Raw genomic sequence first — 288,358 nt, 5'->3', positions numbered from 1 at the left:
AAATTTGTACATATATCAGAGTTGATGCATACACCACTAAGTCCCTTTTTTTTCTTTACCTGCAAAAGTCTGGAAGGCTACTGCCAGTGAACGGGGGCACCTGTAGTGTGTAGTCCCACATGAAGTACACCTAACCCAAAAGTATTCACACAGCATCTTGAGCATTATTGTAATCAATTAGCTATTCAGCTACCAAAATAAACTGTTCCAAAAGCTCCATCTCACTTGATCTTACCCTAATATTTGCCAGAGACCTATTTCCTGAGAATCTCCCTTCCTTTGTTTACAACACTGAAATTGAGACAATTTGACCCTAGTGTTTCCATTCCTCACTATTAACTGACTTTGGAACTAGTATTACACAACATTAATCAGGATGCTGATTATTCTGCTTGTTGCACTTGCCGTGATGAAGATGAGCATTCTGTGTTTTGCCTGGAGCTCAGCTAATTTAGTCTCATGTCACTTAAAATAGTCTATAACAAATAGAAGAGGCAAATATTTAAGGAAAGTGAAAATCATTTCCCAGAAGTAAGATTATTCTCTGAACAATCTGAGAAATGGCCCACATCAGTGTAACTCTCCATCTTGAACGGCAGACCTGTGAGTTTTTGTGTGCTGAATGCCAGACTCCTAGTGATAGTATCTTGTAGTATTTTGTGGGGTTTTTTTAATGCACTATAAAAATATTCTACCAAAAAAAGGTCCATACAGAGTTACGGACTGCTCTTCTAAGAGCTAGTAATCATATTTTTACTTCCCTCAAACTACATAGTACTAATGGCATAGAAAGCTTTTTTATATTTTTTAGTTTACAATGGCATCCTCACTATAGCCCTTCTGTCACCAGCTATTACCTATTACAGTACAAATTAAAGAGGAAAAGTTGATGACAGACCAGCAAGCTGGTTGTCACTAGGGATGCTGGTGCTAGCGGGCAGCTCTAGACAGCTTTAAGGTTTGCCGTAGATTAACCCTCGGTTAATCTAATTCATAATCGTAGTAATCATCATCTGTGTTTACTCCAATGCTGGAGGCCTCATTGGGTTTCATTTTCTTTCTATCCTCTTTGCCTCTTTCCATGGAAGAGAGGTTATCTTCACACTGCTGCAGAATCTTTTTGGAAGACATCCAACTTTCTCCTCGGCTTTCTGCTGGTGTCGCGCACTGCCCTCCCCTGACATCCGTTCCTTTGGCCACCAGTGCTTTTCTGGTTCTGAGAAGGTCACAGGTGCAGTTCCAAGGATTTCCATCTAAATACAGATGACGAAGACGAGGCAAATACTCTAAGACTTTGCGATCCAAGGCAGATATCTTGTTATTCCGTAAATTTAAAACTTGAAGCAGTTTTAAGTCCTTCAGCCCTTGTTCTCCAACATCCTCTATGTCATTTCCCTTGAGATCCAATCTAGCAAGGGTGTCTGGAAGTCTGTATAAAAATAAAGCAACAAAAAGGTGCTATGTTCAGTATATTAATTCTGTTTGTCTAACTGGTATTTGGTGGTGCGTATTTGCCCAGGCACATCTGATGTATTAAAATAAAACTACCATTAATAAAAAAAGCCATCTTTGCAAAAAAAGTTGTGTTCCTGAAGTGTTCATGTCTTTTTTTTTTTTTTTGAGTTTACAGGTGTATTGTCTATATAAAGTAATAATATCATACTGCACAACTGAACTCTTTTCCTAAGTTATTGCATTTTTATAGTATTCTAATTTCCTCCCGCTGTAGTTAGTGACAAGAAATTCTAGTTAATTGGCATGAAATATTTTTAATAAAATTAATTTGAAAGTTTATTAAAAATCATTTTACTATAGTTGTATGCAAGGTGATGAAATTAAGAGTTATGGTTAGAGGTTTTAAGGGAACTTATTCAGTGAAGCTCTCAGGGAAATTATAAATAATACTACCAAGAGCTGTTTAGAATAGAACAGCAGTATACCACAACCAGTAAAGTTTAATGTGATAGTTTATCTCAGTGTAATGATACAAGACACCTTTGAAAATTACTAAGAAGGTGCATTGTGACCCTCACCAGTTATTTTTTGCGAAGCTGGGTTTGACTTCTTAGGCTGAAATGTGGTTGCCTTGTTTGTGTAAAGCTCCACAGCTTCAGTGGAGCTATTACAAGAGTGTTCTGTATTGCACTGTATTTCCTAGGGGAGATGAGAATTCATGTGTTGATATTGTGAGTCATTCCACAAAATCTGATCTTACCAAATGCTTGTGCCTGCAATAAATCTGTTTTGAAACCTAACCACAAGCAACAGTTATAGTTGCCCAATACGACACTAATGTCAGGAGGGTGCTCTAGGGTAAAACACTAGTGCCGCTGATGCCAAAGGCAGTAGGATGTCATCTGAGATGTTTATACATTGAATCACAGAATCATAGAATGCCAGGTTCTAAGGGACCTCACGGAACATCTGGTCCAATCTTTTAGGTGATACATAGTTTAAATGAGAAGGCCCAGAACACTGTTGAGCTGAGACTTAAAAGCATCCAGTGCAGAGGAACATACCACTTCCCTGGGGAGATTATTCCTATGTTTAACTGTTCTCATGGTGAAAATTTTTCTTCTGGAATCCAATTGGAATTTTCCCAGGAGAAACTTATATCCATTGCCCCTTGTCTTTTCCATGTGACTTCTCATAAAAAGGGAGTCTCCATCCTCTTGGTAGACACCCTTTATGTACTGGTACACGGTAATAAGATCTCCACTAAGCCTTCACCAAACCCAGTTCTCTCAGCCTTACGTCATATGGTAGGTTTCCTAGTCCTCTGATCATCTTATTGTCTCTTTTCTGGACCCTCTTCAGCCTATCTGCACCCTGACTAGCAAGTCCTTAAACTTGTGAAGAGCCTTACTGCACCTAATGTTAGAATTAGGCTTTCTGGCTCTATTGTGTGACTGCAGGCTGTGCTGATCTTGAGAAAGCACTGGAGTAAAAGACGAATGATCCTGCTGCTGGCAGAGAAGCCATGCTCACTTGGGAGCTGACCATGGCAGCCAAACTGTGCTGAAGCCTCTCAAGGGAGTATCGCCAGACTTTTCCCTGGGGACGTTCAGATTGGGTATCAGGAAAAATTTTTTCACAGAAAGGGTCATTGGGCACTGGAACAGGCTGCTCAGGGAGGTGGTTGAGTCACCTTCCCTGGAGGTATTTAAAAGACGGGTGGACAAGGTGCTCAGGTACATGGTTTAGTGGCAGATAGGAATGGTTGGACTTGATAATCTAAAAGGTCTTTTCCAACCTAGTGAGTCTATGGTTCTATGGTTCTCACCACTTCCTGCAAGATTTTATGGAGTACAGGCTCTTCTCCACAAGTCCTGAAAATACTTGGACTTGTGGGTTATTCTCAGAAAAAAAACAACAGAAGTTTTCTTTCCTCTCACTGCTGCAGCATAACTGCTAAGACCCATTCACTGTGGCACATTAGAATCATAGAATCATAGAATAACCAGGCTGGAAGAGACCCACCGGATCATTGAGTCCAACCATTCCTATCAAACACTAAACCATGCCCCTTAGCACCTCGTCCACCCGTGCCTTAAACACCTCCAGGGAAGGTGACTCAACCACCTCCCTGGGCAGCCTGTTCCAGTGCCCAATGACCCTTTCTGTAAAGAATTTTTTCCTAACGTCCAGCCTAAATCTCCCCTGGCAGAGCTTGAGGCCATTCCCTCTTGTCCTGTCCCCTGTCACTTGGGAGAAGAGGCCAGCACCCTCCTCTCTACAACCTCCTTTCAGGTAGTTATAGAGAACAATGAGGTCTCCCCTCATCCTCCTCTTCTCCAGGCTAAACAACCCCAGCTCTCTCAGCCGCTCCTCATAAGGCCTGTTCTCCAGCCCCTTCACCAGCTTCATTGCTCTTCTCTGGACTCGCTCCAGAGCCTCAATGTCCTTCTTGTGGTGAGGGGCCCAGAACTGAACACAGGATTCGACGAGCGGTCTCACCAGTGCCGAGTACAGAGGGAGAATAACCTCCCTGGACCTGCTGGTCACAACATTTCTGATCCAAGCCAAGATGCCATTGGCCTTCTTGGCCACCTGGGCACACTGCTGGCTCATGTTCAGTCGCTGTCAACCAACACCCCCAGGTCCTTCTCCTCCAGGCAGCTTTCTAGACAGACTTCTCCTAGTCTGTAGCACTGCATAGGGTAGTTGTGCCCCAAGTGCAGGACCCGGCATTTGGCCTTGTTAAACCTCATGCCATTGGACTCTGCCCAGTGGTCCAGCCTGTTCAGATGCCTTTGCAGAGCCTCCCTACCCTCCAGCAGATCAACACTTCCACCCAGCTTAGTGTCGTTTACAAAGCTATATGTTTTAACCTTTGGCACTGGTGACTGAATTCTCGGAAAACTGTCAGAAGTAATACTTTTATTTCTGTATATCCATGTGTACCTGGTGATCATCAGACAATTAAGTACATAGATTTTACATCTTGGTATCTTTTTCCCCTTCTTCTATTTTTATAGGCCTGGTTTGAAATCTGTATTCCTTGTTGGGCTGAAAGTAAAAATCCCCAGTATCTCCCTAAAAGCTGTACTGTTTAAAGGCTAATGGAGAAATCCTTTCTGTTAATTCTCTTGACTATGAAAGCTGTAAAATAAGATGGATTAGACAATACTAAAGTACCTAGAATGCATTAAACATTCCTGTCAAGCTAAACTGAAATCAAATATTTATACACCACTAAATCACTTTCTGATTATAAAGCTGCTGCCAAATAGATTGAAATGCTAAAGGACCTGATGCTAAACAAATTGAAATCTTACTGCATTATTTATTTGGGGTACTTAAACCTGTCCAAGCCATACTAATAAAATTTAATAGTGCAGTTGTGTTAAAGAAGTTGATGTTAATGGACTTCACTATTTTTATGCCATGTTATTGCACAGCTTCTTAAAATAATAAAATTGCCACCTTATATCTGACCAGCCTCCATTTACCTTAACATACTATCTCTGATAACGTCCACGACAAACACTCAGATGAATGTGAGAGAACCTGTAAGCAGGGAATTAATGAACACAGTGTGCCCAAGGGATGTTTTTTCTGTGTTCCTTTGACTAGAATTTTGCTTATAGTCTTAAGCTGGAGAGCTTATGTGCATGCCAAATATCTTACAATCACAGAATCACAGAATCACAGAATAACCAGGTTGGAAGAGACCCACCGGATCACCGAGTCCAACCGTTCCTACCAAACACTAAACCATATCCCTCAGCACCTCGTCCACCCGTGCCTTAAACACCTCCAGGGAAGGTGACTCAACCACCTCCCTGGGCAGCCTGTTCCAGTGCCCAATGACCCTTTCTGTAAAGAATTTTTTCCTAACGTCTAGCCTAAACCTCCCCTGTCGGAGCTTGAGGCCATTCCCTCTTGTCCTGTCCCCTGTCACTTGGGAGAAGAGGCCAGCACCCTCCTCTCTACAACGTCCTTTCAGGTAGTTGTAGAGAGCAATGAGGTCACCTCTCAGCCTCCTCTTCTCCAGGCTAAACAACCCCAGCTCTCTCAGCCGCTCCTCATAAGGCCTGTTCTCCAGCCCTTTCACCAGCTTTGTTGCTCTTCTCTGGACTCTCTCCAGAGCCTCAACATCCTTCTTGTGGTGAGTGTGTGACTTAAAGGAAACTGGGAATGCTAATATCCATTGGAAAAGCACAGTCTTTTTGACCAGACTCAGCTCCTCAAATATTAATATCTTAACAATAAAAACCTCAGTGTGGGTTGGTAGAAATATCAGCTTTAAAACTGCTGTCTTTCCCTTTTATTGGATGCTCTATTAATTTTGTCTTATGGGGGAAGATAAATCTAAGCTGCAGTGTGACTTCTCTGTAGTCATTCAGTTATTTTCTCCTAGCAGGTTCCTCTTATTCATGTGATAATTAAACAAGGTAGTCTCACTGCAGGGAGAGATGTGAAATGAGTAGATTCACTGGGGGCCACAGGTGTAACCGGAACAGCTCTATTTCTATGCTGAGACTATTAACAAGAATGCTAATTACTGCCAGTTATGGCAATAGGTTTATGGTATGGACAGACTTCTGCCATGACTGGGTCTGAATATGAATTTTTTACCAGTTTGGCCCTCATTCACATAATGTAAGGAAGGTGAGATGACACCTGGGAACTAGCTGTCCTCAGATTCACTTGCCTCAGTGGAATAGAAATGAGGAGATTCTGTTCCAGCGCCAGATTCGAAAGCTGTGCACACTTCTGAAGAGCTCCTGCCTCAAACATGCTAACAGCATTGTTGTCAAGAAACAAGTGCTTGAGATCTTGTAGTCCTTGGAATTCCTGTGCTGTCACCCTTTGGATCATGTTATTGCTGCAGTCGAGTTTCTGCAGTCTGCTGGGCAGCCTGAGCGGTACAGTGTGGAGCCGGTTGTTAGAGACCTCCAGTGTTGTTAAGTTAGGCAGGAGCTGGGCTCCATCTATTGATGTTAGCTGATTTTCTGACAGGAAGAACTCAGATAGATTTTCTAGGTGTTTTATGTCTCGAAGTCTTATTGTTTTAAGTTGGTTTTTCTCTAATTTTAGTGACAGCAGGGATTTAGGGAGGTCAAGAGGCACTTTTGTTAGAAAATTGCCACTTAGACTGAGAAACTGTAGATTTTGGAAAGATGCAAAGAAGTTAGTTGGGAATGAGTTCAGTTTATTATCAGCCATGCTCATATACTTCAGCCTAGGAAGCTTAAGTGGTGCAGACACAGATTCTATGTTGTTGCCATCCAGAACCAGACTCCGTAAATTGCAAAGGGAGGAAAATACACTTGGAGGCAAAGTCACAATCAAGTTGTTCCGAATATCGAGCACCCTTAGGTTCATCAGACCTTCAAATTCAGATGCATGCAGAGTGTTGATGGAATTATCAGCGAGTTTTAAAATCTCAAGGCCAGATGGAAGGAAGGTGGGCATTTGCTTTAGCTGATTTTTGTAGAGTTCCAGGGACTTCAAGGTGCTCAGAGCTTTGAAAGTGTTGTTTTCTATCGATTCTGTGCCACTGCATGACAAGACCAGCTCTTCAAGGGCTGACATTCTCCTGAAGTCAGTAACCTTAAAGAGAAAAAGCAATTAATGTGATAGTACAAAGTCTATGTATCTCCTCATTGGTTACTTCTTCTGGATGCTCTGACAATTGCTACCATATATTAAGAATCTATATACAGAGAGTGAGAAACTAAGAGAAATGGTAATGATAGAGATGTTACTATAGGTACCTGCCATTTGCCAGTATTCACTTACATTTCTAAAATGTTGTTGTTTAAGTCCATGTTGTGTCTGGTTTTGAGCAAACACAAATGCTTGAAGAAGGAATGGTCCTTTTATTTCTGCCTCCTGGGCAGCCTATGTAAAATAGAGAGCTATCACCATTGGCAGAATTCTCGGCAGAGAGCAGATAGTTGGTAATGTTCACTGCACTCAATGGAGCTTGCTGGAGCAGTTTTGACAATTTTATTTTCACAATACAGCCATTTATATACCAGGGATAGTGTCACCGCAGCATATATTCCCCAGAGGAGGTACATATGGATATCATAACCTTTCCCTCTTATAAACTTTTGTCTGGAAACTAAAATTTTACACATTTATTTCTTCTCTCCCCTCACTCTCTCTCCTTTTTTTTCAAAGTAAATCCCTCACACATGAAGAAGATGTAACCAAACATGTCAGATCAGCTTGGTCTGCTTGTTACATTTAAGTTTAATGGGGGAATGTACCTCCACAAAAAAAACCTTATATACTCAACAGTAAATAACAAAGTTGTCCATTTTTTTCCATATACATTTTTGTAATATATATAAATTGTATACAGCAAGTATAGAATTGCATGGCCAGTTTTGGTCATGACTGGGAGGTTAACCTAGCAAAGCTTTGTCATGAGAAGTCCCACAGTAATGAACTGCATTGCTCAAGAGCAGAAAAGCTTAGTCATGTGTAAGTGAAAAAACAGTCTTAAGGAAATTGAAACAAATGTGAATGTTCATAAGTTCAGCAGAGTTTCTCCCATAAGTTCAAAAGCAGTAGTTCCTGCTTTTCCTCAGCTGATTGCTGTATGTTTCTAAGAGGCTTAATTTTCATCTTATTAAGTGACAGAGAGCTATGTGAAGGTCACTGTACAGACATTCATTCTGTAATGATATTAGACATATTAGTGTGGATTATTATAATTCCTATTTTCCACCTATTTGGTATGCTTTGCTAGGCCTTGTGACTGTGCTGTTTTGAGACCTCAACATTTATCCATGCTGTTATAAACCACCCAGTCTTTCTAATATGAATCAAGACATATTTGAAAGCCTATTTGCTCTCTTTTTGCTATGAAATGATGCTTTATTCTCTAACTGGACTGTCTGTAAAGTAATATTAATATAGTTTTAAATTTTAAAAAATACATTTTAAAAAGTAGATCTCTTGAAAATAGATCTAAGGTAGTTATTTTAATAGAAGGATTTTAATAATTTTGTCATTTTTAATGATTTTTTTTTTGCTTTCACAATTTTTGTGAATTTGGATTTGTTATAAGCAGTTTCTTAAACTGGTCCCTTACTTTGAGGACCAGATAAACAATTTTCTTTTAGCAGATGTAATCCCATGTATTAATATAGTTAGAAATAAACTAAATGTTAGAGTAAACAGGTTACAATTTGGCTTCAAGAGGAGGCAAAAAATATTGAAAAAATTATGCTAAAATTGATTTTTACAAACTGCAGTTTGTAAAAATACCAAAAGCAAAAATCCCAGCCAGTGTTTTCAGTGATGATCAACCCTGTCAGAACAAATACAAAGTTGATCTAAGTAAAAAAGACCTACTTTTTTCCTTGTTTTTCTTCAAACCATACTGTATTTGGCATAAAAAAGCATATCTATTTATCTTTTTAATTTCTCTACAATTTTAATAGTAACCAATGCAAAGTAATGTCCGAAAATAACTGATGCTCAGTTTGAAATAATGTTCATTCTTCTGAGATGACTAATAGCCAAACCACTGTATAGGTGAATGCTTACATACAGAGGTCTCTTGGGGGTCAGTTTTGGAAAGCCTAGGCTTCCATTCAACTTCTTTTGAAAATAGATTATTTTCTCTAAGATTAGGTAAAAGAATGATTTAAAAAAAAAAAAGAAAAAACAATGAAAACTAACTCCAAAAAACCCTGTAGAGTTTGTTTAGTGCTTCCAGACATGGACTTTACAAGCAGAAATCAAAAGCTCTTTCTACAAGCACTATGATACATGCCAGAGCAAATGCTTGGCTGTGTAAAGTTAAGCGTATGTATTTATGATGTCAAGACCTCAGAAACATTATTCATTGCATGGAAATAAAAGTGAAAAATATATTCACAGACCCAGTCTAATCTTAAGGAGAGAAATGACATAACTACGGGCAGACAGCATGTAGTAGAAGTAAAGCATACTGATTGTTCAGTTGAATTAATGTATAAGGTGAAAAGTTTTCTCCTTAAATGGTTTCATGCATCATTTGTTCTGAACAGTCATAAAACATTCATCCCAGTGCTCCATTCACTTATCCACATCTAAATGCTTTATAACACTTGACTTTTGCTCTAGTCAGAACCTAAGGCCTCTTCATAAATAACTGAGGAGTAGCTGAGAGCTATGGGCAACCAGCCTGAAAAGGAAAAATGGCTCATTTTCCTTATCTTCAAAAGAGGTTGGGGTTTTTTCCCTCCAAAAAAAGTGTATTTCCTAATAAAGAATTCATTGTCAGATCCTTTGTTTAACTAGAGCATTTCAATATAGCTGAATACACCTCTGAATTTTGACTCTTTTAGGCATGGGAGTGAAAACAAGAAACTCAGAGGTGTTAGAAGTGGCTAAAAGAAAAATAAACTCTCTGAGTTAAATTGTAACATTACTGTCTCTCAATGAGCAACATATAAAGAAGATGTTGTAAGATGCCTTCTAGCCTATTCAATTCAATCCTGTGTGCAAAATCAGAGGCATTTCAGAGCAGTTAAAGTTATATTCTTTGTAAGATGATAAGCATACTTAAAAGCAAATGTATCTCTTTTGAATTGAATATTTCTTATTATTTGTAGTAAATTACTACATAGCAAGCATGTAAAATACAGGTGGTTGTGTTTCCCTTGTGTCTGTCTATAGGAGCTGAATTTATTGACAAAAATGTATTTTGTGGTAGGAAACAGGGGAGCACTGTTCTAGAGTAGAGCAAACTGAGCATAAACAGATTATGTCTTTAATAATGTGATCCAGTGATAACTCAAGAAACCCAGAAGAAACTTCTTATAATAACACAGATAGCTGTCAGGATCAATTAGAAGCTGCTGTTGTTTATATGGGTTAAACCTAGTGCTGCTTTTAGAAACATCTCATGCTCTGCCTTAGACTCTTATTTACTTGCTTCCTCTGCATTTCTAAAAGCATTTACCTAACACTTGCAACTCCAGAGACAGAAAAATAACTTCAATTTAATTCACTAGGGAACTAACTCTAGCAACATAAAATCTTTCCATTTGCTGTGAAAAAGTTTTACATTGTATCAAAAGTAGCAAAAGCTTTTAACAAGTTAAAAAATTACTTTGGAAGTCAACGTTATTTGACCATATGAAAAACAAGTCAATATTTAGGTTGTAGTTGTAAATTAACTGTTTTTCGAGTTGCATGCAAAGTGTCATTGTGGCAGCATGAACTGGCACTCGGAGACTGCAGGATAATGAAAACACTACAGGAATATATTTACATATAATTTTAAAGTAAGTAAAAATAAAACCAGCTCTGGCAGCATTTCACCAGTTTTTAGAACATGGAATAAAGTTCTCCCTTCACTTGAAAGCCACAACCATCTGGGAAGCCCAGCTTTTGGTTACATCACACTACAGAAAGTATTTTTACTGGACTTTTTTCCTACCTGTAGTTGTTTAATTTTGCTGTGACTGATGTAGAGTCTCCTGGTGGTAAAAGGAATCTCTCTGGGGATCTCCGTAGTTCTGTAGCATTGCACTGACTGGGCAGGATCACAGCTGCATCTCCTTGGGCAAGTAGTACTAAATCCACTGTGAAAAGAAAAGACAATGACTAAAAGGTGAGGTAAATACATCTTCCAAAATAGGAGCTCTGAAATTGTTTCAGCAACATACACCTTGAATTAAGCCCCAAAGTCCTTTTATACCATGAAATCTGATAAAAGGATATTATGACTGTGTATTTTATCCCAGTGAAAAAACAGCAAAAACAATACCGTAATTTGCTTGGGTTAAAATGTTGGCAGGCATTACAAAGAGTGAGAAACTTAAACAGTGATAAGGTGCCTTTACATTTGTAGGTATGCGAAATTAGTGTTATTTATTACCTGACATCCAATCTGCAAACATCCATATTATCTCCAGTTTCCTAGTTTTGTTAAATGTGACACTACAGAATTAGTGGAGAAAAGATAAAAAGCTGTTTTATAGTGGGGCTGTAAAACCTTTGTATCTTCTGTGACCCACTATTGGAAACAGTAGAGACACAACTATAGCCAACACCAAAGCTTTTTTACTCTTCCTCTTGTGCTATTCGGACTCTCTCAACAACCCCCCGCCCACCCCCCACCCCCCCCAGACAGTTATTATTTTAAAGCTAAAACTTTTATTCACTTTCTGAATTTCTGTGGTACAGCTGAGTGCTGCTGGTTGGTACACATTGTTTAAAGGCCTTTATATCTTATCCTACTGATCTGCTCTGCACTGCTACCTGTTTCCTTCCACCCTCTCCAGCATATCTTCAGTAGCAGCTAATCCTATGCCTTGACTGCAGATCTAGGCCAGTTATTTTTCCAAGCAGATGATATCAAGTTGATTTAATAAATGGATAACTTAACTGGAGACAGTCCTCAATGGGAATGCCTACTGGATGCAGCTGGGTTTACAGTGGACAATTGCCATATTTGCTCCTGGAGATCCTTCAGTCTCTGTAATCCTCTACACTGCAAGTACAAAACTGCAGCCCAGAATTTGCTAAACCAAACTGCAACAGCAGAAACCTTTTCCTAAAGCAGGCTGTCACATTGGTACATTTGACAAGCTATGCAGAAAAATCCTACCTGACTTCTGCCATAGTGATCAGTTGAGCAAAAGTGACTGAACACGATTCGCAATTGTGCTTTAAAACAAATATTTTAGTGTATCTTGATTTAGGGTTTGGTACCTGGTTGTATGGGTTTGACAGCTGCTTGTGGTACAGATCAGCGCATTCTGGAATAGTCTTTGATACCATCTGTCCACTGGCTTCAGTTGAAACAATGAGGTCACTAAGAAAATAATTTTCAGGATATTATGTAGAAATCCACGTTCCTCAAAAATGTCATCAAAACCAGCTGCTTTTTGCTCAAGGAGAGTGAAAAGAAAGGCAGAACAAACCCTAACTTTTGCAGTACTGCAGAGTCAGTCTGAGAATTCCTTTAAGTAAGAACCAGATATTGCATCCTCCCGTATTTTGTAAATTGCACGTCACTGATGTTGGAATTCACAGCTGTAGTTACAAGGCAATGCCACAGTGAGGTGCAACATTCTTGGCTCTTCATACTTTTGAGCAATCCTTGGTCTTTTCAAACTATGAAAGGACACGTTATTGGTTTAATTGTTCATTTACATTTTATTAATTACAAAGATTTAATCAAGAATGATATTATGTATCCATTAATTTCTGATATATGTCTGCTTTCAGCAGAGGTATTTGAAAGTGATAGCTGTGAAAGATGATCCTATTAAATCTGTTCTGTACAAATTCTGATGCCCATCCACCAGAGCTGATGCCTTTGCTTTTGCACAAAACTATGACCTATGGGATTTTACTGATTCTAGGAGACCTGCTGCCTACAGTACTAACAATGAGAGGACAGGGTAAGCCTAGCAGGATGATGTGATCTATGTAAAAAAAAAAAAAGGTGCATAAACATTCCAGGATCTCTGCTGGGGAAGCAGCACTGCTGGCCCATGAGTTGCACAGCTTCACAGGGATAAAGTCAATCACTAGTGACTAATTCCTGGCAGCACTTTTTATGCAAACTCTCCCCACCTGTTAATGGGGATTCCTGTGTGGGACTAATGGCATGATATTCCCCTCCATCAATTCTCTGTCAGAAGAATGAATGATGGCACCCATAACCTGCCCGTGTGAGAAGTCCTAGGGACATTCTGCATGGTGTGTGCTTTAACCAAAGGTAAACACTTCCAGTCAAAACCTGTTAAGCCCAAAGTCCATGTGAGAGGCTTTCATGCTGTTAGCATTTAATATGGACATTTGTTACAGAGTATCATGGCAAAGTAAAATATGTGAGACAAATCTGGATAAAACATAAGTTTGAGTTGATGGAAGTTAGAAGATATTCCAGATCTGAAGAAGGGCGAAGTTTGGGTTTTGGGTTTTTTTTGCTAAATATGTCAGTCCAATAAAAACACTGTCTTTTTGTATAAGTCTTGCCTCATGCAAGATTTCAACTTCGACAGTACTGGTGTTTGGGCCTTTTCTTTCTTCACCAAAGTCAGAGGTTTGACAAAAGCACACATATACATGTTAAGACATATTTTTTTTAACCTAAGATTACATTTAGAAAACCACATAAAAGTAAGATGACATTAAAATTAGAAGAATGAATCTGCAAATTAATCTGCTGTCATTGCGGAGTGTCTAGAAATGCCTGAGTAAAGACAGCCCATAACACCTGAAGGTGGATCCCTTTGTAATGTATGTGATGGCACAGACCACACAAGGGAAGATGCAGTCTTATCACAAGAGACATGGAGAAGCTGAGCTCTTGTAGTCAGGGTGTCCCTTGCCTATGAAAAGAGAGAAATTGCAGGAAAAGACCAGGTGAGGGCCTGCAGAGGGCATGGACAGGAGCTTTGTCTCTGAAGGATGTCACAAACAGAAGCAGTTTGGCAACTAGGAGCTGCTAAGCGATGGCGTATGCTCTAAAGTATCCTTGGCATACTTAGCTGCCATATGTTGTCAATGCCTGCTACTGAGTACGTGTGAATATATAATTATTTTTTGCTGGAGGTTTTTAACTTGGATTTGGACCAGTTTTTCATACGGACAATAAATGGCATTTGTCTGCTGCAAAGATTACCTCCAATCAAGTACTCCTCTCCCAAGTGGATCAGGCTGCCAAGGGAAACAATCATTATACCATTTTTAAAAATATTATACTTCTCTTAATCATCTGTTGAAATAATCTGAACTGCTTTACAGAAATGTTTCTTAAACAAAGAGCCTGAGACAGTTGCACTGAATCAAGGATGTCAGCCCAGATGCATTCTAGATGAAGTAATAATACCTAATTAATATAAAGATTATAAATTAATCAAAAGCCATTTTGCATTTTATTCCTACAAAATAAAACTCCAAGTGGTGTTTCACAAAACCAGTCAGAGTCCTGTCTGAAAATGATGTTGCAATCTTCTTCATAAGCCAAGAAATCTGTGGACATATATTTTATCTGCTTTAATAGTATGTGGAGAATGTGCTTACCAACTCCAGGCAAGGTTATCTTCATATACTGGAAACAGCTGCTGGATAACTTAAAGCAGATTTTTCCTCCACACAATAAGGTAGGTTTCCTTTTCTTTTTCCATGCTGGCTACATAGAAGGGATTAAAGTGATAACCCCTTAGGAATTTCTCACATTTTGTCTGTCGGTGGCACGTTTGCATTCCAGAGGAACTAAAGCAGTGAAACGAGTTGAAAAGAATGAAACTTTGTTAAACAAAAATCCACATATCAAGGCATTTTTAGTCATTGCCAGTTTTATGATATTGCTGATGGATACTAGGCTAGACCAGGTGCATCTGGGGCAGACATCCCACAAACGACAAATAAGCAGCACCCCTGTGAAGGAGGTTAGTTTAAATACTTCTATACACATATGACGCTGATGGTCCTGTAACTGGCCTTCGAAGCGTTGTTGCTAATGGCATCCACTTGATGGAGAACTGTTATTCATCAACAACTGAGCAACTGCAATCAGTGCCCTTGAAACCACAGATTACAGAACGGTATAATGACAGTTTTCTAGTAATGATATTTCAAGTTAGTCCCAAAAGGAATGAAGAGGGGTAAAAATAAAGAGGGCATATACAATGGCCAAATCCATTCTCAACCTAGAATTTGAACACACAGGTCTTTTGAATATGAACATTTATGTAAGATCTGTAATTAACCTATTTTGAGACCATGCCTCATGCAGTACCACCTAAAAGTAAAGTGCCAAGGATGGATCATCCAGTCAATATAGGAACCATGACAATTCTGTTTCTAGGGTTTTGCACACACAAAAGTTCAGGTCAGCAGTTAGCCACTGTGACCTGTGAGGGTTTGTTTTCAGAGTCCTATGTGAAATAAACTGTTTCTATTTCCTGTGAGCATCTTTAACCTTTAAGAGCAGCCTGTTTAGTAACTACACATCCAACAGTACCAGAATGGAGCTTAAACTATAAGAATCATCTACTGTTCAAACTGTGAGGCACAGTTTCAATAAGATGAAGACTCTGAAACAGCAGTTTTAGAAATTATACCCACTATATACACAAAAAGAGTGTTTCATTCTTCCATGCTATGAAAGCTGAACATTTTTGGCATGTAATTATTAATTTAAAAAAAAATAAAACAAAAATTCAGAATGAAAAGTTAAGCACCAGTGTGTAAGTAGAAATAAGCACAGGAATAAGACCACAATAAGGACAGCAAGAAAGAAAAGCTGGCCTGAAGAAGTGACTTGTGGAATTTGTCTGCTGTAATAAGAGACCAATAAGGAGTGAATGTTCCCCTCAAAAGAGTAGTGAGTGAATTGTTGCACCCATGGAATGTAAAAGGCATCCAATTGTTAACTCTATAGGCCTGCAAGGCAGGAATCATCTAAACTGTAAAAAACTAAAAAGTCTGGGTTTTTTTAGCAGAAATTTTCTGTAATGACAACTGAAAATGCATGTGCTTTTAAATACCAGTGTAGATGATAGAGTAGATAACTCCCTCCTCTGTAACATGCTTCAGAAAAGCACATTTGTCTGACTCCTTCTTTAGAGTATGAAAATCTTGCTTTGTCATCTCAGTATTTTCCCCTACTTCGATACTGCAAGAATATTCTTTGTTTTCTCTCCGCTCCACCTTTGGTGTCCCTGCTTGTGACTGTACAACCACCTACACAATCAAACCACTCAAGATGCTTCAGCGCTAATCACACAGAAAATGGCCTTGACATGCGCATGTGCTTCAGCCTGGCACACGCAGCTGGACAGCTGCAATTACAGAAGTTTCTGGGTGAACTGACCTTCATGTGCAAACACACATGTTTATATTGTAAATTGTTTGTGCAGAGGCTAGGTCTAACCAAAGGTCTGCAGAATGTCTCACACAACATTTTCCCTGTCTTGGCATGGACGCTAGGTATCAAATATACCACAGTTCATCACAGTATTTTTTTCCTTTTGATTTGGAATTACATTGTTTTGCTTTGTATGAAAATGTGACCTCTCCAGACTTATGGTCATTTACTCTTTAAGCACAAAGTAAGTTTTCAGTTAATTTATCAGGTACTCCAGTAATCAGTTGAAGTACATAGGTTTAAATTTATAAAGCACTGTTTGTACTCAAATGTACTTAACAGCAGTGTAACACAGACACCTCGCATTCGCAATACTCTAACTTATCTAAAATACATGCATAAACCGTATGTGAAGAAATTAGCTGGTGATTATCTTCATCCACCTCTGCCACATGATAGAAAAGGTGAAGTGAACACATTAGGAAATTTTCACTGAAGGGTTTTTGAAATGAGAAATAGTAAACAAATTTAAATGATTCTTGATGCATAACTTGCTGCAGCTATTTGATTGTTAAAAATGTCTCCTAGGTGCAGAAAGGATTCTTACTGCTAGATTGGTTGCTGTCCTTCAAATATTCTTAAATTCATTTGCTGATGTTATCAGGATAGAGTGTACTACAGCTTACTTTAAATTGATTTAATCTAATTGAAGGCAAAAACTACTAACCTTTCTTAGGTTCAGTTCCATAATTACTGCACAGTTTGCTTACAGAACAGAGTTCAGGTTGTCTGATGCTTTTGGCAGGAATTTCAAGGGTAACTGGAACAGATCAGAATTTTCTAGAGGTCTTGCAAGTGCAGTTTTGGGATAATGAAATTATTCATGTGTTTACACTTCTATCAGTGATATCTGCTTTTTATTTAAGCCCCCACTTTACATGGTATTTCTGGTGAGGAACATAAATAGCACCTAATGACAACTACATTTACTAAGATCTGGTGTCACAGCCACAGATTTTCTTAATAATTTATAGCATTCCTTCTCATTTATCCATAGTCCAGCAAGTATTAGACTGATATTATACTGCAGGTAGTTGTAAAAGAATAGTATTTGAGAAGCTAATCTTTGAGTGGAATAAGCAGAGACAAAACCTTGTTTGACTTGTGAAATGTAAGGACATGCAAAACAAAGGAAGCACTGATAAGGGATGAAAGAATTAAAATTAATGACCACAAAACCCTGATACCACTGTAGATAAAGACAATTTAAGATGGAGCTGGGCCAACCCCTAAGCTAAAGGAAAAGGACATTATAAAAACTGAGAATGCGTGATTCTTCAAAAAGAAACAGTCATATATGAATTACATTAAGTATAAGATTTTGAAGACATTAGGAAAAAATTCTTCACAAAAGGGTCATTGGGCACTGGAACAGGCTGCCCAGGGAGGTGGTTGAGTCACCTTCCCTGGAGGTGTTTAAGGCACGGGTGGACGAGGTGCTAAGGGGCATGGTTTAGTGTTTGATAGGAATGGTTGGACTCGATGATCCGGTGGGTCTCTTCCAACCTGGTTATTCTATGATTCTATGATTACGTCGTAGCTGTGGGAAAGTTCCTTCTCAAGATAAACAGATACTGTTCAAAGGTACGATAGAGATATATTAGCAGAAAATTCTAATGCTTGGCTAAGTGCTAGACTACTGTACTGTTAAAAAAAGGCAAACGTAATGTAATTCTGTAGGTACTTTGCCAGTGTGGTATTTACCAGAATCAAAGCCATAGATAAAAAAAACTGATAGCACTGAAACAATTGATTTTATTATATGGCTGAAGTAATTTAAACAATAATAATAGCCTAGCTTTTGATATGGCAAATACTTTGATTCCCCATCAGATGCTGCTCTGTATAAAACAGTTGATACGGCTGAGGAGAAAGAACATTTGAAAGAAGGTCAAACAAATGCTGTCTTAATCTGGGCTCACTCAGAAACAATTGGACAACTTTAGCCATTTAAACCTTTTGCTCAGCTACTATTCTAAATACCATGATTTACTGAGCCCGTAGATACATTTCTGTGAGTATATAAAAAGGTGTTTGTAGCTTTTGTTTCCATCATGGATGTGCTTAACAGTAAGAGCACCCTAGTTAGATGCCCAATTTCTTACTACCTACCTTCCATTACAGTGCAGACAATGGGAGCAGTAAAGGGCAAACAAGCAGGTCTGTAATAACACCCTGTAAGCTTCTTGTCAAGCCTGTGATAGCAGATCCCAGAGGAAATGTGATATCTACTGCTAGTGGTGAGCTTTGTTTTTATCCAGCTCTTCTGAAAGCACAGATTGATGGAAATGCAGTTATGTCCTGCTTTGACATACCTCTTCACATTTCAGATGAGTGGTCTAAACACTGAACTGTAAAGTGGTATCTTTTTGTCTCTCTGTGTCCCAATCAATTATTTATGCAAAGTGGAGCAAGGAAAGAAACTCACCCCAGGATGCCTTACAGCCCAGGGGCTGGGTGCGCAGGGGTTGGTTTTCTAGGTATCCTGTCCCCTGTTGATAGGATGGCTCCTGAGCTTCCCCTCAGTTGTGCTGGCAGAGGAGTTTGAAGGCAGCATTAGGGTATTGATCTGGGTTAAAATGATCCTTTTTCTCTTTTGAGATGGAATTACTACTTTGATGCAATAAAGCCAAGGTGCATGAGATCTCTGCAAAACCTGCTAATAAAGCTTCTACAGAAATCAGCATCAATCGCTGTATTTCAAAGGAGATGAGCTGTTAACCAAGATGAGTGCCTTGGAGAAAGCATCATGCAGAGACAGCTTATTCCCTGAAATGTATTTCATTTTCAGAACCATAATGAGTAAAAAAAATGGAAATACTTTTTACATGGGTATATCTGCACTCCTCAGTGCTTCTAGAGATGTAGAGGTGCCTGGGGCAGCCCATTTTACACAACACTTGCAAGTCTGCATCTTTGCTCAGCATGAGTGACAAATGTGTCACTGCAAATCATAGAATCATAGAACTGTTTGGCTGGGAAAGACCTTTGAGATCATGGAGTCCAAACATACCTGTCCACTACTAAAACATTTCCGTGAGCACTTCAACCACTTGTCTTTTAAATACCACCAGGGATGGTGACTCAATCACCTCTCTGGGCAGGCTCTGCCAGCGCCCCGAAGAAACACATTGCCTATGTGAGTGCAGTAGTGAAGTCTTCTCTTTCCTCTCCCCCTCCTACGTAGCATGTGTGTGTGGAAACCTGTACATTTTGGTTGTTTTCCTGGTGTTCTGGCTATTGATACTCCTGTCTCTTGGGCCCCCCAAAAAGGGGAACTTTTCTGAAAGATACAAAAAACATCAGAGAAGGGCCTGTGGGATGTGTGCTGTAAGGCTACTCATCAGGTAAAGTTTCTCTGTCCTGTACTGCATCCTGCGATCTCCTCAGGTGCATTCCCATGCAGGAATGGGGACCCAGCTTCCTCAGAAGCAGGGAAAGCACCTCAACACACCCTGCTGGGAGGTGATACAATACGTGGAATATTTCAAAGTGGAATATTTTGATTTAAGCTGATGTACAGTTAGGTTGCATCTAAGCAGTTGTGTTTTTTTTAAAGTTAGACGGAATATGATGACTGTGTTAGACAGAGCGTGATGGGGGGGACACACAGGGTCATCCCTGCAAGCTGAGGGGAGGTTCCTGTGGAGGCAGGCTGAGGGCTGTATGCTGCCAGGGCAGTCAGGATTGGGCAGCAACTCTGAGGGTGGAATTGCCAGGGATTTGAGGGCAGGAGGGTCAGAGGCACATTTCAGGGGTTTCACCCTTAGCCTTCCAGCACCTGGGGGGCTACAGGAAAGCTGGGGAGGGACTTTTTACAAGGGCATGTAGTGACATGACAACAGGGAATGGCTTTAAATTGGAAGGAGGAAGATTCAGACTAGACATTAGGAAGAACTTCTTCACAATGAGAGTAGTCAGGCACAGGTTGCCCAGGGAAGCTGTGGCTGCCGCATCCCTGGAGGTGTTCAAGGCCAGGTTGGATGGGTCTTGGGCAGCCTGACCAAGTGGGAGGTGTCCCTGTGCCTGGCAGGGGCTTGGAACTGGATGGGTTTTGAGATCCCTTCCAGCCCAAGCCATTCCATGATTCTATGAAATGCCAAATGAAACATAAAAAAAATCCTTTTTTTCCTAATGAAAAATCATAGAATGGCTTGGGTTGGAAGGGACCTTAAAGCCCACGTGGTTCCAATCCCCCTGCCATGGACAGGGACACCTCCCACTAGCCCGGGCTGCCCAAAGCCCCATCCAACCTGGCCTTGAACACCCCCAGGGATGGGGCAACTTCCCTGGGCAGCCTGTGCCAGTGCCTCATCACCCTCGTCGGGAAGAAATTCCTCCTAATGTCTAGTCTGAATCTTCCCGGTTCCGATTTAAGGTCGTTCCCCCATAGTGCAGGGGACCCTTCGGCTCCCTCCCAGCCGATTCCCTGGAGCCGGAGCGGGGCCGGGCCCCCTCGGCGCCCCCTGGCGGCGGCTGCGCTCGGTGCGCTCGGGGCTCGGCTGGTGCTGCCTCGCCGCCTCCCGTCCGGAGTTGTGGCAGGCAGCGCCAGCCGCGCGCCGGCAGGCCGAGCCGCCCGCCTGACAGCGCCGCCGCGCGTGCGCCGGCCGCGGGGCTCCCTGCGTGCTGCGGCGGCCGCGCCGGGCCGGGGGGCGGCGGGAGCGGGGCTGCGGGGAGCCGCTGGGGAGCGGCTGAGAAGGAGAGAAGAGGCTGAGGCCGGGGAGAGGGGGCTGAGGCCGAGGGGGAAGGGGCTGAGGCCGGGGAGAGGGGGCTGAGGCCGAGGGGGAAGGGGCTGAGGCCGGGGGGAGCGGGCTCTGCCCTGCTCGGGGCTTCGAGGGGCGGTGGCAGAGGCAGAAGCAGCAGAGGCAGAAGCATCATCATCATCAGAAGCAGAGGTAGAAGCATCATCATCATAACCATCGGCAGTAGAGGTAGAAGAAGAAGCAGCGACAGGAGCAGCAGGGGCAGAAGCAGCAGAAGCAAAGGCAGAAGAAGCAGCGACTGAAAGAAGCAACATCAGCAGCAGCAGAGGCAGAAGCAGCAGAGGCAGAAGCAGCAGAGGCAGAAGCAGCAGAGGCAGAAGCAGCAGAGGCAGAAGCAGCAGAAGCAGAAGCAGCAGAGGCAGAAGCATCCTCCTCCTCTTCCTCCTCCTCCCCCTCAGAATGTCGGCGTCGGGCGTCGGTCCGTGCGGCCCGGTCGCCGCGGGCGGCTCGTCCTCGTCGTCGGGCGGCGGGGTGTCCATGTTCCGCTGGCTGGAGGTGCTGGAGAAGGAGTTCGACAAGGCCTTCGTAGACGTGGACCTGCTGCTGGGCGAGATCGACCCGGACCAGGCCGACATCACGTACGAGGGGCGGCAGAAGATGACCAGCCTCAGCTCCTGCTTCGCCCAGCTCTGCCACAAGGCGCAGACCGTCTCCCAGATCAACCACAAGCTGGAGGTGAGGACGGGGGTTACCGCCACCGGGTTTAGGAGAGGAACCGGGTATTTCAGAGTAGAACAAAGACCACAGTAAACTAGGAGCTTTTTTCATTGCGGTCTTTATTTCACCAGAGTGCTTAGAGTAGTAATGTTTGTGGTATTCCTCTCTTGTGAGACCTCATTTGGAGTATTGCGTTCAGTTCTGAAATCTTCAACGTAAAAAAGGATATGTAACTGTTGGAACAGGTCCAGAGGAGGCTACAATGATGATCAGAGGGCTGGAGCACCTCCCGTGCGAGGACAGGCTGAGAGAGTTCGGCTTGTTCAGCCTGGAAAAGGGAAGGCTCTGAGGAGACCTTATAGTGACCTGCCAGTACCTGAAGGGGCTACAGAAAAGCTGGGGAGGGACTTTTACAAGGGCATGGAGTGATAGGTCAAGAAGGAATGGCTTTAAATTGGAAGGGGGAAGATTCAGACTAGACATTAGGAAGAACTTCTTCACAATGAGAGTAGTCAGGCACTGGCACAGGTTGCCCAGGGAAGCTGTGGCTGCCGCATCCCTGGAGGTGTTCAAGGCCAGGTTGGATGGGGCCTTGGGCAGCCTGGTCTAGCAGGAAGTGTCCCTGCTCATGGCAGGGGGGCAGGGGAGTTGGAACGAGGTGATCTTTAAGGTCCCTTCCAACCCAAACTATTCAATGATTCTATGATTATATGTGCTATGATTATTTGTGCTTATATGGCTATGTTGTCATATACATTTTAATATTGAGTGTGTATGTATGTATGCTGTCAACCTGGGTAGCAGGCTTCATAGTATAGCTGTAGTAAAACAAGATTTAGGAGTTTATAGTAGACAATGGGTATCTGTTATGTATTACACAGACCCGTGGGGACCGTACCCTCCCCGAGGTGGCAGCTGGGGCCCCACCTGTGTCCTGTGGCTGGTGTGAACCGTGATGGGAGCCAGCTGGGGAGGGAGGGAACCCTGCCCTGCCTTTTGGAAGGCTGTATCCAGCCCTGCAGGATTCAGGCCTGGCCGCGCCAATCCTCTGGGCTTGGTTATTACAGCATGGTCATGGAGCGTTACATGCCAGAAAAAGTTCTCTTTGATGCTGAAAGCAGCAGTCTTGGGCAACAGATGCCACTGACTGGTCTTCTGTATGCATTAAATCTCTAATTAATTTGGAAAGCCTTTTAAAAATGGGGCAAGGGCATAGGGCTGAGATGCTTAAAGCTTATAGTCAGTGGTCAAAATGAGGAGATTATTCTGCTTACAAGTAAATGAAATGGAAAAATGGATTGAAGATCATCTCTGACGGGTCCTCTTGTCCTTTCATACTCTGAGGCAGATCATATACTTCTCTGGCAAAGTTACTGTTAGAAAACTGATAGCGGAGATCACACATTCTGTGAGGAGATTAATAACTGCCATCACTGTTTGAAAGTTTTCTTCATGCCGAATCCAGAATTTCAGTCAGGGTGGGAAGAAAGAAGCATCAGCTGGTGCCAAGCTGGCTGGCGCCAGTGCTGCTCAAGAGGCAGGGCTATAGGTCCTGTAACTTGTGCAAGAACTGGGGTGCTCTGGAAGTAGATTCTGGGGAACTTGACAGTCATTTTATAATGGTCCCACCCGAGTTGTCTTTGGTTTAGTAGGTGTTGTCGTTTGTCTTGTCCCTAACAAATCTTAACTGCCTTCTTGTCTTTCTGTTATGTATTAGAAGACTGTTGATTCGCCTTCCCTCCATTAGCTTTTCCCTGGGCTAAAACTCCAATTTCTCCAGTATCTATTGTAGGCCATTCATTTTAGTGTTTTATTGCTTGTTCTACAAACTTCTAAATATATGGGAGTAAGGGGGAAAAGTTCTTCAAAACCGTGAAGATACGTGCTTTGTAGAGCTTTAATAGACAAGTAAACCACTGAATTCAGTTCTTTCAGTCCTTTGTGTTATACTTATTACAATGAAGGAATTTAAGAGTCTTCAAACAGTAACCTGCTCTCCTAAAGGTCTGCCTTGCAGTAGGAAGTAAAGTAAGTAAATTGTCTTTGATTTTAATCAGGTTTCTTCCTGGTGTGAAAACATTGTTATGCAAAATAATCCATAGAGTTTAAGAGAGGAATGGGATAATTCAGAGTAGAACAAAGACCTCATTAAACTAGGAGCTTTTTTCATTGCAGTCTTTATTTCACCAGAGTGCTTACAGTAGTGATGTTTATACTGTTCTTTGTGCTTATTTTGCTATGCTGTCATACACATTTTAATATTGGGTATGTATATATGCTGTCAACCTATACAGTAGGTTTAATTGTACAGGTAAAATAAGATTTACAAGTTTATAGTAGACAATCAGTATTTGTTGCATATTGCATGGGGGTTGGTGGGTATTGTGTACAGACTTGTAAAACAGATGAGTTTTTAGATTATGTTAAGCATATGAGTTGATGCTTGGTAAATATTTTCCTGAAAAGATGTCACGTGTAAATACTTTTAAAAGAAATTATGAAACTCAGATCATAAAAGGTATTTGAGTACCGAAGATCATCAGGGGCACCTAAATAACTGAAGATCTGCGCCTCTATCTTAAATGAGTTGAAAAGCAAAGGAGCACTGTTAGTAGTTGTAATAGCATAATTATTGTGTATGTTTAAGTGTGTGAAGTAATCGTTTGATAAAAAAGGTACTGAGAATCCAGAGTGAGTGCTTTAGGTATGCGTAAATATTTGAGAAATATTTTTATTGCTGATACTAGTATTAGGTCTAGATGTTACCTACAAAGGAACTTTTATCTTTCAAATAGACCTTTAGAAAGTTATAGTATTATCCTGAATGTTGTTAAAATTTTAGGACCTCATGATTATTAGAGTCTTAAACCTGAAATGAAAGCTGCTATTTAAAATCTGCAAATGATGGAGCTGCTCTGTTGAGAATGAGTTTCTTGTCTTTTTATGTGCACAGGTGTCTACTCAAAAGCCTCAGTGTTCAAAACGAAGGATAGAGTTACATATTTTGAAAGAAGTCACTAATGTTGATCCTGGAGTTTAGAATGTGATCAGTTGATTTACTTTTTTTTATAATGCAGGTTACTGTTTTTCATGTAACTTTAAAAATTGCAGTAATTTCTTCATAGCTCACATTTATAAAAGTGTCATTAGTCATATTTTACTTCCATATAAACACATATTCAGGCCAATAAGTTAAATCCATCTTCAGAAATATGCCTTTGTTTGGATAAAAGTAATGGTTTGAATGTGACAGTGACTGTTAAAAGCCAAGACTTTACTGCTGCAGCTGTGTTTGCTTGCTGTTGTCTTACTGAATGAGTGATATTATCTCCTAAAGGAAAACCAAATTAGTAATAACAAATGATGAATATAATTTTGTTGTGTATGGGTTCCTTGACCAGAGTCTTGCTATAATATGATAGATAAGAATAAAGAAATGCAGTTCAGACTCTGATTTATCAAGTTTATCAGCTTCATATGCGTTCTCTGAGTGATACCATTGCTTTTAAGAGGCACAGCTTGCTTAGTTCGGTGGCTGGAAGCTCCTGCTGTAGGACTTCAGTGCAAAAGAATGTTTTGGCATCATTGCTGTATACCTACTGCTAGAGAGATGAGTCTAGGTAAAATATTATATGAAGGATGTTTTTGAATAATGCAAGTAGTGTTCCAGGAAGACCGTGGTGTCCAAAGAGGGTGTTATATGTTGCCAGTTCGGAGGTAGATTAATTTAAGAAGAAATCTGAACATATACAGATGCACAGTAGATGCATGCAGGTAAATTGACTTGTGTTTAGGGTGGTTAGAGTTTATGAACAAACTACAGCACAAATAACATTTGCAGTCCTAAATTAAACTAATTAAACAGAAGGGGAGAATGATTTGTTTTCATATTTTTCCTGCTGGTCACAGTAGGACAGAGTTGAATTGAGTAGCTCAACAAAGAGGAAAAAGAGTTTTAGGTGACAGAATACACCGTATTTTCTGAGATCGGCTTCGCTTCAGTATGAACAAATGAAGTGTATCTTGATGGAGGACAGTAAGGGCCTCAGGCTATTAGAGCAAAAGGAGATGACGTCCATTTTAAACAAGATTTTTGTGATGCTCTGTCTCTCGGAAAGCATTATAAATCAGCAGATGCAGGCACTGTCATTCAGTACATGAGATTTCTGTAGATTTTTAAATAAGAAATTCATAGGATTAGTTTTTTCTGTTTGAGTGTTGCTTGAGGTAAAAAAATTATATGATGCTCACAGTGACATTGTCTGAATGTCTCCATTTCAAAAAACAGAAGTTCTGTATAGTAGCAATTTAGTATAAATAAAAGAAGTAGGTCAATGTGCCAGTGAAAACTGAGCTTGACTTTAACACTGGCACTTTGACTGCTAACCTGATTCTGTACTTTTAAATGAACAAAGTAGAAAGGAATGTCTGGTTGAGCACACCCTGTGTCATGGCAGTTGTGTTAAGCCAAGATACATGCTAATGTTAAGGAAAACATTTAAGTGTATGTTTGATAAGTTTTATGCCTATATATATTTATGTCCTTGGTGAACTTTGAATCAGGAAGTTTAGAGGAACATGTGAATTCTTTTGTATGTAACTTGTTACTGTATCAACTGCAGCAGATGTAACTGTATGTGGGTAATCTGAAGATCCCTATTGAAAAAAAATAACTGGAACCCCAAGCCCCTAAGCATAGGTGGGTTTATGGGCATGATGACTTCTCATATAGTGTATGAGTCCATCTTTTGGAGCACACTGCAGAATTGTAGTCCTGTGTTGTTTTTTAGCAGTACTTTTTAAACTAAGGTGGGGCCATATGCCTCCTTATGAGGGTCTGTTTGGATTGTAGTGAGGAATACACATTTTGAAGACCTAAATATCTTTTTGCTCTCAACAGATGTGTCTATGAAACAGAGCATCGTTGCAATAACTTCATAAGAAAAGTAAACTAAGATTTTTCAATGTCATAAGAATTTCCAGTATTTACTGAGATGTTGTTTTATTAATTACTCTTTTAACTCTGAGTACTATTTCTGTTTTGGAAAAGAAGTCTGTTGGTGACTGTCGTATAAGTGTTGGTTGATGTATCCATTTATGTAAACGAAACCCAAATTTTTAAGGTGCTTCACATGTATTATTATTAATAATGAAATAATGGCTTTTAATTTCATTATAAATACAATAATTTCTTGACATAGGCTAGTCATTTTCATCATTGGCACGTCATAACCATTCTTTGATTCTGTTGAAATCCGGTGGGCAAGGATATCAACAAAATTTATAGCTTCCGAGAGTATGATTATTGCAGAAATTTTGTACAGTGCTGTTACATTGGTTACTTTAGGGAGGAGCACAGTGAGATTAATAGGGCTCTGATCTGTTTCATGGGTTCTCATTCAAGCTAGTCCATTACATTTAATAGAGTTGCATGAGAAATTGCAGCAAATGCTGCTTAATAGACAGGGAAAATCGAACAATCAGCACTGAGGAAGGGTAGAGTGTTCTTGTCTTTTGGAGAGCTGTAGTTGAAGTGGTGATGTGATGCTAGTGAGATAATGGAGACAATTCTTTCTTCCAGCAATTAAAGAAACATATTTAAGAAATGCTTCACATCTAGGGACTGATGCCAAAGTTAAGGGTCTTGATGAAAGTATATTAGTATGTGGGCTGTGTGGTTCCTAACTGTGCATGATAGTCTCCTCTATTGTTGAACCACCACTTGTGCGTCTGCTGTCTGCGACTATGTTTAAGCCTCAGGCTGCAAGAGCCACCTGTCATGTCCTGAAAAATTGTTTTCTATCCTGCAGTTGCGTAATGTTATGGGAAGACTTAGGAATAATGATTTCATTGTCTGTAAAGCATAATCAAGGTGGTGTTTTTTTGTTGTTGTTTTATCCTATTTCTGCCTTTAAGTGATGTTTCTGTCTTTAAAAAATTGCCCCCAAAATATAATGTTAAGCAAACATGCTGCTGTCCTATCTTGATACTTACGTTACTTTTTTCGCGCCTGTGCTGGGGCAGAAGCCACAGAGTAATTGCAGTGTTGTCGCGTGCTCTGTTGTACTTCATGATCCTAGAACTTTCAGCCTCCATATCAGAAGGTCCCCACCAGGAGTGAATGTTTAAGTACATAAACACATATATTGGTAAATTTTCTGGAGTCTAGTATAAATTCTGTGAGGACATGGTGCTGAAGAAGTAAAAATACCTCATATACTTTATTTGTCTATGAATTTTGGTTTGATCCCATGCAAGATTCATAAGGACCTCTCTTGTAAAATTAACAATTAAAAATATATACGTACTAGAGGTGTTTTATTGGTAACAGAATTGGAGCTTGTGAAATCTCACTTCCTACTGATTTGTGGGGAATGGCTTCTAATGCAAACACCGAGCCATTCCTTGGCTCTTTGAGACCTTTTAGGTAAGGCACCCTCAGTTCTCTCCCATGTTCAGTGAGTTTCCACACCACAGCATCCTTTGCCTTTTCATCTGCCTACAGTTTTGGGTGATTGGCTGGACAAGAGGCAAGAGCATAGTCCCTAGCTCAATAATGCTCATGGGTGCCTAGCCACTGTGCTGTTTTTGCTCTTGTCTCTGGGTAGGTTGACCAGACTAGCTAAGGTGTGACTCTTCCCACTGGGGCACTAATCTGTCACTCCTTCCTACTGAGCATATGTTTTGTGCAAAACTTGTTGTTTATGGGACCTTCAGTTGTACACACCTTTACCACTCTAATGGATTTGTTTGAATTCCAAAAATGGATTCAATTCAAATCGGCAGGGAGGGAAGGTGAAATAAGGAGAAATGTACACATACAGATAAAATGGTGGCACTGGGCTGCCTTGTTTAGGAAACTTAAGACAGAAATGAAATGTTACTAGGTTTTGTGGGGTTTTTTATTGCTAATCTGTTATTGGCATCTTGAGATGGTATGGTGGAAAAAAATCATCTCTCATTTAAAAAAAGAGTTTGCAGACCTTTATGAGTTTAGAAGGCTTGGTATGAGAATGAATTAGGTGTTCCCTAAAGGCCTGAAATGAGAGGAAAAAGAGAAAAGTCTTTGAAATTTGCTACTTTGAAGGCATTTGAGTGCTTGGCTTATGACTTCTAGTCACTGGAGGCTGGTAATAGGATGGAGATTTTTGTGTATATCTGGCTTTTCTTTGCTGAAAAATCTGTGTGTTTTCTAATATGTCCATTATGCTTAGTCTTTTTTCAAGCTAGAAATTGATATACTGAAAAGTGCATTGTTACAAACCTCAGAAAGCATTCATTACACTTTGATGTTGAGGGAATTCAAGTCTTCCTCTCATTTATATTTATTGTAGTGAATAATGCTACTGCCTTGTCCTAGGATTAGTTGGCCTATGACCTAGCTTTCAATTCATTTCAGCTCTATTTTGAGTCCCTGTGCCTAGGGTTAGGCTTGGATATTTTTTCATTTCTATTAGTTCAAATAAAACTCTTGTCTGTGCTACAAAACTTACTTGAATGATAGCTCAGAAAAGGAAGAAGCTTTGCCCAGAGCTAAAGCCATTGTTGTTATTTTATCTGACGATGCCATCTGTCTGTTTGCACCCCCCTGCCCCTGCAACTGGTTTCCCTTTCAGTAGTGAGAGGTAGATTGTTTCCTGTCAACATGGTATGTTAGTCAGCATCATCCCACTTCTTGAAGTTTTTTCAGTCTGTGTATGCTCCTTTTGATGCTTTAGATCTCCAAGGTTGCGATACTGCCATCTTCTAATGCCTAATTCAAGCAGTGATGGTTATGAGAAATGGTAGCCTGTGGTTTTAGCATGCCATCTGTCTACTTCCTGTTGCATGGCTCTATACACAAATACCTCTGTATTTGTACTTCTATTTATTGTTACAGTTATTCATCGTTTTCTTCTTATATTTACATTGTAAGTTGTTGAGAGCAAGGTCCACATTTTTATTCTTCACTAAGTACAAAATTAGTGTAGGATCTTTGAGTGTGGCTCTGAGATCTTATAGGAATAAATGATTTTTGGTTAGTTATTCTAATGCTGACTTTTAAAATTTACAGGTGGGTGAATTAATATTTATTTCTTTTTGTGAGCATTCAGACCATTATAAGATACTATATAAAGTATCTGGAAGAGACCTCAATGTTGTTATTTTTTTCTAAGGCTCCTAATGAAAACACTAGTTAAGACTAAGAACTCCATGACTGTAAGTGCAATCAATCTCTGCATTTCAGCTCACATATGTTACATTGCCAGTTTAAAATACATACTTAGTATAAGATAATTTGTATCAAACACAACTTTTTGATAACTCATAAATCAACTTTTAGAGTTTAGCAGTAGCTTGATTAATAGACCAATATGGTGATAATATGAAGCATTAGCTCTTTCTCAAACAGTATGTGTTTATTGTTATTTCATGGAAGAAAATTAAAAACAGATTATGAAATAACCTTTTCTTCCCCTACCGCTAACAGATCAGATCAGTCTTAAAGAATGGTTTGGTTTTTTTGTTCAGAACAGCAAGGAGAAAAATGTTAAGAAACCAAGGAATACATCTTGTGTAGGTGACAGTGTATGGATAGTAATTGGAACAGTAAATACAGAGGAATTAACAGGAATGTGTCTAATAATTATTGATGAATTGAAGGACAAGCTTGAATGAGGTGCTTCAGAAAAAGAAGTTATTCTGTCAGTAACGCTGTTCTTTTTTCCTTAGTCTTTTCAATATTGATTCATTTATATAACTTCTCTGAGTTCTTCATTAGCATCCAGTGTTGAACTTATTTATTTCTCGGAACACTTCATGAAAAGCTAGTGAGTGCTGTCCATGACAAGAAAGGTGGGAAAAGTGGAACATGGAATATATTAATATATTCTATATTTAATATAAAAGAAACTTGCTTATTTTCTGGTTGATTTCGGTACAGTTTTGTTTCCGTGGTTAGGGCATAGACTAGACAATTTCCATTGCCATTGGCACTGAATTCCATTTATGGATCTTGGTCTGAGAAAAGTATCCAAGACTTCAATGAGTCAGAAACAAATGAATATATCTCAGAAGGCATTTCCTTTCCCACACATGTCAGAACGAAAGGAATAAAAGAGCTGTGCAAATTCGGTCTCTCTCATGTCCTGTCTGCTTGTTTTATCTAGGGCTAGATGTAGGTTTTCACAATTGACTCATACTTCCATGAGCCGCAGTCCAGTCCTGCTACTAGCCGTGTGTGGGGCGTAGACTCACAAATGAGTTAGCAGAAAGAAAGCGAGGTGTTACCTTGCAGTGAGAAACTTGCTAATGCATGATAATTACTTATCTACATCATTTTATACAGCCAGAATCAATATTTATTTATATAAATAATAAATAAATAATAAATAAATATATAATATATAATATATATAAATAATTTAATAAATAAATTTATTAGCAAATTCCTATTAAAAGGTGTTATGAAAGTGAACATACTACCTTCTCTTCAACCTCTGCCCCTTATTTGTTCCCCAGTGCAAGTTTCTGTTCTCTATTTGTTGTTTGGTGGCTCTTCCTAAGCTCTCCAAACCATGAAGCTCAGTGGTCTCCTGTGGGTGGGTCTTTGTTACTTCTGCCAGCAACTGGCTTCTCTGCAAATTCTAGAGCAGTTGCAGGTGACCTTCAAAATACGTGTCATCCTTCCTTCGAAAGTCTTGTTGGAGAGTAACATCCAAAAAGCTACCAATTAAAGGATTGGTACAGTTGCTAGTGCAACATACATTTATCTTCATCGTGCTTATATAGTGGAAACATTATAATTATATGATCTAGCACCACCTTTTCCTGTAGAACCCCTGCCTCATGCAGTGAACGGTGCTTTCAGAAGGAGTGGCCTTACCAATAGTTCTTGTTTGTGCTCGTCATTTAATCACCTGTCTGCCTTCTCTCTAGTTTTTTTACTATCTTCCAAACCTCAGTGTAGAACTGTTGAATATCCAGTGGTCTTTCCGCACGATACCTTTATCACAAAATAAAGGAATGTGGATAAAAATCAGTGCTAGTAAGAGTAGTATAAAGGATAACTAAGTGAACTGGCTAAGCTGAGAATGGCAGAACTACTGTGAAATAATGTAAAGATTTGTCGGCCTTTGCAGAAGTAGATTACAGGGTTTGAAACCGGCTTACTGTGTTTGCATTTCGGTGTGACTTTTGTTTCTGCATTTGCTTATGGGGATAGATTTATGACTTTTCATAATGTGTAAATGGATTACTTTCGTGATGTGCGCTTATACCATTTCTCATTTGGCTCCCTCTATTAAAACAACAGGATATGAATTTATATCCTAGGTCATATGCAGGGTACTACTTTATCTTTTTTGTTTGTTTGTTTGTTTGTTTTGTTTTTATTATGAGCACAGGGAAATACTTTTTGGCCAAAACTCTTTTCTGTTCCTTGTATGCCGTTCTCTACTAGGTGAGGCTGGACAATATTAAAATGGTATAATTTATCTGTTCTGACACTATATGCTTTTCCAGGCATTTTGAAATAGAATGGATGTCTCTGTGTGTGTATATATATATTAAAAAGTAATAAAAAGTAGTATGTTAGTGTTAGGGCCTGTTTGAAAGAAGGAACGCATTACCAGTCTTTTTTAAAAGTAGAAGTAATATCATTATACAATTATATAATAACAAATAATAATAAAGTAAAAGTAACCCATTTCTCTAAAATGATATGGTTTTACAGTATTTTAAATATCATCTCGCTGCAGGAGGCAATTTCTGCTTTAGAGTTCTGCAAGGCTTTTATTCAAGTTTTTTTGTCATCCAGGTAGTTGGAAGGTGGGAATTCAGTCAAATTCCTTCCTGAACAAAAACTAAATGCTAACCTAGCCTGTCAAGGCTCCTTTTAAATGGACAGGGAGAGGTGCTGGGGAGTCTGGTGTGAAATCAGCAGAGCTCGTGGGTAGGATGTCTCTCACCCTCTTGTCCCAGCCATGTGGAGTGAGGGGACATGTGTGGGGCCAGGAAGGGAGATAATTCTTCTTGGCTGCAGCAAACTGGAGATGGGTTGACTCATCTCATCAACTTACACTCTAATTTAGATGCTCTGAATCACCTCTGGAATAGCCTACTTATTCCTGATAATTACGCTGGAAGCTTAAGGAGGCTGTCCATCTAAATTATGTACCTAAAGTTAGACCCAGTAAATACTCCCCATGATAATCAAATCCTTCCTGGCTTTTTCTTTTTTAATTTTTTTTAACTGATCCAGAACTTTTAAAATAGTGGTTTATCTAGTCAGATGGGGTTATTGTTGGTATTCAGTGCAAATTTGATCACTAACATAATGTCATTAAATGATCTAAAATACCCTACCTTGATATGACATTTTTTTTTTCTGAAGAATCAATGGCTTTTCTGTTTTGCTGTTTAATTTCAAATTTTTGGAAGTGAAAATATAATCTGGGAATTTACTTAAAAATATTAACCATGATCAAAATTCCCCTCCTCTTAGGTCATCATCTGTGGGTATTTTGGCAAATACTAACTTTAAAGCTTATATAAATGTTTATATTTGTATATGTTTACTTTAAAAATACTACTTGAACTTAAGGATAATCAGTAACCTGGTAAACATGTTAGAACTTGTCTTTTATTCCTGGTATGTACACTGAATGTAAACTGTATTTAAAATATTTCAAAGCCACGTTTTTTGAGACTTAATAGCTCTTCCTGGTTTTCTGCAAAGGCAGTTTAGGGGCATGTTCGTTCATGGCTTCTGGTTTGCATACCTCATTTACTATTTCATTTAGGCTGTTGATAACATACCAATTGTAAACTGTGTTATTTGATTTCAGGATTGCATTAATAATTGTAATTTTAGTTTGGTTAATATTTAATATTAAATTAATATTTTTTCAATATAGTTTAACAATTTTAAAGTTCTAAGTTGTGTTTGCATTGCTGTGGTTGCAAGTCCTCTATAGGTTTAATGTCATTCCCTGGTTTTGGAGTGGACGTGGGCATCACATGCCATTGTCTGTGTGAGGAAAAACCCAGCTACTGTTACTTTCAGCAATCTACTTGTTTGATGCTGAGTCTGTGGATGAATGAATTTTGTGGCGGCTGGGGAGGAGAAAAGCCTACAAATCATCCAGTGCGTAAGATGAGACAGAGGAATTTGTGATAGCACGTACAACTTATCTGTATTACACCATGTTTAGCACATATGTACCAGCAATGGATGTATTTGTTTGTCACAGTTCTGATGATCCCATTTAATTGTTACTCTGGTTACTATGATGGATTATATCTTCACAGGCACAGTTAGTTGATCTGAAATCTGAACTGACAGAGACGCAGGCAGAAAAGGCGGTGTTGGAAAAGGAAGTGCACGATCAGCTTCTGCAGCTCCATGCTGTTCAACTTCAGCTACATGCCAAAACGGGGCAGAATGTTGATTCTGGGGCTATTAAGGCAAAACTGGTGAGTATGGTGGCTTGAATGGAGGATTATATTATATTTTCCCTCTCCTGTCTGAAGTTCTTCCTTGAAAGCTGCAAATAAGCTGGTTACCAAGTTTCACATGAAAAATGTTAGAAAAAGTTAACTTTTTCTTTTTTAGATAATATTTACAGTTGGTTTTTAGCAGCCATTAAAAATAACAAATTAACATCAGAATAATGAATAAGATTTTAAGAAGCTGTTTTTTTCATAAACCCTTTTTGAGTGGTTTCTTAAAGTAGAATAAGAAAATATTTTGGTGGTTTACAAAGCTGTTCTGTAGACAGAAGTTGTGAAAGCTAATAGCTTCCAATACACAAATACAACCGAATCTTCAAGTATCTTAAAAAAAATTGAAGTGAACTAAGTTTATTGGTTTTATTGTAGATACACTCTGATAAGAGTAAGAATGGGATTGTTTTGCCATTCTGAAAGAGGGTTGATGACACCACAGTCCTCTCTCTGTTGTCATTCTTTCTCAAGGATGCTACTGATGCATGTGTGGTACTATCAGTTGCTACATGCAGCACACTGTCAGAACTCAATAAACCACTGATAATTTTGGTACAATATGTTTTTTAGAAACTTAAACCTTTACGGAGCCCACCAAAAGTTAACGTTAGTAAATCTGTGCAATTAGTTGTCATTGACCAATAACCAGAGTGTAGCCTGCCTTGTTACTAGCCACAGCACAGATTCAGACTCTAGTATTCAGACTTTGTAAATTAGAACAAGAAAGTAGTGTTGTACAGATTGTGTTTTCTAAGTATTGGCATAAATCAAAGTCCAGTTCTTTGACTGTTTTTAAAATTGCTTCGCAGGATGATTGCAGATAACTAGTCTCAATATGTGGAACATCAGATTAGTCTCCTCTGCCAGTTTGTCCTGTTAATGTATAATAAAACACAGTAATAGGCTATAAGGCTTAAAGACTATCTAGGCTAATCACTGAATAACAGGAGTAAGCCAAATTCTTCCTGCTTCAGATTCAAAAGCTGTAGCTGAATTAGAGCTATGTTCCTAGGTCTGTATACTTGCCTATTCAGTATAAAAGTAACATTTTTTTAGATTGTCTGCATATAATTTATTCTGTATTGAGTTATGGCGTAAGCATGCTGAAATTTCTTCAGAGCTGTCAATAATTTTTACAGCCCTGGAAATAAGCATTACTTAAGTAACAGCAGCATTTTGTAAGTGTGGGTTGCAGGTTTGCATGTAGCTATTTTTTTAAGCCAACACATTACTGTGAGTGATTTTGGTCCCTAAATTTTACTAGTGAGGTTTAACTTCTGAATGACATAGCAAATAATATTTTTAACCTTACCTTGTTATAAATGATTTCTAAAGATATATTAAATCTCCGTGCTATTGACAACTGTCTTTTTCCCACAGTTGACAATAATTACATTTTACTTACCTTTTTTTTCAGATTTTGTCTGTGTTGAAATTTTATTTATTAACAGCCTAGCCTGATAGTCTCTTCTTAATTCTATTTAGTTCTTCCTTTTTTATAAATGTCAGGACTAGTTTTTGGGTTTTGCTCTACTTTGCCTTTAGGGGTTTCATATTTCTAGTGGAGAGAAACTCACTTTTAATCTGTTACAGATATAGAAAGCTATAAAGGTCTGGGCAGCTTCAATAAACAAAACTGAAGCTGCTTAAATGATAATAATGGGAAATCTGAGTTTTAGGTAAATAAAAACTGTCATGCTGACCTTCTGGCGGTCAGGCAGCCTGTGAGGGCAAAGAGGGACTGAGTCAGCAGGATGTGCAATGGAGAAATAAAGTTCTGTATTAGTTAGCTTTCTGCTTTATTTGTTAACAACCACCACTCTTGTATGTAGACTCTTAGTGTAAGTGTACTCTGCAAATTGCGAAATTGTACATGGTTGTGTACTAAGACTTTTTTAAAATGTTTCAATTGGTAAGCAATTGATGACATCACTTAGCGTAAGCTGAATAGCTTTTTAGGTGTGGTGTATCTGCTTAGTCCAGGCACAATAGCTATTTCTGTGTAAAAGTATGAAGTTCCCTAGCGGATTTTTTTTTTTCTTGAGTTTTGCAGTTGCTATATCTTTTTGTGCTACTTCTCCCTGTCCTTTGTCCATCTTGTAATACTTACTTTGTTATTTTTTCTGAAAGGAAAAAAATCAATCATCTGTACAACAGATGTTATAATATGGAATATATTTTCTATGTTACTTTCAAAGTAAACTTTCTTTTTTTAGAGGAAATATTGTTTTCAATACCACGATAAGGTTAAAATGTTTAATAAGATATTTAATAACTTTCACTGCAAAATACCAAAATTGTACCAGTTGTTCGTTATGCCTTCTAATGAAATACACAATCTGATAGTAAATTTCTTTTCAAATGAGTCATTTATGTTTTTGCATTTTCTTAAAGTTCCTATTGCCCGTTTCTCTAATTATGGAACTCTTTTCTTCTGTCTTAAGTCTGTCCTTTCTGTGGATGAAATGGTAAGTATGCTTGTTGCCTTTTTGTACGTTTAAGCAGTGCTTCTGTTTTGTGCAACAAAATATATGTTGGCCTCAGAAACTGGCAAAACAGATCTGGCTTTTTGTCAGTTGGGAAGATGCGATGTGAAGAAGTTTCTTTGCATTTTAGTTTACCTTTTCTAGTTCTGGTGCCTTCTTTCCTAGATGTGTTCTATTTTTTTATCGTTACAGCTAACTTGGGGTGATACCTAACAACTTGACATTCTGAAAGATAGTTCTGGCAATATCTTAAATTTTTTAAGATGTCCAAAATAAACACTCAATGCATCTATCAGTGTAACACGAAGTATTTTATATATTTCATTAAAAAAAAAAGTCCTGTCAGCTTTTCCTTCTTTTCCCCTTTTCTCAGCTCTTTTTCTGGACATGATTTAGTATGTTTTACTGGCTTGTATTACAGCCCAAAGCATATAAACTCAATCATATGTAGATAAGAAGAAAAAGTGATGCAAAATTAGGTTATCTTTCAGTTTTCCATGGTGATAGACTTGAAAAGTTTTTAAACAGCTTTTCTGCTTTTATTATGTTTTATACCTCATTATTATTACTGAGTGCTTGCTCTTTGAAAAGCCACAGGATAGTTGGTAACTGTAAGCTTTGATCTTGAACATTGCAGTTGCATTTTTGGCTTGGTGTTCTTTTATATTACCAACAGAATTTTTTTTTTGTTTTCTATTTTGCAGAACTTATGCAATACTAAGAACACTAGAAGGTGTGAAACGATTCTATAACTTCCTCATTTTTTTAAAAGATTTTTTGGAGACTTATCACAACTCCTGACAGTTGGTCAAAAAAAGGCATGTTCTTTCAGTTCATCTTCAAATGTTCTGTATTGCAAACATTTGATTTTTCTTCATGGTGATCAGTTGGAGATAGTCCAGAGTAGCATTAAGAGTGGCTCTCGGGTGTAGTTTTCCACCCCAGTCACAGAGTAATAGTTTTAGTAATGGAGAAAACTGGGAAAGCAACAACTCTGTGGGATTACATTGGTCCTCATATTTTAGCTATAGCATTTAAAATTCATGACTAAAAGTAATTTCACTTGGAAATATAGCATTTTAATTTCTGCTTAAATTTAATTTAAATGCTTAATCAAATTCAGAGAAAATAAACGGAAAATTTTAGTCTTGCTGAGAGTTTTAAATCTGGCTGCTTTGTATAAACACAGTGAAGTGTGCTATGTGGAATTTGCTAGGGTAAGCAAATGCCTCAAATCACTTTAGCAATTCACTTTTCTGCAGGAGACTGGAATTCTGCTCCCAGAGCATATTTCAAATACATCAAGAAACTCATAGATCTCTAAAGCTTTTTTCTAAAAAAAACCCCAGGACTGGTACATTGTAACAAATCATTGGCAAAAATAATATGATTTTTTTAGAGCATGACTTGCTATTCAGTAAATAAATCATAAAAATATCCAATGAGGAAGAAAATGGATTGTTGGGTGTGAATAATGTACCTTCATATGTCTACTTTAAGTTCTAGTCTTAGTCTTTTTATATTTGTCAGATAAAAGATGTTCTAAAACTGAGTATGTACATGAATGATCGGCCTATGTTCTAGAGCCCCTTGATAGCAATATGTACAGAGCTAAGATAAATGGTACAGGACCACTGTACCTGTATATGGGCTCTCAGCTACTGTAAAATGAGTGTTATGTTTCAGCTGTCACCCTTCTTGCAGCTGGAGCGTGTGGCAGTTTGTTGGTATTCTTGAATTCTTGTAATTGCCCTTTGGCTACTGGCAATACAAGTGAATTAAAATATTGCAAGATCATCATCATAGTAGAGAGAATTGGTATAATTTTAGAAACTCCTATTCTTTAAATGTAGATTAGTCAAAAATCTTGGCTTAGGAGTGATCCTGCAGTTTGGAAAGGGATTTGTTGAGGAGTCATTTTGCAAGATGGCTTTGTGTGATGGGTTTTCTAACTTGCATGTGGAGTCAAACCTTATCTGAAACTGAGTCAAGATGGGAATTACAGGAAGTGAAATGCCAGTGATTTCAAATGTGGTAATATTAGCCATATTGATGGATTTTATATTGAGACTTGGAATGATCTCAGACTTAAGCACTTTCACACTTTGATAACAGATTTGTCTTGCCAGTTCTGTAAAATTCTGTTTCTGTCCTATTGCTTCTTAAGTAGTTCTTCCTGGTTTTATTTGTTTAATAACATAATTAGTCCATATACAAAGAACACTTACAAGATATTCTAAGTGTCTTCAAAAAAGTGTTATGGTAAACCTAATTTTATTGCTACTTCAGTTTACAGACATTTTTAAAAGAGAACAGTAATAGGTCCTGTGTCTCTGGTATTTTCCTGGTTTGCAGTGTTTTTCCCCTCCCCCTTTGTAAAAGAATGTAAGAAAAGATATAAAATATACAAGTAAACAAATATGCTCTCCTGAAAGTAAATTTTGTAGAAGTTGAGGATACTAATTTCTTTGACTCTGGTGTTCTGTGTGTTATAACAGCTAATGACTATGCATTTTCTGTGCATTTTTGATGAACCACTATGGAAGTAATTTTCATTTCCATAATCCATGGTGGTGGTGGTGAAGGTTCATTTTGTAGGGTGATTTGGGGTTTTTTTACAAAGCCGTTTTGCACTAACTTCTCCTAAGTTTAGCGAGGGTGGGTGCCTTCATGTGTAGAACTTCTGGCTTTATTTTTGTGATCTCCAGAATCTGATTTGAAAATGTCCTTGGCTGGATGTTTCTTGGTTGTTTGCATGAAAATAATTCTTGTTTTAAAGATATACAGACTTTCAGAGCATTCTGTTGACATCTGGTCATGTTAAAAAATGTAGTAAAATATTTAAATAATGTTATCAAATTTTAATATTTAGTGATTTCTTTCATTTTAAAATAATCTTTTATCTCATTGTATGAATCTTCTGTTTGGACACATTAAAAAGTAAGGATAATATTCACGCTACTTAAATTTTGCCACCCGAGTGTGACAGGGAGAATCGCTGTTGCTAGTTTCAGTCCTTGGACTTTGAACTAGTTATATGCATTTTGTGCTAAGAAGTTGTAAGCTGGATAAAAGTCATGTCAGGAGCACAAAGTTGAATGCAAGGCCTCCTCTCCCCAGAGGAGGAGAGTATGCAGACCACTAGTGCCGGCGTCCCTGCTTTCATTTTTTTCTTGCATGCTTGCCCTGTTCACAGGAGAGTTACTTCATGTTGTATGTAAATGCTCTTTCATTATTAACTTTGAGAAAAGCTTTCAACTTTTCCTTTTTTTTTTTCTTTTTAAGGAGAGAGAACTTGAAGCTAACAAGAAAGAAAAAGTGAAAGAAGCTCAGCTGGAAGCTGAGGTGAAGTTGCTCAGGAAGGAAAATGAAGCTCTTCGTCGACACATAGCTGTGCTTCAGGCTGAGGTTTATGGGGCAAGATTGGCAGCCAAGTATTTAGATAAGGAACTAGCTGGAAGGTATCTAAAGTCAATCCTTTTCCCTTAGCATGAAATATATTTTTATGGTCTTGCTTTGCATATTCAGGGGCAGGTCTAAAGTTAAGACTAAGCAGGAAAAATCTCATGTGCACTTTGTTGAACAAAAGGAAGAAACAAAAAATCTCTGTGGTTATTGCACTTGCACTGGTTGCTGCATTGCTGTGTGCTGTAGCCAGATGGGGTGTAAGGATTGCATGATGCATTGATCTTTCAATTGTAATATAACATGTTTTACTCTCTCTGTCATTCTATAGGGTCCAGCAGATTCAGTTACTGGGACGAGATATGAAGGGACCAGCTCATGACAAGCTCTGGAACCAGCTTGAGGCAGAAATACACCTTCACCGTCACAAAACTGTTATTAGAGCTTGTCGAGGTCGAAATGATTTAAAACGACCAATGCAAGCACCACCGGGACATGTAAGTTGAAAAGATGAGCCGTTTATCCATAATTGCCAGCATTTGTGGAAAACAGATGAGAGTTACTTCTTCATTTTTGTGATTATTTTCACTTCAATGTTGCGTTCTTTCAAACGTCACTTCTAAATATGTAGTTCTTTTATGTGATGAACGACAGTCATATGCTGAATAGTGTGTCCCCATAAATGACCATGAAAGATTATACAATTGCTTTGACTTACCTAGTCCTTTTGAAAATAATAATTTCGTTACCTAGGTTTCAAAATATAGAGCAAATTTATTTACAAAAACCAAGAAGAATAACATCTTTAGGACTAGATTGAACAGAAATTAATCTTTAAAAATTTTTTGAAGGCCAGGTAATTGACACTCTGTAAACAAATTGATCTTTTTTTTGCTCCTAAAGGTACTTTTTAAAATAAAGCCTTTCAAAGGGCCTCTTGATCACCCCAGTATTCAATGCATAAGCCCAAACATTTTCAGGAAAGTTCTCTACTTTGATCTGTTCTAAATATCTTAGTTGGTCAGATGGATCTTACTGCTTATATTGCTAATTATGTATATATGATTTCAAGGGTGTGCATAACGGCAACAGTGGCTTAACAAAAGCAAAATAAATACCTCAATTTATTTAGTCTCTTCTTATTTTGACTTGGATGGCTTTTGACATGTTTTTTTTTTATAATAATAAAAAAAACTTGACCAAGCAGCCTCTTCCTTTGGACTATATTATGTTGTCTTCTGTAATTTGATTAGTTTTAAATAGCTGTTTACTTCGTTTAACTCTTCAGAAGTGATCAGCATTCCTTTATGTCACCCGTTTATATTTTTAATGTGTGGCTGATTTCCTTCTTTTGAAGTTCTGTGCTGTAAATCACTCAACAAATTGAAGTGATTGAAACAATTATTCTCATCAAGATTGCACAGTGAGGAATCTCTTCTGGTTTCACACGCTGTCCGTAGTGGGGTGGGTAAAGTGTGTCTTGCCTGGAGCTAATCTAAAACTCTGGGTTTTGTATACTGCCTGTATACAATTACAAAAAAAACCAATACAGAGATGCATCACTTCTTGGTTCACACATTTATATTTATACCATTCTGTTTTTTATCAAACTAGGATCCTGATGCCTTAAAGAAAAGTCAAGGTGTTGGTCCAATCAGAAAAGTTTTGCTAGTTAAAGAAGACCATGAAGGACTAGGAATCTCAATCACAGTAAATACTTGCATTTATTTTCCATGACACAGAAGAAGCAATTTTAATTTGTGTTTCTGTAAAATATGTTCATCAGTGAATGTGTTGTTAGAACTTCTGAAAAAAAGCATACAAAAATCCATTGCTATGGTCTTAGAACTTGAAGACTTAATTTTGATAGATTAGGAAATAGATAACTGCTACTTTATGTAAACCTTCTGATTACTGTTTGTGTGTAGGGTGTAGACACTTTATCAGGTGGTCTAGTGGTAAATTTCAGGTGTGGTATGTCTGTAGAAGAGGAGAAATAATCTGAGAATTAACTTCCAAAGCTTAGCTGTTGTGATTATAACTTTTGTCAAAAGTATTGGTATTGACATCTCGCACCTAACAAAAACTGTATTAACTTTTTACATCAAATTTTGAAAATTCTGACTATTATACTAAATATGAATATTGTTTCTAAGTATGAATATTGTTTTTTGCAACTCGGTGTAGTACCTGATATGCTTTTTTAGTAAGGTTTTGATGTAATCTCATCAGCTTGTATATGATTTTAAACTTTCATTATTATTCAGACTTGTTTCCTTTGACTCTTTGAGTGTGTCTTTGAAATTTGCCCTTTCTTTAGTGAGGAGAAGAATTCAGGGAAGCATTTCATGTGGTGTTCTTCAGCGTCCTTTTTGTCTGAAGCATGCCTTCTAATTTTCTGTTATAAAAGTTGAAATAAGCACTTTAAGAGCAACTATCAGAATATTGATTTTATGGGTTTTATGCTAATGGATATCTCAGTTAATTAAAGTTTACTTTTTTTAATAGGGTGGGAAGGAGCATGGTGTTCCAATACTGATCTCTGAAATCCATCCTGGACAACCTGCTGATCGATGTGGAGGATTGCATGTTGGTGATGCTATTCTGGCAGTAAATGGAGTTAATCTAAGAGATGCCAAACATAAAGAAGCTGTAACTATTCTTTCCCAACAGGTCAGTTGGGACCTGTTATCCGTAGGCACGTTTAGGTGCTTCCTGTGTCCTGCCTATTGAATTACCTTGAATGTTTTCTGTTAAACACAGTGTTACGCTAAGCTATGGTGATTCCTGAAGCTGTATTGCCTTATGCTTAATTCTCTTAGGGAGAAAAATGCTGGGGTTCAGTTATACTCACATATTGGTTAATAATTGTTCATTAAGGAAATCAGGTTGTTCAGTTGCCCCACTGAAATAGTTATGTAGTGTAATGTATTTTATTCTTTTATGACTGGACAGTTCCAGCCAAAGATCTTGATATGTGGTCTAGAATCTTCTTCCTGCCCTGCTTCCCATTTTCAGACAGTTAAGAGGTTCACTTGCTTTATCAGAACACTTAGTTATTAGAAGTCACTGTTTCACAGAATCGTTTAGGTTGGAAAAGACCTTTAAGATCCTGAAGTCCAACCATAAACCCAACAGTGCCAAGTCCAAATTTCAAGTTTTAAATGTATTGGCAAATAACTAAGAAATTCAAGTAACTTGGGTAAATCTTGGCTGTAGAGCTGTACTTTTCTAATCAGAAAAAAAAATTTGATTCAGATACATATTCAAAATATTCAACAAACTGTATTTACAACAGTAAAATGTATTTATTTTAGTGGCCTGGCTTATCTCAGTAACCATATTACGTACCTGTGCAGTAGTAAGTAAATTTGTAATTTTCATTGCATTTTAGAGAGGGGAGATTGAGTTTGAAGTTGTGTATGTTGCTCCAGAAGTTGATTCAGATGATGAAAATGTAGAATATGAGGACGAGAGTGGACACCGTTATCGTTTATACCTTGATGAATTGGAAGAAGGTGCACATTCAAATTCTAATAGGAAAGATGCAAATGTGGATGTCAAACCCTCACAAGGTAAGTGTTGTAAAATTTGTTACGTGCAGTTTAATTCTGAAGTCTCAGTATGGAAACCAGTTTCTGGAAAACACTAGTTTTGTATTCATTGTAAAGTTAATCTACTGTTAATTCAATTAACCTACTAGTAGGCTGTCAGCACTTTTGGTTAGTCCCTGACTTGTTGGCCTGGTTTACTTAGATACAAGTAAATTAACTGAATTAATTTATGGGTTTATTTTTTTTCATGATCACCTTTTCCCAAAGTTTGAAATTAAAATTTGTTCTTATCTTTTCCTGACTCTGGTCTAAGACTGGTTAATTTCCCTTAACACTTTATATTGTTGGCTTCTTCAGATCAATTTTTTACATTACAGAGGTGTAGAAACAATTCCTGTTCTGCTAAAAGCCTCTTAGTTCTTATTTTAGTAGTCACTTCAGAAAACTCTCTAGTTTCTACAATAAGGCTTACTGATCTGTCCTTCCCAAGATTGCATCTCTTCCTTAAATAAAATTTCTCTTTAACTTGCAGTGTTTGATAAGAAACCCAGTATTGATGCACATGAAAACGGAGACCTGGGGAATTCTGTTGCAGCACCGTTAGAAGACACTGCACCCAAATTAGCCCGTTCTGCTGAATCTTTGTCCTAAAAACAAACAAACAAAAATCAACTGGACAGATCCTGTCTTTGGGAACAATTGATAATCATTACTGACCGCTCCAAGTTGCATATACTAGTGTAGGCTGTAAAAGGATGATTAAATGTCAAAGGGAACTGTATTACTGTTGCCTGGAAAAAAGGCGGTTACCTCAGGGCTTCATTGTGAGCAATTCTAAATGTGGAAGACTGTCTTTTGCGTGACACACAGTAGTTATCTAACACATGGCATGTGAAATTAATTTTCTTTTAATAATAAGCACCAAAGCATGGTATTTCTGAAAAGGATAACCTCAATACTTTCAACTTTTAATCTCATTGCTGTCCCCAGGAAAGCAGAATAGTATGTGGCCAGCTTCATTTTGACCCTCTGATATTTTTAATGGGACAATTGATATTCAGTTTGGTGTGAAACAAGCTTTAACTCTGGAAGAATGGAGGTGAGAGGGATTGTACCATTGCATCCATGAGTTTTTTACTTAGGGTTTTTGAACTGTAACTTTTAGAAGGAATTTTTTTTTTCCAGAATAGCAAACCCCATAGCTTTTATTTGAGTAAAGACCATAAAAACGCAAATGTGACAGTGAAGTTCTTTCTAAGTGTGATCCTTCATGATCATTTGATCGTGATCATTTTGTCAGTGAGATCTTTGGCACTGTTATTTTAATGAACTTGTTGCCAATTGTTCCATTTGAAACTTCCTCCAAAAGTTTTTAAACAAGAGTATTATTGGGTTTTAAAAGCAAAATTAGTTTAAATAAGACTCACAATTATGTGGGCCCTTTGGTATTTTCTTCTGAGCGTTGTCAATTTAGCATTCATTCTTGAATGGATACGGTTGCTGCTAATAAGGAGTGGTTTGAGTTGGTCATCATTAGCTTGAATTTATGAAATGCTGAGTGCTTTTGATGGGTACTGAACATATTCATTTCACATTAAAATAATCATTAGGAAGTGAAAGTTGAGTGTGCAGTACTTTACAGGAGGTGCTCAGAATCGTATGGTGTCTGGCCATTTCTGTGTTATGTTATGGCAGTCGTATTAACCTACAATTGTCTTAATGTTGAAACAAAAATGTTATTCCTTTTTGTAAGAGCAGTGTATCTTAAAAAAGCTTGTCATTGATGTGCATCTAAAGGCCCGTGGCACGGCTGCAAGTGGGAATGTTGAGGATGGTTTCTTGGCTAGTTTCTCATACTCCATTTGTAGATCTTTTGGTGAAATGCAGCACTCTCCACATGCAAGCTCTGCATTTTAATTACATTTATTATTTCAGCATGCAGTGCAGCTTTCCTGTTCACTGCTGTGCTGAAGATAAGATTTTATATGTTGAGAGAGGCTCTGATGTGAAAAAACGTCTTTGCAAGTGTTACTGTGTGGGTTGTGCATACGTAAGGAAAAAAAACCCCAAAGGCCTTTAGAGTAACATCAACTAATCTTATGTTCTATATTGTGATGTAGAACACAGTTGCTTGTCTCTCCTAGAAGCACTATATATATGTTTGTAAAAAACCCCCATAAAAATGTATATACTTTATTCAAAGATTTTGCTATTTATAAAACCTTTAACTTTGCTATTTACATTGATCATTTTGTGTGTGTGTGCACGCATGAGTTCCACTTACTTTGTGGAATGACATATTTGGTTAATTTTTTATAATAGTCCTTGTCATACAGCTTACTGTTGAAGGTTTTTAAAATAGTTAAAGCTGTACAGTTTTCACCAAACAGAAACTAGTGTTTAAAAATAAAGCTGTGTGAAGAAGAAACAGGTCCCCAGGCAAGTTTCTTTTTCTGAATCTTCAGAAACTTGAAGACACATTGGCTGTGTGCTACCGGATAAATCCACTACCATAACTTTGCATCCAGATTCATATTTTTCCCATGGTTACTCAGGCAGAGTCCACTCTGAAATTGCCTGTGACCTGGACACTCAAGGATAGTTCAAAGTCAAGTAGTGATGATCTTATCTTTGAAAATCATTGCTGTGTGAAATCTTGCTGCAGTTGTAAGAAATGAGCCTCATCCAACCTGTCTAGTAACTTTTTTAAAAGACATTACATTTGCCTGTACCGTTTCCCTTTATTTGAGGGAAAGGTGAAATTTTTAATTTATTCATTCTTCCTTTCTTCTTAGCACACCTTTTTTTCCACTTAGGCTAGAACTGTTCAAAAGCACTGAAGTGGAAGAATGTTTCTAGAGTTATTTTCCTGACATTTCCTGTCCCTGAGTTTCTCATGATGCTTGCTGGACCCTTTCTTTGCTTGTACTGTGTCTATTTTTAACCTATGTATGAGATCAACAGAAGGAAAAATTGCTAAGGAAAATGACTAGGAGTAGACAAATGAGGTAGCCGTAAATTATCACCAGATTTCTTTCCCTGCAGTTTTTATTATCTTTGTTTAGAAAGCCCTGAACAGGACGATTTTGCTCAGACACTATAGTCTGTGTACATGTATTCCATGCTTCCTACGAGCTGATTTAACATACTGGTTTATCGCAGTCATATGGAGATGCTTAGAGATTAATATTTAAAGTGAGAAAAGCTTGGCAAGTTGAGATTTCCAGATTTGACAGACAAATATGTATTCTTTCCTATGTCAACGACTGGAAGACTCAGTCCTGCTGATTCCTAGAGGTTATTGAATGAATTAGGCTTGGAAAATTTTCCAGGTAAAGCCAGAGTTCAGACTTAATTTTTATTTTTTAAAGTGCAAAACTGTTTACTTGTGTGTATATATATTTTTACTTAAAAATAAAATAATATTCTAAAAATAATTCTGAGATTTTTTTTTGAGTAGATAATTCCTTGCCTATTAAAAAAAAATCTTCATTGAGACAATTGTATTCTAAGCTAAAGGTGGACAGTGTTTGTTGGCGTCTGGAACCAATGTTAATTAAGAGCATGTAAGTTAAGGGAAGTGCTTTATGGCAATAAATTTAACTCTAATCAAAGGCTGTATGTAGTATTTCCTTTGTAGAGTGTGTTCTGGGCAGTGAAGAGGGTTTGTATCTATCTCAATATATGTTAATCCACAGTTGTATCAAACAAAATTCAGGTATGTGTTGTATCTGTCCAAACATTATTACATCATGGATTAATCTTATTTCTGTAGCAGGTAGAGCATTTTGCAACAAATGTATACATCTAGTTAAGCTGAATATAATATATTTTTGTTAGCTTGTAAATAAATGTACTCTTCTGCATTGCAGTGATTTCTCCACCTGATTTGGACTAGTATTTAATTTTCTTCTGGTTTTATATATAAAATACAGATATCTAAACCTGTGTGTGGCCTTCTTCTGTTAAGCATGCAGTCCACATCCAGCCAAAAAGCTAATACAAGGAAAACCAAAACTATGTAACATGAAGTTTGACAGTAATCCAATCTGGACTAGCAATGGTTAATAGCCAAGTACATTTTTAAAAGGCTGAAGTTACAGGACATATCTCAAATTTCATTATTTGAGATGCATTTTCTACTGAAAAGAAAAGGAAATATTTGCAATGTCTGGCTGTATAATAATACAATAAATATTCTGCAGCCTTCGGCGAAGAAAAGCTGTAAAGACCCAAACCTGCCAAAGGATTAAATCATATGGATAAAATTGTGAAAACTGCCATTTTTCTTTCTTTTTTTCTCTCTTTGTTTTCAATATATTTGGAATAATAGGTATATTCTGATTTTTCCACTAAGGTTACTAAATACTTATACTGAAGATACAATTTTTAGTCCTGATATTAAAATCCATAAAGTATCAGGTTCATCTGGATGAACAGAGAGCTCAAGTGACAGGTAATGGTAACTGTGATAGTAGTATAATTATGGTAGTACTTAAGGATTTTAGAATCTGTAAGTGGAGAGTAGAAGGCTATAAGGGTAGGAACTGTCTCAGTAGACAAGCTGAGTCACGCTGGATGAAAAGATGTGTAATGCAGAATTGGTGAGGGCTAGAGCTGCAAGCATTTATTTTTTAGCTCTAAAGTTTTTAGGAGGGTTTAGATATGAGTGATTTCAACAGATGGAAGGAAGAAGAAAGAAAACTTAAACTTAGCTGAGCTGCCATGAAACAAGCAGAAGATTAGAGGCAGTTATGAATTAAGATGGAAATGGATGGGAAGAGGAAGGAAAAAGAATTCTATATGTCAGCTGGAGTCACAGAGAATGGTTCAAAATTCTTCTATGTTCTAGTCACTGATTGCAGGACCTTAGAAGCTGCTTTACATTTCTTTCCAGAGACCCCCACATTACAGAAAAGGAAAAGAAACATGTCCTGGCTCAGGATATGTGCAAGAGTCCATTTTTGCTGGTTAAAACCTCAGCCCAACAACCTGAAAAGAAAATTGGGGAAATTATTTCAGGCTTGCATTTTGTCCAGAGTGTGTCTGTTCCAAATTAATGTGATTTCCAAGAAAATTACTCAACAACTTTGGTTTGTCTTTTCTCAACAAGGCTGTTACAACTTCCTGTGCTTCAGACTAGCCTTGCCTGGTGTACCCTGCCACAGGGGTGCTTTGGTATCTGCTTCTGATGCCCACACCTCTGCTGCGTGGGACACAAACAAGGCTTAAGGGCCAAAAGCCCAAGCAGTATTTTTCAAGGATACCCTTTGTAAGAGAAATTGAAGTCATGTGGGTAAATATTGTGCATGCTTTACAAGTGTTTAATTCAATTAGCTGTTAAATTTATTTGGTGTTTCTTTGTCAGCCTGCTACTTAGCATGCTGAAGCTTCTTTCTCCCAGCTGTACTGAGGGGAAGCATTGGAGCTACTGGTACTTTGAAGGCTCTGCTGGAAGATGCTCTTCCAGTCCCCTACGAAAGGTATGTTAGGAGTGCATTGATCCCTAAAAAATAGATAATCAGGAAAACTGGTTAAAATTGTGCTGTTTTCTCTTTGTCACTTTATACTGGAGATGAAGATCATGTTTCCTTCGTTAAGTCTTTGGTCCTCTCTATTTCTTCAAATTTTACTTTTGAAATGCAAAACCACTGCTGCTCTGAGCTGCAGCCTGAGCCATCTCCCCAGCATCCCCTCCCATCAGTCGCAGGGCTGTCTGCTATCTGCTGCCTGGGTTGGTTCTCAAATAGGAGGTCAGGAAAATGTAAAAAGAAGGAAAGCAAAAGTGCAGGCATTCACAGACGTGTTTTGATTGCCTGTAGTGCTGGAAGTCGGGTGTGTGGAAAACATTTGGTAATTTTTCTGTTGAATAGCAAGCCTTCAAATTGTTAATAGATACATCTGTAAATCTCCTTCAGTTCTGTTGATTAAATCTTAGTTTTCCTCTCACCTGTGCAAACATTTACACAGTTATTACTTCTGTAAAATTATTTGTATTTAATGATATTTTATTTGCTGTTGTCCAAGTGTTTATTATCAATTTGTTTAGGAGAATGAAAGCATTAACAGTCACACTGCTGAGCTGGAGTACTTTTGTATCTAGTCTTCTGGCTTACGCTGTTGGAAATGTCCTTGCCCTGGATATTTTTCTTCTGACAAGAAGTGGGATGTCCCAGTTCACTTCCTGTTGGAACAACCTGTGGTGAGTTTGCTGCTGTTGAACGTTCTTCAGCTAAGGGTAGGTGAAGAGTGATGTGGATTGCACATGCTGATCCTCTTATAAGATCAGAGCCTTTGGGTTACAGCCACAAAGGCCCCAGTTGCACCTAGTTTAATTTACAATTTAAATGATTGTTTTTGGTTCTGTGGGAAGGGATTCCCAATGGGTGCTACGACTTAAACACTTCGGTGGGTACACACCTCCCCTGCTGAGTACTGGCAGCTTTGGGCTTGGAACTGAGGAATGGACATTTTATATATGATAAATGGGGATTTTTATATAGCTATCAAATGAGTTGTTACTGCACTGTTCACTGTTTATTTGATCTTCCTTTTCATTCAGTGTGACGGCTCAGGTATTCCGCTAATTTATAACAGATGTGCGGTGTCATAAGGAAGTCCAAGGAGCTGGCAGAAATTTTTCAGATCTGAGATCTTTTGTGCTCCTAAGGTTATTATTCTAAATCTGGGTCATGTATTACTAATTTTTAAACTGATTTTATGTTAAAATGAAGAACACTGGGACTTATTATTATGTAGCAATTATATATTAACAAGACCACTACGTATTATATTAAGTTAGTATGATTGTTTTGAGTGATATGGTAAAATAGGAACTGTATTTTGAACTGACAAAAATTTATGCTATTTTCAAAATGGAAACTTGTCTAGTACTTAGTAATTGCAAATTGTGATCATAGTCACAAAACTTTTAGTGCCAAGTATTTGCATTTGTATTTGGTGCCAAAAGGGGGCAGCAGCTTCCTTCAAATCTGTAGTGTTACCCACACTTCAAGAAATAGAGCCTATTGTTTTTTGAGTTGTTTGTTGACGGTTTAGGGTTTTTTTTAATTTAAAAATAGAAAAAACATTATTAGTTAGAACTATTTCTAGTAACGCGTACTCTTAAGATAACAAAACATCCAATCTAGTTATCATCCTGTAGCAAGTACTTCGTAGGAGACACATCTTACGGTAAAAATTGTCCTCAGTGTCTGTGTAGCGTATGTCCAAGCACATATGAACATACATAGAGACAATTATAATTTCATGGATTCATGAATTCTTTAAGAAGGCTTAAATATCCCCATCAATTATTTTAAAGGTGAGTGCTCTGCTCCTTTACAAGCTGACACCCAAGCAGTGAAAATTTTGATATCTGTGGAAGGATTAAGCCTTTCCAAAGGCAGGGGCCAAATGCACCAATAATAAAATAGGTATCAGGTAGGTTTGTAAACTCTCCTACCTGAACTTCAGTATTGCCTTTCAATGGTGATATGCAACCAGCCTCGATGCAACTCGATGGTTGGACTCAGTGATCCGGTGGGTCTCTTCCAACCTGGTGATTCTATGATTCTATGATTCCTGGGATCTTTGATAGAACAGAGGCTGCCTATGGTGCTATCAGAGTGTAGTGAGAAGAATTGAAAAAAGGGGAATCTTTATGTTTTGCTCTTGTCCAATTTCAGGCAGTAGCATCTCTATCAAAGGAAAGGGGAAGTTCTGTTCACATTGACCCACCATCATGTTTTCTTTACTGCTACTGGTTTCCAGTGACCGCCAAATGGTAGTGCAGCCTCCAAGCCTTGCTTGCTGTCATTAAACCAGGTGATCAGTGAACTTACAAGACAGATGTTCTGTGGCATAAAGTATTTGTGTCCTTGATGCTGGTCCTTATGCAGTGGCATCATTGTACTATAAATGGGGAGGGGTGGAGTGTGACTTCATCTGTCAAAAAGATACCTATATAAATTAAATACATACCCTAAAGGAGTATCTTTTTATGAATGCCATCTGCCAGGCGTATATAAGATAGTAGAAAAGTTATTGCAGTATTGTTACAAAAACTGTGGTTTGCTTTGTGTTATGGGGTCTCATAAAACCATGTGCTTATACTACCTTACATGATGAAATGCTGAAAGTGCTTAGATATCTGTGGAAGTTGCATGAGCTGTCCACAACTTTTCCATGTCCACGTATGACCCACGTATAACAGGCATGCTTTATCCAGGTCACCTTGTTCAAATTTTATAAAACTGTCTGTCAGAACAGATGGTGTCACTTAAGGATAAAAAGCTTAGCCATAGATGTGAAGAAAAGCTGCTCCTCAAGTGAGGTCTGCTAGCTCATCTTAGTCTTTATCGCCCCTGTCTTCTCTTACTGCGTGACAGAGGACTTCTCACAGGTTTGCAACTAGTGTTTTTGAAGGCTTTTACATATTTAGGTGGGTTTGATTTGTTGCTACAGCTCTGGACAAGTGGCAGCGTTTCTGTCTGTCTCAGTTTGCCCATCTGTGAAATGGTTGCCTAGGCCACAGAAATTTAAATGTATAAAATACATTTGCAAAGGGTGAAGTTTCAAGTACCTGTTTAAGGCACTAAATCATTCAGACCAGAGTCTGGGGGATGGCTAATGTAACTTACTGTCTTTTTGTGGTCTTTTATACCCCTTTTTTATGGCAAGCATCACCATCTTTTCTGCTATCTGCCACTTCTTATGGAGGGGGGGCTTCTGATGAGCTCCCTGTTGTGGGTCAGGGTTCAGTCATTGCTATATATTTCTGTATTTTTCGTTTTAAATTGTTCTTGGTATTTCTTTTAAGCCTAGAATTTTGGCATTACTTTTTTGCCTACCTTCTAGTAGGTAATATACATGTGTTTTCAAAGTCTATTTTTGTCTGTCGTCATCTGATCTGGCTAAGAGAATGTCACAGGTTTTGAATAATCCGTTATGCTGTAAGTTTTCTCACTCCTTTTAGTCACTCAGACTCATGGGAGGAAATGCTGAGATCAGGGACACTCTTTCTCTTCAGGTGAGCTGGTAATGGAGATCGTTAAGGGAGCTTTTACAGTAAGGTCTGTTAAAAATGTTGTCTCTGGTCAAAAATATTGTATTCCTCAGGTCAATTCAGGGTGGTTAATCAGGCCACAAAAGCCTTGGTTACACTACTATGTTATATATACAGGCGCATATTTTTTGCTATGTTGAAAAATGATGTTGTGCCTTAACTTAATCAAGTTCCTCGCTTCCCAAATTTCTCTTTTTAACATCTTTGTCTGTAAAAATAAATGGCTGATAAACTCTTGGGTGTCTCATGGCAGCCCTGTGGCTGTGTTGCAAGTGTAAACTAACTCAGCCCAGGACAAGAGGTTACTGAATAACCTCCACATATTGTAGGTGGTAAATGTTTTTCAGGACTTGCAGACACATAATATGAGGCCAAGCCTAAACAAATATGGTGATGTTTGAATGAAAAACTCTCCAAATTCTCATGTCCAGACTATACAATGAGATAGCACAGAAGGTCAGACGCTAAGCGTCCTTCTTGTCATGGATAACATGAATTTTACCCAGCTAAGGATGTCTTCCCTCTTGTCTTTATCTAGTTTAGAAATACTTTATCTGACCCCTTCTCACTGTGTCCTTTATGGATGGTTGGACTGTACCAAAGTGCATCAAGAAAGGAAGCCCTCAGGAGAGGTTTCTATTTTAAGTTTGGAAGTGCAGAAATGGCACCTTCCCTTTAAATAAGCATGTTGCTTGAAACTACTCAGTCTTCAATAATTCATAGGCATTGCTACTGCTTCTTCATAATATTGTTAGTCTTCTTAACCAGACACAGCTATTGCAGGGTAATTTTTAATGTAGGTATCAACAACACCAATGAGTTTCAAATGAAACGATAAATTCTGCTTTCATTTCCCCCATGTTGAACTATTGTAGCAGAGGTTGGAGGTCAGTACAAGCTTACCTCATAGCAGACACTGGAAAGAAAAGGGCAATGTGGAGTTCTTGTTTTGGAAAATAATAAGGAAAAGAAGAGTGCAACAACAGGTACCTTGTCATTCCTAGGGTTTGGATTGATTACAGGCTAGAGGAGACCTTAAGACACACTCACTGAGCAAACCTCACCTGGATTTGGAGAGAGGATGAACAGAAGAAAACTGATGGATTTCTACAAGGTTGCTTTTCAGTGGGTGCCCAGCCCCATAAGACTTCTCTGAGACCACTGATTCCTTTCTTAGAGGTCATTAAACTCCTGTTTGTTTCTTTGGTTTTTTGTTACTTGCCCTCCCGAACCAAATTAAAATTCCTTGGAGAAAAATTACCTGCTTGCGTTGCTTTTGGCAAAAGCCAGGACACAGACAAATAATTGTACTTCATTTAGCTTTTATTAATTATCTCAGTGGTGAATTTATATGCATGTTTTTGAAGGTGTTGCTGCAGTGCAGCACTACTGCTTCAGGGTCAAAGGATGGTAATGTAGCTTAGTGTAAATAATGTAATTTATTATGGCAATAGCGCTTCCTTGCTCTGATTTTTTAGAACCCTCAGAAAGAGGGAGGGGGCCCTCGTGCCAGGAGATGGCTGACTGGGGACGTCGCAATGGAGCTGACCTGGGGTTTTCCGCTAATGCTTCTCCCATTCAACAGCTGCTGTAGGTTTGCTGTGTGTGGTAGACGCAGGTTAGACCACCTGAGCACTGAAAGACCTCTGGTGCCTTCTGCAATTTTGTGTGTGGTCACTACACTATTTTCCTCCAGTGCAATGGACATGAGTCCTGGACCAGCTGAGCTTCTGGTAATGTGTCCAGAGAGTCTGGCGATGATGGAATGGTGCTGGGGAAGGTGCAGCAACACTTGCCATGTGCCTACATGTGATAGGATTGTCCAACACCATGGATAAACAAATCATATGCGTATTAATGACAGTGATCCACCAAACAGTTAAACACAGTAAGTTGTCTGCTCCTGTAATGGGTCCTACAGCCTGACATTCCCATCCTGTGTAGGGACTGTTTTGTGCCTCTGAAGGGACTCCACTAAATTCTGTCCACGGAGTAGAGAACTGCTAAGTGGCAGTTGTTGGGAAAAATCTGAAGAAATTCTGCATTAAAACTCAGTCTTCCCGGGGTTTAGACATGCCAGTAATGCAGACAAGCCATGGAATTCACAACCTGCTTCTAATGGCTGGAATCCAACATCATGGAGGTTTTTTTTAAGGAATCTCTGATTTTAAAACACGCTGCCGTGATCACTGCCGTGTTAGTTTAGTGGTTATAATACTCATCAGTTGGAGGGGATGCAGGTTGGCCTCGGGGCTTTCCCTGCCTTCCCCATCTATGCAGGCACTGTTGTAGCCAGTGGGCTATGAGCTGTTTGAATCCATCCTGTGGATAATGTCTAGAGAGGGAGGTGAGGCCAAATGCTTGATCCAGGAAAAGATAGTAAAAGAGAGCAGATGGTGCTATGAGTGAGTGAGTAGGACATCATCCATGATGCTGGGGAAATCTATTTCCTGTTGGATATAAAGATTCTGGTGAGTCCTAAGGCAGGGTTTATTATCTGATGTTAAAACTTGAAAAAGTGAAAGAAATGCTACTTAGAATTACACTTCATAGGGGGAAAGGAAGATTTTGTACTGAGTGTTGGAAAGGTACTTGACAGAAGAAACTAGAATTCTCAATCTATTTCCCAGTCTAAGGAGGTGAGAGCAAAGAACATTTGTATGTGTTTTGGGGACCTCTGGGGTTTTTTTGTGGGGGGGCGGGTGGGTCTAAGTAGGCACTAGCTGGAAACACATGCTCAGCTGTCATTTCTGGTTTTCAGTTGTAGGCAGTGTACATCACCTTTTACACTTTCTTACTCCAAGAACCTTCTTCATTTCCCTTGGTTAGACACATGTTCAGTTACAGTGTGTGACCCTGCTCCTGGCAAAGTCAGAGGCTTGCCATCAACTGCAGCTGGGACAGGCAGGTCCTTAGTGCTCTGATCAGTTAATATTTAATCTTCTTGTGAACTCTGGTTTGGTTTTACGGTTCCAGCCTACTGAGAGTGCCTGCTCAGGAAAGAAATTTGGTATGGAAATGCTACTGAAAGCCACCATGGACCAGAGGGTCAAACTCTGCTCTCATACTATCTTCTAGAGATGTTGAAGAGAGACCCAGGGCTAATGCAGCCCTTCCAAATGTGTTAACATGTCAAAATTGGGTATGCTGTAATCTTCACTGTGGAAGGAAGGTTTTTAATTGTGGGATATTTGATAAGGCTGTGTGTGTGATACCCACAACTGGTTTTGATCGTGAGTACAGGCTGATGCAGATGAGATGGAGTTTGCTATACCAGTGTGTGAGAAGCCATTCAGAGGAAGAACATGAGAATGAGTCACTACCACTGGGAAGACTCAGGCAGTCCCCTTTCCTACCTACACCACGATTTAGTGTCTACACCACCAACAGGATAGACAACACAGGTAGGAAGTTCTGTTGTGTATCTGCTGCTAGGATCACTAAACTTCATATTTCCCAGGCTGAGGTGGAGAAGCCCAAGGCTTTTTATGTTAACTGCCCTCAGCAGTCACTCAGACATGAAGCACGAAACGTCACAGCAGTGACCAGGAGCTGTGGTGGACTACAGAGCTGCTGTGCTGCTTCCATCCCCGTCAGCACTGAGCCACCATTAACACAGGGAGGATGAAGATGTTTGGGGATTTATTTTAAGCCATCTTTTGCAGTTTTGTAGGGTTTTTTTTTTTTGGGGGGGGGCGGGGAGGGGAGTAGGGAGGGAGGCAAGGTGCAAATTGAGACCCAATTTTTAATCAGGCTGAAACAGCTGTTGAGACGGGGTTTAATGGCTGCAGAAAGGGGCATGTGCTACCAAGAACATTCTGACACTTGTAGCATGCTGCAGATGTGCAAAGCATGTGGAAGAGGTATGCAAAAAGATTATAATAATCCGAGCCATGTCATCTGCTGCCTGGTCCCTTGCACTGCTGCATTATCTTGGTGCCTCATAAGGTGGGGTGTAGCTCTGATTACTGAACTCTTCTTGTTTGTAAAGTGACAAGTCAGGCTAATTAGCTGCGTGGGTGGAGCATTAGTTTCAGGCTCATCAGGAGGACATCCTCATCCTTTCCTCAATTATATGCATCCTGCAGCAGGGTTGGGTACAGAAGTTTGTTCGTGGGTGCTTCTTCTTTAGAGCTTATGGACAGAGCTAAATGGGGCACTGCGAGAATCTTTTTTTAGCCTGTCACACTGGGACTGCGAATTGCAGCAGCGCAACTGGCACTTTTGCAGGGCATAAGGAACGCTTTTTTCTCACCCTGTGGGAAATGTGACAAGAGTGGGCGTGCAGCGATGATCAAGTCACAGAGTTAAATAGCAGCCCTGTGTGACTGATATACAAATACCAGTGTTCTTTATTTACACAGACATGTAAACAACAGAAGGTAAACAACACCGCCCAGCCCGGTCTAACAAACAGGCTGCTGCTGTTTCACTTCAGGACCTGAGGTGTTTTAGACATTTCACAGAAACTGTATTGACAGCAAACACAGGAAGGTGACGAGGTTACCTTGACTCTTTTTTTCTTTGCCCAGGAATCACGTGCATGGTGTGGCAGCATGAAGGAATGGCACCTCAAAGGCCTCAAAACAAGTATTTGCAAAGAACCCACCAAGACCTTGCCTTAAGGCCGCGTACGGCTGCAGTTAGCAGTGTTTGAGTCGTATCACTGCAACTAGTCTGCGCTCTGACAGCACTTTCCATCCAAGGATCTAAAAGCTCTTTACAAAGAGACCATGAATTTTTGTTGTACCCTTTGCAAATTATCCCCAGTTTACACGTGGGGCCTTCAGATATTGACTTTCCCAGAGCTCAGGTTTTACTGGTCTCGTTTCCCAACCATGTGCATTAAATATAGCACCATTCTTCCTTCCCAGAAGTACATCACTTCTCGACACTTTTGAATTCAAGGTAAGGCTCCAAGTTCTGCAGGTAGAAGGGCAGTGGATGGTCCCAGTCGTTACAAGAAACTGGTTTGCTTCAACGATGCCTCTGCTGAAAGAGGAGCCAGCCACTGTGCAACACATTGCACCCATCTCCACGCTTTTACAAGTTTGTCTAAAAACAGAAATAAGGATAACATCTGCTGCAAAAGCAAAACTATTTGAAAACAACTGTGCTCATCTGCTGTCTTGCAAATTTAACTGCAACACTAAGTCATACACACACTGTGATTTACTTAGTTGAAGTATTTCAAATAGAAATGTTACACTAAATTTGTAAGACAGAAAAATACCTAGCAGAGTGAAGAAGAGTTCAGGAAGTTTGCTGCTTTGTGCCAAAGAACAAATTTCCTTACAATTTAGCAGCAAAAATATTAGCTAGGGCTTGAACAGGATTTACTTCTCGGCTGTAAATTCACATTTTATTTCTACAAATGTTTCCTGAAAAAAAACCCAACAGACCAGATCGTCAGGTATTGAGTTTGTTTCTTGTTTGGTTTTGGTTTTTCTGTGCAGAGTGATCACCATGGCTTGAACCTGAAACTGGTTTCAGCCTCTGTACTTGTTGACATGAATAGCAAGTTAAACAGGCTTGGCTCATACACTAGATAAAATTCAAGCATGTAAGAACTGCTGCTAAAAAAGCAGCCAGGAAGGTGGGTTTGAGCACAGTATTTACATGCTCAGCTACCTTTTCTTGTGCACACTATGCTTCAAGTAGTTTTACTTCTTCTACCCTCCCAGTAAGCACTACAGTGATGCCCTATCTTCAGTTATCACAGGAAAGGAGATGAATCACCACAACCATAAGATACACCTTTTACAGCTGCCAGTACAACAGCAGGTAAATTAAAGACAGAGAAGGAGGCCTGTTTTTCTTAAACAGGCATTTCTGCAATCCTTTCATTCCCCCAGGTGTAAAGGAAACTTAAGAAATTCTCCTTAAATAAAAGCTATGTACAAATTGCACACATTGCAAATGGAGCACTGAGATCAGTTACAGAAAATAAGATGTACAGTCTTCAGTGATAACATCTCTCTTGCTATAAACAGTGATAAACAGCATATGCTTTCTTCAGATGTCAGAACCCAGCAAGACTGCAATATTATGTACACAGGGCTTGTTTGCCTTCTGCCTCCCGCAGCGGAGTCCCTCCAAACTCTGTTTTTGCTTCAGAAAGCTGTGCAGTGACGTTCCTGTGCACCACGTCGCTCCTGCTCGGCAGATCACAAGAGAGCTGTCATTGCCGTCTGGCTTATTGGTTTTAGGCAGTCTCTGGGCGTTGAGTAACCCTCGCTCCCGAGGGCGCTGGGCTGAGGTTTCTGGTAGTCCGTGCTGTAGCTCACGGAGGTCAGAACACCGTTAACTTTGGGTTTGTCGTAGTTTACGACACTCTGGGGTGTCTGATAGTCTCCATTCCTGGTGTCAGTCTTACACGAGCTAGAGAAGTTGCCAGCAGAAAGGGATGGTTTCTGGGACGAGACAACAGGTACGTTGTAGCCGTTTTCAGAGTGGAAATTATTTTCTCTTGCTATGTGCCTCTCTATGATAGGGGTGGCATATTCGGGCTCTTGGCTGGTCAGGGGCAGAGCGTATTCATGCCGGTTAGCTCTGTGCGGACAGTGATAGTGATTTTCAAACTCTGAACTCCCCCTTCTTCCCTCACCTTCGGTGTCCATGGGTCTAAAAGTAGATCCTTTCCGTGTTACCATTCCAGTCCCGATCATGAGAGGCTGCTGATAATCTAAAAGGAAGCATCAAGTGCTCAATAAGTCACAGATGGATTATTTTACATATTCAGTATTTCTGCATGGATAAGTATTCATGTTGAAAAGATACTCTGTTACTCTATCAAACACATGGTTATCAGGTATGCGAGGAAACCCTGCCCCAGAGCTGGTACTGCAAGCTCCTGCAGCAATCAAGTGTTGCAGAACATGGCAGAGCTTTTCATGAAGGTCCTCCAATATACCACCCCTTTTCCTACTCCTTTCCCCACCTACCCACCCAAATAAATTAACATCATTTCTGGATTTTACTTGAAAAAGCCCTAAAAAAGAGAGAAGTCAACAAAATATTAGCAATTAACTAGGCAAATGAAGATAAACAAGCAGCTTTCCAAAACCAGTATCCCACTTTTGGAATAATTAAAATGCCTAGAGGATTCTTAATGAACCTGACCAAGTGCTGGCTTTATTTAAAAGGCATCTTGTGGTAGCTGACTGACAAGGAGGATAAAGTTAGGTGGAACGGGAGCCAAGAGAGTCAAGGGAAGTGTGAAATGTGCTAAGCCAACTCGGCACTGCTGCAAGCGCATGAAAGGGGATGAGCTGTGGGAGGAGAAATGGGGCTGGTGCTGCCAGAGGAAACAGCCGATCACCTGGTCAAGGGGAACACAGGCACAGAGCTGGGGATGGGCAGACAGGCTGAGCAAGGAGTGAGATGGAGGAGATACAGTCTCAAGAAATGCATGTTTGCACCTCTAGTCGAGGCGGATGCCAGGCTGCCATGTAAGAAAGGGATTTGGACTAAAAAGGTTTTAAAACAACAAGTAGAACTATTATGGGAAGATTCAGCGTTCTAACTTTCTCACTTTGGTGCTAGTGACAGTTTCTTGCAGATACATACAGTGGCCTGAACAGCTCTAGTGACACTGCTGAAGTGTCATGTTTTGACACAGGCGCGAAGAAGTTAGCTCAGTTTCTGTTCTGGCATCGTGGTTCATCTGACATGAGTGTCGAATTCAATCCCATATGTCCTGTGAATCTTTTTGGCAGTTCCTGGCTGCTTCCCAAACTTCAGCATGTAGGGTGAAGGTGTTATGATATTTCACTAAGTAAGTGGTGCAGCTTTTCCCAGCATCGCTACTGCCATCCCCAGCAACCTCCCTCACTCAGGATGAAGCGTCTCAACACGCTCCTGGCTGCCTTTGATTACCATCAGGCAGCCGAGGATTTGAAGGCAGGGGATTTTCATGTAGCATGTTAATATCTATGCATATTGCATGCCCTCTGCAATTAAATTATTAAATGACATCTTTCTGGGCTGCATTCACATCTTTATTTCATGTTTCTTATTTTTTAAGGAGACTATAGGTGAAATCCTAGGGCTGGGGATCTGCCTGAGCTAAGGCTTCCCACACAAGGCAGGAGGGGAGGATGGAGAGAGCAGAGGCTCCCTGGGCATGGCCACAGGAGCCAAATAACCATGAATTGTGAGCAACTTTTGTTCACTCCCTTTCCTCCATGAAATAAAACTGCTTTATAGATCTCTGCATATTTATATAGAAAATTTCTGTAAAGGATTGAAACTATCTTTGAAAGATATCCCGGGTAGCACCATATGGAATTACAGTAACCATCCATTTGTTTTTTAAATGTGTTTCTCTGCCAAATACATTGGAGAATTTCTATGGCATTTCTAAGGTCTGGAGGCTGGAAGCAGCAAATTAATTTTTCTGGAAGACTGCTGATCGCTGATCACTGATCCCATGAAATGGCTGGTCTCACTAGCCTTCCCAGACAGGCTAAACTAGGCAAGGATAAGACGTGCTAAGAGGATGAATAAAACCCCCATCCCTTTGGGATGCAAATAGTACCGATGTGGGGATTTGCTCTATCCAAACAGTGACCTGGAGGCAAAGTATCACAGAAGAGAAGCACTGTGTTTTTTTAATTTCTCTGTCATCGACCTGCTTGTACTTCAGTGGGTCTCGTCTCCAAAATACTTCAGGCACCAGGAAAGCTGCACAGGGATCTCAGCACAACTTCCTGCTGTGCATAAAACACAAAATCCAACTGCAAACCAACTAAGCAATTTTTCTGTTAGCTCAGCAACAACAGCCATTGTATTTTCTTCCCCTTCCAGGGACATTTGTGTTTAAATAGAAACACAAAAATCAGTCAGCAAGCACAAACCATCCTATCCGAGGTAACCTTGAACTGTAACTGTTTCACAGTCAGGACATCTTTCCTGAAAACTCAAAAATATTGCCAAAATACTAGTTTGGGGTTTTTTTCCACTGATACATTTAGCTGCTTCACTGTATGTCTGGGGTGAACATAGATAAATCTGTTCCTGGGCTTAAGCTTGTGTGAGAGCTGGAACTTGTAACATTACTGGCCCATCCCTCTTTCTGTTACCTGCTCTGCAAGCAGAATAAAATGATAGCACTGCCAGAGTAGCAATTGTTACCTGCCATGTCACTGGTGACCAGATCTAGTTTTTGTGGTGTTTCCTTCTCATTATTATAGCTTATGGTAAATTCGGTTGACTGATGTCTAGTGAAGGGCTGCTTGATTTGTTTCCAACAACCTATAATAAAGAAATAAAAATAGAAGGCTTATCAGCAAGTTAAATGCTTACCATCAGAAGGCTTATCAGAAATTCTAATTTTTAGTGTACTCATCGCTGTCAATATATTAAAGCAGTTAAATAGCAAGACTAAAATGAGCAGTTTGTAAAAAAAGCCCCCCAAGTTTGAGCATGAAAGGGAAAAAGTGAATCATCAACTGGGATGTCCAAGTGAAAATGAAACTTTATAGAGGATTTTCTTGGCAAGAAGGACTTAAACTCTGTAGGTGCCTGCACTAAGGTCTTAACAAAGTACATCAGTAAAATACTAGTTTTGAATTGGTTATGTGTTTTACCATTGCTTATGTGGCTAAAATAATGCTTAAGATGTCTTTTTTTCAGTAAACTAATATGGTTTCCATTTTCTTGATGACTGAGCACCTTCACTCTCAATTAATTTGTTCTAACAACATCCATATGAGAGAAAAGAGAAAATCCACAGTGTCAGACAATTGCCTGGAGCCTGCATCAGGAGACCTCTGGAGAGGTGGCTTCAGCTCCCAGCTTACTAAGTCCCAAGCCTGGTTCATAATGGCTTAAAAGCTTGATTTATGAAGCGCGCACACACACACACACCCCCCAAACAATCTGAATGGGTAAGAAGCTGTATCCAGTTTCTTGGGATTTGTCCTCATTAGCAAGTGAGAAAAGATTATGATGTGACCTTGAAAAATCATATTAGCAAATATGATGTTAAGTACAAATTAATTTTCTAATGAGGGTGAGCTGCAGTTGGTAACAGCATCATTTTCACTGATGTCAGCACCAGCTGAGAGACGGAATTTCGGAGCTGAACTATTGCAAGGCACTCACCAAAGATGTGTGAATTGCTTAGCGGAAGGCTGAAATTCAGATATTCCTCCATTGAGGAATCGAGGAACAGCTAAATCCCAACTTCCAAGCTGACAGGAGAACCCACTCTAGAAACTATGATTGAGCAGGACAAAGAATATGCTTCACTGAGCTCTACAGGCATCTGCTAAAGCAATGTCCTCAAGCCTATTCAAATTTTACACAGAGTACAATTCAGTTTTGTTAGGCTTTGTAAATACAGCCCCAGCCAGGGAGGGCAGTGAGATGGAAATATTAAAGCCATAAAAAATTACTAGCCTTTGCTCTCTTGGAGAAAGGCAATTCCCTGTGCTGTGGGAAAAAGAAAAGGAAAGCAGCAATTTTCTGAAAAATAGGTATTTTTGAGGAGGGAAGGAAAGGGAGGGCACCTGGGACCACTCTTACATGCTAATTTATGCACTTTGTATAATAGATCTTTTTCTAATTGCCTTTCTGTCATAGAAACCAAATTATATTGTTTCTCAGGGCACTGTACTGGGATGACACAAGTGGGACTAACATTTGCCATTTCCCTTGTACGAAGATGTGAATTTGAATGAGGAAACATGGTTGCTATTTCATAAGGATTTCATGCTTACTTGCATAAATCCTTCCCATTGGCCCAATGGACAGGACAGGACAAAGCACATGACTCTCCACTAACCTGATTTCTGAGCACTGGATAATCCGTAAGAAAGACCTTTGGCTTCTCGCCTGTGAGGAGAGGAAAGCATTTATAAACATCTACACTCACAGCATTTCGACTTCATGCTTTAGCTCCAGCAGAGAGAGCATTTGAGTTTAGCAGCTGAGGGCAACACTTTTATTTCCAGAGGCCAGTGTTTACTAGAACATAAGGCATGCAATGCAGGGTTTCAACATTTCATTTTCCCCATCTATATGGAAGCTCTGAGTGTCCGTGTTAAAATTTCTTATGTCTCGCACTCATTGATTTGATGTGTCCATGTCCATACCTGCTATTCCAGGTTATGTTTTGGGTCTGCTCTTCTGAATTCTTTGGCTAGTTTATCAGTTTACTGGGAATCCAGAGCACAGCTGGGTACTGCTAGTGATGAAACAACAACACCAGAGTGTTGCTTATATTTCCAAATCCCAGTATCCTAAAGGAAACATTTCCCTGCTCTACATGCAAAGGTAGCTTCATATGAATGGACATATAGCAGGAACCATAGTTAGCAGTGCTTCTTCCAGTCCTCTGACTTGTGAAATGAAGTGGCTGAGTTTTAGCTGCTTACCAGTGTATGTGTGCAACTCCTTACAGCTGGGTTCTGCCTTCGGCCCACTGGTTTAAGTGCTCTAACTTCAGGGACCAGGAAGCAGAAACACAACCGGAGGGAAATGAAACAAAATTATCCAGATAGATTGCTCAGATTATCCCTTCACTGAATTTTTTACTTGACTTTGGTGTGGAAACTACTCTATTTTTTATTGCGTTACACCTTACTGTCTGCAGGTATATATAGCCTGAAGAGAACAGCCAGTTAAGTTGGGCTGTAAATTGGGGTGTGTAGTTTTATCATAGAATCATTTAAGTTGGAAAAGACCTTTAAGATCATCAAGTCTAGCTGTAAACCTAGCACTGCTAAGTCACCACTAAACCACGTCTGTAAGTGCCACATCTACATGTCTTTTAAATACCTCTAGGGATGGGGACTTCACCACTTCCCTGGGCAGCCTGTTCCAATTCTTGACAACCTTTTTTGGTGAAGGATTCTTTCCTCATATCCAATCTAAACCTCCCCTGGCACAACTTGAGCTTTACCTTCTTGTCCTATCATTTTTTATTGGGAAAGGAGACCAACACCCACCTCCCTAAAACCTCTTTTCAGGTTTTAGGTAGTTGTAGACAGTGATAAGTTCTCCCTTCAGCCACCTCCAGGCTAAACAGCTGCAGTTCCCTCAGGCATTCCTCATAACACTTGTTCTCCAGACCCTTCACCAGCCTCGTTCTCCTTCTTTGGACACACTTCAGCACCTCAATATATTTCTTGTAGTGAGGAGCCCAAAACTGAACACAGTATTAGAGGTACAGCCTTACTAGTGCCCAGTTACAGGGGGAAAATCACTTCTATAGTGACTTGCCCTGCTAGTCAAACTATTTCTGATACAAGCCAGGATACTCCCAGTCTCCTTGGCCATCTGGGTAGCCTGTCAGCTCATATGCAGGTGGTTGTTAGCCGTCACTGATGGGTCGTTTATTACCAAGCATCTTTCCAGCCACTCTTCTCCAAGCTTGAGGATTGTATGGGGTTATTGTGACCGAAGTGCAGGTCCCAGCATTTTGTCTTTTTGAAGCTTGTACATTTGGCCTCAGCCCTTACATATCCAGCCTGTCCAGATCCTTCTGTAAAGCCTTTCTTTCCTCTCTCAAACAGATCAACGCTTCCACCCAATTTGGTGTCCAAGTTAGTGCCCAGCCTCTGACCTCTTTTACCTTCACTTTTGTCTGACTAGTGGAGACAATACAATGAGAAATGCAATTTACAGACATACACCATGAGTTCTGCTCCAAAGAAAGGCTGCTGAACAGGATAAATTCCCAGCTCCCTAGTAAAGAGGCTGTGAAAAGAGGGCACATATAGTTGTGTGTGCTAGCTAGATATCCACTAATAACTCCTGTGACAAAAGCCAGTATCTTACTTGCGTAGGGCTGCACAGATACAAATTCCAGAGAACAGGAACAGACAGAGCACGATGAGGATGGGGACAATTATAGCTGTAAGCTTTAGGCCTGCATGAGGGAAAAAAAGAGGAAAAAAAAAGGATAAAAGGTAAATTGCTCTGAGGCTGATAATTTTTACTACAGAGAATACAGCAAAAGGCAGACAGTCTTGCAGGAACACTCCTTGCAAGAAAATGTAAAATGATAAAACTGCAAGTCCTCAGCTGTACATGTACCTGTGTGGAATAGTATCAAGATATGAGAGTTAAATATACTTTCTCAAAGCCTGACTTTTGGCTTAAAATCTATATGCATCCTTACAAAGAGCAGTTCTTTGTTATTACATGCACGGTAGCTTTTAAAAGGCCACTCAAAGCAATTCTGCTTTCAGTCGCTTATAAAAGTGCCAAATGAGGCTGCAATTTTACATGTTGAGTATCTGGCTTATGCTGAACTGGTTGAAACATTTCAGTCAGAATAGTTCAAAGATTTCCAGGAGTGGAGCTAGGGAAAAAAACTGTTTAGCCCCTGTTAAATTCTAGCACAACATGATTTAGAGCCTGGGTACGAAAATCAGCAGTGTCAGGAGTACAACACTCACTATTCTCAGAAACAGCAGGCTGTGAGGATAAGGTAGTACACATGTCCGCAGGGTATTACCATTTAGTGGATGAAGTCTCAGTAGATTTCATTTTCAGTGAACATGGATAAAATTTACCCATACCGCTACACAGATGAACTGAGCTTGCTCTTGCCAAGAGCAATGCAGTTTCAGAAGAGAAACAGTGAATGCTTCTTACAACCATTTATTTTTACATAGGCATTCCTATAACTATCAGGTACCTATTGAGTAGTAGTGTTTGGTTTGGTAATGGGTTCCAGTAATTCCTGCCTAGCCATGGGTCCACCAGACAGTCAGTATAAACAATAGATTTTGTGTACTTGCTTTTTAAGATCTAAGGAATCAGCTCCACAACATTAAAGGATGTATATTCGAGGGGAAGTATGAGAATCAATGTTTTCTGAGCCCTTGTGAACACAGGCATTATGAAGCAGTGTGTAATTACCTAACCATGCACTACTGTATGTTGCTTTGAGTTGGGCACTTGCTCTGGGGGGATTCGTGGTTGCCTAGAGAAAAGGTAACATTTTTGTGAGACCACTGCCTCACATATTACAAAAACTATAAAATACAGGAAGAAGTGTGCAAGAGCTCCTCCAAAAAATGCTGATGAGTACTCATTATAGTCCCTTGAGCCACCTACCAAACATAGCAAATAAACCAATACAACAAGGAAACTTAAGACTAATGTTTCACACATCAAGGAAAATTAAGGCTTTCAATCTCCTTCTGTGCTTTAAGAAAAAAGAACCTGTGCTCTTACCTCTTCTTTATGTTAATAAAGTCTGAAAGGAAAATAAAATCTTGATTTGAGAGAAAGTTTAAATTTTGCTCAGGCTGGGCTGAAGTCATCCTAGAGAAAATGCAGCCCTAGGTAGCATTACCTAAGTTAGTTTCTTCCGATGGGATGGGCTCTGTAACAGTCCTGTCTTCTTTTCCAAGGGAGGTTTCTGTGCTCTGACTTGGTTTCTGCCACATTGAATGCGTAAATGAACTATTAACTGCAAAAGAGAAGAAGGCATCAGTGGCACCGTGACAGCACTGAGGGCTTCACAGGCACCACGCCCGGGGAGCACTGTTTAATCCATACCTTGCATTATTCGACAACCCATCAGCTCAAGCTTCAATGCTATTCTTTGGTTCCAAGTTTGAGGGATAATTCGCACATAACGGGCCACTATCGGAGGGATGAAGTTATTGCGTACTATGTCCCCAGAGTTGGAGTTGCCCTGGAATACCTGCAACAAAATGTAAGCACTATGTTTGCTCTGTTTTAAAAGTCTCTTTTGTCAAAGTGCTCCTGACATCCAACTTCAAAGATTTATCTTAAAACTATTATATTGGTAATCTGGGATGCAGCCATAAGATTTTTGGAATTGAGAGTTCTGGAAAGAAAAAGCCATTCTAGTTCTGACAGATAATCATATTTTTCTGTTAGCTCAGAGAAGAAAGATTATCGCTCTGTTTCAATTCTGTGTGATTTCTAGTTGATGTGTGCTAGTATAACACTATCATTTTTGGTTTAATAGCACTACAGCACCCTTACTTGGGCAACAGGGTATAAAAATGTAAAAGAAAAAACCTGAAGTGAAATATTTTAAAAAATTGCAGCTAAACGGTCAGTTTTCTGTGTCAAACTTGAAGAGTGACTATTAACTACACACTTGTGTCTCCTTTTCCATGCACTTATACAATTTTTCCCAGAATCAACTCAGCCCAGGTGCAGAACAATAGTCTTTGCAAAATTAGTTCTTAGAGATGCTTCATCATGATCTAGGAAAACTTAAAAGGCTGAAGAGATATGAAAGTGAGCTCAGCTTATCTTAGATAAAATGCCAGGCCACATGGGGTTCTGATGGGACAGGTTTCGTCATGTAGCTTTGCTGAAACTAAGATCATATATAATACTTTCATAAGATTATTTGTATGCAACAAGTGATTGTGGAAAACTGCAAACTAGCAGATTGTAAATAGCTAGCCTTCACAGTTCAGCGACTACTGCATTGATTTGTCACTTCATGGACCAACATTCAACATTTTAACAGTTAAACATTTAAAAATTATTAAACCACTTAACATTGTGCAGTGAAATTCCTTGCCATGCAAGCTACGAAATTCAGAGCAAGCAGGAAATCTCTCCAAAGCTCTACTAAGTTTTAAAAAGCTGTCATCAGGACTGAGGATCAGGAAGAGCCTTATCCTGAGATAAACTGAGTTCCCTCAGAAATTATGAGTGAAGGTCTGACTTTGAATGCTATGGAGACAGAGAGGGCTTTGGGTGTTTTGGGTTTTTTTTGAAAGGAAAGAGCTTTTCAGGGGAAAATGTTATCAGACAAACCTGTAAAGTACATCCTTCGTCTAGTTGCACTGCTTTTATCTGTTCATTGTTGGTCACTCAGTCTGTGAAAGCTCTTGTGTGGACAGGTATTTTGGTGTAAGAGCATTTATTTTAAGTTTAGTTACATCGATTCGTAACAGAAATAGGCTGTGACTACAGACTTATATCAGATGAGTCCCACGAGTGAGGGGCGAGGAGTAAGGGAGTCCCTGGTGACCGTAACACAGCTCAAGCAGAAGTATGATCTGCAGGTGCAGCTTCACCAGCAGCCCTGTGCTTTTATCTCTCACTTTGGCAAGATGGGTTGACCATCCTGGTGCATCTGAAGCTAAATCTCAGCTTTGCTGATGCCGTGCTGACCAATGCTTCCACACTGGTACAGCGTTCCAAGCATGGGCAAGCACTGAGCTAAGCTAAAGAGTCACCCAAAGAAGCCTATTGTACACCTTTAATTACGCTGGTTTTTTTAAAAGAAGGATACAGACATACCCATGCCTCTCTCTGTGTGTGTCACAACTTTAGCAAGCCCTGGATAACTTCATTGTTTCGACAAGCTTGCTAGCTACTCCCTGACTCTAAATTACATTGGTGAAGACAACCCAAGTCTAGACAAGTCTGAAACTCCTAATCTTTCTTGACAGTGAAAGCCTGCCCATCAGTGTCAAGGCAGTGTACACATTATTGCTCTGTGTTTTCCTTCCCCACCCACTTTCCCTTACCTTTTCTTCATTGCTCAGAATCCCTTTGTACGTTCTCCATTTTGAGTTGTTATTTTTGTAGTTCATTGTAAATGTCTTTACGTAAAAGTTGAAATTCAGCATAGTGGATCCAGAACCACTGGTCTTAATCCCTTTTAACAAAATGCAAAATACATTTTCATTTGTTAGGTGTCTTTTTTAAATGACTGTTTTCAAATGCAAACACAGAAGCTAAAATGATTTGGACAACTTTGCCTTCAAAGGCTTAATTCACTTTTCAAACTATGTTAGAATTCAGGGGTGGTTACTGAGATTAAAAGTTGGGTGGAGAATGGAAATCGGTTTTAAATTGTGAATTTAAAGGAATTGAATGTTTAACAGTGCTCCAATTAATGACTCAAAAAATTATAATTGCTTTTTGGTATTATGGTCCATGTCAGCAATCTTTATATCTTTAGCAGTAACTGTAATCTGCTAACTAAACTGGAACAGTCATCTTTTTCACCTGGGTCATTATTTCAAAGGCTATGATTTTAATGCTTCTTATTGATTCCTGAATGACATCATTAATAGGTCTTAAGCAGTCATTTATCATCCATCCAGACTCTACAGGTACCTGTGCAAATCTTTGGTTTTGAGCCTACTGCATGTTTAAAGACCAGGCATGCATGACAGTTGAGGCCAATCCTATATGCCTATAGGAAGATCAGTCTTATAAGTAACCATAGCTTCTTAAATATGAAAATACTACTCCTCAATGCAGTACATTTCATTACATTTAATAAAAGAAATATTGTATTACTGCATTTTTAGCCTTTTGACTGTACTTAGTTTCTTCTCCAGCTGAAACCCCATCTTCTAATAACTAAGCAGTCACATACCTGTTATTCTCTTCTTCTCTCCTAAGTCAATCTCCAACCATTCACGATTGCTGCTGTGGTTAGAGGCCCAAGCCAATCCTGGGACTTGAAGCCAAGCCTTGTCAGGAGACCACTGGTATAGTTGCCCAAATTCATTGGTCTCCTCCCAGTAGGAAGATGCAGTAACCTGGCTCTTGGAGAGGAATCCTTCTTCCAGACTGAGCGATTTATTGCAGCCTAGGAGTCCCCACACAAACAGACAGAAGGAGTTATTTTGCAGTTTCACAGCATATTTTTATATTAGACTAGCAACATATGAAGACCACCCACAACAGTAAAGTCAGATGTTGCTTAATCTAGTGCTAGCCTGATGCTGTCCATTAACTGTGATGTTTGCCTGTCAATTTGTAGTGAATGATCCAGTACCAGAGCTCTGCAGTCCTTCTCCTTCACCAGTTTATCTCCTACATACATGACACCCACTGGTTATACCTGCTATTTTTCCCTGCCATTTTGTTTTTTAATTTCTCATTATAGTCTCATCCATGTGAAGACTTCTTATATTTTTAGATTTTCCTTCTGAAACATAATATTTATGTTTCAAAATTGGCATTAGCTTAATTTTGCCATACAAAACATTTCTCAGATGAAGGCACTGTATTGAAAGGAACACTTTACTGTAAATATTTCATGAATCTCACCTGCAAGTAGGGCTAGGAAAGTTACTCATTAGAGAAGCTCCTTGATACTGCTGCCAAGAGGTGATATCATGAAGATAATTGCTCCAGGTGACTATTACAAGCTCCATCAAAAAGCCACAATATTTCAGTACATCAAGGTTCCCCAGAGAAAACAGGCCAGTGGAATAAATTTTCAATGAAGTTAAAAATAATTCCCTGGCAGTTTCAAAAGCCTTATACATGTTCTACAGTTTTCAGTGGAACAGTAAATGATTTTATCTATCTCAGATGACTGAAATATAATTCAAATGAACGAGCATGAACTTTTCCCTCTGCTTTGCTATGTTTTGTACAAATGAACAGCTTGACAGATTAAAGACGTTTTTGCATCTTTGAAAGTCATAAACAAAACTCATTCTGTATCAGTGCAATGTAAATATATTTTCATTCCTCTCTATGTTTTCATTCTCTTCTAGTATAACAAAGATGGAATTTATAAATGTCTGAAGAAAACCTGCTTTCATTTTCTGCCACCCAAAGTACATAAAAATGCGATTATCTGATTGCCATTTTTCATATTCTGACATCAGTAATGTAATAGCATAATACAATTTCTATTTCTCATCTATGTGTGTGTGACCTATTCCTATACTGTGTTTTTTTCTAACTCACTTCACATCCTCTCATTTTTTTTTATCCAACGTGCCAATTTTAAAAAATTGCTGTCCTAAAATATCCATCCTAGAAGCATCTTGATGTTCTCCTGATTACTTTTTGAAACTTCTACAGAAAAAACTTAAGTAAAAAAGGTAAAATTCAAATAGATAAAAATAAAGCCATTATTCTTACCATTTGATGTAAATATAAACCGCTTATCTGACAGCGAACCACTGTAAGAAAAGAAAAAGATAATTCAGCTTTTCAGGAGGTGGTCATGGGAATGCCGAGGTACAGTTTCAGAATCACTGTTTATCTGGCAAAATATCTCTGGCCAGATCACTGCTTATTTTCCTGGTTACTGACCTGAGCAAGAGTAGTCTTGGGCATCTCTCATCATGACTAAATTACCATCAATTTTTTAATGGTTTTGAGCGTTTGTTATGCTATAAAGTAGTGAATGACATTAAATTAATTTGGCAACCTCTTACAAGCAGTGTTTCCCAGGGCTCAGTATTGGGCTCCGTTCTGTTTAATGTCCTTACCAGTGATCTGATTGCCCAGGGAAGCTGTGGCTGCCCCATCCCTGGAGGTGTTCAAGGCCAGGTTGGATGGGGCCTTGGGCAGCCTGGGCTAGTGGGAGGTGTCCCTGCCCATGGCAGGGGGTTGGAACTAGATGACCTTTAAGGTCCCTTCCAACCTAAACCATTCTAGGATTCTATGATCTAGACAAAGGGGATTGAGTGCACCCTCAGTAAGTTTGCAGATGATACCAAGGCAGGAGGGTTGATCTGCTTGAGGGTAGAAAGGCTCTACAGAGGGATCTGGACAGTATAGCTAGATGGATTGAAGCTGATTGTATGAGATTCAACAAGGCTGCCTGCCAGGTCCTTCACTTCAGTCACAACAATCCCGTGCAATGCTGCAAGGTTGGGAAAGTGTAACCTGGGACGTAATCTGGGATGTAACCTGGCCTTCTATGATGGAGTGATTATATCAGTGGACAAGGAAAGAACTACATACATCTTCTGTCTGGACTTCTGTAAGGCCTTTGACGCAGTCCCCCACAACTTCCTTTTCTCTAAACTGGAGAGATACGCATCTGATGGGTGAAAATTTCAGTGGATGAGGAATTGGTTGCATCCAGTAGTGTCCAATGGCTTGATGCCCAGACAGAGACTGGTGACAAGTGGTGTCCCTCAGGGGTCCATACAGGGACCAGTGCTATTTAATACCTTTATCAATTACATGGACAGTGGGATTGAGTGCACCCTCAACAAGTTTGCAGATGACACCAAGCTGAGTGGTGTGGTTGACAGGCCTGAGTGATGGGATGCCATCCAGAGAGACCTGGACAAGCTTAAGAAGTGGGCCCATGTGAACATCATCAAGTTCATCAAGGCTGAGCGCAAGGCCCTGCACCTTGGTTGGAGCAACCCCTAGAATCAGTACAGGCTGGGGGATGAAAGGATTGAGAGCAGCCCTTCCAAGAAGGACTTGGAGCTACTGGTGAATGAAAAGCTGGACATGAGCCAACAATGTGTGCTTACAGCCCAGAAGACCAATCATGCCCTTGACTGCATCAGAACAAGTGTGGCCAGCACGTCAAGGGAAATGATTCTGCCCCTCTACTTGGCTTGTGTGAGACACCACCTGGGGTACTGTATCCAGCTCTGCAACCCTCATCAAAGGAAAGACAGGGACCTGATGAAGCAGGTCCAGAGGAGGACCACAGAAATGATAAAAGGGTTGGAAAACCTCTTCTATGAAGAAAGACTGAGAGAGTTGGGATTGCTTAGCCTGGAGAAGTAAAGGGTCTGGGGAGACGTTATTGCAACCTTTCAGTACTAAAAGAGGGCTTGTAAGAAAGATGGGGACAAACTTTTAAGAGGACCTGTTGTGATGGGACAAGGGGTAATGATTATAAACTAAAAGAGGGTAGACATAGGCTTCTTTAGGCTTCCTTATATGGAAGAAATTTTTCACAGTTAAGTTGGTGAGACACTGGAACAGGTTGCCCAGAGAGGTGGTAGATGTCCCATCCCTGGAAACATTTCAGGGCAGGTTGGACAGGACTCCATGCAATGTGATGTAGTTGAAGATGTCCCAGCTTATTGCAGGAGGAGGGACTAGATGACCTTTAAGGATCCCTTCCAACTCAAAGTATTGTATGATTCTGTGATTCCACGTGTGGCTCGAAAGCTGCCTGGTGGAAAAGGACGTGGGCCTGTTGGTCAGCTGGCATCTGAACATGAGCCAGCAGCATGCTCAGGTGCCCAAGGTGGTTGTCTCAGAAATGGTGTAGCCAGCAGGACTATGGAAGTGATTGTCCCCCTGTAACTGGGCACTGGTGGGGCTGTACCTCAAATACTGTGTTCAGTTTGGTGTTCGTCACTACAAGAAGGACATTGAGCTGCTGGAATGTGTCTAGAGAAGAGCAACGAAGCTGGTAAAGGGTCTAGAGAACAGGTCTCGTGAGGAGCAGCTGTGGGAACTGGCGTTGCCCCTAGAGAAAAGGAGGCTGAGGGAGACCTTTTCACTGTCTGAAAGTGCCTGAAAGGAGGTGGTAGAGAGGTGGGTATTGATGTCTTTTCCCAATAACAAATGATAGGACAAGAGGAAACGTCCTCAAGTTATGCCAGGGGAGGTTTAGACTGGATATTAGGAAAAGCTTCTTCATCAAAAGTGTTGTCAAGCATTGAAACAGGCTTCCAGGGAAGCAGTGAAGACTTATCCATGGAGGTATTTAAAAGATGTGTAGATGTGGCACTTAGGGACATGGTTTAGTGATGGACTTGTCATTGTTAGGTTAATGACTGGACTTGACCTTAAAGGTCTTTTCCAATCTAAATGATTCTGTGCCCCTGTGGAAGTGACTCCCTGTCCTATAAGCCTGATACTTTTGTTACACGCTTCTGCTTTTCTTTGCACAGGCCCTGTACCACTGTTGGAAAACTTTCTTGTCCTGCTTCTCTGACCAGCACCATAAAAGCATTCAAAAGAACCAGGAATGGGAAAGCCTTCAGGGAGCTACTGGCAGTGCACTGTCCCAGCACTAGGCCCAGGTCTCTTTTCACCTATGGTAACTTAAATTAGAGCAACCTCACCAAAATCAATCACTTTCTATTAATCTAAGTCCACACCTAGTTTGAAGAAAATCCATCCTTAGGTACCATGAAAGAATTACGCTTAATAATGACTAACCACATCATCTCTGGCTATTTCTATTTCGGATAGAGATGTATTTCAGCCAGAGTGCACAAAAACATCCTTGCTCTAATATGGATGGGAACCGGTTCTGTTATAAGCGCAATGAACAGTTCTCATGAGGAATGGTCCAGTTTGCTCCATTAACAACACCACATCTATGGCTCCCCTTTTCTTACTTCTTCTGACATGTTCTGCTTTGCTTCAAGAGAGAAAACATTTCCTGGACCACTGCACACAACCCTGCACAATGCAGGACAAAATAAATCACCAGTGTAAGGGAAAGCTATGCTTTCCTTGGCCTCCCATGGAGCCGGTTTCTGATTCCCAATGAGATGCCCTTGAGGTTTCATTCCAGAAGTGATGATTCTGCCTAGCTGCCTTATAAAAATAAAGCCTGGATTGTAAAGTGAAATTAGTCTGGATTTCTTGAAAATCTGACCCCTTCAATGTCGCTCCAATTAGCTGCACGCATCACTTGCCCCTTTTGAAAAGCCTTGGCCAGCCTTACTGAGCAGTAAAACAACTTCTGCACTAAAGCATCTAGACAGCTCCCTTTCAGGCTGCCCTTTGTTTTTGGCCAGGAAAATTTCCCCCGAGGTACCATCGGTGGGCTAACAGTGGTGTGCACATCTATATGTTTTGAGAGCACAGCAAGCAGGGAATAGGAAAGTGGTCCCATGTCAAGGTCAATAAAAACACTGCCTCTTTTTGTCACTGAGGGAAAACTAATGACTACAGGCAAATGAAGCTCTTCAGAGATGACAGAGAGCACTGAGAGGAAGCTGATTTATTTGTAGGCAGAAGAGTAGCTGGAAGGAGAAACTCAAGCCCTCCCTCCCACGTCTTCCCCCAGGCAATCCTCAGGGGTGATCAGATGTGCTCTGCTCACTTCAAACCAGTCTGACGTTAGAGCCAAAACAATTTTTTCTTTTTTAGAGAATACAAAGCAATTCATTTCAAGAGTAAAGAAGATAATAAAAACCTATGGTGATCAGTAGGACCTACCAAAAGCAGAAATCACAGTGTTCCTCAAATACTTCTTTAAGAGAGAAAGTTTTGTACTAAAAAAGTCACTCAGATTCCTTTCAACTAGAGGGCTGCAACTTTAGCAAAAAAAAGGGAGGAGGTTAACATCTCTAAGGTCTATAAAGCTACGAAATCAAGCTGAAATACTTCTACTAGAATTCTGAAAGTCACTGAAGGGGACGAACTAATTCAGTAAGTGGTAATTCATCGGTTTCCTAATGTGACATGTGGTATTTGTCACACCACTTTCACTTTGTCCTTTAAGGGATAGTATCGCACCCTGCTTCTCATTTGCCTGACAGCCTTCAGGATCCTGCCTAGCTAACAGTACCAGTGGTGGGATTGCATGGGAGAGCTGAACTTGTAGCTCTGTGAAAAAAGGGTGCTGCTTCCCATAATAAATTTCAGTTAGTATGAAACAATTTTTTTTCTTTTCCAGAGTCAGTCTCAAGCAAGCTTTTTATAAGCAGTACAGATTTCATCTTTTACAATTCACAAGCATGTGGTCTCTTGCATTTTCAAAGGCGAATGATTTCACATGCTGGGACGTATGATCACAGAATCACCAGGTTGGAAAAGACCTCTAGGATCATGAGTCCAACCATTCCTATCTATCACTAAACCATGCCCCTTAGCACCTCATCCACTCATCTCTTGAATACTTCCAGGGAAGGTGACCCAACAACCTCCCTGGGTAGCCTCTGGGTAGCTCAACAACCTCCCTGGGTAGCTCCCTGGTAGCCTCTGCCAGTACCCAGTGTCCCTTTCCATGAAAAATATTTTTCTGATGCCCAGCCTGAACCTTCCTTGGCAAAGCTTGAGGCCATTCCCTCTTGTACTGTCCCTTGACACTAGGGAGAAGAGGCCAGCTCCCTCCTCTCTACAACCTCCTTTCAGGTAGTTGTAGAGAACAATAAGGCCTCCCCTCAGCCTCCTCTTCTCCAGGCTAAACAACCCCAGCTTCCTCAGCTGCTCCTCATAAGGCCTGTTCTCCAGCCCCTTCACCAGCTTTGTTGCTCTTCTCTAGACTTGCTCCAGAGCCTCAACATCCTTCTTGTGGTGAGGGGCCCAGAAATGAACACAGGATTCGAGGTGTGATCTCACCAGTGCCGAGTACAGAGGGAGAATAACCTCCCTGGACCTGCCGGTCACGCCGTTTCTGATACAAGCTAAGATGTTGTTGACCTTCTTGGCCAGTTGGGCACACTTCTGGCCCAACTAGCTGAGCTAGTTGTCAACCAACACTCCCAGGTCCTTCTCCTCCAGGCAGCTCTCCAGCCAGACTTCTCCTAGTCTGTAGCACTGCATAGGGTTGTTGTGCCCCAAGTGCAGGACCCGGCATTTGGCCTTGTTAAACCTTATGCCATTGGACTCTGCCCAGCAGTCCAGCCTGTTCAGATCCCTTTGCAGAGCCTCCCTACCCTCCAGCAGATCAACACTTCCACCCAGCTTAGTGTTGCCTGCAAACTTGCTAAGGGTGCCCTCAATGCCTTCATCCAGGTCATTGAAAAGACATTGAACAGGGCTGGACCCAGCACTGAGCCCTGGGGAAACCCACTTGTCACTGGCCTCCAGCTGGATTTCACACCATTTCCCACCACTCTCTGGGCCCGGCCATCCAACCAGTTTTCCACCCAGGAGAGTGTGCGCCTGTCCAGGCCAGAAGCTGACAGTTTCCAAAGCAGAATGCTGTGAGAAACTGTGTCAAAGGCTTTACTGAAATCCAGGAAGACCACATCCACAGCCTTTCCCTCATCCAGTAGGCAGGTCATTTTGTCACAGAGGGCGATCAGGTTAGTTTGGCAAGACCTGCCTTTTGTGAACCTGTGTTGACTGGGCCTGATCACCCAGTTCTCCTGCATGTGCTTCATGATAGCACTCAAGATCACCTGTTCCATGACTTTCCCTGGCACTGAGGTCAGACTGACAGGCCTGTAGTTCCCTCGGTCCTCCCTGCGACCCTTCTTGTAGATGGGCACATCAGCCAGCCTCCAGTCCAGTGGAACTTCCCCAGTCAGCCAGGATTGCTGGAAGATGATGGAAAGGGGTTTGGCCAGCACATCGACCAGCTCTCTCAATACTCTCGGGTGGATCCCATCCGGCCCCATCGACTTGTGGGTGTCTAGCTGGGCAAGCAAGTCTCCAACCACCTCCTCCTGGATCATGGGAGCTTTGTTCTGCTCCTCTAACTCCTGGGTGTGTACACACAAGGGAACAACTTTCCTTACTATTAAAGACTAAGGCAAAGAAGGCGTTAAGTACCTCAGCCTTGTCCTCATCCTTTGTCACAGTTGTTCCATTTGCATCCAATAGGGACTAATGTTCTCCCTGGTCCTCCTTTTATTGTTAAAGTATTTATAGAAAGATTTCTTTCGTTATCTTTCACCAACTTAGCCAATCTTACATGAAAATGTTAAACCCTCTTAAATTTGTACTGAGTTATCAGAACTGCCTAATAAATCCAGACACTTGATCTTCATTATAGCATTTGTGGATGCAGGTCCACAAATGGATGAGACTCAAAAACTTCACAGATGCCTAAGCATAACAAGCACAGTGAAAAATGGAGTTAAGGTGGCCAAGGTCAGCTCTTGAGGGCTGGTGAGCAAAAGCCGCAACTCTACCATCACGTTATAATGCAGATATTTAACAGATCGATGCACTCCAGCAGCAGCCATTGATGAGGTCAATTTTGACTCAAGCCACTAAATAATTTATATATTTAATACTAAAACCCACTATAAATGAGCTTTTAAAAACTTGAGTAAGCTTTTACTTAAGAGTGTCTAAAAAGCTCTTAAAGCTCTGCTGTCTAGGTGCTCATTTTTTCTCACCAGGACTAGTTGCTCCACAGGAATTTCTTGCAGCGTGTAGCTATCCTGAGGACAGGGATGTCATGCAGCTTTGGAATTACCTCTTACAAAAACATTTGTAAAGCATGAAATGCATTGGTTGGTTTTCTTAGTAAATGGGACCATTTCTAGGAATAATTTTTCATGTTTTAAAATAAAATAATTTCCCTGTATCCTTCAGTTTCCCTCTTCTGGGATAACAGGCTCACACCAGCGATTCATCTGCTCCTGGGATTGTCCCAGGTGCCAGGAGTAGCAGAGGCATCCCAGGAAGCGCTGTGTTCATACTCCCATTTTCCTCTAAATCTGTGCTATCTAGTTTGCAGGCATCTAGTACAGTATGAGCCCATTTATGGCTCCTTGTATAATACGTAGAAAGTGAAGGTTGTCTCCTTGGGGCAACCCAGTCCCTTTGAGATGTGCATTATGCTTGAGCAGCGCCTCTGTCTGCCCCAGTATACAGGACAGCTAAGGGGCTGCACTTCTTGTTAGGGTGCTCTCTAAGGAGTCACACATTAAATTGGCTAAATGTGAGCTCCAGAAGAGCACATTTCAGCTCTCCTTCAAGTAAAGAAGTTTTCATACTTGATGTAATAGAGACAATTTTGGAACTCTGTGAATGCATCCATTACTCATGTGAAATACATAGGCTATTTTGTGAATAGCAACATTAAAAGGATGTTCGGCAGTTAAGGTGATGGGTTAATTATGCAAACAGTGTTTTCCTCCAGCACGTGTACATTTGCTTTCTTTCACGCTTCGTTTGTTGCCCACTAGCTCTTATACTGTGAAAAAAATACAAATGGGAATCCCAGATGCCTTTCATTATAGTATTTGATGCACTGCTGTCTGAGTTACTCCTTCTGGGATTCTCAAGGATCATGAACATACCAATGTATGTAAACAGTTCTTTAACACCTTTAGTTAAGGTATAAAATATTTAACTTAGGGTTTCCCTGAGCTGGCATGTGTAATGGAAAGAATTTGTATAATTTTTGTGGAAGGGCTTGGTGCCTGAGCCGAGCTCTTAGTTGTGCTTTGCTTTAGACAGTTTATATTAATTTTCTTAAGCAATTAAGTTTTGAGAAATGTGTAAGAAAAACAGAAAATGTTTAGGTTGTACAGCCCTTCCACTAGCAGTCCACATGCTACTCAGCTTTGCATACTCTAGTGCCATTATATATAAATCATTTCAATCTATGCTGAAGTTTAAGCACAGCAACAGACCAACTGTTGGTTTTGTTTGCTTTTTTTTTTTAAAATGAATGAAAGCATGACAGAAATCATCAGGATGGCATGGAGATATGGGGAAAACAGGAAAAAAATATAAAAAACACATATTCCCTTAGCTCTTGTAGGCTATGGGATTGAGGACAATTCCCTACAAAAACAAAGGGAAAAAAGCCTCGTGTAAAATTCAGATAACATTTAAAATTAAAAAATATAAACCAACAGGAATGACAGAAGCAGTTGCTGGAAGGGCTTGCTGTGCTGAGTAGAGATTAGAGGATTTATTTCTACTTCAACAACAGTACAATTAAAAATGAGAAGATAAGTGGTGAATATAACATCCTTGCTATAAATATCCTAAAGGAGAAAAAACTAAACATGTCAAAAGCACAATGTTTAAGAAGTAGTTCTTTAAACCACCTATGGCTCAACGGCCATTTTTATTTATTCATTCTTCCTAGATTTTTTTAAACTTTAACATGAAGTTATCATGATTTATTGGCACATTGATTAAAGGTGTTGCAGAACATCGTACTTTCAAACTAAACCGCTAACAAACTGATTTGTAAAAATATTTTGGAAGGAAAAGAAGAAAAAAAAGGAAAAGAAAATTCTGCTCTACATGGTACAGAACCACTACAAACTTGAAACATTCCCCTATATCAAATGCCAACACCATTTTAATAAAGCTGCAGAATCAAAGCCTCAGAACAACGAACATCTTTTCCTCCCGAAAACAGCACCTCCACCTGCTTCTGCTCATCTGATCAGTCCACTGTGCCCCGACATTTGCTCCCAGAGCCAGCCCCACCAGCGGCACTCACTCATGCGAGGGGATGCCATTGGCAACGACGCCTTCGTAGCGGCTGATGCCCTTCTTCTGGGTGACGCTGATCTGACCGCCCAGCTCATCCGCGATAATGCCTGCATGTATTGCTGACTTGCACAGCAGCGAGGTCTGAAAGGCAGAACCCATCAGAAGCAAGCTCAGAGGATCTGACAAACTGCTTTCACTTCCAAGCCGCTAGTATACAGGTATTACAGCTTATAAAATCCAGCAAAGCTCAAAGGAATAAGAGGCAGGGGAGGGAGAAAGAATAATAGTCTATAAAAAAATACATTTCCAAAAGTCATGTTTTTATTTTCCAAATGAAAAAGCAAGTAATCTGCTTCTGAGAAGGTGCTGTAAGGTTTAAACTTAGTAAACACTGTGTCACGAAGTCAAAGGCATGGCAACCCTTCTTTGCAAAAAGAAAACTATAATTACTTGATGGACTTGCCTGGAGGCAGACCCATTAATTTTTTAGGATTTGAGTCACAGCATATATAAGGAGATTTGGGTTTGTGTTGACTAGCTGCTGCTGGGTTTTAAGCACAGCCCATTCGCCAGGGATAACAGGCAGGATAACAGTGCAAACTACAGGGAGGACCATTTGTATGCCAACTAGGTGACAATAAGGGTAGGGCAGAGCAGAGAAGAGCCGGTGGAAAGGTGCAAAGGAGACATTCCCAGGAGCTGCAGGCAGACATTGGTCTTGTTCAGACAGGTTCAGCTTGGGCTACGCTACTCAATAAGCAGGGCTGCTGGGCTATTCCTCATCAGGGAGAGCTGGGAGGGGTGGGGACACAAAGGCAGCAGGTCTCCAAGGGAGCCCTGCAGGTTCTTCCCATCATAAAAACTGAATCCTCCTTAACAGTGAAGGATTTCTTTTAAAAATTCTTCAGCGCAGATAAGATCTGCATGAGGTCATGCCATGTGCTGCTTTTCTTTACTAATCACCCAAATGAAGGGCAGGAATAACTCCAGCTAATGAGAACTTAATGTCTCATTTCTTTGTTTCTTCAGCTCTGCACTTTCCAAGCTGGAAAAACGTGCTTGAATAACTGGATAAACAGGTTAAACATGAACACTGGCTTTGGAAACTCAGCAACTGCTATATTTGTGATAGGGTGGGATTTTATTTCAGTGGTATGAAACACTTACTGCACTGTGAGAGACGTGAAGATTTTACAGGCATGACTGGAGGAGAGTTGAGGGTGAGGGGCACAGAGAGGGCAGAGCATTGTGTGATATGAACTGTGGATAAACGCAACCACTCAGGCAACTTCTTCACTTTAAAAAATGAGCAGTTAAAACCAAGAAGTAGTTATTGGTGGTAAGTAATTAGGCAGTGTATAACTTTTATTTTGTCTCAGAGCAGATTGCTGGGATACTGCAGGCATAGTCTTAAAGCCTGCCTGTTACTAAAATGTGCTTTTTTTCCTACAGGAGATAACTTCAGAAGAGAAATTCAAATAGACTCCAAATAGGTAGAAGCTGAAGCTGTAGGAATAATTAGTACATGGATGAGCAATGCCTCAAAAGGGACAAACCCTAGGAAGGGTTTTCCAGAAAGCCAGAAACCATAAGTCAGTAGGTGTATTTGACAATCAATGGACTTTGTTCTCACACAATTGATTGGTCTGTTTAAAAAGTGTCTCTGTGTGCTTGCATACTGATAACACACTCATATACTGATAATAAAAGGAATATCTAACACAGATGGGAAGAATTACTGCCAAAAGTGAAGCGTAAGTTAAAACCAAATTGTGCTATGCTTCTCTTTTCTATCTTAATAAATTTCACTATGCTGTGTACTTACATCTCTGTATCCTTCTCCGATATTCCCAGAAATGTCACCTGCTATGTCTCTGCAGCCAGCAGGACAATATCTGCTGTAGTGAGAGAAGAGAGGATTGTTTAAAATACGAACTGTAGTGACAATACACAGAAAGAAACTTGTACAAAAGAAGTGCTTTCAAACCAATGAATATTTTAGCAGTAAATTCTGGCTGATGGTCTGTTGGTGAGTCTAGGAGGTAAATAAATAGGCCCTTAAGTTCGTGAGTGGACTGCACACAGCAGTACACGAAGAACCAGAAAGGCAGTTTTGCAAGGGCATTTCTGTTTAATGCTTTTGTTCCAGAAAAGCTACCACAGGAGTTCTCAGCACAGCCCAGATAAGAGCCTACATGCACATTCAAACAGCAGCCAGAAGAGCACAATTTATTATTATTTCAAACCCTATCACAAGGTTTTCAAGGAACCAAGAAATTATAGCTTGTCCTCAGATAATCTTATATCAGCTAGGGCATGATCTGCTCTCAGGAGAAGCACTGAAATTTGAGGCTACTTAGAATTTCAAAGTGGATACTCTTTTTACATATACCATGTATATGTATGCCCAAATGAGACTTCCTCTGTAACTCTATTCCCTCATCTTTCGGGGCCACAGACTTCCATTCTGCACTAGTGCTTTCTCAACCAGGCCTTGGACTATTACAGCACTGAAATTCAAAAAAATTTGCTTCTCTAGCAAACCAAGACCCTACCTGCCTTTCATAACAAACGTACCAGATGACATCTACAGCAAAGCAAGTCACAGCACAGAGATGCAAACCCTCTTTACCTGTATTCGACCTTTGAGAAGTGGTTTGCTCGTTCCAAACACGTTATTAGATCTGTGAAAAGTTTACAAATGTCAATCTCCATTGTAGGATATTGTAGACAAATATTTGGCTACACATGAAATTGCATTTAAAGATCTCTCTATATGATACTTAAACAATCATATTAGATAGAAAGAAACAGTTATGGTTTTCCAACATTCTTTTCATCTCTGTTTTTTACTCTTTGTGTGATTTACGCACAGACCTCCCAAAATAATAAATGTAGGAATCAAATCTTAATCTCTCCTATTCCTTCATCCTGTTACTTTGTGGCAGATGCTGGAATCCCAGAATAGAGTAGAGCTTCAAGGAGAAGGCACTAATTTTCTCTTTCACTGGGCCTGTATTGCAAATTGCCTGGGTAGGATTTCAGCAACTATTATATCTGGTTAGTATTATGGCTGCTTCTTGCACACATGCTATTAAAAATATCACGGTTGATGCTAATCCAGAAATAGTTAGGACTAAATATTAGGGCTGAAGCGTATGTGTGTTGAGAAGATAATGAAATAGTGGGGACTATGCCACTAATCCTTTAGAAATAGTGCTTTTGGATTTCACTTTACCTGGATGATCACTGCTGGCATAGGATAACAGAAAGCCTCGTCCTGACACATGGGATCCACTCTCAAAGTGAATAGTTGCTTCATTGCTATCCAGAATGATTTCTTTGGGGACAGGCATCACATTACCACAGTATGGCCCTACAGGCAGAACAAAGAAGATTTCAGAAGTTTAGATTACGTAATTAGACTGGAATATTCCCATGATTAGCAAAGTTTCATAACACACTCATTCTCCTTAAATCCAAATGTTGACAAAAGGGTTTTGGCTTCAGTCCTTTATGAGTATGAGCTCCAAAGTTACCCTGACAAGGAGTGGCCAGGATCCAATTGTCTCTCTGTGGTAGCAATTCCAGCATCTACTTCTCTCATCACATAAACCTTAATGGAATGATTGATGCCTTTTCACCTTTGGAATACAGCATGCTTACAACCAGCAGTAACTCATTAGAGAAAAGAACAGAACATTCAAAAGCAAACCAAGGGATCTACACAGGGTCCCCTAGATAAACTCTTCAGACCTGTGCAGCTCATGCTGCTGAAGCACAACAGCTATTCAGGGAAGATTAAGATCACAAACGAGATACCTGGTTTCCAAGGACCTGTGTGCCACAAGCCAAATTGTACTACAAGGCAGTACCATTTTACTCAGAAAATGTCTTTATTTATTTTCCTTTGAAAAACATCATCAGACCACAGAAGCATACAGTTCAAGTCTCTAGAATTTTAAACAAAAAAAAGAGAGGGAAAGAAAGGGGAAGATGAAGGGAGTGGGACAGGGAGACAAGAGGCTTTTGCTCACATTGTATTAGATAAGAGTTTTATAGCTACCAACTGCAGTATCTTGGAACAGTCTTTGGGACAGCCCTTTCTTCTGACAGAAGGCGTGCCCAGGACTCTTAATAATTACATTTGCTTCTTCATAAGTCAGTTCCCGAGGGGACCTTTCTTTTGAGATTGCCACAGTCTTTGCTCTTGCCTTGTCACCACACCTGGGCCAAACACTTGTCCCTGGCTGCCCTTAGGCACAGTTGACAGAGAAAATCCAAAGAAGTTCAGGCACAATTTTTTTTTAATTTATGAGGGTGCTTACAATATAAACTGCTAAGAAGAGAGGTTTTTTTTGTAAAATGACAAACAGTTGGGTTTTTTTCCTAGGAGAAAAAACAAACAAGACCCTTTACAAGACTTCAGCCCATCTGTTCTGCTGAATGACAGCTTTTGGATCCTAAAATAAGCCCTTGGAAAGAAAAAGTATCACTTTGATTTTTCCTAGACCACCTCATTTTATTAATGGTTGCTATTTTGAGTGACTTGGAACTGACTTCTGAGATACAAGAAATTACAACCACAGCAGAAATTTGATGAGTGGTACCATTCCTAACAGGCTCCTAAGAGCCTCTTCATGATACTCTTGGGGGGGTCCTTCCCTAATACTTCACCAGAATTATTACAACTAGATCAGCCTATCAAGTAGCCCAGTTGGAGCCCAGCGACAGCCAGTTGTCAGCAGAATGGGACAAACCAAAGGAGGAAGTCTTGTCTTATGGTTTACAAAAATCATACGATAAAGGAAGGCAGGCAGAGAAAAAAGCACCGAGTGTGACATTTCCCTGGAGTGCTCGTGTTGAAAATGACTCACGACTTAGTCAAACAATGTCTATAAAAAGGGTTAAACAAATTGCTTAGCAAATGAACTTATCAAAAAGACAGCAACTGACACTGTGTCATACCAGACAACTGCACGAGCGATTTATTTGAGAAGGTCTTTTGTGTCAGATTGCAGTGGGAGAAGTAAAGTGCTAAGTTGGATTTATTTTTTTTCCCCCCAGAGAGAGAGACAAAGGGGAAAAAGACAGGGAGGCATTATATTTCTTCAAAATAAAATACCTGGGAAAGCTTTAGTACTTTTCTTCTCTTAGGGACTGTCTCTACATATTTTCTCACAAGGGCTCTTTGGCTTTCTCCCTCACAGCAATTGGCAATGACCTATCTACTCTGCAGGTATAATTTAGATGGCTGATTCACTCAACCACACACCAGCTGGATCAGGGCTACGTGTCTCCTTCAGTAGCAAGTCTACATACATTCCAGGTAATTACACAAACAAATCACACATGTTATAAGCAGAAACAATAAAATAAAATAAGTCTAGACACATAGAGTTGTATAATCCAAAAATTCAGAAACAATCAGCTTAAGAAATCAGCATGCAATGCCTAAAAACAAGTTTCTACTTTTGAGTTATAAAGCCCAGAAGGGTTACCAGGTTATAGTTATCTTCTGCCAAGAGCAGTTCTAGTATACCAACAGACTCCAATAGGTAGTTCAAAACAAAGGGGGGTTAGGACTAATTCTTTCAAAAAATGTTTCTGTTTTTAACCACATATACTCTTTCCTATGCACTTCCATACAGCAGTCCTCTTCTTACTTTAATATTGTAGAGCCAAAAGTGAAAGGATAGTCTCCCAGGCTCCTTGCATTTCAGCTTGTGGTATGCCTGAATTAGTTGCACTTATTATATACACAGTAACACCCAGCAGATTTGCTCTCCATTGACTTACCTATTACCTTGAATACATATATCATGAGATTTTGTAGACATTAGAAGGTTAAAACCAATCAGCACCTGTAGTCATTAGACTTCCTCTGAAAACTACATTTACTAGTCAGTATTTTCCACTTGGAACCAAGGTGACAAAAATACTACTTTATCACCTACTTTTAAAATTCATATGTATTGTCCATCTTCTCTGTCTATTCCACCTAGAATCCATTGATTTCCCCATGCTGTCTATGTGAGTACTGTACAACCACAGTAGAGAGAGGATGGAGGAAGCCTTGGTTTGTGTCTGGTATAAAAATGAGAAACTTGTTTATAGAGCCTTGTTAACTTTTGCTGTAGCATTTGAGCTTGACTCTAGATAAATATTTAATTCCTAAACTTGAGACTAAGCCAAATTTTTTTAAGATCCCTTTTGAGAACTGCCAGATCACATTATCAGTTTTTCATCTTCTAATGCCAGTTGTGAGGTGGGTTGTTTTGCATATTCAGCTTGAAAAACAAGTCGCTGATGCTGATGTCTCTCCTGTTTCCTGTTAACATGACTCGGCTGGAGCCCTCCTAGAGCAAGTAGGCAGGTTTGTTTGGTTTGTTTACTAAGAACAAAGAAAAAGTTTGATTTAATAAACAGATGTGTTACATTTCATGAAACTCAGTAGGTGTTCTCCATATGTCAGTATTACTACATCGAGATGCCATGGCTTTTTCTTCTTTCTGTGTCTCATTAATTACTACTAATAAATGGGGTTACATCAGGCTGGTGACCAGTCACTAGTGGGGTTCCATCTTAGGACCAATACTCGAATATCTCCGTAAATGACCTGGATGTAGGACTGGAAGGTTTACTAACCAAGTTCACCATTGACATTCTTGAGGGCAAAGAGGCCCTGCAGAGGGACCTAAACAAATTGGAGAGCTAGGCAATCACCAACCATGTAAAGTTTAATGAGGGCAAGTGCCGGTTTTGCACCTGGGACAAAACTCTGGATATACATACAGACTGGGAAGTGAAAGGCTGGTGAGCAGCCCTACGGAAAGGGATCTGGGGGTTCTGCTTGACAGCAAGTTGAACATGAGCCACCAGCGTGCCCTGGTAGCCAAGAGGTCGAACTGTGTCCTGGGGCACATCAAGCATGGCATTGCTAGCCTGTTAAAGGAGGTGATTATTCCACTCTACTCCACACTGGTGTTTTACCACCTCGAGTATTCTGTACAGTTTTGGGTGACACAGTATAAAAAGGATATAAAGCTACGGGAAAGCATACAGAGGAGGGCCACGAAGTCAATGAAGGGTCTAGAGGGGAAGTTGAATGAGGAGTAGCTGAAGTCACTTGGTCTGTTCAGCCTGGAGAAAAGGAGACTGAGGGGAGACCTCATAGCACTTCTTGACAAGGGAAGGAGGAGAAGCAGCTGCTGTTCTCTACTCTTCAGTGATCAATAACAGGACCCAAGAGAACAGCAGGAAGATGTGCTAGGGGAGGTTTAGGTTGGATTTTAGGAAAAGGTTCTTCACTCAGAGGGTGGTGGAGGACTGGAACAGGCTCCCCAGGGAAGCAGTAATGGCACCAAGCCTGGCAATATTCAAGAAGCATTTGGACAATGTCCTCAGACACATGGTGTGAATGTTGGGGTTGTCCTATGCAGGGATAGGAGTTGATAGGACTCGATGATCCTTGTGGGTCCCTTCCAACTCAGGTCATTCTGTATTTCTGTGATTCTGTGAGTTGACTTAACTGTGGTTCTGTCTGCTCACTCCAGATTCTTTAATATAGATATGTATACACATGTATTTAAAATTCTGCAGGAGACATATTACCGACCCAGGGATATTTAATGTACCTAACCTAACATTTTCTATAATTAAACTAGTATTTGTTGCCTTTCATCCAGAACACCTGATCTGTTGGTATGTTTTAAGTGGCTTAAAAGAAATACTTCTATTTTGGAATCATTGTCTCCAAACAGTATTAACATCCTGCAAGATACATAGTAAATTGTCTCATGGATATCCTTTGGCTGGCTCATCTGGAGATTCAAGAGATTATTTTACATGTCGTTTATTTTTTAAATGTTAGCAATAGTCTGCTGCTTTCGTCTTTTTCATAATAGCATTGTTTTGCAAACCTGATGACCTTTTCAGCATTGTCTAGCTCTGTGAAGCCCGGTTTACTTCTACTGTCAACCAGACTCTGGCATATTTCCCGAAATTGCTCTGTTGAGTTATGTTCCTTTATTTTTCTTCTTCCCCTTAAGAAGTGCCATGCCTAGAGGGCTCTTCTCTCACAGCAGCTGGCAATGCCTACATGCCATTTGTTTCTGTAGTTCTTAATACTCTTGACCTCTTCTGCTACACTTTTGCTTCCTTTTAAAAGCAGTTCCACCCCTCTCTATTTCATGTCTGGTCCATTCTGCTCATTCTGCTTTGAAATTCCTCAACTTAATTTGAAATCTCCAGTTTGACATCTGCAGAAAACTCAGTTTAGATTCCAACTCATAACACCCCCTCTTCAACAGGAAAATTTTTCCTTTTTCTTTAACGCTGGCCTTTCAGAGTAAGGCATGGCTGGTGTGCAATGTGTAGCTATGAACCCATGGATCTGCCTCTCCAGGATTAAAATTTCTAAAGGAGTTTGTTTGGGGAAAGCAATGTTTTAAATTGTGATCCTTATATTCTCAAATAAAACCATTTGGAAACACCTCAGTAGCCGAGGAATGACAGGGAATGTGATGAACATGGATTATGCTTGCTTCACTTCAGAGCTAAAAACTTAGCCAGAGTGCAAGTCTTTCACAAACATCTCACAAAATCAGCAAGGATCTGTTGTATGAAAGGATCTGCATTCTTGAAATTTTTCTCCATCCCATGTTCACACAAATGTTCCTCTTTCATAAGCAGTTACTCTTCCTCTCCCCTATCAAGGAGGACAGGAGAGAAGAGAGAGGAGGGAGGGGAAAGGAGAGAGGAGCGAGGGGAAAGGAGAGAGGAGCGAGACCTCATCTTTGCTCCAACCATTCCCCACACACTCGGGAATAACCAGTGTCACTCTGCAAGACACACCTGCAGACAAGAAGTGCTCCTCTATCTATACTCTTCCATGCAGAATGTTGGTTGACACAATAGTCACATTTGTTAGTCAGCATGAAACAGCCCAGTTTTTCAACATTTAACTCCATGCAACAGTCTGACCTCATACTGAGAGGTAAACATTTCCCATTTTAGGAAAAACAAACATAACTTTCAGTTAGCATTTCCAAAGAGTTGCTAAAGACTGTGATAAAAGAAAGAAAAAAGCATCCAAGCAAAGTTAGGCTGGAGAAGTAATTAAAATTTAAAAAGGAATGTCTGGGCCACCTGCACTGACTGTAAGTCTGCCTGCTTGACCTCAGGTGAGATCTCCCACTTCTAACACGCCTGTGGTTTTAGCCAAACCCAAAGACAGAAGCACAGCAGCAGTTAGGAATCATTAGTAAAAGAATTGTGGCTGTTTAACAAAAACCACAGAAAAATACATGATATGCTTTATGCAGCTGAGAGGAAAAAAGAGTTCATCTGATACAGGAAAAGCAGTCATTCTTTGTTGCATAAATCTTTCCAAAGCTGAAACCTCGGGATACTGCAACCACTTAGGCAAAACCCAACTGTTAGAAGAATTCTGACTGTTAAGAGGCCGCTTGACTTGATCGTCAGCAAGAACTTGTCTGGGCATTTCACTAGATTTCCTGAAACACCAGAAACAATACTGTAATAACAAGTTTCTTCGAGGGGCAAAAAAGAAACCTGGACACACCCTTTATTCAAGCAAGATATTTATCACAATACATAATAAGGAAAGCCTGGTTTGATGAATCCCCTCAAGACATAATGACAGGTAGGAGGCATCCAAAGGTGCTCAGTTCTGCCAACTGCACACACACACATTTGCATGCTCACTCTCAGCAGCCATCAGACATACATCTTTAAATGCTCAATTTGTCTAAGAGTCCTTAGTGATGAGGTGTGGGGAGGAGAAAGCATTTTCAGTAATTTCTCTACCTATTTCATGCTAGTTACTGGCTGTAAATTATGCAAGAACAAGTTAACTGCACTAACTCTTGAAATTATCCCTAGTCACTTGGCAGATCTGACATCCACCCCAGAGGAACACATCAACCTCCTACTGACTGCAAGTGAATGGAGAAGTAGGCACTTATCTCTTCTTTAATCTCTCTCTCCAGTCAAGACTGATGATTGTCTCACAAAATTAAGGGAAAAAATACTAAGCCATTAGTTGAGGAAAGAGAAGGAAGAAAAGCAAGAAAAAAGGGTCAAAAGAGATACAGAAATCTGATAAAGACATAAAAAGAAACTGACTAAGACTAAGTTCCTGTTGAACTTCTAAAACACTTATGTTACACCTTCATAAGCAGTGCAAGTTGTGTTCTTGAGAACTACAGAGACCACATGGTTAATCTTGTTTTCACATATCCCTTTAGCTAATTAAAAAATCAGAAGCTGTTATTCAGAGCTCAGTATTTTTAATATGCTCAGATAATGCAATTAACTTGAGAAGAAAAGCATTTCAGTAAAGGTTGCACCTTGCCTACATTGTTGAGATCATGCTTCAGGTTAACTTTTATTCTAAATTCCTTTTATGGGACACAAAACCCCCATAATTTCATCTAGTGCAAAACTATTCCTTTGAAAGAAAACATTATCATCGATTTATTTCTCCTAGAGACAATATGTAAAGAGCTGTGTTAGTATTTAAAAGTTTGTCAGACAAAGCTGACTCATTTTCACCAAAACTGGTGTTAGAATACCTTTGCTGACTGGTGATTATTTTCACATCTAAGTCTGGATACGAAGCTAAAAGTTTGAAAGAAAAGACTTGTTACAGTATCTTTTCTTTGGTGAACACTGAAGAAAATAGTGTGCAGAGTAGACACCCAGAGATAAAGTATTCAGCCACTCAGTGTCTCCAGTTTTAGAGCTTCACTAACATTATTTAATGCCCATCTTTTGATGGCGGTATTGGAGAAATCTAAATGCAATGGCTGCCTTCACAGGTTCATCAAAGCTGTATCAAAAGTGAGAAGAACTGCAGTGTCACGTTTGTATCCCAAATGAGCAAAGAGGCTTCAGGAGATCAGCACAGGCAACAACACTACATGCTTTTCTAGGAAGAAATTAGATTCTTGCTACTCCTGTATTTGAGGAATGCCCTAAACTTAAATAAAACTTGCCTGTAAGTGGTTTAATCTGTTGTCACCAATTCATAAATGTGAAGAAATCAATGTTATGGCTAACATAAATCAAATTAATCCATATATTTGTATATAATCGCTTCCCTTTACTGCATGGAACGTAAATACCCAAACATGAATTGAGTTACTCCTTGCTGTATTGCGTGAATCTCAGTAGAAGATTATAATGACGAATGAATCACAGTTATATGGAAAGACATGTGGGAGAGATCTGAAAGGAGAACAGTATTTTGTCATCTGAAGACTTGCTTACACTACTTTTATATTTATGCACATAATCTAGGTTTTGCCTCTGACCAATTTTGTAAGTTTCAGATACACTCCAGGACTGATGTTTATATACATACTGACATTCAGTCTGTTGCTTTTTGTAGAGTCAAAGAGATCAGCATGGTATTTAAAACATATTTCCCTTTGGAACTTATTGTCTTTTACTTGCAAACCTCTTAAATAAAGAGCAAAGTTTGCTTGGCTAATTTGAAGCATGAGTAATTTTCGTACTGCCAGCTTTTATACTTAGCTTTTTAAATTTTGCTTTTTAAATCCAGGCCAAATACAGAAAATATGCAAAGATTAGTTTTTAATTGCTCAGATGTTTTCAATTCCCTCAAAATCATTTCAAGTCTCCATCATCCTATGAAAGAACTTTGACAGCAAAGGTCAGTATCTTCTTGGACAAAGGGCAGCTGTTGACCTGCCTGTAGATGTTCATGAAGAGAGGAGGGTTGCAAAGAGGAGATGTGGGCTCAGAAACAGTTAAAAGAACATTTAACAGACTGAATGGACTTAGCAGTGCCCACTCACAGAGCTTCTTTTGCCTACATAAATGCGTATTAAAACCCAGACCTACAGCTAATCTATGGAAACAACTGACTTGGAGAAGGTCTAATCTAATCTACGAAGTCTTATGTATTTTAAAACACGAACTATTTAATGAATTTATGCATATAGCACTATTTCCATACTGCTGTTCTGCATGGATTTACCTGAATGCAGAGCACAGACTCTGTAGGCATGCTAGTGGGAAAGTCTACAGCGAGCTGCAGACCACAAAACCCATCACAGATGGTATGTATGCCTAAGCTATAAAACTTGTTTAATCAGATATGAGCATAATCTGCTACATATGCAGGTTGCTACTGAGGATGCAAATTATAGTCCACATGTATCAGACACTACCAATTAGGTCTGAAAATATGTGTGGGAATACTTGAAAAAATTCATTATATGGAGCTGATTGTGTAACACACATGTATTCTGTGTTTGTAGGCTGATTAAGTGCAGGACTGAAATATGTGAAGATGTCTTCAGGTTGATGTGTAAGGAGCTAGAATTTCAATCAACATCCAAGCCTCATTTTTCACTTCAGAAAAACATATATTGATTATGCTTGTTTCCTAGAAAAGCCTTTGAATAAAAATGTCAAGGTAGCATCAATAAAAATTATTCTAAGATCACAGAATCATAGAATGGTTTGGGTTGGAAGGGACCTTAAAGATCATCTAGTTCCAACACCCCTGTGATGGGCAGGGAGACATTCCACTAGATCAGATATGATAATGCAATAATAAACACCTATCTCTTACTGTCAAGTATAGTCAGACTGGTTACGGTTCAGAAATGAGGTAAACAACATAAAAAAATCCCATCATACACATGCTTAGATACCAACATGTCACTGCCCACTGTTTCAAAATTTAATACCTCCCCACAAGAACAATAATTACCTTTAGCTTCACTTGCAAGCAAGACTTTAGTATCTCACTTGATCTTGTCTTAGTAGGTGAGGGATAGGCCTATCCTGCTCATGAATGAAAGACAAGCATCCCTCCTTACTACTAAGATCTCTTAGAAGTTTCTCAGCTTAGAAGAACCGCATACTTCACTAAGCCAAGCAATGAGGCTGCTGACCTGGAAAATCTGTACAGGCTCTGTGTAGCTCATCTCTTCATCAACTTTTCCCATCAAAGCCATTCTTCTTGTTAAGTCCAGTGCAGAATATTCAGCCTTAGGTGACTGGAGGGCTACAACCCACTCCCAGCAGTTTTATGAACTGTCAGTTCATGAGTTTACTCCTGCATTGTAGAACTCCTTGCAGCCCTGAATTTAAATTGGATTTCCGAAAAAGAGTATGTTGACTTGAAAAACAGTTTGGCTCTTCAAGCAAGGCCTCAGGTTCTCCCTGGGGAGGATACTATTGTCGTTAAGATTGTTTTAAGTGCACAGCTATAGCATATTACTCACTTCTCTTCCTGTGCAAATCTCTTACAGGAGTGCAGACTGGCTGCATGCATTTAATATCTGCAAGTAATAAAGCCTACATATTAGCAAAGGTTATGCGATTGATACCTAGCAATAATAAAGGTTATCTCCTTTCTAAGCCCTGAACTGCCTAGGAAATAGATGTATGCATGATCCTTGACTTCATTTTTTCAGCTTGTCTCTACCTAATTCATGAGCTATCTCTTTCCTTACCCAAGAAGGGTACAGGGGTGAATAGGTCCATGTACTTGCTGTACAAAAGCTGCAATGGTGCAGCCCCACAAGTCTTAGGGCAGAGACCCCCTGGGCTCAGCAGCCCCTCTGCAGTGCAGCACAGCAGCACACCCAGCCTTGGCAAACAACACACAGCCTGAGGGCCTGTGGCCTCCCCTAGTGAGAATGACACACTTGAATATGAAAAGGAGGAGGAATGGACACAGGTTAACACGTCTCACATTTTGTTGAGTTGGCTTTCCCTCACACTTTTACCAGTGTAGGCCTTCACCATTACCTTATCTTTTACATACCGTGCACTGTTGAAGAGCTGTGGATGGTAAGGTAGCTGGATTCACATTTCTGTGATTCAATATCCAGGTCTCCAATTTTTAAGATCAAGCGTTTTCCCGGAGGCACTTGGATTTTCTTTTCACAAAGAGTGAAGTTGGGGTATGTCCCAGGATAATTCTTGGATGCCAGAGTCCCGCTGTCTTGATACATCACCATGTGCCCACATCCATCTCCTGCAATAGGAGAATAAACAAGGAAGAGAAAAAAAACGTATTCTTCAATGAAAAATATGTAAGAAAATACTGGCCATATAATCATGTCTCCTGTGCACTTCCACCTTCTAAAAAATTATTTTGTAATACTCCACCTCAGGTATGTTGTTGTTGGAACATAGGTAAATAAAAGAAATACAGTTGCATTTCTCTTGTAAAGCAGTAAAAAGGGGTGTTGGAAACACTCGTGAACTAAGATGTATTTGATGGTCCTGTACAAACAGACTGGCTTTCTGTTTTATAGAAACCCTGAAGATGCAATTCCACATGTAAAAGACATTATCCTCCTTTAAACAGATTCCTCCCAACTATCAGTCCATGTTCTATTTCCATAGAAAAAGCCATTAGACAGAGGGTAACTGAATCATACATGAGAGCACAGACACGGTTTAACTACTTACTGTCATGGACCTAATTAATCTTATTTCCTGTTGGTTCTCTTGCACCATTTACACAATACAAAAAGCACAGGGGACAAGGCAAAGACACAAGAGGGGCTTCAAAACTGGGAGGCACACCATTAGTGGTGTGCAGGGTTCTTCATGTCAGCACGCCTGGAGAGCTGCTGCCTCCTTGCTCAACAGGTGAGGGTAGGTGGCCACAAAGTGGGGTTTTTTTGTGGCGCTGTGTAGGAGCCAGCTCAGCTGTGGAGCTGTTAGCTGTTCCCTCATGGAGAGGCATCTGAGGAGCAGCTGCAGCAGAAGATATGACAACAGGAAAAGGCGCATAGAAATACGGGGAGGAGGGGGATGCTGACATGGAAAACAGGAAACATACGTGGAGGGGGAGGAAGAAGGCATCAGATAAAAGACCTTGACTACTAAAGGGAGTAATTTTTAGTGAACTATTTAAATGTGTACTAGTAAATTAAAATGTGCATATTAAATCTTAAGCCATTTCATTCTGCCGAACCTTCCAAAGAATGGAAACTATTGCAATAGTGGAAGCAGTGCCTTATGTTCATGCATATAACAGGCAGACCTCAGTTTTAGGTCAGTTAGGGCGTAGGCATCCTCTACATAGGAGTCTTGTATACTGTTATACACTGTCACTGCAAACTTGAAGTTAGTTCTAGAAGTGTTCATAGAATCATGCAGAGCTTGGAATTCACACTGTTCACATTAAGTACCCAAAATTTAACTTTTGGGCCTATTTTGGCGAAACTGTTTTGGTCTGTTCATTTTAATTACTTTCTGAATTTTCTTCCACAATCACTAGGACGAATGAATTTAAGATTTGATAAGATTATTTAAAGACATACAACTAGAAAAGAAGTGTTGATAAAGAAATGCGCCATATCAGGGGTTTGGGGAAGGAGGCATGCTATGCAAAGATTAGCTTCAAGCTCTAAAATGTTGACTCACTACTACATAATTACACTGCCATTTCATCCAACTCACTCAACCACTTTTTCACAAGAAACAGCATTTATTTTGAAGCTTTATCATTATTACCAACTTTGTTGCCTGCTATTTAATTTTGTCACAGGTTCGTGCTTGGAATAGAAGAGAATAGGAGACATAGATCCAAAATTATATCACCATAAAACATACTAAATATGCTTTTTCAGATCTCCTTGTTCACATTCTTAGAAAAACAGCTGTTGTTCAAGTTTGTTTTCCAAGATCTATTGATTCTAGAATGCACACAGAGGAATATACTCAAGATGAAAGGCAAACTGGCCTCTTGAGCAAATCAGCTTTAATAGAAACTTCCCGCAGCAGGAATAAAAATATAAGGAGCAATTCAGCACATGAACTATCAATTTTCTGAACCTGAAGAGAGGTCCACAGAGGTCCAGGCAGTGTAAAATGAGATCACTTCCATCAAGACACAGGACAACCTTGCTGCCTGTGTAGCCAACTGCTGTGTAGTAAAAAAGAACTGTTCGTGGCCTTTAATTTAAACTGCATGTTTCTAACTGTAAGCAATTACTTCATCTGGGCTGATGAAAAGAAAAGTAACTACAATCTGGAGCTTGGTTTTCATCTTAACCTTGCTGGGAAAGAAAAGGGAAAACAAAGGGAAAAGTTACACAACCACAATAAAATGTCATGGGGATTAAATCAAAATGAAAAGTTCAGTGTTCACATACTCTTCATCTTGCTGGGCTACATTCTGGCCTGTGTCACCTAGGTACAATTCCAAGGATCCTTTGTGGTACAAAACTCTCCTCAAAAAGCTGAAAAGACTTTACTATCATGGCAAGACCCTGATAGCTGTCCAGGTCACAGAGCATTATATTTCTGCAGAAAGTGTAAAGGCAAAACTATGCACCACAGACCTCAGCCTGCCATCCTTCTCTGTCAAGGTTATACGAGGTCTTGTTTCCAGGGAAACTCCTTTTTTAAAATCTGCATTTGAGTAAGTGCTAAAACATATTAGCACCAGAACATCTTTTGAGATAAGGAAGCATAAATACTGTTTTCCAGCTTTTCACTGGTGGAGCATGGTCATTCAAACACTCCAGCTGGTTGAGAGGCAAATGCAGCATCGTCCCGCACCTTTAACATGCCTTGTGCCTCTGTTCTGCCTACCTGCCTGTCTCAAAGGAAAAGGTCGTGACAAAAACTTGTTCAACACAAGAACTGAAGCAACGTCCAAAAAGTCAGACCAGATCCTAGTAACTATTGCTTCCTACAGAGAAACCTGACTGCAGGTCTAAATATTGAGTTTCTCAGCAAGATTAGCAGAGCAAAGAAAAATCTTGCACTGAAAGTTGCTGAAAAACACACCTGAGGGAAGGAGACTGAAAGTATAGAGGGAAAGGAGAATAAACTTAGGATGTGATAATTCATTCAAAGACAGAGTCAATGACTAAGTGCAGTAAAAAATTTATAAGTATGACCTCACTATATACCAGGGGCTCAGAAATTGAGGCAAATTATGAGGAATTCCAAATATATCCTCCTTCACATTTTCAAATGAAAAATGTGAACAATACTACCATTAGCTTTGTCCTTAGAAATGCATTGGCCAGACCTCTAATATACTGAACTTAAAACACAACTGCTTGTCCTTATGAAAACTACATACCTGAGGTCACGCTCTTCTCTATAGGCACAGCACTTCAGGACAGGAATAAGTGTATTGAACCAGTCAGTACAATGCAGGGCTTCTTGCTACTATTAAATTTTCACTTAGCATTACTTCTAAGCACTGCTTTCTACCACCCTACTTGGCAAGAAGTTGGCAGCCTTGCCTCAGCCATCACTTCTCACTAGATGGGAGCAAAGGAAAATATTTGAATACTAGGTATTCAGCAGCCAGAAAGTATAAACACAATTAGATTTAATAAAATCTCCTTCAGTATAAGAGGCACATCAGTATAAAGAGTATAAAGCACATCAAACACGCTTTGTAAACCAAGTTCCAGTGGGCATTTGAATCAAGATCAAGATCGTGGTCTCTGGATCACAGGTGCCCGCCCACTAGCCTACGCTCAGGTTTTACCAAAGATCACATAGTGCTGGAATTAAGGCTGTTTACCACAGTTAAAAATAGTCTTCTGTGGCAGACAAGGGAAATAACTCCCCAAGAAATGAGAACCATGACTGGCTCTTGTACTGCAGCAGCAGGCACACCACTTGTACCTTGTCCTCTCTCTCACACAGTGCTCACCAACAGGAGCACATACTTGCATGCTTGTGAAGCCAAACCTGGGACCCCTCCAGAGGACACCAGAACATATGCCAGTGGAGAGGGCGAGAGGAGGTATCACATGGCTGGCAGGTAGTACCATATCCCATGCACAGGAGAAGGTGAACGAGTATCTTTAGGCAGCCGTATCTGGGCTGGGTCTGACCACTGCTGCTGACTCATGGGCAGGAGGGTCCCCTCCAGGATCTAATCTGCCCAGCAAGGATGTAGGTGATGAAATCAATGTCTACAAAGAAGCTCCAATCCCACACTGTGAGTTGCCCTGGACACAACCCCTGACAGATACTGTGGCTTTAGCAAAACAGTGGTGGTCCCGGAAGCAGCAGAGTTAGAGATCTCTGAAAAAAATGCTGGTTCCTAGAGATAACCTCCTGCTACCCAAAATCACCTGGCTGGTCTGACTCCATCCTCCTGCCTCTTCCCAAGTCCAGTGCTAAGCACCCTAGGCTTTTCCACTCCCTGCTCACACACAACTGGATCTGTGCAGTACCTTCATCCAAGCACTCAGCAGATCCCCCTCTGAGTTAGGGAAGAGGCTACAGCTTTTCAAATAACTGCTATAAGAAGTTTCCATGTGTTGCAGCATTTGCTAAACATGTTTATACCATCAACTACAAAACAGCTACATAGCATGATATCAAAGAGCATTTTCAAAAGCATTGCTACAATATCCCGGCAGCAAACATCTGCCTTCTTCATCCTTATGATTCACCCTCACTAAGCAATTAATAATGGACTTGGACCTGCTCCAGTGCTAAATACATGTTATACCTAGGTGTGTTCATCACATAGCCAGAGGCTCCTTGCCATCTTCTACCCCAATGCATGAGCCCCATTGGCCACCAGCGTTTCTCTCCCAGCCTCTCTGGCTACACGCTCCTACCATCCACCACCTCACAGAATCACAAGACTGGAAAAGACCCACTGGATCATCGAGTCCAACCATTCTTATCAACCACTAAACCATGCCCCTCAGCACCTCATCCACCTATCTTTTAAACACCAATCTCTTCACACTGGGATGAAGACCCCGAAAGTAACCTTATTTCCCTCTCTGCCTCCTCTTTCCCAGTTTGACATCCCTTTCGATGCCCGCCTTGATAGTGGTGCTTGGAACAAGGTGTGCACCCAACACCCCACCAAACCTTGGGGAAAGAGTGCACAGGGGGGTGCCAGCCTATACTTTTTCCTTCCCATTCCTCCTTCACTTGAGAGAAGAGAGCAGAAAACTGAGTTTTATACATGAATTCTGGATGCAGCCAAAAATCAGTGTTTTCTGAAGAGCCACAGGTGCAAACAGACAGTCAAAGCAAAGAAAATGCCACCAAATTGAGGGTACAGCTTTGCAAACTCTCACGAGAATCCCCATGAGGAGAAATGAAATTTGTCTTGTCTTCCACTTTGCTTTCCCTGAAGTAATAAATCTAGCTTATTAAAAGATTCAATAATTACTGAGTCAAGGAATTCTGCACCAATGATTTGGGTTATACATACGAACAAAGAAGTATCTAAAATAAAAATCAACACTTTCCAGTCAAACCTGTGTCCTCTCTGCTCATGTGGGATAGGAGAAAAGACTAAGGAAAAAACAAGAGGAATTTTTTGCCAGATGCCATGCAAAACCACTGGTGTGGCCTGACAACATCTTAGGTTTTCATACAGCTACTCTGACTTTCATCATTAACAGAACTGTGCATGCTGCAAACATGACTGGGTTTGTACCTTCAGTGTTTCCTGAGGTGATAGAAAAAAAAAAAAACAAACCAAAAAAACAAACCACTTAATTAAGTGCTTTATCTCTAACACCTCTGTCAACAGATCTGGGTCAAGAGCATCAACTCTTCATTGCACCATTATAATGGAAGAGACCACCGTATCATCAGCACCTAAACTAGTCCCTTCTCCAGAGAACAATGAAGATGTCAGACCCCAGTGCTTTTCCTGGCAATGGGCTCAACTAGGTAACAAAACTGAAAGGCAACATTGCAGGCCCAAGGTACCACTGGGTGGACAAATACCCTCAGTCCTCCACCCGTCTTCCCAACAGTGCTGGGGCCAGAGATGCAGGAGCCATGAGGAGTGGGAGCAGGGTGACCACACATTTGGGGATTTCACAAACCACCAAATTCAGGGTGGATGACATTTACACCAACTGAGCAGCTGTCTGAGCCCTGAGTGTAAAGTAGTATAGAAATCCACTGCATTTCTTTCCAGAAGTCCAGGTTTATATTCTTCAGAATGTTTTCAAATATTGTGAAGACTATCTTTAAATAATGAAAGAAGCACCTGAAAATTAAGGCAAGTCTATAATCATCTGGAAAAACAGTGACTGCAATTTCCCATGGCCTTTAAATTATTATTAATATCTTTTCAAGGAAAGAAGTTCCCCACTTTGCAGTATGCCCTACCATAAAAGAAAAAAAAAATCATATGTATTTTTTTTCTTTGAATTGCATTTTAATTTGTTTGACTCCATTAGGTTTCCAGGAAACACTTTAACCTCTGTGCATTTCCTCAGGACACACATTTTGCTGCCCAAGTTAACCAAGCAGTGGCTGGGAGAAGGATTAACAGCAGGAAGGGAAGGTAGAGCAGCAGAAGAAAAAAAGAAACATTGTGGAGTGCTAATTTCATTACCCAGATTATTTACTTACTAACTTCAAAGGGATGCAAAAGGAGAAGGAGGTCAAACAAACCACAGTGTGTTTTTCCCTCCTCTTCACAGACATTATTTACTGTAATGTCCCTCTTAAAGCACAAATGAGAAAGCAGCAAATGCTCTCAAATTGGTTCCGCAGCAGTTCCATAAATCACAGATTCCCACCGAGTGCCCAGCTGTGATCACCCCTCAGCCATTTGGACTGTAGCTACAGGCTGGCTTTCCTCAGGGCGTCCCCTGCAGCCAGCCTCAGGAGATGCTCTGCTTCAAACATAAGAAGGTATTTTGGTAACCAGTTGGGTCAATACCAATTGCCTTACCTAGCCAACTTGCTCAAAACTGTACTATAGTTTTTCAGAATTAAGAAGTTCTTTAGGAACTGCAGGCACAACCATATGCCAGTGGCCAGAGAAATCTTTACAGCTTTGTTGACCTACATAGGAATGACTTTGTCAGATTACCACAATCAACTTGGGCAGCTTTTACTACCCTAGAAATCTCTCACCTTTGCAGGAATTAGCAAAGACAAAAACCTAGTGAGATCTGGAATTTTATTTATTTAGCTGCCAAAATCATAGAATGGTTTAGGTTGGAAGGGATCTTAAAAATAATATGGTTTTATCCCCTCTGCCACGGGCTTCCTCTACATCAGGTTGCTCAAAGCCTCATTCAATCTGGTCTTGAAGGCTTTCAAAGATGGGGCATCCATGACTTCTCTGGGCAATCTGTGCTAGTGCCTCACCACCCTCACAGGAAAAGATTTCTTCCTAATATCTAGTCTAAATCTCCCCTCTTTCAACTTCAGAGCACTACCCCTCGTCCTATCATTGCATTCCCTGATAAAGAACCCCTCCTCAGCTTTCCTGCAGGCCTCCTTTGGAAGGTCTAAAGAAAGCAGAAATCTCCTTATAAGCAACTTCTTCCATCAATAGGAGGCCACATTCTACCGAAGAGGGAACTTTACACTCTGCATTCAGGTTTGCATACCTAACAAGCAGTAAAGTAATTCTTAAACTAACACAAATATGAACTCACACACTGAAACTCTTCTGGTTTAACTCTATCCATAAAGACTCAATTATTTTTGCTCCTTAATCAAATAACTTTCTGGAAAACAACCATCTGTTCTGCTTATACATCTTAAGGACTTGCATCAGGATGAAGCCTAACACTACCTGGCTACATTTACGCATGAGTTATCAGTGATGAGATGATTCAAATTACTGTAGAAATCACAGTGGCAAAAGGAGAGAATGGCAGCTGCAGCCTAGTAGTCCCTTTCCTATGAATTATCTATGAGGACACCAGATTAAGAAGTGGCTGTATTCTGTAAAGAACGAGATCCTGTCACACATAAAAGACAAGATGTACACAAAAGTGTAAATAATATCATACAGTTTGCTTGCTTTGCTTCCATTAAATACACAAATAGTAGCAAACTAGGTTTGCCTGTGCTTTTCAGGATCACTATTTAGTTCCACCACGGTCGCTGAAAGACGGACAATACCAGAGTTCATGTCAAAAATAAGTATGTTTTAGTCGCCACTCCCAGGACTTGGGGAGTATACCCAAATGTAGTCCTCCACAGAAGGAAGTTTCAGCACTAGAATCTGCTTTTCAGCACTCTAAATACAGCAGTCTTGAGTTAGTGGGTGTGAGAAAACTTCTATGCCTTTTTAACTGCTGCAACAAAGGAGATTTGTAATTTTTTGTTTATTTATTTATTCCTTGCATAGCTGCATTTAGCATTTGTGACTGCTTTTTATTTATGGATGTGACATATTGCTGTAAATGACCACCTCAACACTTTATTAGCCAATGTGTATTTGGAAACAGAAATGAGAACAGAGCTATACACAGAGCTATACACTTAAGGAAATTTCAGAGAAATTTTAAATGTAGGCTTCCCTTTTTGTAAAAGGAAAGTTGATTTTTTATTTTCTAATAAATACCTGTCTACTTTAATATACACATCCATACTATGCAGAGGTACTGGGAAAACACCGAGAAGTTCATTGCCCAAGGGACAAGGGGTTCTTGCCTGTTCCTCTGCACACGGCATCCCAGCAATGTGGCAGGGACACCAAGCCACAGAATGAGATGGAGCACCCTCCTACCCCATGCTGGGCTTCCCCTGGGTTGAGGGAACAATGTGACATCAGGGCATATGCTCTGATGCTGATGACTCGGGGCAAACACGCAGTTGGATTTTTATTAAGGGCTTTTCAGGCAAAGTAAGAAATGCTAATCTTAACTGAGAGACGTATATATATGCAAACTGTTTGCTCTACTTTCTCCATCTGTTTTTTTCCCAGTTTTTTCTCTTCACTGTGCTTTACTGGAGATTAACTTACAGTATATAGCACCAAATTTGGACTGTGTGGGAAACATATGCTACAAGCTCAGGGCCAGACTTGAATATTGGGTTGCACAGGAATAGGAATATTCACAGCAGTGCTGAGGACTGACAAACCCACAGGGACAGGAAATTCAGAGATACCAGGGGAAAGAGAGGCTGAAGCAGAGGTGTTCCAGTTACAGTAGCAGGTGGGAAGGCAAGATTTCAAAACAGCTTTAATTCGGGTAAGAAGAAATGGCTGAACATGGTAGGATGAAACCACCAATCTCCTTTTTTAAGTATGTAATCCCCTTGTTAGTGTGGTACAAGTCAGGCAAGACTGGTAGTTATCAATAATTAAGGGCGGTCTTTTGAAATTGAACCTGTCTCAGCTTACTTGAAAAATCACACATTTACCTTTTTTGCCTGTATCATTAGTTCGAATATGTGATTTGTTAGAAAGAAAGGACGAAAGAACATCACTTTCCACAAAGCAAATTAAGCATACCTCCTATTATCCCAGAGATATAAATGAACAAATATCTCAAGAGAAAACTAATTGGTTTGTGATGGAAACAGTAATTGACATTTATTAGCAAAACACAGCTTTTTGTTTTGCCTTTTGTCTCAGTCAGCCTAACTTTGAGGAAGTTAGCTGTTACCTCCATGGTTATTGCAACCTATCAAGAAGTGGTTCCTTACAACTCCAGTAGAAACAAAGCAAAAACTAACTGAACTAAGATGAAGATACAGTAAAGGAGCTGCATCACGCATCCGACCTAGAATACTGATGACCAGCCTGCCTAATACTCATCAAGGTATTAACCAGCACAGTACACTCAGAGGCTCCATAAGCTAGGGAATACTGTCATCTCTTCATCTTGTTGTTGTTACATATAGTTGCTCTGAAAGATATTTGCCTAAGCACTACAGTGTTGGTTGTGGTGCTATGCATGAGCCACAGCACCATTTCTGCATCTTCTATAACATGTTAATATGAGACTGCATTAAAGGTATTTTCAAATGGATGTGAAAAACAGTGCAGAAAAGAATGTTTTATGCCACCCTGTGTACACCGCTTGTACTGAAACACCATCCCTTCATTTTATTTGACTGGATTTTCTGATTAGCAGTAATATCAAACAATCGTGTTCTCAAGTTTTGAAACAGGACAAAGCAGGAAGGTCTAAACTTTTTTGCTCATCTCAAGAACAAGCACCTCAGTGTAACTGCTCAATTTATTTTGATACATTAATTTTATTCCCACCTAAAGAGCACAGGGACTGGATTTAATCTAAAAAATAGCAGATTCATTTTTAAAACACAAGCATTAATCACAGAATCACAGAATCACAGAATAACCAGGTTGGAAGAGACCCACCGGATCATCGAGTCCAACCGTTCCTATCAAACACTAAACCATATCCCTCAGCACCTCGTCCACCCGTGCCTTAAACACCTCCAGGGAAGGTGACTCAACCACCTCCCTGGGCAGCCTGTTCCAGTGCCCAATGACCCTTTCTGTAAAGAATTTTTTCCTAACGTCCAGCCTAAATCTCCCCTGGCGGAGCTTGAGGCCATAAATACTTGCTGAAAGTCAGTATGTTCTCAGGTACCTGTTTTAAGGACCACAAATTTAACTATGCCTCTTCTGTCTGTGACAAAATACTAATACCTCAGCAAGTGCTTCAATTCCCTTGTACCGTGCTGGTACAAGAAACAAGATAGGAGAAATGCCTGACTTCGGGAGCAAGCTGAGACAACAGGGAGGGCAACAACTCTGGCGCTAGCCATGGACCTTGCTGACAGAGCCTCTAAGTGGAAGGGGACCTACAGGATCCTTGAATTTATTTTACAGGTTAAAGTATATTTTTTCATACCTGGAGGACAAAGTAGACTTCTTTTTTTCTTTTCTCTCTCTTTTTTTTTTCTATTATGAGTTCATTTTACAAACAAAGCATAGCAACAGAGCAAAAGACAAGTAATTTTGGGCAAAAGCCACACGTCTCCATTCTGTGCAGCTACTGCAGCTGCAACAACAAGGCTCAGGAATGTAACAAAGCCATTCTGTTCAGATGAGTGAAGAAACCCACCTACATTTCCAGTGCTTTGAGGTCTCTTCTTACTACACCATGAAGAAAAGTTTTGTTTGATTTCTGACAGGACACACAGGCCCTTTGTACAGCATGAGGGATTCCATCCAGAATTCCCCATGTGTTTTCATAATTTGAAATAAAACAAATACACAATTTTTATTCAGTAGACATGAACATCTGGAAGATGACATCAACATGACTTAAACTTCAATGTCAAAACATTAGACTGAAATCCAATACTGTTGAACAATTTGTGGTGGAAGCATCAGCAACTTGAACATCACAGATTAAAACTGTGATAGAAACAACGTTTTCACAGTAGGTGAGGGAAGAAACAACATTTTAGAACTCTACTAAGTGCCTGGTGAATATTATTGTAATTACGGTAGCAGCTTGAGCCTAAAGGTGTGATGCTAAATATCAAAATGAAGATCCTGCTCTCCTAAGAGGCTCTGGATCTATGTTTATAGCCTCGCTCCACTCTACCTTCCCCCTTTACTCTCTTGTCCCTCTTCATAGCACTTGAAAACACCTTTACTGAAGTTCTTTGGAGATGGGAAAAGAGAGCACTTGTCCTTCCCTCTGCCTAGCAGTGGGCCAGCATGGAACTGCCATGCAGGCAGCTGCTGCCACCAGGCACCAATCCCATCCCATTGATGACACTGAAATAACGAGTAATGGTGCACTGAGACTGGAAATCCTGCTCAGAGAGTATGAGAAAGTCCCACCACTACCAAACTAAGCCTTCACATCTTGGAAAGAAACTCCCAAGAGACAGGTCCTGCCTCTGTCAGAAGAAGAGACAGGGAGAGAGGGAATAAAAAAAACACGTTTCTTCCTTGTAACACTCTCAGCTCCCAGGCTTAATTATACAGGATCAACAATCCCAACCATAACTACTGGCAGTGTCAGTGTGCCAGCATCCAGCCAACCTCAAAAATTTGGCTTTAGTACTCACACAATTTTCACAGACAAAAATCAGTTTAATTAGATAGCTCATAATTTACTCGGAAAACAAAAATTAAGGTATCTGTATTCTCGTAAACCTAGTCAAACCACTATCCTTTTTTTTATTTAACCATCACTGTTAGATTGTCCCAGTTGGAAGTTTCCTGTTCCCAGTCGTAATGCTAATTAAACCTTTTCGGGAAGTTGTGTGCTCACTCTCGTACACTGCTATTAACAATTTTTATTGCAGACTGTTGGGATCCAATGCCATTATACAGAATTCAGTCAGAAGAATTTTATTATGATTTCATCTGGCTTGTTTTATTCTTTGCAGATGGTGCAAACCCGTGTGTTGATGAGTACATGCCACAGGAGAGCACATGATACGATACAGCCAGCCCCAAACCTTCAGCAATCTCTATGCTCAGGACTTCAGTGCCCGCCACCACTCAGGACTACAGTTGTCAGCAGTGTGTTAGCTCGGATGGGCGTTCAATGCTATACTGCTTCTGGTACCTAAAATGGTTTTGATGCACCTCTATAGGCTAGTGTAAGCATTCTCAAAGTCAGTGCTTTTCAAACTTTTTTACGCTCTGCTACATATATGGCTCCGGTGGACTAAAGGTGGCACAGTTTTGATAAATATAAATGAATGTAGTTTTACGTATGAAAATCAACAAGTAATTTGCATTAAATAATTCAACAGCCATGCATGTTATGGTTATGTGCAGGTAACAACTCTCACAAGGCATGTTTTCCTCCCTCCTTTGTCAGTGAGAGTCCCAGCAGCCTCCCTGTATCTGATTCTGTTTTAAATACATCCCCTGGTAACCTAAAGAGAAGTACATATAAAGGGCTTAGAGCTATTTATAGCAAAGTCTGTGTGACTGAAAACACTGCAGTTTTCATGTGGTGGGTACGCACATTGCTTGTGAACTACAATCGGAAAACTCTTGCCTCCCTCTTTAGCAATTCTAGTCAGCATTCACAAGGCAAGACAGAGGGAGCCAAGGAAGGAAGCAGACGTCACGATAAAATGCAAACAAACTGAAAATTTACCAATCACTTATATTCAGCAACTGGAGAGGGGTGGGTAAAAGAAAGATTCATCTCCACCTGCATTTCAAAATCCTGTAAACGGGCATGCAAAGTGGATTAGCATGGTCACACCAATATTCTTCTATATGAGTTTTGTAAAGCCCTGGAGGAACAGGCATAATCTCTCATAATTACTGCATATGCTGTTGTCACATCAAATAACAGCCTCGCCTCAAAGTGTTTAGAAGTCTACTGCCCATCAATTCTTCCAACTGGGCACTTGGTATAACTGTCAACAGACCCAGGAATACGGCGAGAAAAGTCCACGTTCAGACACTGGTCTGCAAATTCCACATGAACTAATTTCATTGCTGTGCTGTGTTTGAAGTGAAAATAAATGAGTTACAGCAAGAGCAGTGGCTTAAATCTTGTTCTTAATAGAATAAAATCTCTGTTCTTATGCCTTCCTACGAACAACGAACCCTCAGGTCAGTTTTAAGACCTAGTGGCCAGAAATGTAGTAGAAGGAAGGTTCAAAACTCTGAGAAGAAAGACTTAAATTCAACTCTGTCTTAGATATCAACTGCCCACAATTGCATGGTTCAAGGTCTTGCTCAAAGAGACCAGAGGGAAAACCAGAGAATAGTGAAAGGCAAAGATAATATGTTCAGGTTTGCCTTCCTACTGCCTTGGATTCAAACTGCTGGAAGGAGATTTTGAGAAGAGATAGCAGGTCAGGCACAGATGTTTGAGGTTGGCAGGCAGGGAACAAGGTATATTTTGTAGTTGTCAGCAAAGAACTGGCAACTGAAACTGCAAGAGAAGTAAAGATCCATGTACAGCAGAATAAAGAAGAATTTTTACTATAAATCCCAAAGCTATTTATTACTCATACACAGTCATAGATACAATATTTATCCCTATGTGAAACCTACTAAGCTTATAAATATGTTTTAATTAAGAACAGTTCCCTGAACGCTCAGTCACTCCTATGATTATTTGATGAACGACAGAATTCCAAGTTCCATGCATGTCTTCACACACATGCACACACATTTAATGTGTTCTCAAGAGCAGAAAAAGAAGTGACACCTGGGCTCCTCACAGTCACACTTGGGTATGAGCCATGTTATGAAGTAATCAAGACAGTGGAAAAGAGGCCTTTCCTTAATTTAAAACTTAAGTAAGAGAACAGAAGCTATAACAGCAGCTTCAACCTTGTTCTGCAGCATCCCCCAGGAAAAACTGAAGAGGAAGGTGAACTGGTCGTTAAAAAAGCAGGTTGCGCAGCCAGCTCATGAGAAGCCAGAGAAATGTACTCATTTTTAAAAATAAAGTAGTATTTTTAAATCAATATATTTAAACCAGCACATCTTTCTTTGAACCAGCTGGTGGGAGACACCGGTGGAGACAAGATACAGAATTAGCTGAAACTCAAGCCAGATTCACCCTGGCACTTCTCATGCTCCCTTACAATTTTTAAACCAAGTCAAGAAGCTCGAGCAACAGGAAGTTTGTATCCACTTATCTCCTTTCTCCACCGGTGTGATTTTAGAATACTTAACCCCTAGTTTATAGGGTAATAACAGTAAACAAACAAATAGAACGCCTGCCCCCTGAGGAGAAAGGAAAGACAGGAGTCAAAAATCTGATCTGCTTTCGAGGTGGTGGACAGGCTATCTTGTAAATCTGAGTTCGGTCCAAAGAGAACCAGGTAAAATATTCTTGTGCTTCCCTGCTGCTGGTTTGAGGGTAGAGGCATTTTGAACGTAAATGCAACATAACTGCCTTTACCAATTAATTTGAGAATACTGAAAAGGTGTGGGTTTCATACTTACTGCTCAGTGTCACTTCATGCACTAAACCCCCCAGAAATCCCAGCAAACTCTAATATTTCCAACTGACTCCCCAAATGGCTTTCTCCTTGATGTCATCACGTGCAAGACAAACATCGGTGAAAGAGGAAACAAACCAAAACAAAACACTGATGGAAAGAAAGGACTGTGGGAATTTTTTTTTTCCTGCTTAAGTGCTTCTTGGAGCGTATCATTGGAGCCTAAAAATGGGGAAACATATTGAGGACAGAAGAGCAAAGTTTCAACAGAAAAAGATCAGCGCATGAAAACGACAAACAGAACGGCAACACGACTCACAGAGAATTTTCCCTTTTGCAGAGATCCGTATCGGGAATCTCTGTTAATAGGAAGTTATGGAAAAAGACAGGTATAAAATCAGCCAAGAAACGTACTTTGTGCCACTGCCTGGGTGCATCGGGAACGCACAGCACCGGGTTCTGGATTTCACAGACAAGTTGGAATACAAACAGGGGGACTTTCACTTTACCCGACTGCATTTTCAAGCTCATTACGATGCTTAATTTCCAGCGTTAACTATTTTAGCTGTAGCTGTCAGCAAACTCAGCCAAGAGGGACGCGTGAGGCCGGGCGGGTTACAAAGGGAGCTCAGCCGCGGCGAAACGCGGAGCCCAGAGCGATTTCGAGGTACCGAGCCGCGGTACCTCCGGAGGGCTCGCAGGGTCCCCTCGGGAGCCCCGCAAAGCCCCGGCCCGGCCCGGCCCAGGGCGTTTCTGCGCCCGGGAGACCCGCGGGGCAGCGGGAGCCGCTCCCCGCCGCCTGCCAGCCCCTCGCCGGGGACTTTGCTCCGGTTATTCGACTCAAAAGACAGAAGAAAAAGTCCTAATCCACGAAAGATTAAGGAAGCCGCGGCGTGCGCTTACCGGTTACCGCTCTAACCCAGCGATGGAGCGGGTCGGCTCCCCCCCCGCACTCACCCGGCTTCTCCGCCCGCGGGCAGAGCGGGGCCGAGGCTCCGAGCAGCAGCGAGAGCAGCAGCGAGGGGGCGGCCCGCGCCCCCCCGGTCCCCGCGGCCGCAGCCCTCGGCGGGGCTCGGCTCCCTCGGCTCCCCCGCCGCCCCGCGGCTCCTCCCGGGCGCTCCGCTCCCCGCCGGGGCGGCCGGCAGCCCGGCATCCCCGCCGCCCGCAGGTGCCGCCGCGGAGAAGGGGCCGCGGCGCTCCCGCCTCCCCGCGCGGAGCGGAGCGGGGGGTGGAGAAAGGAAGCGGGGGAAAGGGGAGCGCCGCCCGCTCCCATTGGGCTGCGGCGCGGGGGATCGGCTCCTCCCGCCCCGCACCGAGGGGCCGGGCCGCCCGCGCCGCCCCCGCCGAGACCGGCACCCCGGGACCGACCCGGGACCGACCCGGGACCGCGGCCGCTCCGCGCTGAACACGCGTGGAGCCGTGTACACGTGTGTACGTGTATGTGTATGTATGCGGGTATATATAAGCGTCTACACATATATACATGTACCCATAGGTGTACATGCATGTATGTACATCTAGGTGTATGTATGTGTATGTATAGATATACCTGTGTATACACACGCATATACATGTATATCTGTACAGACATATATACATATATGTATACATATGTATATATACACACATATATACAGATAGACGTATACGTATGTGTATGTATATACATATGCATATATATGTATATACATGTATATCTCTACATACATATATATGTATATACAGATATATGTATATACATATGCATACATATATATATACATACACATACGTATACATGTATATGTATTGCTGGCCTCTTCTCCCAAGTGGCAGGGGACAGGACAAGAGGGAATGGCCCCAAGCTCCGCCAGGGGAGATTTAGGCTGGACATTAGGAAAAAATTCATCACAGAAAGGGTCATTGGGCACTGGAACAGGCTGCCCAGGGAGGTGGTTGATTCACCTTCCCTGGAGGTGTTTAAGACACGGGTGGACGAGGTGCTAAGGGGCATGGTTTAGTGTTTGATAGGAATGGTTGGACTCGATGATCCGGTGGGCCTCTTCCAACCTGGTTATTCTATGATTCTGTGATATGTATATACATATATGTATATGTATGTTTACATGTATATGTACATGTATATTTACATGTATTTACACATACATACATATACATACGCATGTATGTACATATACATGTGTATATATGTATCTATGTGTGTGTATATATGTGTATATACACATATGAATTTACACATGTCTGCATATAGTTGTTCATATGTATATTTTATATACACATATATATGCACATGTATATGTGTATATACGTGTACATATACGTGTGTGCATATATATGTATATATACATGTGTAAATATGTGCATACATGTACATGTGTACATATATACATATATATGTATATAGATGCATATATGTATATAGAGAGAATCATAGAATAGTTTGAGTCAGAATGGAGCCTAAAGATCATCTAGTTCCAACCCCCCTGCCATGGGCAGGGACACCTCCCACCAGGCCAGGCTGCCCAAGGCCCCATCCAACTTGGCCTTGAACACCTCCAGGGATGGGACATCTGCAGCTTCCCTGGGCAACCTGTGACACTGCCTCACCACTCTCATGGTGAAGAAATTCTTCCTTACGTCTAGTCTAAATTCTATTCATGTACATATATGTGTATGTATATGCATGTATATGTATATGCATACATGTGCATATACATGTATATATGCATGTGAACTTATATATAGTTAATATGTGTGTATATATATATTTGTGTGTACATACACATATTTTTGGAGCAAACAGGATTATTTTCCCATTTTCAGGCAAATACCCAAGCACCTCTCTGGCTGCTGCAGTGAGAAGGGGTGCAGTGGGGTGTGTGGGGACCATGCGGGGTGCTGTGGCGGTGTGGGAACAAGTGGGGCCAGTGGGTGCCCAGCAGCATGGGACAAAACGGGAGCATTTGGCAGCAGAGCTGAGGTCATGGTGGGGCTTTCTGCCCCTCTAACACACTCTTGGGGTGGTATCTCCACACAGGTGTGCAAAATACATGCTTAAAACTCATGAGCTTTTAAGTATTGAAGTTCTAAGCTGATTATAGATTTTTTTTTAAAGGGTCCTGCAGGCATCTGTCTGTCTGGGTGGATTGGCCTCAGCTGCCCAGCTCTGGAGAAGACCTGTGGCACAGGGACACACACAGGCGCACAGTAAAGAAACGGCTGCAGCGCCAGCAGCCACAGAAGGCTGGCACAGAAAACAGGCCCCAGCGGTTGGCCTTTTAAAACTATGCTGAAGAATTCAGAGTAACCTTTCTGAACCTGTATAGCCTCTTGGGATTTGAGTTGCTGTGAGGCAGGTTAAATTCACACTGCTGGTGGGTCAGAAATACTGCTTGCTCTGATACGCTAAACTGAAGTATGTAATTAACTTGTGTGTCCTAGAGACAACAGTTAATTGTTAGATTCTAATCGAGCTCTTGTTTTGTAAGTGTTAATGTCTGTTTTTTAACTTTCCAGACACCATATGTGATCAGGCATATTTTTTACCATCTACCCGGTACACCACGTTCTTGGTATATGTATTTAACATAGGTTTTTAGTAGTTGAGACTTACTCCTGCTTTGCAAAGGAGAGTTTGAAATCTAGGCTAAAACGTTTGACATGGTGTATGGCAGAGCAATCCTTATTGCAGAAGTTTATCAGTCAGACTAAACCTTGCTGGACCTTCTCATGCCAGCATCCTTCTGGCTAATGGATGTTGGGATGGGTCACTGGCTTCAATTATCTGAATTATCTAAATTATTTGAATTATCTGACTTTTAAAGAGAAGGACGTCCATGTGTATAAAAGTGGCCTATTACTGATTTTGTCTCACAGATTGTCAGGAACACATTGTCCACACAAATATGGGTAATTATGAAGGTGAAGGGGTGAGAAAGTCAAACCGCAACAGCCTCAAGACTGGATTTAAAAATAACACCAAACTGTGGTGGTCAAAATTAGCTTCTCTAGTACCAAATACTGGTCCAAAGCCTAATACTGATACAAAACCTACACAGGAGACCCAAGATTAATGAAAACAGGAAGGAGAGAAGTAAACAGGACACTATAGATGTTGCAAAACATGTATCACTTCTGAAAGAGTTGAGCCTATTGAAAAGCAATGTAACAACATCCTAGCGTACATTGTTTTGTATCAGTTTCAGTCAGCAACCAAAACCAGTCATACTGTGCATTACACTGGTTTGCATTCCATCAACTGAGATCTAGAATAATATCTTTAATAATAGAGCCAGGTTTTGGTTGTGTTTGTTAAGGGTCATGATAAAATAGGCAGAAAACTCCTGCAAGTCAATCTCAAGTAACTTCATGGAGGCAGTGATCCAACAAAATTAGTCTAGTGATCTTGGGCAGTTTAATAAGCCATGGTGCTTGCAGATAAATGTGGCTAGTGCTGAGCTCTCGGCAGAACTTGGTAGAATGATGACTAGTACAGGCAAGTTAGCAGCCTAGGAAGGCCAAATCGGTTATTGCCTGCCACACAGCGTAAGGAGATTCATAAGGAGGAGGAAGATGGGCTGGCAGGCATCAGGAAAGGAAGCTTTCTCCTCCTTCTCCTGGATGTTGGAGGCTTAGCAATACCCTCAGGGACAGATAGCTATAGAATAATTCCCTTCACAATTATTTTTATTGAAACAATTTGTAGTAAAATGATAAGTCTTGCCCTTGAGACCAGGGCTGTAAAATACCTGGGAGTGCGATTTGTTTTCCTTTGGTGATTGGTGAAAGAGCTTACTGTACAGGAAGGCTGCCTTTTCAGTCTTCTCATTGCCCTGGGCTCTGCAGGAGATAGTTGCTTGTCCGAGGCCATGTGTTTCCTGCTGCAAATGTCTATAACATTCAGGTGGAAACTTTACATCTACCAGAAGGTGTTGGAAGCCTGGGTTCGCTATTAACTACAGTAGGATAATGAATAACACAATCAGAGCAGCAGCTTCTTTATTATTTATTTTGCTATTAAATTCACATTACTTTCTCATGCCCTCTCCCTGTCAGTTTTCAATATGCTGTAGGCAAGGAACTTACTGTCGGCTTCCAAGATTAAATAATCATTAAGATGAATGAAGTAGTCTATAGCCCTCAAAGCTGTTATTCAAGGACTTGTGTAACCCCTGTCATATTGCTACATTGGTTTATGTGTACCTTTCCAAGTTTCCCTTTGTAAGAAGAATTAAAACCAGCTCTTAAATGAATATATTTTTAAAAACAAGGGCCTTGGGGCAAAGCAAAAGATTAATTCAGAAAGAAGGCATACATTGAGCCTAACTAATAACCTGTGGGGATGTCACACAATGGGAGATTGTCAACATGAGAACTCCCTAGAAGACCACTTCTGACTGCCTAATGCAGCTGATTTTGGTCACTAACACTTACTTAATTTGGAAAAGACAGGATTCATGCAAGCATGTAGACAGGCTACTTTTTAACATGAGCATGTATCCTTCCCTAAATGTTAGTTTTCCTAGCTTTCCAATTTGGAGTATTTTGTGTGTCTAAAGCAAATGGTATTAACCTACAACCAAATAATGTATCTCATCTGGTATTCATTATATGGATAACTTTACTGTGCAGCCACCTGCAAATGAGAAATTATATTTTTACTCCATGGATGTCAGACCTCAGGATGAACAGCAGGACAGGACTTCAAGGCAAAATCAGCTCAAAAAATTTTAGAATGTCATTTATCAATGTGGTGGGGACATACCTAGGTTTCAGTTATAGACTTTTACAGCCTATATTTTCATGGATCTTCAAAACACATTGAAGAGTTTACCTAAGGTTATCTTGCAAGCTTAATACTGTATACATACTTTGTTTCAAAAGTATCTTGTTTAGTATATTTGTTCTAGGGAAAAAAGGAAGACAAACACCTAATTTGTAGAAAGAGCTTTAAGTTTCATACTATTGGAGCAGCCTTGCTTTTGTGTGGCTACCAGAAAAGTTCCTGTTTTTCGGAAGCTGTAAGCACTTTCTTTGCTGACTGTGTAGAAGTGGAATTGTAGGGCACAATGAAGTGGAGAACACCCAAGGTCACGAATCACAAAGTGCAGGAACAATTCTAGCCATTGAGACATATGTTAATCTTATCTTTTAGCAGGATAGTTGGCAGATTGAGAGGTCTTTAATTGGTCTTTATACATGGTTCAGGTTTTGGGTTTTCATTAGTGCAAAGCAAATAGAATAACCGATTTACAGGATAATGCTGAGAACAAAATGCTCTGGTTGCTGATCTCTATGTATTCAGATACTGTGTTATGCCAGAAGTATATATGGTGGTTTTATCAAAAATCAGAAAATGAAATGTATAAATTAAAAGCCTGAGGTGTGTCTAGATTCAGCATTTGTACACAATATGTGAGGAGCCCTCCTTGTGTGTTAATGCCATGCCCGCAGAGCCATGAATACATTTCAGCCTGTATAACACTCCCTTCTATTAGGGTCTGCATACTACTAAACCAGCTGTAGGTGGACTGACCTCCAGGACTCAGCCCCTCACTACAAAATGGGTGTTGAGGCTCTGGAGCGTGTCCAGAGAAGAGCAACAAAGCTGCTGAAGGGGCTGGAGAACAAGTCTTACAAGGAGCTGCTGAGGGAACTGGAGTTGTTTAGCCCTAAGAAGAGGAGGCTGAGGGGAGATCTTATTGCTCCCTACAACTACCTGAAAGGAGGTTGTAGACAGAGGTGTGTGCTGGCTTCTTCTCCCAGGTGACAGGGAGCAAGGGGTAATGGCCTCAAGCTGCGCCAGGGGAGGTTCAGACTGGATATCAGTAAAAAATTTTTCACAGAAAAGGTCATCATACATTGGCAGAGGCTGCCCAGGGAGGTGGTTGAGTCACCATCCCTGGAGGTATCTAAAAGATGGGTAGATGAGGTGCTCAGGGACATGGTTTAGCGGCAGATAGGAATGGTTTGACTCGATGATTTAAGATATCTTTTCCAACCTAGTGGTTCTATGATTCTATATTTACCCAACTACTGCCACAATAGTGTTCATTATTTGTAGCAGACTGCAAGACTGAGCTTTCCTTGTCAGAGCCAGCCTTGGTTCCGGTTGAGGCTCACGTTAGCAACCTCTATTCTTGCTTACTGTAAGCGTCCTCTCCAGGTGTAAAAATGCACAGGAATGGAGGAGTAAATAAAACATTTCCACTTTTCAAGTCATTCTGACAAAGTAACTAAGGGGATATGATGACTGAATCCTTTATTACTTCAAAAGAAACATGAGGCAAAAAACAGGCAGAAAAAAAGACTTCAGATAGAAGAAACAGTTTAACTTGCTCTGGAACAGGCTGCTGCTCACACTTACATGGATAAGTTGGAACCACAATACTGGTATAATGCAATTAAATGGACAGCAAAAATCCCCAGGGGAAAGAGACCATAAAAACTCTTAAACCTTAACAACATGGAAGAAGAAATTGTGGCAATAAAATTGGGTAATAACCTCTGAGAAAGAAACCCAACTTGCAGCAGGTTTCAAGACTTTTGTCTTTCATTTTCAGCAGCATAGGAGGATGGGTCTTGTCTGGGTGGCAGTGGCAGCATGGCCCTTACAAGCGCTGGCAGGAGATGCCTTTGGGATAATTGGATGCTAAGGAGGATATGCAGCCTCATTTACTACAACGGCAGCAGTTGTGTGTAACTCTAATGAGAGCCATATAGGGGATGAATGCGCACTTTTCACCGCTTTAATTGCTGTAACCTATCCAATCATATCACCTATTATGATGTAATTATGAGATAAAGCTGAAAAGTAATAACTTGTCCCAGTGCCACATATTTTGCAGTTTCTCCCAGCTGCTTGGTAGTCTTAGGTCATAATTTGTCCTACTTTGAAGCAAAATGAAATAAAGTTGCTAAGCACGTGGATTTAGAAGATAATAAACCAGAAATGCCATCCTGCTTTCTTAAATTCTACCAAGAAATATGGGGTAGAACGTTCATTTTTATTTAGACATATTGTTTTAGAGTTCTGTCAAAAGATATTGTGATCTAAAGATTCATGACTATCAAAATAGAGCCTTACTATTTCATAGAGGACTAGGTGGTACCATCCTTGATCAACTTGTCAGTGACAGAGCTCTTATTGCTCTTTATAGGTGTTTTTAAGAATTTTCCTGTTTCCATAATGTTCTAGACCTCATATATTTAAAAGATAACATTTTTCCCCCTTAATTTTTTTTCCCCCTTTTTTTTTTTAAGAGGACTTCACAGCTGGATTTGCATGGTCTGCTTTTGGTTTTTTTTTTCCCCCAAAAGAAACAAATACTCTTAATCATTTACTCCTGCTTAGGAGGTTGCATCCAAGTAGGAGCCAAGAACTTGTGCAAAATATGAAGCAATCCCGTGGTCACTTCCAGGAATAACCAATTATGTTTGAATCACGTGCCTTTTTAATAAAGATAGTAATCAGTCTAATTACATTCTTCCAAGAAAGTGTGGAGTAATGGAAGGTGTATGGAAGTAAGCAGTTTACCCATTTCTAACATAGAGAATGTGAGACTTACTCACTCTCATGTATATAGAGAGGGCAGTTTACATACTGGTTTACTGATCACTGTACCCCTGGCTATATAAGCAAGACCCTAAAAAGATGAAAGAACATTTAAGTGTGAGCTGAGGTACTGCCTGATTTAACAGAAATCATCCAGTTTACAACAGATCTAGCCCTTCTTCCTCACTTCAGTGTTCATGCCACATTGCAGTTTTCTTGCAGGGTGCAGTATAAACTCAAACAGAAAGCCTCGGGGGTTGAAAAGTAACTCCAGAGATCGATGTCTTTCCCTTCAGTTGATTTCTTTGAAGAGAGAGGGATGAGAATCATGCTTATTAATTTGGTAATTAGTAATGTGTAAGGCTGTGCTCCCTCCCCCTTCCCTGTGCTTGCTTTGGGCTCTATGGAAGTCTTCACTCCTAGGGAGCTTCACAAAAGTAAGCCAGTTATGCATAGTGGAAGCATGGGTCATAAATCTGCAATAATCATTATGTGTAGGGAAAAAGATTCTTGTGCAACTTTCCCACACAGCATTGGAACATTCCACCAATGAATTACAAGGTCAGATTCTTGTAATTCATAACTATCACAGCTGTGGATTATGACTGTATATATAGTTTGAGGGTTTGCTGTCCATTGCTTTTAAGGCCAGGATATTTATTAAATGTAAAAACTGATTAAGTGGCATCTGTCTTTGTAAAGACATCTATACCCTTTAAAAAATAATAAAAAAATATGGGGATGACTTTGATTATTTTCTTGTATTTTAATTACAGTATTCAATGTGTAATTGTGCCTGTGTATAAAATGAAAAAATTCAAAGCCTATCTGAGGTATCTTGTCAAAGATATTATAATGGGATAAAAGAAAGTAAATATAGCAGACTGGTGAATACTCAGATCAGTTTTAAGCATTGTTTCCTCATAACAGAATAAATTAATAAATTTTTATTACAACTGTGCAACCTTCGCTTAAATTGCTGTTAGTATGGGTATTCACCAGTACAGTAAACTGTGAACACAAATGTCTGCAGAAGTTGAAGGACATGGTCCCTTCTGCAGTCTCTGCTGTGGGTTACTGCAAAAATGCACATTAGCCTTTTGCACTGAATACATTTTCTTGGATGTGTAATTTAGTCCATATCCCAGACATTGCTGAGAAGAAAAATAATACAGAAACACGTTATAAGAAATAGTTATGACAGCATCAGTTGTTTTAAAATAAGTAGTTCTGTTACATACATCTATTTTGATGTAGAGATTTTTTCTCTCTTCTTTGAGCACCACTGACTCCTTTCAGCGCTAGAAGAGGGATGTGTGCATGTGCTTGTGTTTGTACATATAAGTAATAAAAGAAAATAATAAGCCAATGTATATATTTAATCTTAGGAGCATAAACATATGAGTCAGTATGACATCCCTTGTTTAATGCTTTTCTCTTATCCTGCTTTACCTTAAGATAGTATTTTATCATTACAGCTTAAGCATGCCATTGTTTTGCAAGTCTTTTGGGAATCCAGATGTGTTCACAATTAAAGGCCAACTCTTATTATTTGCATTACGATAACACACAGAGTCACTACTCTATTGTGCAAGATCACATTCAAATACATCATGAACAGCAGACCCACTCCCCAGGCTTCTCTCTATCAAGGGACAATAACGTATCCTCAGACCTAAATTTAGTTAACAATAGCAGCAGTTAGAGTGAAGGTTCAAACCAGCAGGCTCGAAGGGCCCCTTTTTTGCCTTTATTTCCTCTCTCCCGGGCGCTCACCTGAAGTCGTATTGAGTCAATTCAACTTGCTGAGCCAGGAGAACGTTTTAACAAGGCGAATGACTTTCTGCTGTGGTGGAGATCAGAATTAGTTCAGTAGGGCATCAAAAAAATCACCAAAGCTGGTGCAAGGAAGAGTGACCACACTGCTATGGCAGGGCAGGGGAAACTGAGGTTTGGGAATGTGGTGGAAGGGGCAGTGTCAAGCCTGCTCTTTTTCACAGAGCAATCAATTCTCTCAGCCTTAGTGTGCACCCTCACTGTTTGTCTTAAGCTGTAGCTCTGGGCGCCTGCCTTGCTCCTTGCTTTGACTTCTGCCCGACTTCTCTTGTGGAGAAAACTTTCTCAGCAAAGAAACTTCTCTCAGCTGCCAGGAAACTTCCTCAGCTAAGGAAAAGGAAAAGCTAGTTCAAAATCCAAACAACAGCTTTGCTGTGGGTCTGACAGCGTGTCAGCTTCGGCTCAAGGGGCTGCTTGTGCACAGCTAGGGACAGATAATACTTTGACTGTTTTAAAGCATTGTAGTTAATTAAAAGCAACACTTCTAAATGCAAGTGACTGCTTTTGAGGTCAATGGAGAGGTCAGGCTTGGTTCAGTGGCCTAAACAGAGGCACCTCTTGCCTTTTGAGATGCTTGGATGATTTCCCTGCCTGTCAGCTGCTGGTCTGTTGCTCTAGGGTGACACCCGTCTACCTGGCACAGAGTGGCTCGTCCCCTTCCCACAGCCCAGGATCCCATCTGCCTCTGCCCCACTGATGCCACAGCACGGCTCATCTCCAGCTCTTTCAGCCTTGTCCTGCCTGCCTGCAGGCCCCAAGGAGACATGGTCCCATGGCTCAGCCTGTCCCCATCCCCAGGGAGTTGTACCATGCCTGGGGCTGCCCCAGTCCCCCTTGTTGCTACACTCCAGGCTGGGGGTGGGACAGACCCTACCTGCCAGACCTTGCCCTGGGGACTGCAGCCATGGTACCTAGATGCTGCCAGCCCTGGATAAATGTCTGGGATACCCTGAGACAGCACAGGTGTCACCACTCACCTGCATTTAGGCAATGAGTCCAAGCCCCAGGCATCTCCAGAGCCAGGGAGCAGGTACATGGTCATGGAGCTCAGTACTGTGCACATCTTGGCAGGGCTTGAACTGAATTTTGGGGCTGTGGAGGTGGGCTCAGGCCTTTCCTCTGCCCAGTGGGGTGTCAAGTGCCTCTCAAGGCAAGGACATGCCTTAAATCATGGTGGCTGTTGGTAATACAAAGGGCTTTGAAACCCTCAGAGGACAAAACCTTAAGATTTAGCTGGGTTGCCTGTGGTGTTGGCAGACATTAGTGAGTCAAGTAAAAAGATGTCTTTCCCACAGCACTTAGCTTTTCACTTTTTCACCTGTTAATGCAGGTGGAAATGATATGCTGCATTACCACTCCAAGTTTTCTCATGTCGGTAGTCCCAGATAACTGTGGTCTTCCCAGGGGATGTTTCCCTGTCCCTCAAACAAGAAGGGATCAGGTGTATACCCAGCTGCTTAACACAAGCTTGTGTTTGCCTATTGGAGGCTCTAAAGCATTTTAGAGAACTTGTTTAAATTTTTTTTTTCTCCTACTATGAGATGCTTTGCTCTTGCCTGCAGGGAGAAAGGGAACTACTTGTTCCTGAGGACCAGCAGCAGTGTCTGTACCCAGGAACACTGCTCAGCCAGGGAGGACAGGACATTTTCAGGGAAAGGGACTGTAATTCTACATATTTTGCAAAAGGTTAGTGAGCTGTGCATCCAAGCGGTGCTCCAGCCACACGCTTGCACTGGCAGGTAACTGAAATGGTCAAATCCATCCTCTGCTAACTCCCCCCACAGTAGGCACTGTTGCTTCTCTGGTTGTCACAAACTCTGTGCAGATGGGCTCTCTTCTTGACTGCTGGATGAGCAAATTCTTTTTATGAAACTACTAGGAGATTACATGTTCAGGTATCTTCAAATATAATGGAAACAAGGAAGTGTTAGAGGTAAAGCCTTTTATGGGAGATGTTTATGCAGGCTAAGCATCTGACTGTTCTGAAGATGTTTACAAATATTGTGTAATCTTATGCTGCTGCTTCTGCTCCTTTTGTCTTTTTCTCCTAATCTTGGCTTTATATCTTCTTATACACTGATCTACATCCTCAGAGTGATAAGTCACTCCCTCTGCAGTATGCAATCTTCTTTCCTTCTGTTCCTCTCTAAAAACCTTTGCAAATCTTTTCCATGCAGTCCTCTTCAGACATGCTGCATCAGGCCATTTTACACTGTTGCCCTCTCTGCTACCTGTGTATGTTGAAATCTAGTTTACTGCAAATTTCAGACTGCACATTTGGTTAGTAAGAATCAGAAGATACCTAATAGATAATACAGTTCAGCAAATCACTAAAGGGCTTTGCAAACACCAATCTATCCTCTTTAAACCAACACAAAAAGTAGTGCAGACTTTATCTAATTAACAGCAAGATTTTTATTGTCACTTTGTGCTAGCCCTCTTTCCCCCCCTGGTGTGATACAGGATGATCATAAAAATGTAGTTTAGTAAGCCCTGATATAGTATTTTTTTCCGTTTTAATTTTTAGCAGCGTATTCATAGATCTTTGTTACCCCTTAGTATACATTATCTTTTCTACCCTAGCTTTCACATCTCTTGTTATTTGTTAACTTCCACAACTCAAATATGCATAGTCTGAAATCCATTATAGTACTTGGTTTAATGAGACATTTCTCCAGTCATCATTACTGCAGATCAATAGAAACTAATCCCTGTCTCCTGACTGGTTTAGTTAAGTATCTCATGCATGACTGTCTTTCTGACTTGATCCAGTTTAACAGTCTGCTTCTCCCCCTCCCCAACCCCGCTCCTCTAATCTGCAGAGATGATAGATATAAATCTTGAGCCAGACTCCAGAGGGTTTCTCTTGCACGGTCTTCCCTCTGTTTGTGCAAAGTGCTCCCTGACTGACTGGCTGCTACTGCCAGACAAACAGCTGCCTTAGCAGTGGCACTAACAAATAAAAGGGGAGGGAGGCAGGGGCAGTGGAAGGAATCCTTTTGCCTTTAGGGTTCTTGTTCACTTACTTTACTGAGAAATTAAAAAAACTAATGAGGGCCAATTGCTAAAGGGAAATTGATAATAATCTATGATCTTTGGAAAATAGTAAAAAATCCATCCATCATGATGTTTTTCACATCAGCATACCACAAGACAAAAGGGTTAGAAACTGATATGTAAAAGCTGAGATTTTCCTTTCCATTACTCTGCCCTGTAGGCTGGCTATGGGCTTTAGTCTTTCCTTTTTCACCTTTCTCAACTTTTCTTCTCACCAAAACAGGACTCATGAACGTGGTATAATTTCAAGGAATTTTTAGTGCTGTGTAACTGGACACAAGCAGTCCAGATTGGACATAGACATTTGGAGCATTTGGGTGCACCCCTGCTTGCCTCCTCAGGCATCCTTTTCTCTGGTTTTGTGGTTCTTTAAAGTGCTCTGAGTGCTGTGGTTATGTGAAACTGTGTATGGATGTGTTAAAATTGCAGTGCGTGGCTAGGCGTTTCATTTGATGAGATTTTAGTTACCTGACTCATACCTGGGAGCAGATTAAAATTAGGTGGCTGGAGCAGATATTACTTTGAGCTGATTGACCTAAGTTTTTAATGAGGGTTGCTGGACTGGGTCAGCCAGGAGGTGCTGTACAATTTCACAGCTTTTGCTCTGAGCATGAAAATAACTTGAAGTTGCCATCAGTTTACGTTAATGTGCAGGGGTTTAACCTTTGGTAGCCTAGGAGATGTTTTCCAACGGATCCCTTTGGCTGTAGGGGTGACAACTTGTGTCTGTGCACTGAGGTGTATAATATGGGAAGCTGCCAATGATTTCAGTCTTCTGCTGTGAATAAAAGCACTAAAACTCTGTGTCTTCGATCATTACTCTGCTTCTGATACCATTGACATACAGACATATGCAAACATGTGCATGCTCACATACAGGAAAGGTTTGTCTTTACTGCTCATGATAATTCCAGGTATAAAGGTGTTAGTTGCCTCTCTGGCAGTAAAATATGCACTTTGCTCCTTCAGATATAATAGCCCATATTCATTGCTGTCAGGGTTGATAATTTACGTATACATATTTCTGCTGCTCTCAAAGCAGTTCAAAAGATGAATTCATAATTTGTGAGGGGATCTGATATAGACTACAATTCAAGTAGGGTATTGTAATAGAGCTTGCTTTTCGCTGTTACTCACTACACTGCTATTTTTCTCCTCATTCACTGCCTTCTCCCTTGCAGACACTAGAATTTTCTCTCTCTGTGCTGATCTTTGGGATGAAAGAAAGTACATTCTGTAGATAGCTCTATAATATAAAGGACAAGGGTCAGTAATGATCTCTCTTGGAGTCTGGGTGCCTAGCTTTGTGGCAGGATGCACTTTTATGGAAGAGATACCCTTAAAAATAACACATACCTCATAATTGGTGCATTTAAAAAGCCCTCCTTTTAAAGTTCAGTTTCTAAAGCCCATAAATACTCTCTGCCTGAAGAAATCTTGAAATTTAGGTGAAAAATCCAAAGGCTCAGGCCACTGCTAGTATTCATTTGGTCAATGTGTGAGAAGGAACATAAACAAGAAAGGAGACGGTTCAGTACTTTTTATCTTTGATGGTCCTGGGTTACAGTGACACCTGGTGGAAAACAGTGTTGGAAATCCAAGAAAAATTTCTGCATCATAAAACGAGCTGTTATTTTGAATACTATCTTTAACGTCATTATTTTATTAAAGATCTATGTTCTATTAATGGTTAGAACACCTTTGTGCAAGGTATGCACGTACTACACATCTATAAATGCGTGAATTCTCACTTAGAAGAATAATCAGCCTCAATAATTTCAAATCTTTCCAGTTATAAAGAAACTGTTAGTTACGTGTATTTGTAAGCAACCAATTTTCTTTGCCCTAAGAGCCAAATGCCAACATTTTTATGTGGGTGCTAACTTCTTCAGGCTTTCAGATGCACCTTGATTACATTCCTCACCATGATCTGAACTCAATCCTTCCTTTTCCCCTCCCACTGCTCTTCCTTATACACTCCCCACAAAAACCTAAAACACACCTAACCATAAATTTTATTCCCCAAAAAACAAGCCCCCAAAGTGTTGAGCAATTAAATAAAATTAAAATATTTTTTTAAAGATTGAACTTAGACACATTTGTTTATCTGGGCTACACCTAAACTAGTAACTTAAAGCTATGTCAGGCAGTGTTCCTAATCCTGAGTGACCACACAGATGGGCTGTTAAACTGTTAGAATAGTCCCTGACTGGTTTTGGTCCACATCAACACTAGCCCAAATAATATCCACAAACAGTTTGTGAGTTAGTAAGCGTTGGGAACCATCCCTCATCATTGTTTCAGTTGTGGCTGTCCTGTCCTGAAGAGATTTAAAAAATGAGGATATGAATTATCCTATGCCTCCTGCTAGGGTATGGGTACATTTTGTTTATGGGTACTGGTATAGACCTAGAGACTAAATCCTGAGGGTCCCAAATCTCAAGATGTATCCAAAGCACAGAGTGCTTTTCCTCAGGAAGAAATTGCAGCCTGCAGCTGCCTGTCATTAGATCCCTCTTCAGTTTTTCTGTTCCTGTGGGCTCCGATGAAGGTTCTTCAGCTGGGATGACCTGGATTAGCAAAGAGCTACTGTTTAAGCAGACTAAACTGGCTTATTTTGGCAGAGGCCAAGGAGTTCCCCCTTGAGTGGCTTTCCTGGTGGGCTGGAGGGAGATGGGCAACAGCTTTCTGGAGCAGAGCAGTGACAAGCAAACGGGGTAGTAACTCCCCCTCACCTGTGTAGCTGAAAGCTAAGCTGTCCTTAGATGAGTCTTTGTCTTGTCTAGGAGTTCCCTTGAGTAGTGGCGAGATGGCTGACACAATCCACAAAGAAACCTTCAAGTGCTTTCTGGGACAAGTGGAAGAAAAGGAAGGAGCCTGCTCCACAAAGCCTTTCACTCCTCTGACGACCATTGAGCCATGTGCTTGGTGATATCCATCAACTGTCTCCAGTCTGGCTTATCCTTTGCTCTTGTGTCAGTGCTTTTGGCTCCTTTCACCTACCACGCAGGGGCATGGCAGCACATGGGGCTGTGCTGCAGATTGAATCAGAGAGAACAGCATCAGGTTAATGCTAAACAATTTGCTTATGTTGTTGCTGGGTTGGTGTTAATCAGATTCTCAGCCTGGTTTATCACATGACTGCAGGAACGTTTGCTTGGCAACTGAATGGGGCTTGGGAAGGTGAAAAAGCATTTAGGTGTGGTGGGAAAGCAGGTCTCCTCTTTAAACAACAACTACAGGATGTATGAGCCTAAACCAATCATTAAAATGCTGTGTATTTATAAAGTAGCATATTTTATTTATATTGTATAATGCACATGCACAAAAATGACATAGCATTCGTTTATTTATATATAAGTGTAAGCTGGAGCAGCTTCCTATTGCAATTCAGAGAATGACTCTGTGGATAGCTCTTTGATACAGTAGGGAGGTGCCACAGACAGGCCGCCAAGTGTGTATTAAGCCTGGATTCTCACTGACTCTTTAATGTGAGTTTCCAAGTTTACGTAGAACTTTTCATGTCTTTTTTAATCAGATCCAAGATTTATCCATAAGCTTCAATTTTTTTCCATAATATGGACACAAACTTTCTCGTACAACTGTGCCTGCTCATGTAGAGAACACCTTACAGATTGGATCTGGTTAGTTTGTGTCTACATTGAATCAGAAGGTAGATAGGTGTTTGTTTTTAGAGGTATTTTGGTGTGGAAATTGAACATTTGGAAACAGACATTAAAATAGATAATTAATTAACATTTTTGTACTAATTGATATGAACTGTAGTGTTCGAACAAGCTTACTCATCATCACAAAGGATTTTTTTAATTGCACCCACTTAAAAAAATATTTAGAAATAGCTTAATCATAGTAGAAATTAAGATTAGGTCAGTATTCTATCACTCCTTCCCTGTTTCTGTGTACCTAATTAAAAGCACTGCACTTAGTTTCCTCTTTACTTCAGTGATATTTATGTAAGGAGATACTCTAACTTTCATTGGTCAGCTCTTTTGTTTCAGTGGTTTAATAAGAAGCTATGAAATAGATGTTGTGCAATTTCAAGACAAGTGCTCCAGGAAGCTGAAAAGTTGTTGAAGGAACGGGGTGTAGACAAGGATTTTAAAAATATTTGATAAACTGAAATGTAGAACTTTCACAATCGTGCCTCTGTCATCTAGACCAAAAGGAGTTTGTATGGCCAAGTCAAGGAAAGAAACAGACTGCCAGATAAAACAGTTTAAGTGATGAGGAACCCTTCCCTGAGGGATCTCCTGTTAAAAAGACTTGTTGGTTTTTGCTGTTTCTGGATTTCTGCAGTGTACTGTACTTCCTCAAAAAGATGTCAAAACTTATGTACAAGTAACCTGGTAAGTTTTGAAAAACTGTACTTAATAATTTAAAACATGGATGATTGTAAGCACTGTAAGAATTTTCCATTCCATTTCAGCTGTTTCAAAATTATTTAAAGAAAGTACCTGAGTAAAAGCAGAGCTTGAGAACTTGTGTTTAACTTTTGAATTTGTGAAACTAGGTAGGGAAGAAATTACATTAACCAGATGGCATGTGGGTTTTTTTCTGCTTTATAGACTTAGGTCCCAACACCTCCTGAAATTATTGTAAATGTTAAAGACCTGGAAGGGTAAAGAAGAGAAACCTTTGTTCTTTCAGTTTATTAATTTTACTTATCAGTTTCTGTCTAGTCTATGACTTTTCTTATATAAACATAGGAAAACTGTTAAATCACAAGAAAGTGGCTGGGAATCTGTGGCTTGCACAATTATACTGAACTAACTTCAGCTTCTTTTTTTTTTTAAGTCACCTATGCTTTGAATTGTGTATATTTCTTTAAGTGTTAAAGTAAGAGATTGGCTCCTTAATCTTATGCTTTTTTAGTGTTCCTTTGATTAGTCAAGTGGAATTTATTATTTTTCTCTCTACTGATGCACAACAAAGATAAGCAATAACTCGCAAATCCAAGCAATATTTCTGCATGAGGCTTTCAAGAGTTACCTCCTTGTTTCTGTTTGCCTAAAATGTTAATGTTGTTTAGAAGAACATGTACCTTTGCTCTATAAAAATAATATTTTGTGACTTGTGGCTGACTAAGTGTGGAAACCTACGGCAGACCACTATGACCTGGTCCATTTTATTTCATACATTTGTCTGATGATTCCTTTAAAGCAATTTTTAACTCTTGCACCAGTGAGAGAGTTAATTGTCTTCCCTGATGGAAGCCTATCACGCAGTGATAACTTTAATGGAAATCCTTTGATTTAAGCTTAAATTAATTCAGAATAAGAAATAAATTGCTCTTCCTCTCAGCTTTGAAAGACAGGAAAATCACATTTATGTTCAGTGAACGTATTGTGGAAGCGTTTCAGATGAGAAAAGAATAATCTTGGAGTCTTACAGCTGTAAATCTTATTTCTTGCCTCCAGTCTACTTATTGTGCTCACAATTGCTTTTGACACCTTTGATTCTCATTATTACCACAGTGTGCCCAGCGTACTGAAAATTTATTCCTCGGAGTTGTTTTATTAAGGGTATACTTTCCTGTTTGCAAAGGAAAACTTAAGAGCTAACATTCAGCTTCTCCAAGGCTGCTAGATACCTCCTCAAATCATTTGCACTTCACAGGTGGTGACTGGTTTTGCACACTTTGGTGTGAAAAAACAAGCACCTTAGCTCAAGAGGGCATTTGGCAGGAGAGGAAGGGCGGTCACCATATGGCTGTGTAATACCCCTTCAAAAAGGGGCCAGACAAAAGGCATTTAGCTTGAAGGAAGATCTTTCTGCTCACAAGAGGTCAAAGCCACTTGGCTTTGTAATTTATGCCCAACATAATTTTGAAGCATTTGTTATTGACTCACTGAACTAGAATCAGGAGATGAGAGCCAAATTCCTACCTGAGATAATTTAATTAACACCAGCCAATTCTGTCGATGTCTTTGTTTGATGGTACTCTGAAATTAGTCTGGAGTGAGAAGCTACTGGTGTGTTAACAGTGGATTTCTTCTAATGAGGAAACATTAGTCATAGAAAATTTGTTTTACAAGAAACTGATATTCTAACATGTTTTAATCAGGAATTCCAAGGAAACATTTTGACTCTTTGTAAGAATGTATGTGTTTCTCTTATAGGAAGGAGAACTTGGAATTACTAATCTTTGCAATGTTAGTGACATCACTGGAGCAGTGAGTAATGGTTTACTTTATTAATTACTGCCATTTTTATGGGTACAACGATCATATAATCAAAGACTTCACATAAATATGCACAATTGCTTGTCTGGCACAAGCCAGCAGTCAGTGTACTTATATCTGGCTCAAATTATTAAAGGCACAACAATCTTCTTTTGTTTAAAGAAAATGTATAAAGGGTGTGGATCTCTGCTGTGAGTCAAGTTCACGTTTGTGATCTACAAAGTTCTTAATCACTCATTTGTGAGAAAATGAGTGAAATCTAGTGTAACCTCCAGAACACGAATTATTAAGACTGTTCTATTCAGGTGCCTTTCTACAGTTAAGGAGTTTAGTTTATTTTCTCAGTGATCTGATGTGAGAAAATGACAATTATTGAAAATTTAGAGTTCTGTAGGACTTCAAATGGCTGCGTCTGTCATGGGGGGCTCTTTATCCTGACACGAGCTTTCCATAGCAACATTTGTGTGAGGACTTCAGCTGAAATTCTCCAAGTTCAGATTTCAAATGTAATTCAAGCTGGCAGTTACGCACATTCTTTGAAGAGCAGTGGAGAATTCAGTCATCAATATTTTCCACAGAGACTAGTAGGAAGCAGCCGCTCAGCTGCTAACAAGGCTGGGTCATTTATGATGCCGAGACCATAAAAGGCTGCATTGTCTTTACAATACATAGCAAGGTTGACTCAACTGTTTATGTTACTGTGTGTTTGCTCAGTGTTATCAAGTCTTAATAATTTTTTTCATGAGTCTTTGCAATGCTGTATATCAGTCCTGTTTCCAATGCAGTTCCTTTCCAGCCCCTTTTTAAAAGAAAATGTACATGACTGTTAAGAAGTGGATAGGGCAGAAAGAATAAATGAGGTCCAAAATAAAATCAAACCCAATAATGTTTATTATATCTTTGAACACTTCCGGTTTGTGTTAAATGGCTTTCCACTGTGCTTGGCTGTGCTGTGAATAATTTTTATTTCTGTTCTATATTTGATTTTACTTTGAGAAGGGCACTAAGCAACACAACCTTATTACTGTAGTATCTGAGTATATATCATCTTTCATGTATTTGGCATTTTTGTTACAAAGTGCTGGAGATGTCTATCTTATCTGTGAGGAACTGGGACACAGAGGAACTGAATTACTTGGTTGTGCAGAATGTTTTATTGCAGCTGGAAATTGAACTATTGTCCTCACCCTTAGCACTGGTGTATCCCTTCTCTAAAAAATGTGATTTCAAGGCTCTTTTTAAAGCTACTGTCTGTCTTTGCAGTGCATGCAGGGATGTCAGTCTTGGAATGCAACAGTGCAAATCAATTGCCTTCTGGAATGTGTGAGTATAGCCTTAGCCTTGGCTCTGTAATGCTTGTCTCCAGTTTATCCAATGGCAGATGTGGAAAACAAGGAGAGCAGTGTTTCTATGAAAAGATGAGATGTCTGTATTTTCTCTTAGTATCTTTATAAATCCTCTTTTGGGGAGATGATAATTCTTGTTATGGGAGTTACCTGTAATAGCAAAAGTTTCCATTGTGTTTGTCAGAATGTGGGGACAATTTACAGTTCACTAACGTCAACCACTTACCCAGATTTTCCGGCACTGAGAAAGAGCTAGAGCTTTTCAGGATTTTACTCTACTGGGGCCTGTCTCAGACTTATATGCAGACGACCTTTACTAGATTGATTACTTGCTTTTACTAAACCGGATGGATAAGAATTAACATTGGTCTGGGACAATTGCCATGATAGTTTTTACACTGCTCATTTTTCTGGATCTCTTGAACACCTGAAGCTCATTCATCCCTGGCATCCTTATAATGTTGACCTTCTGGTTTTCTAAGTGTGGGTTTTTCTTCTCTTATTATTTGCCATTGATAAGGCTTTGTAGTATACTTTCACTATAAGAAACTTCTAATTAATTGATGTAATGTGTTTGAAATACTCTGTGATTATACTTATGCTAATCCCATATTCTATTAATTTTCTTCTTGGCAGAACAAGACATATAACAGAACATGTGAGGTAAGTTAAATGCTATATAAAAAAAAAAATCACTATTTCAGTGATTACTATGTCCATACAGTGCTAAGAAATATGGTGTAGGAACACGAAGTTAACAATCCAGGTCTAATTACCTAAATGATTCTATGATGCCCTGATTCTGTAATGATTTTGTGCTTCCTAGAGCTGAAGAATGAGTTAATTAGATGAATCCTTTCTTTCCAGCATGGTGGCTAAGGACATATTTGCATTGAAAACTGCTGTCTAGAGTGTTGCTTTCAAGAAAGCAGATTAATCACACCAGTATGAAATGCAGTACAGATCTACTTAGATTACACTCTAGGTGCATGAACATCTTGCTTTATCCAGTTTTTCATTAATGACATCAAATATGAACTAGAGCGAATACTTACTAAGGCTGGTGGGACACCAGCTTGGGGAGAAGTGGAAGCAAGGGGTAGAAGCTAAAACACAAAACACAGTCTTGAATGTGTAGAGGGTCAGAATGAAGTAAAATGCAATTCAGTAAGGGGGAATGTGTTGCCCTTTTGAAAGAGGTCTCATATTGTGAATGCTTCATTTGTGCTGCATATGGACTGGCATTTACAGTGATAAGTATGAGGCAACAAAGTGCTGCTAAATATACGGTGCCTTTCTGGGGTCCTTTTAGCATGAACATAGGATGGGATAAAATGATTGCAGGATTATGTTTGGGATTGTAGAGGCTTTAGTGTGAAGGCTGTACCCAGTTGGAGGCAGCACGCTTCAAGCAGGCAATCAAGGAGTTAGAGGGAACCTGAGTAGAACACAAACCCATTAGCCAGATGGAAATTTGATTAAAAGGACTGATATTTTACATGCTTTTTAATCTGTGAAGTTGTGACCATGACAAAGGTTTACAGATATGCTAAAGGTGGATTTTGAGCAACAGTCCAAGAAGCAACTAACTTTTGTAGAAACACAGAATTAATCTGGGTGTTTTGTTATTATTGTTGGGATTTGCGGGTTTGGTGGATTTTTTTTTGTTTGTTTGTTCAGGGTGTTTTGGTCTTTTGTACTTGTCTGGCCACACAATATTCCTGATAAATTCACTAATTCTGCAAAGGCTTTTGCAGGATTATTTTTCTATTGGATCAGCTGGCTGACTTGACACCCGATGTGATCAGGCGATCACCAGGTCACTGCACTCAGAGAATCAGCGATTGCAGTCTGCAGGGGATAGGAGGGAGGAAGGAGAGTGGGAGTTTTCCTTTGGTGTTGGCTCGACTCCTTCCTGTTGGGATTGAAATCTTGGTAGTATTACTCTTGTTGGATGTTACCCCTCACCTAGGAACAGGGGAGCGGCACTGAATTTGATGGGAATATTTGCAAGAAAGGGCAGCTCATACAGTGGCAATTCTGATCATTGGAGACTATATGACATTTTCTTGTTTTCAGGCAGAGCAGATGGCAAATTTCCTAAAAAAAAAATGTAAGGCTAGAAGCTTTGATAATGCTCTCACCTCAAGACAAAATTGGATTTTTTTATTTGGGCAAACAACAGAAGAAGAAGAAAGAAAAACATGACAATGGTCAAAATATCTTTATTATATGAAGTAGAAGGCACTATAAATGAGCATGTAATCTGGGGATACTATCACCTACAAACTAAACAAATCTTAATTGTAAATGAAAGGTTGAATGTACAGTTGATAACCAATGTCTGCTCATACCTGGGTCTTTGCCTGCTAACAGTTGTGATAATGCACGTGGAAGTACTTTATTTCTCTGAATAAGAAAACTTAGGAAAAAACATTTTAAGTACTTGCACCTGGCACTGAATGCCTAGATGTGAAATAATGCATATAGGAATATACTGCTAAGCAAGTTTTTAAATCTGTCTCAGCTGCAACTGTGTTGTCTGAAATAACATGCCTTACCAGTTTCCGTATGGTGCCGGAAGTGTATATCCTAGAATCATAGGAACAGCAATTAGAAAAATTTGCTTACTTAACATAATGAATTGCTTCTGAATGATATAGAGGTTAATTATCACTTGAAATGTGGCTGCTGTATGTAGCAAACTTTAAGATTTTATAGGCCAAATGAACTTGCAGAATAAAATGAGCCCAAATAAAATGCCTGTCTAGAAAAACTCAAACCATCACTTCTTAAAAGTTTTGGCTTTCCAGGAGATGCGGTCTGACATCTAATTTTTAAACTACTGAGATCCACCTGGGAAATACTACTACCTCTTCTTAAGTTCTTCATCTATAAAGCAGGGTGACACTATATATATGTTCCCTGCCTAAACTGCTAACTCTTAGAAATTTTCTGTTTGTAGAACGTGAGTGTGGAGAACTCACTGCCCGGGGGTACTTGTGTCTCTAGCTTGTAGACACAACTCTACCAGAAGGAGTAATTACTAACAAGGAAGTCTGAATCAGGCATGGCTACTCTGACAAATTACTAATTTCAACTATTTCGAAAACTGTCTGGAAGTACATTTGTAAGAGTGTGTCTCATTCGCACAAAATCATAGAATCATAGAATCATAGAATCACCAGGTTGGAAAAGACCTCTTGGATCATCAAGTCCAACCATTCCTATCTGCCAGCAAACCATGTCCCTGAGCACGTCGTCTACCTGTCTTTTAAATACCTTCAGGGATGGTGACTCGTCTGCCTCCCTGGGCAGCCTGTTTCAGTGCCCAATGACCCTTTCTGTGAAATTTTTTTTCCTAATACCCAGTCTGAACCTCCCCTGGCCCAGCTTGAGGCCATTCCTCCTTGTCCTATCACCAAAAGACATGAAGGGGGAAAAGTGAAACTCAACTCGTGTCATATATCATTAGCAAGTTAAAAAACATTATTCCCTGACTCCATGGTTGTCACTGAAGTCTATTTCCTACTTTAATGTCACCCCATATTTGTGATCTCTGCAAAGGGATGGTGTGTAAGGATGAAAACCCTAATTCAGTGCCCAGTGAACTGGTGGAAAGGCTCTCAGGAAGCACTTTGGAGTGAGTTTGTGGTGCTGCTACTTTTTAGAATTAATGTAATTATTTCCATGGGGTTTGTATGTATTCAAAGTGCCTGGTGGATTTGTACATATAAATATGTCTTCATAGGTCTAGGAGGCAGTTTGCCTTTAAACAAAACTAACCAGTGAGTTCTGTACCTTACACAGACAGTTTCCTGTAAGTTTGGCTGTAGCCGTGCAGAGGTTGCATATGGAACTGAAGCACAGAGTAAGTGTGAATAGAGTCCTGTGTCTGATCCACAGTCTGATAAATTCAGATTTAAGATTATAGTCTTGTTCCATTATCTGGATTTCTTTGAAAAAATCAGAATTTCTTGATTCTTTTTATTAATCAGAAAATTACCCACTCTTCTTTTTTCTTTTAACAAATACAATAAAGTTAACTCTATTCCATAATAAAGCCCCTTTGCCTCCCTCTCCTGGACATGAGACTTTTAAAATCCACTCTCAACTATTTAAGATGGTACTTTCTCAAGACCTTGAAATCATTGCCAAAAGCCGCTGCAATTTATATGGGAATAATTGGGTCAACACAGTGCTATTGAAATAGGCACTTAGAAAATCCTTTTGCAAGTTTTCCATACCTTCTTTTGGTTCCTATTCAGCAAAACTGTACTAAGTATCTATAAATATAAATGCATTTACCATAAGGTGGTTGCAGTCACATTTGCTCACATTGAGCTTGGCCCAGTTCAAGTTTACTTATGAAACTGTGTTTAAGATGTCATGTGATTTATTCAGCAACATTTTCAATATATTCTTTTCTGTGTTTTTATTGATTTCAAAGATTTCAGATGTGTGGGTAATACGCTATTAGCCTTAAGGCTCAGAGATTGCCATGGAGGATTTTTTCTTACTGTCATATTTTCCCCTCAGACTATTTGAACAAACCTAGAGCACCATTTGCATCTACCATTGAAAGCCACAGTGTCACATTAGGATGGAAGCCAGCTAACATCTCTGGGGTGAAATATATTATCCAATGGAAGTTCAGTCTGCTTCCTGGAGACTGGAGGTACACAGAGGTAAAGGACACTTTCTTTCACTTTGCAAGGAAATATATTCTTAGTTTTATTTACAATCAAGTCCAGTTTCATTGGAGAAAAAAAGTGCAATTTATTAATAGAGTGCAGTCATATAAAAAACTAGATGAGGAAAGAAAGTAATGACTAGATTTTGAAAGAGAAGCGGCTGTAATTTATTGCTGAATTATGTGGTTCCTTTCTCTTTCCCTAGCAGTTGGCTAAGATTAATAAAACATTGGGAATTCTTAGTGTACTTGTAGGGCACTGGTTGTGCTTGTCATCTCTGCTCTTCACTTTATTTTAGAAACACATTAGGTGCACAGAAGAGGTTTACAAAATCATAAGTAGTGAGGAGAAGCTGAGAAAGTGGAAAATTATTTTCTGTTTCCTCCAACACAGGAGCTAGGTGTCTTGTTGAAAACACAGGTTCAAAGCTAGCAAATCAAGGTATTTTCTTACTGAATGTATAATTAAAACGTTCCTCTGTTTCCTGGCACATGTGAATTTTAAATTAATAAATTTAAACTACTAAATATTAAAATTACAAAAATTCCTAAATAAGGTTCAAAGTATCCGGACAAATTAATGGAAGAAATAATTGGTTCTACTAAATGCAAATATTGCCATTGTTTCATGTTGAGCCATGCTTATAAAATGCCAAGACTTGAGGGTATTTGAAAGTAATATCACGGTAGTTTTTTTCATACCTTTTCCTAGAAACATATTTTTGGTTCTTGTCAAAGACATAGTACTTGGCTAGATAGACCTTTTTTTTGACTCAGTACGATTATTCTTGTATTATGTTCTCTGACGTCAACTGTACACTTGTTATCTGGCCATCACCTCTATTGGACCAATTTACAGAACATGGCAAGCTGGTGCCACAAATCAAAGGTAAGGATAATTTACTAAGCAGGAAGTTCTTCTGAATTAATGATTGATGAAATAATGAACAATGGCTTAGGACCATAGGTATTTTACGATGATTAGGAACCTTTCGTTCTTAAACCTCTAGTATATGTATCAACAGTTTAAAATACATTGACCGTATTATGTTATTTTTTCTAACCTTATTTTTCAAATTTTCTATTATATTATATCTATCCTTTCATCCATTCATTCATTATTGAGAACTGGTAGCATGTTCTGAAGAAAAGAGAAGAGAAAAAAGTTCTGAAAGGTTGGAAAATCAAAGTCTGTAGTGCAAAAATCTCCCAGAACTTCCTCTTATTTAAACTTAGAATGCTGCACTTTAGTATCCTGAAATATGTATGTGGTATGAGACATCTTTTGCCCTGATAACACCCTACACAGTGAGTGCAGATTGAGGAAGAAAAAAGAAAATGATTGTGTTTGTTCGTTGGCCTAGGTAGTATCTGAAAATTCATATACAGTCAAAGACCTTCAAGCCTTCACAGAGTACGTGTTTCGAGTAGTTTGGATTATTACATCTCAGCTGCAGCTCCATTCTCCATCAAGTCCCAGTTACCGGACACAAGCTTTTGGAGGTAATGAATCTCATTATTAATTGCATCTTCCATAACCATGTCAGAGATATTTAGGTTTCCTTGTTGTTTCATTCACAGAAAACATTGACACTTAATCTTCAGAGTGGTGTGTGTGTTGTTTGTAGGGTGGCTGCAGAATCATAGAATCATTTAATTTGGAAAAGACCTTTAATATCAGCAAGTCCAAATGGAAATGTAACACTGCCAAGTCCACCAGTAAACTGTGTCCCTAAGCAGCACATCTACATGTCTTTTAATAACTATGAAACTTAACAATGTACCTTAAAAAGGAAAAGCAATTAATACCTTAAAAGCCATCTCAGAGCCAGTTATTTCTGCATCTTGCAGCTCCTGGAACAGCTCCTGTCATTAAAGATATTCAGTGTTCAAGTCCAAACACTGTTGAAGTTAGTTGGTCGCCACCACTTTTTCCGAATGGATTGATTATTGGATACAACTTGCTTCTGACCAGCGAGAATCATAAACTGTTGAGAGCTTCAAGAGGGCATAGCTTTCAGTTCTACTCCACCTTTCCAAACAGTACTTACAGGTATGAAAAGAAGAGGTAACCAACAGGGCCGATTGTGCTGTAAGATTTCTTGCCCAGGTGGTACAGGGTATGCCTAAATACCACTTCTGCACAATTCTGCTGTTTACTAATGCTCTTGCCTAAAGGCAGGGTACCTTCTTGAGATAACACAATTATTCCAGATGAGTTGGCTGCTTATGTGGAAGTCAGATGGAGAGGAAAGAAAAGGAATTTTACATAGAGCCAAAGGCTGCATTCTCTTTAGCTGTTGTTTTTATTGTTTTTCAGCTTGTGTGGCATGTTTTCAGTATATACAGGGAATGATAAAGTGGTCCTCTAGTCCTTTAATCATCTGGAAAATTCCTTCTTTTTTATTAAACACAAATGCCTGCATTTTACTTGCACTGGTAAATACAGATCTTCCTTCAAAATGCAATTGAATTGCTCTTCTGAGTCTGAAACCCTATTTTGAATTTTAATGTAGGAGATACTGTGGTTATCCCACCTTTGGAAAATTTATATTCTGGTTGGTTTTACTTTTATTACAAATTTTCCAGAGTATTCTATTTAAATGGGTGTTTTCTGAATAAAACTTGTTAAAATGTTAAAACGTTAAAATGCTATCCTACTTGTTAAAATGTTTCTCAGGTGATCTTTTAGAACAAACCTGTCTCTTTGGTTTATCATAGGTTCAGTATTGTGGCAGTTAATGAGTTTGGTGCTGGACCCTCTGCTGAAGCCAACATCACAACCCCAGAATCCAAAGGTACAAGAGCAGCAGAGTCCTTACGGCTGTTTGTTTCTGTGGACAAAGTCACATTTGCTGGGCTGCTGTGTACCTGACAGAAGAGAATAATATTTAGACTGCAAACAGTGCATAACAAGTTGTACACTGAGGAGTCAACAGCATATCAGAGAGAGTCCTGTTCTTCAGCAGTCGACGTTATTGGGCTACACAGCATGGTAAAAACCTGAGATGCTGGTGGGCCCAAACAAATTTGGCTGGAGTTGTATTACAGATGAAAAACATCTTAGCGGTCTGAAGCAGTGACTGAAAGGACATCCTTTCATTTTCTACATGAGATTTTAACAGCTAACAAACAAATTTATCTCTTCTAATAGTATTAAATGCTTAATATGAAAGTCTTTTGATGAAACACTCTCAGGTATTTCATGTCAAATATTTGAAGTCATATCAATTCTTGTTGCTCTTTCATGACAGTGTTTATTTTACTATGTTAACTACTTAGTAATGAAAGTAATGATATGCTATAAATATAACTCAAAGAATTGCAGAAATATTAATTAATTGGAAGAGAAAAGTACACCTTGAGAAACAGAACAAGGGAGAATGAAATCAGTGTTACTAAAATGTATCTTTACTATGAAAGCAAAACACGTGCCCCTAGTCTTGAAGAAATCCAGTTGTCAGACACCTGGAAACTCACTAACCCTAGCAAACACTTTAAGTCTGTCTCTGAGTCATCAGACTTCTGATATTGATTGGAGATATTAGGCTTTTATCTTCTTTAGTGGTTTTTAAAATATGACCTCTTTTTGTTTTGGTTTTTTTTTTTGTTTGCTTTTTTTTTTTAATAATAGCTCAGCCACACCCATGTGTCCTTATCTGGACTCTAGGGTTGTCTGGCTGACCCTGAGCCATAATATTTGTGCAGTTTATGAAATGTCCAGACTGCTGCATCTGATTGTGTTCATTAAGTCAAGCTAATTACCAGCCAATTGAAGTGAGGTAGACAACAAACAACCAACCCTAATCTCTCTCTGCCCCCCCATTCCCCCCACCAATGCCTCCTGGGGACGTGGAACCATCCCACATCCCCTTACTAGTCACCATTTATAACTTCAGTTGATTCCTGTGAATTGCAGTGGCACACAATTTCTCTCTGTGGTAACATGAACAGGAACAAGCCTTCCTCATGTATCATGTTCAGAAATAGTGTTACTGCATCAGGTACTGAACTGTGTAGATACGAACCCTCAGAAAAGTCAGGAAAAGAATCTGATCTCTGGGCTAGAGCGCAAGAAGTGTCACTGAAAAAGAAAAAAACAAGTGATATTGGCTTTTTGTATTCTGCTCTAGAGAGATCGCTACTGAATTCACTTGTGGTGTGTGCATTATGTGAGAAATGCATGCAGCTCAATCTATTACCCAGGAATGCATTAAGACATCATTCAATCACAGCCTAGTGGTGTCCATATGAAGACATGATATTTGATGGGGGATGTGCTAGATTTTCAGGGACCTGAGAAGCAAGACTAGTCATCCTTCCTGAGCTATGCACAGGCCAGGCAGGAGGTATGGATTTGCTGTGGAGGTTTTGATGTAAGTTACTTGGGCCTGTATAAGCACGAAGCTGACTTATGCGGCCAAAGCTCTGCTTCTTGTTTTTAAAATCTGTGACTTTATTAAAAAAAAACACCCACATTTTAAATTTACCAACTTTGAAGAAGATAATGTTATCCCGTTGCTATCTTTATCTGTGGAAACTACTTGTTCCTTGAAAAAATTATTGGTCAGCATGACAAAATATATGAAATAAACACACTTATACACTTGCTTTGCTCTTCCCCAGCTCTGTGGAATAATATTCTAGTTTGACTGGGTCCAGGTGTGTTAAATATCCCACTTTAGTTGAATCTTGGAGTGACATGGATGTCTTATTGTCTTTGTTTCCTTGGGAGTCCACAGGGTTTCATTTGCTTCAGCTTACTTTCCCTCACTAAGGACTCACCACTGTTACAGGAAAGGATGATGTGAAATTCATGTAGTGCATTCTCACCCTGGGTGAGCAGCCAGAAGGCACTGTAATGAATAACTCTACCCGCTTTGATCTCAAACTGTTTTAAGTTTTAGTAAGTTATTCCTAGTGGAAACTATATATGTAGATACATATATGTGTGCATAGGTATATGCATGACTATTTCTGATGTATCTGAGTCAGTAAGATTCCTCTCTGTGCTGCAGTCATTTGTCTTAGTCCTGAATTTCTCCTTTTGTTAGTTAAGAAAAAAGCAACGTGGCTCTTCCTATCCAGAAACCAGTCTCTAAAGAAGAGATACACGGAACATTTCCTTGAAGCAGCCCAATGCCTGCAAAATGATATTATACGGCACAACATTACAGGTAAAATCAGATCAGGCTCTCTCCTCCGTCTCTCAAATATGACTTAGACCTCTGTATTCACCAAAGGTAGAATCTATCTCACCTAGCCTGAGACAATAACTAGCCTCCCTTTACAGTCAATGGGGAGAGATAGGAGCTCTTAGGGCATGATTTGAGCTGTGTGAAATGACAGCCATTGGAAAGAGATGAATTGTTCTCCCCAGTACAACCTTTTCTTCGCTGAATCTAGGCAGCTACTTGAGACCTGGACTTCCATGTAGTAGCTGTCTAAATTGAGGTAAGACGAAGCTCGAGCAGATATTTCCCTGTCGTTAATGAATGTAATTTCTTAACATGAATACGGGAAAGTGAAGTGGTTCAAACTTAGGAATTGAATAGAAAAAGGGTTAAAAGATTCTTGGCTGAAGACTATGCTAGTGTGTTAGGCATCTGGGGCACAGAGAGCTATAACAAGGTATTTAGTGGCCTAAGCCAGTAGACAATCATGCTATCTCAAATTACTCTCCACTCTTCTTACCTACACTGATGCTGTATTTGGTCCTTGGAGACAGGGTGAAAATCTGAATTTATCTACTAAAGTTCACAGAGACAAAGAGATACCAGAGAATGAAAGTTGCCCTGACTAAATACCCTTTGATAGTACAGGGGTGGCACATGTAACGCGTAGCTTGAATTCTAGAGTGAATGGTGCTCTGTGACGAGATGCAAATCACATCTGTTTGCCCTGAAAGGGGCAATCAGTGTCAGTGTGTTTGCATGTTATATATCCTCTTTCTGTCTGAGTACTTTGCTGAAGGGTAATTGTTTATAATATTTTCACTTTTTGTCTGAAAGAAGACTAGAAGTGGAAAAGAAAATCAGTTAACTTTTATCCAAAAATCTGGGGTTGCAGAATGAAAAAAATATTTCTTTTTAAGGCAAGTAGAAAAAGTAGCTGTAAACCTGAAATTTATTTCTTATCTGTGTGTACATATCTTCCTATTTTTAGGAATTTCTGTGAATGTTTATCAGCAAGTTGTTTATTTTTCTGAGGGGAATTCCATCTGGCTGAAGGGAGCTGCAAATATGTCTGATGTATCTGACCTAGTGCTTTTTTATGCTGGCTGGGGGAATATTACATCCATCTCAGTGGACTGGCTTTACCAGAGGATATACTTTGTCATGAATGAAAAGGTAGTGTTCTAGGGTTTAAATAATTTCTTATTTAATTTGAACCATTACTGTGATTTATTATAAATGAGAAAATCTGGTTTATACATACATATGCATGTACAAAATATACTTATAGAAATAGATTTTTTACTTTAGTAATACACATTTCAGAGATTTAAATAAGGAGAAAGGCTTGAATATCAGGTCTTATTTAAAGCAAAGAGGCTATATGGAACTCTGGCTCTTTGTCTTATTTTTCTCCTCATAACCAGTATAAGTGACTTTGTTTCTGTTACTTGGTTCTCCATCTATCCTGTTCAGTTCTGATTCTGCTGAAGGAAAGCGGTCAGACAACTAGTTAGTGATTATAATGCCCATTATAACTGGCAAAATATGTTCAAGAAAGAAAGTGTGTCATACCAGCCATGATAGCTCAGATCACAGTTGTTTCAGATTGAGATAAATATGTATATGGCAGCCCGGCACTTGATTTCCTGCTCATAAAACATCAATTTATAATAGTCAGAATTTAGATGTACTTTTGTAGTTCTTTAATGCACAAAGGACTAGAAGGCTGCCCTAAATGGTGAGTAAGGGATTATTTTTCCAGCCTTCTTGCCATGTCTGATTTTTCACTTAACTGCTCAGAGAAGAGGGAGCAGGATAAACAGTGGTGAGAAAAAGATACAAGTGAGCTGTAGACAAACATATTGATGACAGGTATTTCTGAATCCACTGCAGGTTAGGGAATTCTCAGTGTGTCGCTCCCAGGATCAGAGAAGTGCTTCCTTCTCTCTTTTCCCTTCCCTGCTAGATCATTTTCAAGCTACAGTTTGCATATACTCTCTAAATTGGGCTTTAGAGTGAGGATGTTAAGAGAAGGGTGAATGATAGACAGTTCTTTCAGGGTAGGCTGTCATGGATGCATTGCTATTTATGCATAAGTGTTACAGTTAGATGACTGACAACTCAGGACCCCAGAAAGACCTAGGGCTGCCAGAGTGTTTCATTGTCTAGCTCCCCTGAAGGAATCTCAGGTCAGCCTGTCTGCTCATTAGCAAATGCCCTATGAATGGATCACCAGTTTTTCTTCTCATTCCCCAGATACATGTCTGCCATTTAGAGAACTGCACGGAAGCTGAAGACATCACTCCTCTTTATGTGACTTCCCCTAGGAAGGTTATAGCTGATCCCTATAATGGGTAAGTGTCCTTCTTTGAGCACTTGGTGTCAAAGGTGCTATAAAGCTCCTCTCTAATTTTCTTCACTTCACTAATCATCTAGGTTTCTGTTTCAGACTCTTGCCCTACTGAAACAAAAATGCAATTGACAACAAATAGCAAACTACAAAACAATTGGAATGGAAGTGACATCATTTAGTGTTGCTTTCTGCATTTTCTTCCTTGTGGTGTTAGCGGAGGAGATAAAGTATTTCCAATGCAGAACTTTTGTTTACAGATGTTTAGTGCTTTTATGAATATGAAGCTCTATGCATTTTAAATGTCCATGCTCAACACTTCAAGTATTATGGAAGAATATTCTCCAGTAATCTGCCAGCCAAATTCCCAGAAGGTCAAAAGTGATGTATTTAATTTTCCTAGGCTGTATATTAATAGTACCATGAGCATTTTTGTATTGTCTGCAAAAAGACAGGCACATATCTGAGCTGTTAAAATGTTTGTGACTCATCTACAGAGTTCTTGCGCTGTAGTTATTTGGGTCTATTTTACTCCATGGCCAGCTACATATTCTGTCTCCTGGAAGATGGCATATACAAAGCAAACCTTCCACTCTTTACCGGCACCACCTCTACAGCTTCACCAGTAGTGAAAGCCAGTGATCTAAGAGACTTTATGATTGACTTCCAATCTAAGAGACTTATTTTCTTCAACAAAACAGAACAAACCTTTGTGTCAGCTTTTCTTGATGGTTCAGAATTTCACACACTGCGATCACATGTGCCGTTTAATGACATGAAGAGCTTTGTTTATGAGGATAGTACGTTTACTGTCACAGATGGCTCAGCAGTTTTCCATGAAGAAGTCTCTGTGGGGAGTTCTAGCTTCAACGAATACGTTGTTGATTGCAGTTTGGCGTATCCAGAGTACTTTGGCTTTAACAACTTGCTTTTCTATGGGGTATCAACTCAGCCTTTTCCTTTACCAACTCTTCCTCGGCTTGTCATGGCACTATTTGGATTGGACCAAGCTGTGATCAGCTGGAGACCACCAGAACACACTATTGGAACCAGTAAGTTTGGTTGTTTCATCCTGAAATTCCTTTTCTTACCAGAGCAACAACTTCCTGGTTTCCCTTTTCCTGATGCTGGGCTTTGGTGACTTCAATAGCTGATGCTGCTGGAAGATGTGGAATTACCTTGGTTTGAAAAAATAACTCAAGATTTGCGAGTAAAATATCTAAATTGTCTGGCTAAATTAATACAAGTTTAGAGTGGTAAATAATTTGCCATCTACAAGGAATTTTAAGCAAGGCTCCATCTTCAGTATGGTATGGCGTAGGAATAATTTTGGTTGCTGCATGTCAGAGGCATGCTGGCTATTAATCAGCGACTGTGCTACAGTCTCTACATTGTGCGTGTGTCTTTGAACACCAGAAAATTACCTGGTTAGGGAAAATGTTCATTCTTCCAACATCATTCTTCATGAGGGATTGAGCCGCTACCCTTGTCTGGTCCCAGAGCTGGAAAATGTAAATTTTTAATTTATCCCTTACCTAATTCTCCTGATATTGGCACTTTTTAGATGAGTCTTCAATATACAGTTTTCTCAAAGAATGTGTATCTTCTGATACAACCATGCCATCTAATCTGTAACACCACAGTTGTTTACATCTCACAGGTCTATCTGCTTGGCAGAACTGGACCTATGATGTGAAAGTGTCGTCTTTGCAACCATCTGAGGAGGAACGGGTTGTCTCAAACATTAGTGACACTAGGTTTACAATGAAGGAGCTGGCCAGCTTCACAGCATATGAAGTGTCAGTCAGAGCTGTCTCTCCTGCTGGTGAAGGGCCATGGTCCAAGTCATTCAGAGGCACAACTTTAGAAGAAGGTGAGAATTCCTTTGCCATCCAGGAGAAATGAAGAACAGGTTATGCATACAGCTTTCCACCTGGTGAGGCCCAGGCTCTGGGTAAAGACTGCAAGATGAATGGCAAAAAAAAGGATTGTCCTAGAAATATTAAATGATATAGTTTCAGTAAATTTGCTTTGTTACAATAGTAAGATTCTCAAGTGAGTCCTTGTTGGTGTGGACAAACGCTGTCTTCTTTCTCTGTCAGCTGAAGAAGAACCGTATATTTTGGCAGTGGGGACTGAAGGGCTCTGGAAGCAGCAGTTGGATAGCTATGGGCCAGGAGAACTCCTGTATTCTCACATGAGAAATGTTTCAGGTGAACACTACACAAACTGCATGATACTGTTACAGAATTATTGGCATTTACTGGTTGTCCATAAGTTTCATCAACCAAACTGAAAGACAAAAGCTTTCATTGCAGCAATCTGTACTTGAATGCAATGTGGTACAGTGAAGCAGCTTCGCTATGCCAAGCCTCTGTATCCATCCTCTTTCTTCTACTTTATGGATCAAATTAATCCTTAGTGAATCCCTACTGACACCACCACAGCTACAGCAGAGGTAGAATCAACTCTCTGAATGAAACACATAGTTCTATCTCCAGCATCCCAATACATGCCATATATTTACAATCATCAGGTCTATCTATATACTATGTATATATATATATGTATACATCATATACCTATAAGAAAGTATCTGTCTTCATGTTAACTAAGCCTGACTGTTTGCTTGAATTGATTTTTAAAAATCTGAAGTACATGGATAACTTTTATTGTTCAAAAAATAACGCGTTTTATTTGCATGTTTAAGGAATGCTTAATGTTTTCCCTTTTTTCTTCAAGACCTCGACTGGTATAATGGCAGTCTTTATTGGATTAGTTCCATGGCAGAAGTTCAGATCTGGTCACTGAACAAAAGAGAGGGTACCACTGAGAATACTTATGTGTCCGACATCAGAAATGCAAGAGTGCTGGCCTTCGAATGGTTGGGTCAATTCTTGTACTGGGCTGGCAAAGCAAATACGGTAGGTATAGTTGCATTTCTTTAAAGGGAAAAAACCAAATCCTAAATTCAATAAGAAAGGCTGTAAAACAATATTTCAGAAGATAATCCTTACTTCTTGCAACTTCAGATTCATTTGGACCTTTGCTATAATAGTGTAGAACAAGGAGGCCTTTCTTGTGTGATTTTCCAGAGTTATACAAGAATTTGGGCTAAAATCACAGTCACAGAATCACCAGGTTGGAAAAGACACACAGGATCATCAAGTCCAACCATTCCTATCAATCACTAAACCATTCCCCTCAGCACCTCATCCACCCATCCTTTAAACACCTCCAGGGATAGTGACCCAACCACCTCCCTGGGCAGCCCGTTCCAGTGCCCAATGACCCTTTCCATAAAAAAATTTTTCCTGATGTCGAGCCTGAGCCTCTCCTGGTGGAACTTGAGGCCATTCCCTCTCGTCCTGTCCCCTGTCACTTGGGAGAAGAGGCCAGCTTTCTCTTCTCCACAACCTCCTTTCAGGTAGTTGTAGAGAGCAATGAGGTCTCCCCTCTAGGCTAAACAACCCCAGGTCTCTCAGTTGCTCACAGGTCTAATGTTCACTAATATTCACTACTGCAGGACACTGAACTCTGAGTACATAACAGGCAAATCAAACATGCTATCAACAGTTTTGTTGGATTCAACATTGTAAAAGTAAGTGAGAATAGTGAAAATAAAGGCTGCCAAGTTGATCTCAGCTAAGAAGTAGATGGATGTTGTTTTAATCCTTATATATGCAGAAAATTTCATAAAATTTGTTTACACAGAGATTTTCAAGAATGGCCTCTGTACTATGATCTTTTTTCAGAACACTGCAGATAAAAAAAATAATTACAGTTGCACTTCATACTCTCTCATATCAGGAACATTGACATGTGAATTATTTAAAAAGTATCTGACTTCAAAATTGCAGTGCTAATTTATGCAGTGCCATCAAACCATGCCTTTCATTTCTTGTAAGTGCAAAGTCAGAAGCTGTTTTAAAAACTGGAGCTAGAAGGCCAGATTTCACACTGCCTTGCACCCTCATTTACACTTGTGAATAGTGAATAGGAAGTGGGTGAGAAACTCTGTCAGACAGAAAGCTGCCAAAAAAAAAATTAGGAAGGGAAAAGAAAGAGAAAATCAGAAGGGCTAAAGCCCAACTAGAGCTTAGACTGGCCAATTCTGTGGAAGACAATGAAAAAATCCTTGTACAAATCTATCGACAACAAAAAGAGGGCCAAAGAGAATCTTCATCGTTTACTGGATGCAGGGGGAAAAATAGTGACAAAGAATGAGGATGAGGCTGAGGTAGTCAATGCGTTCTTTGCCTCAGTCTTTAATAGTAAGGTCAGATGTTCTCTGGGTACTCAGCCTCCTGAGCCAGAAGACAGGGAGAGACAGCAGAACAAAGCTTCAATGATCTAAGAAGAAATGGTTAGAGACCTGCTTGGCCAATTAGATATTCACAAGTCTACGGAGCCAGATGAGATCCACCAAAGGGTATTATGGGAGCTGGTGGAGGGGCTTATCAACCCATTTCCATAATTTACCAGCAGTCTTGGCTGACTGGGGAAATTCCACTTGACTGGAGGCTGGTAGATATTATACCTGTTTACAGAAAGGGTCAGAGGAAGGTTCCAGGAAACTACTGGCCTGTCAGTCTGACCTCAGTGCCAGGGGAAGTCATGGAGCAGGTCATCTTGAGTTCTTATCACACAGCACACACGAGACAATCAGGTGATCAGGCCCAGTCAACGTGGGTTTATGAAAGGCAGGTCCTGACAAACTAACCTGATCTTCTATGACAAGGTGACCTGCTTAATGAATGAGGGAAAGACTATGAAGGTAGTATACTTGGAATTCAGTAAGACCTTTGACACAGTTTCTCACAGCATTCTGCTTGAGAAACTGTCAGCCTCTGGCCTGGACAGGTGCACACTCTCCTGGGTGGAAAACTGGTTGGATGGCCGGGTGCAGAGAGTGGTGGGAAATGCGTTAAATCCAGCTGGAGGCCAGTGACAAGTGGGGTTCCCCAGGGCTCAGTGCTTTATCAATGATCTGGAAGAGGGAATTGAATGTATTCTTAGTAAGTTCATGGATGATACTAAGCTGGGTGAAAGTGTTGATCTGCTTGAGGGTAGGGAGGCAGTACAGAGGGATCTGACCGGGCTGGATCAATGGGCTGAGGCCAATGGGATGAAGTTTGACAAAGCCAAGTGCTGGGTCCTGAACCTGGGACACAGCAACCCTGTGTAGTGCTACAGGACTAGGGAAGAGTGGCTGGAAAGCTGACTGGAGGAGAAGGACCTGGGGGTGTTTGTTGACAATTAGCTGAGCATGAGCCAGCAGTGTGCCCAGGTGGCCAAGAAGGTCAACAACATCTTGGTCTGTATCAGAAATGCCATGGTCAGCAGGTCCAAGTTGGTGATTCTGCCCCTGTACTCAGCACTGGTGAGACTGCACATCAAATATTGTGTTCAGTTCTGAGCCCCTCACTACAAGAAGGATGTTGAGGCTCTGGAGCCTGTCCAGAGAAGGGCAATGATGCTGGTGAAGGGGCTGGACTCTTACAAAGAACAGTTGAGGGAACAGGGATTGTTTAGCCTTGAGAAGAGGAGGCTGAAGGGAGATCTTATTGCTCTCTACAACTACCTGAAAGGAGATTGTAGAGAACAGGGAGCTGGCCTCTTCTCCCAAGTGACAGGGGACAGGACGAGGGGGAATGGCCTCAAGCTGTGCCAGGGAAGGTTCAGATTGGGCATTAGGAATAATTTCTTTATCAAAAGGGTTATCAAGCATTGGAAGAGGCTGCCCAGGAAGTTGATTGAGTCATCATCCCCAGAAGAGTTTAAAAGATGGGTAGATTAAGTGCTTAGGGATATGATTTAGTAGTGGACAAGTACAGCCAGAGTTGATCTCAGAGGTCTTTTCCAATCTAGTGATTCTATGATTCTACGGTTCAAAACTGGGAAAGTCACTTGCGTATATTCAGTTGATCATGGCTGATGATTTAGAAGTGATGCTAAAACCAGTTCTTTCGTCCCTAGATCTACAGAAAATCACTGCTGGGAGGCCGTATGGATATTGTGTTTCATGCTACGTTGCCAGTGAAGGATCTAGTAGTGGATTCAGTAAATGGCTATTTGTACTGGGCCACAATATATTCAGTGGAGAGTGCGAGACTGAATGGAGGAGAGCATCTTATGTTACAAGAGCACCTACAGTTTTCTGGTAAAAAGGTGACTGAGTTTGAAGTTTTTTTTTATTTGAAGTGTGCTTTAGTGGTTACATTTCTTGAATATAGTCATTGTTCGCCATTGTCGATATCACTGTATTATAACCAGAAAAATAACATAATTTCCTTGCAATATTGTTATATCATTTCAAGAACAAGGTAAGAATTAAATGATGTAATAACTGTACAGAAACTTCAGCCTGTAATTCTAAAGTCAGACCCTTGCAACAAAATATGACGTTAAATATGTCCTTGTAGTTGTAATGTTCTCCTATCCTCTCTTCTCCTCTCCAAAAGGCAGTTAACATTCAGAAAGGCTAGCCAAACTCACAATTCCTTGTTATACTCATGAGTGTTGGTGGAGGAAATGAAAAGCTGGTTTTGGTGTGGTACCTGCTATAATTGTAGAACTAAATGCAGAAGAACTGAAAAATTTTTGTTACATGTAGCAAGAGACGGCTGTGCTGCAAAGGTTCACTTTATTTTCCACACCTCTTCACCTGGTGTGGACTGTTTTCATGGGAAGTTATGTGATGTCCAAGCTCAACATCACACTTAACGCTTTTTGCAGATCTTCTGGATGATCTTTTGCAAGGGACTGACAATTTACAGTTTATTCTAAGTTGTAAAAGTCACCTTCCTCGCCTTTCCCTTTTATTTCACTACCTGTTTCTCTGAAGTGCCACATGCTAGCCTTATTTTTCTTGTTCCTGTTTTCAAGAACCTTGGCAGCAATAAGACTGCGTGTCTGCTCCTGTCATTTCTTTTTCTGCACCTCTTTCTATGTCAGTGATACCAGCCTTCAACCATCCACTCATTCACACCTCCTACAAACATCTCTCCTTCTTCTATGTTGCCCCTACTCTATGTTGTGACTCCCTGAACTCATCCTCCTGCTGTGATGTCTACAGGAAAAAAGCCAAGTAAAAATGTCTAGATTGAGCAGTGACCAGTTATAGCTGACATATCACAGAATCATTAGGGCATTAGGGTGGAAAAGGCCCACTGGATCGTTGAGTCCAACCATTCCTGTCAACCACCAAACCATGCCCCTCGGCACCTCATCCACCCGTCCTTTAAATACTTCCAGGGATGGTGACTCAACCACCTCCCTAGGCAGCCTGTTCCAGTGCCCAGTGACCCTTTCCATGAAAAATTTTTTTCTGATATCCAGCCTGAACCTCCCCTGGTGGAGCTTGAGGCCATTTCCTCTCATCCTGTCCCCTGTCACCTGGGAGAAGAGGCCAGCACCCTCCTCTCTTACAACCTCCTTTCAGGTAGTTGTAGAGAGCAATAACGTCTCTCCTCAGGCTTCTCTTCTCTTAGCTAAACAACCTCAATTTCCTCAGCTGCTCCTTATAAGACTTGTTCTCCAGCCCCTTCACCAGCTTCATTGCTCTTCTCTGGACACACTTCAGAGCCTCAACATCCTTCTTGTGGTGAGGGGCCCAGAACTGAACACAGTATTCAAGAAGCGGTCTCACCAGTGCTGAGTACAGAGGGAGAATAACCTCCCTGGACCTGCTGGTCACACCGTTTCTGATACAAGCCAAGATACCATTGGCCTTCTTGGCCACCTGGGCACACTGCTGGCTCATGTTCAGTCGGCTGTCAACCAACACCCCCAGGTCCTTCTCCTCCAGGAAGCTTTTCAGCTACTCTTCCCCAAGCCTGTAGCAGTACACAAGGTTGTTTTGCCCCAAGTGTAGGACCCGGCATTTGGCCTTGTTAAACCTCATGCCATTGGACTCTGCCCAGCGGTCCAGCCTGTTCCGATCCCTCTGCAGAGCCTCCCTACCCTCCAGCAGATCAACACTTCCACCCAGATTAGTGTCATCCGCAAACTTGCTAAGGGTGCCCTCAATGCCTTCATCCAGGTCATTGATGAAGACATTGAACAGGGCTGGACCCAGCACTGAGCCCTGGCGAACCCCACTTGTCACTGGCCTCCAGCTGGATTTCACACCATTTCCCACCACTCTCTGGGCTCGGCCATCCAACCAGTTTTCCACCCAGGAGAGTGTGCGCCTGTCCAGGCCAGAGGCTGACAGTTTCCAAAGCAGAATGCTGTGAGAAACTGTGTCAAAGGCTTTACTGAAGTCCAGGAAGACCACATCCACAGACTTTCCCTCGTCCAGTAGGTGGGTCATTTTGTCACAGAAGGCGATCAGGTTAGTTTGGCAAGACCTGCCTTTCATGAACCCATGTTGACTGGGCCTGATCACCCGGTTCTCCTGCATATGCTTCATGATAGCACTCAAGATCACCTGCTCCATGACTTTTCCCAGCACTGGGGTCAGACTGACAGGCCTGTAGTTCCCTCGGTCCTCCCTGCGACCCTTCTTGTAGATGGGCACAACATCAGCCAGCCTCCAGTCCAGTGGGACTTCCCCAGTCTTCCAGGACTGTTGGAAGATGACGGAAAGGGGTTTGGCCAGCACATCGACCAGCTCCCTCAATAATCTTGGGTGGATCCCATCTGGCCCCATCGACTTGTGGGTGTCTAGCTGGGCAAGCAAGTCTCCAACCACCTCCTCTTGGATCATGGGAGCCTTGTTCTGCTCCTCTAACTCCTGGGTATGTACACATAAGGGATAACTTCCCTTACTATTAAAGACTGAGGAAAAGAAGGCATTAAGTACCTCAGCTTTGTCCCCATCCTTTGTCACAGTTGTTCCATTTGCATCCAATAGGGACTGAATATTCTCCCTGGTCCTCCTTCTGTTGTTAATGTATTTATAAAAAGATTTTTTGTTATCTTTCACCGACACTTGGGTTTTTTTTTGTATTAAATTAACACCCCAAATAAACCCACCAGAAATAAAGGACAGTATAACATTCTTTAATGGTGGAATTCTGGAGCTATTTACTGATGGTCACTACTGTGCCATGAAAACATGCAAATATATGTTTGCACAACCAGTAACATACATCTTGCTTGCATAGTGGAGTCCTTTATCCTGAAAAGGAATACTTCTTACCTCAATATTAAAACATATGTACTAGTTAATTGTTACCCAACAGTTAGAGCATGTTGTCTGCATATCTGGTTCTTACGGGTATTTACTAGCATTTTTTCTAATAAAGAACTGCTGCTCAGCTGCTCGGTGCAGGATCTTCAGCAGTGTATAGCTCTACCTCCTTTTAGCTTGAAATCTGAGTGAAAGGAATAGAAGAGACTACTACAGAGACAACAAGTTTCCTAAACAAAAATGAAGACACAGCTTTTAAAGTCTAATTTCTTTGGCAGGAAACAGATCCTTTTATGACAAATATTTTTTTTTTTCAATCAGTTGTTTAGCTTAGCTTGTGCATGTTGTCATAGCTTGTTTAATTTTGGCAGAGCTACTCTGATTTACTCCAGCGTAGGATCTGGCATAGAATTTCTAAATTAGTTAGTAAGTTATTTACACTGTACAATACGTCTGGGAAAAAAAGTAATTTATAGGGGAGCAGAAAAGTACATTGAACACAGGAGGAGACATGATCCTCTTGGTGTGGCCTCTTAATATTTCTATTGGAGGGGTATTTCAAAGAGATAAATGCATGTTGCATCTTATGATGTGCAGTTATATTATACAATCACTAATCTATTTTGTGGCCAGAGAACAATACCTCTCTTGAGATGGAAGTTTGTCAATTGTTGAAGCAAAAAAAGGTGTTAAATTACTGCCTATCTCCTGAATATGAATAGTACAAATATTTCTTTGCCTTTTATTAGTGGGGATACAGGGATCAGAAGAAAGAAGACAAGCACGTCTGTGGGAAAATGTAATAGTTGGAGGAAAAAAAAGTGGGGCAAAGAAAGAAGATCCAAATGTTCAGAAAAGCAAGGTAGATTCAGGAATATGTCATCTATTGTTCAGCATGGCAGGAAGAGTAGGTCAATGGGATAAATTATAACATGTTTTACTAAACGTACACTCAGGCACATACAGACTGTAAGATATTTTTAACAGGAAAACCTACAGGAGCAATCATTCAAACCTTGATTTTCTGACATACAATGTCAACAGAAATATGTCAAGAATGTGGTTACATAAGGACCAGCAGACAACTAAGTGATATGGAATTTGCTTTCCTGTCATCATCTTCTGCAGTTTCTTAATAAAGAGTTAAAAAAAAAATAAAGGTGGCTCCACATACATCCATAATGGAAATTTAAGCTTATGAAATAATAGCTACAACTAGTGTTTGGATGAGAAGTTTGAGAGCTGATCGAAAACATGTTCAGAGGGGCCCCTAACAACTTGTAAGCTGTGCTAATGGCATGACATAGGCTGAACTTGATAACATTTAGCAGAGCAATTTGTGAAACAAACCCTTTGTTACTCACTGAACAGATTATTAGAAATCAGAACAGATGTCCGATTTCTATTATTTTTGCATATGGTATTGAATCTGTTTACTACAAATGCAAGAAAACTCTATTTTGAATACTAGATCCTTTTATATAAAAAAATCTTGCACCTAGTTTAGATGAAGATGAAATAGTAAAGTAATGAACACAAAGATTCTTTCATTTCTCCCCTAACATTTATTTAGTAATAATTGATGTACCAAAATGTAAATATTTGGATTTTCTGTTTAAACAAATGCATCAATAAGAATGTTCCATAAATAATGAAATACATTAGATATTCTATGCATCCGCATATCAAAGCTAGAAAACAAACCCAAAAGATATGAAATGCTTCTTTCAAAAAGTGATTCTGAATTTCTGACTGGGTATCCACGAACTGTTTCTGACAAGGAATATTAAAATACCAAAGTTGTCCTGGACATTTTGATAGGTAGTTCCTTGATACACTTGATACACTACTGCTATCATATCTGAAGCACTCTGACACTCCAGGGATGCCAGGTGTGACAGATGATCTTAAAATGTTATCTAGAAAAACATCAGCTACTATAAATAGGTGTCCACCAAGGGCCTCATTATTTCCTAGTGTTACTTCTTTCTGTGTTAGAATAAATGTTCACAGTAGTAATATTATTTTTGCCAATACTCATAACACTGTCTATAAAACAGTTATGCCTAAGGGCTCTACCTCAGAGGTAAAGGTATGTTTAAATTGCCATTTGGATTTTTTTTTTCTTAGATGATTGGCTTAACTTTGGATTATACCTATGGTTTTCTTTACTGGCTTGTGCAAGATAGCCTATGTTTGAACCTATACAGAGTTTCTCTTTGCAAGGAGGGGTAAGTAAATCTGTACCTGAGGTAAGAAAGTCTGTATTTTCTAGTTTTTGTGATACTCTTTAAAAAAAAATTCTGTCCAAAGCTGGGCATACTCGTTACTAATCTAACAACAAACAAAATAAGACCTAATGTTCACACCTAGTTGACGGCAAATGCGTGTTGAAATGGTTGTTAGCACGCTTTTACAGTGACAGAAACAAAGTATGAATGCTCAACTCAACTGAGGTCATACTCATCAATTTGTAGACTTAGCTTTAGGAAATAATTGCAGTTTATTGTCTATTTTATCTCGGCGTTTACAACAGCTGACAGTTTTCAAGTGCCTAGAGCTGTAACTTGTTAATCTTGCATGGAATTTAGGATTTGAAATGACACCAGTTTCTCACCTGAGCAATCAGCACTCAGCAAGCTTTCCTCTTGATCATCCTGAGCATGAAATGTCTTCATTATTCCTGAAAGGCAAAGTTTAAAAAAAACCCAAATATAACCATGGTCGGCTTGACTACATACCAGAATGGCAATTTGTTCTGTCAGTGCCAAGTGCATAAGGAAGGGCAGCTCATGAAACCGTATTTTTTTTTTCTTTTCATAAACCTAATTAAACAATATCTGTATTTACATGTAGACATGATAGTAAAGGTTGGCTTTGTGTGGAATCAGCTGAATTCTCTGATTGATTTTAGACTTGGTATGATTAACAGTAAACATTTACAGAATCAAAATATGTTGATTAGTTTTAGCTGGAACATGCAGCTCCACTGTCAACCAATTGACAGTCATAAATTGTTGCTCCTGGCATGCCAGCTAGGAAGATTAGAAGTAATCCATCCTAATAGACCTGATGGTGTGTCAAATTTGTTTTGGATAGCACATGTCTAAGCTGAAAGACATTTCTGAAATAGCAAAATGATGCCTCTTACAACATATTTAATCTCTTGCCCAGAAAATAAATTTGGGCCAAAAAAGACTTGTGAATTTTGACATAAAAAATAACAAGACCAATTAAATCATCAGCAATGCCAGTAGAGGAAAATGTTTAATAGAGTTTAATATAAAATGGAAGGTTATCAAATAAACTAGCAGGGTCACAATTATCTGGGGACCTTCTGTAACAAAGTAGAATGAATCTCATGCCGTGAAGTAGACTTCGCTGTTTCAGTGGAGTTGCTGAGAAAAGGTGGGATGATTTTTCAACATACTCAATTTTCTACGTCTGTACATCAGAATATTAAGCCATTATAGAATGGCTTAATAATTCTAATATTTTTTTTCTAATGAAATCAAGGAAACGAAGGCTTCATTTTACAGGTGTTTCTGCAATGTTTCATTTGGAAAAAAGGTTGTGCTGTAGAGAACTTAAAGAAAAATTTTGAATCATTTTTACCTCCTATATAAGAATTTGAATGAGGAGAAACTTATTGATGTGTCAAATATTGTTCTCTCTACATGTGGTTTTTTCAGTTTGCTAATTTTATTTGTGTTTTCACAGTTGTGGTAATACCGTTGTCACAGAATTTGCAGCATGGAGCGCTTCAGATATATCTCAGGATGCACTAGAGTACTACAGTGGTCGTCTGTTCTGGATTAATAGTCTCCAGTTCATTACAACTCAGGAAGTCAACCAGAGCCTTAGCATTCCCTTCTCACAACCAGCAGAATTTGCAGCCTTTACCCTTGTTCACACATCACTTAAACCTTTGCCAGGTACATTATTTTCTATATCTAAACCCCTCAGTAAAGATATTCACTGCCAGTCTGCAAGTCTTCATTCTTGAAGTTATTTAGTCTTTTGACAAAAGATAAGAATAACAGCAAGTTATTAATAAATATATCAGGCTATACCTGGATAATGTGCTACTATAGATGCTAATGGGTATGGCTAAAAGGGACGCATGGGGTTGTTATTCATTCTTACAGGATTTTCCATAGTACTTCAATATTCTAAGTAAGATTTGAGAAGTCTACCTATTGCTCATATTCTTTACATTATTATAGTTTCTTCTACTCTTTATGGACAGAAAATTTCTCTTCTACACCTGAAGTGATTCCAGATTCAGTGCCAGAGTCTTCTTTCAGGATTAAAGGAAATTCTTCAAGTTTTCACATCACTTGGAGTGCTTCCACAAATGTGCAATGGGGAACTGTCTTTTATTGTGTGGGATCAAAAGCTCTACAAGTAAGAATATTCATGCAATCACTCCTTATTATTTATATGTATTACTGCATCTACTTGATGATCTAACTATTTTTAAACAGAAATAATTTGTTTCTTCTCCAGCACTTACAAATTAGCCAAGCAACTAAACTAATCTGGAAATATAAAGCAAGTTGTCCTGTTTCTCTGACATAAGAGGCCAGAATGGGAGGAACATGGGTTTAGCACTAGCTCTGGGCTAGTTACTGAGGTGTGAAGTGTGGGTGAGGAGCTCCCAGTGCTCAAAATATGAGAAAGCCTTTCACAGTAAGCCAGACAGAAGTGTTCTCTGAGCTGCCAGAGGGACAACCTTTGTCTGAATGTGAAATATAGGCTTCATCTGCACTAATTTTAGCACGCTTGGCAAGCTGTACTTAAATTAAAAGGGCAGATTGCTAGCATATTGCTATGCATTGCTACAGTGCCACAGAAACTGGTGAAACAATGATCACTCACAGGAAGAAAAGTTGTGTCTTGAATTATTTGACCAGCTTGGTGAGGGGAATTTTGGAAAACTGAAAGCCTTTCTGAGAGAGAAAAGATGTTTTGTTTTATTTTATTCTATTTCCTTCACAGTCTTTGGAGAATGAACGGTGTCTCCATCCGCACAATTTGACAGTGCCCTCCTACCGAGTTGATCGGCTGGAACCATTTGCAGTCTTTGATTTTACTGTCACTCCATACACATACTGGGACAAGGCACCAACAACATTCGTATTCCTTCGAGCCCCTGAAGGAGGTACCACTATTTTTAATCCCCTTCCTCACCTGTAATGGGTACTGGGACGAGGTCTCTGTCAGCAAGTAAAACCCTGGAGAGGAATGAGCAGCTTTCAGGGCTAATCAGCAGAGTTACAAAGACATGTTCTTCAATATCTTTGGCAATTATCTACTACACACATAAGTGTGTATGTCTGCAGAAAGAGTTTGAAACAGAAAATGCATGACAATATATCCACCACATGCCCAAGACTATGAGCAAGCAAGAAAGATTGAGATTCATTACAATAGCCACAAAAGACTACATGCAATATATTAAACCAATTCTTAAGTTTTCAATAAAGGTTATACTCTTATTTTCTACTTCAATGTTTATTTTTGCACTTATGCAGATCAAGGTTAAGTCAGCTAAAATATAGTACTGTGTGACCTGAGCTCTGAGAAACCTTATGAGCTGCAGTAAATTGTGAAGTGGCTAGGAGGGAGGACAGAGTACCCTTGGTATTGTGGAAATTCTTGCAGTTGCACTGTTACCTACAGGATTTGGCTAAATACGTATGTCCTAGTCTGAATACAGGAGTGCATTTGTCTCTGTTTATGCAGCTTATTTTTTGCCAAGCAAGTTAAAATCAGATACCTACACACCACTGAAAAAGAGAAAGGAATTATCATAAAGTTTTAGACACTCTTCTCCTATTTACACTGGTAGCTATCTGTCTCTGTCAGCATTGAGGTTCTAAAGCTCAGGCTCAAAGGTATAAGTATTAGTTATGAAATAGAGTTTGTATTTTAATAGGAGTACTTGCTCTGTGTCTTTTATCTTTTTTTTTTTTAATTCAGTTCCTTCAGCCCCTACAAATCCTAGAATATTTGTGTTACAAAATAACCTACAAAAAAGTGATGAGAAAGTCCTTGTGGAGTTCAGGTGGAACAGGCCTGAAAGGGACAATGGAATATTAACACAATTCAGGGTTTACTATCAACTATTAAGTCAGAAAGGCACTGCTGACTTTCTCACGGAGTGGAACGTGAGCAACGTCAAACCCACCCTGATGCTCTTTTCTCTCAGGGATATGCTTCCTGGCCTCACAGTAAGGTTTCAGGTATGAAGAATTACTGAGCTTATCTTGTGCTAGATGGTAGATGTTATCAGTGAAGCCTGACATGTATGCTTAGGGCTTGGAGCAAGAACTTGCGGCTTCTCCTTGTGGAACTTCTGACTCACTGACTCATCTTTGGATATCTGACTTAACCTTTCTACATATTGTATTGTTCAGTAAACAAGGTGCAAAACAATACTGCAATATTATACGGGTTTGGTGAGGCCCAAAACAAACTCTTGTAGAGGTCTCCCAAAGCCACTGCTAAAAGCTGCAAGTCAAACACAGATTCTGCTGAGCTGGTGGAGGATAACAGGCTATTAAAATGGGGCCACAGATCAAGAGAAATTCCACTGGTGGAGAAATGAAGGACTGTCCTGGCTTCCAAAAAAAGAGATTTCAGTATTAAAACTTTTCAAGAGGTGATGTTTTCGTTGCAATAAAAGGTTTGGGACACACAGAATGTGTGCTTGAAAGACAAGTTAAAAACACGAGAACATGTAGTATGCCAGGTGCTGATGGGAAAGAACAACATGCTGGTTGCAACGTCAATCAACAATAGGAACTGCTCCAGCCTGGGGAAGGAGACAAGACAGTCTGCTGTCCTTTGAGCCCTAACTGGCAGATGCAGCATGAATTGTTACTCTTTGGGACATTGGTTAAAATTATCTTCATAGCCACGGTCCAACCTTGAATGTAGCCTTTGAACTTACCAGCTCAGCCTTAGGTCAGATAGAGCAGATGCATATGTTCCTAGCTCAGCGGCCAGGGGATCTGATTCTAGTTTTGCCATTAATTATGACTTTACAGGCTCTCAAATGCAATTATTTATGTTGCTTCTTAATGCGTGTTACAATCTCCTGTCCTACAGGTGCAAGCCTTCACCTCTGTTGGTCCAGGACCTTTATCTGACATAGCAGAGAGGAATTCATCAGGTATGGAAGAGCTAGATGCCATTTCATGGTTTATGAGTAATAGCTGATGGAATCAACAATACGGGAAATCAGTAATCTGATAAATAGTCTCCAGCACTTTATGACATTTGTTCCACCCTACAGTAGACAGGAGAGAGGAAGTAATTTATTAAATGATTAACACATTTCTTATCATTAGATTACATTTCAGGAATTTCAATTCTTTCCTCAAAACTATGCTATATTAACTTTTCTAGGCAACCTCTGGAAAGCATGGAACAGCAGTCTTTGTAATCGGCATACTGCTAGAGATCATAGACTACTTCTAATGGGCTGTGAAACTTAACCAGGAGAGCTAGAGATGTATGAAAGATTATAGGCTGTTCCTAGTTGGGCTGCTAAAGGTAATTAAGTGAGCAAGTCTGGTTTTACTAGGCTTAAATTTGTTAGGCAAGCATCCAAAGCGCCATTGAAGAGTTCTTAGGAGTTTGTATGTGATGAAAAGAAGGCATATAATTATTTTATTTATTTGCCATGACATACAACCAATATAATTTTTGCAGAGCCACCATTTACTTTTATCTTGTACTTGCTTTCCTTAGGAATGACAGCTATTGTCTAGAATAATTTTGTAAATTCTGCTGTGTCCTCTTCCTTCCAGATCTTTTCCCTGTCCCGACTCTTATAACTGTTTCTGCCAACAAGTTGTTTCTTACTGACATAGACAATAATCATACCATATGGCAACTTTCAGCACAAACAAATGTAAAGGACATCTGTTATACTGCTAATGATGACAAAATGTACTATATTGTAGAAGATACTATTTTTCTTCTGAATACAAAGACTACTTCAAAGTTTCAGGTATTCCTTTATTCATTCACTTTCTTGAGAAAATCTAGGAATATGGGTGGCCAGTATTTTCACTATTTTGGATCTAATTGCATTTTTGAAGAAGTAAAAACTGCATATTTGAAACAGAAGAAAAGCAGTATGATGAACAAAGCACATTTAATGGCAAAATACAGTGGAGGAAACAGAACTGGAAAGTTACGATTTTCTTAATGATATTCAGTTCATATGAGATGCAATATGAGAGAGATGAGCTGTACAATTTTCCTTTCTAGCAGTACAAGAAAAATATGTACAATACAATAAAACTTGGACTTCTGTGGTTTTTTTGGTCATCAATAGCTATTATAACAGGCCAGAGTATGTCATTGGTAAAGATGTTCTGTTAAACATAAGTGATTTTGCTGACATCTGCTTTCTTGATAAGGTATTGCAACAGTCATTTGATTTAAAATTCACACTATTAAGTACAAAAATTTATTTTTTGTATCAAATGTAATCAATTTATTTTGATTTCATTCTAATTTCAAGAATATGCCAGCAACATAGAAGAAACAAATGGTATAAGTGAAACAAAAGTTTTCACTCGTATAAAAATATCGGAATCTTCATTCTATGGCTTTTCTTCATATTTTGAGTTCTATTTGCTAAATAGAAGTTATTTCAGACACAAGCCTAATTTTATAATGCCCTAGCACTAGGTGGGAAAAATCTGCCTTCAGGCACTTTTAGTAAAGTTTTAATTTTTTTCTTAAGTTTTTCCGAGATGCCTATCTTCTCGATGCTACAGCCATCACAGTGGACTGGATTGCAAGACACCTCTTTGTTGCCGTGAAAACAGCATGGAATGAAACTCAAATATTTATTATTGACCTTGAGCTCAAGAAAAAATCTCTAAAAGCCTTGAACAACCAGTTAGGCAAAAGTAATTCAACCATATCATGTTTGTTGTCATATCCTTTCTTAAGGTAAGGCATATGTTAATAATAACTATTTAAAGTGTATTTTAAACATGATTTTCATGAAGTCGTCAACAGTTAAGGACCAAGAAGGACTTTTTATAATATATAAGTCTTTCATATTGTATAAATATCTGAACATTTTGGAGCTAGTTGAGTTTAGACTGCTAGTTGAGTTTAGAAATATCTAATTAAAAAAAATATATCTGTGCTTGAGTAAAGATATCAAATGATACTTAAATACTGATAAGTTCTTCTATTTAAGTGGTGTAAATGAAAGTCAGCATCAGACATTTTCTTCAAAGTAATCACTTTACCTAAAATAGTCAGTTATTGTGAGCTTCCATTCAAAAATATCCTTTAAAGACCTGGAGTTACTCTGCAAGTATGCTGCAGTAGTTGCCTTTTTGTGTTTTAAATGTTTAGGAAGTCTGTGTCTGTAATCACTTGCAGGACTGCATTTAGAACAGATTACTCAAGTCGAAGTTTTTTTACTGTAAGCAAAATGCATTTTATTTGATAGCCGCTTGTACTGGATGGAAGAGTTCGATTATGGCAGTCACATATTTTATTATGATATTCTGAATAACACCGTGCACCACATTTTGGGATACGTATCAGCAGAAGAACAGACGAGAAACTACTGCACCTGTAACGTGGCAGAAGCAGAGCTAGGAAGACCTATGAGTATAGATGTGTCTGACTCCAAGAATCCCCAACTGCTCTTTATCAGAGGAAGAGATGAAATATGGGCCTCAGATATGGATGGTTGCCACTGCTGGAGAATTACCAAAACACCAAATTTTCAAGGTCTGAGTGCTCTGTTATGTTTCTAGGTAGTCTGTGATTCTTTCTGGCTCTTACACCAAATGGTGTTAATTTGATTCATGAAGGACTTTCTTTATAAAATCGATTCATCTATAGGCAGGATGGATAAAATGTTTGTGTTCACGTTTCCACTTGTGTACCCTGTTGATACAAACTAGAAGAAAGGGCAGTGCAAGAATATTTACTGATGCAGGTATGTATTCTAGTAAGATATAAATTGAATTGACACACTGCAGCCTCAAATGCTACTTTCAATAAATTTTGCTTGTAGTACTAACACATTATTTTTCTAGGGTTTTGTTACAGATACAACTGTTAGAGTTTAACTGAATAAGAAGCACTATCTTAATTTAGGCCTTAAGGTGACATTGTAGACTTCAATATGCAGGGAGGGTACTTCATGTAGGTAGAGTCTTGCATGACAACTTATCTGTGTTGCACTTCTTGTAACAATAACATTTAATCTTGGTTGCTCACTTTTCAGCTAGGTTCTGTGGAAGTTCTGGTAAAGTTGTTCTGTTACCAGAGGAGGTGTCTTGATTGTTGCTGGGAGATGACAGACAACTGTGGTTTTCATCTTGGAAAAAATGATGACAGTTTTTATAGACAAATCTTGCTTTTGTGTTTTATTTTCATGTTTGTTAATTCAATTGCAGTTCTCCTAATTCTGGATTATAAAAGGCCTTCACATCTAAACTTGTAAACTGAAATTACAAAGTGTCTCACCTTCACAAGACATATTGGAGAATATCTGAAATCTCTTTTCCAGGCAAGGTCTTTGAATGATAGAATGCCTAGGTTGGAAAAGACCTTTGAGATCATCAAGCCCAACTATACCTGTTCACTACTAAATGATATCCCTAAGAACTTAATCTGCCTGTCTTTTAAATACCTCCAGGGATGGTGACCCACTAGTGCTGAGTACAGGGGCAGAATCACTTCCCTGGGACTGCTGGCTGCGGCGTTTCTGATACAAGCCAAGATGTTGTCGGTCTTCTTGGCCCGCTGGACACACCGCTGGCTCATGCTCAGCTGGTTGTCAACCAAGATCCCCAGGTCCTTCTGTGCCAGACAGCTTTCTACCTACTCTTGAAGTGGCTAGAAGATATGATATAACCAGGATACTCACCCATATTGAATCACTGTGAATACAAGTGCCCACACTCTTGCAGAATTGTCTGCTCGGGGTTTATTCTGAAGTTTAACTATACAATGTTTTCCTACAGGTAAGAAAATTGGCAGTTTGACTGTTGATCAGAAATTTATATACTGGAGCACTGAAATGAAGGAATACACTGAAATTTGGCTAACAGATAAAGAAAGCACAAAACACCTTCTTCAGAAGAGAGTGAATCATGGTCTGAAAATCCTAGCCTACAGCTCAGCAGCACAATTGTATCCAGGTAGAGGGGATTTGGGTTGTTTTGCAAATGTAACATTTATTTCAGAGCCTATATTTGAGTTGCAGAGCCAGTTGTGTCTATTTATGTAAAGTATGCTTTATGGATTCAGGTACCTTCTAAAGGGAAACAATTCATAATGCACATTTTTAAAAGGATTATTATGGGGACTGGTGGTGTGTTGGATTACATGAAATGTCATGATGACAAAAATTGCCTATTTCAAAGGTTCAAGATGTTAACGTCAAACCATGCCTATTTTCAAAGTTTTGTCAGACCTGGAGGTTTAAAAAAGAAGGTGCACATTAAAGCACAGAAAAAGAGAAAACATGTCCAAAAAGCATTGTAGCATGAGTTTGATAACGATCACTGCTATGATACAGATTTCTCGGTTTGTTCTCAAGTATGCAAAACTTAAAAAGAAATCTGCCCTTCCAAAACCAAAGAGATAAGGACTCAGATTATTAAAATGATTTATATAGAAGTACCTGGTAGACAATTGCATCTTACATTATAGTAGATCCAGGTTTCACTTAGAACTCTTAATACTTTAAAACAAACCATTGTAGAACGAAAATAAAAGAAAGAAAATAAGTTTTGATAGAAAGTTAGGATCCATATTGACTACAGGTGTTATCCTTGTAAACACAGATGTTTTGAACAACTGCTAAAATGATGAATACATTCAAACCAATTCTTTAACTTCAGTTTTGCAAAAAATTATGATAACTACAAAAGAAAATATTTCATAAAATGGACTTCTTTGAAATAAAATAATTTCATACGGTAGAGTGTAGAGTTGCCTACTCCTGCCCACAGATTCTCTGACCAGGCCATTCTTACCAGCAAGAGTAGCCTGGTTTGGCCCTGGCACAGAATGTACCAGTCCTTATCTTCAGGGATAGGGTTTTCTACAAGAACCCCAGGCTTAGTGGGAACAGAAAGGGAAGAACCAAATTTCAATTCAGAGGTCCAAAGGGATTATTTCTACCCAAAGATCCCCACAGAGTTCTAATTTACATTGTCTGCTGCATGCAGTCAAATGCCCTAGCATTTGTCAGTTTAGAATAAAAATAACAAAAGAACTAAAATAAGAAAAAAAAATATTTTCTCCGTCTTGGTACTGAAAAGAAATTGTGTATACGTGAAAAAATTATGTTTGCAGAGACTAGCTGGGTTGACTGACATGATTTTTATTGCTTTAGTGATGTGAGCAAGAAGTACTGCTAGAGTTTCATTCTAACCTATTTAATTGCCATCCAGAGATATGATGTCAGTTGATCATTTAACACATCAGAAGTACTCAGTGAAAATTATTGTCCTGTCACAAATTCTATGAGAGAATGATTTCTCTACGGGATTAGGAGGAAGAGGACTGAATGTCTAGTGAAGTATTTTCTTGTTAGGGTAAACACATTTCTATGGAAGTGCCTGACAGAAACATTAACTCTGAAAAAGACTCAATCCTTCATTCCATCTGGGACTTTTTCTGTGGGAGTTTTACTACTCTAAGTAATGATAAAATTGACAAAGTTTCGACCTTAAATTTAATTCTGTGGAACAGAGTTTTTTATTCTCCTTCCCTTATATGTATGAACCTGCGTTCTGAAGGAATGATGGGGTTGCTCATTTAGGGAGAAAAGATCTTGTCAATAAGGTTGATTGTTCTGGCAAACATTTGCCCTTGCACTATCTCCTATAGGGATGCGTCTTAATCTTTTTCCTTCTTGGCAGCAAATCCATTTGATATATTTTCTACTTTGTTTTTAAAAGTAAATCAAGTGAGAAGGGGTTTTCTTTTGTTACTTTTTGTTTACTATTGGAGTGGTTCTCCGTTGTTTTCTCTCTACAGACTCCTTTTCTCCTTCCCAAATTTATCTCCTCTTTCTCTGTTTTTACTATGAACTGTATACATGAAAACCTGTTTGGGAGAAAAGAAAGATAACATTTAATTGGTAAAGAAAGATACTCTATTCTGCTTATCTCTCTTTCCTGTGACAAGTAAGTTTGGACTCATTAGCGTGTACTGCCCTTGATAATACAGCAACTACAATCTGGATTTCCAAGGTATTTAGGTACTTAAAGAAGAAGCTAAACTGGTTAGTAAATCAGTACCTTGAGTAAATCTGTGTCTTATCACAGGTAACTGAGACTTTATTTTGATGATCTCTATTTTTGTGTCCATGAATGTAATCAAATAAAGTACATTCAGGTGGGTTTTCTTCTGTTTGGAAAAGCAGAGATAACAATTTATGATTATGCTTTCTCATAGGAATAGTGGTAGAATCCCATGCAAATCTGGATTGGTCCAATAGTAATTAAAAATAATAATAATAATTAATAGTAATTAGTAATAGTGTTTTTCCTAGATAAAAGATGCCTGATTCTATCACAAGACACTGAGAAACCTACTATCCTTGATACGACAAACACCAGTTTTACATTAAGCTTGCCATCTGTGACACCACAGCATCTATGCCTCAGCCTGTCGCAGCCTACACCGACGTATTTGGTATTTCTCAGACAGATGACCGACAGCCACAGTAACTCAAGCTACCATTTGTCAGCTCTACAGCAAAAAACATTGGTATGGTTATTTTGAAACAAAAAATACGTGTGATATTTATAAACAGCGAATTTGATATCACTTCTAAACATTTTATAAACCATTCTACAACTTCCTATCAGAGAGTTTTTCTACTTCTACATCCCTAGAAGTAATTCCCCTTTCTATTTCATATTTGTTAAGTGGTAGATTCTTTATCTTTCCTATGTGCAAGTACTCCTCTACTATTTAACATGCCTTTGCTAAAATCCTTTTGAAACAGGTCTTCAGCATCTACTTGTAAAAAGAGAAATTGTGGTTGATATTAATCTGTTTAAATACCTATTGAGACTATCCAGAAACCACACGGCTTACCTTTATGTGTTTTGTGACAGTTATACTTGTCTTAGTAATTTTTTCTTCTGTTACATTTTTTTTGAACTTCTCCATTTGCTATTTAAGTTCCAGCCACTAAATAATGCACTGGTAATTACATATCTGTTTTTTGGTATCTTTTTTCTGTAGTGACCTATTACCCAAACTATCATTTTAACATTTTTTAAACACTGAAATGTATTAGAATACAAAAGCATCACTGTACTATTTTTTAACATTCATTTAATTACAGGTGATTGGTGTGACACATGACTCTGTTTTGTTAGAATGCATGTTTATTGTCTGATTTCAAATTACAGGAATTTCATGGTCCTGTAGCTGTCATAGACGATCTACAGCCATTTTCAAGTTATATCATACAAGTTTCGGGGAAAAACTACTATTCAGATCAGGAAGTGCTGCCTATGGGAAAAGAGACAATTGGCACAACTCTATATGGAGGTTTGTTTCACATTTTATTCTGATTTCAAACAGAATCCTCATCTCAGTTAAAGGAAGATAAGTGTAAGTTTGAGTTGCAAATCAGAAAACAGATATTTTCTTCTTAAAATGTAATCCTTGCAGATCTTCACAAGGTTTTGGCAACCAGACTGGCTGAATTTGTAAGATTCATAAGACATGTACATATTCTTTAATGCTTTTTGCAATGGCTTTGTGAAGAAACATGAACTGTGGTTAAAAGTGGCTAAATAGATGCAGTTTCTGCCTTGAACCACATTTGTAATAAGTTGTATTTGCATGTATATGTGGTTACATGTTTTAATGTGTGTTATATATTCATTCAACATTAAGATTTTTCCCCTTGGCTTGCCATTACTTTCATAATTACTATTTCTTAGTTAATTCAGATTTGATTTATTGTAAACGAGGCTGAAAATACAATACTTCATTTTTCCTTCTCTTTGTTTGAATGCCGATAGTACATTTGCAGTTGGTTTCAAACATTCTAATGTGCCCTTCTCAGACCCTTTCACAGAATAAAGATAGGATTAGTGCTTTGAACTTAAATGTTCACTGTGTCATTTAGTACAGAAAGTGAACTAGTTAGAAATTACCTATAAATAGATACATCATGAAACTTATCTAATTACAGCAGAAGGAAGCTAAGAAACTTTCCTGGGAGTGAATAGGAGAGAGGTATGAGCGAAGGCAAGAGGCCAAGATATGATGGCAAGGCAGCCAGATATAGCTGTGTTTAAGTGGAGCTACCTCTATATTCTGTGATGAGCTGTTGCAGTGGAAGAGGACAAAGACAAGAACTTGCATCAGAGCCTAAGAAAGCAGGTAGCTGCAGCCTAGAAACAGATAACAGGAGCACAGCTCACTTTCTGGAAAAGCACTAAGTGTTCACAAAGTGACAAGCTAAGGTTACATTTCAGGAAAACCTGCACATAGTGCTGTATATAAGTGACAAAATGCAGTGCAAGTGAAAGATATAATTTATTTTAAAGGTTTTCTCTTGAGTACAAAGTTGCTTTAGAAAAAAAGAATGAGGAATGAATGAAAAGAAAGTGTGATCAAGATCATCTAAATTCTGTAAAGCTTGTTATTCAAGGTAGTTCTTTATTTTTTGAGAGCTAAGCCTGTACTTCTGTAGTTTGTCTAGTTTATAAAGCCAATTTTCACATAATACATGCATGTGCTATATTACCTGATGATGTATCTCAAGAAACATGTCTAGGTTAACACCTCCCCCACTTCCTGCTCTGAGTACGTGATTTTGCAAATTTCCATTTCTGTTATTACACTCCAAAGGACTGTCTTTTCAGTGCTCTCCTAGAGAACTCAGTCATATTAAACACTCTTGTTTTGCTAGGTTATGTTCCAGAACAAGAAATGGGGAACTTGTGTAACCTGCATTACACTATGAGGGAACTCTTCTCTTAGGAATTCAATCTGTGATATATTTAAAATCTCATCAATAGAAGAAGTAACCTCTCCCTTTGCCACCGTTGTCCATAGGAGAGCATCACCTGTGAGCTGGCAGTGGCTCCTCTTACACACAGATCATTCACTGTTTCTTGTCCTGGGAGCAGTCACACATTTCCCCTTAAGAAAACCTCTGCTTAAGATAAACTTCACCTTTCAAATGAAAGTGGAACAAGAGGTGCAGTCACACTGTCACTGTTCTTTGGGGATCCAGAGATGCCATACTTCAGAAATTCTCTTGCAACCATGCTATTTTTTTTCTCTTAACAGTCAGATCTCTTGCCATATGCAGCAGTGAGCAAAACAGGCTCTCATCCAATGTGGATCTCTGAATTTTATGAGCATATTCCTAAAGAGTCTATGACAAAAACTAAGAAAAGCTGACCTACAACTGGTAGATGCCAAGTCTTTTCATGGGAATCCACATTAGTATTATAATGTTTTTATAATACACTGATCAAATAAGGTTGAATACTTCTGGGATGTGGCAAGAATTCACACCATTGCTTCTTTGTGTGGTAAACTGAGCCATCCTGCAGCAATGTCCACACTTTCAGTGGTGAAATGTGAAGGTAGTATATGAAATGGGAGACTGGGTTGCTCCGCTGAAATGGAATATTTCAGTCTCAAGTTAAATGAAACATGAAACTCAGAACGGATTTCTTTAGTTGAAGCAAAAAGATCAGTCAGGATCAAAATTAAGTCCTTGACAAATATATAAAAACAACAACAAACCAAACCAAAACAAAAGAAAAAATTCCCACACCAGTGTCCAAACCCTGAGAATTTTAATAGGTATTTGTATCAGCATCCAGAGCTTTTCAGAATTTGTTGAAAAATTTCCAACCGGCTGTAAACAGAATATATATGTGTCCCCGCACTTATGTTCTCAATTTCATGAATGTAACTGCTAGTATAAATTGTAATTAGATGCTGCCAGAGCCTCTCAAAGTGTGTACACTATTTCACACCTCTGAAGCTGTGTGAATTCCCCCTGTCTTTTCCTTCAATGCTATAATGAAATGAAAGAAGCTTGGATTAATCTGTACTTTCCAACAAATGGCGAGATAAAGGGAATGAAAAAAAAAAAAAGACAACTTGGAAAAATTAATGCATTGCTCTTGCCACAGAGTGTCACTGTTACTCCACATGTGTTTTAGCTAGTGAGATGATAAATTTGTCTTTGCTAGTCTAGCTTCTGCACATTTCACTTAAATAATCTGCAGTTTTGCTACTAGGGCATAAATTACAGCATATGCACTCATCATTCTGATATATTTGAAACACAAATAGTGTAAGGACTTTTTAACTTCTTACCTATCTGGGCAGTTCAATAGGAAAAAAAAGAATTTTTTATTTAGAGTTGGAGTGTGTTGAAGAACATTTCAAAGTCTGTGACCTCAAAGCTTCAAAGGAAGTGTTGATTTTTCCAAAACAAGTAGTGAGTAACCAACTGGCATAGACATCAGACTAGCAATCCAGTTGCTTGCTTACACAGCTCAACCAGACCATGTATTTCTGAGCAAAATTGTGAACAATGACAAACAATGCTGAGTTCTTTCAGACTTTTCTATTCAAGAAAAGACTTTCCAATTGGAATAGTACACAGGTACATTTTCAAGTGCATATCCAAGTAAGCCTCATACTAAACTTGAGGAAACTAAGAGAAAGCAGGAATTAAGTGACATGACTATAAATGCAGAGGTATAGCACAGCAGATAATTTGGGTTGGGTTTTTTTGTTTTGTTTTTGTTTTTTGTCTGCCTACATGGTAGGATAGCCAAGGAGGTACTAAAGAAGTCCTTCAAAATATTTTGAATTTGTCTGCAACTGACTGACCACACAAGAACATGAGTTTCGTATGTGTAGAATGTCAGTACTGCAAACGGACCATATTCATATGCTTATAACCTTTTTTCTTTCCTTGGTGACCCTTCTTGATTTCTCTAAAAATAAAATAAACAAACCCCTAGCGAGATCTGTACCTAAAAGGAGATTAATTTTTCTTTCTGTTTCAGTACCAGAGGCAGTTGATTCCATTAAGACGGTGGTTTTGTCTGACACCACCATCAACATATCTTGGAGCGAACCTTTGAAGCCAAATGGACCTCTAGAATACATCCGCTACCAAATCTCTGTCAATTTATTACCTCCTGTCCCAGCAACACCCTTGCAAAAAAGTGAATTTCCAAATGAGATGCTTGCCTGGTCTGTCAGCGGGCTCCAATCTGGAACAAACTATTTATTCAAGGTATAATTGCAAGCAACTTTACCTTTTTGTTCACTAACTTGCAAATCTTAACTGCTCCTCTGTAAAGCTATATGTGTTTCTTGAAAATATGAGTTCAAAACTTCTCAGTTTTGACCGACTTCTCTAAGTTTTTTAGTCTTAAGGAAAATGAAACTCCACTGTTCATTCCTACATATGCTGTTCAGATTAAATCCTTAGAGTTGAGATCTTTTCTATCTGGGGAGCATGTCACAGATCTCGAGAGTAAATTGGAGTTTCTGCTGCAGTCCTGCTATTACTGCCCCAATACTTTATGCAGCATGTTAAGAGAGGGTCAAATGACAGTTAACGTCTGTTCTCAAAGGAGGATGCCTGGAACTGCAACCTGCTTGTGAAGAAGTATGCGTAGTGCAAAAAATAGGGCTATGTGACTGTGAATGGGACATGGACAAAAGGTTAATATTTCTCTCAGGAAAGCAGCATATCTGAAATTTTCATAAAGGGGAAACCTTTACATGTTATATCAAAAGCAGACACAGGCATTTTGCCAGTTGCTGCTTTTTCTTTAATAAATAATTTTTCATTTAGCCCCACTCCCCCCCCCAAAAAATTTCTTAATCCAACAGACCAAAAAGTATCTAGTATATCCATAGGGATGTAGGTGATGACTCAATTAATAGTTAACTGATTTTGTCTTGCTGAAGTTACATTTTAAATAAAAGTAGATTATAAAAAATGCATGTGGAGATCACAAGAGCAATGTATCAATGTTGACCCTTTGATAAATGCAGAGACTAACAGCAACTTAAAAATACAAGTAGGGACTTGGCTATTTGGTGGCCTTTGAAGACAATTTCTGTAGACAAGAATTTTGGAGGGTGATTGCAAACCTGCTGATTTTGGATTACATTGAAATAAGATGCTGCTTGTGCAATAGAAGTAATTTCTTCCATTGTCCAGGCAAGTCATAGACAGAGGAAGTTAGGAAATAAAATAATAGGCCAGCCCCAGGCTAGCTAGCAGAGCTAGCAGAACGGGATATCCATCCACCTGCTACGAATGGTGAGAATTGAAGGGCAGACACATCAGCCCCCTTCCATCCCTTCAGTCAGATTCAGGCAGCAGGGTTTTTTTGACAGCTAGGTCAGGGGGAGCACCATCCTGAAGTAATGTCAGTACTACCTACTAGAACACATGTCATTGCAGTAAGAATGAGCAGAAAAGAATAACTGAAATGGAGACAAAATCAAGAAAATGGAGGAACCAGTAGAGTTCCAAGTAGGAAGGACTAAAAAGGCAGTTTGGAAGGCTGTGTTGGCATGCTAAGGAGGAAGACTAGCTTGCAGTATCTAGCACTTTTTTTGATTGGTTTTTAGGAACAAGAGACCTCTGACTCTGTAGTTAATACAACAGTATGAAGATGATTGTAGCACAACAGATTAGGAGAAGGAAAGATCAGATTAAACAATATTTATGCAGGCTAGATGTATTTAGGTCAGCAGCATCTGATGTCCTTAAACTACATAAGAAGCTGGTTAATGTTCACAATTATTTTCTGTAACTTTTGGAAGAGAGGAAGTCCCGTAGGTCTACCAAACAAAAAGTCATACTTAGCCTCAAAAGAGAAATTATAGACCACTTTGAGGAACTTCAGTACTTGAAGTTATTTTGAGGACATATACAGTTTTACTAGAACTGCATTAGGAAATATATTAGCATTATTAAAACTGCATTAGGACAAAATGGTAAACAGTTGGTATACAAGCATCTAGAGGATAACAGAGGAGTAGAAGTGTCCAATGTAGATTTGTATGAGCAAAACATACTTCTCCCTTTTCAGATGAAGAGTTAAAAGGAAAACAATAAATGATGAATTTGAACATCAGGGCTACCACCAGAGTAATGTTTTCAAAAGCAACCAAATAAATACCTTGCCTGGAGAATGCACATTGAGTGCATCACATATGATGAAACAGTGGCTATCACAATTCACCCACAGGCTTAAATAACATTCAGTTGATGGCTGGAGGGGATTCATACTGTCCTTAATTTAACTATGCTTTTATTAGTGATTTGAATACTACAACGAGGAATACTTGTAAATCTATATACTTATATGTATGTATGTAAGTATGCATATACAAACATTGGTTGTATTGGATTGTGTCTTAATGGAAGGCAGTGTGTTAAGACATCTCACCTTGTGTTTTTGTGATTCTAAAACACTTTCCAGTGTATGATGTGTTGCCTATATGCCTGTGTAAAAGCTTGTGGTATTTAAGAAAGGTCTAGAAGGAGAAAAGTCTTGGTAGAAAGATTAAATGAGAAACTAAAAAGAATCTCTGAGGAAGGTAACTTTAGACCATGGACTTCCAGCCTAAAGATGTGTAATACCATATCTGTGAAGCTCAAAATGTTTTGATATCTGTATTGTCTGAATATTGCACTGTTGAAAACAACTACTCTTCCAAATACTTGGAGTTGCTGAAGCCACCTTTCCACTAGTCTGGTATTGTACAATTCCTCCATTTTCTGACTAGGTTCTTGCTTTTCATCCCAATGAGAACTGGTTTTCTGAAAGTATCCCTGTTATTGCAAAAACATTTGAGGCACCATCTGCACCAGTCAACATAGTTCCCAGAAACACCAGTTTCCAGCTAGAATGGAGTGCTCCTCTGCAAGTCAATGAAACCAGCTTCTGGTTTGAGCTGCATAAGGTAAAAATACTTCTTAGGTTTTTTTCCAGATCAGAGTAAATTTAACGCACTTGGTCCTGGTGAGCAAGACAGGGTGGCAATATGTATATGAAGACTCTCAGTAGTTAATTTGGGCATGGTGATGTCAGTTGTACTGGCTCAGAAGGAGCAGGATGGAGGCAATGTTTGCCAGGAACAAGGGGGAGTGCAGCTGCAGCATTTAATACTCCATAGTGTCAAAGGACATCTTGGATGACCCCACCAAAATTCCTCACGGGTCTCCTGTTTCTGTAGAGTCCCCTCTCTCTTTCCTCACTGCCCTCCCTCAACATGGTTTGTAGCTACAAATCCTATGTAAGCCCTGCACAAGAAAGACAAGAAAGAGGTCTTCAGTATTAAATATCATCTACAACCAATTTTATTTTCTGATGGTAGAGATTAGAAGAAAACAATGAAGAGAAAAATGTGTCCAGTAGTGCAGACTGTGGAAGTAAGTGCTGCAGTGACAGCAGCATGAATGGAAGCTTCAGATTTTTATGTCTGGACCACTGGACACAGAAAATGTCATGTGCTACACTGGATGACATAGATTCCTTAATATAGATAAACAGATATTTTAATATAGATAAACACAAAATATTTCTCATCTGCCCTAAAGCAAATGTCATAGCACAATTCCACTAAACTACCTCCTTTCAATTACATCATGGCAAGCTGAACTCATGAGTACATCATGGTGATCCAGAAATACAAGCTGCTCAGAGATAAGCAAGGGGAGAGCTCCTTTTGGCTGTGCAAAGAGGTCACTTAATCTGTGTCCTTTGCAGCTGCCAAGACTTGTATGTCTCCTGAAAACAAAGGAAAAACCTAGGTTTTGTGCCCTTGATCTCTAAGAGTGAATGAAACTGCACATGCATAATGTCTCCCCTATGATATTAAAAAGTGGGAAAGTAGCTAATCTACCCAAGAACAGAACTGTGACACACTTTCAGCAAAGTAAGAAAGTTGACAACAATGATATTGTTTTTCTCTAGTGGCAAACAAGAAGTGACTGGTTTTCTCCTGCAAGCACAGAGTGCACATCAGAAGATCTTGTTTACACATGCAACCTCACAGGAACGCTTCCTTCAACCAACTACTTTGTAAGAGTAACAGTAGTTTATGTTACAGGATTGAAAAGCTCTTCCTCTTCAACGAGCTTTAAAAGTACAGGTAAGCACTTAATGTAACAAGATTTTAAGACTATGTTCAAGATGTGAATATTCAAACACAATATTTTGTAGAATTTAGTAGGCAGTTTTTATGTACTAATAACCAATAATTGTGTAGGTTTTAAAAATAAACCATACAGTACCGTATCTGCATAAGTAATAAGGCAAAAGAAATTACGTTCATTTTCAATTGGAGCAGGGAAAAAGGAGCTGAGATGAAATGCTTATGTGCATGTAGACTCATGTAAACTGGTGAAAAGCTGCATATGAAATAAAATTTTGAAATTTGTCCATTGCAAAGAGAAGGTCAATAATCCATCCTCAATGAGGGTTGTTGATGTAAATCCTCCATCTTTTTACACGGCCAAACACCCATATGCACATATAAATTTTTCTCTGTGGTCACCAGCAATTTGTCTTACTATAAACATATTTTAAGTGTTCTGTTTCTTCCCCCATTTGGCCGAAGCTGGTGTTCCCAGTAAGCCTGGAGTTCCAAAGAGAGCAGAAGACACTAAAAACACTCTACAGTGGGAGAAGGCTGATGACAATGGAAGCAACCTGACCTACTACATCTTAGAAAGCAGGTAAGCTACTTAAGCCTGCATTCTTCCCATAGGGAGCAGCCCAGAACAATGCTGGATGTACAGGGGCTGATAGAAAGAGTGAAATCTCAATGACACAAATGGAACTTCTCATGTGAGCTCTTTCTTGGGTAAACTAGGTAGCCATCATTTCCAGAAATTCCTGGAAAACTTAGAAGAAAATATACACTAACAACATTTCCAGACTCTGAAATAAAGGAATACATCTGAATATATGTTGGTGAATTAGAAGATTTGTTGACATTTTCAAATTATGAATTTCAAGCATTTAGTATGTATTCTCAGCTAAAATATTCTTAGAAATATTTTAGTGTTCAGAAGACTTATGGAAAAATGTTATAAAGTGACCAGAAAGAATCATAAATTATTCCCACCAACGTGGAATGACTAGATAATTCTTAAATTGCTCTGTCATCAAACACAGATTAGCCTGGACTATACATGTTGCCATCACCTTCTATGACAAATTGACCCGCCTGCTGGATGAGGGAAAGGCCGTGGATGTATCTTCTTGGACTTCAGTAAAGCCTTTGACACAGTTTCTCACAGCATTCTGCTTCGGAAACTGTCAGCCTCTGGCCTGGACAGGCGCACACTCTCCTGGGTGGAAAACTGGTTGGATGGCCGGGCCCAGAGAGTGGTGGGAAATGGAGTTAACTCCAGCTGGAGGCCAGTGACAAGTGGGGTTCCCCAGGGCTCAGTGCTGGGTCCAGCCCTGTTCAATGTCTTTATCAATGACCTGGATGAAGGCATTGAGCGCACCCTTAGCAAGTTTGCGGATGACACTAATCTGGGTGGAAGTGTTGATCCGCTGGAGGGTCGAGAGGCTGTACAGTGGGATCTGAACAGGCTGGATTGATGGGCTGAGGCCAACAGGATGAGGTTTAACAAAGCCAAATACTGGGTCCTGCACCTAGGACAAAACAACCTCGTGTACTGCTATAGGCTTGGGGAAGAGTAGCTGAAAAGTTTCCTGGAGGAGAGGGACCTGGGGGTGTTGGTTGACAGCCGACTGAACATGAGCCAGCAGTGTGCCCAGGTGGCCAAAAAGGCCAATGGCATCTTGGTTTATATTAGAAACCGCGTGACCAGCAGGTCCAGGGAGGTTACTCTCCCTCTGTACTTGGCACTGGTGAGACCGCTCCTCGAATCCTGTGTTCAGTTCTGGGCCCCTCACCACAAGAAGGATGTTGAGGCTCTGGAACGAGTCCAGAGAAGAGCAACGAGGTTGGTGAAGGGGCTGGAGAACAAGTCTTATAAAGACTGTCTGAAGGAACTGGGGTTATTTAGCCTTGAGAAGGCAAGGCTGAGGGGAGACCTCATTGCTCTCTACAACTACCTGAAAGGAGGTTGTAAGAGAGGAGGGTGCTGGCCTCTTCTCCCAAGTTACAGGGGACAGGACAAGAGGGAATGGCCTCAAGCTCCGCCAGGGGAGGTTCTGATTGGATATCAGGTAAAAATTTTTCACAGAAAGGGTCATTGGGCACTGGAACAGGCTACCCAGGGAGGTGGACAAGTCACCATCTCTGGAGGAGTTTAAAAGACGGGTAGGCGAGATGCTCAGGGACATGGTTTAGTGGCAGACAGGAATGGTTGGACTCTATGATCTCAGAGGTCTTTTCAAACCTGGTAGAGATTCTATGATTCTATGATTCTATGATTCTATGATAATTAAACATCTATAGAACGTCAATTCACGCTTATTTCTATGGTGACACTGGAAGGGCTGAAGCAACAAGTTAGTATGTTATTGTGGGTAGTGACTTTGAAACTTTTTTTTTTGACCATGACTCTTGAGCAGTCTGTTTAATGGAATCAATGGAAGGTTAATTAATGCATTATTTAAAAATGAGAAGAGTCCATCTTCTGAGATATTCCTATGACTTTGTTTGAAATCAGGATTGATGGAGGGAAGAAATTTTTTAAACTTGGCTATTATTTCTTGTTCCTCAGTTTATTATTCCTGTGTCTATGAAAGCTAAGGACTGACAGCACTCTGGAGCTGGGTATACTTTACCTATATAAGTTTTCACCCAGACATATTTTCCTGGTGCTGTAATCTTCCTCCATACAGTTCTGTGAGTGTACAGCAGCAATGACCTGCATGCTATGAGACCACAATAATTTTCATATGCTAACAGGCAGTTTGTACCTGGCCTTCTGTGGATGGGTAAAGAAAGGACAGTCCCTTGGTCTGTGTTAGGGTCGTGCTTCAGCCAATGTGTTTTCCAAGCTTCATCTTCTTATTAATCTTCAGAATCATAATCTCCTGCAACTTGAAAGTGCACATGCTGATGTTTTTGACTGCATTTCACTTTGATCCTCACGGTCCTTTTAAGCCATGTAGAAAAGTGTTAAGGCAGTTGCATAGAATTCCATAAAATATTTGCGTAGTCCTTTGAAATAATCCATTTTTTGTACGGCTCAGGAAGGAATGTGTACACACCAAGGCCATGAACATATAGTTTCCCCATGACTTTCTGATTAAGAAGTATTTGACTTTTTTTCTGTATTATAAATTGTGTTGGGAGAATGACTGATATGCTTATAAAGGTCACCTCGCGTGAAATATTATGGTCCTGTGTGGCATGAAATGATACGGCCTTTCAAGTTTAAGTACATGGTCTTCTTTTGGTTGGTGAATAATCAGCTCTGAATTTATTGTGAGCAATCAATCTCAGTCCAATGGGGAAAGGAAGAAATATACCCAGCAGTCAGCAGATGCTATGGGAAACTGGCTAGCTAAAGAATTGTCTTCACTGCCAATGACTTGCTTCCTGTTTAGTTTGTGAAACCTGATTCACAAGAGCAGTGAATTACTCTGGGCTCAGGAAAGCAAAAACCTCTAACAGGACACAAAAATAAATGTTTTTTTTTTTCTGAACATTAAATAAAAAGGTTTTTAAACATTGGCTGTGAGGTGTACGCTGAAACAGGTGAAAAGGTGCTGGAGATGTTTATGTTTAAAACATTCTAGCATTTGATTTCTAATGCCAAGTTAAAGACGCATGACTCCTAGCATTGCTGAAATGACACAGTATGATTTTCTGCTCCACAGCCAAACCCCCACAAACAGATTGAGCTTTCCTGCAGGCAAAGAGACATGAAGGCCATCGAAGTGAAGCAAAACCCAAGGGTATAGCAGTAAACAGCCCTCATGGAGTTAGTGATGTACTTATGTTATTTCGCTATGCCTATTGCAGGAAGCAGTCTGACAACACCAGTAAAGTGAAGCCCTTGTGGGAGCTGGTTTACAATGGCTCCTGTGGCAGTATTTGCATATGGGAGGCCAAGAACTTGGAAGGAACTTTCCAGTTCAGAGCAGCAGCTGCAAATGTGCTGGGGCTTGGTGAATACAGCGACACAAGCAAGGACATCATTTTGGGTGAAGGTATGTCTTGTACTTTCTTACTCTGTTATTCAAGGTTTTTATTCAGAATAATTTTATTGACTTCTGAAAATTTGCTTCTTCTCATTTATCCCCATTTGCCTCTCTGTGGTCCTGCATTATGCATTATGATATGGTTCTTGAAGTAAGGGCAACCATCCATGCTGGGTAAGGGTGTATTACTTCTTGTCTTCAGCCAGAACATTAGATTTACACTTTGTGCGTGTTTTTGAAAATCCCACTTTGAGTGGTCAAACAGTTTGGCATTTTCTTTTTCCATGTACGTAGTAGGTCATCATGGCAGGACTGGCCCACTCCTGCAGGATGATTGAGTCTGACCAAGTGTAGACATCTACGTACAGCCTACAGTAGAGCATTGTGCTGAGAGAGACTTACACAGCAGGAAGCTAAAGGGTTCTCTCAGGTTTGCTCAGCTCCACAGGACTGATATAGTTTGTATATACAGTCATTAACCCAATTTTCACCTTCTATTTAATAGACACCACAATTTCCCTGGACACCACCATTGCCATTGCTGCTGTGACAGGAGTAGTTGTGCTGGGCTTGATGGTGCTCGTCCTCTTTGGTTTCGGTATGTGCCTGAGTTTTTACATACTCTTGGTTCTCAGGCTTCAGTAAAATGCAATTCATGTGGTAGGAGATCGTTGGTCCCCAGGCTTAGGGAAATGCTGAACAATGCTGGGAGCTCAGGGTGGGAGCTCAGGGTGGGAGCTCAGGGTGGGAGCTCAGGGTAGGAGCTGAGGGGAATTTGAATGTTCTCATCCTTCAAGGCCCTAAGTAGCTGGTTGTATTTTCAGTATCTAGGACAGTATATCAATTCACTATGTCCTCAGGCATTAATTGATGTTGATTCCCTCCAAGGAGGGAGAGTACAGGAATGCTGAAGGAGCTCTAATATTCCTGTGCATCCATATCTGTACCTTGTAATTCTCAACTTGAGTACTGCATCTGTTCACCAGACTTCAATTTTTCTTCCTCTTAATCTTTGTCCTTGATGAAAAGATGCAGAGATGTAGATGTCCACACATGGTGGTCCTGCCCTCTCACTCCTCATTGTCTCCCTGGGATATAACACCAGCCCTTTGGGTTTAGGTATTTGTGACATAGGAAAGTGGATGCCTGACTGTTTTCTTAGATCATGGAGCAGTTGTTTGTCTTTTGAGGGGAAAAGTTAGTGGTCAGATGCAAATGTTTGTACTTACATGAGCTGCTGGGGGGGTCATGTTGACATGTTGTCCAGAATAAAATAAAACCTCTAGCCTTTCATCCTGCTTGCATGCTGGAATGCTCTCAACGTGAAATACCTGACAATCGGCTTTCCTGTTCCAGTATGGCTTCAGAGATGGAAATCCAGCAAAACATCCTCACCTGGACAGATAGTGTTTATCAAGGAAGATAAAGAACTAGCTCAACTCAGGGTGGCGGCTGAGACAGTGGGACTAGCTAATGCATGTTATGCTATCAGGTATGTTGTTGGAGCAAATGTATTCTCAGTACAAAAATATCCTAGACAGCTTCCCTGGGCTGTTTTTTATCAGTGCACTCATTCCTTATACCTCAAGATGGAATTAAGGGCTGCATCTGCACTGCAGGGCAGGTCTGCTCTGAAGCACATCCTGCCATGCTGTCTCCCAGGTGTGTACCGTGGCCCAGATTACCCGTTGCCTACCCCACATGTTCATATTAGCAAGAAACACGAGTTCACAGGGAAGGAAGAAGAGCTGATTGGCCAAGTCAGTGAAAGATAACAAAAAATCTTTCTACAAATATATAAATAATAAAAGGCGGACTAGGGAGACCATACAGTCCTTATTGGACACAGAAGGAACAACAGTAACAGGGGATGAGGAAAAGGCTGAGGTACTTAATGCCTTCTTTGCCTCAGTATTTAGTTGTAAGGAGGGTCGTTCTGTCTGTGTACTAACCCAGGAGCTAGAGGAGCATAATGAGGCTCCCGTGATCCAAGAGGAGGTGGTCAGAGCCTTGCTAGCCCGACTGGACAGCTACAAGTCTATGGGGCCGGACGGGATTCACCCTAGGGTACTGAAGGAGCTGGCGGATGTGCTGGCCAAACCCCTTTCCATCATCTTCCAACAGTCCTGGAAGACTGGGGAAGTCCCACTGGACTGGAGGCTGGCTGATGTTGTGCCCATCTACAAAAAAGGCTGCAGGGAGGACCCAGGAAACAACAGGCCTGTCAGTCTGACCTCAGTGCCAGGGAAAGTCATGGAGCAGGTGATCTTGAGTGCTATCATGAAGCACATGCAAGAGAACCAGGTGATCAGGCCCCGTCAACACGGGTTCACAAAAGGCAGGTCTTGCCAAACTAACCTGATCACATTCTATGACAAAGTGACTCGGCTGCTGGATGAGGGAAAGGCCGTGGATGTGGTCTTCCTGGACTTCAGTAAAGCCTTTGACACAGTTTCTCACAGCGTTCTGCTTGAGAAACTGTCAGCCTCTGGCCTGGACAGGCACACACTCTCCTGGGTGGAAAACTGGTTGGATGGCCGGGCCCAGAGAGTGGTGGGAAATGGTGTGAAATTCAGCTGGAGGCCAGTGACAAGTGGGGTTCCCCAGGGCTCAGTGCTGGGTCCAGCCCTGTTCAATGTCTTCATCAATGATCTGGATGAAGGCATCGAGTGCACCCTTAGCAAGTTTGCAGACGACACTAAGCTGGGTGGAAGTGTCGATCTGCTGGAGGGTAGGGAGGCTCTGCAAAGGGATCGGAACAGGCTGGACCGCTGGGCAGAGTCCAATGGCATGAGGTTTAACAAGGCCAAATGCCGGGTCCTGCGCTTGGGGCACAACAACCCTGTGCAGTGCTACAGACTGGGAGAAGTCTGTCTAGAAAGCTGCCTGGAGGAGAGGGACCTGGGCGTGTTGGTTGACAGCGACTGAATATGAGCCAGCAGTGTGCCCAGGTGGCCAAGAAGGCCAATGGCATCTTGGCTTGTGTCAGAAACGGTGTGACCAGCAGGTCCAGGGAGGTTATTCTCCCTCTGTACTCGGCACTGGTGAGACCGCTCCTCGAATCCTGTGTTCAGTTCTGGGCCCCTCACCACAAGAAGGATGTTGAGGCTCTGGAGCGAGTCCAGAGAAGAGCAACAAAGCTGGTGAAGGGGCTGGAGAACAGGCCTTATGAGGAGCGGCTGAGAGAGCTTGGGTTGTTTAGCCTGGAGAAGAGGAGGCTGAGGGGTGACCTCATTGCTCTCTACAACTACCTGAAAGGAGGTTGCAGAGAGGAGGGTGCTGGCCTCTTCTTCCAAGTGACAGGGGACAGGACAAGAGGGAATGGCCTCAAGCTCCGCCAGGGGAGGTTTAGGCTAGACGTTAGGAAAAAATTCTTTACAGAAAGGGTCATTGGGCACTGGAACAGGCTGCCCAGGGAGGTGGTTGAGTCACCTTCCCTGGAGGTGTTTAAAAGACGGGTAGGCGAGGTGCTCAGGGACATGGTTTAGTGGCAGACAGGAATAGTTGGACTCTATGATCTCAGAGGTCTTTTCAAACCTGGTAGAGATGAGGTGCTGAGGGATATGGTTTAGTGTTTGATGGGAACGGTTGGACTCGATGATCCGGTGGGTCTCTTCCAACCTGGTTATTCTGTGATTCTGTAATTCTGTGATTCTGATATTTTCCAATAGCTTCCAAAACATCCAGGCTTCATCTAAGCTCCCCTTAAATGTACCTGATGAGACAAATAGTACCAGATTCGTTTGAGGAAGAATTTTAATAACATTCCTATGTATAACAAGTGACTAGTATTGCTGTTTTGTAGCATTCTTCCTTCACAGGCAGAGATTGAATCATTGCCAGCTTTCCCTCGGGACAAACTGAACTTACACAAGTTGTTAGGAAGTGGAGCATTTGGAGAGGTGTATGAAGGGACTGCAGTAGATATCCTGGCAGATGGAAGTGGAGAAACCAAAGTAGCAGTCAAGGTAATCACAGCTGTGTAGTTTTCTGGCAACAGAATGGGATGGACAAAGAGATTCGGCTCAGAGGTCATACCACAGAAACAGACGGTGACAGATTTAGGTATTTCCTTGCAATATTTCTTTCAAGTAAATTAAGCTGAGCGTATGTCTTTGTAATAATTGCTGGAAAACACTGATTATTGAAGGCCATGTCTATGCCTGATTGCTTTGCTTAAACTCTACCTGATAATGGTAATGGTGAACTAAGTGTTATTACATTTTTGCTTTCTGTTGAGCAGACTTTGAAGAAGGGTGCGACAGACCACGAGAAGAGTGAATTCTTGAAGGAGGCACACTTAATGAGGTAGGGACAGCGTTGCCACTGGGCACCCTTCAAAACCAATGTCACTTGAGGGTTGAATGCAACACTTTCCTCTAAATATTTATGCCATTATATTATTTTTGGTGTGTTTTCTTATTTCTGCTAAAACAAATTTAATCACTACTAATGAATCGTAAGAAAATAAAACTATAAACTGACTAGCAAAAACTAAGATACAGACTGCAAGTTCAGTATGCTCACTTCATGGATTTATTGGGGTTTGGACTGATGTAATTCATTATCTTTGATCTCCTAGAACTAAGTTATTTGTTAAAGTAAATTGGGCAACCTTTGACTAATCCCATTTTATCAAAATAAACACCAAAGCAAGCCAATATCTTGAAGTTTCTGTTTACTGTGGAAACTGTTTTTTTAAAAACTACATACTTGCCACTAGAGGCTGCCACATACCTCTTCTGTCGAGGCAGACATAAAAGTAGTAATGCATCTGTCACCAGTGAGAAAATTTCGCATAGAAAGATCTGTGTGTTTGACAGAAATCTGGTTTTCCAGAATCTCCCCAGAGAAAAGCAGTTGAGCTGAAGTTTTCAGCTGGCAATATAAGACAGAGAAAATAGTTTAGTTTTCACACACACTTCTCTGACTTTTATTTAACGACTGCAGAATCAGAACCATCATTTGAAAAATGAAGAATTTTATATCCTGTATAGAAAATACAGTGTTACTGAATTTGGAATTGGTTTTAACAGAATTCTTGTTTGTGTTTCCACAGACTGTGGATACAGTGTGACTGGACTTCAGTAAAGTCTTTGGTTACTGTTCCTCGCAGCATTCAGCTTGAGAAACTGGCTGCCACTGGCCTGGACAGGGGCACACTCTGCTGGGTAAAAAACTGGCTGGATGGCCGGGCCCAGAGAGTGGTGGGAAATGGAGTTAACTCCAGCTGGAGGCCAGTTACAAGTGGTGTTCCCCAGGGCTCAGTGCTGGGTCCAGTTCTGTTCAATGTCTTTATCAATGATTGGGTTGAATGCATTGAGTGCACCCTTAGTAAGTTTGCAGACGGCACTAAGACTGGAGGAAGTGTTGATCTTCTGGGGGGTAGGGAGGCTCTGCAAAGGGATCTGAACAGGCTGGATTGATGGGCTGAGGCCAATGGCATGAGGTTTAACAAAGCCAAATATTGGGTCCTGCACTCGGGGCACAACAGCCCTGTGCAGCGCTACAGGCTTGGGGAAGAGTGTCTGGAAAGCTGCCTGGAGGAGAAGGACCTGGGGGTGTTGGTTGACAACTAGCTCAGCATGAGCCAGCAGTGTGCCCAGATGGCCAAGAAGGCCAATGACATCTTGGTCTGTATCAGAAACAGTGGCCAGCAGGAGCAGGAGGGAAGTGATTCTGCCCCTGTATTCTGCATTGGTGAGACCACACCTTGAATACTGTGTTCAGTGTTGGGACCCTCACTACAAGAAAGACCTTGAGGTGCTGAGCCACGTCCAGAGAAGAGTGACGAAGCTGGTGAAGGGTCTGGATAACAAGCCTTTTGAGAAGTGGATGAGGGAATGGAGGTTGTTTAGTCCAGAGAAAGGGAAGCTGAAGCAAGACCTTACCACTGTCTACAACTACCTGAAAGGAGGTTGTAGTGAGGTGACTGTTTGTCTATTCTCCCAAGTGATAGGCAATAGGAGGAGTTGAAATGGCCTCAGGTTGTACCAGAGGAGGTTCAGACTGGACATTAGGAAAAATTTCTTCATCAAAAGGGTTATCATGCACTGGCACAGGCTGCCCAGGGAGGTGGTTGAGTCACCATTCCTGGAGGTTTTAAACTATGGGTAGATGAAGTACTCAGGGATATGGTTTAGTAGCAGTCAGGTATGGTTGGACTCAGTGATCTCAGAAGTCTTTTCCAACCTGGTGATTCTATGATTCTATGATATTTTTAAAATATCTTGCATTTCTTTGCCTAACTTTTTTTCCACACACTATACATTGAGTGAGATAAGAGGCTTGTGAAAATAAAAACAGAATCACGTCAATTAAATGAAAACTCATAACAAAGAACAAGTGCTGTGTGTAAAGTCCCTACAATCTATCTATAGTTTACTCAGCAGTCATACACCTAGTTAAGGTCTCTTCTCTGTGTGGTATGAATTATACATGCCCACAGTTAAAGTCTCTGAAGCTTCCACAATTCTGCTTACATTTTACAGCTGATAATCCAAACCCAGAAATCCTCAAAAATATATAATCGGAAATTATTGCACTTAAATGCAAACATTAATGTGGGCATATTTACATCAATACAACAAGAAATACAAATGAAGATAATAGAAAAGTTTTAGTATTACATATTCCCAGTAGTCATTAAATAATAATAAAACAAACTGGCATGCTTTATGTGCTTTAAATATTTCATTTTTCAAATATGAAATAAAGAGTGATTTAGGTCCGTCATGGAGGTCTTAATGATTTTTATTGATGCTGATGTGTAAGCTTTCATAAATGAAACCAAGGACAGAAAGGGAACGTAAGTGCACCTGACTGTTTACAAACACTGATGTTAGATATTTAAATACAACTTCAATTTTGCTTGCTTTTTTTGGATGTTTATTAAAATTTTGATTGTGGTGTTACACATGCTGTCTGAGTTAAGCAAGCAGTATTTGTTTCTTTTATTATTGCTATGCAGCAATGGAAAATAGTTACCTATGTTTCAGTCGTTCAATACTGGTTATCGGTGAGAAATTTGTATACAAATATATATAGCAAGTTCTTGGGTGTATCCCATTGCTTTGGAAGTAAGGAATAAGCTCAGTGGAGAAAGGGCTGCTTGAACCATAAGAAAGTCCCAGGTGCTTCTTTTTCTTCTTTTGTTCTTGAGAGTGCTAAAGTTTGTCTGATTGAGAGGTATGTGCTGGGGGCTGGGGGGAGCTGTCAAACACTTTCCGCTAAAGACTTTTTGCCCACACCTAAGATTATGTGAATTGAAAGAGGTTAGAAGGAAATGTCCCTCTGTTTTATTTGTTTGTTTACACTGGTGCATTTGACAGCACTTTGGACACCACTAGTTTCGCTAATAGCGTCAAGTTTCTCTGCCTGCTGGTGTGAGTCCTTTCACAGAGCAGTGTGAAGAAAAAGCCGTTTTCTAACACAAGAAAAGTGATTTTAAAAACATGAGCACTGACAGAGGCAATAAATATACTTCACTCTTTCAAAAGTGCTATATTTGAGAGTACCAATTGCTCTGTGGTACTCCCTGTCTTTTTGGACAGGCTCAGGCAATTACTAGCATATCTGCAAGTATTTATGCACATTAGGTTTCTCTTGAAAATGTGCTGTGAGAAACAGTTCTTCTCTGGATTGTGAAAATAACATATTGTACCTTTTTCTTTTATCTTTCTCTGTGCATTTCTCTGAATCAGCAATTCTACTGTGAATACAGTAGTAAAACTACTCTATTAAAAAAATATAGACACCATTAATGAACAGGTGACAATTCCTGCTAGTCCTAGATGAGATTGCCATTTGACTACCTTTCTTTGTTTCCTGGGAATGTGATTCAATCTGTTTTTAATACACATTTATGCATTATGATGTCCATCAAAGTGCAGTGTAAGCCTGTGTTTGGAAAGGATGTCCCTGAACTCTCCCCATGACTGAGCAAATCCAGGCACTGTTAGTTACTGAATCATATTGCTAGTAGAGGCAGGACTGTAAAGGCTGAACTGTTCATTCATTGCTTGCAGCTATATACATTTTATTAGCTATCAACCAGCTGGATTTCTCACATGTAATCTTACAGTAATTTCCTTCTTTTTAGTAAATTTGATCACCCCCACATTCTGAAGTTACTTGGCGTGTGCCTATTAAATGAACCTCAGTACCTTATACTGGAACTGATGGAAGCAGGGGACCTGCTTAGCTATTTACGAGGAGCCAGAAAGCAAAAGGTAGGGTAAATGCCGTGAGACTCGTATTTCTAACTTGCAACTGGCCAGTTTCTCAGCTTTCCCTTTCCTCAAAGGCCATGCTGATGTCCAGTCTTTTCTGTACCTACAAGATCTGACCTGGCTTTTTTCTAATGCCCTGGGACTTCAATGTTGAGTGCTGACCTTGCATTTAGAATTGCTGTGAAGAAGACTGAATGTTGCTAGACCACTGACCAAAATTGTGTTTTCAGTTGTGAAATTTCTGTTGAGTGTCTTTATATGAACACTATGAGCAATCCTTTGAAAAGTGATATAAATAATGCTGGTCATGTATCTGATCTGTTAGGCTTCATAGATGTTTTTTTTGTCTTTCAATAGCAGCAGTATCTTTAATGTTCTAGGCATAGTCCAAGCATATAAGAAGATATTTTCTCTGTACCTGTATCCTCAAATTCTTTAGAAGGAAAGAGGAGAAAAGAGTAAAGAATAAACTTCTTTAATTAAATTTTTTTTTTCCATAGTTAACATGCAGATTAAGAATACAGTTGGTCAAAAGGTCTTGGCATGGAAATTTTATTGCATTATAGCAATTGTCATTTACAAGTTCATTTACAAGGTCAGATCAAATCCACAGTCAGTACTGATTTCTACTTAAATGTGTATACACAGGTTCTACTAGAATAATACAAGTGAAATTTTCCCTCCCTCTTTGTCTCTCCTCTCCCACTCTTGATTCTCAGGCTATATGGTTAGTCTCTTTTTCTTTTATTTGTGTCAGACCATGTATATTATACTGATTAATACAGCAGCAGGAAACCTGCTGTGATAATGGGAGGATATTTTCAGGGTCCCATCTCTTCCACTACAGTGAAGAAGCACTTCTGAAGGTCCTAGGGTATTCTTAGCCCCAAATAAAAGAACAGGATGTGTTCATCTGCCTTGCAGTGAAGTGATTTGGGAATTTATGCTTCCAGTAATTAGCATTCACTCTGTAGACATATAGAGACTTTGCACCTGTGCTTTGGCATGTTTTGCAAAAATCCTATACATTTCAAGTGAGGAAACAGTACTATCTAACTTCTGCCTTTTTTCTTGTAGCTCCAGAGTCCCCTACTAACAGTGGCTGACCTCTTGGATATATGTTTGGATGTTTGCAAAGGCTGCGTCTATTTAGAGAAAATGCATTTTATACACAGGTACAGAACTAATTACCTTGGTCTTCTTTGGTCTACCCACAATATTTGGATTAATGTCTTACCTGGGAAAAAACACCTAGAAAGATGTTACAATGTAAAAAGTTAAATGTGAGAGCACCTGAGCAAAAATGCTTTTCTGCTAAAGGACACCTACAGTTCTCTCACCAAATGATGAGCTCTAAGATCTGAATCCAGGTCTCACTACACTCCAGGCAAGAATCGTGTCCTTTGCAACAAAGAGAAGGGCGAGTGCAGAGATCCGTTTTCTGTTTTCATCTACTTAATGGGTAGCTATAGCAGACAGAAAGCCACACTTTTCTCAGAAGTGCACAGGGAAAAGAGGAGAGTCAATAGGCACAAGTTACAGTAAGGGAAATTAGATGATATTGTTCACAACATGCAGGATCAGTCACTGAAACAGGTTGTCCAGAGAGGCTGAGTCACTTCCAGCCTCAAAGATAAACTTAACTGGATAAGGAAAAACTTAAATGGATAAAGCCCTAAGCCATTTAATTCAGCCTTGAGGTTTGTACTGCTCTCAAGAAGAGGATGAACCAGATGACCTTCAGAGGTCCATTCTGACCTGAAGTATTCTGCAATGCTAACTCCATCCTCTTCTTTCTGCCTTGTAAATCAGGGATCTGGCTGCTCGCAACTGCCTTGTGTCTGAGAAGGGATATGAGAGCTCCACCCGGGTAGTAAAGATTGGTGATTTTGGACTTGCCAGAGATGTCTATAAAAATGATTATTACAGGAAAACAGGAGAAGGCCTACTCCCTGTTCGATGGATGGCTCCTGAAAGCCTCATTGATGGTGTCTTTACAAATCGGTCTGATGTCTGGTGAGTTACACAGCTGTGGAAATAATCATACAAAATCCCACAGCAAGAAAATTCTGGTTTACAGGAGCAATGATAAGGTTGCATATTGCCGTGTATAATAATTTTTAGGCTAAGGTAGATTTCTTCCTAAGTAACATTTTCATGAGCTAATGAAAAGTTTGATACTATGACAGTACCTGCAGGGCTGTATTTCTTAATGCTTTGAGCTCTAGGTTTGGATTCTGTCTGGAAAGAAACAGTGTCACTCAACCAAACAATTTTGTACTAGGCCCATGCTGTGTTTTTCTTTTGACTGGGCAGTGAGTTCCCTGCCTGCATCCTGATCCATTTTGTTCTCCGTTAGGTTAATTGGCCTTTCCTTCCTACAGCCAAATATTTTCCCTGTACTCTCCTCTGGTGACATCTTTATTTTGAAGAGCAAATTCCTCAGCATCATCAAAGGAAGGTCATTTGTTGTACAGGAAGTACTTTGCTGTAGAGATGGTATGAGTTAATGGTGAAGCAGCAAAGACTCACTCTCAGAAGGCATGGAAAAAAACAACCTAAGCCACATTCATTAAACCTGAGATTCACATGAGTTTTGATATTGGTAGCCAAATGTATGAGTTTTGATATTGGTAGCCAAATGTACCCGTGACCAACAGTAGCCCATAGGTCTGGTCAAAGTCCACAGCCCCTGCAACCCATCCATTTGACTGCCACTCTCCTATTTATCCAAGCAAGTCGTTTAGTGCTCTGTGCCAAACCAAATGAGGTGCTGATTGCTTTGTGAGTGGTGCTTAGGAGAACTAGTCTCTCTCCCTGTATTCTCACTACACCTCTAGAGATGATTAAACACTTGTTTAAGTGAGGATGTGCTCAACAAGAGAGTGTTGCCCAGGGAAGCTCTGGGTACTCGATGTCTTCTAAAATGCATGTCAGCGAGTCTAAGAAAGTGCAACAGTTCTACAAATTTATTTTAGCTCTTTCAGGGGCTGTCTTAGGGACATATGAAATTCTTACTGTTAATTTTTCTGAAGTCTTATTCTTAGGCTAGAGGCATTTTAACTGATGTTAGAGAGATTGTTCATGGTGACTCTAGTAATTTTTCTTTTTTTGGTGGTATTTCTTAGGGCTTTTGGAGTCTTAGTGTGGGAAATCTTAACTTTGGGTGAACAGCCATATCCAGGTTTCTCAAATACAGAAGTTTTACACCATGTACGATCAGGAGGAAGGCTGGAATCTCCAAACAACTGTTCTGACGACCTGTAAGTTAATATTGTTTAAATGTTGTTGATGATATTTATAAGAAGCAAGAGGCTTATTGCCAGATGGCCATTGTTTTGAATGTTACTTATGCCCATGCAGAGTTCAACATCCTCATTTTTTTTTGTTCAGATAAAAGGGCTACCACTTGTAGCTACCAACCACTACTAATTTGTTCAGTAGTGCAGCCTGTGTGTAAGAACTTAAATGTTGGAGTTGGGTGGTGGATATTGGTCTGTTGAACAGGATTTCAGAGACAATATGCAGTCAATCTTGGGCATGAATCTGGCAGTAATGTGATAACAGGCTGAGTGGCAGATGGTATTGCTTAAAAGTTAGGATGGTTTTAAGAAAGCCTGCACACCATATGCAAAATTCTTTGCAATTAGAAAAATAAGATGAATACGCAAAGCGGATCAAACCCATTCTGACCAGAGGTGCATAAGAAAGGAAGTTGAAACTGTGCCCAGTGGTCACTCAGTATTGTCTAATTTCATGTCTCAGTTTCTATATTAACCACTCTGCACAAGCAGTCACACCAAGTACACTTGACAACTGGTCCTACAAGTGGAAGGAGAGGCTACTTAAAGTGCCAGTTCTTACTCCTGGGGCTGAGGCAACAGCTTGAGAATAATTCTGTGATTGGCAAGTTCACATCTCTGTGATAGGTCTCACATCAATCACCATGCCCTGAGTTCCAGGAAGGGTGATTAGTTATCATTATGTAGGTATAGCTGAAATTACATATTAGCAACAACAACAACAAAAGGTAAGCTTTCAGCACTTGAAGGAACTGAAGAACTGAAGAGATTAATATTTTGTTCTAAGAAAAGAGCAAAACCTGAAAATTACACAACAAATGAGAGCCCGAAGCAGTTTCAATACTGTATACTAAAAAACTTTTTCTCAAAAAATTTTCTGGCAGCTGTCCTGAGGATAAAAAAAGCATAGGAAGTAATGTATATCCATATACTAGTTTGATATTCAAGCTCACACAAAATCTCTTAGGTTGCCTTTAAAATGAGTGACTAGATATTCAGAGGAATCAAGTAAACTTTACTTGAAGTAATTTTTAAGGTCTCAGATGACAAATATAGCATAGTAGGTACGGCTTAAATGTTGGTCTGCCTGTATAAACTTGTAGGATCAGGGCCTAACAGCAGTGTGGTAGCTTTTGGAAGCCAAGGGGCTGAATGGGCTCTTAGGCTCTTGTACCATCTTTTATTTCATTTGGTGAACACTCAGCACCTGCATACAGCTTCTGTCAGTAGCATAAATAGCTTTTTGCTACTTGTCTAGGTCATTAATGGCATGCTGGGATTCTTGACATTCCTGCTTCCCTCCTTGTGGTTTTGAACCTGCATCAGGACATCAGCAGTCAGTAATTGTCTCCTCAGCACTTTGGCTTGCTTATTGTCGTTTGACAAAACAAACCATCACTGATAGGAAGAGAGTTCAAAGGCCAAACTATTTCAGCTGAGAAGTGTTTAGGAATCTGTGGTAGGCTTACACCACAAGGGCAAGTAGGGCTGACAGCGAAACCTTGGGGTGTAAAAGCAAAAAGGAAGTGGGACTGTTTTTTTGTTTTTGTTTTTTTTTTTTTTTGGCAGGAGGGAGAAACAGTCCTTCTCACCTCCACATGATGTTACTCCTAAAGAAATGTGGGTAGGTAAAGCCTAGTAATGAATTGGAAAAAAAGGGTTTGGGCATCTATAAATAAGCCACGTTTATTGAAATATGATGATTTAGATGTATGAATGCCAGTACTTTGCAGTCAGAGATCCTGTTCTGGTAGAGCCACCTGGGTGCTAGGCTTGCATGCAAGAACACGCTAAAGTTTAGACTGAATTGACCTAATCTGAACATAGATCCTGAACTGCTGTGGATAGCAGACAGGAGGACTTGTGCAGGCGTGGGGCTACTTGTTGACTTGTTTCACCAAATGCTCACTTGCATGCGAAGTTATACAACTGAGTTCGATGAACAAATGTTAGTTTGGTAACAAAGAGTTTTTGCTGTTTGGTTCTGGGAAAACCACCCTGAAGGGATTTGGAGGATGGAGAGAAGAAGGGCTTGCTCAGAATGCATCAGATGAAAGCAGGAGCTCCATTCCAACAATTTCTCTCCTTTTCTAAGAAAATCACAACATCAGTTGCATTTTCTGTCTCATGTGAGAGAAAACTGCTAATGTCCTGTAGCTCCTGTGTGCTAGTGCACTTCAGGAATTGTTTGCTTTCAGCTTTTAATATTAGATATTGACTACTAGTTATTTTGTTTTCCAGGCTATAAAATTCTTATTTGCCTGACATATGCAGCTCTATTAGGCGTATGTTTACCATTTTCCCACACAGATAAAAAACCCATCTGTTAAGTGTAGGCATGTAGGTGTACAACCTAGTTCTTAAACCTAATATTTACCTTTTTGCTGATGTTGTGTTTTGACCTGTTGTGTTTCATTTATTCCTGAAAGACTTTCCCCACAAAACAGTGGAATCCTCTGAGTTTCTTCCTCATAGTGAAACAATGCACTAGTTGTGAGCCCATGCACTCCCAAGAAAATATATGCTCAAGCTGTCATCCATGTACATCTTGGCATATTAAACAGGCTTTTGCTCTCTTGACTGGTCTCATGCTGATGCATTTCTGGGCTAGTGAAACTTTATGCCACGTGACTTAAAACTTTGGATGTCACAGCATGCATTGAAAGCTAAATATCATGCCACAAATAGGTCTCCAGGCAAAATTCGCTGATGTATTCTGAGGCAGTATGAAAGTTTTTGTCATTAGAAACCTAAAGCCCATCTGATTTAAATACTTTGTGAGCAGTATCAGCTCTATCTGGTATTAATGTTTTAGGTCAACAAGCAATTAAGCACGTAATTTGATTTAGGAAATGAGAATATGGAATGTAATTAAAATGAGAAAATTCCAGTTCTGAATGTTTTAGCAGCAGTGAATATCCCCACTCAATAACAAAGCTGAACAGCTTTATAAAGCAAGTTGTCAAAAAAAGAAAAGAAATCTATATTCAAAAAGATAGCGTTTGGTCTTAGGAATACAAAAATATTCAGAATCCACGTTTGTCGTGTTGTTGTTTCATAACAAGAAGAGTAGATTTAAATTGTATATGAGAAAGAAATTTTTACTGTGAGGGTAGCGAGGCACTAGAACAGGTTGTCCAGAGAAGACGTAGATGATGTCCCTGGAGGTGTTTGAAGTCAGGTTGCATGGGGCTCTGAACAACCTGATCTAGTAAAAGATGTCCCTGCCCATGGCAAGGGGGTTGGACTAAACGATCTTTGAAGGTCCTTTCCAACTCAAACTATTCTACAAGTCTATGACTTATGTATTATTTCCTATTTCTTTCTTCCTCTCTTGGACTACAGCTGTTTCTTCTTTTCTGTTACAGGAGTAGTGTACCCAGTCAGCTCTTTTACTTCATTGCTACCCCTTGCACAAGGCTCTGCTCATGAGGGCTCAAGTGATAATCTGGTGGAGCACAGCACCTGAATTCATGTTTTTTTTCTTGAATATCCTATCAAGCACCATGATTAGCAAGCATATTGTATGGATTCTAGTATCCAGGGCTAGATTTTTAATTCAGTATGACAGACACGTTGCTGGCAGCAGAAGACAAACCAGTTATTTCACCTAATTTTTGAGTCCATCTATGTTTTCAGTGTCATCAATAACTAGTAAATTTGAAAGTAAGTGAGGAGATGAGGTGATTCAGACTGTTAGAAAGTCACTCCCACTTTTTAAGTTCTTAAAATAGATTTCCAAGACTTCTTTGGATACTTTTGAAAAAACAGAAACATTCTGTCCAGCTCTTCAACCACACAATATGGGTTGATGACAAGTGGTTCTGAAACAATTTTTCTACTCGCATTCCTCAACCAACCTCAATATTTTAATGAAAAATATCACTGGAAAATCAGAAGTCAAGAGGCTTTTCCCACCTGTTTCCAAAAGTTTTGTAAAATACCCAATTGTGGTGAGGGACAGTAGTCTCCTTTTTAAGATGGATAAGTGAGGATCTGAGCAAGCCAATTCATTTCACATAACTCAGTAATGCCTGGTATCACATAGCAGCAGGTCTGTGAGGCTGTTTGTCATGGGAGGATTTGAACTTAAGGCTTAGAGGTGAATACTCCACATTCCAGAAGCAGTTTCCTGAACCAGCCTTTCACTAGCTGCTCAAATACTGCTCTCCAGTTTTGAGACCCTAAGACCCCCCCTCCACTCCCAACACTTAGCATATCCAGGTGCTGTCTGCATTTGGGTTTTCAGCTTGGCTCCCTCCGGCTTTTGTAGGATTTATTTTTGTGTAGCCTGGACTCACCTTGAGTAAGCAAGATAAACCAATCCTGTCCTTTAGGCAAATTGGAGGGGCAGTTTTCCACTGAATGGTACAGATAGTGTTGTGCAAGGCAGACTAGGATTCCTGTGCCTTTGATGGGAAAACTTACTCTTATTTGTTTTGGTCTGAAGGCAGCAGCCTAAATTAACCCTCTCTGTGCTGAAAGGCTTGCCTTGTACTTCCCCTAGATTTGAGACAGCATGAGTTGAAGGAGGATTGAATAAACTGATAGCTTCAAGTTAATTTCTGGTTTTAGATATACTTTTTTTTTTTCTGAGATAGTTATGACGTTGTCTGTTTTCTCAGACAACATTAGTGACTTCTTTGTTGAAAGAAGATAGTAATGGCAAATTGATTTTTTTTTCTTTAATATTATAGCTGCTTCCAATCTCAAAAATATTCATCTCTGAAAAATTAAAAGCATTTATAGCAAGTATTCCTGACAACAGATTTTTAATCTGCTTTTTCTTCCCTCAGCTGCTGTTGATAATTTTTGTACCACATATAAAATTTCCAGAAGTTGAAAACATAGGCCCAGCTAGGCCAAACTTGTTTCCCAGATGACTTAAGGATAACTGTTGAGATGAATGGTTCTATTATCATTAATGTTTGCATTTTGACAATTGTTTTTCCAGATGTAATTTAATGACAAGATGCTGGGCTCCAGAACCTCACAACAGACCTACTTTCTCTTACATTCATGACAAACTACAAGAGATAAGACACTTCCCACTGTGCTTCAGCTACTACCTTGAAGACAAAGAAGCAGCAACTGGAGTCATTAACCAAGCTTTTGAAGGTGAGTCTGGGCCAGCACCTCCTGTCCCCCTGGCTTCTGCCCCATGAACTGTAACAAAGGGCGTTCAGCAGTTCTTTTTATTGCATTTGTCACTACCTCAAATTATCTGCCTGTAAAATGGGAACAGTAAAGACTTGCATCTCTCCTAATGACTTTGTAAAGATTCATTAGGTGCCGTTAGGTACAATGCATTAGGTAAAGCACATATAAGATCACCAACGGAAAAGTCTCCTATGAGGTTATAACTGAGTCTGCCTCACAGGGACATCCATCTTGCATCTAAATTTTTGAAACTTCATGACACCGTTCTGCTGAAGTAAATGCTTAAGTTTGTTGTACAGTCAAGAGAACTTTTGGAGGCTTCCAGATGGAAATCTATTCCATTTTCAAAGGCACCTACTCCATCTCCATTAGTTAAACATGGCAGTTAGCCACTCACTTTAGGAGTACTGATTCAATAGTTGCCTGAAAGTGAGGCATAAATTAGGTACCTAAGTAGAGTAAACTTTATATGGGTATATAGCCAGCACACACTGTTACAGCTCCAGCCAGAAATAACAGCATACCTGTGATCCTCACACTGTGAATTAATAGAAACAGGTGATGTTAGGGAAGATATAATTAACACATGGGGCACAAAAAAGCCCAGTTATGCAATAATGTTGTTAAGGCCGGGAAGACAGGAATTAAAAAGATAGGTGATGACAAATTTAAAGTTGTCTGTGATTCAAGTAGTCTAAACATGGAAACGAACTACCTGACTAAGTCAGAACAAGAAGCTTTCCACATCTTGCAGTGATTCCTGACCAGATAAACCGAGAGAAAACATGGAGTCTTAGTAAACACTGTGCTCTGAAAATCAGTTTTTATCAGTTGGAATAATTCACTTTTACTTGTAATTTCTATCCTTTTTAACAGGTGGGTTTGCGCTCTTATGCTATAATGAAGAGCTTTTTGCATTTGTATGTAGTGTAATTTCCTAGTTTTTTGAGGGCATCTTCTCTCTGAATACTGGAATTCAGTAAATAGATACTTAATCTGGCACAAATTTAAGCCTGGCATTAGCTCAGAAAAGGAGTAGAGCCAATTAATTAGGCATTTTTCCCAAGGAAATAAGCCTTACATTTTGAATGAACTTTATGTTGTCTAATTGCAGCTGTCTGGAAGCTAAGAGTGTCAACTAAGACAGTTTCCTAAATATCTCTGTAGCTGGGAGGAGAAACAGACAATTCCAGAGAGTGACAACTGACATATTTTAGGCATGTATCATGGCACAAAAGGAGTCACCTTTTGCCTTTCTCTCCACCGATGATGGGTGGAATCTAGATGACTTGTCATGTTTGACTTGGAGACATCACCTTAGACTAGATGCTTAATTGTCAAATGGCTACAGAAACATAGTCACTGGACACAGGGCTCAACGGCAGTGTCTGTTTGCATCTACTCTCAAGCTAGAGTGACTTCCTAGCTGAGACATCTTTGCTTTGCATTCCCTAACTCCATGGGCAAAAAAGGCATGAAAACTAGGAGAGTTAAGAAATTCTTGTGGCATTATATCAGTATCTGTTAAAATCTTTAGTGGGGCTGGAGCTTTTAAATACAAGCCTGCCTCTCTAGCTGCTTGGACTTGAGGAAGCAGGGTGGAATATAGGTGGTTGCCTTTTAGATGGAGCAGGTCTCGCACAGATGTAATATACAAAGATTCTAGCTTCAGTGCAAGTCCCTGCTTTGCATGTGCCAACTAAGCATGATCTTTCCCTGATGTTAACTCACTTAGTCTAGGCAAATTATTACTTTTACTGAAATGACAAATCTATATTCTTAATGTAAAAAACTCCATACTTTTGCCAAAATTTCAAGTTATGCCATATAGCAGAGGTCACAGAGGAAAAAACAACATTGTTGTATTTGTTTGCCAGGAACCAAAGTAACAGTCCTAGAAATGACCAATATACTGAAAAGGAAAGTGTGGATTGAGGCTTCTGTGAAGGAAAGTGTGAACTGAGGCTTCTGTGAAAAGTTTCAGTGTGAATGGTTAAAATTTGAAAAAAACGTTTACTACCGAAAATGGGGTTGTGTAGCAGACTTTTAGGATAGACTTAATAATAGTGGTGTTCCATTATGTATCATAGAATCATACAATTGTTTCATTGGAAGAGACCTTTGAGATCGTCAAGTCCATTGTACTTGTCCAGTACAATGCCGTATCCCTGACCACCTCATCTACCCACCTTTTAAATACCTCCAGGGATGGTGACTCAACCTGTCCTAGTGCCTGATAACCCTTTTTGTGAAGATTTTTTTCCTGATATCTAATTTGTACCTCCCCTGGCACCACCTGAAGCCATTTCCTCTCATCCTGTAGTTAGTTGCCTGGGAGAAGAGACAACACCCACCTCACTGCAACCTCCTTTCAGGTAGTTGTAGACAGTGGTAAGGTCTCCCTTCAGCTTCCCTTTCTTTAGTCTAAACAACCCCAGTTCCTTCAGCCACCTCTCATAAGTCTTGTTCTCCAGCCCCTTCATGAGCTTTCTTGCTCTTCTCTGGACATGGTCCAGGACCTCAATGTCTTTCTTGCAGTGAGGGCCCCAGCACTTAACACAGTATTCAAAGTGCGGCCTCACCAGTGCCGAGTACAAGGGCAGAATCACTTCACAGGTCCTGCGACACCGTTTCTGATACAGACCAAGATGCCAATGGCCTTGGCCACCTGGGCACACTGCTGACTCATATTCAGTTGGCTGCCAACCAACACTCACAGGTCCCTCTCTACCAAGCAGCTTTCCAGTCACTCTTCCCCAAGCCCACGGCGCTGCACGAGGTTGTTGTGTCCCAAGTGCAGGACTCTGCACTTGGCGTTGCTGAACCTCATACCGTTGGTCTCAGCCTCTTAATCCAGCCTGTTCAGATCCCTCTGTAGAGTACTGCTGCCCTCAAGCAAAGCAACATTTCTGCCCAGTTTAGTGTCATCTGCAAACTTACTAAGGGTGCACTCAATGCCTTCAACCAGATCATTGATAGAGATATTGAACAGGACTGGACCCAGCGCTGAGCCCTGGGGAACACCACTTGTAACTGGCCTCCAGCTGGAGTTAACTCCATTTACCACCACTCTCTGGGCCTGGCCACCCAGCCAGTTTCTAATCCAGCAGAAGGTATGCCTGTCCAGGCCAATGGCAGCCAGTTTCTCATGCAGAATACTGTAAGAAACGGTATGCTATATTCAGGGAATCTACTGGTGGTGGTCCCTTTTTAAATCATACTCCATTAAGCCTGTTTGTAATAACCTAGTTTGTAAAATCTGGCCCACTGTGGAAAACAATGCAATTCAATGCAGGCAGAACTTTGGCAATAGCTCTCAGAGCCAGCCTATTTTGCTCAGCATACTCTCTCTCCAAGCCTTACCCTTTTCCCTACCAGCTGTCCTATTCTCTCTGTGACTCCCCCCCTAGTCTTTCCTTTTTAATAGGCTTTGCCCAGCTGTTGTTGCCACAGACTCACTGCTGGATCTGCACTGGGATGGGAAGACAAAGCAACTGTTTTCATGCTTCCATTCAATGTTTTCACGCTTCAGTTCTCAACGCTCCTCCTTAACTTCTCCTCGGACTTATTCAGTGATTTTTAAAAAAGGGAATGACCATCAAGAAACAGTATAGCTTGAATTTTGTTCATATAAGTATCATTCATCCTTTCATTTAAATATATTTTAGAAGACTGGACAATTGATAATCTCTTTACATGTCTCTATAATGCACATATTTATTCCCCCATATACTCATAGTTTATTTGTAGGTTCTCTCCCCCTTTTCCAAACTGTAGTCTTTATGAGCCCTTTAATACCCTAAGCTGTGTACTTGCCTGAAGGCCTAGAGTCCTGGTGATGTCTTAATTTTGCTAGATTATCTGATTAGGACAGATGCATGTCAGTTTTCTCTAGCTCTCCTGCCTTAAATTAATTCAGCTGCTTTTCTGCCTGCAATGTAAATCTCTTGCAGCAGAGTTCAGCAAAATGTGGACTTCAGAAGTACAGTTGATGCAAACAAGAACTGGCAATTCAGACTCTAGTCAGACCTGCAGACTAAAATTCACACGCCTTTATGGCCCTGTTGTAAATAGTTCCAAGCTTGGAACAAATCTCAGTCTTTGAATTGTAAAAAGCTTTGTAAAAAGCTTTATAAAAATTAAGTGATTTTTTAAAATAACTGTAAGTTTGCATTCATTTTTAGCTTGGACTAAATGAAGCGGTGCTTGTGTTTGTAGTAGTAGTAGAAAGATGACTGCCAAAACAAATAATCTGAAACACTTTTCCATGATGGATTGTTCTGGACAACATTTTCCAAAAATGTTAGGCGGTCATTGGCCTTTGGTGTAATGAAACTCCAGTCATGAGCCTCCGGCCAAGAAATGCTTGCTCTCACCAGGAGACTTGGTTCCAAAAGAAAGAGCCAAATGTCAAGCAAAGTGAAATGACAGGCCTCAAAATAACTATGATACTTAACCCTATATGGAATCACATATCATCCAGTTTCTGTTGAGCCTTACCTATTTGTAGGTAGCCACAACTTTAGCACATTTGTATGTGCTATTGGTACTATTTCATAGGTGGGAAAGCTGAAAAACTTTAGATTTTTCTCAACATTGATGCCAGTGCAGTATGACGTACGGACTGTGAGTACAGGTGAACTAATGCAGGTAATATGCTGATGGTCTGGACTGCACACTAACAGGGTAGCATGGAGATGGCAAAAGGGACACTGACTTTGTTATTGCAAGAGTTACGCTTCTAAAGGAGGCATCAAGTGGCAATAAATATGCCTGAGCAATGCCAGCAGCTCCTGGCACTGCTGATTTGGAAGGGAGGGAAGCAAAATCAGGACCAGGAATGGGTCTACCAGTTTCAAGCTTTTCCTTCTTGCTCTTACAGGCTTTTCCTAGGACATTGATTATCGACATTAAGTAGTATTAACAGGTTTTTTTGAGTGGAAGAAACATTATCGAACTGCAGGACTGAGACACCAGTAGGTTTTGTATCCCATGGGGACTGAATGAGCAGAGGTCCTATCACCAGAGCCCTCATTCATTGTTGAAAGACAAGCTATTTTCCTCCCCAGTTTCAAGAAGTGCAGATGAAATGTAATGAATCGGTGTGCTAACAGGATGGCCCTGCATTGCTGTAAAAATAACTAGTCCATCTATTTTCAGATATCACTTTTTACATTTGCACATACAAGAACGTACTATATTTTTTCATGTCCCAAGTGTGCCCCTTTATGGATAGAAACACCTGTTTGTTTTGGCAAACGTCTTTGCCGACATCAGACAACTGGGCATTAAGCAGCTGGAGAGACTCCTTGTCTTTATGACCCAGGGGGACTATTCTTATCAGTGCTGCTCCCCACAATCCCTTTTGTACCTATAAGGAAAAATGTTTAATTGCTCGGAAGCTGTGTTGGAGCACCATATTCCTACTGTTAGAAGAGGCTCCTCTGGTGGGAGAAGATGCAGGGTGGAGCCTGAAGAAATCAAGAGTAAAAGACAGAAACACATTTGGCCTCAAAACCATCATTTTTAAATGCCTAAACTGGAGATGTTGCTTGAAAACAATTAGACTTTTGCAATGTTTCATTTTTTTGTTTCTCTTTCCAAAGCCAGTCACTCTGCATATTTAATTATTTCAGCAATGAAGGCACTTGCTAAAAATGCCCTTTTTTTTTTTTAATTTTACTATAAACCTTTGTATTGAAGAGATTTGGTATTAAAATCTGGAATCACTGATTTCACTATTGACTCTATGACTGCCCTCTCTGCTGGCTGAGTAGCACTGTGTGCTGTTCCCTGTATAAGTTTATTTTCATAAAAGCAGCTGCCTTTTAAAAATAATGCTGCACACCTAAGTAATCACTTGGACAAACGGAAACTTCTCTAAAGCAGATGTGTTGATAAGAGACATTTTTAAAACCTTGTATCTAGTCTTCTTTGTATTTTTCTGAAATTCAGTAATCCTCTTCCCCTCTTAGCTTAGTGAGTGGCTGACCCAAAGCCAGTGGAGGTCAGAGAAAAGGCTTCTTCTAAAGCAGCAAGCGATTACAACACTGCAGGAAAAGGGGGACTTGGTGGCACGACCATTTCTTATTTGTCACCTAGAAAAATGCTGTTTGGTTTCAGAGAGTATGCATGAGCCATATGATACTGCGAGGAAAGTCATGTTAATATTTTGCTTTGGACTGAAGAAAAAAATTCAGATTATATGATGTTATAAGAGCTGACATTTGTGTAGTATGGACGTATAAATATATGTAACTAAAACTTAGGCGCTGTACTTACGCTGTCTGTCTAGGCTGTTTTACAGTCACCAGAGGGTTGTAGACATGTTCAGGGGATGTTATGGTATAAAGATAAGGAAGTGAAATAAGCATCTCCACAAAGGGACTAATTCTTCCTTTCTTTCTCCGTTGACTGTAAAGGCAGCCTAGGCAAGGACCTTAAACTCAACATGGAAGATCTGAGTGATTAAAATTTGTTAAAATGAATCCTGCCTTGTGAACTACAGGACAGGGATGTGTCTTCTTATTTATATAGCTTTATTTTATTGCAGTGAATGTGGAACTGACATTTTTTTGGTGCTCTTATATTATAATTATAATAAATGACATAATAAACAAGTTAATATCTTTATTTCCCAAGACAGCTTCTTGCACACAGATATTTCAGACCACAAATCTCTGAAAAGTGTATTAAAATAAAAGGTAAGGCAAGCAGTCAATGTTTTAGGAAGTTTAGTGCAGGATGAGTAAAATTCTCCCTTTTAGCACCTTTAGTTCCTGACAGAATAGCAAAGCTTGGTGAGTCACCCTCAAACCATGCAAGATCATATGCTTCATTAGACAGGAAACACAGATATATCTCCACTGATATGTAATACAGAGTGGAGTATTAAAACGGATATATATTTCTTCTATTTATATTCTTACTGGCAACGTGCAGAAACTGAAACACAGCACCTCCAGGTCGAGGTGGTCAGCAGGTATCAGGAAAATGCTCTCTGCACAGGTTATCTCCTTAAGCTAACCAACATAGCTAAGAGGGTGAAGTCAGGGTTCAATAATCACATTTTTCACCCTTAAATACATGCCATCAAGCACTTCTTTTGAATATATTCACTATGGGTTACATCTTTCAGCCATGCCAGTTACTGAAGCAGTTTCTTACTTACTAGCATGTACATTATGGATTGTGGACAAAGGGCAGAGTATGTATGAGAAAAACTAGAGGATATTAGTTGAAAAAAATAAAAGTGGCTGCACTTCTGAATACCACATCATATTGAAGGTGCTAAGCATCATAAGGGATTATGTTACCCAGAATTAGTAACATCTCAGGCTGACTACTTAGCTGGTGTAAATAGGTGGCATCCCACTGGTTTCTATGGAGCTTTGTTAATTTGCACTAGCTGAGGATCTCTCCCTTAAATAGCTGTAATCGAAGATCAGCATCTCTAGGTCAGTTTGTTCAGCATCTACTGATCAGTTTTTCTACCAACATTTTTTTTTCTTATTACATATTGTCACCTCCTGAACTTAAACACTGAAACTTCCATCTGCCTATCAAGACATCACAAAAATTTGCACCCTTCCAGGCAGGACTTCAAAACATGTTGTGAGCCCACACAGTCTATCAAGCAGGCAAGGAAAGACACTCTACAATTGTGAGGCAGGATACGTGACCTAGCTCGGCTCCATGACAGCCCTGCAGCAGGAAGCAGCCGACTGAGATTGGAAAGGGGAAGCACAGATTTTATCAGGTTAGGATAGATCTTCTCAGAGGAGGCTAAGCAAGCAAACTCCATCCCTCATTAGTGTGACTCAGGCGATCACAGTTTCTTGTGTCAATTAATGAGAGGTTCTCTGGAGTAAACTGCCCACCCTGGGAGAGGTGTGTTGTAATTTATTTACCTGCAGTTTGGCTCAGATGTTGTGCTTCAACCTCACCACTACTAGAAATTGCTTAGGGATGCGGTTTACTAGTAGACAGGTACCGTTGGACTTGATGATCTCAAAGGTCTTTTCCAACCTTAGAGATTCTATGATTCTATGAAAAGTATCCAGCAAGGTCAAAGCTACATGCATTTGGGATCTGAGAGGGTGTCCATGCAAGTATAGTGCAGAGCTTTTAATTTGCTGTTTTAGATATTGGAAGCAGTCTACTGGAGAGAGCAGAGCTCAGTGGGAATCTGCTTCTCAGCAGAGTACTTCTCAGCCTGTACAAAGCTCTGGATTGCCAGAGCTAGCCTGTCTCATGCCCTGAGATAGGTTGTTTAAAGTGAATGTGGGTAACTCTACGCTATGCAGCAGTCCACAGTGTAGACAACTCCTCAGGATTTAAGCATTTGAAGTTGATTCCTCAGCATGGCTTCAGATTCCATGAAGGTGTTCTTTGGACACCTCCTCTTGGGGCATTCTGTTGGCCAGGATTTGCTTGTGAAATCTGAGGGGATCACATCACATGGTTTATTCTGCATTTACTCACGTATAACCCAGCATGACTATACATCAATCAACTAATTTTAGCAATGTTAAAACTCAAAAGAAAAGAATGATGTGTCATGAATATACTGACCTGCCTCCCCACTCCATTTTCTCTCTGTTTTCCTTCAAATTCTTAATGGTTTTTGGAACAGATTTCCAAAGATTATTCATAATTCTCTGCATTGCCTTATGGCTTCCCAAAGTGTTGGTGCTACTTCTAACTAACTATGACATTCTGGGGGAATTTCATAACATATAATAATTTTTTCCCTCATCAGCTCATTTTAAGTATCTTCTACCTCCATCCATCATATAACTAAGTGAGCAAAAATTATTTGCTTCCTTTGCTGACTTACGTGAGAGGCAAGCATTGTACTACATAACTTGACATCTTTGTATAGACCTTTTTGACTTACATGGCAGAATCATGCTAAGCGTTCATAGATGCCAAACACTGTGCTAAGAGATGACACAACAGTGAAGGAAAGGGCACTAGTAGTTCAAAAATCTCCCTGTGAAAGTGGCAGTGTAGCTTATATGTGTCATGTAATAGCAGAAAGGACAACATTCTGCCTTTCAATAAAGTAAAATTATTCTGCAAATATAGTTTTACTTATATTGTCCTCAAAGCTTGAAAAATAAAACTAAGGCTAAGTGTTTTATTTTTTTCAACTCCTTTTCTCTGTAATGACAAAAGCAGTGAGGCACAGGCTGAAAAAGGATTATAATATTTTATATATTCTGTTGTTCTTCAGACCTGTTGGGGAAAGAATTAGTAATGTATCTATATATCTGGTAAAAATATCTCAGTGACCTCATACTCACATTTGTGTAAACATCACCTCATCAGTTCCAGATACTTATACAGGAAACAAATCTGAATGCTCCTCTAGTGTTCTATACTTAGGCAGGTCAGCCGGCATATGTCTGGTCTGTAAATACCCAGTTTTACTTGGGTCCTTATTTTAAGATTTCTCTCTTAAGAGTTTGCTGCAAACATGCCCTCAGCATTTCCCAGTGTGCCTTTTCCAAATAAACCTTCTAGTGAAGATTCCCATAAAAAGTTTTATTAAACAAAAAACAGATATGAAGAAGAGCTGTACTAGTTGGCAAAGGCTTGGTTGGGACTGAATTAATAAATATTGCCGTAAGAGTCTTGAACTGACAAAGTGAGTGTCAAATTATTTTTCATAGCTGTCTGTCGCTGTGATACGTTGCCACAGCTTGCTTTATGTTTCAGTCCCCATCTTTCTAATGGGTTTCTAAAAATCAAAACTCTCTTTCAGACTTCTCCTGCTAATCTTTCCTAATGGACTGTATCATGTGGGACAGAATTCTGACTGTATGTACAGCTCGGGGGGAGCATGTGATTATAATGACATAGTAATTTGTGCGTTTCTTGGTGCAATTGCACAACACTTGTGATTCTTTTGAACAGGAAACCCTGAATGTCACGTGCTTCGTTTTTCAGTTATGAAATAATAAAAACAAGAGGGTGTAATAGAAGAGGGTACATGCTACAAAAATAAACGCACGAAGTAACAACTATTATAACCTGAGCCTTTAATTAATAATTTCTTTTTTAAAAATTTTTTTTTAAAAAAAAAGTTATATCCCCTGCAATAGATTTCTGGCAACTCTGTATATGTGAATAACATCAAATTAGGGAAAAACACTCTGGATAGCCAAGTTTGACCTTTGAGAAAGACAGAATATTACAAGCCCTCCCAAGAGATAGCATATAATGATTCAGTAGGGAGAAAACTGCCTATGTTACAGGATTCTTTAGCAACATTATTAGCAGGGTTACTTGAAGTTACAGATTAAAATCACTTTGGCTTTACACAGACTGTCTTTACTACCAAAAGAAGCAAGTTGTGTATTCATAACTGTATTGCTGCCTCTGAAGGTATGAATGGTGATGACCAACATGCCCTAAGTGATTTGCTTAAAGCTATAATCCACACAGGCACTATCAGAAAATAAATTTGAAACATTGGTCACTCTCTATGCGATCACTAGACCAGATTTCTCCAACAGCTGTCTGATTTTGTTTGCTTTCTAACACTGCATGTATATCACTAGGCTGTTCTCTTGTCTTTTTTATTTTTTTTAATGCAGATAGTGATGTTCCGTGTGCAGATTCAGACAGCATTCTCTCAACCATGCTAATGGAAACAAGGAATCAAGAAGGCTTAAATTATTTGATATTAATTAAAGAAGGCAATCAAGATCAAGAAAGCAACAATCCTGCTGAACTTAGTTAAGTCTGGCTCATTCTTTTTGAAAGAAAGAGGGAAAGAAGAGAAAAAATGCACCAAAGAAGACATAAGCCAAGGAAAATATTCTGCACATTGTCATACTTAGAGAGATGTCTTGAAAAAAACCCAGCAATTCTCTAAAACACTAAAACTAGCAGAAAATACCATATGATACTGAATGATGTGTAGCAGAATAAGACAACAATTATGTATCTTTCGATTTTTTACATGTTATGGTTTGGGTGTTTCACAGGGGGTATTTTAAGGCAATAAAACATGTAATCAGACAGCACGTGATTTTACTCTGGTGTTGATTAAATTTACACAATCACAAATGCCTCAGACACAGGCAGTCCTTCCAAAAAGGAACTACTAGAATGCTGTTTCAATGAAGGGATCAAGTTATTCAGGGAAAGAAAAAACAACCAGTTGAAATATAGCTTCGTTGTGCACAAACTTGATTTTACAAATTGCAAAATTAACGGAAATTCTTGTAACGTTATGAACTCCAGAAAATAATTGAAGTAGGGTGACTGAGTTGTCCACTGCTGGGAATGATCTATTTAATTGTTTAATTTAAAGAAATGCTTGCAATCATCTTGAACGTTAAGTTGCACAGTGATTGATCTGTGAATCTAGACAGTTATACTTTCCTTTATATCTTTTCCTTTCCCTTTTTTAATGTTCATAATCCTTGCTTATTTTTTATCAGGCTGAGTGAAGGAAGATACATTTCCTTGATGTGTTTGGAGATCAACTAAAAGCATGTAATAAAATGATATATAAATCATTACTGAATAAAGGACATCAGAAGTTTTTTGTAGGATTTCATCATGAATAATCATTTATGAATTATGCAGAGCTATTCACAGACATCTGTCAGGAATCTAGAAACATGTTCTGAGATTATGTAAATATTTGATAATGGGTAACACTGAAGAGTAGCAAAGGCCTTAGCTGATCTATACATTCTTAAGAGGCAACTTCACTGAAATCAAACTTCAGGTCTCTTACATGGACACCCAACAGAAATGAGCAAGAAAGATTTTTTTTGACTGTTTTACTCAAACAAAATAGAAATTGACAGCTTTTGAATTAGGATTATTCAAAGTCTCTGACAAAGCCCATTCATGCAGTCTGTAAATATATAAATACTTTTTACTTCACCTACAAATCAGCGTACAAGCCAGATTTGCAGATAACAAGAGTTGCAGCACTTCTTTTTTTCTCCTAAGCTATGCTCACCAGACTATGAATGATAGGTAAATAAATAAATACTATATAATGTTTCCTTCCTCTTCAAGTGCTTCTTGATTTATTGTACAGCCATTCCTTTTATTTCAATGACTTAAATATGAGTAACATTTACTAATCACTGGCATGTGCTAGCCAGAAACTGGGAAGACCCCAGTTCTGTAGTCACCACACCTGGATGACTTCACATGTGTGCATGATTTCACTTAACTCAAGAGGTCTGCTCAGTCAGAAAGCCACAAACAAAGGTTTTGAAAACAATACTTCATATGACGTGTCTTTCTGTAGTAGGAGAGGCCTTCAATCCAGCCAAAATTTTGTTTAGGCAACGCCTTTCAAGGGCCTCATGACCATGTCTGTAATGTGATAACCCAAGACGATTCAGTTTCATGTGGGTCTGAGTTGGAAAATAATCATGCAAGAGCCTATCCAACACGGGTAAAATGGGTTAGTGGGCAAGGTATCAATGACACAGAGCAGTCAAAAGTAATGCCCTCAAGGTCTTGAAGTAGATACAAATACCCAAACTGGCACAGAAAGAACAGAAGGGAAGGGAAGTCTTGCTTTGTCCAGTTTTTGTAAGTTTTACAAGACCAGACTAGTTTTAATGGAGAATTTATTGCAGCATGATTAGGAAGAAAGTGTCAAGTTTAATGCATTGCCAACAAATGAAAGCTCAGGGTATTGACCAGTGACCTGTGCCTTTTGCACTGAATAGTATGAAATGGATTGGGTTGGATAAAACACAAATATCTCTGTTCAAATCTAAGGATCCTGACCTACAACTTGCTGTCTTCAGTGGAAGACACAATACCAACCTTTCCTGTACTTGCAGTGATCTAAGTCATGCTTAGGGACACAATTTGTCAGCTCTGAGCATGGCTCTACCCATCACTCCATTCTCCCTCCCTCATTTCCCTGTCTCAGCTGAGTAAGTATGCAGACACAACTGTTCTGATGGGCTATGGTAAAGCTGAATTTGATGCGTGAAAACTTGCCTCACTTTCACCCATGCACGATGCTACTTGCAAAGAGTTTCTTATTCCTTTATGTTTTCCTGTTGCCTTTCCCTTGACACATCTTCATCATTTCACCTTCTCTCTCTTACTGAAGTGATACTTCCTCTCTTCATTCAAACTCTCCATGATGATTCATGTTTTATTGGTCAACTCCTGTTCATCATCAGGACACCTCTTGCCTTCAAGCAGTCAGCCTCTGAAGGCAGTTTTCATAGCTGCCTTTAGAGACAGTTGGGGAGAAATGCATATAAGAGATGACAGGAATGAAAGACCTTTGAAACCCATTCTTTCCTGGGCAAGGAAATGAGCACTACCTGACCTGTGTTTGTTCCTGACAGTTGGCACCTTGTTCTGTGGCAGACCAAGAGGAAGAGTTAACAAAGCCTTGAGTTCAAGCGTCCTGACTTTCAATGCTATTGGTTTTTAAGTGAGTGAGAATTGGTTTAAGGGTGATAACATCATTGAAAGAAAATATATATTTAGGGCAGAAAAGAATCCTGAGATGTCAGAAAGGTTAAATGCAAGATAAAGGTAAAAGTGAAACAGTTGTGACCACACTCATGTGATGTACTTCTGAGAGACACATCCTCAAGGGTAAAGTCAATATCATGCATTTTTACCTTCTTTGTTTAAGATGTACAGTGAGACGTCGTCTAGAGTGTGATATCTGTGTAGTAAAAGTAATTCTTTCTGGTTCCCCTTGTAAGCCAGTGGAAGCTACCTAAGCAAGAGGAGAAACTTGTCCTCTTAAGATCCTGTCTGCAAGAGCTGGAGAAACCAGAAATTAATGTCAGAAGTTTGAATCAGAAATGGATAGGGGTTCCAGTCAGCAGTTCCAAAAGCTTCTTTACAAAAGCATAATTCTGAGTCTGCTACAAAGCAGAAGAACCCGGTCTTCAGCTACTGTAAATCAGGTTAAATATATTGTTAAACTGATGTACAGCAGTGGAGAAACTGCCTCCAACTCTTTAACTTCTCAGGATTTGGTCTGAGACAGGTACATGTGTGCCCAGCCAATTCCCAAGCGAAGGCTGGCTAATGTCCCTAAGCCACCTGCTCTCCATTTTATGGCACAACATTATACAGTGTGGAACATCTCTTTGGTTAGCTCAAGTCATCTACGTAGGTCTGTCTCCTCTCAGCCTTTTGTGCACCCTTGGCCTATTCTAGGCAGGCAGAGTAAGAAGCAGAGAAGACTTTGATGCTGTGCAAGCACTTTTCAGCAAGAACTAAAACATCGGTGGGTTAACAGTACTCTTTTGGTCACAAATCTAAAATGTTGCACAAGGCAAGCTGCTATGAAGAAAATGAACTCAAGTCAGATCAAGCACAGTCTATAACCCGCCCAAGAAGAGAAGACATGTGCCCCCAGGTGCTGATTAGGCATGCCCTAGGGAAGTCTCTGGGTTGCAGCTGGTTACTGTCTCAGGCTCTTCCTTGTCCCTTGAGGCCAGCACAGACATTTGGCGAGACCACTGAGCAACAATGGTGAGTATGCCACACGATGGGGTATCACACACAACTCATAAGTTCTGTGCTCTCAAATGGCAATGACTGAACTCTGAGCCGTGCTTGGACAGAGATGGACATAGTATGTGGCTTTAGCTGGCTCATTTAATCTCTCAGCTGCAGATTGACATCCATATGAATGGATGAAAAAAACTTGCTGCTACCTATGAATGGTATTTACTACAGCATAACACAAATGCTGTAGTGATTAATCAAAGTTTTTAAATTATTTTGTAAGTGTGAAGGGCCAGGGCAGATATTACTTATTCACTATAGCATTTTCAGTGGCATCAGTTCTAGGTCTGCTATCTTCAGTCCCCTTGGTCAACAGAAGGTGGTAACAACCGATCATTGGTGTGTTTCTGGTTTTTTTGGGGGTGCATACAAGGGCATTTGAGCTGGCGCATAGTGATGACCATCTCTATCCAAATCCTGTGTACTCCAAACTTTCCATTTGGGACCACAGTTGAGATCCTATAAAGGAAAAGACAGTGCTTTATGACATAAATATTGGGTCCTTAACTAGGTCAAAGTTAAGAGTTTCAGAAACTTTGCATGTAGCTGCTGCTGCAGGCTTCAGTGGGTTCATCCGCTTATGCCCATGTGCTGCAGAGGGAGTGCTTGGCATTTTGACACGAGCTACAGTAGCATGGCTGTCAAGATCTCTGAAGAGAAAACTTACACAGCTTGAAAAAAGGATTTTTTGAGCTGTGGAAGGCAAAATACGTGTTTGCTTTTATCGTGTAGGACTGAAAAATATGAGATGTTAAGATGATTTCTTTGCCTTTTTCATATTTAACATCAGGGTCTCATCTTCTCCGGGATACTTTATTGTCAGTCATTCAATGGTATCATCCCAAGATTCAGAGAACTTAATAATTAACAACAGAAAGACAAAAGGTTGTTCAGCTACATTGCTAATACAAGTGTTTCCTATCAGTCTTGTTTACCTGGAAAAATTAATTAGTGGTGGGGACAAGAAAGGTAAGACCTGAGTTCACCACAGCCTTGGTATCTGAAAAGCTCGAGACAGGGCCCAGGGCTGAGACTGAAGCAGTTGTTCCTCGGCTTTCTAGGCATGCTAGGTAAGAGAGACTAGTCAGACCCTCCAGATGGCAAGGCCCCTTAAAATTTGGTTCCCGCACTACTTGTATGGAAGGGCACAAAAATCTTTACAGCAGGACTACTGCACCCTTGCTTCCCACAACTGTTTTCAGAGAAGAAAGTTTTACCATCTATTTTAATTGACTAACATCCCTATTTATTTCTTTTTCCTTGATATCTGTGGCATGCTGCCTATGATGGTTTGAGCCCTCAAGGTGGCTCTACTGTGTACAACCGGGTGAAAATCATTCCTTGTGATACAGATTTAAGATTACGTATTTTAACAAGACTTATAAATGCAGTCTAGATTCTAGATTCAAATGTACCTCTTTCTTCACAAAGGTGATCTTAATTTAGCTATAACAGACCTGAAAATAGTTGTTATAGAAAAGAAAGTTGCAAAATAGCCCTGACAGATCTGTTGATGGCTAAAAAGTTCTAATTCACCTTCATTTCCTTTAATTGATTTTTGAAAGCTTTTCTTACACATACACACTGGAGTGAATTGCAATAGCTTGCATGCCAGATGGATTTTTCAAGCGATCATGGGTCTATTTATAATAACACTTGGCACTTCTAACTGACATTATGTTTTAACTCTAATAAATAACCAGAAACCCAGTGCATCGAAGCCAAGTGATGATGCCAAAATATTATCATTATTGCCACTGGCAGGACTGATACTGCCGTATAAAATGACCTTTTTTATAATGTGTTAACTTCTTCTTCAGGTGACGTCTTCTATTTGGAGGACGTTCGTCACTGCCTTCTATCTTTTACGGTAAGAAGGGAGCTGTAAAATAGCCGCTCTCTGTTTGAATACCAATCCTTTTTGCAATGATATTGACCTAGCTGCATCTTCTTCTTCCTGCTTTTATTTAACCCCTATCTCCCCTGAAAGTAAGAGTCATTAGCGATAAGGCGCCTGAAATGCTTTTGTTGTCCTATGCAGTACAGTAAGCAACTACACTTACCTCTTCATACATCCTATAGAAAATTCAGTGGAGTTTTGACATCATTTTGTAGCACCAAAATGTCAGTACTCTGATTAACATCCTGCTGTGTTTCTCTTCGTGTATCCAATTTTCACGACTTTCCAGGAGGACTGATCGTGTGTATGTTCTCAGTAATTTCCAGTCACAAACATATTTAGCTTTGTCTTACAGAGAAACAGAGAGGTAGAATCTGGGAGTCACAGAATTAAACATTTGTAAGATCTTCTCTCACATATTTGCATTTCTTCAATCTGACATCACCACATCCCAAAGGATGAGAATCTGCTTACACAGCTCAGCTTCATGTTCTTCAAGCAGGACCTCGCCAGCTTTCTGCTTGTCTTAGTTTGTCTGCTGACATAATCTTTGTCATCTCAAGAGGTATGACTCCATAACCTTTTCTTCTACTACTTAAGGCACAAAGAATTATCCTCTACTGGAATCTACTAAAAGAATTTTTTTTTGCCATGGTAAACCATAGTCAGTCGTCAAACACATCCTCTTGTCTCCCCCACTCAGAGGAGGCTCTCGGCTTTAGGGCCAGCATTGCCAGGTTAGGTGCTGCCATTTCCCTTCACAGAAGGAAGCTGAGAATCACAGAATTATGGAACGATAAAGGCTGGAAAAGATCTCCAAGATCATCATGTCCAGCTGTTTGAAGGGACTACTGATCCTACTTCTTGCCAGCGTTCAAGGTTGGCATTACATAATTAATACAGACATCAAAAAATTAAGGAAAAATGACACTTTTAGAAGTGTTTCTACATGTAATCATGTGGTCTTGCAGTGGTAAGTTTAGGTGGTCACTAAGGAAAAGGCTCTGACCTTACTGTGACTCAGTTGTCAGCCCTGCATGCAACAGTCATGTTGCCACCAAAACAAAGCTCTCCTACTCTTTGCTTTTGGGTTGCTCCTACTTTTTTTCAGATCTTTTCTCTAGGGAATGCTTTCTGAAATGCCTACCCATTTCCATATAGAAATGAATTTATGGGGAAAAGTGTTACTTAAAACCTCTTCAGCATTCTTTGATTCAGTTTTATATTATGTGATGGGTATTTACTTCATCTTGATGGAAGCAATATAAGAAAAGATGATGATGATGTCACTAGACCTGCAAGTGCCCTATTGCCACCATGTTTGTACAATTGTGTTTTGGCTCAGATCATAGACTTCTGCAGCTTCAAAGTAGTGTGTATGTTTCTGGGGCATGAGAAGCAAACAAAGAAATGCAAGAAACAGCTTTTAGGAGACAGGCTTATATGCAAAAAGATTGCACAGTGACTAAAAACTTCTTAGTATTAATCTTAAGGACTATGCAAATATAAAAACTGCAAATTCTTATCAGATTTTTGTGGGTTTTTTACTATTGCAAGAGCAGGAATTTAAGTAGCAAAGCAAAAAAATAAAATGTCCTGGGAAACATGGTCCCAAAGGGGGCAAACAAAACCAAATATAAGTGCCCTCTTAAACATGGGATTTACTTTCTCTTAGCAGAATAACCTCTCTGCCTTGACTATCTGTGCTCTCACTGAAATGGAGGTCATGGCTAGTGACAACTGGGAGCTGTTCCTGAAGGCTCTCTTGCCTTTTTAGGTTATGAGGGTCTTTGTGTGTTTAGGATAATATGATTGACAGCTCCACTCCGGCCCCAATTAGCACCCTATAATTTATTAGCTTCTGCTTTCAGATTATGCGTTAACTTCACAAATATTTCAACCACGGAAACAGCAGCTATCAAGTGTCTCTTTCCTGATCCAGCTCACTGGGACTGCAGTTAAACACAAGGAGGGAGCTGTGCAGGTCTGTCAAGAGAGAATAATCATTTGTGTCTGTGTGCAACTGGGGCTGTCGCAACTCGGCTTGTGGAAAAAAGGTTGTTCCACTGGACTGGGGATTAGTGCTCGGTTCCAGCCACAAGGGTATGGTGCAGGATTGAGGCCATGTGCTGGCTTTTCCAGAAAACATCTATGTTTGTCCAGTTCTGTTTCTCACTGATATTTCAACACCATGCAAACTTTCCATTAGTGGGAAAGTTTGTGTCCCTCCTAAAGCCATTCTTTTGCTTCTCATTGCTGCAGTGTGGGGCTGGGTAGTAAGTGCAGGATGGAAGAGACTGGATGAGGCAGGAAAACAGAGAGGGACTGAGACATCAGGGCTCAGGCCAGAGGTCAAGGAGAGGAGAAGTGAAGAAGTGAGGGGGGTGTGATGAATAAAGAAAGCGCCTTGCAGCTGTACCTGGGCCAGGTGGGATGGGAGTGAATGTGCTATGTAGTGGGGAGATGAGGCACCCTCAGTTATGTCCAGTACGGTATTACCACTCCTAGTGGGACAACTCTTTTGTCTGGTATTTTTTATCCTTTTATCATAAATGTAAGTAAGCAATTCACACATCTCTAAAGAAACTCTACAGTCCTTGGTCAGTCTGTGTTTTTGTGAGCTGCAGTCAAGAACAGCAAAGGGAGGTGCCTGTGTGTGTGAGTGGGGCCGAGGGGTGTGCAGTCCTACACCCTTGTACCCCTGCACTCCGTGTGGACTCTTTCAGCACCTTTGCCTTCTCCCTCAGGAGAGGGTAAGGGCAGGAGGACAGGACACATCATCCCCCAGTGCCCATTTGTTAAAATTTACAGTCAGTCTTCATGCATGTGATTCGATTTCTGTCTGGCTACGGAAGCAGTAGAAGTTGCACTGTGAAGGTATTTCTTCCTGTACGGTTAGAAATGGATGTGAATAGGGGGACCCTAGTAGCCTGAGCTGCTAGTAAGTACAGTCAGTTTAGAGAACAATCTAACTGTGCTGGGAACTAAATTAACAATGCAATTCCAAAGGTGGTAGCCCCAAACCATGGATGCTAAATGAAGTATAGCTTTTTCTTTTGCATTTATTTTTTCATTTTTTTTTCATTTTTTTTAAACTATTCAATATTCTCATTTCCCTAATCCTGCAAAATCAATACCTCACTCTTCAAATATTTGCACCACAAGTCTCTCTCCTTCCCCTGCTGCAACTGCTCCTCTGAGTGGCAGGCCAGGGAAGCCAGCCAGGACATCACAATCCCCTAGAGGAGCTGGCTCACCCTTCTGTAATCAAAAGGGCACGTTAATTACAAACCTCCCTCAGAAAAAGATGCATGAGAATTGCCAGTCAGAGAAGTTGGGTGCATCCAAAACCACCAGCAGCATTTTCGTCTCTTCTAGGAAAGGACCAACCTTTTAAGCCCTCACTATAGCTTGTCATGAACTTAAATAGGACTTCAAAGGGAAGGCGAGAAGGGACAGCAGTCCCTCCTGACCCAAGGAGGAGACAGGGCAGATACATTTCCCCAGAGACAGGCAGCACAGTCCAGGCAAGGCACAGGGTATTACTCAGACTCTCTTTCACCCTCTGTCTCCTCCCCTCCTCCTCCTTCACTCGAGGTGGATGGAAAACACACAGAAAAAGGAGGCAGGAATTACGGTTGCCTAAAGCTCACCAACATTAGACTGTAAGTGCAGAGACACATATAGATGAGTCTAAAGAGGTCTGTGCTGCGTTCGTGTAACTGCAGCTGTGCAGCTGCAAAATAAAATGGAGACCATGACCACAAATATTGTGCCCCATCCCCACTTCCATATTTTTCTTGGTAGATAATTGTTAAGCTTGAAACTGGTTAAAATGGTATTCTTCTGTGATTTCTGAAGTTTCGGTTATTTTCAGAATGGCAAATAAACACCTGCAATGAATTCACCCAGAGCTGACTTTGCAAACTCCTATAAACTGCTCTCACTTGGTGGCAGCAGGTATTCTTGCTATGCCTGTTGATGCCATGCTCTGCAGCAGATCCTGTACCTCTGCCTCTTTCCCTGGTCTCTGCACAGAAGGGTTGAGAGCTGAGGTTGTTTGCCAGTCCCAGACGGTCAGCTCTATTTGTCATGTGGGCAGCTAGAGAGTCTGAGCCAGTGCTAACCCCTGCACAACTGCAAAAGGGGCAGCAGGAGGATCTGCTTTCCAGGCTGCAGGACCAGATATCCACAGCCCTGCTCTGTGACATATAACATATGTAACACCTAAGAAGCCTTCCTTTTGTATTTCTAGATTTCCCTCCTGCAGGCATTCATTATTAAGCAATTAATCTACGATGCAAAGAGGAATAAAACAGACTTGTGAAACAGTATTGAGGTTATTTGCAGTGTTACAGCATTAGGAGCTGTGGCTGCAGTCCTGCAAAGACTCGCACCCAAGCCTTAAAGGTAGGTGCTGTAAGCAGTTCTCCTGGAGTCAGGATAATGCAGAATGAGGAAAACTCTGCAAGAATTAGCCAAAACAGGGCACGTGTGCTTTCAGACTGCAGTCCACGCAGCATAGGAATATTTCTAAGAAGTTGTTTGTGTAACATTTAATGCCTTGAGCCACAATGTTTGGATGCTTTCACAATACAACAATAAAAGAGTACCTGGAGAACAAAGGTTGAAACCAAAATTCATGTATTCATTGCACAAATTCTCATGCTTGTTATGTTCACAGTCAAAATGAATTATAAATGTTAATGAAGTAAATTACTGGTTTGTGCTTACATGAATAATTCCAAATGTATTTGGGCCATATTGTCCAGCCTTTCTCATTAGGAATTGCAGAGGAGAGGAGGAAAGAAGAAAGGAAAATGAAACAATAGTGGTGTAACACAAACAATGCTGGAGCCTGATTAATAATTTCAAAAAAACTTTAAAAACAGCCTAAAAAATTTCACAGTCAAATGCTCACCGAATGATCCTGTTATCTCTAAGCCTCTGCAGCAAGAAAGTTAAATGCCCCTTTCAGTTACTTCTCTTCTGCGAAGTGCTGCTGCCTTCTTTCTTGATAGATGCTTCAAATCTTTTTTGGTTTAACCAATAATATAAATTCTGCAGTCTTTTCCTTGCCCTTTACAGCTTGTCTAGGCTCTGGCTAATTGGAGGCTGAGGGTGAAATTCTCAGGGTTACATCTGCCTGAAGGAATCGTGTCAAGTCACCTCCTGCTATTTGCCGAGCTCTGGCCAGGGATGCTCTGCACCCAGAGTATTTCAAAGCAGCTGCTTGCCAGCTTCTTATGGTATTTATTCACAGTGCCTTATCGTATTCTTACTACTGGGATTCCTAATCTTTGCCACAAATGGAGTTACTGCCAAGCTGAAACCTAGGAGAAGACAGTTTTGGTTATTCATAACTCCGACACATGGCAAGCATTATGCCAGATTATGTAAGAGGGTCAGAAGGTAAAAACTCTCATCATGGCACAAAGTCCATTTTCTACTGCTTCTCCTAGTGGCAGAGGGGTAACATTAGGATTCTCCTCTTACACGCATTGAACTTTGTCAGCCATCAAAAACATTACATTAAGGAAAAAAATAGAACAAAACATAGCACAGTATTGTTGCGGTCAGATGCTGTGCCTGTAAAAATGTCAGCTTGCAAATATTATGGGAAACTGTCATTTCTGCACTCTTCAATTAATTATTCATCACCCCACAAGACCATTTTAATTTATCCGTGCAAAGGCAATGCTGAATGCTATAGTTCACTCATATCAGTTTTATGAGGAAACATTTGTTGTTGTTATGATTATGATTATTACTATGGAGTAGCCCCCTTATTTTAACCCAGATACACTGTACGCTAAAATGTAGCACTGCAACACCCTTGCATTTTCTCATCTTTTGTATTTAACATTATTTTTCTCAGTAAGAAAATATTTTCAATTCTAGGATTTCTATTTATCTTCAATGCAAAGTAATAAAATAACTCACTTCATCCACATGACAGGTGTATTTCCTATTTCATCCTGAAATTTCAAGTTTGCCTCATTTCTCTTATTTAGCTTTAATTCTTCATAAAAGCACAGAGAGTGAAATAAGGAGATACCTTTAATGCAACTTTCCTACTGTTAAATAGGTATCTAATTCCCTCCTTCAAAAAAAGCCAAAATGAAACAATTATTAAAGTGACAAAATGACAGCAACAGGTAGACAAAGAGAAAAGTTAGAGGCAACTCAGACCTATCATCCATCACGTGCCTTTCCTTCTGGTGTTCCCCTTAAAGACTGTTGGACTGAGGGTGAGCTGTTCTTTACTGGTTTCCTTCCTCCCCCTGCTAGAAAAGGGTTTTACTTTCATCAGAAAATGTTTCTTGTAAAAAAACAACCAAACAAAAAAACCACAACCAAACAACTGATATAAATCCAATGCAAAAGTTGTGCCAGTCTCTGAGAAGTGCCACCTTGGTTTTCATCTTTCTAGGGTTTGAGCAGTTGTGCGTGGAACAGCTGCATCTCTGTAAGCCCAGGGCAGCTGGCCCTGGCCAGACACTTGCCACTCACAACCACAAAGCTGAAAAACCAGACCAGTTCCTCGACAGTCTGAAAATGTTTATGAGTTCCAGTTTCTTCTACTTTCACTTTTCTGTAATGTAAAGAAAAATTCAGTTCAAAACTGCTAAGTAGCTTTCCATGTTTGTATTCAAGAAATAATTTTCACTTCCATAAAAAAATATTCACACCACTAAAAAAAGACCCCCAGGATTTCCTCTGCCCCCTGAACGAAGGCCAGTGGTTTTGCACCACCACCCATGACGTCATTTGACTCTTTTAGAGCAGTCTGACTGCAGTTCTGGGTGTCAGGTTTGCTTAAATAGAAGTTCAAAGTCTTTGGCTCTTCTCTTGCAACAGATGGGTTTTCCTCTCCGAAATAAGTCTAAAGTAGCATCCTTGTAATGCCAGGTCCTTTTAAGTCCTGTTGTCTTTCCCCGAGCTGCAGGGCCACGGTGGGCTTGGAAAAGGGCAAGGGGAGATCTGGGAGTCTTTGAGTCAGCACATCAGCTCAGAAGGGATCCACCACAGAAGGAGTAACGGCGAGCTGCAAACCAAGATCAGAAGCTGTTACAAACTGACCCGATTTCAGCTCTGAATGCCACCATGTCTAACAGGCAGAGATCTACAGGGGAGAGCCAGGGCAAGAAGAGTGAAGGACAGCTCTAAAACCAGTATAGATCCTTGCTTTTATCCTGATGCTGCAAACCTGAGAATGGAGAAAAGAAAAAAAGGGAAGAAGAAAAATAGGTACAAGCGGTTAAGGACAGAGAAAGATAAACTGCATTTCTGCCAGCTGAGATCAGAGAATCAATGTAATCAATCTGAAGTATGAGTTCCCCAGAGCCCCAGGAGGCCGTGGAGCAAGGAGAGGAGTCCAAGCTAAACCGCAGGCAGGCACACCTGCCTCCTGTGTAAAGTGAGGCTGCTGCCAGGAGCCAGTTGTGGCTGCAATAGCCCAACTTCAGCACGGAGAACTGCCGCCAAGCAGATTTTCCTTGCTTCTACTACAACCACTGACTCAGGAACTGCCGCCACTGGCTATGCCTGTGTCGCCTTTTTGTCACCACACTGCCTTACTTCCAGGGATCCCACCAGGCACAGGATACCAGTACAAGTGGAAAAATATTGCCTTTTTTCCTCAGCAAATGCAATTGTGTTTTATTTTCAAAAACTAGGATAAAAAAATAAATAAGGAGATAAGGTAATTTATGAAACTCTACTGTGGCTCTCCATGCTCCTACCCGCAGGGCAGCCCATGGAGGGGTGCAAGGAGTGACCTTTGTGGCAACTCCGTCTTGCTCCCAGCTCTTGCTGCTCCAGGCAGGAGCAGGGCCAGGACAAGAGTATTTCACAGAAATTTCAGGGCACATTTGAAGATGCCAGAAATTCAAATGTTGTTGGGGGGGTGACGTGTTGCCTTGTCCCTTCCTTTTCCACCCCTGCCTCGCTTGCCTGGCCTAAGAGCCCCAAGAAGGGCACCCAGGACACAAGTTTTGTGTCTGCCATGAGTCTTTCACCTCCCGTTTATTCCCTGACAGCAGCACCCCATCCAACACACCACAGGAGGGTCCTTCCCCACTACTACGGATGGTGCGAGGGAGGTGGGGAGCAGAGGTGCAACTGAGCCAGGGGGAGACCAGGAGGGGCAGAGGGCAGCTCTTTACCTGCATCCACGTTGAGGCCGAGGCTCTGTGCCATGTCCCCCGTCGCGTTGGGGAAAGGTCCCGGCGTCGTCCAGGCTGCAGCCGTGCCTGCCTCGCTCTTTCCCAGTTCGCAGGGGGGGCTGACGGGTGTGGGCACAGAGGCGGGGGTGAGGCGGTGGGGGCGGACGGAGGCGGTGGGCACCAGGAGCGAGCCGTAGCGGGGGTCAAAGTGGGGCCCGTAGACTTCATGCATGGCAGTGGGGCGGGGATAGGCAGTGCTCTGTGTCCCGATGTAGGGGTGGTGGTGGTGATGGTGGTGATGGTGGTGGGCATGGTGCCACGGCTCAGGGCCGCCCTGGTGCAGGTGGCCGTGCAAAGAGGCGGGTGCGTAGGGGTCAGCGGCGGCGAAGGGCAGCTCACTGTGGGCAGCAGCTGCCAGGGGGCTGCTCAGGGTGGCTGGGACCGAGGAGGGCTGGTACGTGCTGTTCCAGAAGGATGGTGGGAAGCTGCGCTGGCTCATCGGGAAGGAGCCATCTGGGTGAAGGGAGTAGGAGAGAAAGGAAAGGCAACCATGAGCACGCAGAGCAAACCCTGATCTCCTTTCCAACATCCCCTCCAATCAGCCCTCTATCCCCCCAAAAGCTGCCAAACAGAAGAAATTGCTCCCAGCAAGTGCAGATTCCTTTCAAGCTGAACATCCAACATACCTAGTTTGGGGCTTATCCATGAAACTGAAACTATTTGCTCCAGGTTTCTTAGTATTTAGGGAAAAGGCTGTTACCTAAGGTGAAGGAAACTTCTCTTTTCCTTAGTAGGGGAAACAAAGTCAGAGCTATTATGTACTGCAACAATTTCCAGGGCTGAATTTTTCTTGTCTGTTTTTGTAGTAACCTCTCTGTCTAAGCATTTATGCTCAGCACCTCGGAGGATGCCTAACCCTGCCAGGAAAGCTGCTGTTTCCTCAGTGCAGTTTCAAAGTGGGCAGGAACAGCATGAGATGCGACTAAGGACCAGCATGAATTTTCTAAATATCTAAGGCTAATTCCTTCCACCCATTACAATGGACTTAAGCCTGTTCCTTGGATATACCACCAGCATGTTTTGGGAAGCATTCTGTAGAACTCTGGGGACAACATTGCATTTTGCATAACTTTGGCAGGACAAACACCTTGCATTTTCTTTACCTGGTAAGCCACCTGCAGGATGGACTAATAATTATTAAGAGCATGGAGATACATATGACACATTATTAATTGGGAATGCACAGTGTTCCTGAGACAAATAAAACTGTGCTCCTACTACACATTTAACAGAGGTATGTCAGTTCTGTGTCCTGGCATTACTCATAGAATCATAGAATCATAGAATCACCAGTTTGGAAGAGACCCACCGGATCATCGAGTCCAACCATTCCTACTCAGAAGAAGGGGAAGTGAGTGGTTCATGACAAGCAAACAACTTTCCTTTCCTGCCACCAATTCTAGCACTGAATATCTTTCACCTGTGAAATAGTTAAACTACTATTCAATTCTTGGAATCTACTAACAGCAAGTCATGGAGCAGCTGGGAAACCAGCTCTTGGCTAAGCAGTTGGTTCCGTGAGGGAGGGTCCCCAAAAGTGCCTCAAAAGAAGCACCTGCACTAAGTCTCTGGCAGGCAGAGGACAGGGAAGATTATTGCTCTCTGCTCCAGGAACCCTCACAGTCCCATCCTGGGTGAAACAGGCATAGCTGCGCATCAGCTCATCAGCAAAGTGCCACCAGTATGGCCAGGTCTGAAAGCCCTCATTTTCAGAAATTTAGGGCCCTTATCTCTGCTCCAGCAGCCACCAGGTTGGTGCTACATGTAGGGCAAGATACAGGGACATATATGCTCCATTTTTTAGTGGTGGAAAGCTGGTGAGATGGCTCCCACTTTTGCTTTGTTCCCATCTTCAGTTACCACTGCGCTAGACTTAAAGCTGCGCCAGCAGGGTCAGCAGGGGAGACACTTCACACAGTAATAGTGAGGGGGTCTCTGTGCAACTTATTGGGTTGCAGCCACCAAGACCCCTGAGATGTAAAGATGATTCAGTTCCCTCAACTGCCTCCCTATGTGCAGGCAGCAGGGCATAAGCAGAAAGGTTTTTTTTTTTTCCCTTTGTAAGAGTCAAGTTCCTCATCTGGAATACTGTGTCCCGTTCTGGAATCCTCAATGTAAGAAGGATATGGAACTGTTGGAACAAGTCCAGAGGAGGGCTACAAAGATGATCCAAGGGCTGGAGCACCTTCCCTATGAGGACAGGCTGAGAGAGTTGGGCTTGTTCAGCCTGGAGAAGAGAAGGCTCTGAGGAGACCTTATAGCGACCTTCCAGTACGTGAAGGGGCTACAGGAAAGCTGGAGAGGGACTATTCATAAAGGCTTGTGGTGATAGGATGAGGGGGGAACAGGTATAAACCAGAGAGGGGCAGATTTAGACTAGACATTAGGAAGATTTTCTTCCCCATGAGGGTGGTGAAACACTGGAACAGGTTGCCCAGGGAAGCTGTGGCTGCCCCATCCCTGTTCAAGGCCAGGTTGGATGGAGCCTTGGGCAGCCTGGTCTGGTGGAATGCCCGTGCCCACGGCAGCGGGGGTGGAACTGGATGGTCTTTAAGGTCCCTTCCAGCCCAAGCTATTCTATGATTCTATGATTCTCAGCGTCCCCCGGCTGGTGTGGAGGGGATGTGGAGGGGATGCGGAGGGGATGAGGAGGGGATGCGGAGGTGGTGCGGAGGGGGTGCGGAGGGGATGCGGGGATGCTCACCCCGCCAGGAGCCGGCGTTCCGCGCCGCTTTGGCGCTGCTGAGCGAGAAGCTGCTGGGCTGGCTGAGCGCCCGGCTGAAGTGCTCGTCCACCACGGCGCTGATGTCCCCCTGGAAGTAGGTGAAGAGAACGCAGCGGGAGTTGATATACTCGGCCTCGGGGGGTCGCTCCTTCTCGGGGCTGCAGTCCTCCTCCTTGATGCTGGCCGCGGGGTGGCTGGAGAAGGAGCCGCTGGCGCTGCCGCCGCTCTCCGGGGCTTCTTGCATTTTGGAGTAAAAGGCGAGTTTCTGGAGGAAAGGGAGACGGGAGGAAAGAAGGAAGGAAGGGAAGAAAGAGAATAAGAGCCAGTCACGCAGCGGGGCGCAGCAAGGTGTGTTCCCGAGTCTTCTCCGAGAGGATGCAGCAGCTTGATGCCGTCCCCTAGGAGCACCCCCTCCCGGAGCCGGGTCTCTGACCCACCCCGAGGGGCTGCAAACGGAGCTACAGGGGCCAGAAACCCGGCCTGAACGGAGCCTCCGTGCGGGCCAGGGGCAGCCAGGCGGGAGCCGCACGCACAGGTCCCCGGAGTGAAGCCCCGCACATTGCACCCCGGCTCACACTGATGTGACCGAGGGCAAAACCTGCCACAAAGAGTGTCCCGTCGCCTACAGCGGCGAGGAGGAGGGAAAAGTCAAAATATCCTGGCAGCCTTAAGTGTATTTCAAGGTAAAATAAAAAAAAAAAAAAAAAGCGCTTTCCCTCGTCCAACAAGAAGCTCCAGGTATTTCCTGCAAGATTATTCTGCTTTTACTGCATTCCTCTGGGTGGCAAAACAACGGGCGTTGAGAAGTTTGCTGGATGTTTCCCATCTTTTCTTCATGCGTGTCCGCAGCTGCCGGGAGTTCCTTAGGAATAAAGGCGAGGACGCGGAGCCCGGGCTCGGCCGTGGGGCGGGCGGGTCAGAGCCCCGGACCGAGACACTCGAGATATTTCATCACGTCACCCCCTTCGCCTTTCCGCTCGGCCACCGAGCCAACCATCAGCCCCCCTAAATAACGTCACGAAGCCGCGTGCGGGAAGGGGGCGTCCAGGTGGGGGGGCAGGCATCATTTTGATAGGAATGGTTGGACTTGATGATCCGGTGGGTCTCTTCCAACCTGGTTATTCTATGATTCTATGATTTGCTATTAGTAACAGGTATTCCGGCCCCGCTGCCGAGCGCCGGAGAGGCCGCCCGGGGGCTGCGCGGAGCCCCGGCCCCGACCCTGCGCTCCGGGGGCTGCTCCCCGCCCCGCCCGGGCGGCTCCCCGCGCACAGCGCCTTTTTCGTTTTGCTGAGGGAGGAAAGAATTCATTTCGAGAAGGAAAAAAATAAAAAAAAAAAAAAAAACGAGAGAGAAAGCTAAAGGGTGAACGAGAAAGCGGTAGCGCAGCAGGTGCAGCGCGGGGAGAGGAGCGCGGATCCACGCGGGACCGTGCGCGGCCGCGGCGGGGGCAGCCCCGGGATCCTCCGGGATCCTCCTATCGAAATCCGAGGGTTCATTGATACCTGCGGTGGCCGGCGGAGCCGCCGCGACTAGACGGGGCTCCCGGCCACCCAGCAGCCGCGGGTCTCGCAGGCGACAGCCACCGCCGGCTGCCCCGGGGACGGGACGGGGACGCGCCTCCGAGGAGCCCCGGGAAGCGCGGAGCATCCCCGCGGGGAGCGGGGCCGCCTCCTCCGCAGCCGGAGCGCGGAAAGCCCGCAGCCTTTGGCGCTCCCGACCTTGCAGAGGGTAATCGCGGAGCGCCCCGCTACTCGGAGCGGCTCCCGGTGGTTCTCCGGGAGGGAGCGATATCCCGGGCAGCCTTTCCCGGCAAACCGCGGCATCGCTGCCCCGAGCCCGTCCCGGGAAGGGAAAAAGATGAAGAAAAAAAAAAAAAAAATCAAAACCAACCAACCAAAAAAAAAAAAACCACAAGAAAAAAGAGAAAAAAAATACCTAAAAAGCCATCTCAGGGTTAAAGTCTCTCTCTCCCAAGGCAGCGCGCTGTCCGTCGGTCTCCGCCGGGGTACGTTCCCTGCCGAGCTCCGCGCCAAGGTGGGACACGGTTCTGCTCCGCTCACCATCGCAGGCTGCCACCCCCCCACCCCCCCCTTCTTTCCCCTCCCCTTCTCCTTTTCCCTTTTTCCTTTTGGTAAGGCCCCAGACGGCCATCCTCCAGGCGACACCCCTCCCACCCGCTGCCTCTCCCCCGCTGCCCCCCGCGAGTACCTGGCGGTAAGAGCCGTAGGCTGCTGCGAAGTAGGGCTGGGCAGGGCCGTACACTTGGTACACGACATCCAAACAGCTCATGTCTGCCCGCGGCACGGAAATTATTTTTTTCCTCATCAACTCGCGCTCCGCAAAGTGCAGCAATGCTTCGAGGGGAGGAGGTTCCCGGGCGTTAAAGAGGCACCGCTCATTGGTGGGAGGAGTGAGGGGGGATGAGACCGAGCTGGGCTGAGACGACACCCCCGTCCCAGCCCTCCCGCCCTCCCTGCCTATAGCGCGGCTCCCTCCGGCAAATGTGCCGGGACCGGAGGGGCTCCGGGGCCGCCGGGGGAGCGTCACCCTCCTTCCGACGGCTCGGAGGGTTGGGGGAGTCGGGGAGAACCCCCTTTTGCAGCCGGGGTGGGGAGCACGGGGGAGGAGGGGGCAGGCTCGCTTGGCGGGGCAGCCCCTCTCCCAGAGCGTTTCGTTTCATTTCATTGATTTCATTCCATGTGCTTACGGTGCCGTCGCTCCTGCCGGAACCACCCCCACCCCCCCGCCTGCTCGGGCCCCGCTGGGCTCCGGCGAGGGCAGGGACCGGGGTGACCCCCCCACATCCCACCGAGCCCCGAAAACGCCGCTAACCGAAGGCGGAGGAACTGAGAGGTCTGGAGAATCTTAAGGAGGAAAAACCGGTGGTTTCCCGAGGAGGAGGCTTCCCCGGAATTTTCGAATCGTTACAAATGCCAAGAATGGCGATGCTTTTGCATTTAGTAGAAACGAAAACAACGCCGAGGGTAAAGAAGAAATTATCGTGACGGTAAATTGGATTTACTCCCTAGCTTTCTGCTGAGCACGGCAGAGAGAGGCTGAACAGGCGAATCTATATTTACTGCTCATTTCGACGGAGGTGCATGGGAGGTCGATTAGTTTCTATCAGACACCTAAGTTCTCATGTCAATAGCTACTCTCCAAATGTTCAGCTTCCCAGTGTGGGTCACAGCTAGTGCAAAAAGAGACCCGTTTTGAATTATGTTTTAAGCACGCGTAATAAAAACCCACAGAAAATATGAGAGAAAGAATATGTCTTGCTTTGGAAATGTTGATTTTTTAAAAAACTATGGGGAAAAATCTGAAAAGAATAAACGTTTTGAATTTTTAAGACCTGGAAATCTTTAAATTAATTTCAACAGGAAATTTTTATAATTAAAAATTTGACTTTATTTTGTTTCCCTCAAAATGTAGTTTTTGTATTCCAAGTGCTAGGAATTGTTCTGAATGCCTTCGCCAAAATCATGCATCAGTGCCTAATGAGCATAAGTTTCAATTTTTTCTGCACCAGGTACAAGATTTAAAATTCATATTGGAACAATTTCTTTTCCTTCTTCTTCTAGTTTGGTAGAATTCTTTTTTCACACTGCAGCGCAACCTGGAATGTTGTGGCTGTGGGGTTCAGCCCCAGCACTGCTCCTTCCCCCATCAGAGCAAATTTTCTGTCAGTGATCATGAAGTGAATGAAGGGAAGATCTTGGCCTTCAAAAAAGAAACTTGTCTCATACTGTATCATTTTATTTCTCCTGAGCAGCAAGCAAATAACCACAGTGCAGGGAAGGACTCACTCTGTGGCTGGCATCCAAAATAAGGGAAACAGCTCAGAAAAGCCCTTCCGCTCACAATAAGTCACTGTGGAACCTCACTTGGGGCAACTCTGTTTCTCCTGTTTGTTCCTGCTCCTGAGAGGTATGGAGCTTTCGCACCAAGAAGAGGTCTGTGCCTGTTTCAAACATAACAATATACTGTGCAATGTACAAAACCCCCTCACTTCTCAGAAGGTGAGTATGACTGAACACGTACTCCAAAGACACAGCATACCTTCCTCCTGTTCGTATGAGCTGCTCACCTATGACTTCGTGCAGAGATAGGACCTGACACTTGCCAAGGAAGAGCATTTGTTTCTTGTGAAGAAAAACCTCATGATGTAGTACCAACATGTGCTGCTGGGTGCTGTGATGTGGCAGACGGTCTAGGTTGTGTCTCCTGGAGGATCTTTCTTTCTGGGCTGAATTTAGGAGTTTTACCTCACACTGAAGTGTGAGGGCAATCAGGTCTGATGCAGCCTGGTATTAATTCAGTTTCTTTTATAAACAGCTATTTGACTGTAAAGCTATCTAATGTAAGACACGAGAAAATTTTAATGCCTCCATGCAGAGCAATGCGACTCTTCATGCAAAAGTACTGCTGCTGTCTTGCCTTCCTGGTGCCCTCTGCGAAATCAGCCGCAGTAAGAGGAATTAGGCTGGAAACCAAGGGTCAGAAACTATGTTCACTAATGATAACACTGCTTATTTACAATTATATATAAATAGTTTTTCTTGGTCCTAACTAAAGAATGTTAGGTGGGCTGAGTCGCACAAGGAACTACAAAGGCTTGGAAAAAAACAGCTGGGGTATCTCAGGGAGAAAATTATGACAGCAATGAAGGAAAGCACACTTTTAGGAAGGGCATGGATTAAGAATTGGCTGTGTACCATTAAAACACTGGCATGGGCCTACTCCTACAGTCACACACTAGTAACATTTCACAGCAGTAATGTGAAAAGAAAATCGTGTGGTTGGGAATAAAGAATGACAGGTTCTGATAAACAGTCAGATGCAGAAAGTTACAACTTCCTCCAGGAAACATTCCTATAAAGCAATTCAAAGTTCTCTTCTAACTTAGCTGGACCTTTTCAGAAAAGGAGAATTGGGTATTACTGTGAATGGCTCCCTGGAGAAGCAAACAGATCATCAAACAAAATATCAATATCCAGAAAGACTTGGAAAAAATGATAGTGGGGATGTGTACCAACTGCAATTTTTACACACCTTCCTGGGAATTCTGTATGCGGTGCCAGCCTGTGAGCACCCAAAGTGCAAAAGCTGGGCCAGTGAACATCATGTTTGATAAAAGGTCTAAATATTTATTAGTGGGAAGGGAACTTGCTGTTTTGTTATTTGTTTGTCTGTTTTTAATCTAACCACATATATTCTTCATGCTGTTGATAATATACTCTTTAGAAGCTCAGGGAAACTTTTGCTGTTTACAGAAAGCCATACTTTCCTGACTGAAAGATACCACAAAGTGGATGGAGAATCCAGCCTTTGCTGCTGTGCTTAGCTGCCTTTAGTGTTTCTCACTTCCAGTCTGAGTTGCGCTGGCTTGATCTTCCAGCTGTTGGTTCATGTAATGCCTTGCTTCAGTGAGCTAAGCAGTCCTTTCATATGTAACTTTCTTTTCATGTTTCTTATGAAACTTATTTTATGCCACACAATAATCTTCCTTTTCCTGCCAAAATAGATGCACCTCCGTAACTTTCCCCAGTCCTCAGGTATTTTTTTGTACCTTTTTAATTTGTAACCTGTGCAATTTTTCAATATTATTTAAAAAATATTGACACGAGTACTTGTTATTATTATTTAATCTCTCTTGAGGAAAGTATACACAAAGTAAAATACCTTCTTAGAAACTAATGCTTACAGCTGTTGGAGCTTTTTGCCTCAATACAATTTTAAAGACACATAATGCTGACATGCTTTCCCACTGTCATCATCACAGTGTTTTCGGGATCACTACTATGAATTTGTAAAAACCGTGGATTGGTTGGTGGTGTGGAGCTGACGGCACAGGGGTGTTTCTGGTATTTTTTCTGAGCTATTGCATAGCTGATTGAGATTGCAAGTACCTAGAATTAAAGCTCTGGTGATCCCATGTAAGCCCATGACTCCTGCTCATGACCCCTTGTAGAGTTATCCTTTGCAGGATGGTTTCTATCACCTGCCTTCCTTGTTCGTAGATACGCAATGCTGCAAACAGCTCCATTTATGTGCTATTTGTTCTTGAAAGTGCCAAGAGACTTAGCAATAGTCTCAGGTCTCTCCAAATGTTCCGCTTCCCACCTTACTCACCAGTTCTCCTGTCACTATGCTACCTGCAAGATTTATTGGTGTGATTTTATACCAACTTTCAAGTTACCAGTTAACATTCTGTTCAGTTCACAAACTAGCTAATATGAGTACTCTTATACAGAGTTCTTATACTATACTCCTATATAGCAGTATTTATATTCCTAAATGCTAAAGTTTTTCCGTTGACTGCAATTTCTTGCAATTTTTGTCCATTTGTTATGTGCCTCATTTATACTGTGCAATAAATACCTCCTCAATGAGATGATAACTTTGGTTTCACTAGGTCTCCTATTTCTGCTTTCTATTTTATTCTTTAATCCCTCAGTCTGTCCAAAGAATTCAGCATATACTTAAACTGAAGCTGAATGCGCTACTTGTGGGTTTACATGTGTCAAATTTGGCTGAAATGAATTCAAATCAGTATTGCTTTTCTTCTTTCTTATCTTGTCAGTCTTTGTGCTCTTTCTCCCTAAAAGCTTTTTGTTTTTGTAGGGCTTGGCAACTGTTGCCATGGTGTTCCCAGGGATGTTTTTGAGGTGCAGCCTCTGGGTCTGCATTGATGCAGAAGACCTTAGGCTCAAGAGCTGCTGGCTTGGTAGTTTTCACGGGCACTGAATTAACTGAAATGAAAGATGAAAATCTGTATGGTAAAATAGCATGGGGACACATATCACTGTCTTCCTTGTCTCCTTCACTGTCATTAGGAGCCTAGTTTTGTTTTGGTTTTAGTTTTCAACTTTAGAGACCTTTTATAATTAATTTTAATCGTCCTTTGAGAGTGTGCTTTTTTTTTCTTTTCCTCTTTTTCTTTTTTCCCTGTGGCTCTAAGAATTAACTGTTAGCTGCTAATTTATCAGATGTACAGATACTATTTGGTGCGTGTTTGTATATGTGACAACACATCTACTCCAGTGACATGCTCTGCAGCAGCTGGAATGTACGCAGTGAATTTTACTCCATGATGTATTTACAGGGGAGCTGCAGCCCAGATCAGGGCTCAGCATCTGGCGTGTGTCACTCACCCGTCCTACCCAACCCTTAAGGGCCAGAGGCATCACCTGTCTCTCCTCTACTGATTGTGGCAGATGAAGAGATCGTTATGCAGGGCTGGAAGGGAAATGTAGGGCTGTCATGAGGGAATATATTAACATGTGTGAGAACACACAGAACACATTGAATTTCGGGCTTGATTTTACAGTATGAAAACTCAGAGAAGTTTTTTTACAAATCAGTGGAGAAATTGGCTTACTTTTGTTCTCAGAGGCAGACCTAGCAGTTTTTCTAATGCATGTATTGTGGCACATTCAGATCTGAGCTGAATCAGTGTGTACCCCTCCACCCCCTTGGCACTTAACCACTGTTGGGTGAATCTGGCTTTTTCTGAGATACATTCACCAAAATGCTGTACAGATATTTTTTGTTTTGTGTATAAGACACAGAATACACATTTCCTCAGCTGTGTTCAGGACAGACAGTCAATTTCGGGCAAAATGTTCCCTAACAATCACCCCCAAACACAAAACAGGTGGTTTTTTTTACTGTTTTATTTTATTTTTTCTAATTGCTATGATGTAAAAGTAGTAACAGGCTGTGTTTGAGCTCTGTCAAGGTTGCTTGAACACCACCCTATTAATATAACATATGCCCTAAACTCTTTTTATAATTGTGATATGCAGTTCCCCTGCAACATCCAATCTCACTGATTTTGGTGGTGTACAGTCACAGATTTGCATGCTTTGCTTTGAAAAATAGATATTTTTATATGAAGGTCTTATTTGCTAGAAATGTTTTCATTTTAGGAGTGTCTTTCTTTCCACTTTTGTAGATAATGTTTCAGACAGAGGAAGGTAGGTGGCAGAGAAAGACTGCAACTTAACAGAGCGAGTAGCTGGGTGCAAGGAAAAGGCAAGATGATCAAGTTTTCAACAGAGCACAAACAGGTAAGATATACGCTTTTTTGTCTGTACAGCCTTCCATTTAATACCAACAGCTGGCATGAGGAAAGAAAGGACTTTAATTTGCTTTCATAATTAAGCCTTTCTTGAGTGCAAAGTTTTATTGCTCAAACTGGGCAATATTATATCCTGCCGGAGGGTCTCGCTGGTTCATTTATGTTTTCTTAAACGTGTATTTGGCTAAGCCTTGAGAAAATGTCACTAGAAAATGTTAACAGAGTGTATTTTAACCAAAATAAGTGCAAAATTAAGTAAAAAGAAAATTCATAGTAAAATACTGGAGGTGGAGCCATGGTACAGGGAATTGCATTTTCATTGCCTAGAACTGCCCCAAATAACATAGCTCCTGGGTTGAGTGTAAATAGGTGTGATTTCAGGGTCTGGAAAATAACCTGACTTCTCAAATCAAACAGGGCCTACATTTAATACTTTTTATGGCCATACTTAACAGACGACTCAGTCCTCATGGTTACAAAGACCAACCTCATCTTTAGAAATTAATTTGGAGAAACAAACAAGAGAGAGGAAGATGGTAAAAAAGGAAAAAAGGAAGGTGCTGCCGCTGCAAGTTTTCAATCAATCTGTGTGAGGGAGAAGAGGGCAAACCCAAATGTCCTTTGATTTTCATTATAATATCTATTTATTGCAGATCAATCCACTGGAAACCAGTATATACTTGGCCATATTGTAGCACAGCTGCAAACTCTACCTTAATCTCATATTAGTATCTGTGCAGATTTAACCCATTTAATATGGAATGATAAGAAAACAGAATGCAGATGAATTATTTGTAATAAATTACAATGCTCCAGACAGTGCCAAGGACACATGTAGTCCGTGCCCCATGCACCTGCTTGTACACAAAAATACTAGAATAGGGATGAAATTATGAAATCTCATGCAATAAACATATCCCCAAAGGGAAATCATAAAGTGCATACTTTATGTGCTGGGGTCTTCACACAATATGGCTGTGCATTTTAAAGAAGGATCTTTTCTCATGCTAAGGTAGGCAGTTTCCTGAACTGCAAAGTGTTTCACATGTACATATAAACCAGTCAGTGGGCTGGCAGAGGAGGTAAGAACCATCAGTTTAGAGAAAGTAAGCCATTTCATACTTCTCACATGATTGCACTTTCTTCCATAAAGAAGGCTTGTGGGCACTGAAAAACTTCCTTCTGGTCTTCTGAGTTAAAGTTATAGAGATACTATCCTAAAAAATCAAGTTTTTGAAGTGCAGGTCCATTTACACTATCAAGTAAGACAATGTGATTTTCAGTTTAGAAAGATATCCCAACTGAGGAAAACTTCAAAAATCACCTTTAAGTTTCTGTTGAGGTTCTGTATTAGCCAGTAATAGCCAAGCACAAAGGGTGATGAATACTTAGAGCTGATGCTTCAGAAGAAATCAACAGTCAGGGCTTCGTTTAGTCTCAGGATTTGGCATAACTTTCTGAATTACAGTTTTCAGAAATGGATTTTTAACTCACAGACCATTCACTGACCAGATGAGAGGATGGTTTATTGTAGAGAAGCGTATGAACGCTGAAGAGCTGGCCAAAGAGAGAGTGGGGTAGGAATGCAGCTCAAAGCTATTTCTATGTCTCTGACTGTTGAAACGGTACAACTGCTGCATTGAATAAAACAGTTTGCCCATTATTAAGACATAGTTTTTGTTAATTTTACCATCCTGTGTGATTCTTGTCCTGTTCTGCTCCTCTCCTCCTGGCCCAGGAATAAACTGGAACGTGATTTTGCAGCGGGAGGTGGTTTTGCTGTGCAGGGATACTGTTGCCTACTGGAGCCCTTGCGTGCCTTCCTGGGGCAGGCTAGTAGTTGCTCGGGCTGCTCCAGCAAGGCAGCTGCAGGTGATTTCCACGGAAATGAGAAACAGGCAAGAAAAATACTGTTGGGAAAGCCTGCTGTTAACCCCATACTTCAGAGGAAGAGTGAGAGCCTTGGGAATCCCTTATGGCTCCTTCCATCTCCCACACATCCCGTGCTACATCCTAGCCTCCTGCACAGCCGAGGACAGAAGCATGTCTTTCAGTATGCTGTGTCTTTCCAGCCAGCGTGTGCCAAGCCATACTTCAGTCTCTCGCCTTCCAGCACCATGCAGACTCCACAGTCTTCACATTCCCGCAGCATGGGATACTCTGCTCCTGCCCCTTCCCATGTGGAGCACAGCTTGTAGCCACACTCTAGGGGAAACCACATGAAGATGAATGGGTGTTACGCTCTTTTCCAAGTGAGCATCTTCTCCTGGGGGAGGAGGACATTCATTATTCAGCAAAACACACCCAGGTACCTGCTCCACTGACCTGAAAGTACTGCTACACTGTTTGAAGCCAGTGTTGGAGGAGGTGTCATAACCTCTTTGACCCTATACTTTCTCTTGCACTGCAGTCCATATAGGCAGAATTAAAGGTGCACTGTTTTTTTTTTCTGCTTACGGCCAGTTTAGTGTGTGTCTTACTCTTCACTGGACCTTCAGAGTTTGGTCACCAGGTTTTATTCAGGTTATTTTGCACACTGCCCTGATACAGTGTCAAAAGTCAGTTGCCCCATAGAGATAGGATAGTATTCATCAGCTGAGCAGTCTCTAGCTTGCCTAGCCTAAGGATCCCTCCTGTAGCACCGGAGGAAATGAAGAAATCTGGCACAAGGGTAAAATCAACTTTCCAAAGGGTATTCAGGGCATCTTGAAACTACATGTTTTCATCTAAGTAGTTATACATGCTTTAGTTATAACTGTATTTTCTTCTACATCCAGAAGAACACATGCTAAAGTATCGATTCCACACATACAAGAAACACTAAGAAGAGTACTGTACCATTCTCATTAACTTAGTAAAAAGACAATTCTTTCTAAGTCAACACATCTTTTTCTTCAGCTATGTTCCTAAGTCAGTTGCGAGTTTCTTTATCAACAAAGGGTCAATTCTTCTGCTTTTCAGAAAAATAATTCATTTTTTTATGAAAACATGCACACAATATATACACATATACATATATTTCACAATGAAGAGCCCCAAATGCTTTTGAAGTTGTAGTTTCCTATCAAGATTATCTGTCTGTCTATCTACCTCTCTACCTACCTACCTACTTTCTTACCTACTTAACAGCCTATTACACACATCTTTCACAATTATCAGCTACCTAAGTAGAGGTAATTTGAAAGAGATTTCATGGAAAGGGAAGGCTGAGCACCTGATACCTAGATATCAATCCTTCATATCTAAAAGATATGGCAGGGGAACTTCTGAAAACAAGGACTGGAAAGAGCACTTTGGCTTACCAGGGCTAATTAGCCTGAAGGCTGATATGCAGCAGATTCATGGATAAGATTCTGCTCCAACCTCTTTTAGGACCCATAACATTTCCAGTTTGCTGTTGTCTTTAGTGGAAACACTTAGCTCAAACCAAAGGCATTAATTTTCCACAGCTCTACTAAGTATTTTCTTTTCTTTTCTTTTTCTTCTTTTTTTTTTTTTTGAGAGGGAATGGAAATCTCCCTTTATTTAGAACATTAACCTCTTCAAAAACCCTAGAAGAGGTTAATTAGCATTTGACTCTACGATAAGCACTGAGCAGATCACCATTTAGTTCTGTCATAGCTGATAGTTTTGACGGCTTTCCCTGATGCTGTTACTTTCTAGCACTGGTTCCTCTGTCATGGAGGAGTGAACTTTCACTTTATGCCCCCCTCCTCCACCAGAGTCATCCTTTACAGCCTTTTTGATGGAGTCAGCTGAAGTCTCAACCTCTAGAGACCCCAATATGGTTCCTTCATTTTTTGTGGCAAGATGTGTTGGCATGTGTGGCATCAATGGGTGCCCCTCACTTCTGTGGGCCTGGTTTGGATTGGGACATTTTTCTGGGAACTTGCACCCTCATCTCAGCCCTTCCAGTATAAGCAGCATGCCTGGCAAGGGTGGCCAGCTGGCTGTTACAACCTTCTTTGACATTGTGCTATGTAAACCTACTCAGGGCAGGTCTTGCTGATGTGTGAAATATGCTTCTGACAGCCTGCTCCCACCTGCACTGAGGTTTTCAGATTCACAGAGTTGCTGACCCACAGTGAGCAACAGTTGGGAAAACAAGAAAATGGTTTCCTATTGGCAGGAAAGAGAGAAGGAAAAGACTGGGGCAATAGGTTTGGTTTTCAGAATAGAAGTTTTCAGAAGCACCGTATTGACACTGTTGACCAACGGCAAGTGCAGTAAGAATGAGCCTGCAGAAATGCTTCTTATATAAACGGCTCTATCCAGAAACTGTTTTCTTGATTAATTTATATGTATTGACTGCTTTCCACTGATGAGTTTACATACAGTGCTTGTACATTTGGCTTTTCTGAGTAAATGGGGCTCATGACTGCTCAGAATTGTACACTGCTAGTGTACTGGCCACTTCACAGAATCACTAGGTTGGAAAAGACCTCCAGGATCATCAAGTCCAACCATTCCTATCTGCCACTAAACCATGTCCCTGAGAACCTCATCCACCCGTCTTTTAAACACCTCCAGGGATGGTGACTCAACCACCTCCCTGGGCAGCCTGTTCCAGTGCCCAATGACCTTTTCTGCGAAAAATGTTTTTCTGATGTCCCGCCTGAACGTCCGCTGGTGGAGCTTGAGGTCATTCCCTCTTGTTCTGTCCCCTGACACCTGGGAGAAGAGGCCAGCACCCTCCTCTCTACAACCTCCTTTCAGGTAGTTGTAGAGAGCAATAAGGTCTCCCCTCAGCCCTCCTTTGGATGTACTCACAGATAAACGTATTCTGACATGCAGTCATAAATGGACAGTTTACCATGAAAAAGACAGTAAAAGTGATTAAAAAGTATATATATGTATGTGTAAACAAATATACTTGCACACATGTATCTATCTACATTATATACACATAGACATATACAGACATATTCTTTTTCATTCTCTGGCAAACATAATGAAAGTCTGGAGGTGAAGCAGGTCCTTCTTTCTCTCCTGGAGGTCGTGGAAAGTGAATGACTATTCCCCAACAGACTGTAGCTGCTGCTGCACCATGTACCACAGGATTATGAATGGTGATTGGAGACATTGGCCAAACCTTTGGGAAAAAATACAAAGCACTGTTCATGTCCATACGGCAGTGTTTGGTGGAGGTGTTACAGCTGCCCATACTTTAAAGAAAAACTAGCTTCTGCCTGTTTTCTAAAACACAAATCAAATGTCCCTGCCACAAAAAAGTGCATTTCCAAGCCTACTGTTAGTTGTTTGTGTTTTTTCAAAATCCAAAGCAACTGAGGCTGGGAATATTTGCAGCCATCCATGAGTATTCTAGATTTAAATGTCACTAAACTGTCTTGATAATTTTTTTTTTTCCCCTGTTTTCTCTTACCTCTAGGGCAGGTTGGAAAATTACGGATTTTTTGTGGGCCCAATTTTTGAACAAATAGGAAAATAATGAGCAACTAGGGAAATACTTGGGAAAAAATATTCCATCTCCATTTCACTTCTGGAAAACTCCTTAAGTGGCCAACCTCACCTCCACTAGAAGATTACATCTGTTAGTGGGTGAAGTGGTCAGAAATAAATTCTCAGTATATATGACACAATCTTAATCTAAAAATAAATTGCTAATTGAGACAGGCACAGGGTAGATTTAGGAAAAAATGGGACTCATTAGGAAAGTGGCAATTTAGAATTAGTGCAGTGGAAGGCCATAAGGCTATAAAAATAGTTTTTATCCACTTCCCCTTTCTACACTCTTTGGAATCTGCCTGTTAGCCTCTGCTTGAATGTAGTATGAGCAGACACCACAACGCAAAACAAGGGAGCCGAACAGTTGGGCATTGTGTAGGGTGGCTCGCAGAGAACTCTTCCTCTGGCTAAGCTCACTGGAGAGGATATGTTTGGATTGTATCTTCTCATGGGTTTTGGTAGTACTCTTGATTTGGCTTCTCATGATGGAAAGTGCTTCTCATGATGGAAAATCAATAGCTCCAAAGAATAACTACATCTATTCTGATCACCTACCACAGCATGTCCAAATGCTTGTATGTCATCTAGGAGCTGTGGAACATGATTCCATTAGACTGGGGTATGCAGGAGAGACAGACCTATTGAGGATGGGTAGGGAGCACACTATATGGGCCATAATCAGGTCTTTAAAAGACTCATGTTTTAAAAAAGCTGATGATGAGAGGATTTTTGTTTTATTACTAGTCTGTGAGGTGTTTAGAATGAAACACTTTTGACTCTTTGCTGTGCTTTTGCCATTGGGGCAAAAATAATGATCTGGAATTAATCTAATCGTAGATACCACCCAATGGTTTATAAACTCCTAGTCTGAGCAGTCTGAACGCAGACATGGAGTGGAAAGCAATCCCTTAGCCCCAGTGAGCAGAGTCTTGTCCACTGACTCCCAAAAGGCTATTTTAGAAAGAAATGCTTGGAGTAAGTATAGAAATAGAGATCTCTGTAAAATACACTTTTAAAGACAGTCTTGTATACATTGGTTTCATGTTATATAATGGCATGTCAGACACGCTGTGCCCCTATCCGCGGGCTGAGCCCTTTTCACTCAGTGTGGTATGGAGCACACGCAGTCCTGGGCTGGTAACAACTCCGTGCTTTGCATGGATGACATATTTTGGAAGACGTTGGGAGACTGAATTGAAAACAAGTACAGAGAAAATAAGAAAGACGTAATGTGTAAAAGAATATTTCACATACATCCAAATCATGCCTGGACGAAATATTCTTGTGAGAAAAATAGAACAGTGCAGGGAGAAAGAAAAGTGCAGTTCAGTGGGATGGACAAAGAGCTAGCTCAGGCGAGCCTGGCTGAACAGCAGTTACTAGTCTGTAAAAAAATGGACATGGCAAATGTACTGCATTTGCTAAAGGCTCCATGAAACTCCAGGGAAAACAGAGCATTCACAGCATGGCTCCGCTGTCAGCGAGAAAGTTTCATTATTATTAGTCATATGCTGAGGATGTCAAGGAATTTTAAGGACGCACTCTTTGCATTTTTAGAGGTTATTAATGAAATAGCATAGCAAGGTGAATTACATTAAAATATTTTTCTAACCATTCCAGAAATCTTGGTCCAAGTTGGCATAGGGGGGTTGGCAAGTGGTGAACTTTTGACCGAAGCTCGGATTGCCGGGAGACACATCCTCCTTGTTAGTTTCGGGTGACAGTTCACTGTACTAGAGGGATCCACTTGTGTGTAAAGAGGCGAGTGGGGGAGGAAGATTTAGCGCTGCATTTTCACAGGGGCAAGAAATTCCATCCAGCTCAAATGTGTTTTGGCCCACTGCCCGGCTCCTTGTCAAACACATGACCATCACTCGGCTTCCTATTTCTGGTTCGAATCTGGATCCAGGGGATAAATGAGCTCCATTAGTGGTTAAAATTAGGCAGCTGACCTGTGACAACACATGCTGACTCTCCAACAGAGGGTAGACATATTTGAAAACCAAAAAAGATCTAGACACTTCAAGACTTAATGTCAGCATCATTGTGTAATTCATCAGTTTAGGCTCCTATCATTTGGATAGCAGCTGATCTGCTTCACAGAGAAGATTTAGCAGGATTTTCTGACTTCTTTCTGACTAAAGATTTCCTATAGTGATTGCTAAAGATAAAATTATGCCATTACTTATTTCATGGTAGAAATCCATAGTCCTGGCTTCTGACCTTGTTGTGATCCAATTGTATGGCAGATCACCTCTCCTGGCCTGTGAATGGCAAACTAGGGCATCTGTTTGCCACAGGCTATATTTTAATGGGGAAATTTTATTTCCAATTGAAACGGCAGCAGACTGGCTGGTTAATAGGTACATGTTTTGGGTTGCTCAGCAATCACAAGTTTCTATTTTGCCAAAACTATCTGTCGAAATGTTTCTGAATGTATGGATGACTTTATTGGATGCATCGCTGTGACAGCCATTACACTTGTTTCTGTTCCTAGCATGGCTACCTCTGTCATCTTAGCTGGTGACACTGGCCATGACAGCCTGTCTGGTAAGGTCCCACACAGCTCTTTGGGCTTCAACATACTTCCCCATAGCATGGGATGCCTTCCTTGAATACCTTCATGAAATACTATTATTTGTTCTTGAAATCCCTTCCTAAGCCTTTTTGGCATGTTGAGATACATCCAAGAAATCAACTAGGAAACGTTAGGCTGGAGAGCAGGCTGTTGTAGTGGTTGATATTTTAATTAAGACAGCTTAAGAAGTGAACATGCACATCCACATAGGCACTGTATACTTCCTTATCAACACTGGAATCTGTTTTCCTCACTAACGACTCTAAACTGAGTACTCTGATGATGTCTTGCAAATTGAACCTTTCTGTTGTATAATGAGCCCTTGCATTTCATAACTACCCACTCAAGTCAGCCTTTTAAATCTTTTAACAGGTGAATTTAGTACATCCTCCTCTCCTTTCCTCTTTCTCCTTTCTCCCTTCTCTCTTTCTCCTTTTTCCTCTCTCCTTTCATTTCCTCCTTTTGCTCTCTTTTTTTACTTTCTTTTAATTTCCTTTTTTCTTAATGGATATTTGCACAATATTGATTGTGACAGGCATGCAATTTAATAGATGCCTTCCCCAAGGTAGTCTTTACTCCTTACTACTGCCCTCTTCCAGGCTCCTCAAAAGCCCTGGCCTCCTCTGCAACACCTGAAACACGCAATGAGGAGTATAACTGAGATTCTCTACCCAAAGAAAATTCTAGTATTTACAGGATTGGCTCAATTTCTCTGCTGAAGCATCCTCTCTAAAGAAAAAATTGCAAGCGTGTGTAAAATCTCATATCGTATCATCCTTCCAATGACTTGAAAGCTGCATAGTGATATCTGCTAGTTGTGCTGGTAAGGAGGAGTACACCTGGCTGGGACTGCCTTCCTGAACATGGAAACTATGCAGACTGGAGTGACATTTTGATTCTGGACAACTCTGCTAAGGAGTCAGCTTGAGATTGTTGCTCTAAAAGAAATTCCCAGGAGATCTTCAATTGTAACACAAAGCAAGATACTTGAAGTTAATAAGAAATACACTTATTAAACAACAGAGCAGTAAGAAATGTGCCTGCTGTGCTTTTGCAAATGCTTGCCGCTATTAACGGTGGTATTTTAAATGCTTCCAGTCTAATGAAAGCTTTGAAGCCAAAGGAAGCACATCTGATACTCATGGGCTGATTATTCTTTGTGGCTATAAGTGATGCTGCAGATGCAGAGAAACTCCAGGTCCCAACTCTGGTGTAACAATGTGTGCCACCCTTTGAATGGGAGCGTGGCAAAGCAGATCCATGTCAGAGACCTCAGCACAGTGTTCCCAGCCCTACCTTGGGCTCAGGTGCAGTGAGGTGCAGCTGACTCCAGGTGTGCATGCAATGTGGTGCCACTGCTTACCAAGCCCATGCAGAGCCAGATGGGGTGACCTGAGGACTGAAGCACTAGTCCCAACCCCAGGGTAGTAATTAAGACTTTTTTGAATATCTGGGGTATTCCTGCCTTCTGCTAACTGGCAGCATGGAGAGGTGGCTTTGCCTATTGGCACCTGAATTTAACAGTCACCAGGCACACGTGCACATGTGGGTTTAACACACTGGTACTGCAGTCAGCTTGGCTACTGTTTGGACAGAAACTAATTAAAAAGCCATTAGACCTTCAGGTCTGGGGCAACAACCTCCTATCATTTTTCTCTTCTCAGTGTTCTTTGCCCTCAGTTAGCAGGATCTCAGCTGGCTTTTCTGCTGTGCTCAGGTGTCTGCTGTGCCTGACTCACAATATGCCAGAGAATTCCCTGTGCTCGCAGGGTGCCAGCAGCTGCCACTCAAGAGAGAAGATCAAGAAAATTCCAGGCAAGGCAGAGCTGACCTGTCCAACTGGCAAGGAGGCTGTCACCAAGGAGAGCAGGGTTAGACGAGCTGCTGGAATTAGACCTGGATCGTGATTGTACATATGTACTCATTAGTGAGACATTAAATCTTAATATTTAAACATTTTTCTTGATATCTTTCAGTCAAGTCAAGCAGAATCTAAAGATTTTAACTGTGTAAAAAACCATCCTTAACTGGAATACATTTATTTAAAAGATTTAGGATCTAAACCTTTTAATGTACTCTTCTTTGAGTCCATTAAAACACACATTATTAATTCTGTTCTCTCAACTGAACATTTTACTCACTTTAAGAGAAAAGTAATGTGTTTGCTCATTAACATAACTTTAAATGCTGAGCTTCCAGGCATCACTCAATGGCTTCTGATTGTTTGGAATGATAGACTATTGCAAGAGATTATATAGATTCCTCTCTCCTGGCAAAGTAGCATAGGATTTTGAATTGTTCACTAAATCATCACTTCAACAGTTTTATCAAAATAGAATTCCCTGGTTCTGTTTTCTATACAAAACTAAACTTTCTACTTAATTTTGTCACTGCTGTCATTCTACTCAAGTGAAGAGTGATGGTAGTATTCAAGAACTGGTTTGTATGTGCTCTTCTGTGACCATGATGAAGGAGAGATGATGTTTGCTTAGGTTGAGACTATGGAAGACCAAGGACACAGAAAGGTCACGAATGTCTGGGGAAGGCCAGAAGATTGGTGCCTTCTTAAATACTCCAACAAAGTACATTACTTGAGTTGAGCTGCTAAATAATTTAAGTATATAAGGTTTAATTGAATAGGAGGGCTTTCTGTTCAATTTTTTTAATCCGTTCTTGTTGCTCTTGGGTCTCCATTCCCACTTGCTATTGCCAGTTGACCTGAGCAGTGTTGTTCCAGATTACTTCCTGCCACCTCCAAGTTACTTACTGCTTCTTCTTGACAGTGCACTTCCTATAGCAAGAGTTTAATGGGGACTGACTTTGCTGTCAGTGAATTATGCAGCATGCTGATTGCAGCTTTCTGAAAAAGTTTGAAAATGTCTGTCGGTGTAGATGGCCAAATTGTCATTAAGGAGTCCTTCTGCAGACATGAAGAGACTGTGGTCTGAGCTTGGTCACACAGCTATTCATCTCAGTCTCCACAGTAGTAACAAATGTCATCTATATACAGAAGCTACTCACATATCTTTTTTGGCTGACATTATTGATGCTTGTTTTTCTGGATATGTATATTGACTAATTGCAACTGCCAATGTTTTAAGAGTCAGATCAAATAATAAAAGCTGATGGTGGCTAAGTGACACACTGAACTCCCAGGGCCCTTGGAAATATGGAAGAATTATTTCCACTGGTTTAATAAAACTGTGTATTAGACTTACCATGGAGACAATATTCCAAAATGTTCTTATTCTCTACAGTCGTTCCTGTAAATATACCATTAACAGCACCCTTCACTGAAAAAAACCCAAAGCCCTTCCCTGCATCCTTCCTAACAAAAGAAGCAGAGATAGCCAGTTCAGATTGATCAAAGAAACTTCCTCTCCATGGTCGTGACTGTTGGTGAACCATTCTGTTTCCTTTTCCATTTTGCTGCCCTGAAAAGTTGATGTCATGTTTCTCGTTCTTGAACTCTTCCAAAATCAACTTCAGAGAGGTTCAGAGTTAAAAAATATTTCCAAACTAGTTAAGAAAATGGGCTCAGCAGCCTTCCCCTTCAAAACACTTTTATTGTAAAACAAGAATCAGCATGTAGGGTGAGAGGTGTGGGTTATCCATAAGCTTACCCCAGGCTTTTGAAGGAATGTTAGAGTGATGAATCTTTGATACTAGAGAGCAGGTATGGACGAATGAAGAAACAGTATGTTCCAAATTCTGGTGAGCAGGGAGGTTAGTCTGTAGGTAATAAAATCCCTAGCTGTGTTTTGTCTTAGGGTAGATTGTTTCTTCACTTTTTTTCTCTTAGGCTACACACACATGCCTGTATGCCTATATATGCTACATTTTACATAAGTTTGGGGTTTTGATCAATTATAGTCTGTTAGAGAAATCATTCAAATCAGTATTCTGACCACATGAATTTCTTATTCCACAACTGCGATAATAACCTCCATGGTTTTCCTTGTTTGCTGCTCATAAGTATTAAATGTGCCTCACAACGGCATTGGGACTATCACATCATGGAAATCATGTCTCTTGCCTTACATGTCCAGATAATACAAGCATCTTGTTCAACTTCATGTAACTATTTTTCAAGAGCAACTGTAAGTTCTTACCCATTTTGCTGACACAGGCATAATTAATTAGCACTCACCTGACCTAGTGTAGGACACACTTTCATTCACGTGACATTCACGTGACATTTAATAACCTGTTATCCAACACCTTGCTTATGTCCTCCTAGGCATCCCGTCTGTTCTAAGCATCCTGTATTACTAAGACCATGTGCATGGTACATTCATATAGTCCTGACTTTTAACATTTCTACACCAGCCCCATGTAGCATCTTCATTCTTAGCCCCTCCTCTCTACCGCTCGCTTACCATAAATATGGCTTCTGAGTCACTACACATGACCTTCTTATTTCCAGCCCATTGCTGCAATGCCGTATATTTGATAAGATGTTATGGAAGGCTGTATTTTGAGAAGCCCTTTCCTTTTGCATTCCCCAGGCTTCAATGAGTATGAGGCAGTTGTGTGCTAGGTAGACACTGAAATGGATACACCAAGACTGTCCTGGCCTCCACATCACTTATGATCCACAGCATTACATTTAGTGGAACACAGAAGCTTGCTCTCTGCTTATAAAGACAGACTTTTTGTTAGCGGAAAAAAAAGATTATGGTCCCTTTTTCCCTTCTAATAAGCTGTAGCTTGCAATGGCTCATCAGTATTTCTTGTAAATTTTGGAGTAGTAAAGATAGAGAGACTCCATCCACTTGTTAATCTCTGCCTTCTTTTGTCTTGCCACAACACTGCTAGCACTGTGGTTGCTCTTCCAGAAGGTTGAATGGGGCATGAAATAAGAAAACACAGGAGTCATGGCTGATGGGGACAGGCAATGTCTTCCAACAGTTGGTTCTGTTTTTCTTGGTCCACCATACCTATACCTCCAGGTGGCAGTCTCCTTTCTGGCCTACAGTCCAGGAAGAACATGTGAAATACGGAGGCTCCATCTCTCCTTTTGTTGTGGGTTTGTCTGTTCCTAAGATAGGCAGTCCTGGTCTGGTGCTTATCCTCCACACATTGCCACTGAGGAATTACCATCATCATTCTGTCCTAAGATATAGCCTCATCTTCAAGTTTGAGTCTCTTTCTGGAAAAATGTTATTTACTCGTCTATCTGCTAAATGAAATAATTAAAATCACAAGTATTTTTTATTCATCCTGCTTTTTCATTAGGCCTCGTGTAGGCTCTTCATAGCACCAAGGCCTTATGCCAAAGAGAGGAACTGCAGGCCAAATTTGCAGACGTAAATCCAGGTTTACTCTAACAACACCGTTGTTTTTCAAACATACGCTCTAAGCTGGCAAATGTTATTTAGTTACCCTCCACCAAGCACATGACTCAGGCTTGCAGCCTGGAAAAACTAACCTCATGTTAGGCTTTGTGGATTGCCTAAGAACCTGATATTCATAAACTACCTCTGCAACTGTCCCAGTGAGATCTCGTGGTAGCAACATATACTTATTGCCATATAAAGGGGGGATGCAGAACAAGAATTGAACGTGGTCAAGGTGGTCTTGCACCTGGGATGTGAAAGAGAAATGAAGGAATGGTACGGCATCTGTTCTTCCATGGAAATTACAAAGGACTCTTCCATTCGTCATGAAATAACTTTCCTGTGGGGATTATAGCATTTGTTGACAAGGAAATGCAAGAGTAGGAAATTATTTGATGCATTTTGATATGTCTAAGTGATATCAAGCAGGTGGAAACATGAACAAAAGCTTCCATCTGTGAAAACAAGAGTCTTGTGCTTGTCTTCCATTGACAACACTTTATTATTTATATTCCTCAAGGACAACAAGTAGAAGTGCTACATCTAGGCCAAGGCTAAGAAAGTCAAGTCATCCAGCTGGGCAAAGGACAGAATACCTGAGCAGTTAAAAAGAGGGAGCAGGGACAATATGTTGGGGGAAAATTCAAGACAATTGGGAAGGGAGAGAAACAGAGATCACAAGGCAATTGTGTCAAGAAAGTGAGGCGGGTATTTCTGGTTTATCCCGGAAAATGACCTCAGTCAATTTAGGGACCGTGGAAGCTTCCTGTGTAGTTAATATAAGACATGAAATTGCACGTATGTGTTAATCTGAAGTTCCTACATGGCACCTCCTGTAATCAGTATGTCCCCTAACAAGAGTGAATATTGGACTGCAGTTACGCTTTTTCATCCTTCTCAACAAACTTTTTGCTTTCAGCCGCTAATTAAAGTTAGGATAATATGTTGAATACACAAATAGATGTTTCCAGGCCTGGAAGTGAATGGCTCTGGGAGGTTGTTTTGGTTGCAACAGATTCAGTGCTGGTTTCTGCAGCAGGCTTTCCAACTCAAAAGCATGTTTACCATTCATGGCACTGAGTGCTGACATATCAATGAAACCCACAGAAGGTAAAGTCACTATTTTGTTAAGCGGATACGCCAGTGTACAATGACTTACACCTTTCCCTGTTTAACCTTGTAAGTGATATTGTCACTGCATACCATCTTATTTTGTAAATTCAAAAAATAAAATTTACTCCCATTCTAGTCATCTGAACATGAAGTAGAAGTGAGGTCTGTTGGTAACTGTGTAACTGAGATACAACTTCTTACTCAAAGAAACAGGAAGAATACAGAAAGATTTAGGTAAACGTAAAAAACTTATCAATGACTGCTTGATTATAGGAAAAGTGTCTCATCCTGGATATTCCTGCTGCTACATACATTGCTCAGCTTCTGTTTTCACAAATCCAGAGTTTATCCCTATTGCAGATTATCATCCCAAAGTGTTCTTCTCTGAGACATGGGTTAATGTCACAAAGCTGGGGACTAGAAACCTCAGTACTACAACACAGCAAGCTCAATTATTTCGGGTTCCTTTTTCCAGGCAGGTCATGTAAATTCTTTTAATACTTTATAATCAGTCATTGTTGTTAACATATCACTACGTAATCAGTATTTTTTGCCTAAAGTGGAGATACATCTTGTCTTAAAATTTTAATTGTAATTTTTCATTGAATCAGGCATGAAGATGAGTTTGATCAGGAAAACAAAACTAACCTGTTTGAGCACATGGAACTGCAGGCTTCTCCATAAGGAATGACATCACTGGCTTGGTGATACCCTGTTATGATGACAAAAAATATCCTTGCTTCACAGCAACAGAAAAAGCTCCAGAAGGTGGGATGTCAGCTGTCTTCCAGGAAGCAATTTGTAGCTATGTTTCCAGGAGAGTGCTTTCCAATACTCAGCAGTGTTGGTGTCCATTGCAAAACCATCATGGGAAAAGCTGACATCAAGCAGGGGCCAGACCTGGTAGTAGGGAAACAGGCTGTACCTCTCCTCTGGAGAGAGATACAGGAATGACAAGAATCCCCTGTGATATATGGTCTGTTTACTTCTGTCTCAGAATTCCCATGAACATCCCTGGGAATTTGCAAGATCTCAGATATTCTTCACATCAAGTGGCCACAGTGAATATTATCTGTAGATTTGGGACAGTGACACATTTTCACATGTAGACAAATGGTTCCATTCCAAATCACACTGGAGCACTAGCTCTTGTGGTTATCAGTCTGATTCTCCAGTTTTTAATTTTGTCCAACTCTGGAAATGTTCTCATACAGTATAAAAAATGACGTACATGAAAAATGTTTAATCTTGTATCTAATTAACAAAATACTGCAAATATACCAGTATTTGCAAGCCAATATGCCTGACGTGAATTGTTCTTTCCTAACAGCAAACTGTCTTGGGATGTGTGCAACGTGAAACTTTTCCTATAATTACAATCATAACTAGATATTATAGCCCCATTTCTCCAGAGGACAGGGTATTAGCTTTCTCTCTGTAGACTCTGACTTCACAGCCCAGTATCTCATCGTAATATATTCATCCTATCAAAGTTCTTCATGTTTTAAATGCCTAAAATCCTAGTCATATTTTTACACGAGTATTAGGACAAACCAAACCACAGTTTGTCTGGCTCTGCTTGCATAAGGAGACACATCTCTTTGTGCTTTCAATGTGAACCCAATATACTACGGGTGTGTGTTTCACTGTGAAAGTGAAACTAGATGGAACGCTTTTTAAAGAATAAAGTGAGGTGACATCACTCTGGTCATCTACTAAATTAGAAGTTTACTCATTGCCCCTTCAAGTCTCAGCTGACCCGATTTGGATGATAACCAACAAGTAAACAAGCCCTATTAACAACACTATTCAACGCCACGTCTAGCAAGATGCCAATACTCTTATAGTTAAACAGTATTTCACTCCATCAGCACCCAGTCACTAATTTAAAAACTGACCTTTTGCATTCGCCACGTGGAAGAGCCCGGTAAGTCAAAGGAGAAGGAAAAATCTTATAAAAAAGAAGAAAGACAGCTGCCAAGGGTGCAATCGGATCAACTTCAGAGTAAGTCTGCGGAACAGAGTGGCATTTGCAGAGCACTGAAGCTCCCTAATGGCATCAGGCTGGTGGTGGTGACAGAGCCATCTGTCCTGTCTTTTTTGCCCTTTCCCGTCTGCCATTAATTTTCCACAAAGGCTCCAAGTGACAGTCCCCTCATAGTGACCATACTTGGAAACAAGGTGTATGACAGGCAGGGGGAGAATGGCAAGAATATCTAAGACCCCCTGTATTGCAGCTTGGGGAAAAAATAGCCGAGAGTTTGCAAAGTAGTGAAGAAGAAGTGAAAACCGAGATCTGCTGACAGGAGGATTCAGCAGCCTCATTACGTGTGCCTTTGAATTGTGGCGCAGGAGCAGAGGCGTGATCTCCTTGTGCACGCGCTGCCGACAGTAAACAAGTGAGTATTTCTGGAACAGCTGGCTATGTAAGAGGAGAGGTGCCTGTTGCTGTCCTGCAAAGATACAATTTTACAGGAGGATGTTTCTTAGGCTTCTGAAATGTGCTCATTTCTTGCACTATTCATGACAGGCCTTCATTCAGCAAACTGTTTGTCAGGGCCAAACCCTTTATTTAAAGTTAAGATATCTTGCTGAGCTGAATCTGTGAGGAGTAAGACTGCATGCCATACTTTGCCTTTTAAAATGAACAACCCAACCATCATCAACTTTATCTCAACCACAGTATACACAGAAATTAATACAGTTTCCTTTATGCTGAGATTGGTGCTATTCTTAGCAGCAGGCAAGTCTAGACGTGTTTTACAGAGTTTGATTACACAAATTCCAGTTTGGAGACATTATGCTAAAATTTCAGTTCTACTCTCCATGTATTCAGTTACCATGTTCACCATTAGACTGTCTCATTATCTTACAGTATTGCTTCATGCAATCCAGTTAACACTTATCCCACATTTATACTCTCATCTTTTCTCCTAGAAGAATATGTGCAGCAGAGGGTGTTTGCTTTAATATCTTAAAAGGAATACATGTGTACACACACATGCACACACTGCAGCATGGCCAAGCATGTATGAAATGAGCTGTGTGCTTGGAGAAGAGACTATTTCATTTGGTGTTGGTTGGTGGTTTCCAAGGGAGGCTGCACAGGCTGGCTCCTGTGAAAGATTTCACTCCTGTTATTGCTGCAACTCTGCAGTCCTGCAATCTCTGCCAATAGGCTTTCTTCAGACTGATTTTAAGACAGAAATGCCTTACTGACTCTTGAAGATTTTGACTGCATGCCTCATTGCATGTGACTTATCCATGGAGAGGGTGGTGACTGGGTATTTAATGAGACTCTGGCTGTTTTAGATCAAAACTTAGGAGTTTGTTGCTTCAGCAACCTGCAGTTTAGACACGTTTGAGCACCTAACTAACAGATGTTAAAATGAGTGGGTCCTCTAGGGCTGGAGTCTATGGCTGCAGGTATGACTGCTGCTGCAGATCAGCAATCAGGATATTTGAGGTCTTGGCTGGCAACACAGAAACCAGGCTAAGACTCAAGCAGCTGATATAAAAAAAAAATCTTTAAAATTTGACAGGGTACTCCCCAGGATGGATGGTAATGGAAATGGGTTCTTTCTGTGTGGCTGTATAACAGATGCTCTAACTGCATCCTTGACACAGAAGTCTGAGGTGTGAGTGTATCTGGTACCACCTCATCAGTATCTGCTACTGATTCACATGACAGATATGACACAACAGGTAAGCTTCTGCATGCAAGTTGTGTTACAACAGACATCAACTTACAGAATGGCATTGATGGACAGATTAAACAAAGGATATTGACTAAGGATTTAGATAGCTTAACAAAATGCTCATCAGCTGGTAACTGTATTGCACCACCTGCAAGTTAAAAGTAAGATGACTATTCATTTTTAAGCAGTAATCAATGATCAGTACTTCCCCAGCCTTTACTCTCATCTCATGTTACTGTTCCCAGAGCCCAGTAGGATAAATAAGCTCATATGATGAGCTCATGTTTTTATTTCACATTATTTCTGTTACACTGGAGATGTACTAGCAGTTTGGCAAGAACACAGGAACCTGTAGAGACATGCCTCCAAGTGACTTGTGTAGATATTCATGACAGGTAAGGCCTAGTACTTCTCAGAATCAGTGACTTTACTGATTTTCTTCCTTTCTATTAAGAAAAGGAGGGATACGTGTAGATTATATTGTCCTGACAGTGCCTGTTTTTTTCCAGAGTAGGAACAAACTTTGGTTCCTCTTTCATGTCAGTGTCTGAGATAGCCTCTTCTTAATAAAGTTCTAATCAGTATCAAGTGTGTTCTAATGTTATGTGACCAACTGAACCATGACACGGTTAAATCAAGTGCAATAAACAATGGTTTATTTGCTCAGCAGTTTATTTCATATATTTTTTATGTCCCTGTGTAATTTCTGCTGCTTTTAATTAGAACTAGAGGTGCCAAGTTTCTGGAAGTTCTGAAGCCTGAGGAAGCGATATTCCTCCCCAAGGCCTCACACCTTTAAGCAGCCTGCAGGGGACTGACAGAAGTGCTGTGCCTCCTGTGCAGTTAACGGCAGAGAGGATGCTGCTGGTTGGAGCATGTGACAGCTGCAAGGGAAGACAGGGGCTGGTGGTGTCACCTTGCCTCTTCCTCTTCTCTCCTCTGGAAGTTGCTGTGGAAATATTTCTGTCCCCTGAAGACATTATGGCTGTGCTTGGCTAACGGTAAGGATTCACTCAGATGAGATATTTTTTCCTACAATCCTTACGCTTGTGGATCTGCTCAATGTTTGGATATGAATTCAAGCCTTGGGAGTGTTGAGTTGTGCAGTTTTGTTCACAGATGACATCTGGGAATGCAAGTAACTAGGTAACTTCGTAGGTAGCATCCAATGGGGAAAACTAAACTGCAGTTGACTCTTCTGACTATGCTAAGGTAGGCTGCCCTTTGAACTCCCTTCTAACTTCTTCACACCTTACTCTCTGTGAGAAAATTTCAGACTGGAATCAGAGTAAAGAGTTGTCAAACATGACATTGTAATCATTGCTTGGCTATTGACATGTGAGGTGTCATTTATCTCATGGAATCATAGAATAACCAGGTTGGAAGAGACCCACCGGATCATCGAGTCCAACCATTCCTATCAGACACTAAACCATGCCCCTCAGCATCTTGTCCACCCATGCCTTAAACACCTCCAGGGAAGGTGACTCAACCACCTCCCTGGGCAGCCTGTTCCAGTGCCCAATGACCCTTTCTGTGAAAAATTTTTTCCTAATGTCCAGCCTAAGCCACCCCTGGTGGAGCTTGAGGCCATTCCCTCTTGTCCTGTCCCCTGTCACTTGGAAGAAGAGGCCAGCACCCTCCTCTCTACAACGTCCTTTCAGGTAGTTGTAGAGAGCAATGAGGTCTCCCCTCAGCCTCCTCTTCTCCAGGCTAAACAACCCCAGCTCTCTCAGCCGCTCCTTGTAAGACCTGCTCTCCAGCCCCCTCACCAGCTTCATTGCTCTTCTCTGGACTCGTTCCAGAGCCTCAACATCCTTCTTGTGGTGAGAGGCCCAGAACTGAACACAATATTCGAGGAGCAGTCTCACAAGTGCCGAGTACAGAGGGAGAATAACCTCCCTGGACCTGCTGGTCATGCCGTTTCTGATACAAATCTCATTAGTATTAGAAGTAGTAGTGTTAGTGTTAGTGTTAGTGTCACTATTAGTATTTTCTTTCTCTTAAAGGGGAAGAACCTGTGACCAGGAAGAATATATGCAAACAGCCCGCCCGTGAATGAGTGATTAAGATAAAGGAACTGGGGCCACCAGCAAGGGCTTTGCCATCATGGGGTGACCTCTGAAATCCACCTACAGTGAGTCGAATCTGGATAGCGATATCCCATCTTTCCTTCCCCTGGCATACTGCCTGGAAAAATCCCAGAGCCCAGTTCCCTTTCTGCACTGTGGAGCTGCAGGCGTTAGAAACTCCTTGAGGTGTAAACTGTGTCACAGAGTATAATACTCGGGGGCTGTGGGCAGGTTTTGAGTCAGACTATTGACCAGGGCCAAAGGAAAAGCCTGTGTCATCTCTGCAGGAATGGGAATGGGCTGGAAACGGAGAAGTTACTCCATGGAGCCACTTGTGCTTGTGCAGGGTCTACTGACCCTGTGAGCCCTTGCTGGTGGTAGGCTGGTGACCATGCAGCTTTATAGGTCACCTTGGGAGTGTCGTTAGCTGGAAAGAACTAAACTGGACGTGACTTTTCTGCTTTTCATAGAGTATGCTGCCCTTTGAAGTGCCTTGCAGCTTTTTGGGAATGTAGTAGCAGTAGTTGCTACCGTGGGACTGAACATCACTTGATTTCAGGAGAGAGAGGATCTTCCAGATAATTCATACAGCCTTGTAATGGAAAATTCGATTTTTATAGCTTATGCAATGACTTTTTCAAATCAACAGCTATTTCTCACATTGAAGTAATATACATTCAAACTAATTTTATTTTTAAATTATTTTCAGAGTGGGCAGAGGATTATCAACAAACATGAAAAAAAAATATGAATTAGTAGCTAATAATATTGAAAGCTCTGGAATATCTTACAGCACAACACATTGGAGAAAAATGCCAGAAATGGAAAAATTGGAAAACTGGTAGTTACATGATGAAAGTTAATGCACCAAAATCAGGACTACTACTATTGTCATAAATTTCTGCTTGCTGCTGATGCTAGTCCCTGTGTGCCAGTGCTAGCACAAACAAGATGTCCAAACACACATCAGGTCAGGAAGACACAGGCAGTTTGGAGTTTATATTGTCATATGAACAAGAGTAGGCATATTGCTCCTCATATTCTGGACTGTGTGCATTGCCATCACTTGGAGCGATGGATCTAGGATAAGTGAAAGGACCCTCAATATCCTAAGGAGTCCAAATTGTTTTGAGTGACACTTGTCAAAGATGGACAATGAATGTTCACAGGAAATCTCTAAAGCATGCTCTCTGGAGAGTGCAATACTTAGATTTACTCTTTACCAAAACTGTCCACTGAAGTCAAAGACATGGAGAGTTCACAGAGTTCCTGTGGCAGGACTTCTAATGTGACTTTTGTCAAACTGAGAGCTTGGGACAGCTTTGACCTGAGTGATGTTTCATTTCTTAACAAGTTTCGCTAAGCCAGATGAGTTTGAGGGAACCCTGTTGCTTGATCATGAGCTGTAGGGCTCTACTTCCTGCAGCAGAATGACAGCAGCAGATTAGCAGTGGGAGAGTTAATCACCCAAGAGAGTGGAACTGTACAGTTAGAGGATGAAGTTACATTTGTATAAAATGAATAGAAACCTCCGGTCCAGGCCATCCATGATCACACCACATTTGGTACCTGAGCCGGCTGTCTGGAAAAAGTTTGAAGCACCTACATGGCTTAAGATAGCAAGTGGATGTCGTGTGGATAACACGTGCTAAATTATAGCCCAGGAGCTATCCTGTGCAAGGGAAGAGGTGGATTTTGCAAGTGAACTAAAGAGAGATTTAAAGATCCTGGATGGATACAGTGATGCACAAATAGAAGTTCATGAGGACATTGCTTCATGGTTATGTAATGGAACTGATAGCTGTCTATAATTGTCCAGCTGGACTACTTAAATGAACTGAATAACTAATTGAACCTGTCTCATGTTAAAAACTTTTTTCATCTGGGCTTTTTTTCAGTGATCCCTGTAATGTCATCATGGCTAATTTTAGCTGCCATTTTCCCCTTGAAACTATTTACCAACATGGTGCTCTCAGTCTGTTGTAGTATAGGAAGTTGGGGCTGCAGGACTTCTCTTCAGGCTCACATCTCTCCTGTCAATGAGATCAAATTATAAGTAGCCACACTAACCTGCCTATCATCAGGAACAGGCAAAGAAAAATGCACAAATGTAAACATAAAAGGGAACACTTTTAATCTGCATGCTTGTCATAGTTCACAATAAATCAGCCTAAATGCCAGTGGGCTTGTTCTTCTTGACATGATCTAGAAGCTAGCTTTGCTTGTTGACATCTTATCTTCTCACAACATACTGTGTATTAGTAAAGTTAATTGACTAATCATTTTCATCACTGGGAGTGTAAGTAAGTAAGTCCATCTATTTCTACCTAGGCTTCTGTTTACCCTGTTTAGGGTGCCAAGCATTCAGACTAAATGAAAATATACCCTTTAGTAACCACGCATGGCATCCCTCATAACAAGCTGCAGAAACTCTCCAAAGCATTGCTGTTATGTTGTGGGGAATCCTGAGAATCTTAGTCTTAACTCAGCATGCCGGCCAGCCTCCCACAGGGCCGGCCAGGCAGAGGCTGGGACAGAAGGGCCATGTATCTGGGCAGATCCGTGTTAGAGCACCGGCATCTGTCATTTTTAGGGAAAGGGTCTGCAAGTAATTAATTAGTGGTGGCTGGGAATGTGCATGAGACAATGTAGTAACACACACTTCAGATAGATGAGAGATGCTGGAGGGTCATCTAATAGCTGATGTTTTTCATCTTCTGACTTTCCCCATGCAATAAATATTCCATTCTTTTGACTAGGTTTTCCTAAAGGTGGGGAAGGGAAATTTGCTGCTTCATCTTCCTTCCATATCATTGCCTTCTGTTGAATTAAAGAAAAATTGACAGTGAATTAGACTCTGTCTGTGCTTGTGATTTCAGTGGCAGAACTTCAGTAGGGGTGAAAGCTAGTAGTCCTGAAGTTTCGCTTTGATTTGTGGTGAAGAATTTCTAAGTGATGTAGAGACAAGTTATCAAGTTGCAAGCTCCCTATTTGTCCTACACAAGAACAGGACCAGGTTCTTTTGCAGCTGTATCTCAGAATTAGATGGGGATTGTTTGGTATCTCCAGACTGTCTGCGTGGTGTCCTGTGTTTTTTCTTGCATTGCGCAAAATCTTACTTTGTCTAGAAAAGTGTCTCAGATTATCTTTGAGCACACTGTGTCTAAAAGATAACAGCCTGAATACTGCCAACTACTCCTGCCACACTGACTTGTATGTATGACTTGCTCCAGAAACTTTTCCCTTCATGCCTCTTCCCTCCTGTTTAAAGGAAAGTGGGGTTCTATGCTGGCTGATGTATTTCCTTGCTTGGTTTGACCCTAGTTCTTTCTGCCATGACTTCTACCATCAAGGGTATCAGTTAGGGCTGGGGATTTTTGCCATACACCAACACCTGCTTTGAGACCACAAACTTGTTTTCCCTGCAGGGTTGCAGCCATGAGAGGAAGAAACCACTGACTGCTACTGGGACTGGCCTCCCCTACACCCAGGATTTATAGGTAAAAGGCTTGCAGCAAAATGCTGAGACCAGAACTCAGAATGGAAGGTTCATTCCTTGCCAGATCGTGCCAACCTGGCCATTGTCAACAGCTTTGGGCCACTCCCTTGTGTTAACCAAACAAACCCCTAGCATTTTTACTCATTAGGTAGCATGAAGTGATGATAACTAATTGCTTCTGCATAATGTGAACTTTCAGTAATAACTTTTTTAGATTTAAAAAGCTGAATTGTAATTGAGAAAAGGACCCAACCTCATGCTTATGTATCTATATGTTCATCTGCACTTAAGGAAGGGCTTTCTTGAATAGCTAGGGTCCTAAACACTTTGTTAAATTCTTCTAGTAATAAAGATTTTAGTACACAGAGTTGGGAAACTTGCAATTTTGTACCTTGAATGCTTAAAATATATTTCACCAAATAAAAGTCCACTTATACTTTAATTTAAAGAAATAATAAGTAATTCCAGTGTATATCACATCTATAGCATGTTCCCATTCTTAAAAGGCTCTCATGTTAATTCCCCAATGTCTGTTGGTGTCTTTACATATTTAGCTTATGGTTGGTCTTAATTTTTGAGGTCTTTACTACTGTTTTTCTCATTTTAGCATGCAAAAACATCTCTTATGCAGTTATATCAAAACACAGTCTTGTATGCAAGTCATATTTGCCTCAGACCAAGTTGTCCTCTTAGGAGCAGGGCTGTGGAAAAGGTGTGGGTGAAGGAACTAAATGCAACATGTATTGGGGAGTCTATTCAAGCCCTCTAGCAACTAGAAATACAGGGATAGACAGGGTTGTGAAATGTGAGCCTAAAATATCTCCACTGAGAAATATCCATTCCACTTTTTACTCCCGTGCCTTACTTCCCAGAGACTTTGGATTCTTTTCTTTAAATCAATTCAGATATTTACAGATAAGAGCAGTACCACACTGATTTATTTCCAAAGATAGTTCTTGAGTCCTCAGAAAACTTACTTTCTGATAGTGAGTGTTTCTAGCAGCACTTTAGACTGTTGACTTTCTGAGGAAGCATGTGGCTTCCTTTTCCTATACAGTGGGTCTCTGACTGCAAATTGATCCTCACAGAAAACAAATCAACATTTTTTATGGTTGTTTAATGAAATCAGCTATAATAATAGAATTTTGCTGTGTTAGAATTGGTAACAGTTTAACCTTACAAAATCCTTAAGGATATAGCAGGTGTTAACAAAGTAATGGTATTTTGGTCAAAGCTTTCTGTAGAAGGGCAGTACGAATTACTATAGCTCGTGACAGAGAGGCTATTTTAATGAAGGAATGAATCTGCTGATGAACATATACCTTGGGTGCCTGAATTTAATTCTGAAGTGTTTGTGTAGGGGACACTGAACACTGCAACATCTGAAGACTTTGAACATCAGAACTATGAACACCTGAATACTTGATGTATTCGGGGAATTCAGCAGAGACACTTCTGCATGTTTTTCCTCATCAGAATTTAAATTTTCAGTCCTGTGTAATCAACCAACTTTAATAATTGGAAATATGCTTTATTACTTTGCTCCAAACAGTAACTTTGTGTCAGGTTCAGTAGGGACACTCACTGCAACAGTGCCAGTCCAATTCAAGTTACTGACTAGCTTGCAACTCCAGACACAGAGAACCCTAAATATACTGAAAGGGAAAAATTCTGCAAAGCATCCTCAGGATAAAGGAGTTCCCCTGTCTGGCAAAAAGAAATTTTTTTTTAATTCAGAAAAGGCAGTCCATTGATGCAGCCATGAAGAACAGCAGACATTGCTGAGTGAAGACTAAGAAGAAGTGCAGTCTCCTGGGATGCCATGAGGATTTATTTAGTCAATTGGATCCCATGCTCACCTCTGGCTAATGAGGCATTCCAGGCCAACTGCTTTGCATGAATCAGATTTATTATTTTCTTGGCTGCCCAGCTGGCTGGAAGATGGCTGGCATGCTTACAAGAAAGACTTCTGGATCTAGTTTGGTGTACAACTGCTTTAATATTTGTGTTGTACTCTTCAAATACTATCATCTGAGCTGGGAATATCAATGATTGGAAGGATTAGGGAAAAAAGAAGGTGTAGGGAAAAAATATTGTAGCCTGACAAAGGAATTTTCATGATGAAAAGCACTTAATCAGATTTTTCTCCAGTGGCTAAGCTGCTTCAGTGGCCACAAGAGCAAACAGGGAACTGAGTATACTGGGAAGTCTTAAATGCAAACTCAGGGCAGTGCAGGCTGCTCTCAGGAAGTTTGAAGCATTCATAGCTGTGGTGCCAAGGAGAACATTGCAACCTGTACAGGGATAAAACACTGTTACTTTTTCATTTACTGCATTTATAGCAAGGAAAGATGTTCAAGAGAAAGAAGGGGAGTTTCCCTGAAATCAGGAGTAACACTGTTCTCTCTCCACTAACATGGTCAGTTAATTAGACATGGAAGGGAAGAATAATCATGGACTACTGTATGTTTTCACTTTTGTACAACAAGCTTTAATCAACATACCCACAGTATATAAACCTTATACCAGGATGTAGTTTGAAGGCATACAGCTGTAAATTAATTCAGACACTCTTCTGCCAAATATAGTCTTTAAATTACACTAGTGTTTCCACAAGACAAAATCTTCCATGCATATCTTTGCTTGCAAATGCAGTGCCCTTCCAAAACTAAAACTCTTGCTCTTTGCATAGTGAATGTATATTGTTGCTAAAAATATAAAGAGGTGGAATCTCTCCTTTCATGAAAATTTTAGTGCAATCTTAACAAAGGTGTCAGGATCGTAATGAAGCTTTTATGTGACTGCAACAATACATGTGCTGCATAGATTTAATTATTGAGAAGCGAAAATGTGTGGGTGATGTCAGCCTGGAAATATCTAATCAAGATGTCTGCTGGTAGGTTACCTTCAAACATGTAACCTACTTAACCTGTAACATAATGAGGATAACTCTAAAGCTTCACGTAGCTTCCCAGCAACTCTGGCTATTATTTGGAGATTATTTATGTTTAGTTAGTCTGGTACAAAACTTGAACATGTGATGCTCTCACCTGCTTCAATGGTTTACTGTTAACTCATAACTGTGATCGGCTTTAGCAAAAAAAGAGCTATTATTTGCGTGCTTTTCTAATGAATCTTCCCAGAACTTATTTTTCAGCTGCTTAAGAAAGCAGTACAAACCAGATTTCACGTGCCTGCCACCCTCTCCTGGATATAAGGTAAAGAAGAGTTCACCAAGTATGGGAAGAACTGAATTTGGTTCTACTACACTTAATGACTCAAGAGGTAAATTATGCAGCTCTGCTTGCAGAGTCTCTGTATGCCCACTGCCCCAAGAGATATCTGTGGGTGATTTTCATGGCTATGGATCAGTGTTGTGAGAACTAGTTAACTGATTCCTTTCTTGCATGCTTTCACTAATATGATTTTGTCAAATTTTCCCTATTGACAGAATTCTAACTTGCTAGATTCACGTTTTGCTCAGTAATATAGCAGCACAAGTCTACAGAAAGTCAAGGGCACTTCCACTTTACTTAAGGATATGGGATCTATTCAGTGCATATACAGGGGAAGACTTTGCATCCAGCTGTAAGCCAAATATTACCATTTAATAACCATTCATCTTGACTTTATCTACTATTTGGGTGGGTAATACCAGACCAGATAATACAATTAACACACAGGTGGGTATTATCTGAGGAAGTAATTTATGCTTGGTAAAAGATTATTGTGAAGCCTTGGACTGGTAGCTATTATATGCAAGATTTGGTTCTTCTGTGCCTAGGTTGTTACCACCAAATGTGTCAGTAACTTGGAGAGAGAGATGAGACCTTATTTTTAATATTCTCTGTATGTCTTATTTAATTCTTATTTAATTTTTAATATTCTCTGTATGTCGTCTTAATCTTATTTAATTCTTAATTATTAAGTTCAAAGCTGAACTTAATTTTCTTTTTCTGAGTGTAAAAAACAGAAAGCAATCAACTGAAAGTGTGCACAGATCATTTAAAAATACAAAAAGTCTTTCTGTGTCAGATACTATGCAAAGTATCTACTCATTGGGATAAATTTGCACATTACAGGTATCTCAGAGTTTCATGGTCACCACCTTGTATTCTACTGTTGCTCTGTGACAGCTTGTAATAGCTCTTTGACACACTTGGAAGTGCTATTTTTCTAGAGGTAATTCTTTTTTTAGTTACATATCCAGAAATTACAGTCATTTGGCTGGTCAATATAATTCTGTTATGTTTTAGTGGAGAAAAGCCTGAAGATAGTTGCCCCAACTTAGAACAACTACACAGGTACTGTAGCTTTCGCTAACCTAGTCTATAATGCACTGATTAGGAAGACATCTATTGTATTGGAGAGGTGTTTACAGTCAGAATGAATCAAATAGGATATGGATAATTAGGATGGCCCTATTACTGCAAAAGAAACAGGGAGCAAGCTCCTAATTCCATTTGCAGCTAATTAGGTGGCCTGTCACTTTGGTAAGATGTTTGGGCTCACAGATTCTGCTTTGTTGATGGTATTTCTTCTTTAATTGGCCTGTCAATTACAATTTCCCATGAAATACTGGAAACTGCTTACAGCCTGTTTTCAGTATGCCCTCCAATAGAATCTCAGAAACAGGGTTTTCTTTCCTTTTTCTTTTTCTCTTTTTTTCTTTTTCTTTTTTTAACAAAAAAAGCATTAAAACTCATATTGGTGGCTATTATACTGTTTCTGCTCTTCCCTTTGACATTTCCAGGACAGAGCTACTGAAGCCTTCCTCAACTGCAAAGGCAGGAGTTATTCTCATGAACCAAGTTGCAATGGAAAAATCAGGTGTAAATTGAACATGGTACATGTGACACAGGGTTGATTTATCCTGGGGTGATTAGCTGGGAATGCTAAAACTGAATGAGGGAAGCAGCAGAATAGGTGCCTTACTGGAACACGACATTGTTGACATCATTAAGGGTTAGCTGAGAAACTGAAAATTAGCAAGTATTTTTTAGAGGGAGCATGGAAATAATCCAGCATGAAATAATAATCTATTGACCCCTGGTAACTTGATATCTTGATTTAGGCAACTGTTTTACAAGCTTGATAAACAATGGCAGCGATACTGGACTTTTTATGGTAATTCGCTAGTTACTAGGATGAGGAACAGTCACCACATGATGTGACATTAACAATTGACTCAAAGGCACACTTGATCAAATTAAAAGCATGTGTTTTCCATGTCTGCTTTCCTGCCTGAGAAAAACAGTTTGGCTAAATGCGAGGGTGCTGTATGTTCTTGCTGAGGGGCAAGTTTCCTTTAGGATGCAAAAAAAAAGCAAAGAAGAATTGGCTAGGAACTTACACTGTTGACATAAACCAATATTGCTAACCAGTACATGAATTTAATTCTTGTGTTCCCAGGCATGCAGTGTCTGTATTCTCACAAACCTGCAGTAGCAAATATCTAGTCTCTGTTCTTGTTCTTTGTCTTTGCACCATTCAGGTGGTATGAAAGAGTTATTTTTAAAGAGATTTCTACAGGGAAATCACCCTTTCTCTCTCTCTCCAATGACTGAGATGGAGAGAGCAGGAGCAGCAGTAAGCGCTCTTCAGCTGTGTGTGGAATTAGGCAGGCACCATAAATTCGGGAATAGGTGTGTTATGGATGTGGATGTCAAAACCTAAATCACTATTGGCCTATAGTAACTCTCTATTTAAGAAACAATTTGAGGCTTCGAGCTAAGCCAAATCCTATTTCTCTTCCCTTACAAACTGCAGCAAAATGTCCTGATCCTAGGAGGTGTGAAGCATGCTTGGTTAAGCAGCATTGTTTGAAAGCACTCAGCCCTGTCTCAGATCTGAATTGAGAACAGTCTATTTGGATTAGATAGAGAAACAGTCATTCACTCTTTGGATTTCTTCTCCTTTTTCCCTAAGGCCAGGTTCTATTAACACATATTCAGTCCTCTGCAACAAAATGTTGATTCATTTTCAGACTAGAATAGTTTAGTTGGAAGAGACCTACAATGATCATCTACTTCAACAGCCATTTTAGGATTTTGCTGTGACTTGGATTCAAAGGGAGGTGACTGCAGCTACAACAGAGACTAGTGACCACCCCACAACCACCCAGCATCTGATGCCACTGCTGTGTACGAGTACTGAAAACTTGCGTCTTATTCTGACGCTATGTCTAGTGGTGTGACTTAAAATTCGATTTGGTAGGAGAACTAAAAAAGCTAAATAAAATGATGACTCAAAATGCTACACATTTGCCAACCCCTTGAATAGCTCTTTACACTCCTACTTTTACTATAAATTGGTACCTCATGGCTTCTAGTGAGCTAGTCTAGCAGGATGACCTAGTTATTTTTAAAGCCCGCTTATGTCAATGCTCTCTGTCCTATGACCATGTTGGCCACCATTATTTCAGGGTGAGGTCAGTCTTTTTCTTTGCTCGGGCCGCTTGCCAGTTTCTCAACACCTGCCTTGAAAGTGACAGCTCTATGGGTGTCCTCATAAATTACAAATCATGTGCCCCTGCCCTGATGCCTTGGGACAGGCACAAAGTTAGAAACTGTTCTGTAACCCAAGCCCTGGGGCTGCCGCATGGGACAGCTGAGCAGCAGGCAGCGAGCCACAGCAGTGGGGGTCCGGCCACACTGCAGAGCCAGGCAATGCCTAGACTGGCACGGTGGAAACTGTGTGTGCTCGTGCCAGCGGGCATGTGGCAGTTCAAAAGACTGAATTCAGCAAAACACATAGACACTCCTTTTACCACCAAACCTAGTTTCATTGCTCCCACTGCCTCCAGCATGGAGGTTACATCTGCCTGCAGGTAAACTGTTAGACATGCTGCTTTACAAGCTGCAACCCCTCACTGCTCTAATCTATCTGCTCCTTTCCTAGATGTGTGTTGCCCTCTCTTTGTCGCAGGATCCATGTCTGGTTGCAATCAAGGTGTGGGGAGCAGCACCTCCTGTATCACAGCACTACAGTCATCTCTTAGCAGGTGCTGGACACAATTGCTAAGGTAATCCCTGATGAACTGGTACTCTGTGAGCCCTGGGCAGGTGAGCTTCTGAAAAGGAAATGCAATGCAAGCACTGAATGGAGAAGAGGCAGATCGAGCCCTTCTGATCAGAATTCTGACCAGGTTGATCCTTTTCAACCCACCTGTATGCTGCCTTCAGAGGCACAAACCAAATCTGATCCCTGTTGGTGTGGGATCCCTAGCTGGATGACTGGACTGCACCAAAGTAAAACCCTGTAGTAATTTTTTTTATATGGTTCATGAAGTGTATTTAACAGAGACTGTTTTCACTTTTTCTTCTAGGTAGTGGGCATCTTTTACATTCCTTTTGACAACTGAGTAGGATGTATGGTTGGTGCTATTTCCTATTCATCAGTTAGAGAATGTTGCAGAGGAGATGCTGATTAGAGCTGCCTGTAAACATGCACCATTTTGCTTTCTTTCTTTTGATCTTAGATTCAAGTGAAAACAAATTGTGCTTCCTTACAGCCGTACTTCTAAATTTTATAAATATTGTTTCCCAAGGGAAATACTGAGCTGGGAATGATAAGTAGGCTACAAACCAAATTTCTTTGCTTTGTGAAATAATGAGTTACTTCTCTCTTTTGCGGGGGGCAGAGATAAGAGCTCAAGTTGACTGATTGGAAGTGGATGAATGAGACTCCAAAGATAATTTGCTCTAAGTTTTGTAACATTGGCTGCTCCAATTCCTGCATGTGGTTTATCTTCCCTAGCACACTGTATGGTATGGGGTTTTCACCTTGGATTTGGTATGGATGATATCTTTCCTTTTAAAGGGTGGTATCTTCTCCTCAGAAAAAAACATCTGTGATTTCCAGCCAACTCAGACAAAACCTTGTAAGGATTCACCAATCCAATTTTGTTCTCTGTAGTTCCTGGGCATACTCCACTACAGTAACAAAAAAGTGTCTTTGCATAAAACATGCTTCAGTAAAGGAGCTATTAATCAGAATGACAAGAGGTAGTGCTTTGGAATGGCCATCACCCAGTGTTTCTGCAATACAGGCTGAACGCTTCAGTGATAAAGTCCCAGTCTCATTCAGTACTTCCCATGCTGTATCTCAAAATAAATGCATAAGCATAGTTGGAGGCCTAATGGTAGTGCTGTGTTGTGTACTTTGGCAAGTCTCTTAGTATCTATGTTCCTTGAGCTCCTTTCAGCTATTCAAGTTCTTTTCCTCTTCTTCTATCAGCCCTATTAGCAACTGCCAGCATTGTGTTGGAAGTTAAAAGTCTCTTTTCCCAGCTGACTGCAGCAATAACACCAATATGAGTATGGGCTTATGTGATTTGAGGTCTTCTGCCTTAGAAACATCTACGTCCATCCCTGCACCTGATGACGCTTTTTTTCACAGGCAGATGGGGCAATCCAGTAAAAATTGTAGTTTCATAATGCTCAATTTCCATGAGACAGAACACACACAAACACATAAACCTTTAGAAGGGTTTCAGTGGTAGTATCAAAAGGTGCAGGGAGATTTCTGAATTTAGAAGAAAATACATCCAAGTGGTTTCCTGCTGAAAACAGGGGAAAATGAATTGGTTCCAGCAACAAGGATTTGAAATTTGAACCTGATGATAAAAAAAGATGCACATTCCTGTTTCAGTAGGTAAAAAAAAAAAAAAGGAAAATTATTAGAAGCTGAAGCTCAACCTAAAGGGTGAACATACAGTTTGTTCTGTCCAGTTCCATCTCTCTTATTCTAATATCTCATTCTTACTCTTTCAGGGAAAAGCTAGGTAGTGTTTGTCACCCCTCTGGTCTGAATTTTCTTTGGATGTGAAGTTATTCTGTGAACTAACTCTAGAGATGGCAAAGGATGAGACTCCTTGTTATAGTATATGACAGTTGGAGGGCTACATATGCACACAAAGTTGCCTGTACATAGATTTGAAAGACAAGTTCTTGGAGTATTAGGTTGAACTTTGGTCCATTTATCTTATCCAGTCTTCAGTAGTGAAAATACCCAAATCCAGCTATGGCTTTCAAAAAAAGAACAATTTGCTACTGCTATTATTTGCAGTAAAACAACCAAAAAAAAAGAAAGAAAGCAGTCATAGCTCAAGGTCCTTCAAATGACCCATGTCGGGAAAGGTATTGAGAATAAAAATGAAGTGGAAGGATAATCTCTGGGGAAGGCTCCTTCACCACTGGTAGGGTGGGGGCCAGCTCCTGCCCCTGCACTATCCCACTCCCACTCTTCCCAACCAGTGCATTACTGGGCGGCATGCCGAGCTGGGAATGTGACTCCTCTCCACTGGGCCTGCTGTTGACAACAGCTACTGGCTTCCGGCCAGGGCGGCTGTGGCTCAGGATGAGGCGTTCAGAGGTCTGAGAGGCATTGGCTGGTCCAACAGCTGCTCTCAGCTCCCAGGGTAGGCAGCGGATGGGGACAGAACAGCCTGCTGGGTGTGGGAGCATGTCCCCATGGTGGGGAGAGGAAATGGTGGGGCTGCAGGAGAGCTCAGTGGGGGCTAAGGCACGATGAAACTAGGGAAAAACAAATGGGAAAGAGCTCTGTGGCCATTAGTAATGGGAAGAAGTAAGGAAAACTCCAGCACAGAAGGTAAGCGCTTCTTGCCATGTCACGGTTTTACTTTCTTCTTTTCTCCCTCTGAGGGAAAGCACTCACGAAAGATTGTTAATAAACTTCAGAAAAATATCACCTCACACTTTTCCAAATCTTGAGGCAATGACACCATTGCCATGGGGATTGTCTATTTGTCATCCATGAGCGACAGTAGCAAATATTTTAAATTAAAGCAAGGGGTCACCCCAGTGACAGCAGCGCAACAAGAACTTCCCTGGCCTTTGGGGGACTAATGTGTTGGGTATGTCAGCTAAATGTCAGGCTGAGATTGCCTTGGGGAAAACAAGATGGTCCTTGTCACATTGATCTAATAGCATCTACAGCTGTCTTCATGAGATTAGCAGTGGAGTAATTTTTTCAGGGAAAAATTTACGTTAGTTGTTGAAGAAAGCAATGATTGTGGTATTTCTGCAGGTGGGATTGAACAATTCAGATAAAACATGCAGCTCAAAGAGCTAATAATTATGCTTTTTATCTTTAAGCAGGACTTTTAGCCTGAGTCATCACATTATGAAATCAGTAGGAAATGGGACATTTAAGTTATTCAAACCCATCAAAATCCTGACGCTGTAGGATTATGCTTGTCTCAGAAAGATGGTATTGCCTCATGGATTTAGAGTATGACAAGGCATCAGGCGACTGCTAATTTTATTCTTGCTCTGTGATGCACCTGTGCCTCCAGAGACCTGTTTGCCCTTGAAGAAGTCATTTAATCTTCTAGAGCCTTCCCTTCCCTACACTTCTTCTCCTCACCAACTTCAACCATCAAAGACCAGCCCTGAGATCCCTGTCTCCATCTCAATTTCTCGACCATCCAGTGTTATGAAGATGTAAATAAAGGCAATGCCACGTGGCAACAAAGGACCATTCAGTGTACCACTTGTGCTACCAAATTAATTATACATTGGAAAAGTGATAGCTGTGGAAATCATGGAGAGTTTACTGCACAAAAGTGTGGTTTTGTCTACTGAAACCCTTCCTAGCTGTTCCTTACTGTGTGCAGAGTGCAGCTGTTTGAATTTCTGTTATTGGTAATATAATTAGTGCTGAACGCCAAACAAAAAGAAGCTTGCCTTTCTTCTGAAGGATTGATAAACCAAGATCCTGAACCATGAAAATATTTAATTTCACAAAGATGAGCAGAAAACACTTGCTTGTGAATAAAACTGCTTTACAACTCTAACAATTGCTTCAAGAAAATCTTGACTAAAGTTTCTATCATTCAGGATAATTTTTACTTTCTGCCCATTCCCCTCCTCGTAACTTTTAGGGTTATTTAACTTGATTTCTGTGCAACAAGTTGTGTGACTAAAATAGCTTCAGAACAAAAAAAAAAAGCCTTTGTAGGATTTGGGCCATAGAGCAGCAGCACTGTTGCCTTGCTTCAACCTGTGAAGAGCTTTCAACATCTCCACATTTAGCCAAAGAAAGCATCGAAGAATTCATATCAGACGGTAATACTAGGAGATAAACATTTTGTTTAATTAGGGTCTTACAAGTTTTCTTGGCTGTGTCCATCATGGGAAAACTTCTGAATGAAAACTTACCTCCGGTTTCCTTATTCAGTCAGGTCTGTCAGAGGAGAAATGGGTAGAAAGCACACCAATGATGCCAAACCAATTTTAGACTTTAAATGCCTACACCCTGAGAGGCCGCAGTTGCTAAGTTGTTTTACACTGTTCCAGAGCAGAGAAATAATTTATACTGTTTGTGTCCCAGCTCAGAAGAGCAAAAAACTTAAGAGCTTGTTTCTGTGGCCACATACTTCTACAGAAGAGCCTGTGGGCATGGAAGATGTTCATGATTTTGCTCGTGGTGTGCTTGTGGATGTCAGTTAGCCATGTCTTCTGGTGGCTGTTGATGAATGAACACATCTTAAGAGGAGAGAGGGAGGTTCTGCAGCTGTCATGAGGCAGAATAAAACTTTTGTAGCTTGAGTTTGTTAATTCTGTTTGTGGGGCCTTTACACCTGTTACAAACGCTGCCTCACTCACATCCTGTACCAGCATGTTGTTCTGTGGAAAAACTTAGCATGCGTGCATAAGGCAGAAAGTGAGGGAACGGACACAATATGCCTGTAAATATAGTGTCGCAATATATATATTTGCATGTGGGAAAAGTAAATATGTTTCTACACATAAAATAAAACCCTTTCTTTACACACAATGGGAAGTCATGCACTTTTATCTCTAACCTGGGGCTACATCACCTTTCAAGGTCTTTTCTAGCATTATTCTGACTCCCTAAGCAGTCACAAAGTAGACCCTAGCACCTTGGTCCATCAGGGTATATGTTTGTAAACTTTATTTTGTAAATGTTTTTGCATTCAAATATTTTAACTTAAATAATTATTTTTGGTGGCTTCCTCTGTAATTTACTCCTTAGAGTCGGTGTTATCAGAGGAAGCACATAATTTTGTGGTGAGAAGAAGCAGATTCATGGTTTCTCCTGGAGTTTGTCAACGGTCCTCCTAATGGCAATAGAAAAGCAACGTCAGGTGTTGGCTCATGTTCATGAGCAAAAAAACAGGTGTCTAGTAATTAGGATCTGTTCATGGAAATTATACAAGATCAATAAACTTCCCAAAGAGATGTGTCACAGCACTTCTTTTCTCATATTTTAACATATTTGAGGAGTTGCACAACTGTCAACGGCAACAAAGCATCTCCCAGTTGTTGACCTCCCATGAAAACTCTAGGCATTTTCTATTGCAATTCAACCAACAGAAGTAAACAACAAAAAGCATTCCAGAGTGGTTTTAAAATATTGTTGCTTGTTGAATCACTGCACAGGCTTTACCGTGTTCAAAGAGTTTAGTGGTCAGGTCTTGCCTCAAGCTAGTGATAAAAACACCTTTCATCCCTATAAAAGCTGAAGGGCTGCTTTAAGTGCTGTGGAAGAATGTTCAACACCTCTTGATGTCCATTTGGTTGTATGGAGGTGGATCTGTTTACACTTAATGCATACAATGCTTTAATAGACTCCAAGGCTACGACAATTCAAAAGCAGCACTTGCTGAAAGGTTTTCTTCCTTGAGTTTGTTGCCCTGAACTTAGCACCTCATTGGAAAGCATAAAAGTAAAATTTCTACCCCAGCAATATTTTAATGAGGGCCAATAATATATATTTAAGCAGACATCCAGCACTCCCTGTTCACAAAGTCTTCATTACAGGACATGTTTAAAGTTCTATTTGATTTCACGTGCTGTGTTTTAGAAGGTTTGTGCAGTGGGGAGTCTGGTATATTCATTCACTGTTTCCACATGCATGTTGCCTTATCACTTTGCTGAGAGAAACATAGCTTTTGGGGACTTCTCATGCCCTTGTTTTTGCCCTTAAATGCTGATGAAATCACAAAAAAATTTGGGGTAATAACAAATAATAGGAGGGGCATCTGATTGATTTGCAGATTTCTGTCTTTAAGTTGTGATACAGCCACCTTGTCAACTTCAGTGGAGTTGATCTAGATATCTCCAAGGATGAATATTTCCAGATTTGGTTAAGGAGAAACAAGAACATGTTTTCTTTTCCCCTGTTATTTCATCCACAATGTGGTCTGGGTGGAAGTGAGAGCCAAAGCATCCAAGGCAAAGAAAGGCTGTGTGACGTCCTTTTAAGTCACTAGCTGCACAGGAACCATCAGAGCTCCATGTAACAGAGTGCAGCTTCTCTCTGCCTTCAGGGGATCAGATTTGCCAAGTGCTTAACGTTGGTGAATTTTTCTTGGCTGGTATTGCCTTTCCTACGCAGCCCGTTAAAGTGCATGGACTATTATTTCCCTACTCAATTAACTGCTAAGGAGACAGAGAAAATATGTGCCCAGAAGAGAAAATGAAGCTGTCTTTATTTGCTGGCTAATCAAAATCCAATGGCTTTTGAAGACAGTGTGAAATGATCATTAATTATGAAGGATACCTAAATTCAGAGTTCAAAGAACCTTGTACAAGCCAAGAAAAAAGGCCTGGAGGACAGAACTTGTTCTCCTTTGTTGATGGGGCCTTTGTGGGTTCAGTCAGCACGGACCAGTCTGCATCTGAACTAGACCTGATCTGGAACACATCTCCAGTTCCCACAGGTACATGCATCTGCAAGCTAGGGATTCAGTGCATTACAGAATACAGGTTCCAAGGAAAGATACGTTAATTTGGCTTCAATGCATGGCAAACTGAGGGTCCTTAAATGAGGGTGGATTTAGAATACTACTGACTCTCCTCGCTTGTTCATGCTCTGGCGTAAAATAGCCATCAAAATGCCAGGTGACAACCCAAGCCAAACACTCCCTCTCACTCTCCTTGGGGCACGCACGCTAGTGTGCAAGCAAACCAAGGAGCAACCTCAATGACAGCGAGGTTCATCTGTGGCCACCACTATGCACATACCCAGGGCCATGTCCATGGAAAGGCTCTGGAGCTGTGCTTATGAAAAAGACAGTGGGATGGTGCCGGTGAGAAGAGGTTGATATCCAGGGCTAATGGGGAAACAAACCACACAGGTGCTGTACAAAACCTGCCACATGGTTCACAGCAGCACAGCCAGTGCACTACCCTTATGGATATCCCAGAGCTGAGGCTGTGCGTGGTAAAGGTACCTGGGTGAAAAGGAGCAGGAAAGAGAGGTGAGTAACTGGTCTGGAGAAAAGGGGACAGTATGAGGTGGCTACATAGCAGTGTAAGAGCTCCATGCCCTCTTAAACAAGACTTGCCCAGACACATACATTTTTACAGTCTTTCCTTGTTAGACTTCGCCCCAGAAGAGTGATGGTCAGTGGCTTTTATGGACACAGGTCTTTTACCTCCATGTCAGTTTTCTCTCCTGATGAAGTCTCTGGCAGGGCGTCTCCATGTTTCTGTGGCAACCCGACCTTAGCCACTATGGTGAATCAGGTGGGATATAGTTGGAAACTGCTTGAAATGAGTATATAAAGCACTAAACTAAAACAAAATTTATCTCCAAATGAAAAATCTGAATGTCTGCACATCTTACAACAGGCAGCATCTTTAACTTGCAATAGGCCTTTGCTTTGTTTTCACTAAGAGAATTGATTACAAAATACAGTGCCAATTTTGTACAGAGAGTTAGATTTAGGATTCATGTATTCCTCCTTCAGAAGACAGATAACCAAAATATCATACTTGAAGGTATTATAAAGGTGAAAAGATGTTCTGCAAATATATGAAGACAAGAAAGTGCTACTGCCTGTTTTTTCAGAAGAATATCACTTCAGTCTTTGTGAGTAGGAATCTGTCTTCAGGCTGAAGTCTAAGCTGGACTATGCTTTTGAGAAGAAGAAATTTTGTCAGCCCTGTGCTCATTTATTAAAATGATTATGAGGTAACACAGCCAGCTATATGGAAATTTGATGAAAACAGAGGAGAAAAAAACTAGAGCAACTTAGAAAATAAAAAATAAATTTCTCAGAGTAAAGCGACTGGGGTATTTCTCTCCTGGGAAATAAGCACTTTAATATGTGTAGTTCTGACCCCAACCACTATCTTACAGATTAGCCTGAAAGATAGTGCTCTGGAAGGGCATGCAGAGAACTCTATGTGATAATTTCCTGGAATTTCTGGATTGAAACAGATAAAAGCTGCATGTTGACATCTGTGAATTGATGTGACCTTTAGCTTGCAAGCTGATCAGACTGTGATCAGCAAAGAACCATGCTCAGAAGCACTTCCTAAGGACTGAATGAGTTATGTGTGGACAAAAGGAGCAAAAAAATAATTTAAGGACTTCAGTTCTACACAGATCAGAGTAGTATTTGCAAACTCATTTACAGAAGGACTGCTTCCTGATGAAACTCAGTGTCTTAATTCTACACGCTAATTCATATTTAAAAGTGTATGCTGGTCATGAACCTTCAAGAAACCAGATCTGGGGTTCCAAGAAGTACAAGTGTGCGAAAAAAAAATGTTCTTATCTACAAATATTCCAGACTTTGCACTTTCTCCTTGCAAATAACCTAATTTATGGATTAAAACCACAAATGAAGAAATACGGACATAGTAAATAACTTTTTTAGGTGCCATGGTTTTGAAGAGTACACCTTAAAACTATGCTCACTATAGTTATATTACCATCACTCTCCACAGAGAAAACTGTAACAGAGTCTCAAGAGTATGTGCTTCCTCTTTATTTATAAAGCCTAGAAGTTTTCATTAGGCTTTTCCTTAGTAGTCAACCTATAATTTATACAGGGAATTTTGGGAACAGGTGCAGAAATCTTGTTAAGACAAAAAATAAAGCCAGACACAATACCATGTGTTGCCTGTGGTAGTCACAAGTCCTAACAACAACTTGCTTAACAGAAATTATGTATTTCAGTGTGAAGGCACTTGAAGCAAGGTAGGTGTTCCTCTGTTCTTCCAAGTAACAAATAATAGGATGTGGGGAAATGGCCTCAAGTTGCAGCAGGGGAGGTTCAGATTAGATATCAGGAAAAATTTCTTCACTGAAAGGGTTATCAGGCTCAGGAACAGGTTGCCTAGGGATGTGGTTGAGTCACCATCCCTGGGGATATTTAAAAGATGGGTAGATGAGGTGCTCAAGGATATGGTTTAGTAGTGGACAGATACAGTTGGACTCAATGGTCTCAAAGGTCTTTTCCAATCAAATGATTCTATGATTCTATGAACAAAGACAAAACATTTGTGGGAGAAAGGTCATTTAGACCTTCTTGTCTGTATGGAGACATTTTAGTGTCCCAGTGCAAAAATGTTGGACAAGCATATTGCCAAAAGCTGAAGGCTGAAAGCTTATGCAAAGCACAGTGAGATCTACTGCTATGGAATAAAATACTTCCTCTCAAATGACTCTCCAGATTTGTCACTGTGAATATACAAGTGGACAGCATTCCCATTAGAGACCGTCTACTCACAAGTGTGGCTGAATTTAACTTATCACAACAAATATATTTCTCTGTGACTGCAGAATCATAGCTTCATAGAATAAATGTAAATTGGCTAAAGGTTATACAGTCTAGTCCCCTGCTTGAGACAGGGATAATTTCGAAGTTAGAACAGGTTGCTTGGGGCTTTATCAAACCAAGTTTTCAAGGATGGAGATTCACTAGCTTCTCTGGACATGCATTTCAGTGCTTGATATAAAAAATGTTTTACTCATGTCCAGTCAGCACTTATGTTGCTGCAGCTTGGGAACATTGCCTCTTGTCCTTTCATTTACATCTCTCATTCTGTCATCTCTCTAATCCTCTGTAGACAACAGAGCAGAAGACTGCTTTTAGATTCACCTTCTAGGGTAGAGAAAATAATCTCCCTTAGTCTTTCCTTTCATAATGGATACTCCACACCCCAAACCATTCTGCTAGTCCTTTGCTGGATGTGCTCCAGACTGACCACACCAATTTTATATTGGCGGACAGGTGCAGGACTGGACACAGATGCCAGGGGCCTGAGCGTATCCATCCTCTTGGAAGTGGGATTGCTGGGGCTCAGAACAAGCATCCTCCTGGAAACTGTGGACAGAGGCTGCCAGGCAGTGCTCTGGGGACACTGGGGCCAGGAATGACTTCCCATTCTATCCCCAGGGAGGTGCCTGATGCACAGGGCTGGGACTCTCTTCAGGTGCTCCCAGGCTGCCCTGCTCCTGGCTGGGGTGGTTGGGGTGGCTCTAGCTACTAGATCTTGCCCTCCACTGATCCTGGTCCCTGGGGAGACGCCATCCATTGGAAGTCCTTCACAACTCTAGATGTGGCCTCACAAGAGCAGAGATACCTTCTCTCAGATGACTGCTTAAATTTCCACTATCCACCGTTATCACTGCTGTCCAATAGCTAATCTTCTGAGCCCCTTCTCCTGCCTTCTTTTAAGACGCAGCTCAAACCAGCCTTAAAAAGCTTTTCTGGTAAAATGAGTGTCATAGTAGTGCCCATTTTCCAACATTTCTATATGATAACAATAGCAAGGTATATTTAGGAACAAAACTTACTTTATATATCCTGTTTTTAATTACCAGGGTTCTAAAGAGAACATGTAAAACACTTTATAAAAACACATACATTAAAGACCTGCTGGAGCATTTATTAGAAGACCATGTCTTTCTTCTTTAACATGTCAATGTATATAAGGAGAATGGTTTTCCTGTTCCTTTTAAAAAGAAAAATATTAGGCTTTGATTCTCTGGTTTCTTTTCATCTTCTTCTGGCTTAAAAAGCTTCTAGAAAGGAACAAAAAAAAAAAGATAGAATAGCAAAGAAATCACAAAAGGAAGATATCAATAAGAAGCACTACTGACTATTCTCTAAGCAGTTTCCAAGCAACTTTTAATGGAAGGTCAGGCACAAGCAAGATAAAGAGAGGGAGAAACGAGACATTATTTCATACAATAAAATGATTGTGAATGTTGCCAGTTACGGAGGAAATAGATTGGCCAGCTTGAACATTTATTTATGTTTTTCTCTGAATACAAATGAAAATCCTGTATAAAGGGCACTATCAAATTTGAGCAGGAGTGTTAATTCCAGCAATACGTTTGCATTACTCCTCCAAGAGGCTTTCATCACTGAATATGAGATGTTGACTCTTTGGTAAAAATAAAAGTCATGTTGGACTCCTTCAGCATGTGTCATTTGAAGATCTATAATACTTTTTGTCTTTAATTAATCATGTCTCACATTTGCAGCTCCAAGTAGATTGGGTATGAGTTACATGGATGGGGAAACTGAGGCATCAAGAGGTGGAATGACTTTACCTGTATTGCTGTAGTTACCTGCAGGCATCCTAATGCAGAGTTTGCAATGGTCAGGGTTATCTCAAGAAAAGACAAAAATACATGCAGACAACTCTAACTACCCAGCACTGTTGGCTCCTTACAGCAGCTCCCAGTGCAAAGAGGTAGAGATGTATCTGAAGTGCATATATCTGTATACATAAATTATGTATCATGCCTACTTTCTTCTTCTGGCAGCAGCCTTAGACAGCTGGCAGCTGAAACAGTCCTTTTAAACCTGAGTGCCATAGCAGGCAGTCTGAACACATCTGTTTAGTCCTAAAGTCATAAAGCACGAACCAATCCTCTGTGGTCTTTGAGCTGTATCACAGTCAAGGAGAAAAATCCTATATGTCCATGCCAAGAAAAGCCCTAGGAAGGAATCCAGGTGTTGATTTGGAAGCCTGAAAATTGAATAAGTCCAGTTATTAGTTACCTCAAGAATGTTGGCCTATTGAGCAGCGATAGCAAGTGCAAAGCAAACCTCTTCTTCTGTAGTTTCAGCCTTGGATTGAAAAATTAAGCTGACAAGATTACAAAGTGTGGTTTGGTAAAGCTTTGCTTCTCGGGGCTAGATTTTCTAATATCTGCACCAGGATGATAAAACAGCCTGTCTCCCCACATGGCACTGATAGTTGTCTTTCCCCATCCAGCCTGCTTTCAGGTTAAACAAACAAACAAACAAACAAACAAACAAACAAACAAACAGAAAAAGGCCAGCGAAAAAACTATATGAATTTGAATTTTCAACCAGAATATTCAAATGTATTTACCAGGAGTTACTTATGATGAGATTCTGGGTCAGAATCCCATATGTTCAGATGCCTGAACATAAGTATTAAGAGTCACTTCACTTAGGTACTGGTAGGTTCCCAGCCTTGATCGTGTGTTTAATCTGCATGTCCCATATAGAAGACTTGAATACTTCTAGGACATGCCTGATTCACATACCACCTATATCCAGGACACCAAAACCCACCTTTTCCTTTCCAACTCTGTTAACTAAGAGAGTTAATATTGTCAGACTGCAAAGGCTTTTTGCTGTCCAGGAGTAAGGACTGGGTAATGGTTTGAAGGACAGTTTTGATAAACAAATCTGTTTATGTGTTCTGAAAATGTGTTCTGAACGTGATTGTCTTTCAGGATCAAGGGTAGTCATTGAACCTGGATATTGATGTCTGCCAACATATGACTAGGGAAGCAGCAGATCTAGTTCAGCAGATCATTTTCTGTGAAAAGCACTCAGCTATATCCAAAAAATGCTGTCAAAATCTCAGTATTCTTACAGCAATTCTCCTATTAGACATGATTTTTTTTATTTTCATTTTTTATTTAAGTCATAACCCTTTCCAAATTGTATGTAAAATGCATGCATTCCAATATCCTGCCTGTGAAGGACATCAAGTGAGAGCTGATTACATCTTAACTGAATGTGCTGAGCAGAGTCTGAAGCAGAAGAGAGATTTTTCACAAGGCCTGCTTAGCAGTGGATATGGCAACACATTATCAAGGGTGCAATAGCAGCTTAAATTGGTGCAGCTGTTTCTACAATAACCTTTGAAATAAGACCTTAGCCAGTATGATTTGTTCTAGACTGATATAGGGATCAGCAGCTGAGCTTCCCTCTGTCATTGTCTTCTGATGCACTAGACCAGCTTTGTGGTCCAGACTCACTTAGCTGAACTCACCTCCTGAGCTGAGGTGAGTGATGCAGCTGGCAGCTCTAGGTCAGAAGATGAACGTGACAGGAGATTTCTGCCTCAGAGTGGGTTGATACTGGTTTTATCTGGGCTACTCTGCTGTCCACTGCAGATGCCTGGTTCACAGCTCTGGCCGCGTGGCCAGAGAATAATAATTAGCTGAGAAGTGGTCTAGCAGGGCAGCTCCTGTCTTTGTCAGTTGCTGGTAGCGGATGTCTCTTCTGAAACAAAAAGTTAAGAGAATTACAGTATTTTACTTCCAAAGCTCTTGTTTTCTTTCCTTGCTTTTAATTTAGGATTGTGTTTCTTCAGTCATGATGGGAAAAGAACAACCTGAGGCTCATTTAATAACATTTATCTTAATTTGAAGTAGTGATGGAAGTTATTTATGATTCATTCATGCATTGTATGAGACAGCATTCCTCATGTTTGCTTACCAAACTTCTTCCTGCTTTTATTTTCTAATTTCTTCTTTACAGGTTTGGATGGATTACTTTGAGAGTTACTTGAGATTTCTTTTTTCAAAGTAATGATCTGCACAGCAGTCAGCAGCTGGCCATCATAGTGGGACCACAGTATATAGTTGTTCCACAGAACTACTCACTCCCTTGTTTCTGAGGCCAATTTAAACCTCTCATCTCAGCCTCCATGAAAAATCTTCTGAGTATTTTAGAAACTGTCTCAGCTGGAGCAAGGCTTCTTTTGAGCCAACAAAGCTAATGATGCCTAATAAAACTCCTTGTAGCTAGGGAAAAGGCACGAATGGATGAAGTTTCTGAGTGGAATTAACTACCAGAAAGAATGAGTTAAAGCCTAGTCTAAGCTGGTTTTGGAGCAGATGAAAACATTTTAAAATCAATCTTCTTGCAACAACCAAAGATAAGAAATATAATAACAGGAAATTAGGTGTTTTCAACTGGTTCTCCGCAACAGGCTTTTAAGAAAATATTAATAATGAGACAAGAGTTAAGGTAATATCATGGCTATAAAGACAAAGGGCTGCAGGTAGGAGCAAAGAGATCCATCTTTCTAACTTTCAGGCTTTCAGGGTAGTGACCGCTGAAACAGCAGCATGTGGAGATGGGTGGTTTTAAACAGGATTTAAAACATCAATAGCTTACAGATCTACCTTTTAATTCCTAGCCTGTCTCCTCCTGCAAATGCTCAAATCTTGTATTCTTTCTTCTATAACACTCAATGAGTATTTAGTCACCACTTCAAGATTTAGCCAGCTAAAACATTACTCTACACCTTCTTTTCCCAAGACTGTACCAGCTTATCATCCAGTCCAAAGATACAAACAGAAGGGAATTTGCATTGGTAAAAGTTAACTGAATAGCTTATTCACGTTGCTAGATTCAAATGTAGAAGTATTGTCTGGAGAAATGTCATCTATGTAATTTTTTACAAAGTTTTTTATCACAAACTAAATAGTATAAGCTATAACAGTAAGACTGGAAATAAATGAAAAGGGAAATTAAAAACAAAATGAAAGAAAAAAAAAGAAAGTAAATAAAAGTATGAAAAGATCAGGAGCTTCATTGTTCCATGGGTGAAGTTGCCCTAAGAGGTAGGTTTTCAATAGGAACTCAAGAACAGATCTCCAAATGAACCCTGTCTGTCACTGGAGATTGGTCTTTGAAAATGTTTCCATGGGTTTCCTGTGGCTTATGGCCTGATTTTCTTTCCAGATGCTTTTGAATATTTGTCTATACATGCATGTATCCCTAAGAAATATGAATATTTTGAAAATCTGGGTAGAAATAGTTAAGCTGAGTGCCTAGAAGTATCTAGGAGGACATACTGCTAAGGTAAAAAATTGTTGTTTCAATTTGCTTGGGAGTTTCACAAACTAGGACTTTAAAAATTAATGTAAATGTAATTAAACTCAATAAAATAAAACTTTCAGGAGAACTTTGTGCCTTGGCAGGCTTCCATGCAGGCTGAAGAAACCCGTTCCTCTGCTCTGATGCTTGTTTTTATGAAGCCATTTTGTATATAATGATGTGATGATATGTTACTGTGGATGTAGCACTAAATATAGCATGAGAATATGTGTACTATTTAAAGTGATCATACAAGGGTGTGTAGTAGGGGCTGCACTTGCTGTATGTGCAGTACCCTATTTATAACAGACATATAGGATGGATTTAGTGTACTTGAAGTAAGCATTTGAACTGAAGACTTGTAAGGACATGGTGAGAGGGCTAAACAAACCAGGGTATCTAGTGTGTCAAAAGGAATACTGAATTCATGAAATGTATATAAAACTAGCTGGGTTTTTTCTATAGTAAAAAAGGCTCTCTGGTTTGACTGATTATCTAGACTTAGTAGTCAATAATAGATATGGCCTTGATCTTGCAATTGATTGTGAATGTTCTTTTTTGCACCAACAAACAAGTCAGGTGAAGGCAAGTAATCCCTCAGCACATAGGCTGTGTTCATGTAGTAAATTACAGAATTATGAGCTAGTACAAGTAGGTTCTACTAGAAGCCATGTATTAGTAAATCAAGGCCTGATCTCTGCTTTCTGGTAAGAAAAGATGCTTTCCTAGAGTCTACTTCTCTCTCCCTTCCATCAGAATGCTTGAACATATTTTGTTACAGCTTTGATAAATTTTCTTGACCCTGCAACTTTGTGTAACCAGATAGAGAAGCTGAGCATCTACTTTCTCAATTATGACTGAAGAGAAACTATTTATTTCCTGATTTTTGCACAGACCTCTTCTGTACTATTCTGCTGCACTTTTCTTTGACTGTATCCCCAGTGCTAACTTCCCTGAGGTATAAACTTCCTTCATGAAAAATTTAAGTTTGGTCATAGACAGTTGATTCTAAACACTGAACTTATTTGAAGTAGGTATATGACTTGCAGATTGATCTTGGAGAGCAACAAAGGATGTGTTGAGGAATTTCATTTTCTCGTAACGGTAAAAGTAAATGACTTGGTTAATTTGTCACAAGTTAAATGCTTTTGGCTGATCTGGAAAGCTGAAACACCACGAAATCAGAAAATGAAAGCTATACACAATTCTGACTTCTGCATCTGCATATATTTGAAGCAAATCATTACAAGTATAAATGTGGACACAACATGGGAAACTTTTAAAACCCTAATCAACAAATATATAGTTATAATGGTTTGAGAGAATGGCTGTATATATAGCAAACCACAATTTTGCTCTTTATTGCATCATTCCTTTGAAGATTGTAAGGATTTTCTTGGTTTCCAGGAACAGCAAAGATAGCACAGGGATATGCCACCTGCCTTTACAAAAAATCCATTTTTCAGCATCTTTTCTAAAGCTACAAACCTCCCATCCAACATCTTTTGATTCCTAAAGAAAGGAGTACAGGCTTAAGGTAGTTGATGCCTGCATGCCCTCTTCTGCGGATGGCCTGGATGGAGACTTGCCTGTGGCAGTCCTGCTGTTTAGTAGTCAACCCAAGCTCCATCAACTGTTGAATGCAGTAGCTGGTCCTGGGTCTGACCTAGCCATTACAGCAAGGTGAGGACGATACCCTTAGGAGCACACAGAACCTCTCTGATTTGCATGGCACTACTCCCTCTCTCTAGTGAGCTTCATTTTCTAGTCCAAGATCTAGTGCAAAGTCTAGTCCATTGTCTAGTGTAAGGAGAACTCAGCATCTAAGAGCCCTGCTCTGAGCTAAAGTCTTGTGCCACACCTACTTTAAGTGTGACCTAGGGACACTGCTTCTCAAAGCTGGTGCTGACTTAACTCTAAGTTAATTTCTCTATCCTATTTACATCACACAGATGCTGTTAACACACGTGAACAACAACTTAACATGTGTTGAGAAATCCCTGTTGTCACGGTTTTGTGCCCTTAAAGAACTTCTTCTAAAAGAATTCAGAGAAACTAAGGAATTTTCCTGAGTCCTTTCTTGCAAGGCTCATGATACCCTTATATCAACTCCAGTATGAGAATCTGGATCTACTACAGCTGCCAGTGACTGTCAACAGTGACTGAGGGAAACCTATATGCTCAATAGGACTGTGGTTGTGTCGGGTGTTTTTAGCTGAAGGCTCATGACCTTTGAGCAAAGTCATGCAGTATAATGCAGACCACGGCCTGGACCTGCGTGATGCAGTCTCTGGCCCAAAGGCTGAACCTCCTCATCAAGCACTGTGGGAACATTGCAGCATTTGTTCCTACTGAAGTGAGAAGAAACTTGTTTTTTTTTCTTTTCATTACATCAGCTCTTTATATATTAGTGCCTTATATAGGATACTGACATTGTAGGTGATCTATAGCTATACACTGTGCTTATACAATGTTACAATTCCAGGTTTTCTGAAAGCAAAAGCCATGAAAGACTAAAGACAGTGTTTTCAAGAGGCCCATTCAGAGCTGAAGTCAGGCTGTCAAAAGAGGTTTCTAGGGCTGGATTGTCAATAAGAAGAACTCCACATACCTTGGGAAGCCTGGCCCCATATGTGCTAAGCAAAGTGTAACCAGGCTCACAGCACTTTTGAAAGTCCAGCATTCAGTCCTCTCAGGAAACTTGAGGCAAAGGCTGGAGTGGGACCAAGGACTCGATTCCAGGTTTCTCTGGCCCAAAATGATTATTTCTGTTTACTCAAAAGAAGCCTGCCTCCAGCTGTAAAGGAAAACTTGGTCAGTGCATAGTTGCCAAGGCTGTAGTTTGGCAAAGATACTGGATAAAAATATTGACTCTTCTCATGAGATGTAATGACTGGCAGTAGTCAAGGTGAAGCCTGTTTGAACATTTTTTAGATTTTTTTTTTTAGTCAAGTCAAAGCATTTTCATTAATAAGATGGACAGTGGAAACTTTTTGTGGAGGGTCTGGATTTTGGTCTGAGAGGCACTATGACAGCCACAAGGTTGGTATGCTAGCTGGGACCAATGCCTGGAGGAAGGCATGAAGAACCTCCCAACCCTGGGCTCAACGTAACCAAACCCAGGCACTGGTGTGGTGAGATCTGCTCTAAACATGGACCATCTTGACCAGAAGTATTTCTGAAAACATAGGCCCTCCAAAAATTTTCTCCAGAATTAATTTTTGGCTCAATGCATGGCTAGGCCCCTTGACGTGACTGATCTGATATTGTGAAGGAGGGAGTGTCTTTTTTGGGTTTTTAGTAGATGTTGATTTGGTCTCTTTGACTTGTCATCTCCTGCACCACAGAGAAGAGCAGGGACCTAAGCATGAACGAAAGTCTGACTAGAAAACAGTATTGTTTCATTTAAAAAAAAAAATTATATTGCAGGGGCTAATTGCATGATTTAACATTTGAAAACTTTGCATTCCTCCTCTGCTTTGGAGAGTAAAAGGGTCTATTATAATTTCCAGGCCAGATGTTTTAGTTTATTGAGCCTGTTTGATCCCCGCACCTGTCTAAGACCAGCAGTTGCTGGATTAGTGTAAGGAGCTGGATTAAAAAATCTGGACAACTGTTACCAAACAAGTGAATGGTGTGAAAATGAGCAGACTTTTGGTATAAAGGGTTTACTGTTTGTGACACAAGGCAGTACACATCATTTACAGTGCGAAATGAGCACAAAACATTCATTCTACATGTCCATGTGCTATATATACATTACAAAGTGACAATTACAGGAACTTCCAGTGAGAGAAAGAAAGGAAGGGAGGGAGCGAGGGAAGCGGGGACACATTATACTATCCATCTGTGAGACAGCCGTTCAGTTACAAGGAATTATATATTATTTCTGGTGGATTACACTGATTATAAAAAGAAGAATTTAGTTCCTGCCCCCACAGCGAACACTGCTGTGCATCCTGAAGGAAGCAATGGCTTTTCACTTGCAACTTTTCTCTGCTGTGGCTCTTTCGTTTGCTCCCTGCTCACAAACATAAACACTGGATAAGTTTTCTTTCCTCTGTTTCTTCTTTTTCCTCCCCTTGACTAAAATGTACTGTGCCAAAAAAACTTACAAAAGTTGCTTCATGTCTTGGTTCTTCTCAATAGAGCTGCAAGTATGGCTAGCCGTACCAGATCCATCTTGCCTGGTAACCTGTCTCTGACAGCTGAGATTAAGTGGACGGCTAGTGTTCACCTATCTTTACAGCTTAATATCCCTCAAAACAAATATGCCTCAAAGACACACTCTAGAGGACTAACTGCAAGAGGTAGCTTGTTGGAAAGCTGTTTCATAAATTGCTATTGCAAAATTTGCTTTTGCAGAAAAAAAGAAAAGCAACAGTGGTGAGCCTGTAACTTCCTGAATCATAGTTACCATCCAGTGTGATAGAGAGTATTGTGATTTGTGTTTGCAGCCCATTGCCTTCTGCCAGCCAAGGTATAAATCTTGCTGGTTCACATTATCACTGATTTACTGCTTATATGTAGAAGAGACTAAAGATTAGAGGTAGATGTAAGTGTGACAGTGATAGTTAAGTGAAGATAAATAGTTCCCTGCTGCGTGAGTCAAGTCTTGGATAATTTATTTTACTCCACACAGAGGTTACTCACCTTCTCCTCCTACCACCCCCAAGCAACCTTGCCTATGATATATCTGCCCTTTCCATTGGGGAAAATGTCAAGCATGTATTCAAATATTCAGCACAAGGTTGTTCCTGCCTCTACAAAATCATGTCTAAAGTTGGTGAGATTAAGGATTCATCCAGCATCAAGCAGCACAGTCTATGCTAAGAAGTGAAGCCAAACATCTTATGTGACAGCTCAGAGGTTTAACCACAAGTTTACGCATCCTACAGCCTTTTAATAGCATTTTCAGTGCCTTACTTCTCTGTAGGCATTGCCTCTGTATTTGTGCAAATAGACTAACCTAAATGACTATGACTTGAGGAAGGACATTCTTATGTGTCTAAAAAGTCCTATGTTGATGCAGCTGCAAAACTGCTGTTAGTTCTGCTGCTTATTGTAGTACTTCACAAACGTGCAGCTAGTGAAACGAAAAAAGCTTAACATAAGATATTGTGTCAGCATCTTCATGTAAAAGCTTTGAATAAGGAGAAAAATTTATATAGGAAAACTTTTATTTAAGAAAAATTACTATTTTTTCATTCAGGTTATAGAAGGTGTACCTTAGTTACTTATTAATGTATTAATTACTAGTTTAAATAGGGATATAGTGACAAGTTTTAGCTAGAAAATGGAGAAAGTATGAATTTTTGTGTAATTTTGAGGTAGTTTTCTTTGGGTTTGCTTTTGAAGTTTTCCTTATTTTTAAAGTGTTTATTTTGTGTGAATGCACACATAAAACATTGTATGCACATAGCTTGCCTGTGTATTTAATCCTATGTGTAAAAGATTATTTTTAATTTTCCTACCTCCATACTGTAATGAAAAGTATTTTACTAGGCAACTACTTTTCCATTCTATTGTTTTCCACTGGAAAAAAAATCTATTTTTACTAAAGATCATCTTAGAAGTATGATTTTCTTATTGTTCATAATAACCAAGATAAAGGAACTGTATAACCAAATGAGATGTGGCAGCCTGGGTTGAACTTTAGTGTAATTGTCCTAAAATTTGTTGTTGCATGCAAAATGAATGGAACCAGTGAAACTCATTATCAGCTTTATAAAAAAAAATTCTGTATTAAGTAAAATTAATTTCTTAAGTGCCTTTCTAATTTCAGTTCTGTGATGTCTTTATGCAGCAGCACTTCTAGGATGTTTTTTTATAATAATCAGGGTGGGAGCTTTTCTGTTTGAGTGACCAGGAGGCTGCATCCAGTTGCCTCAGTACAAGGCATACAGCAGGCAGTCTGCACTCTTACTTCAACAGCCGCCTCCGAGTTCTTCAAAATAACTTATCAGAAATGCTCTCTGCTCCTGAATCAATCCAGAGTATATCACTGGCATTGAAGATGCTTTTGTGTCTTGACACTAGCTTACAGACTTGTCAATGAGTCAACACGTCTCTCCGTTATGAGACAGCGAGCTTAATTTCTCTGATGCCAGAACAGCTTTGATGGTTATCACTCACTCACAGGCGGTGAACCTACCCTGAGCCCCTGGTAATAATGGCATATATGTTTCCCTTCTTGGATCAAACCCTTATGCCCTGTCCCCTCTAAGAAGAACCTGTTGAATACCTGCAAGGTGAGGATCAATTGAATAAGGATGTCTATTAATTAAAATATTTGGTAACACAAAAATATCTCAGTGGTATCCTAGAGTGCATTAAGAAGAGAGTGGCTAGCAGGTCGAGGGAGGTTATCCAGCCCCTCTACTCTGCCCTAATGAAGCCACATCTGGAGTACTGTGTCCAGTTCTGGGCTCCTCAGCTAAAGAAAGACAAGGAACTACTGCAGAGAGTCCAAATGGGCCATGAAGATGATCAGGGTACTGGAGCATCTCTCTTATGGAGAGAGGCAGAGTGAACTCATTCTGTTTAGCCTGGAGAAGACTGAAAGGGGATCTTACCAATGCTTATAAATATCTAAGGATGGGTGTCAAGAGGATGGGGCCAGACCATTTTTGGGTACAAACTAGAGCACAGGAAGTTCCAACTCAACATGAAGACAATCTTTACTTTAAGGGTGACAGAGCACTGGAACAGGCTGCCCAGAGAGGTTGTGAAATCTCCTTCTCTGGAGATGTTCAAAACTTGCCTGGATGCATTCCTGTGCAACCTGCTCTTGGTGAACGTGTTTTATCAGGGAGGTTGGATTAGATGATCTCCAGAGGTCCCTTCCAACATCTACCACGCTGTGATTCTGTGTTCCATGTTATTTGTATGAAAATCATAGAATCATAGAATCGTACAATAACCAGGTTGGAAAAGACCCACCAGATCATCGAGTCCAACCATTCCTATCAAACACTAAACCATGCCCCTTAGCACCTCATCCACCCGTGCCTTAAACACCTCCAGGGAAGGTGAATCAACCACCTCCCTGGGCAGCCTGTTCCAGTGCCCAATGACCCTTTCTGTGAAGAATTTTTTCCTAATGTCCAGCCTAAATCTCCCCTGGCACAGCTTGAGGCCATTCCCTCTCATCCTGTCCCCTGTCACTTGGGAGAAGAGGCCATCACCCTCCTCTCTACAACCTCCTTTCAGGTAGTTGTAGAGAGCAATGAGGTCTCTCCTCAGACTCCTCCAGGCTAAACAACCTCAGCTCTCTCAGCCATTCCTCATAAGGCCTGTAAAAGCTGGTCAGCTCCCTGCAATGTAAATTAGAAATGCAAATTCATGGCTGGCTTCTATGGTGGCCCTAGGTGTTGTTTACTGCTCTATTAGCTGATGTTGCTTATACCCAATTCCAAACTAACAACAAAATACAGTAGGGAGAAAATGCTTGCTAACTGTGGTTTTGTGTTTCTTCAGCTTGAGGTGACTGGAGTCCAGGCACAGCAATGTTCCCAAAGCTCCTGCTAAAACTGGACACTTTCTTGAAAAGGGCTATGGGAGTATGAAATTCTCACAGAAATTCTCACATACTGTCCTCTGTGAGGAGAAGAATGCATGTGGCTGTTATAAAACATGTAGTGTCTTTGTCAATATGAACTTGTTTTAACTTAAAACTAGTCCAACAGCTTTTATCAGAGTGCTCAACTCTCTGAGGGATAGCTGAGTGCCATGGTGCCTTTGAAGGTATAGTGATATTGCTGGCAAGACATCAATAGACAAAACATTAATAGACAAAGCAGTCACCTGGCCTGTCTTGTATGTCACTGAGCCCTGTTTAAGGCACCCAACCTTAATGAAAATCCACTATGTCTGTTGGTCTGTGGCTAATCCAGGCAGTGAAGGAAGGGGAGGTACAGAAACACAATTTCTGTTGCATGGAAAGGATTAGAGGTGCCAATTTTGACATTTTACATAGTCTTAAAATTCTTGTGCTGTCTGTAAATGGGGGGGAGCGGGGGAGGGGAAGGGAAAGGAGTAAGGAAAAAGGAAATAAAAAAACCCCCAAGGGACTGCGTTATGTGTACTGTGCCTGAGCTATGAATCTGCAAGCTAGATACCCATATTTTTCCTTTGCACTTGTGGTTTCAATTCACACTAATACTTCCAATGCGGTGTTAAGAAAGTCGTAAACAGGTGAATGCCCAAATCCCCTTGTTTATAGGATTACTCAGTGGAAAGAAAATAACCTGAATCTCTGTGCTAGAGAGTGGGTGGAAAGAGGAAGATCCCTGCCCAGTGAGGAAAAGGAGAGTAGATGCAGACCTTGGGGTATCAGGTTCTTTGTCAGATGATGAGATTTTGGCAGAGAATGCAAAAATATTTACTTCCTTTCAAGTCTATTTAACCAATATGCACCAGAACTGAGTATGTGCATCTTCTCCCTGAGTGGTAGAATCTACCACTCAACTTAACACAAAAATAATCAAGACCTAGTCAGCCATCATTAAGTTACATGCCAAAGTTCTGAAATATTTCAAGAGACGTTGGTACAGAACCGAGATGAATTCAACACATGCAGGAGCACACCTCTGGGAGCTCTTCCTCTTTTCCTTTCATTTAGCTTTCCTTTAATTTAGTTCTGTGGCACTAGGCTGTAGTTACTGGTTTATCTTTCTAAATTGTTCAAATAAATGTTCCCAAATCATTATAATCAGCCTGTTAATGAATTTCAGCAGACTGAACTAAATAGCATCTTTGTCATAGCAGAAGCCTGAAGAGACTGGAGCTGTGTAGTACCTGGATGGATGTAACTTTGTAGAAAACATTTTAATTCCACCGCTTCAGGTCTACAGTATGTCAGTGGATTTTTGTGATCCTCTGAAACCATTTTTAAAAATTTTAAGATGAGTGGGATAGCTAATGAGAACATGTCTGCTTTTAAACTGTTGCAAATAGTGATGTGGGACAAATGCCATTTATGGCTCAGGATGGTTTATGTGACATTGGAACCAGCTGAGGAACAAGAGAGCAAGTATGACACTAGCTTGGGTCTCACTGTCACCATACAAGTACAGAAGCAGGGAGGGATGCAGTGAATTTTTTTGATCTAACCTAAGTTATGCTCCTTGACAGGGAACTTCTATTGGCAAGTAGTTCCTCACAGTTTATTAATTAATCTGCATGCTTAGTACGAAGAGACTGAAATGCAGATTACCAATATTTTACTAAACTCTTTGAACATACCTTTATTTTTAGGTGGGTGAGTTGCAGATTTGCTAGCAACGACCTTTGGAACGGCTTGCTGACGCTGACTTAGGGAATGCTGAGAAGAATGTGAGTCTGTCAGTTGTGGCAGTGGCTGTAGCTGGAGCTGTAAAATATATGCATGAAAATGCTACTTCACATTGTGTAGCATGTAATAAGCAGTATTTACTTCCTGCAACATGCATCTTTAGCCTGCGATTAGCTGGATGTTTCAGAACAGTCTAATATCAGGAAAAGACATTAAGACTAGATGGAATCATCTACCTCATATAATGGCTCATAATAACTCATAAACGCAGAGTTTAAAGTTATTTGACTTTTGTTCAGACAAATAAAAGACGTCTTTACACTCATCTTGGACTGATTTGAAATGAAATTATTAAAGAAACATAATCAGAGATTTCATTCAGATTAGGTTTTTCGGTTTGGATCACACACTCTCCAAATAAAAAAATAATCAACACTGACCAGATCATTATGAACTGAAAAATTAAAAGATGCTAAACCAAACAACTCATTCTGATGATTTTGTTTTATTGTACTTTGTGAAACTTGAATTTGTTGAAGATTTTGATTGTGCAAATCTGCCTTTCTGTGACGATTTTGGTCTGTGTCACAATAATTTCGCAAGATTCTTGTTGGAACCACGTATTTTATCTTTTAAAATTATTTTGGCCTGATGCTTACATACCCAGCTGAAGGGAACTGACAGCTGTTTTATGTGCTGAGGGGATATGTTATAACTAACCTGCTATTTTTGTAATTAGTATGGTACAGCTTGTTGCATTAACATGCTTATTTTTGCAACACGAGAGGGAGAGCTAAGGCATAGGAACATTCAAGCCCAGGTCCACAAAAGCACATCGAAAGAAGAATAAGCCATTGAAACTCACCTCAGTAAGTCCAAGGGATCAGAAGCACTCTCCCTATCTGCACTGAGGCTCTGACACTATTCAGCAAGGACTATCAGGGTAATGGGGACAATCAGGGAGAAAATAAGCTCTTGCACTGCAGCCTGGTGAGGCAGTTCCTCCACAGGGAGAGAAGGTCCAGTGCTTTGGACCTTGGCTTTGAAGTGCATACCCATTTTTCATCAAGAGTGTTGTCAATAGGAATCAGAAGACTGAGCATATCTCTCGCCTCTCTTACTTTGATCTCAAGCAAAACCACTTACCTGGTTACGGAGTCATGCTCCGGTTTCCATGATCTTGGTCTTGCTGACCCTTTGAGTTGCTGACTGAGCCCTTCAGGGACAGTGAAGGCCAGATGCACTATTGCAGAGCCTGCAGGTGAGACACTGTGAGTCTGAACCTTCCCAGGGGCCTCCCATTCCCTGGCTTATTGCTCTGCACTGTTATGTAGGCCAGCAAGTTGCCAGCTCCCACCCAGAAACATGCACCTTCTGAGAGAAGATGTAGGGCTATGAAATTCTGGACTGTGAGAAAGAACTTAAACTGAGTAAGGTAGCAGAAACTAAAAGACAGATTTTCTCATCTGTGTGACTTCCTGGAGCTTATGGGACACATGAATTCCACTCCCAGAACCCAGGCTGGAACCCTGTTGTAGGGCTGATCTTGTACAACTTCTGTGTGAATGCACAAGAAATCTGTGGCACATAAAGTCCTACAATAAGTTCTTCCGCAATCAAAATAAAGTTCTCCAGCCTTGCTCTGCCTCTGTTTCCAAGGAGGGGAAACAAAGGAAAAAAAATTTCACTGCAAGGTAGTCAGTGCTGCAATCTACAGGGGCATCAAGTAAAATCTCTGTGGGGCATAGCAAGGGTTAACTGCTTACTAACAATTTCTCATAACTTATCAACAGTGGGTACTAACACCTCTTCTATCTGTGTAACTGATCACAACCACTCTATAACAACAGCTTATAAACCTTCATGACAAATAAATTATCCTATATAATTTTTGTTAACAAAAGTAACTCATTAATGTTCAGAAATGAAGTGAAACAGGTGGACACAGATATTCATTGTGGGATGCTACCACTGTAACAGCAGAATCAATTTTTTGATAAAAATAGGTATCTTAGAATAGAAGGAATGACAAACAATGTCTGTCATAGGAATCATAGAATCATTGGAAGAGACCTTTGTGATCATCAAGACCAGCCATACCTGCTCACTACTAGATCATATCCCTAAGCACTTCATCTACTCACCTTTTCAATACCTCCAGTGATGGTGACTCAACCACTTCTGAGGGAAGCCTGTTCTGCTGCCCAATAAACCATTTGGTGAAGAAATTTTTCCTAGTGTCTGATCCAAACCTCCTCTGGCATAACTTGAGGCCATTCCCTCTCATCCTATTGTGTCACATGGGAGAAGAGACCAACACTCACCTCTCTACAACCTACTTCCAGGTAGATGTATACAGTGATAAAGTCTCCCCTCAGCCTCCTTTTCTGTAGGCTAAACAAGTCCAGTTTCTTTAGCCTCTCCTCATAAGTCTTGATCTCCAGCCCCTTCATGAGCTTTGTTGCCCTTCTCTGGACGTGTTTCAGGGCCTCAGTGTCTTTCTCGTAGTGAAGGGCCCAAAACTAACACAGTATTTGAGGTGTGGCCTCACCAGTACAGGGGCAGAATCACTTCCCTAGTCCTGTTGGCCACACTGTTTCTGATACAGACCAAGATGCCATTGGCCTTCTTGGCCACCTGGACCTGCTGTTGATTCATATTTAGCCAGTTGTCAACCAAGCACCCTCAGGTCCTTCTCCTCCAGGCAGCTTTCCAGCCACTTTTCCCCAACCTGCAGTGCTACATGGGGTTATTGTGTCCCAAGTGCAGGACTCAGAACTTGGTGTTGTTGAACCTCATACCGTTGGCGTCAGCTCATCAGTCCAGTCTGTTTAGATCCCTCTGTACAGCCTTCCTACCCTCCAGCAGATCAACACTTCCTTCCAGTTTAGTGTCACCTACAAACTTACTAGGGGTACATTCAATTCCCTCATCTAGATCAATGATAAAGATATTGAACAGAAATGGACCCAGCACTGAGCCCTGGAGGACACCACTTGTGACCAGTCTCCAACTAGATTTAACTCCATTTACTACAACTCTTTAGGTCTAGTCATCCAGCCATTTTTTTAACCCAGCAGAGGGTCCAAGCCAGTGGCAGCCAGTTTCTCAAGCAGAGTACTGTGAGAAATGGTGTCAAAGGTTTTACTGAACTCCAAGTACATTATATCCACAGCCTTTCCCTCATCCATTAAGCAGGCGATCAGATTAGTTTGACAGGACTTGCCTTTCATAAACCCATGTTAACTGGGCCTGATCACCGGCTTGTCTCATATGTGCCGTGTGATAACAGTCAAGATGACCTGTTCCATGACTTTCCCTGGCACTGAGGTCAGACTGACAGGCCTGTAGTTTCCTGGATCCTCCTTCTGGCCTTTCTTGTAAGTGGACATGACATTTGCCAACCTCCAGTCAAGTGGAACTTCCCTAGTCTTTCAGGACTGATGGTATATGATGGAAAGGGGTTTGGCAA

The 288,358-nt window shown here is 40.6% G+C and overlaps 5 protein-coding genes and 1 long non-coding RNA gene across 10 annotated transcripts; 2 read left to right on the top strand and 4 right to left on the bottom strand.

The window, feature by feature from the left end:
• Positions 1 to 981: 981 nt before the first annotated feature.
• Positions 982 to 12,081, bottom strand: LOC138717347 (nephrocan-like). Its single transcript, XM_069850863.1, has 4 exons — positions 12,068 to 12,081; positions 10,895 to 11,039; positions 6,158 to 7,059; positions 982 to 1,429 (listed from the first exon to the last, which is right to left on the bottom strand). The coding sequence occupies exons 1-4, from the start codon at positions 12,079 to 12,081 to the stop codon at positions 982 to 984; spliced, it is 1,509 nt and encodes a 502-aa protein (XP_069706964.1).
• A 9,112-nt stretch (positions 12,082 to 21,193) lies between these two features.
• On the top strand, positions 21,194 to 47,133 carry GOPC (golgi associated PDZ and coiled-coil motif containing). Of its 2 annotated transcripts, XM_069851779.1 has the most exons (9): positions 21,194 to 21,783; positions 34,057 to 34,221; positions 36,696 to 36,719; positions 40,023 to 40,198; positions 40,474 to 40,639; positions 41,757 to 41,852; positions 42,651 to 42,815; positions 43,537 to 43,717; positions 44,229 to 47,133. In XM_069851779.1, the coding sequence occupies exons 1-9, from the start codon at positions 21,508 to 21,510 to the stop codon at positions 44,345 to 44,347; spliced, it is 1,368 nt and encodes a 455-aa protein (XP_069707880.1). In that variant the 5' UTR covers positions 21,194 to 21,507; the 3' UTR covers positions 44,348 to 47,133. The 2 variants fall into 2 exon arrangements, with proteins under 2 accessions (XP_069707880.1, XP_069707881.1); XM_069851780.1 differs by lacking the exon at positions 36,696 to 36,719 and having other exon boundaries at positions 21,195 to 21,783.
• A 9,438-nt stretch (positions 47,134 to 56,571) lies between these two features.
• DCBLD1 (discoidin, CUB and LCCL domain containing 1) lies at positions 56,572 to 110,370 on the bottom strand. Its single transcript, XM_069850862.1, has 15 exons — positions 110,175 to 110,370; positions 94,393 to 94,605; positions 83,800 to 83,937; positions 83,194 to 83,245; positions 82,387 to 82,459; positions 80,569 to 80,702; positions 71,619 to 71,659; positions 70,111 to 70,326; positions 69,251 to 69,381; positions 67,284 to 67,431; positions 67,078 to 67,194; positions 65,550 to 65,640; positions 63,553 to 63,602; positions 61,899 to 62,018; positions 56,572 to 59,448 (listed from the first exon to the last, which is right to left on the bottom strand). The coding sequence occupies exons 1-15, from the start codon at positions 110,368 to 110,370 to the stop codon at positions 58,931 to 58,933; spliced, it is 2,238 nt and encodes a 745-aa protein (XP_069706963.1). The 3' UTR covers positions 56,572 to 58,930.
• Positions 110,371 to 126,775: 16,405 nt separating this feature from the next.
• On the top strand, positions 126,776 to 205,619 carry ROS1 (ROS proto-oncogene 1, receptor tyrosine kinase). The gene is made up of 44 exons (XM_069851755.1): positions 126,776 to 127,031; positions 128,805 to 128,858; positions 130,131 to 130,190; positions 130,850 to 130,876; positions 134,024 to 134,084; positions 134,753 to 134,901; positions 136,271 to 136,409; positions 136,758 to 136,959; positions 137,628 to 137,704; positions 139,961 to 140,083; positions 141,072 to 141,256; positions 142,340 to 142,437; positions 142,977 to 143,485; positions 144,094 to 144,306; positions 144,536 to 144,646; positions 145,176 to 145,357; positions 148,413 to 148,604; positions 153,703 to 153,803; positions 155,293 to 155,507; positions 155,822 to 155,979; positions 156,574 to 156,736; positions 157,558 to 157,820; positions 158,689 to 158,752; positions 159,393 to 159,595; positions 160,340 to 160,551; positions 161,066 to 161,352; positions 162,597 to 162,773; positions 165,140 to 165,357; positions 166,011 to 166,152; positions 169,659 to 169,891; positions 172,411 to 172,587; positions 173,601 to 173,778; positions 174,247 to 174,364; positions 177,586 to 177,773; positions 178,270 to 178,362; positions 179,121 to 179,256; positions 181,570 to 181,732; positions 182,008 to 182,072; positions 185,866 to 185,995; positions 187,073 to 187,170; positions 187,808 to 188,011; positions 189,124 to 189,258; positions 194,252 to 194,415; positions 205,062 to 205,619. The coding sequence occupies exons 1-44, from the start codon at positions 126,909 to 126,911 to the stop codon at positions 205,205 to 205,207; spliced, it is 6,936 nt and encodes a 2,311-aa protein (XP_069707856.1). The 5' UTR covers positions 126,776 to 126,908; the 3' UTR covers positions 205,208 to 205,619.
• A 9,906-nt stretch (positions 205,620 to 215,525) lies between these two features.
• VGLL2 (vestigial like family member 2) lies at positions 215,526 to 224,184 on the bottom strand. Of its 3 annotated transcripts, none has more exons than XM_069851751.1 (4): positions 224,063 to 224,184; positions 221,831 to 222,116; positions 219,067 to 219,579; positions 215,526 to 218,108 (listed from the first exon to the last, which is right to left on the bottom strand). In XM_069851751.1, the coding sequence occupies exons 1-4, from the start codon at positions 224,177 to 224,179 to the stop codon at positions 218,065 to 218,067; spliced, it is 960 nt and encodes a 319-aa protein (XP_069707852.1). In that variant the 5' UTR covers positions 224,180 to 224,184; the 3' UTR covers positions 215,526 to 218,064. The 3 variants fall into 3 exon arrangements, with proteins under 3 accessions (XP_069707852.1, XP_069707853.1, XP_069707854.1); XM_069851752.1 differs by having other exon boundaries at positions 215,526 to 217,946; XM_069851753.1 differs by lacking the exon at positions 224,063 to 224,184 and adding an exon at positions 223,790 to 223,922.
• Positions 224,185 to 234,770: 10,586 nt separating this feature from the next.
• LOC138717449 (uncharacterized) lies at positions 234,771 to 246,669 on the bottom strand. Of its 2 annotated transcripts, none has more exons than XR_011336860.1 (3): positions 246,332 to 246,669; positions 245,082 to 245,333; positions 234,771 to 235,029 (listed from the first exon to the last, which is right to left on the bottom strand). It is a non-coding gene; the product is annotated as an uncharacterized lncRNA (long non-coding RNA). The 2 variants fall into 2 exon arrangements; XR_011336859.1 differs by lacking the exon at positions 234,771 to 235,029 and adding an exon at positions 237,028 to 237,302.
• Positions 246,670 to 288,358: the final 41,689 nt, after the last annotated feature.

Source organism: Phaenicophaeus curvirostris, chromosome 2 (genome assembly GCF_032191515.1).
Source record: "Phaenicophaeus curvirostris isolate KB17595 chromosome 2, BPBGC_Pcur_1.0, whole genome shotgun sequence".
NCBI lineage: Eukaryota > Metazoa > Chordata > Aves > Cuculiformes > Cuculidae > Phaenicophaeus > Phaenicophaeus curvirostris.
Note: the sequence above shows the minus strand (reverse complement) of the source record. Positions and strands in the feature narration are given on the sequence as shown.

Coding starts and splice junctions, on each gene's coding strand:
- DCBLD1 (XM_069850862.1), bottom strand. CDS start 110,370: ATGCCGGGCTGCCGGCCGCCCCGGCGGGGAGCGGAGCGCCCGGGAGGA. Junction 94,606..110,174: donor CCCGCGGGCGGAGAAGCCGG/GTGAGTGCGGGG, acceptor CTCCTATTGCAG/GAGATGGATGTGGGCACATG. Junction 65,641..67,077: donor ATCGGAAGAAACTAACTTAG/GTAATGCTACCT, acceptor TCCCTCATGCAG/GCCTAAAGCTTACAGCTATA.
- ROS1 (XM_069851755.1), top strand. CDS start 126,909: ATGAGGAACCCTTCCCTGAGGGATCTCCTGTTAAAAAGACTTGTTGGT. Junction 155,508..155,821: donor ATCACTTAAACCTTTGCCAG/GTACATTATTTT, acceptor CTTTATGGACAG/AAAATTTCTCTTCTACACCT. Junction 187,171..187,807: donor AAAATGCATTTTATACACAG/GTACAGAACTAA, acceptor CTTGTAAATCAG/GGATCTGGCTGCTCGCAACT.
- VGLL2 (XM_069851751.1), bottom strand. CDS start 224,179: ATGAGGAAAAAAATAATTTCCGTGCCGCGGGCAGACATGAGCTGTTTG. Junction 222,117..224,062: donor CCTACGGCTCTTACCGCCAG/GTACTCGCGGGG, acceptor CCTTTCCTCCAG/AAACTCGCCTTTTACTCCAA. Junction 219,580..221,830: donor GAACGCCGGCTCCTGGCGGG/GTGAGCATCCCC, acceptor CCCTTCACCCAG/ATGGCTCCTTCCCGATGAGC.
- LOC138717347 (XM_069850863.1), bottom strand. Junction 7,060..10,894: donor GCAAAATTAAACAACTACAG/GTAGGAAAAAAG, acceptor TTTCTCTTTAAG/GTTACTGACTTCAGGAGAAT. Junction 1,430..6,157: donor CTCATTTCTATTCCACTGAG/GCAAGTGAATCT, acceptor ATTTTTATACAG/ACTTCCAGACACCCTTGCTA.
- GOPC (XM_069851779.1), top strand. CDS start 21,508: ATGTCGGCGTCGGGCGTCGGTCCGTGCGGCCCGGTCGCCGCGGGCGGC. Junction 34,222..36,695: donor GGGCTATTAAGGCAAAACTG/GTGAGTATGGTG, acceptor TTCTGTCTTAAG/TCTGTCCTTTCTGTGGATGA. Junction 36,720..40,022: donor TCCTTTCTGTGGATGAAATG/GTAAGTATGCTT, acceptor TTTCTTTTTAAG/GAGAGAGAACTTGAAGCTAA.